Source organism: Monodelphis domestica, chromosome 3 (assembly GCF_027887165.1).
Source record: "Monodelphis domestica isolate mMonDom1 chromosome 3, mMonDom1.pri, whole genome shotgun sequence".
Taxonomy (NCBI): domain Eukaryota; kingdom Metazoa; phylum Chordata; class Mammalia; order Didelphimorphia; family Didelphidae; genus Monodelphis; species Monodelphis domestica.
This window is the reverse complement of record NC_077229.1, coordinates 482,818,746-483,057,411: the sequence shown is the minus strand read 5'-3', so window position 1 is coordinate 483,057,411 and position 238,666 is coordinate 482,818,746. Positions and strand designations below refer to the sequence as shown.

At 35.5% G+C, this 238,666-nt stretch overlaps 3 protein-coding genes, 1 long non-coding RNA gene and 1 other non-coding gene across 7 annotated transcripts; 3 read left to right on the top strand and 2 right to left on the bottom strand.

The window, feature by feature from the left end:
• Positions 1–24,251: 24,251 nt before the first annotated feature.
• On the bottom strand, positions 24,252–129,833 carry BDP1 (B double prime 1, subunit of RNA polymerase III transcription initiation factor IIIB). 2 transcript variants are annotated; one of them, XM_007486499.3, is made up of 39 exons: positions 129,591–129,833; positions 121,247–121,520; positions 114,164–114,273; positions 112,970–113,026; positions 112,360–112,491; positions 110,424–110,557; positions 98,169–98,263; positions 96,337–96,391; positions 92,970–93,113; positions 92,274–92,552; positions 90,799–90,946; positions 89,294–89,455; positions 87,261–87,426; positions 74,648–74,739; positions 69,324–69,513; positions 66,365–66,498; positions 60,843–61,053; positions 59,939–60,123; positions 54,137–55,463; positions 53,291–53,469; positions 52,092–52,296; positions 51,497–51,615; positions 51,115–51,319; positions 50,183–50,388; positions 48,801–49,188; positions 44,770–44,889; positions 43,725–43,761; positions 42,989–43,072; positions 41,434–41,653; positions 40,805–40,962; positions 38,355–38,502; positions 35,774–35,942; positions 34,322–34,388; positions 33,850–34,036; positions 32,792–32,999; positions 31,718–31,760; positions 28,627–28,891; positions 28,212–28,458; positions 24,252–27,193 (listed from the first exon to the last, which is right to left on the bottom strand). In XM_007486499.3, the coding sequence occupies exons 1-39, from the start codon at positions 129,815–129,817 to the stop codon at positions 27,062–27,064; spliced, it is 7,509 nt and encodes a 2,502-aa protein (XP_007486561.1). In that variant the 5' UTR covers positions 129,818–129,833; the 3' UTR covers positions 24,252–27,061. The 2 variants fall into 2 exon arrangements, with proteins under 2 accessions (XP_007486561.1, XP_056680708.1); XM_056824730.1 differs by having other exon boundaries at positions 38,355–38,496.
• LOC103097565 (uncharacterized) lies at positions 62,911–66,981 on the top strand. Its single transcript, XR_463854.3, has 2 exons — positions 62,911–63,071; positions 66,384–66,981. It is a non-coding gene; the product is annotated as an uncharacterized LOC103097565 (long non-coding RNA).
• A 16,235-nt stretch (positions 129,834–146,068) lies between the features above and the next one.
• LOC100011445 (uncharacterized) lies at positions 146,069–152,166 on the top strand. The gene is made up of 3 exons (XR_001628498.2): positions 146,069–146,288; positions 148,188–148,296; positions 151,319–152,166. It is a non-coding gene; the product is annotated as an uncharacterized LOC100011445 (transcript).
• A 17,084-nt stretch (positions 152,167–169,250) lies between these two features.
• Positions 169,251–201,253, top strand: SMN1 (survival of motor neuron 1, telomeric). Of its 2 annotated transcripts, none has more exons than XM_007486497.3 (9): positions 169,251–169,485; positions 175,092–175,163; positions 178,874–178,993; positions 179,717–179,914; positions 180,409–180,570; positions 183,482–183,553; positions 184,530–184,640; positions 190,658–190,708; positions 200,944–201,253. In XM_007486497.3, exons 1-8 carry the CDS (start codon positions 169,417–169,419, stop codon positions 190,703–190,705), a joined length of 852 nt encoding a protein of 283 aa, XP_007486559.1. In that variant the 5' UTR covers positions 169,251–169,416; the 3' UTR covers positions 190,706–190,708; positions 200,944–201,253. The 2 variants fall into 2 exon arrangements, with proteins under 2 accessions (XP_007486559.1, XP_001365233.1); XM_001365196.4 differs by lacking the exon at positions 200,944–201,253 and adding an exon at positions 190,826–191,028 and having other exon boundaries at positions 169,330–169,485.
• Positions 201,254–215,592: 14,339 nt separating this feature from the next.
• On the bottom strand, positions 215,593–238,277 carry GTF2H2 (general transcription factor IIH subunit 2). Its single transcript, XM_001362662.4, has 16 exons — positions 238,126–238,277; positions 235,654–235,749; positions 234,220–234,297; positions 231,928–231,964; positions 231,648–231,734; positions 229,518–229,568; positions 229,050–229,104; positions 227,952–228,057; positions 226,087–226,177; positions 225,872–225,959; positions 225,303–225,410; positions 221,934–221,997; positions 221,042–221,145; positions 219,481–219,583; positions 216,706–216,745; positions 215,593–215,911 (listed from the first exon to the last, which is right to left on the bottom strand). The coding sequence occupies exons 2-16, from the start codon at positions 235,707–235,709 to the stop codon at positions 215,792–215,794; spliced, it is 1,188 nt and encodes a 395-aa protein (XP_001362699.1). The 5' UTR covers positions 235,710–235,749; positions 238,126–238,277; the 3' UTR covers positions 215,593–215,791.
• Between the last annotated feature and the right edge of the window lie 389 nt (positions 238,278–238,666).

Sequence of the window (238,666 nt, the reverse complement as noted above, 5' to 3'; positions counted from 1 at the left end):
CTAAAATAACTATACCATTTTTGGAAGAGATGATTATCGCCATAAACATGAGGCAGACAGGCCTTATTGGCCAGAAGATATGGCCTGTTGCTGTTCAGGTACTACTTATCTGAGGTGAATATGTATTGATCTGATCAATATCCCCTCAAGTTTCCTGGGAGTCTATTTTTTGTGTGTGTGTTAGGTAGAAGATATCTGACATTTACAGTTTTATAGAATAAGTCACTTTTCTAAAAGAAACCTGTTGATTTCCTTCAGGGATACTCTAAACATGAGACAAAACTAAACTTTATTTAAGAGATTTTATCTCAGGATAGAGACATAACAAGCTATGGAGTTTGAGAAAAACTTGATCCCCTCTCTGACATCAAGATGCCCAAGGACTGAACCTGGTCTATGTGAGTCCTGAAAAAGGCCTCTTTATGGAAAGATTGAGAAACAATTAAAAAAAAAAGGAAGAATGAGGCAACTTCATGGAAAGAGAGATTTGTAGGGAAGAAAAGAAAGAAGTAGGAGATGAGACAGGAAATGGAGAAGCAATTGCTTTCAATGTCCTGAGGTGTCATGAGATGATGAGATGGAAAAACAAGCTGTAGATGGCAGTCAAAACAAAAAGGTAGAAGTAAGGTAAGTAGGAATGATGGTATTAATGTAGCAGTCCCAAACCCAGGAATATTTGGAAGAATCCTGATGACTGAAGAGCCAAGCTGAGAGAAGGCAACAGACTCTAGTCTCTCCCTCTAAGTTAATATACCTTCATGCTAGCTGATGAAAGGACTCAAAGTAACTAATTGATTGGATCCTGTCTCCCTTTAAGTTTCTTCTTGTAAGATTTCTAACATATTCCCCATCTGGGAGTATTTGGAAGTTGTCACCCATTTGTATATAAGGACAGAGAATAACTTTATATTTAAGTTCTTTCACTGCTCAGATAAATTAATTAAGTTCTTTTTGCTATCAAATTGTTGTCTTGAGTGTTGTACCAAATGGATTGTGTAATACACAAGATATGGTAATATAACTTTATTAAATTAGAATAAGTAATTAATCAGAACATCCCACTTCCCCAACATCCTGATTGAACAGAAGATGCTTTAATCATTAAATTGAGCATTGGGAGGACAAGCAGAATGCCTGAGTAGAAAAGACATTAGACTATATGTCAGAAGATCTGAGTTCTACTCTTAGTTATGCTACCAGTTTATTAGATATTTTACTTTGGGAAGTCAGTTCCCTTCTGGAACCTAATAGAATCAAGATTCAAAAAGTGTCAACAGATTGAAATAGTGGACTAAGAAAATGAAGTTTAATAGGGGTTGATAGAAAGTCTGGTGCAGTTAGGTGGTACAGTGGATAGAGCACCAGACAGAGTAAGGAATATCTGAATTTAAATCTGTCCTCAACCACTCTGATGGCTACATGACCCTGGACAAGTCACTTAACCCCTATTTGTCTCAGTTCCTCATCTATAAAACAGGGACACAATGGAGAAGGAAATATAAGTAAACCACAGTGGGCCTACAGTAGCTAGTATACTATGCCACTCCTTCCTTTACCCAAGGTTCCCTCTTCTCTGGACTCAGACATCCAGTGCTGTGGTGGGTGAAAGATGAAATGATAGAGGAAAAAAAGATTCCAGCTTCCAAGCATATCAATTTATTAAGCAATGCATGTCAATTGCATGAAAAATCAGAACCAATCACCTTCCTCATCTCTGACTTTGGACCCTGAATACAAGTGGAAACAGATTTTTATGCTTTAAAAACAATCAAATAAGACCAATTAATGAAAAGAAAACTGTCAACTAAGATACAAAATTAGGTAATATGATTTCTAACCAGAGAAAATATTGGGGATTTTTCAAGTTGGGAGGGGGAGAATGAACAAGTTCAGTTTAGAAAAGGAAGTATCCCACTCTGTCCCAAATATCTGTAAACAAACAAACATACATGGAAACAATAACTTATTGATCAATAAGGGGCCAGTTTTCAGCTAAGACATATAGGTTTTTTGAGATATACAATTGTGAGAAAACTCCTTGCATTAATCTTCAGATCAGTTTCTGGTCAGGATAATTTAGGTACTTAGTTAAAGGTTTCTAAGCATCTGATAGAGGTGGTCCAGCTTCTCAGTCATGACAGGTACAAATAATGCAACAAAGTCCTTCCACAGTTTGGAGTGGATTCAGTAGTATGGGAGCCTAACCCCTAATGAGAAGGATTCAGGTTTCCTTTTACCATACTCTTTAGCTCATGAAACACCCCAGCCACACACTTAGGAACAAATTTATTTATAGCAAAGATTACTAGAGTTTCCCCCAAAGTGGGAAGGGTTAAAAAAAAAAAAAGAGCTACTCAATGTACATTATTAGGTATGGGACAGCAATGTATTCCATCACACAAAAGAAACACTCCATATGAAACTCATAGTAGATGTTGTGTGGGATAAGATAACAAAGATAACAAGCATGAATGCCCCACTAATGAAAAACTAGATTCAGAGAGTCAGAATAAAACGAGACAGCAGTTTTTCTCTTTCATGAAAGGGAGAATATGTACTACTGGAAAATGCCAAAAAAAAAAAAAATTAAGCAAAGACCTCCCTTTCCTGTCACAGCTCAAATTGGGGGAGCTGTGAAATACAGTCTTGAACATAGAGGTTTCTAACTCAGAACAGCAAAGTACAAAGAAAAAGTTACATTCCACATTCCTTTAAGAGATAAAGGAGTAACTGAATTGCCAACCTTGAATTGGAGCCCTTTGTTCCTTGTTATCAATCACTCTTCCTAGGCCTGTCTCTGGGACTTTAGATAAAGCAGTCACCAAAAGCAACAAACTAACCTCCAGATCCCCTTCCCTAGACAGGATAAAAACTGGGAGTTAAACTGTGCTTTTGCCTTAAAGAAATGGAGGGCAAGCCAAATACTCATTCTGAGAATAATACACTTAATTCTCTCTCACTCAGTGTTAACAGAGCAATTTAAGACAGCATTTAGTAAATTAACTTAAAACTACTATTACAATGAGCCAGGAGGTTCAGATTTAAACCTCCTCAGAACATAAACAGTTTTCAGGACTGCTAATTAAACATTCTTATTTCACCCTGGCTCTGAACTGTTCAAATAACTCCTGTTGATAAAGTGATAAAGTGGCCAGGTCTGGGTCATTCCTCTTATGGTTGACCATCCTCTCTAAGAACATTAGAATCTCCACTGATATCCTGATGTCATTCACCTCCAGCTGGATGGTACTCCACTTCCAAACCTCCTGAATTTACAAGGTTGTCTTCAGTCTTAGACATATTCATCTCAGAATAATACTTGCTCATTCACCTAAGAGCAATCAGAAAAGAGTACAAAAGCAGAAAAGACAGATGAGGGTCTAGATGGAAATTCATCTAATTGAGTCCCACCCCCCATGCTAGCTGCCATATGGGTGATTTTGCTATGGTGTTGGGTTAGAAAGGACCATTCTTTCTCCACATTTTACTGGAAATCTTAAAAATACATAATGCCACCTGGAATACTGAATGAAGCAAGAAAGCACTGGCTAAGAACTGTCTCTTTTAATTGACCACCTTAACCCTACCCCACATCTGTCAAAGGCAGGGAAGGACTAAGGGACAACAAAGGATTTGTTGAATCATACTGAAATACTAAGTGCTTTCAGACCTGGGTCATTACATGACCAAAAGCAGACTCTAAAGCTCCCATGTAGCCAGAGTCAGGAAGTTTCTCTGGGAATACTCTATGAAAAGCCATATTTAGAATAAGGAAGAACTTTAACAAATAAACCACAAAATTCAACTGGAGCTGACACTAAATGTAACACACTATTTTGTAAATGTGTGGGTTTTCTATAACTGGAATTGTTCAAGCAAAATGCTAAGATGAGATTCCAAATGGTGTTAGGTTTTGTGAAAGAGAATTTAAACTCCTTTTGTTTTTGTTAATCAATCAAGAACCTAGAGTCCTCCACCTTTCACATTTAGTCATTAACACTTAGCTAATAAGAACCTTTTACTAGAAAAGGAAGTTCATATCCTAAAAGACCACAAGCACTGCCCCCCTTCCCTTCCCACCCAATCCCCACAGTGCTAGGCAAACTGGGAGACTGTGATTGATTCCTGAGATATTACAGAAAAGCTGATGGGTGGAGAAACCACGGTCTTTGGTTTGAAATGCCTGGCTGGAGACACTCTCATGGGCTGGTGAGATTTGCATTCCTGGTCTGGAGGCACTCAGACCTGGACTTAGGGTATTTTTAGCTAGGCAGTATTTTCTACCTCCTTCCTACTTTTCCCTCTCTCACTATCACTATTTTGCTTTAATAAAGCTACTAAAGCTACTAACAGTTGCATGACTTAATATTTAATTATTATAAATGGTAACCACAATTTAAAAAATTCTTATATTTGTCAAACCCATTTTAATTATTACAGTTATACTAGACATTGAGTTTTCATCTAACTAGAAAGTTTTATGAAACTATAACTCTAAATGGTCTATATTTTATGTTTTCTTCTAATTCATTAATTTTTTGGGTTTGCTTTATTAATTCTTGCTGTTTTATGATCTCACTTTCTTCGAGTTGCTTAATTCTGGTCATTAGGGACTGGTTTTGCTTTTCAGCTTTGTCTGCCCTTCTATTGGATGCTTCAAGTTCTTTTTCCAATTGAGCAGTCTTATCTGTCAGACTGCTGATCTCTTTCTCCCATTTTTCTTTCCAGGTTTCCATCTTTTGGATAAGTTCCAGTTTGAGATCTTCCAGAGCTTGTTGATAGTTTCCATTTTGGGAGGCATGTTCTGATTTTTTTTGGATTTCATCCCCATTCTCCTCTTTTCCTTGGGTACTTCCACCATAAAAGTTTTCAATAGTCACCTTTTTCCCTTTCTTCCTGGAGGCTTGATTTTGGGCCATGTGAGCCATCCCTTTGGTGGTTTTACTCCCCTTTCCTTTTTGGTCTGGGGTCTGGATGATATGGGCGGGTTTTCTGTGAATTTAGGTTGCCTCAGACTAGCTCTTCCCAGCCTCCGAGGTTTTTTAGATCACGGCCAAACTGCCCTGGTGTTTAGTTCCGCCCAGACGCTCAGCTCAAAGCTCCCTGGGCCCCCTGTGCTCAGCGCAGGATTCTCCCGTGAAACCACCCTGAGATGTTTTTTCCTGGCAGTCCCCAGATCCCAAGGACCCTGGAGTGCCCCCCCCAGACAGAGATGTTCCCCACTCACTCACTGTCCCAGTGAGCGCTCTGGTAGCTCACTCTGGTTTGGCAGGGGAGGGGGGGGAAGGGCGGCTCAGTTCACGTTTTTGTGCAAGCTTTTCCTCCTTCTTATTATATTGTGGAAATGTTCAAACTCCACGTACCTTCGCCTCTGTGGTGTACTGGGGAGTACTAGGGAGTCCTTCTGTTCCTCCAAAGGTGATTTTTATGCTCCTTTGATTTAGTCTATTTCGTTCGGTGCCGGGGAGAGGAAGCGTGTGGCGTCTAGATTGCAGCCATGATTACCCGGAAGTCCAATGGTCTATATTTTAAAGACTATTTTATAAGAGCTTGTGAAGAGTAAGTGCTCAATAAATGTTAATTGATGAAAATTAAATATAAATTCAAATATGCCGTCCCAAGAATGCCCAAGAAATAAGTTCCTAAATATTTCAAAATATAAAAACATCACTCTTTGTATTAGCAAAAAAGAACAAAAATGGGGAGATGAGCAAAATACTCATCAATTAGAGAACGGCTGAACAAACTGTCATAGATGAAAGGAATGGAATGTTATTATGCCTTAAGGAATATAAGCAATTCAGAGAAATATGGGAAGATTGGTATGATTTGATAAGGACTGAACAAAGCAAAACCAAGAGAATCATATGCATGATAACTACAATAAAGTAAACTAAGAATCCTAAAAAATAGTTGAATCACTATGAAATGCAATTAACAATCTGGAGAATATATAGGAAAATATACCTCCCTCTTCTTAGTAAAGATTAGAGGGATTATGGATATCATGTGTAGTGTAAATTGTCAAATGTGGTTCTTGTCTGTAGTTATTTTGGATGGTACAAAAATTTTATTTAAACTTTTTTAAGTACAGATACTTAAAATCTTTTTCATCTTTGTTTTATTTCAAAGAATGTTTCAGTTAGAGTTAAGGATTATTTTGAGGGGAAATGAGTATGATGAAAAAAAAAGGAGGGACAACAATAAAACTTTTTTTTTTAACAAAGGAAAGATTGTTTTAGAAAATCAAATAGAATACAGGACTTCCAAGGTAAACATGGTGGCAGTGTAGACCTAGGACTCTTCCTCTCCTCACCAACTACTGATATAGACTACCTCAAAAGGCCAAAAAACCCAAATTCATATGAATGAAGGGACTCTACATTAGGGCATATCATTAAAGGTATGTGGGATTTGCTCATTTCCACACCATAAGGGGGTGAGATAGCTTCCACCAAAACATGAGTTAATCAACCCTCCCCCACCCCACCTATGGGCCAGAGTCAGAGCCAGTGCGTGAAACTCAGTGAGAAAGTGAGGGGCACCTCTAGAGCAAGCAAGGGGGCACCTCTAGGTCCTTAGCAGCTGACTAAGACCACCAAAGACCTACCCCTGAGAGCAGGTAGACCTGAGACCCCAGCAAGCTGAAGAGTACAGACCTTGGGCACAGAGGACAGCAAACAGTAGAAGCTGCAGAGACTTGAGAGGTGACCTCAGGCAAAAACCTCACTCCTTAGCTCCATACACAGAGAACCTGCCCTCCTCACTCAGACTTCTGACTGGTAAGGGAAGAAAAAACCACCATAGTGATGGTAAACAACTTCCCAACACCAAGAAGAGCAAGAAGAAGACATTGACCCTGGATAATTTTTATGTAGGAAAAATGCAGACTATAGAGGAAATAGCAAAAGAGAACTTACAAATAAATGTATCCAAACCTTCCCCAAAAAATGGAAATTGGCCACAAGCTCTTGAAGAATTTAAATCAGCGCTTATCAAAAAGATGGAAGAATTTTGGCAAGAAAAGTGGGAAACAGTTCAAAAAGAAAATAACAGTTTAAAGGACAGGAACTCCCAATTGGAGAAACAGCTGGAAACCACAAAAAGCAGGATAGACCAAATAAAAAAAAATCAATAGATTATAGTGGAAAACCTGCCTTAAAGACCAGAATTAGGCAATTGGAAGCCAATGATCTTACAAAACACCAAGAATGAATTAAGCAAAGCCAAAAGACTGACAAAACAGAAGAAAACATAAAATATCTCATTGACAAGATTATAGACCATGAAAACTGATCTCGAAGAGACAATTTGAGAATCATTGGTCTACCTGAAAACCCAGAAATAAAAAGAAATCTTGACATTAGACCACAAGAAATTATACAAGAAAACTGCCCTGATATTCTTAAACAAGGGGGTTGGGGGGGAATAGACATTAAAAAAGATCATAGAACACCCTCTATACTAAATCCTCAAAAGACAACTCCCAGGAATGTAATTGCCAAATTCAAGGGCTACCAAGCTAAGGAGGAAATTTTACAAGAAGTCAAAAAGAGACAATTTAGATATTAAGGAACACCAAATAGGATTTCACAAGATCTAGCAGCTTCCACACTAAAGGATCCAAGGGTTGGAATATGATATTCAGAAAGGTAAGAGAATTGGGTCTTCAACCAAGAATCACCTACCCATCAAAACTGACTATAAACTTCCAGGAGTAAGTAAGGGCATTCAACAAAATAGAAGATTTCCAAGTATTTGTAAAGAAAAGACCAGAACTAAGTATAAAATTTGATATCCAAACACAAAGAGCAAGAGAAATATGAAAAGGTAAAGAGAGGGAAAAGGGGAAAATTTTTTTAATTCAAACTTTCTTCTTTAAGAGCTTCAAAGAGATCAAATTATTTATGTTAATATATGGGTAAAATGTTATTTGTAACTCTCAAAATTATATTCACTATTATAGTAATTAGAAGAATCATTCACAGGAAGAGATTGGTGTAATAAGTGGTATCAGATGATTTGCAAAAAAAAGAAAAAGGGAAAGGGGCATCAAAGATGGCACCAAGAGATACTTGAAGAAATAAGATAATTTGCTGCTGATAATCTTTATCACACAAAGATACACATTGGAAGGGGAGGGGAAGAACACTCTTATAAGAAGGAGAGGAAGAGAGCGCTAATAGGTAATACTTAAACCTTACTCTCAGTGAAATCAATAGTGAGAGGGAAGAACATCTAGATCCACTGAGGTATTGAATTCGACTTTACCATACATTTAAAGTGAGAAGGGAAAACCAAGGGGAGTGGGGGTATAGGGGGAAGGGTATACAAAAAGAGAGGGAAATGGGGGGGAGGGAACTTAACAGACCCTAAAAAATAGGAAGGGAACAAAAAGGGAGGGGGCAGAAAGAGGAGCATATAAAGGGTTGGGATTAGGGGGACTGATTAAAAGCAAACTAATGGTTAAAAAGGATATAGAAAAAGAAGAAAGGACAGAACAAGGAGAGGATATCAAAATGTTGAGGAATACACAAGTGGCAATCATAACTTTGAACATGAATGGGATGAACTCACCCATAAAACAAAAGCAAATACCAGAGTGGATTAGAAACCAAAATCCTACCATATGTTGTCTACAAGAAACACACATGAGGTGAGTAGACATTCCCAGGGTAAGGATTAAAGGTTGAAGCAAAATCTATTGGGCCCCAACTGAGAAAAAGAAGGCAAGTGTTGTAATCATGATATCTGATAAGTCAAAATAAAAATAGTTCTGATTAAGAGACAGGGGAGGTAATTATATCCTGATAAAAGGCAGTATAGACAATGAGCAAATATCAGTACTCAATATGTATGCACCAAATGGTATAGCATCCAAACTTCTAAAGGAGAAACTAGTGAAGTTAAAGGAGGAAATGGATAGTAAAACTATACTAGTAGGAGACCTGAACTTTTCTCTATCAAATCTAGATAAATCAAACCAAAAAATAAATAAGAAAGAGGTGAGAGAAGCAAATGAAGTCTTGGAAAAATTAGTTAGTAGACATATGGAGAAAAATAAATAGGGACAAAAAGGAATACACCTTCTTTTCAGTAGCACATGGTACATTCATAAAGATTGACCATGTAATAGGGCATAAAAATATGGCAAACAAGTGCAAAAAAGCAAAAATAATAAATGCAACCTTTTCAGTTCATAATGCAATAAAAATAATAACTAGTAAGGATACATGGAGAGCCAAATCAAAAATTAATTGGAAATTAAATAATATGATTCTCCAAAATTAAAGAACAAACCATAGAAACAATTAATAATTTCATTGAAGAAAATGACAATGATGAGACATCTTTTCAGAATCTATGGGATGCAGCCAAAGCAGTACTCAGGGGGAAATTTATATCCTTGATATAATATATAATATATAATATAATATATGAATATATGAATATTAACAAATTAAGGAGGGCAGAAGTCACCAAATTGGACATGCAAATCAAAAAACTTGAAAGTGAACAAATTAAAAATCCCCAGGTGAAAACTAAATTAGAGATCCTAAAAATTACAGGAGAAATTAATAAAATTGAAAGTGAAAGAAATATTGATGTAATAAGACTAGAAGCTGATATTTTGAAAAACAAATGAAATAGACAATCCAATAAAAAAGGAAAGAAGAAAACCAAATTAATAGTATCAAAGATGAAAAGGGAAACCTCACCTCTAATGAAGAGGAAATTAAGGCAACCATTAAAAACTATTTTGCCCAATTATATGGCAACAAATATGGCAATCTAGGTGATATGGATGAATATTTACAAAAATATAAATTGCCTAGATTAACAGAAGAAGAATAGAATACGTAAATAATCCTGTATAAGAAAAAGAAATTAAACAAGTCATCAAAGAACTCTCTAAGAAAAAATCCCCAGGGCCTGATGGATTTATAAATGAATTCTATAAAACATTCAAAGAACAACTAATCCCAATACTATACAAACTATTTGATACAATAAGCAAAGAAGGAGTTCTACCAAATTCCTTTTATGACACAAATATGGTACTGATTCCAAAACAAGGCAGGTCAAAAACAGAGAAAGAAAACTACCGACCAGTCTCCTTAATGAACATAGATAAAAAATCTTGAATACTAGCAGCAAATGATCACAAGGGTTATTCATTATGATCAGGTGGGATTTATACCAGGAATGCAAGGATGGTTCAATATTGGGAAAACCATTCACATAATTGACCATATCAACAAGAAAACCAACAAAAATCACATGATTATCTCAGATATAGAAAAAGCCTTTGGCAAAATACAACACTCATTTCTATTGAAAACACTAGAAAGTATAGGAATAGAAGGGCTTTTCATAAAAACAATAAAGAGTATATATCTAAAACCATCAGCAAACATCATTTGCAATGGGGATAAACTAGAAGCATTCCCAATAAGATCAGGAGTGAAACAAGGATGCCCATTATCACCTCTATTATTTAACATTGTACTAGAAACACTAGCAGTAGCAATTAAGAGAAGAAAAAGAAATTGAAGGTATCAAATAGGCAAGAGGAGACAAAGCTATTGCTCTTTGCAAATGATATGATGGTCTACTTAAAGAATCCTAGAGAATCAACTAAAAAGCTAGTCGAAATAATCAACAACTTTAGCAAAGTTGCAGGATACAAAATTAACCCACATAAGTCATCAGCATTTCTATATATTCCTAACACATCTCAGCAGCAAGAATTAGAAAGAGGAGTTCCATTTAAAATCACACAAGACAATATAAAATACTTAGGAATCTATCTGCCAAGACAAACACAGGAACTATATGAACACAACTACAAAACATTTTCCACACAATTAAAACTAGGTCTAAATAAATGAAAAAATATCAATTGCTCATGGGTAGGATGAGCTAACATAAAAAAATTATCATCCTACCCAAACTAATTTACTTATTTAGTGCCATACCCACTGAACTACCAAAAACATTTTACTGAATTAGAAAAAAAACATAACAAAGTTCATTTGGAAGAACAAAACATCAAGGATATCCAGGGAAATCATGAAAAAAATGCAAAGGATTGCAGTCCCAGATCTCAAACTATCCTATAAAGCAGTGGTTATCAAAACAATTTGGTACTGGCTAAGAAACAGAAAAGAGGATCAGTGGAATACACTTGAGGTAAATGACCTCAGCAAGATTATTTTAGTCTATGATAAATCCAAAGATCCCAGTTTTGGGGACCAAGACCCACTTTTTGAGAAAAACTGCTGGGAAAATTGGAAGACAGTATGGAAGAGATTAGGTTGGATCAACATCTCACACCCTATACCAAGATAAATTCAGAATGGGTGAATGGCTTGAATATAAAGAAGAGAACTATAAGTAAATTAGGTGAACACAGAATAGTATACTTGTCAGATCTTTGGGAAAGTAAAGATTTTAAGACTAAGCAAGAGTTAGAAAAAATTACAAAATGCAAAGTAAATAATTTTTATTGCATTAAATTAAAAAGGTTTTGTACTAACAAAACCAATGCAACCAAAATAAGGGAAGCAACAAAATTCTGTGACAAAGGTCATTATTCAAATTTATAAAGAGCTAAATGAATTGAACAAAAAAATCAAGCCATTCCCCAATTCATAAATGGGCAAGGGACATGAATTGGCAATTTTCAGATAAGGAAATCTAAACTATTAATAAGAACGTGAAAAAGTGTTCTAAATCTTTTATAATCCAAGAAATGCAAATCAAAACAACTCTGAGATACCACCTCACACTGAACAGATTGGCTAACATGACAGCAAAGTAATGAATGTTGGAGGGGATGTGGCAAAAATGGAATATTTTCCAATTGGAGCATTGCTGGTAGAGTTGTGAATTATTGATCCAAACTTTCTGGAGGGCAATTTGGAACTATGCCCAAAGGGCTTTAAAAGACTGCCTGCCCTTTGATCCAGTCATACCACTGCTGGGTTTATACCCGAAAGAGATAAGGAAAAAGACTTGTACAAGAATATTCATAGCTTCATTCTTTGTGATAGCAAAAAATTGGAAAATGAGGGGAAATGGGGGATGGCTGAACAAATTGTGGTATATGTTGGTGATGGAATACTATTGTGCCCAAAGGAATAATGAACTGGAGAAATTCCATGTGAACTAGAATGACCTCCAGGAATTGATGCAGAGTGAAAGGAGCAGAACCAGGAGAACATTGTATACAGAGACTGATACACTGTGATACAATGAAATGTAATGGACTTTTCTAGTAGTAGCAATGCAATGATCCAGAACAATTTGGAGGGATTAATGAAGAAGAACACTATCCACATCCAGAGGAAGAACTGTGGGAGCAGAAACACAGAAGAAAAACAACTGCTTGATCACATGGGTTGATGATCACCCTAGTGCAAATATCAACAATATGGAAATAGGTTTTGACCAAGGATACATGTAAAATCCAGTGGATGTTACAAGGGAATCACTTTAAAAGACTGATATATATTAATTTAAGGTCGCCAAGGAATCAGCTATGTAATTCCTAAATGAAAAACTCAAGTCAGCCGTCAGCCTTTTTTGGAGTTTAATTACAATAGGAGCAAGAAAGGAACTAGAGATATATATAGAGAGAGAAAGGGGAGAGAAGGGAATAGGGCTTAAATACCCCTTCTGTTTAGGCTGGGCCAAAAGGCCCAAGCCCTTAGATAGCTGGGGCAAAGAAAAGAGATCAGTCCCTATTACTCACGTGTCCAAAATGAAATATCCCAATGGTGAAATTTTCAACAATTATAAGTCTAAGGAAATTTGAGGTTTACAATCCCCCCTGATGATCATTGGGAGACTAGTCTCCCCATTGATCATTTAACATAATCATTTTGTAGTTCTAAATTCACTTCTAACTAAAGATATACACAATATTCAATTTTCAAAGAGAAATTAGAATAGAAACAGTCTCAGAGGCCCCCACCTTCAGCTTCCTTCAGAGCAAGCCTCCTCAGAGCCCAGGAACCACCGACCCAAAACTCCAACCTCCACCTCGAGTCTCCAGACCCTCCTATCTTTAAGGAAACCATCCAAGTTGCCTCCCCTCAGTCCTCACATCTACCAATCACTCTTCATCAATTTGCCTGTCAATGGAGGCTCTCGCTTAACCCAGGACCGCCCAGAGGTTTCTGGCTTTTTGCACATGTCTGTTGAAGGTCATATTTTCAAATGATTAAATCTATACTCCTTTGTTACAGCCCTTTCTAAATCCTGTTAACTTGAGTATGGTAGAGATTGGAATAATTAAATTTTGATCTAGGCTGCAGCCCTTACTCAATCCTATTAGGACTGAATAGGGTGGAGTATCTCCATTGTATCAATTCTAAAATCAATCAAGACTCAAAGAAATTCCTGTTCTATGCTTAAGCATAGGTCAAAGTCCTTTCCATTGTTCAGCAAAGGGTTTCTGTCCTAAAGTAATCTTAAGAAGGGAAGAGAAGGAACCTCCCATGCCAATGGAGTTCCCATTCCAATAGACTATCAGTAAGAAATTTTCCAAGTATGAAATATCCCAATGGTGAAATTTTCAACAATTATAAGTCTAAGGAAATTTGAGGTTTACAATCCCCCCTGATGATCATTGGGAGACTAGTCTCCCCATTGATCATTTAACATAATCATTTTGTAGTTCTAAATTCACTTCTAACTAAAGATATACACAATATTCAATTTTCAAAGAGAAATTAGAATAGTGAGAGAGGAAATAGAAAAGAAAAGAAAGCAAAACCAATGTTTGCTAGGCGCTTTGACAGAAAGCCAAATTAGGGGCAGTCCCTTTTGGCATAAATGTTACAATAAATGTTCAATCAAAAGTTCAGTCCAATCAATCACATCCAAAATTCATTCTTGATCTTCTTGATGAAGTGTAGGTTTTTGGCATCTTTCTGCAACAGTTCATTCTCTGGATATAAAAGTTTCAAGCTTCTTTCTTGAAGATCTTTTCTCGAACAAAATCAAAATCTTTGAAAATTTTTTATAACAGTAAAATCTTAAACAAAAGTCTTGGATTTTTATAAAAATAAAATCTCAAACAAAAAAATTCAAAAATTCTTAGATTTTAAATTAAAATACAATCCCCCCTGAAGTAAGTATTTTAAAAAAAAATATATCAAGTTTAGCTCAGAATGCAATGTTCAGTTATGGGGGTGTATGTGTCAATTATCAAAAGAATAGAAAAATAATCAAAAACATAAGAAAATTTCAAAATAGACCTTGTATAGGTCCAGTTTAAAGTAATTTCTATCCCACAAGTATGTAGGACAGAATGCAGTAATATTTCACTTAGCCATTTGTAGCCAAGACTACAGGAAGTTGCCATAATATAAGAAGAAAAGAATTAGAATTCTATTTTGATGGGGAAATGTCATTCCCTTGTCTGATTTTTCCTCAGGGATATAGGGAGCCAGCATGATAGTCAAGCTTTGTACTTGTTTGAGTACTTCGAAAGGAGTGTAGATACAAGGAAGTCCTACGACTTAAACATAAGTTAAGCGTCGCAACCTTGAGTCTCACTTTAATATTTCATGTGTGCTCTATTGGCACTATTCAGGTTTAGTCTGTGCTCCTTGTTTTTATCCCTTTTCCTGGAATCAGACACAAACATTAATCACAGTCCTATAATATTTTATCAATAAATGGCAGGTTCCCATAGTTTAAAGCTTTTAGGCATATATTGATATTATAGCAAGAGTATATATATTAACTTGTATTACTGCAGGGAAAAATAATATTAGTATTAATTATGTGTACCTTCAGTACAAAAAATGAGAAAAAAATCAAATATTCTGATAAAAAAATAAAAGAAAAGAAATAAGAAAAAATAAGGAAAAAAAATCAGTAATTCAATATATTCTTGAAAAAAAAACATCCATTTGTCTATGGATTATTATCTCCAATTCATATGATAAGATAGAGTCACAATTTATATGATAGGATAGAGTCAATCAGTCTCAGCAGAAGATGCTTTCTTCACATGTGAGCAGTGAATCCAAGAGTCTCTTTCTCCAATCTTTATAGATGTTGGAGTAGTTAATAATATTTGGAATGGTCCTTCCCAGGAAGGTTCAGTTGCTCCAGTTCGCTTGAAATTCTTGATATAAACTTTATCTCCTGGGTTCAGGTCATGCAGAGAAAAGTCTAATGGTCCAGCTTGTACTGCAGCTCCGGATTCATGAAGTTCACGTAGTTTGTGCTGTAACTCCTGTATATAGGAAGCAATAGTAATATCTCCCCCTAATAGCAATGTATAAGCCGGGGAGAAAGGCTTAGCCTGTATAGGCGGATGTCCAAAAAGCATCTCAAACGGTGAAATATGTAAGTCTCCTCTAGGCCTGCTTCTAAGATAAAATAGGGCCAGAGGGAGAATTTCAGGCCATTTTAAATGGGTCTCAGTGCATAATTTGCCAATCATAGTCTTAAGTTCTTTATTCATCTTTCCTACTATTTGGAGAGGAGAAAAAAAACTGAAAAAGGTTAATTAATATCAACAAAATCAATACAATCTAAGAATCATCTTTATTATACTGGGAAGTTCCCTGGGCACCCTCCTGAAGGGCACCTCTCTGAGGATCATTAGCACCTCGAGTAATTTTTGGACGAGCGCCATTTCTCATATATTGTTGAGTATTATCATTAAAATTTTCTTCAATTTGAGCATTGTCATTAAATTCCCAATTCCTATTTCTATAATTCTGGTTTCTAAAGCTCTTATTTCTATATTCATTATAGTTATTTCCATAGTCATTATTATAATTTCTAGAATTCTGGTTTCTATAACCATTATCATAATTTCTATAGTTATTATTTCTAAAACTATTATTAAACTGTGTATTCCTTCCAAACATCTTAAGAAAGGTTCTACATTCCATCATTTTGTGGCCCTTCTTCTCACAGAAGTGGCAAGTAATGGATTGATAATTGGATTTCTGGAGAGGGGCAATTGTCGTTGGTTCATTATCATGCCCACTTTCTAATTTAGTTATCCTATCTATTACACATCTCATTTTTTTCTTCATTTCCTCCATGTCATCATTATTCTCTTTCTCCTTTTCTTCGTTTCCCTTAAAAACATATATAGCTGTTTTTCGCAATTCTTCAAGGTCCATATCTGACCATCTTGGGCATTGTGTTTTAAAATAATTTTTAATTACTTTGCAAGAATTATTTACAAAGATTCTTCTAACTTGTCTTAAACTATTCTCTTTATTTAAGTCCCAATCTAAGTATCTGTCCCCAAACTCGATAATTCTGTCCATAAATCTGGAGGGTGTTTCGTTTTCCTTTTGCTTAATTTTTTCCAGTTCCATCCACTTATCTGTACTGTCCGCACATTCCTTCATGGCCGTGAGGATGGCCTCTCTACAACGGTATAGTTGTAGATAGTCCTCAGGATTATTATAGTCCCATTCGGGATCCTGAGATGGCCAATGTGCTGCATTACGCCCCCGGGTTTTGTTGACATGAGCAATTATTTTATTTTTTTCACGTTCACTTAAAAAAGCCTGTAGTAAGCTCTCAACGTCCTTGTAAGATGGATTATATTGAAAAAATATGTCTCCCATCTTTTTTGTTACTAGAAAAGGATCTTGTTCATATGTGGGGATATTTCGTGTAAATTCATTTATTTCTTGGGGAGTAAATGGTATCCTATGTCTTAAAGTCACCACATCCCCATTTCGTCCTATTTCAGGTACTTCTCTTAGAGGAAACAGGCCTCTAGTTGAATTTTGCACCTGTGGGTCAGTTTGACAAGGACAGGTTTCTCTAGGAGGACAAGATCTCCCTTGCATTGGAATTTGGTTTTCTGTAGGAGAAGGAACATGAGAAGCTGGGATTGCAGGGGAAGGGTTTTGGGGATTAAATTCAGACAAGATTTGCACTGCACGAGAGAAGCAGTCTGTTAACTGGGCTATAGGGAAGGTGTTTTCCATCTCTATTTCAGGGAAGGAAATTTCCTCATTCAAAGGTTCAGAAACAGGTCTGTTTCTGGTAGAGTGGGTGTTTGCCCATTGATCCTGTAAGAAACATTTTAGATCTTCTAATTGGGCTTGCATTTTTTCCTCAATTTTTCCTATTTTATCTTCCATATCTCCCATTTTATCCTCAATATTTCCTATTTTATTCTCAATATTTCCTATTTTATCCTCAAGTTTTTCTATTTTATTCTCAATATTTCCTATTTTATCCTCAATTTTTTCTATTGTATCCTCAATTTTTTCTATTGTATCCTCAATTTTTTCTATTTTATCCTCAATATTTTCTATTTTATCCTCAATATTTTCTATTTTATCCTCATTTTTTTCTATTTTATCCTCAACATTTTCTATTTTATCCTCAATATTTTCTATTTTATCCTCATTTTGTTTTATTTTATCCTCATTTTGTTTTATTTTATCCTCATTTTGTTTTATTTTATCCTCATTTTGTTTTATTTTATCCTCAATATTTTTTATTTTTTCATCTCTAAATATAGTATTGAGGAGTACAAAAATGACAGTACCTATTAATATAAAAATTTGGAGGTATCCTTCATTCCTCAATGCCCCTACTTCTTCAGCTGCCATATAATTGTCAAAGAATGTAGTACTCATTTTTATATGTATATTTTGTAATTTCACAAAACACGTGGGGAGCAGGGCAAAGCAACAAACTTTCCACAGGGTTTTTTTTTTTTTTTAATCCAGGAAGTTGTTCCTTAAGGGAAAGGATATTTAGAAACAGTTCTTCCAGCCAGGACTTTAGAGTCCTGTTGCTGAGATTTAAAAACAGCTGTTTTCTGTCTATCAGAGTCACACAGCTGGGAAGTATCTGAGGTCCGATTTGAACCCAGGACCTTCTGCCTCTAGGGCTGGCTCTCAATCCACTGAGCTACCCAGCTGTCCCTTAAGATTAAAGGGAAGAAAAAGAAAAAACTGCTGATTCCAATTTAACTTAAGGAGAAAAGAGAAAAAGTTTTTTATACTCACGTGTTCTAGCAGCTGTGTCTTTAAGCCAAGTTTTTTGTTAAAAAAAAAGGACTAAGTGGTGAAACAGTATAGTAAAAAGGCAAGGAAAAAGTTTTATTGAGAGGATTCTTTAGACTCCCGTGTGGTCAGCCACAATGTTACAAGGGAATCACTTTAAAAGACTGATATATATTAATTTAAGGTCGCCAAGGAATCAGCTATGTAATTCCTAAATGAAAAACTCAAGTCAGCCGTCAGCCTTTTTTGGAGTTTAATTACAATAGGAGCAAGAAAGGAACTAGAGATATATATAGAGAGAGAAAGGGGAGAGAAGGGAATAGGGCTTAAATACCCCTTCTGTTTAGGCTGGGCCAAAAGGCCCAAGCCCTTAGATAGCTGGGGCAAAGAAAAGAGATCAGTCCCTATTACTCACGTGTCCAAAATGGAGAAACAGTCTCAGAGGCCCCCACCTTCAGCTTCCTTCAGAGCAAGCCTCCTCAGAGCCCAGGAACCACCGACCCAAAACTCCAACCTCCACCTCGAGTCTCCAGACCCTCCTATCTTTAAGGAAACCATCCAAGTTGCCTCCCCTCAGTCCTCACATCTACCAATCACTCTTCATCAATTTGCCTGTCAATGGAGGCTCTCGCTTAACCCAGGACCGCCCAGAGGTTTCTGGCTTTTTGCACATGTCTGTTGAAGGTCATATTTTCAAATGATTAAATCTATACTCCTTTGTTACAGCCCTTTCTAAATCCTGTTAACTTGAGTATGGTAGAGATTGGAATAATTAAATTTTGATCTAGGCTGCAGCCCTTACTCAATCCTATTAGGACTGAATAGGGTGGAGTATCTCCATTGTATCAATTCTAAAATCAATCAAGACTCAAAGAAATTCCTGTTCTATGCTTAAGCATAGGTCAAAGTCCTTTCCATTGTTCAGCAAAGGGTTTCTGTCCTAAAGTAATCTTAAGAAGGGAAGAGAAGGAACCTCCCATGCCAATGGAGTTCCCATTCCAATAGACTATCAGTAAGAAATTTTCCAAGTATGAAATATCCCAATGGTGAAATTTTCAACAATTATAAGTCTAAGGAAATTTGAGGTTTACAGTGGAATTGCATGTCAGCTACGGGGAGGTAGGGGTGGGAGCATGACAAGAGTATGACTCTTATAACCAAGGAAAAATATTCTAAATTTTTAGACTAAATAAAATTTTCAAAAGAATGAAAAGAAAAAAAACTAGTTAGTATCATCATCTATAAAAATAATAAAAATTGTGACAGATCCTAAAAAAAAAAAGAAGTAACAGTATGTTCTTTAGGAATCAGTACAATGATAATGAGTTATGCAACAAATTAAAGTTAAGCCTAAAGTCTGGAAAGCAGTGTGAAGTGGGCGCAAAATAGGGGTACCATCTCTGAGTGTTTGAACTTTTTCATCAGTGTCTTTTACAGAATGTGACTTAAAACTTAATGCCAAGGGAGTGTCGCAGAATCTTGGATTTAGTGCTAGAAAGGAACTTAGAGGCTATTTAGTCCAATCCTTTAATTTTAGAAATAAAGAAATCTCTCTCCATCCCTTCCTTTTCCTTTCCTCTCTCCTTCTACTCTTTATCTCTTTCCTCTCTCCCCCCTTCTTTCTTCCTTCTCTTTTCTTCTATCTTCCTCTTTCTTTTCCCTCTCTCCTCCTTCCTTCTCTTCCTCCCCGTCTCTTCCCTGTCCCCTCTTTTCTTTCCCTCTTTTTTCTCTCTTCCCCTGTCTCTCTATATGTCTCCCTGTCTTTCTCTCCCTGTCTCTCTTTCCCTCTGTCCTCCACCCACACCCAGACCATGGAATATAATCACTACTGTCATGTTCATGCATTCACTCAAATAGTTATCAAGTAGTGGATTGATGTTTTTTGTGTGCTCCAGCATTGTTGGAGGGCAAGAATCAAGGCTAAAAAGCAAACTTCATCTACATGAGACACCATAAGCTTATAGCTGTTGTAACTGTTAACTGATTTTCATGTCCCTCTAAGGAAGTCTAAAAGGATTGCATGTTCCTGTATGCTGGGAGCAAGTGGAATCCCTTTCAGCATACAGGTCTAACAAGGTGGTCAGCAGCAATGCCTTCAAACTTGGCAAAAGCAAAAAAACAAAAACAAAAACAAAAACAACTTGATTGATAAAGAACCCCCATATTGGATTTATTCCCAGGAAATGAACAAGGAATATGGGTGGCCAGAAGCTAGCTTCCTGAGATTTCTGAGCCCTTTGTACCTGGATGTCATGCTGACATCTCACTAAAGGTATGGAAATAAATGCAGCTGGGTTTCTTTTTTTATTTTTTAGATTTTACAAATTATGTTTAATAACAAATTGCCACTCAAGTTTTCCTACGTTATATGATTGAACTTCTCTCTCTCCCTCCCATCCCTTCACCCTTCTGGGACTGGCAGGCAATTCCATCTGGGTTATACATGCATTATAATACAAAATATATTTGTATATTGTTCATTTTTGTGAGTAATCATACAAAACCAAAATCCCAAAATATAAACCCAAATAAACAATTGAAAAAGCATATGCTTTCATCTGTATTCTGACTCCAACAGTTCTTTCTTTGGAGGTAGATCATATTCTTTGTCATAAGTGCCTCAAAATTGTTCTGGATCGTTGTATTGCCAATTATAGCTAAGTCTTTCACAGATATCATTCCAAGATATTGCTGTTACTCTACATGATGTTCTCCAAGCTCTATTTATTTCACCCTGAATCAGTTCGTGTAAAACTTTGCAGCTCTTTCTCAAATCCTGTTCATCATTCCTTACAGCACAATATTATTCCGTCACCATCATGTACCACAATTTGTCCCAAATGGGTTTATTTCAAGAATGCTTTCCTTTCTCCTTTCTTCCCTCCTTTGCCTTCCTTCCTACCTCCCTTCCCTTCCCTCTCTTCTTCCCCTCCTTTCTTTCCCTTCTCCCTCTTCTTTCCTCTTTTCCTTCCCTACCTTCCCTCTCTTCTTCCTTCTCTCTTCCCCCTTTCTCTTTCAGTCCCCTTTCCCTCTTCTTCCCTACAAAAAAAAAAGAAATGTTTCTAAAGGTACTTTCAAATCAGTCTATAAAAAAGCACATGGTGCTAAAAGAATGGTGAGGGGAGAGAACCAAGATGGCAGCTTAGTAGCAGCAAAAGCATTAACTGCTCTGAGAATCCTCTCAAACCAACCTTAAAATAGCACCTCAACATGACTCAAGTCATAGAACCAAAAAGGAAATGGAGTGAGGGGATCTCCTGTGTAAAACAACTTGAAAGGCTGACAGAGAGTCGATTTTCATGGGAGAAGAGGGAACCAGAAATAAAACTGCACACAGCGGAGTACTGGCCAACCAACCCCACCCCAACCTACTATGCCAGGTTCTGAGCCTAGGCATAGAACAATTTTAGGATCCTGGGATCCCAGCTAAGCCAAAAGCAGAACACCCCTCACTCAAACCTTGAAGTCCCATGTGCTGACACCAACTCACAGTAAGGCCCCAAAATCTGTAGGGCTTCGCCCTTTCAAGCCTGTGTCCCCAGCCCCAAGACAAAAATAGCTCATAGTGCTCTCAGTCCTGCAAGCCATCAGCAGAGGAGACTGAATTAGCAGTTTTCAGATCTCCTGGCCCATAGGCAAAAAAAAAAAAGGCTGGGGGAAAAAAAGCAAATTGAAAAAGAAACACCAAACAACTGAAACGTTTTACAGAAACAAAGAGCAAGGCACTGGTTCCGTAGGGAACAATGAGAGCAAAGCAACCACATGCAAAACTTCAAAAGAAAAATGGGAATCGGTCTCCTGTACTGGAAGAGTTCAAAAAGGAATTCAAAAATCAAATGAGAGGTGGAAGAAAAATGGGGAAAAGAAATGAAAGTAATGCAAAAAGAAAATAATAGAGCAAAATTAAGTGGAAAAAAGTTAGTCAATGTAATGGCAAAATCCTCATTCTGTGACCTTTTGCTCTCATTCACCACTTGATGACATTAACTAGCAATTAAATTCACTGTTTAATGGCCAATTAAAAAACCGGTACACATATGCTCTGTGAACCAGCCTAATCTTAAACATGTAGCTTTTTGCTCAATTTCAGTCAAAACCAAAGACATAAAATATTTACTGAGAACCTGGTGCCAATCACTATTTGGGGGGAGAAGTGTGCAGAAGGGAAAGCAAGAGTTTGGAAAAAATAAGAAGATGCCATAATTCCTACTCTCAAAATGCAAAGTCTTTGGGCAGAAGTGGTGAGAGGAGACAGACTTATAGAAAGCAATTAAAATATTATTTTTTTTAGTAAGAAAGAGAAATAAGTGCTTTATTCTGAGGTATAGACATGAGGACAATAGGATTGGGTTGGACCTTACAGGTTGGATAGGAATTACATTAGGAAAGAAGACTAAAAAGAGGAAGAATAGAAGGAAAGGCATGGGAATAAGAATGAGTAAAACTAGAATGGTGGTAATGAATTATTCCACAACTGTGATAGATCAGAGAAATTTCTAGTATGGAAACTCATTCCATTGATGCAAATCATCAACTCTTCTGAAACTTACAGTGTAAGAGGTATGTTTGTTGCCCATAATGGTTATATATATATGAGTTCTCAAAATAAGGTTTATAGGGAGATGTGAATTAATATCTTTGAAATCTTGCCTACCCCTTTTCAAGGGAGACTTTAATTCTTCTATTAAAGGAATCTCTTTAGAAAGGAGCCAAAGAAAGGATCAAAAGGCCGACCTCTGCTTTTTGTCAAAAAAAAAAAAAGGGGGGGGGGGTACCAGGCTTGAATTATATCTTATGCTCCCCAAATGTTACTAATCTAGGGGATTAATTTTGTTTTTAGGATTATAATGTATTTCCTGGTCATTTTCCCTTAAAGAAGAAAATAGTGAAGCTTATATCAAAAGGCTTGGTTCCTTCCCATCAAACACTAGTTTATCTAAATACTGAATAGTGGATACACTCATTTATCCAAGCAGAGAACAAATAGAAATTGGGACATTATATGGATTAAAATATTCCAGATAAATCAAAGAGTGAATGACCTCTTCTAATAGGAATAAGATAGCTCAGTTATATCAAGTCTCCTATTTCATTTTCGGGTCGTCGTGGACCCCTGGTGAACTAGGGCTTTGCTCACCCAGCATGTGAAGGTTCAACGGCTGATATGGCGACGCAGCAAGGCACTGTGGAGTGCTTAGAGCATGTTGGAGCACAAAAGACAACACAGCGATCCAATGCAGCTGAGGAAGTCTCCAGATGTAACGACTTTTCGTGCCACTGGACCCAGGCTTCCAACGCCGAGAGAGTGGGACTGTCTCTGTGCATCAACTTTTCCACTTAAATCTTCATGCACAAGTGTCTTTGTGCACAAAAACGCACAAAGACAATAGTCATCCTCGGTTACCGAGAGACTACTACTACTATTTCATTTAAAGAGAAATTCATTAAGTTCCTAGGAAGGCAATCTAGAAGTCAGAAGTGGGTTAGGGAGATACTTTTCCTCTACATGTCTATCTCCTTAAAATCCATTTTCTTTCTCTCTGGATTTCTCTTCAAAGAGGGCTTAGAGCATTCCCTAAGCTCTCATGTCAACTCTACCTTTTATTCAAACACCCTGAATTGAGTCCTCATCAATGAGGAGAATCTTATGCAAATGAGCCGTTTGAACACAAGCTGCAAAAATATGAGATTTGCCTGGCTACTTTAAAGTTGTGATTTACAATTCCTATGAAACCTCTTGACATTACCACATGACTGTGAAAGAGAATTTAAAATTATTTATTTAAGTTAACCAATCAAGAATTTGGAATTTTTATTTAATTAATTTAGAATATTTTTCCATGGTTCCATGATTCATGTTTGTTCCCTCCCCTCCCCCAAACCCCTCCCATAGCCGATGGACAATTCCACTGGGTAGTCAATCAAGAATTTGAAGTACCCCCTCCTTTCACACTTAGTAAATACCTTTTACTAGAAAAAGTTCACACCCCCAAAGACCACAAGCACTGTCCCATGGGCAGTGCCAAGCAAATTGGGAGGCTGTGATTGGTTCCTATGAAGTGGTAGCTTTAAATGCTCCATATCAAGTTGTGATTCTCTATAAATATAAAATTACTTCCTGTTTAACTTTTCTCCTGGTGGAAGGAAAATGACCATGCTGTGTTTCATTTGTGGTTTACTGCAGATAAACAAATCTGTTTAGTCTTTTTAAAAATAAGACTGAAAGGATAAGAATGAGTGGTATAAAATTGCTTTATTATTCACATAATTTACATATATGAAAGATCATCACTTTCTTTGAAACAAGAAAGTTTACAAATGACCATTTCCCCCCATTTTTATCAATAAACTGTTAGGCAACATAGTATAGATGATCTCTTCTATCTCAAATCACAAGTATGCAACTAGTAGGTGTGTAACTAGTAGGTGTGAACAGAAAAAAATCTGTTTTTGCATTGATCATTTCTGAATTTTTTTCCTTTAGAATAATAACTTCCTATTTTCAGAAATGCATTTTGAGATAGGACATATAGTTTGACCTATGTGGCAATTAGAAAAAAAATCTTTATACTCCACAGGGAAAGATAAAGATACAATCATATTTCCTATAATTAATATTTTAAAAATACAAAAGTGAAACCTTTTGAATCTGGCTGAGACCTAAAATATTTGTGAATAAATCTTTTCATTTTCATAGTAGTACTATATTTGCTTTATTTTCTTTTTTCTGAGATCGGTTTTTCTATAAGGATCCTTTAAATGACTTGATTCTTTAAAACAATCAGATCAACCCACTGTACACGCAATAAAACATAACATTTCTCCAAAGTTGCTGTTTACAAATGAAATCTGCAAGAGACAAAAGTTTAATTAGCACTATTCATATAAATTAGTTCACAAGGGGTAATCTGAACTATTGTTCCATCATACAATATAATTCTGAATACAAATTCAGAGAGAAATAAATTTAGCTTAAAACTTAAAAAACAGCACAGTGAAAAAGCAATTTCATAATTCATGATTTTTCTGTATCTGGTGTTTAAATGAATGAAAAACATATGCATGCCTGAGGGGAAGGAATCTTCACTCTGACTTGCAGGTATCCCTTCTACTGTAATTCTATCTCATTCTTCCTCAATGGACTTTAGACTTAACTGCCCCCCTTTTTTTATGGGCAGTAGTCATGACTTAAGAAAAAATTTCTTGGGAAAGAGATTTGAATCAAAATAATTTCTGTATTGATCTAATCATCTTTTCCCAAAATCTGGCTTATACAAAACCTAAATGAAGTATAGGATGATTAGTTTTTACTGGCTTTTGTTACTTGCCTTTAGCCTGAGAGAATAATAAAGAAGAAATCAAGTTGGGAATCTTGTAATTAGTTCCCACTCACCCTCCCCCCTCCCCTCTCCCAGCCTGAACTCAAAACTATATATTTCCTAATGGTGTCTGAATGTCTCTTCCATGGTCTAAGGCTACTTCTCCAGACTGGAGTTGTTCCAGATTCTACCTTCTGATCCCCCTTCTCAATTACACAATTTTTAAAGTATATATAGATCACATTCAGGAACTTTATATAACTATTTGTCTAAGTACAGCTTTTTTCTCTTCTAATTTGGTAACATGTTTCATTATTAATTGTTACCCAGCCTTAAAGAGTAAGAAAAATTTTATAGGTGGTGGCAGATTTGGAAATTGTTTTTTTTCTATGTAAAATTTAGAATTCAATATACATTCTGAAGAGTTCTACTTTCAGGAAAAGATTCATGACATCAAACACGAAATAATTAATGGAAGACTAAAAAACAAGCTACTCATGGAAAACCCTAAGTATTCTTTGGGAGGTTTTATCAGAACTGCTAGGGTAGAGGAGGTGCAGAGAAGAGATTGTGGTGGTAACTAGATTATACAGATGAATCACTGCACCTTGAAATTACGACTCTTAAATGGAATAATTAGCCAAGAGTTTACATTGAAAACAGAATGTATGAATTCAATTGTCTAATTGATAATCTATTGGAATTTTTTTTAACCACAACTCAAACTGCTTATTTGAGGTCTTGCCTGACCAACTCATATAGAATTTAGGAAAGGAAGAAAGAAGCAGCAAAAGACTTAGCAATTTACAATCATTAACTTATAGAAATAAAAAGCAAGAGTTTTTCTTTTTGCAAAGCATGTGATTATCTTGAATTAAAAAAAACAAAAGCCCACTTAAAATACCACTGAGAGCCAAGTTAGTCAACTAAGATCTGAGGAAAATCTCTCTGCTTCACAACTCCCAAGAATCCAAATATATTAGATTATAATAAACATGGTTAATGGCTTCAAAATGGAGGAATATTCCTAATTGAATACTGACGATCATTTCTACCTAACCCACAAGCCTGTCAGGTGAAAAGACTACAACAGAACAGCATTCTTATAAATAAATAAAAAATAAATAAATAAGCTCTTTGATGTTTCACCTCTATACAAATATGGAAGTTAAATATTTACTTTTCAATTTAAACCATCAATTTTACACCAATATGGATTCTTTTATTACAAAAATACATATTTATAGTCAGAGAAATAGCTGATAACAGAAAATGGTTGTTTCTTTGCCATTCTCTAAAGTTTCACAATCTGCTTCCATCTACTTATTACAAAGGCAATTTAAAAGGCCCCTACCAAGAAATTACTTCACAAAAAGAAGTGTTCACTAAATGTTATATACAACCAACCTCCGAAGACCTCAGGCCTACGATTGAAAAGGCATTTATCTGTGACACCAGAAAGTGTCCACATGTGTCCAGCACAAGAGGTGGGTCAAAATGTAAACAAGAGTCATTATTTATTTGATAAACCAGTCCTAACTGCTTGACTCAACTAATTTGAAGGAAATATTCATAATGTACTCCAGTGATTTTAAAAGCTTCAAGGCAAAGTTCATTAAATACAAAATAACCCCAAGAAAAATCAACAGTGATCCTCTAGCTAAATACTGCTTTGTTGTTGCAATTCAGAATTAAAATCCCAAGCTGCATAAAAAAGCTTCAGGTTTACTGTGTTTCATCCACTTCCATAAAAATATCACTAAAAAAATATTCAGCAACTTTGGTTGGTTCCTCTTCAGTTTCCATCTTTTGGTCACTTTTACAACTTTCTTCCTCAACTGACTGATCACAGGAAACCTAATAATATGAGAAAAAAAGTATTAAAAAGTACTACATTGTAGAACACTGTCAGTTCATATGCTAGCAAATTTTGCCAAACGACTTTTATTTTCTTTCTTTTAAAATCTTTCTAATAAAGGAAAGTTAACTGGAGGCACCAAGAATTTATTTAGAAATGGAGGCATTGTAGAAAATATAGCAATAAAAATATTTTTAAAAGAATATCATAAAACACTAATGCACAAAGTTACTATTTCCTTGGTCTAATTCTTTACACATAATTTGGGTTTTGTCATAACTTTCTCTTGTGGGCTTAGGCAAACTATTTCAACTCTACATTTTTGAGATTTATTTTCTTTAAAATAGAGCTCATAATTTCTCTTGGCAATGTAGGTAAAAATTATACAATTGATGGTTAAACATGAGTAGGTTCTGAGCATTACACATAAGAAAATCAAACAAAGCAGATTATAATCTGAAAAGGCAATCAATGAAGGGGCACACAATACTACATTTCACAGCAGTTCCTAATGAAATAATTCTATTATCGCCCCCCAAAGAAATCAAGAATGCCAGCTACTGGCATTTAAGGCAGCAAGGGCATTTTTAGCCTCAGAGAGAATGTCTCTAAAAAATGGATAATGCCATTGCATCATAAAAACATTTCAATAATAGAAACTGGGTAAACAATTTAGTTGTAAGGCAAATGAACATTTTAAAACATATAAGCTGATGAAGCCACAACTAACTACCCTTTGCTCTTCTGCTCCCTCAGATAAAGTCAGACACTGCTATCTTCTTTTGCTGCTTTTGTTATTAAAGAAATAATAATAAAGTTTCTAACTTTGATTAGATCAGTGGCTTTGATCCAGAAATTTCTAATATTAACTCCCTAATTAAAGAACTTTTCCTCTCCTTTTCCTATGTGTTGATTTTGTAACCTATCACTATTTATCATTATGTTCCTTCTTAATTGAGTACCACATTTACTCCATTTCACACAGAAGCAATAAAATATAGAAGTAACCATCTATACCTGAGGTGTTGAGCTGCTAACAGTACCAGCTTCAGAATGAGTTTCAGCACTTGCAGGTGGAAGGGGACAAGAATCTTGCTTTTTTCTCTTGCCTTCATTTAGGAGCACTGGTCTTTTAATATTACGTCTTGATATAGGTATTAAAGGTTTCAAACGTTTTTGATTATTCATTGGTGTGGCTTCTTCAGATTCTAAATTATTCTTTGAACATATCAAAGACAAAAATCCCAGGGGTCTTCGGCCAGGTCTAGAAACAGAGATAAAAGGACAATCTTTTTTATGTGCCTAGAATTTCAGGTCAAGAAGAGAGTTGCAAATTGTCAACTATCATCCATGGCAACATTTAATGTTTGAAGGATACATTTATTTGATAAATTAAAAGAAAAGGAAACAGTTATAGATTTCTTCACAATACCTGGATAACAAAGAGGATGGCTTGCTACTCTGTTCTAATTGATAAGTAGCCCCAGTTCTTTCATGCTTGTCAGAGATTACAACTTCATCCTGAGGTAAATGAGGAGCATCCTCTTCTTTCTCAGTACATGTCACCTCAACGCAAGACACAGTTCCTGAACCCTGAACACTGGTTTCTGACGGCTCTTTCTGTGTCTCTTGAGGCTCTGCAATTGTACATGTGCTTCCCAAGATAGGCACAACTGTCTGCTTTTCATAAGGCTCTCCTTCAGAAGACATAAAAAATAGTGAGTACAAGCAAAAAAAAAAACAATTCCGGAAATGTATGTATTCAAATGATCTGAAATTATTTTAAAATATCAGTAATTTGTTTATAAGAATCCTTATATCTCTTGTTAACTATAAGCTATTTTAATGACTCATTTGGGAATATTTATTTTAAAAGTTCCATTTGGAATATGCTGAAATGGTTTAAATGGAAGATGGATAAAATTTGTGCCAAAAAAAATTGAAATAAAGCAATGGAAGTAAATGGTGTACCTACACTCTGACTCAGATCCAAGACAGAGGGAAAGATGTCATGTATACAAAAACTTTATAGTAGTACTTTTTTAAATAGGAAAAAGGTATTTTTAAACAGGTGAGTCAAATGGGTAATTACTGAATTATGGTACATATGATAGAGCATTATTACTTGCTAAATAATAACGAATATGAAGAATTTAGGAAAACTTGAAAAAGTTTGTATAAATGACTTATGAATAAATAAAGCCAAACCAAGAAAAACAATTTTCATGATGACCTACAACAAAGAAAAAAATAATACTAACTGACTCAAGAATTTTGATTGATGTAGGAAATAACTAGAACTTCAAAGGCCTTGATTTTGAAGCAAACTTTCAGCCTACTCAAAAACAAGGTGACAAGACTATGAGAGACACATTTTCAGAGGTGGGTCATTATGTTGATTTGTTTTGCTTGACTACACTATTTGTTATAAGGGAGGTTTCTACTGTGAGGTTTGTGGAATTGTTGGGAAGTAACAAAGATGTTAAATAAAAGTATCAATAAAATAATTTATAAAGCTAATGATAACAATGTCTGAAAAAACTGTGAGAAATTAATGAATGGAATATTATTACACAGTACTAAATCACAAATGAGAAACTAGAGCAATATGAAAAGATGTATATGAACTGACACAGAGGACTGTGAAAAGGCAGGCTCATTCACAAGTGTATTACTGTAGATCTGTCAATTATTACAGTCATTCCGGAAAGCATTCTAGTGTGAGCTTTTCTGTCTTGACCTGTATGGATGATATAAACCTAAGAGTGGGATCTGGGTCAAAGGATACAGTCATATTTTCATGACTTTATTTGCACAATTCCAAATTGTTCCCAGAATGATTAAAACAATTTACAGATTTACAATACACTTTGGAATAAGCCTGCCTTTCCACAGCCCTTCTAATAATCGCCATTCCCAAATTTTGTCTTTTTTTAACAATTTACTGGATTTGATAGTCTTTTAACAGTAGAGAGATTAAAGATGACTAAAATCCTCAGAGTATCAAAGGCTCTGTTCAGCCAAGAATTCTAATATCCTTCTTAACCAAATTAGTCAAAATATATACAAAGTTGGTGCTGATTCACTCTTTTGTGAAATAACAATATAATTTTTTAAAGTTCTTTTCCTTCCCATGATAGTTTCAGATATCTATGTACCATGAATCAGTAACATAATGAAAATTTTATGAGCTAGAAATACTAAAGTCCTACAAAAATGGGGGCAAAGGTTATTGAGAATGTTACAAATAGTCTGGTTATAAAGTGGTAACTGATACTATGTAATATTTTTACTTATGTAAAGAATGAGTTTGGTTTGTTTTTTTAGGGCAAGCAAAAAAGTCTCATCATTTGCATAATACTAGGACTTTCTAATCACTGATTAGTCATTCTAACTTTGGGATTTGAATATAAATTTTAAAATGAAGGTCAAGTCAAAATGGTTATACAAATACAAATATATACACACATGGAATATATGTGTATATTTATACACATACAAATATGTTTAATATAATATATGTAATAATCAGGTCCTGCAAATTCAGAATGTCATTGGCTATCCAAGTCTTCACATCACTTTCTCCACATAAAAAAATGCAACTTCCCTGCTTCTAAATCTCAAGCAGTATTAAGCAATTACTTTAAATACATTGACAGCCTAAAGTCAAGACAGAGAAAGAACAGAGGTGGAGGGAGATTAGAAAAAGAAAGAAGGGAAAAGAGGGGGAAAAAAGAAAGAAGTTTGAAAAGACAATAGGGAAATACAGAGGGAAATGGGAGAGGGACATCAAATGCCAATTTGGTATGAATTTCCCAAAGAATTGTTGTAAAGATATTGGAAGCCCAAATTTTAAGACCTTTAGGAGAAAGTGAGGCCCCAAAGCTTTTTACTAATATAAATCTTCAGGGCCAATTCCAGGGAATAGAGAGATATCTTTAAAATTGAGAATATAGACTAGGGCCATTCAGCATAAATTTGGCTTCTGGGCTAAAAAAAAAAAGCACGATAAATATCTGGTTTCAGCTACACAAGATACTAATAATACTAGTAAATTGTTTTGTGGAAAGCACCAGAAACTCATATTTCCAACATAAAAGAAAAAAAAACAGAAAACTGTTAAGATCCAAAATTGGAATGTCTTCAGATACTAAAAATAGTGATGATAGCTCACATTTATATAATACATTATAAATGTAAAACTACATAATTTGATCCTCATTACCAGCCAGAAAGGCAGCATGATTATATCTATTTTACAGATGAGAGTAACTGAGGTTTGAAAGGTTAAGTTACTTGCCCAAGGTCCCACATCCATTAAGTACAAAAGCCAGAAGCTGACAAGTCTTGGTGCTCCTGATATCAACAGGCAGAAGTCTCATTTACACTACAATGCCTGAGACTGGCTAATTAGTAGATCATCATGACTTCTTTCAAGTGACTAACTCAAGTCTGTGAAATATCCAGTTGGGATCAAGGCCATTCATGAGGATGAGCAATATATTAAACATCAAATCCCTTACCTGCAGCATTCTTGTGCATACTTATTAATTCATCTGAACACACCTGTTTTAAATAAATGTTTAAAGTTAGAAATGTTTTACTCTCTTCTCTGTTCAGCAATTTTAATGAGATGACATAATCTTTTTTAAAAGTATAGTTCAGATGGTTAGAGTATAATGCTGACATAGGATCAATTCCAAATTGGAATTGTGTTCCATAAATTCAAAGAATCTACTCTCATTTAAGCTAGTCATCTAAAAATTGGCTAATATTACTGTTTATATGACAATACATATATTGCTACTAAAAAATCATATCCCTTGGCTTAAAGTGATGGCACAATGGTGCAATTTCACATGCAAAGAGTATATTTTATAAATCATAAAGAAGACTTATTTTTCTTATTGATAAAATACAAGCTTAGGAACTTTTATGACATTACAGTTATTCTTAAGAATAAATTATAGTAATTCATTATCCTCTGGACTTGAGAGCACTTCCCCCCTTGCTTTTCCCCTTTTCCATGTTGCCTCTCTATCAGTTACATTTTGGAGATCTCAAGAACATAAAACTTTGGTTTGGGTATTTGGCAAACAAAGGATGCATCCCAACTGAACTACTACAGAAAGTTCAGTTCTATTATTTCCCTTAGTATATTCTGAGAAGGAATACACGACAAAAAGAGATTGGTATAGAAATCTGAGCACTAGGAGGGTATATCTCAAGGTTTATCTCACTGTATATAATTCTGAAATTTATCAAAGTATTTAATAACTTCATATTTCCTCATCAAATTATTCCTTCCCACTTTTTTTACGGTTATGCTGAATGCTCAGGTTGTTCTGATCACTAGTTCAGAAAATATCAGGTAATAATACTCAGACACTCAACTGGATTTGTGATTTCAATGAAAAGGGATTATGCACAGTGCAACCCACTTATGCCTACCCATCCTAGGGGATTCTTGTCTATATTTTCTGTAAGTTTACCTAATAATCCACAATCCTTCCCTTGGGTTAACTACCTGGCCAAACTATTTTCTCTTTCTTTCATATATTTGCTTGATTGTTTCAGGTCCGCAATAGTTCTCTTACCTCAGAGATGATTGTCTGACAATCTTCTCCCGAAGTAGAAACACTAGGTTCTGTAGGAGCAATAAGGCTATTGCTTTTTTCAAGGCTACAACCAAGTGTCTTACTCAATGTCAGATCCATATCAGTTGGAGACTTTTCAGGAGATGGCTGGACACTAATACCATAATTAGATAATTGTGTGACATCTTCACCAAATGGGAAATTCAAGCTGCAGTTAAAATAAATTGAATTTTATAAGTTTATAAGTTATTGTCATTCCAATGAAAAAACATGACAAATTATTCACTGACTCCTTATTAATTATATTCATACTTACGGTGTGATCTCAATTTGAATTCTTATGCATGGGGTTTCAATCTGAAATATTTAATAACTAACTGCATCTCCAAATTGAAAGGATTTGACTTAAATAAGTTCCCTTTTGTCTCTGACATTTTGATTTCTCTTATTTGCTATAGAGTCCCCAGAAATCTTAGTGTTGTTTTAAGCTTTAGTAGCTTAAAATAGCTTTAAGTTTAAAACTGCACTAAAGTTTAAAACTACAGCTAAGTGGATCAGTGGATTGAGTGCCAGATCTAGAAAAGGGAGGTCCTGGGTTCAAATCTAGCCTCAGACACTTCCTTGGCTGTGTGACTCTGGACAGGTCAGTTCATTGTCACTGCCTAGCCCTTAACCAATCTTCTTCCTTGGAATAAATACATAGTACTGAGTCTAAGATAGAAAGTAAGGGTTTAAAAAAAAAAAGCATCACTAAGACTTTTGGGACATCCTATACATTAAGAAACTGAACTCATAAATAACTAGGCTAGAGGAAAATCTAACACTTTTCATGAGAAATTAGAATAAGGCTCTATAGAAAACATCAACATCCAAATGGCTAGGTTTTTTTTAAACCAAATATGAGGATGATCATAATACGTTTTTTCTTTAGCTATCCAGAAACTAAAGGAAAATATTTGCAAGAATTACAAATAAAATTACAACTAAGCTTATTTCATTTAAAAAATAAATTTATTCATTTCTTTTCCCAAAATTCAGCAAAAAGAATCACAATTTACCTCAGGTCTCCCCTTTCTTCTTTATTTGTTGATTTGACCAATATGGGTGCTGGCAGTAGAGGGCCAATTAATAATAAATCAGATGTACCAGCAAATTGTTCTTCTGAGTCTGTTGGAATTTCTACCAGAGTCAAAATGACTGTCTGCTCCTCCTCTTCGCCTCGATGTTCACTATCAACCTGATTCACTATCAAAGTTTAAGAGTCAATAATGAAAATCTGAACTAGGATATATTAGCAATTTTCCTATAATTCTAAAAAGGTAGTGACAAAGACTCACATAAAGTATAAATAACAGTATTTCAAAAAGAATGATCCAGTATGAGAGCAATTTAAAAGACTCTTGATTTAAAGCTCACTTTAGCATTTATAAAAAATAGGCTTAATGAATGAAAAAAATGTTTGTGTTTAATACATAAATAAAGAGTAAAGTATCAGACTAAAAATCACTCTATAGAAGTAGAATGTCATACCTGTTGGGTCATCTGGGCTGATTACATTCTGCTGCTCAACTTCTGTAGCAGTATTCAATCTGCACTCCTATGGAAATTCAAAATGAAAGATACTTTAGGACAATTTGACACAATGAACATCAACTAGATAAGTATTCATGGGAGTTATTTTAACTCAAAATACTTTTAAAAATCTTTTTTAAAAACTTTCTGTGCTGGTAATATTTTTCATTTGTTTAATTGTAGGTGCGTACATACATATGAAGAGATGTAGGAGTGAAAAATTGAAGCGTTTTTACTCTAAGCATGCTAATCACATTATCTATATAATTTCTATCCAATGAAATAATTTAGATAATGGTCCTAGACCTTCTCCCCTCTATAGAACAAGTACCAACTTGATAGAGAAAAAAGTTACATGGAAAAAGAAACTTACCTCTCAGCCAGCTTCTGGCATATGGCCTTTAGCCTTTGACAATAATCACACTTAAATTAAATTGACACATACAAAACTCTGGGTACAATAGAGGATAAGGAAAGTTACAGATCAATGTGCCACAAAGGTGTCTGTCAATCTGTAACTGCTAGGAGATGTGTTATGATAAAAGAGAAAAGATATGAGAGAAATGAGGTTTGGGTTCTCCCAAAACATAGAGTTAGAAAAAAATATATCAACCCAAGTACAAAGACAAAGCCAAGAATTGTGTGTGTGTGTGTGTGTGTGTATGTGTGTGTGAGAGAGAGAGAGGGAGGGAGAGAGAGAGAGAGAGAGAGAACGAGAACATGTATATAAGAGAGACAGAGAGAATGTGCTATCAGCTGGCACATTATAATCTAAACATTTTCAAAGATTGATAGATTGCCAAATAAATTACCCAAATGAATAGAATCATATTATATTGAATATCACTACAAAGGCGTACTTATATTTGTAAAGGCAGTTCCATGCTTTGATGGATGGACCCATAAATACAAATGTTTATAGGTTTGGTTTTTTTTTTCAAGCAGAAAACAAATAATACTGGGTAACAAATTGGTATATGACCTTTGGGAAATCCCTACACATTTAATAATAATCAATTTTACAGGAACTAATTATATGAAGTTCAGAATGAAGGTGGGGGAAAAGCCAGTTAACACTTTATTTATCCATTTTAGGAATTACCCTTCCACTCCTCATCCATATATACCCTTAAACATTCCAGCTATAAAGTCTTTCAAACAATCTATTAAATTCAAAAGTTAACTAGAAATGTAGACATTTAATGGAATGGCATGGTGCTTCCATTCTGCTGTTAACAGATTCAAAGTACTTCAACATAAAACAAATTACTAGAATTTACTAAATAGTGGCTTTTTCATTTCTAAAACTAAGACAGGATATATTCTTATTTCAATAAAATTCTATCACTGTAAGATAATCTGGAGTTTTAAAGGAGTTAAGGATAAGAGAAAAGTCTAGATTTTCTTTACCTGTGCAAAATGAGTCATTAATAAGTTGTGCTTATCATTACCACTGCTCAGAAATTCTCCTATAGGCATCTCAGCGAGATTATAGTTGCTATCATGGGAACTGGTAGTGGCTAATGGAGAAGCAGATACCATTTGAGACTCTTGAGATTCTTTGTCCTGGTTTTCTTCACTAAAAGGAAAAAATATATGAAAAAAATGGGCATAAAATCACAGAATTTTATTGCTAGAAAGGTCTTGAGTAATCCAATTTAATTCCCACATTTTAAACTAATGAGAAAAATGAGGCTCAGAGAATTGATTTTTCCAAGGTCACAACTACAAATCAAGTCCCTTTACTCACTGCTCAATGTCATTTCTACTATGCAATGGATAAGCAGCTTTTTATACATTGATTTTTTATACAACATCTAATTATTTATCTTTGACCACAAAAACATAGTTTTCAACAATGTTGCACCTTAGAAAACATGCCATTTTATACATATAGTAATTAATAGCTAGCTAGCATTTATCTAACAGTTTAAAGTTTGCAAAGGATTCTATTATTCCATTTGATCCTCAAAATAACTCTGGGAGATAAGTGGTTATTATAAACCCAATTTTACAGTTGAGGAAACTGAGGCAGACTGAGGCTTGCCCAGAATCACAGAATAAAAGTATCTGAGTCTTGTTTTGAATTCCAGTTTTCCTGATGAGGTCCAGTGCTCTATCTATCTATTCTAAGATAGAAATCAGCAAGGGCTAGGCAACTGGAGTTAAATGATATGCCTAGAGTCACACAGTTAGGAAGTGTCCAAGGCAATATCTGAATCCAGGTCCCCCCAACTGCAGGCCTGGCGCTCTATCTACTGTGCCACCTAGCTGCCTCCAATATTATAATTATTCACAAAGCTGACTAAATGTGCCAACTCCATATACTTCAGAGAAGCAAGAATAAAATAACTCCAAGAAAAATATTTTATTAAGTGCTTGCTTTGTGCTGGAAACTATATTATGTTTACTTCACATTGAGCAAAATAGCAAAGATGTGTATAAATGGAGATTATAGGGAATTCTGGGAAATACCAAGGACTTCTGGAGAATGAAGTCTAAGGTTCAAAATAATGTATGAATGGACATTTTGAATCCTAGACTTCATTCCCCAGAAGTCCTTGGTATTTCCCAGCATTCCCTAAAATCTCTCCTGTGCCTCCACATTGGCGAGATCATGTTATTGGTGCTGGCAGTAAAGCCTCCTATGTTGCTCTTGCAATGATGCAGCAATTATGGTGGTAAGGTGGGGATGAATGGCTAACCAGCCATGGGCACATGGTTTTTATTTTGTATCCTCTTTATTCCTTGATTTCTAATGATCCTTAATAAACCTCATAAAATATAATATTTTTATTATTAAATATATAAATTTAATTTTTACAGATGACAAAGACTATTGGAAGCACTGGGAGAAGACAAACGCCCTAATATGTCACTGGTAGAACTGTGAACCGGGTCAATGGTTTGGAAAGCAATTTGGAATAACCAAAAAAAGAAATAGAATAAAAGGACCCGATCTTTTGATGCAGGAATCCTATTGTTAAGCATTTGCTCTCATGAAGGTCAAAGAAAGAAAGACTCCCTATATAGCAGATATTCATATTAGCACTTATAGCTAGCAAAGAACTGGAAACAAAATTGGTGCTTATCAGTTGGGGATTAGCTAAACAAATTGTGGTACACAATTGTAATGAGCACTTTAAGAAACATCAATTATCAAGAATTCAGAGAAAGATAGGAAGACTTATATGAACTGGTAGACAAAACCAGGGGAAAAAATATACAATGCATTCAGAAATATAAAAGAGTGGAGTGGGGAGGGAGAAACCCTAAAAGATATTTCATTAACCAAGGTTGGCTCTAGATAAGAGTTGATAAAATGCACATCCCACTCCTCTTTTAAGAGGTAAGAGACCATGAGTTTAGAATATAGCATCTACTGTCAGACAGAATTGATGTGATTGATGACTGGTTTGGCTAAACTGATTTTTTTTCTTTCTTTTATAACTTTTTTAATATGGGTGACTCAGTGATTTGAGAGCCAGGTCTAGATAGGAGGTCCTGGTTTCAAATCTGACCTCAGATACTTCCCAGCTGTGTGACCCTGGGCAAGTCACTTAACCCCCATTGCCTAACTCTTACCATTCTTTTGCCTTGGAACCAATACATAGTAGTATTGATTCAAAGATGGAAAGTAAGGGTTTATAAAAAAACAATAATTTTAAAAATAATTTTAAAAAATTAATATCAGTAAAAATAAGTTTAAAAATCTTTTTTAAAGGATTGTAGTAATCTCTGAAGGAAGTAGAATTTAGATAAGACATAGCTTTTACCATCATGGAACTTATAACTTAGTAAGACAAAAACAGAAAAGTGTGTATCTTAGAGAGTTACTTAAAAAAGTATTATATTAAATCTAAGAAGGGAAAGTCAGTACTACTGAAGCAGCCTTCCTCGAAGTTGCATAAACTGGAGGAAGCTGAGAAAGTCACATGGGACATCTAAGCAGTCTATAAGCATGTAAATGGAATTTCCTCCTTTTGTTTACCTTTGAAATTCGTTCACTTCTTTGCCATCATTAGTGCATTCAATGCTGCATAGATCTGTCAACTTGCCAGTCTGTATGTCAGTCTTAATCTTTGATTCTAGGTTTATATCTTCCAACTCTGCTCCTTTGGAAGCACTGCATTCTGTTTCTTTTAGAAAACAGAACAAATCATTCAATATAGTTTGCAAGATAACATGGCTTTTACTAAAAATACATTCTTGATTAAATTCCTACCAACATAATTTACTTAATCAGTAGTTCTTCTAAATACCTAAATAAGAAAAACTGATGTAGAACTTGCAAAGGGGAAAAACAATGACAATAGTCAGCTGTATTTGTGAATTCTAAATGTGACTGATATACAATAAAGCATATTTTTGCTAAGCCATTTCTCCCTGGCAACCTCAACCCAGTCTAAACTATTTCATTTTAAAAGATACATAAAAAGCCTATCCTGCAAAAAGCAATACTGAAAATCATATTGAAAAATCAAGTTTTACACATCTATATCACTTGTAATGAATTTATAAGTCACTTAATTTATTTTATTCATATGATCATTATAATAACTCTATTAAATATTATTATCCCCTATTTACAGGTTAATAAACTGAGACTCAGCGAGGTCTTCCTAATCCAACTCCAGAGCTCTTTTGACCACATTACCCTCTTAAAAGATAAAATTACCCCAGCAAGATCTCCATTACTTGACACATAAAAAAAAATCTAGATCTTTTTATTTACAATCTTAAAACTATAATTATATGATTCTCTCACAAATTATCTTTGCCTTGCTGAAAATTCTATCCTTTAAAAGGGAAACATTAATGAAAGTAGAATTGCTATTTTGGATATAACACTGAACAATAAGAAAATAACTGGAAAAGTAGAAATTAACCATAACCTCAGGAGGAAGTGACCAAGACATCTTAAAGATGAAGAGGGGCAGCTGGTTGATTTAGTGGGTAGAAAGCCAGGCCTAGGGATAGGAGGTCCTAGGTTCAAATCAGGCCCCAAACACTTTGTAACAACTCCACTTGCCTACTCCTTTTTTCTCTTCTGTCTTAGAATTGATACTAAGACAGAAGGTAAGGGTTTAAAGGAAAAAGTAAGGAGAGACTTATGGTAGGGAGATTATTGCAACAGTTGAGATGAGAAAGGATGAAATAAAAAATTGGACTCAAAGAGTAGTGATTAGTGGATAAATGTCAATTAATAAAGAGGTCACTCTTGTAGCAGCACAGAATCATTCTACAGTCATATTCTGCTCAATATTTTTGTTGATGACTTGAATGAAGACAGAGGCCCTCCTTATCTAACTAGAAGATGACAGGAATTCATGAAAGATCATTAATGCACTAGATGACAAACTTGTTATCCATAAAATTTGGACCAGCTAGAACCAAAGGCTGAAGAATTTTCATGTTCACACAAAAAGGATCTGTGATTTTCCTTCCATTGCAAAATATACCTGCTCCCAGGACCTCCAATTTAATCTAACTTACTAGGCAAGTTCTAAGGAGTTGCCCAAGTCCTGAGTTTAAAAAGCTTTCAGCATCAGACACCTAAAAAGTGCCATGGGAATGATTTGAGACCAGTTCTTTCAGATTTCAAACTCTAGAGCCATGAAGGACAAGTTAAGACTAAAAGGAATACTATATGATCTTTCTTTCATATGACAGTTATTCTTGATATATTTGAAGCATCAATACTGCTACCAAGTTCCCCCTAAAGTTTTCTTTTTCTAAGGTAAATGTCCCAAATTCATTCAGCTAATCCCCACACCTCACACATGGCATGTTCTCCAGTCTTCTCACCATCCTGGTTGGTCTCTTCTTCTCTAACCTGTTTATGCCCTGTCTCAAAAGTGGTACCCGAAATTAAACAAAGTGTTCTCAATGTCAGCAGATAACTATTATCACTCATTCTGGACACCAACTATGCTTTTCTTATGCTATCCACATCTAGAGAAAGAACTGTGGGAGGAGTAGAAAGGCAGAAGAAAAACTTGTATATACGGGCATATGATTTGAGGTTTTGGTTTTAAAAGATTATTACAAAAATTAATAATATGGAAATATGTTTTCAGTAATTATACATGTATAATTCAGTGGAATTGGTTGTCAGATCCGGGAGGGGGGAAGGAAGAGGGAAGGGAGACAACAGGAATCATATAACTGTGGAAAAATATTTTTTAAAATTAAAATTATATTAAAAAAGTAAAATAAAATAATCCCAAAATAAGAATCAGGTAAAAGATCATTTTGTACTAAGAATATCCAAATAATTATTATAAGTTAATTTGTTCATCACTATATATAATTTTATAAGAGTTTAAACTCCAGATAAAAGTCTTATTGACTAATTCCATTTCAAATGCTGACATGCTATAAACTTAAATGTGGGGTCAAAAACAGCTCCATTTCTGAAAAAAGAACCACAACACTCACCACACTGGATGTCAACCTGTTGATCCACAGTTGTAGGAAAACTAGTAAGTTTCTGACGAACATGTCTATCTTTTCCAAGGATTTTACTAAGGTTTGGCTTAGGCTTAGGAAATCTGCTTCTTGTTCTCAATGAACTTGTCTTTTTAGAAGACTGGTCACTATAGAAAAGAAAAAGAAAAATGCAAATCAACCATAGATCTTTCAAAAAAGAGCTCCTTTATCTGCTGAACTATAAGCACATTAATTTTTTTTCCCTAAAAGCGTTAATCAGTCTCCAAACGTTAAACTTACTAGCAAGTAGAAAGTTTGGGTCAATTTTCATAAAATACTCTAATTACTTTAGATAAGTTTAAATAAAATTCAGCAAAGATTCAAATATACCATGATGTAACTTCAATGTGAAATGTTATAAGCAAAAAACCAACTGCTCTTTTAAAATTAAGAAACTAGTGCCATCAATTTTCATTCTGATTTATATTTTATGATTAACTAACTATGCTTCAACATAATCTGGTATATTATAACAGTTAATTTAAAATTGGGTTGTTAAATGACATTTTAACTTACATTTATTTTATACTATTAGTCAAAAGAAACTAGACCTATGAAGAAAAATCCATAAAATTAACCTGGAAGGTATAGAATTTTCCTTTATTTGCCCAGGTATATTCACTTCTTTTCCAGTATTTTGCTCTTCTAATGTAATCTTATTTTCATCCAGTGATGTAAGCAATGTACTAGGGCCTGGTGAAGAAATTACTTGTTGTTCAAGAACTACTCTGTGGTCAAAGGTCTCTGGGTTAGAAGTATTGCTCCTTAAGTCATCTTCAGGAAGCACACACACTATTCCTATTTGTATAAAAATAGAAGAGGAAATAAGAGTGACAAAATTTTCAAGTGAATTAACTTATTCAATAAAGCATTAATTTCATATGATTTGTTAGTCCTCTATGATGGAAGAATTAATTACATTTAAAGATATAATCTGAAAAATTTTTATATAATGAAGATTTACTCTATTATGGCCTGGGTATTAGAACAAATATAGACTTAGGTGAGATTGGTCTCTAAGGAATACTTCATGCTTTCCAGAACAAAAGTCCTATTTTGAATGTTTTCAAATTGGACTTTTATTTCTAAAACAAACTCCATAGCTAGGAGGAACAGTGGATAGTGCAGCAGTCCTGGAGTCAGGGGGCCAATGGTTTAAATCTGCCTTGATATACTTTCTAGTTATATGACCCTGGGGGCAAATCATTTAACCCATTTGCCTGTCCTTGCCCTTCTGTCTTAAGAGTTGTTAGGATAGAAGGCAAAAAAACAAAACAAAACAAAAAACTTCATGCTATATAGTAGGTTGTAATAGCATTGGATTAACCTAATGCTATGATAATTTAATGAATATGACAAATTCACTCTTCATATGCTCTTTTAATGAACTTAAGAAGTTTTACAATAATTTGGGGTAAAATGCCTTAGTTTGGTTTGGTTTTTTTTTTTTTTAATGAAGAAAAATCCTGAAAGTTTACAATGAAAACACACTGTCCAGGAGTCAAGAGATTTAGGTTCTAGTCTCAGTTCTAATACTGGCTGTAGGACCTTCTGCAAGTCCTTTTACCTCTTTGGGCTTCAGAATCCATATCTATAATATCAGGTTAGACTAGATGGTACTTGTGGTACTTTCCAGCTCTAGAATTCTCTACAGTGCATCTGATCGTATAGGTACATTTTAGCTATATGCATCTTGTGGGTAGTTAATTTTAAAGAATGAACAGAAGAACGGTATGGAACTGGACTATGATGATTATGATCACAGATTTATTTCTGTGACAGACAATGAATAGTTGCTACAGTTTAAAAGATTTGAGCAAAGATGTGTCATGTGTAGAGAGGCAACCTCTTATTATTCTGGTATGGGCAGATGACAAATTCAAAGGAAATCCTATTATTACATGGTTGATGGTCAATACTTCTGGCTAGGGACTCTACAGGAGATACCAACTACTGAAAAACACTATAAATTACCACTACTAGAAAAACAACTCAAAATGCATGCTATTGACAATGTTGTAATAAAAATAATTTTAATAAGTGAAAGACTACACTTTCATTGTCCATTAAAATGGTGGCATTTTTTTAAAGCTCTTTTTTTTTTACCCCTCCAAAAATATATCTTGCTCTTACCTGCAGTATCCATTTCTGACTGCAACATTTGACCTCCCATTGTAAGTAAAGCTATGGCAGCTTCTGTGCTTCCATCACTGTTACCTATAAACCAATTCACCCAAATTTGAATAATGGAATCACTGTCAAAACCAAAGTTTAATTTAAATTTGCTTTTTAAAGAATCTACTTGAAGATATTCTCCCTCTTTTATTATACTATTATCAGTATCTTACAAAGAATTATCAAATATAGAAATATCAAAATGAGACAATAAATTAATCAGTTTAGTTTCTCACTGAAAAAGTCATTATATGCCAATTGAAACTTCTTGATAATGTCAAATTAATATCTGCCATGACATATCTTTTCATTTCTGCCCAAAACATTCTGGGTTCTTAGTATGTTTGGTTATTCCTTCACTCAAATACACAATTCTTCTAAAAAAAAGAACTTGCTCCTGAGTAAATTGAACCTTTTAGTTTAGTACTCTAGAGAATCTTTTGCCAACTACCACCACTTAATCACCTCCCTGTTAAAAGTTACCTTTTGGGGCAGTTGGGTAGCTCAGTGGATTGAGAGCCAGGCCTAGAGATGGAAGGTCCTGGGTTTAAATCTGGCCTCAGATAGTTCCCAGCTATGTGACCCTGGGCAAGTCACTTAACCCCCATTGCCTAGCCCTTACCACTCTTCTGCCTTGGAACCAATTCTAGTATTGATTCTAAGACAGAAGGTAAGGGTTTTAAAAAAAAGTTACCTGTTTTTTCTTCAGAATATTCAATTGTAGCAAGTTCCTTTAAAAAAAAAGAGGAAAAAAATGAACTAAATTATTTTCCTAAGCATTAGTGCAATACCTTATCAATGGTACAATGTGCCATCAGACATTTAGTTGCCTTTTAGTGACTTTACAAAGCTTGATTTTTCTTTTTTTGTTTATCATTATTCATGAAATTTCAAGCAGAAAAAACTATTCGCTATTTTCTTCTTTCTTTAAATCTTTGTCCTGGATATAGCCACAAATGAAATTCTTTATATCTTTATTATTTTTGCCTTTCCTTCTTCATCATCATCATCATCATAATCCTCTCAAAACATCTCTCCTATTAGCTACCAACTAAAAAAAAAAAACCAAGTCTGAAAATGTCATTTTTGAAAGGACAGGACTGACTGACAATATACTAATATAAAATCAATGTTACAAAGACTAGAAATAAAAATTAAAATCAATAACTCTGAGACTAATAAACAAGGTTAATGTAAAAGATAATGACTTCCAAATGGCATAAAAATAAATATATTCTAAATAATTTTGACTTATTTTTGATTCAAAGACATTTTATTTTCCCAACTGTGTATAACAATCTTCAAAATGCCTTCCGAAATTATAAAATGTTCTTCCTCCCTTCCCTCCCCCATCTCAGGGATTATGTAAACAATTTGCTCTGGATTATACATGTATTATCTGAATAATTTTAAAATGGTATTAATTCAATACAAAGAATTAAGGGATTATTGAAATAATGAGGAAAGGAAGAATAATTTCACTTAAAACAGATCAGTGATAAATACAAGTGATACAACTTGTACTGGCACTGACAGAAGAGTACCATAATAGAGTCACAAAGAAACCTGTATGCAGTACCTATTCAAAACATACCCAATAATGGCTGGTATCTATATTAGTCTCAAATTAGATGTCATTAACTATTATTTGTGTGTGGTTTCTCCATAACAATATTGCTCCGGTTATTTCTGAAAAACTACAAATTAATTAAAGGTAACATATTCAAGAGTACACTTACAACTGAGGCATTCAGATTTTCTTTCTGATTCACTTCTTCATTTGACATATTTACATTAGGAAGAAGGTGGTCAGCAATGGTAATACATGGTACATCTGGGACATTCACAGAGATTTCAAGCTGTAAAAATGAAAACATTTTGTTATTTAATTTGGAAGTCTACAAAAATTTAATACCACAATTGAAAAACTTCATGTTCTACTTAGAATTTAATTTAACTTCTTTTCAAGGACTTGTTTTTCAAGTAGTTACTAAGTTGCTGAGAATAACAGAAAGGATCTAAGGATGTAAAAGAGCTTATGGCGCAATAATCTAAGAATGGGTAAGTGATATTACTATAAAGAGGTCATATTACAAAAAATTAAAAGAGAAAAGAAAAAGAAACCTTTCAGAATTACAGCTGAGAGAAAAATCTTAATCAAATGAGAAATAGAATGTAAAAGACAAAATAGGTAATTTTCACTAAATAAAGTTTAAAAGGTTTGCACTAACAAAATCAAGAAACTAAAGTAGGAAAAAGAAACCTTTCATCAACTATCTCTGATTAAAGTCTTATATACAACATATATAGGGAATTGATAAATATAACACTAAAAGCAACTGCCTAACAGTTAATAGGATCTAAACTGTTCTCAAAAGAAAAAATGTAAACTACTAACAACCATATTTAAAAAGTCTTATGATCCCCAATAATAAGAGAAATGCAAGTTAAAAAACTCTAACACAATACATTATCAACCATCAAATTAGTCAAAACAATAAATGTCAGAAATGGAAGCTTTTAGGAAAGGGTTTGAAGGGACCGTGGGAAAGAAAGTATTAATACACTGATGATGAAGTTGTTTAATATTCTAACAATTCTGGAAAAAAACTTGAAATTGTGCAAGAAAAGTCATTAACCTTTTCAAAAGCTTTTGATGCTACTACTGGACATTCCTACTGAGTCAGCATCTACTGAATACATTGTGGAATATGAATATAATGGAATAATACTGTCCTCTAAGAAATAATGTCTTGAATCAGAAAATATGGACTCTCAGATACAGAATGGAGAAAGCAGAACTGTGAGAATATTATAGAAAATAACTTTATATAAATAAAAATAACACCAAATGGAGCTAAATGGAATGATTCATCTTAGTCACTGAAGTCAGATGACAAATACACTTTTCTTCTCTGGTTAAGAGATCAGGATGATTATGGGTGCATTATGTTTCACATAATGTTAGATGTAGTTCCTAAGTAGGTCTATTAGTTACAAGCAAAGGATGCAAAGTTGGGAATTATTTTGGGAAAATGACTGTGGCATAAGAACAAAACTCAAACAACAAGATGTCAATAAAACATTTTAGAGTTCATATTTGGTAGGGAGATGCAACACATACAAGAAAATACTTGCCAACTAATGAGTCAAATTCATAGCTAAGAAATTGAAAGATAATAACCTTTAGTTTTAGTGATAGTGTACTGGCCAACAAGACAATTTCCTTAAGGTTACCAATAATATGGCCTAAACTTAAGTACCTAACACCTTATTCTCTTTTTTTCCCTCTCCATAAAGATATTTATTGCTGTCTTACTTTAATATTCAAAGAAAAGCTGGTAGCTAGCTGGGAAATGGCTGAAAAACTACAGATTATCAATGAATGGTGTTACATCACCATAAAGAATTTAAAATCCAAGGAATATAAAGAAAAAAATGCTAATAACTCATGAAATAATTCAAGGTTTTTTACAAGCAAAACTAGAGGTGCTTTTTTACATATTGACTACTACATCTTATTCTTTTGTCATTATTTTCTAGCCCAACTCTCTTTTTTAAAATAGTATTTTATTTTACCCTAATCACATATATAAACAATTAACTTTTTTTTTAATTTTGTGTTCCAAACTCTCTCCCTCCTTCCCATTTTCCCTCCCAAGACACAGTAAGCAATCTGATATAAATTTTATATGTGCAATCACATAAAATGTTTTTCTACATTAGTCATTTTCTGGAAGAGATCTCAAATTTTTAAAAAAAGGGAAAAAAAAGGAAAGTGAAATATAATATGTTTTGGCATGCATTCAGATTCCATCAGTTCTTTCTCTAAAGGCATATGGCATTTTCAGGGATTGTCTTGGATCACTATATTGTTAAGAATAACTAGGTCATTTACAGTTGATCATCATACAATATTGCTGTTACTGTGTACAATATTCTTCTGGTTCTACTCACTTCACTTTGCATCAGTTCATGTAAGTCTTTCCAGGTTTTTTCCAAAATCATCCTGCTCATCATTTCTTATAGCGCAATGGTATTCCATTACAATCATATACCACAACTTGTTCAGCCATTCTTCAATTGATGGACATGGCCCTACTCTCTAACCATTTTTTCTCCTCAATTTCTCTATAAACTGTGAGGCTTTCTGGATGGTAGCTATATTGGGAACACGGAACAGAACATGATTCCCTCAAAGTTCTACCTTATATGCTTGAATTCCATTAACCTGGTATCTCTACAAACTATGTAATAAAAATATAAATATCAGTATAATGAATTAAGTGCTAGATCTAAACAAGTCATAGAAATTTTTTGTGCCTCAAATTTTCTTTACCAAGAAAATGAGGATAAATCCTTTGCTATTTCCTTAATCAGGCTATTTTGAAGCTAAAATGAAATTAAAAGTGAAGGCACTTTTAAAAAATTAAACATTTTATAAAACATAAAACATAGTAAAATCAGTTACTTATGATGTTTGGAAAATAGATTCTTCAGAATAACTTAAGGCTAATTTCTTATCTGTTTCAACCAAAATTATCTAAAATGTTATACATTTTTTGTCCTAGCAAATAGAACAGAAATGAAACCTCTCTCAAATGACAATCACTCTGACAACTGCTCTTCACATCCTAGGACATTGGAATAATTTGTCTTCCTATTATCAGAGAATTTATTTTTATTTACTATTCTTCTCTAGAAAATAAGGGCAAAGTTAATTATTAAATAAAAGACCAAATTAACCTATTCCTTAGTATAAATCTTTTTCACCATCTTTATTGGTGACCTCTGAATTTATGGCAGCACTCAAAAAGATTCTTTTATTTTAGCATCAGTATCCACTTTAATCTCCTTCCTAATTAGCTTCCAGTCATTTTCAAACATGAGTATTAACTTCCTGGGGAACCTTTGCAACTAATCATTCCTGTCAATGACCACTGAAGTCATGCTAGACTGTTACTCTACAGACATAAGTGGAACTTTCTCTCTTGAGCTATTCCTTCATTTCTGGTGAGACCCTGGGACCAAATGATCTCAGTTTATTATACACTCACTGCTTCCATCAAAACCTGGCCATGTTTCTTAGGCTTCTGGAGTTCAAATATCCATTAAAGAGGCTTGGGACAGCTTGGTGGCTCAGTGGACAGAGTACCAGGCCTGGAGATGGGAGGCCCTGGGTTCAAATCTGACCTTAGATATTTTTCTAATTGTGTGGCCCTAGTCAAATCATTTAACCCCAATGCCTAGCTTTTACCACTCTTCTGCTTTGGAACCAATACTTAGTATTGATTCTAAGTCACAAGGTAAGGGTTTTGAAAAAAAATCAGTGGCTTGGAGATTATTCACTCCAGTCCTGGGATTTCTATGGCTAACTCAAGAAGAAAAAGTGTCAAGGCCCATATTTACTGAAGGAACTAGAAAAATATGTTCAAACTGGGCCCAATTCTGCCCCAGCCCAATGGCCTCCAAAAAATAATGAAAACCACCTACATCAGTATTTTATACAACATAGCTATATGCTAGAAAGCTTTGATGTATAAATAGCTGTTCCTTGTCTCCACCCTTCTCACAGTCTATTCTTGTTATTAACCTTGGTCTAAGAGCTGTGTAGTACATGGGAGTACATACTTCTTATTTTTATGGACTGAATTAGCCTGAATCAAGTTTTTAAAATCCAGTGACCAAAAGAAGAAAATGTCGTGGAGTGTGGAGGGGAGGGACACGCTAAGTAATTCCACAATGTCAGCCAAACAAAAATGTTGCATACCTCTTCCATAGTTTCCTCAATTTGGGCAGAAACAGGTTCTGGTGAGCGGAGTCCAATTGGTACAAACACTGGTGCTTTGTTGACTTCTTCTGGTGCAAGGTGGTAGTTTTCTTCCTCATATTCGGACTCAAGGTCTTCTAGATCCTCTTCATCCTCTTCCTGAGATGCTCGTAGTGTTACTAATACTGCCTTTGAGGTCCGAGGTTCCTTCCTGGAAATCCTGGCACGGACACGTTTGGACCCACGTCCTTTACTGAAATTTTGCTTAGACTTCCGATGGATTCTCCTATCACTATTATCCATCTCACATTCAGAGATTGAGGAAGTAACTATCCTTCGACCCAGAGTATTTTTTAGACAACTTGGTTCTTTTGATTGTTGTGTATGCCTAAATGATCATTAAAAAAAAAATAGTGTGGTCAATAGACCAAATAATTTTATAGGGAAGTTTTATTAACAATAAAGGACATTAAGATGAAGTATAAGTTTAAGATATTACAACAAAAATCATAACCACCTATCTTAATGGGTTAATTCCTTGAAGAATTATAATTCACTTGCCTGTATTTAGCAGTACAATCAATTTTTGACCAGCCACATGTCAACCCATTGCAAACTTTCACCCTGGGCTACTTTCTCCTTTCCATCCAAATGGAAAATGGAAAAGGGAATTATAGAAGAAGAAATAAAAGTAAAGAACTTTGAGGAACTTGAGAAAGTTCCTCAAAGTCATACTTTTTTTTTTTTAATTGAGGGGGCTATTCCAATCTAGTCTCTGAAATATATGAGGGTAAAAGAAGTTAAAACATTACCAAAGGCATATTCTCTGAATGAATTGCTTCTAGCTCCATTCATTAGAATGTGGGCAGGAGGATGTAGCTTCTCTCTAGCTTCATCACATTTCCTGCCCTGCTAGGTTTCATCAACATGTGAGATACACCATATACTCATCAACTGATATAAGAGAAAACCTTTCTTGGAAAAGAGCATAATGTTAAAGTGCAAAATTAGTCAAAAATTAAAAGAAACTCACTTAACATGAATAAATAAGAAACTCTTTTCTTCTATGAATGGAATAAATAAAAGGCACTCTTTCATAATAGACAGGAGGTATCTTTAATTTCCTAATCAGAGAAATTATATTACATGAAACTAGAAGCAACTAGGTAGGTATACTGGATATACCAGTATACTAGAGCTTTGGATCTCTAGTGGAGAATGCTCCTGTTCCCTCATCTCTAAAACTGGAATAATAAATAATAGCATCCTAACTCTGACAGTTGTTATGAAGCTCAAATGAGCTGATAATTATAAAATTCTTTATAAACATTAAAACACTATATAAATGCTATTATTCTTGTTATTCTGTTATGAAATAGTACCTTGTTGATTTATTTGGAAATTGCTCTTCAACACCTACAGATGAGAGAGTAGCTCCTGGACCACTGTCACAAGAACATTCCAGCTGCCTGTCAAAGGAATCCAATTTTTCTGATTGACTATATTCTTTGGGCAAGGCAAAGTCTCTAGAATCCCCATGTTCTTTTCTTTGTGCGATCCCCAGGGATGACAGTAGCTCTGTTTTATCCTTAAATATGAATCAAACAAACAAACAAAAAAAGTACCAAAATGTGGTTTATTTCAATTTAGTATGATGTTCTTATCTAAACCTGATCAAAAACATACATAATAGGGGCAGCTGGGTAGTTCAGTGGATTGAGAGCCAGGCCTAGAGATGGGAGGTTCTAGGTTCAAATCTGGCCTCAAACACCTCCTAGCTGTATAACCCCGGGCAAGTCATTTGACCCCCATTGCCTAGCCCTTACTGCTCTTCGCCTTAGAACCAACAGTATTGATTCCAAGACTGCTCCAAGGTAAATGGTTTAAAAACAAACAAACAAACAAAAAAAACATACATAATAAATTCATGAAACTTATTAACACTCAAAGTTTCCCTAAATTCCCAGGAAGAAAAGCAGAAGACTCCCAAAAGTATGCTCTTCTTCATAATTATGTTAAAACAAAACACACTAAAGCTAGAAAGCTCTAAAAAGCTTGGATTTTCCTAAATGGTCTAGTTATAAAGAGAAAATGCTAAAATAAAAACAAAAATATTTAAGATGACTGTTATGAACAAAAGTAAATTAAATCTGAGATCTTTCTCAATATATAACTTGACAAGGAACTTTTGATTTAAAAACTATTAAAACAAAAGAATTTTCAACATCTATTGAAATATTATTGTATATTTTTTCTTGGATTGTTTTTTTTTTAAATATGAAATCTATCTCTAGAGGCAGGAAAAAAATCTCACTTTTAGAGACTGGTGAGTATCAGAGTCTTCTTGCTGCAACAACTTATCTTCTGCTCTTCTTGTATCATTTTTATTTGGCACAATCTTTTCAGTATCAGGTTCTTCTTTCTTTCTGCATGCCCTCTCCAAATTTGGCTTAACTGTTTGGAATCGGCACCTCCTAAACTGTGCTGGGCTGACAGTATGAAGTTTATATTTTTCTTTGCTTTAAATTAAAAACAAAAAAGTAGAAGAACAAAATATTCAATGATAATAAGTATGGGAATAAAATAACTATATATAAAGACAGGTATATGAAACATATCCTATATATGCTAAAAATTACAAAAAATAGTCACTCATATTTTTAAACTTTCTTTGATGTTATCAAGGGTAAACTTACCTTATCTGTTCTTTTAAAACTTCAGTTCTGCTAACTTGCAGATTTTCTTCTGAAACTCCTTGATTCTTACTTTCACACACTTCAAAAGGTACAACTTCACTTTCAATTTTAGAACTTGGCTGAAAACCAAAGTTAGGCTATGTTAATATAAGAAAAATAAACATGTAGGATTTACTTTTTTCAAAAAGCAGAAAATACCTAGGAATTATTTGACTCATAATAATAGTAAGGATTAAGAAAACTATGATGCCTTTGTGTATTATATATTAACTGCTGGTTTAAATTTCTGGAAAAGATTATAAAAACAATCAATTGGCAAACATTTGTCAAATAACTATTTACAATCAAATAATAGGACAGAACAGAAAATAAAATGATTCATTCATATATATATATATGTTTATAATCCTTAAAGTCATACAGCTAAGTACAAGGAATACAGGAGTTGCAAAGAGTCTTGGAGAGGCTTACTATACATGTGGTAGGTGCTGGTTCTATAATTGCCTGATTTGTCTGTGGGACTGCTTCTGAGTTTTCACCTCATACCATTAACATTCTTGATATAATTCAATAAAACTGCAGAACATTAACTTACAAGGGTGAAGGATTCACTTTCAGATTCATTCTTATGCAATATTATTCCTTCTTCCTTAGCCCTTTCTTCAACAACACATTTTCCTGCTAACCTAGATCCTCTCCGTTCCACTTTGCTTATGTTTGGCCTAGGTCTCTTCAATCGGCCCCTCATTCGCAGTGGCTGAATATCATTTTTCTTAATTTCTTGTTGGGAATTCTGGATGCTAAGAATCCAAAGGAAAGGAGAAGAGAAAACAAAGTTATCATAACTTGAAGCTTTAAAGCATCCTAATGATCTAAAACTTGAGTCTCTGAATTCTATTAAATTACAGAAACTTAAGCAAATTACTTCCTCATATGTTAATATTTTCAAAGGCCTGTTAGATTTAAATTAATGTACTTATTATAAATAAATTACTAGTGAACATAAAATTTAAAAACATGGGTCTCCCCCTCACAGAACATTAGTTCATTGGAAGCAGGTACTATCATGCTTTCCTATTTATAACCCCAGAATTTAGCCAATGCTTAGTACATAATAAGCACTTAAAAAACTATTCATTTTTTCCCTTTTTTTCTTTAAAACCCTTGCCTTCTGCCTTAGAATTAATAATGTGTATTGTTTCCAAGAGTGGTACAGTCTAGGCAATGGGGATTAAGTGACTTGTCCAGGGTCACATAGCTACAAGATGTCTGAGGTCAGATTTGAACCTAGGACCTCCTGTCTGTAGGTCTGGCTCTCAATCCACTGAGCCACCCCACTGCCCCTTCATTCATTTTTTAAATAAAAAAAAAAAACAAGGTTAAAAATCTTCTATTCATTAACTTTATCATAGTGTAAAATATCAGAAAATTATGTAATCTTAAGAGCTGGAAATCACTTCCGAAGTTATCTAATTCAATTTTTAACTATGAATCCTTTCTGCAATATAACTAACGAAGGGGGAACCCATCACCACTCAGCTTTAATTAAAATGCATATAAAATTTTCTCAATTCATAAAATGAATTAAAAAATTCATTTTATGTCATTAAAAAATGCTGAAGTATACATGTTTATCTTGGTATTTTTGGTAGTTACTATGCCAAAATATAAACCAAAACACTTTTCAAAAATGCTGTACACTGCTAAGAAAAATGAATGGAATTTTTTAAAAGTCTCTCCTACTTTTCCTTTTCCCCATCCTACTAAACAATAATAAAAAGTAAAACTATTCACCCTGTAGAAACAGCAAAATCATTTTCTTGTGCTCCTATAAAGGGTTCTTCGAGTTCACAGTTCAATGAATCTAAAAGCTTCTTTGGAGTCTGTTCTTTTAAAAGCAGGTCTTCTACCCCCTTCTCTGGACCTGGATCTTCATGATTAATTGCAGACTTTTGAGAACTTTCAGTTGTATCCTAAAAGGCATGTTGCACAAATGAATTAATTATTTTTTAAAAGGCAAATATAAATACTACTAACAAAAAAAGCATTGGGACACGTTAAAACAAGCTGTCAAATTATTTTTAGCTCAAAAAAGTTTTTATTTGTATAAAAAATTCAAATATTCATTAGTGTAAATAATGAATTTTTCCTTACATCAAGCACATGTCCTTATGTCACAAGAAATAATGTTGTTCTGGACTAACTCATGAAAGATAAGGTAAATATTTAAAATAAACAAATACATAACTTTTCAATGAATTTTCACTTTCACTATTTAATATCATTATCTAGCAACCCAGTGGAGATCAATCAAAATACTATTACCATTGAGATAAAGAAATTGAGTTAGAGGGATGATAAATGCCAAATCAATTTAGTGTTAGTGACAGAGGCTGGTCAAGAACTCAGACTAGCTGACTTCAAGGCAGGTTCTTTTCACATTCTTGTCTCTGATTATTTATATGATTAGAACTACTAAATGTTTGCACCTTTAGCTATGTAGTATTACTGAAAGAAAGGAATGGGAGAGTAGAAATCATGTACAAAAAATCTTTAGACAACTAAATCCCAAGATAATAACTAGCCATAAGTATGAGTAAATGCTCCCAAAAGTATTTAATATTACAAAGCATCACTTACATTCTGACACAGATGGTTGACATCTGCAATGGGGAAGGCATCAGCTTGAGATTGGCAGGTAGCAACCTGAACAGGGGACTCATCATCTTCTGCAGGGGAGGTAATGACTTGAGTGGGAGAAGCATCAACTTGAGTAGTAGGGACACTGTCTTGAAGGGGTGAGACAACAACTTGAAGGAGAGAGGCATCATTTTGAAGGGAAGAAGCATCATCTTGGGCAGGGGAAGCAGTCATTTGAGGGGGAAAAGCATTATCTTGAGGTGTAGAGACATCATCTTGATAGGAGGAGGTAATAACCTGAAGGGGGGAGGCAGCCAGTTGAACAGTGGAAGCATAGACTTGAGCAGGAAAAACACTAACTTGAGGGGGTGAGGCATTGTCTTGAGAGGCAGGCACATCAACTTGAAGGGGAGAAGCAATGACTTGAAGGGGGGAGGCAGCCAATTGGGGGGAAGCACAGATTTGAGTAGGAAAAACACTGACTCGAGGGGGTGAGGCATTATCTTGAAAGGAGGCTTCAACTTGGAATGGGGAAACAGCCAATCGATGGGGGGAAGTACAGACTTGAGCAGGAAAAATATTGACTTGCAGGGGTGAGGCATTGTCTTGAGAAGAAGAAGCATCAACTTGAAGGGAAGAGGCAATGACTTGAAGGGGGTAGGCATCTTCTTGAAGGGAAGAAGTATCATCTTGAAGAGAAGAAACTTCATCTTGAAGAGGAAAGGCATTGACTTGAGGGGGAGAAGCACTGTCTTGAGGGGGTGAGGTATCCAGGTGAGGGGGTGAGGCAGGATCTTGAGGGGAGGAGTCAGCAACTTGAGCAAGGGTATAATTATCTTTAGGAAAAGAAGCATCAACTTGGGGGCAGGAGGCAGTGACTTGAGGTGGGAAGGAATCATCTTGAAGAGGAATGGAATCATCTTTAGGGAAGGAGGCATCAACTTGGGGAAATGAGGCAGTGACTTGAGGTGAGGAGCAATCATCTTGAAGGGGAACAGAATCATCTTTAGGGGAAGAAGCATCAACTTGGGAGAAACTAGTGACTTGAGGTGGGAAAGAATCATCTTGACAGAAGGGAGAGACTTTGTCTTGAAGGGAAGAGGCATGATCTTGAGGGGAGGAGATGGCGTCCTGGTTACGATCATCATGTTGTATCATAATCTCCAATTTTTCTGTTTCCAATTTCTTCAACAACTCACATTTTTCTGCTCCTGGAGCTCCACCTTTTTCAATTGCTCTTCTTAAGTTTGGTCTTGGTCTCTTGAATCGACTTCTCACAAAAGGAGGTTTTTTAGCTACAGAAAGCTTTTCATCTTGAGGACATTTGCTTTTGAGAAAGAAAATATTAGACATTTGAAAAGTAGTTAATGCTACAAAAGAAACTTAAATCTTTTTCTACCTTTAGCTAGAAAGGGGTTCTGGTTTAAAAAAAGCAGTCATTTAAGCATCAATCGGAAATTATTAATACTTGTGAAGAAAAGTGGGAGTATGGAGAGGGCACTTAAAGATAACAAATGGTACTATTACTTCAAGAAGTTGGGGGTTTTTTAGGTAGGAATTATTCAACTATGTGCCATGAGAATCTCCTCATCGATAATCTAAAATTTGCATTACTTGATGAAGTACTTACAGTGTTTTTCATACCTACCAATGAACTTTGCCTTGCCCTCTAGTTCCCTCTTCTCCTAGAACTAACCAATTCTATAGTACTATTCTTGTGCCTAAGGAAGTTCCTCAGCTCTACTTCTTTGCTTCCTTTTTTATTTCACTATTATGTTTCTATAATCCTTGTACTTAAAAGATCACTCTATTAAATTTCCTCAAACTATACAAATCAGTAGACTGAAAAAGAATCACCAGATTTGGCAATTTGAAATAGTTTCATGAGTGATGAAGTCAGAAGACAGACTTCAACAAAGACTTGAATGGAAGTAGAAGGAAGGAAGTGGACATAACGAATATGGACAGGAGTGTGTCTGAGAAAGAGAGAAGACGATAGCTTGAAAGGACAAGAGGATTTAGTGAAGGTTTTTAAAAGATAAGAGTACTGGAACAACTAGGTGACTCAATGGATGGAGAGCCAGATATGGAGACAAGAGATACTAAATTTATATCTGGTCTCATATATTAGCTAGTTGTATAACCTGGGCAAGTCACTTAACTTCAACTGCCTAGCCCTTACCATTCTTCTGCTTTGGAACCAATACTTAGTATTGATTATAAGACAGAAGGAAGGCTTTTTTAAAAAAGGGAGATAAAAGATCCTTAGCTATAACTATGGAAAGTTTTGAAGAGAGAAAAGAAGGTTTGCAATAATTTCTGTGGGAAATAATATGGGGACTCAAGGGAAAATAAAAGGTTTGCCTTGCTTTCATGAGCATCTAATAGTGGTTAGAGAACATAAATTTCTAATGGATCAAACTGGGTTATATGAGTAAGAAAGGAGAAGGAAAGTGGTGGGAATAATTCATGGCTAGAATTTTAAAAGAGATGAGTGGATAGGATTAAGAATAAAGGGTTTCTGTGTGTCAGGATAAAAAAAAAAGACTACAATATGGAGTGGAATAGGGCTAAGATTGGAAAAGGAAAGTAGTTAGAGCAGAGATTTTCTCCACATCCTAGAGAAAATATTGATGGGTGAAAAGATCTGAAGTCACAAGAAAGCAAAGATGGGTACGGTATAGGAAGAGGATTAATGATAAGGAAAGCTGGTATGATAAAGGAATTTTAGAATTTTTTTATCAAAGAAACTTATGGGTAATGCTGAGATCCATGGTGTAAATATCTGTATGTATGGCTGGAGTGGAGAAAGTGATGGGACTTGAAATGACTGAGGAATTGGGAGGTCATGTGTATTTTAAAACTAATTACTCAGAAAGTTCTAGAATAAGTGCAGGAGTTGGAGAAGTGCTGAACTTCTTAAGGAGAGAAAGCACCTTGGGGGATATCAGATAACAACCAATATTACTGTTTCTACCATCACAATCTTTTTCACAATCCAATCATTTTTGACTACTCACACAGTTACCACCTCATCACCTCATTTAGCTGGACTATTAAAAATTCCTCTTAATTAGTATCCCTGTCTCATTTATTCTCACTCCAATCTATCCTCCATGATGCAGCCAAACTTATTTGGCTACTTAGATCTGACCATTGCATTCCTTTATTCAATAAACTCCCTTTTGCCTATACAATAAAATATAGTTAAGCTTAAAATTAAACTAAGACTTCTGGAACATCTTTTATAAACTTCTTTTGCTTTTAAAGTTCTTTGCAGTCAGACTACAACCTCTATTCCCATCCCTATTATACATTATTTCCCTTCTTGAACTCAGATAGCCTAGCCAAAATGATATTTTCTCCTTTGCTCCCACAAAGCACTACATCTCTTGTCTCTGTGGCTTTTGACTGACTCCTGTTTATAGAATACATTCCCTCCTGACCCCTACCAATCCCTTTTTGGGTTCAGTGTTCAGCTCAAGCCCCATATTAAAGTATTTCCTTATCCTCCCAACTGCTAATATCTTCCAATTCTAACTACTTTGCATTTATTGTGTATTGATTCTCTATGTACTTATATATATATTTGTTACCCATGGCAGAATGTAATATTTCCTTTTTTGTAGCCTAGTAGGGTGTCTGCTATATAGGAACTTAACAGAGATTCTTGTTAACTGGTTAAGTGGCTCTGTGCAAATATTACAGATATACTCTTAGTTATCTCTAATTTCATTCCCCACAGTGACAGTATCAAACCTTTCTCTCTTCAAGACCCTAACACTCTCAGTCTGCAAACTTAAAGCAAATGATTTAAGTTCCCTATTTCACTGCACAAACTAAGGTTTTCTGATGGTGACCCCATCAACCCCTTTTCTAAAAATTTTTCAGTATTATTACTCTTTTCTCATAAATTCCTGCATCAAAATAACTAGTATTTTTTCTCTTCCCAAGTTGATCTCATTTTTTCAAACTTCCTCTAAAAGAAAACTTTCTTATTCTAGGAAGGTTTCATTTCTCCCTCTCCATTGACTCCTTATGTGTTCACCAACATATTTTAATCTTCTCAATGCTATTAAAAAAAGTGTCTTCCTTTAATCCTTATTCCCTTGGCTGGCTATTATTTCTTCATTCTCTTCCCTTTTCTTGCAAAATTTCTTGAAAAAGTTGTTAATATTCAGACTCTCCCTTCACTCCACCTTAAACTATAAAAAGACAACATCCTACATAACTCTACTGGTGCTGACTCTACCAAGGAGTCATCTTATCCAACCAGCCTCTTTCAATCCTCATCCGGTCTTTGTCAACCATCATCAGATTTTGGCAACATGTGACATTTGACATTGTCTCCTTCTGGATACCACTGGTTTTACTGGCTTCTATGAAACCTCTCTACTGGTCCTCTTCCAACTTTATAACTATTTCTTCTCTGGCTTGTCATCCTTTATCCATCATGTTAAAATGGGTGCATGCCAAAGTTCTATTCTTAGTCCTTTTCTCCATCCTTGTAAATTGCATTTACATTTATAATATCCAAACTATCACCTTCATGGAGACAGCTTCCAAATGTAAGCTATCTAGTCCTAACTGTTCTTTTGCATTTCCTATCTACAACGGCTTACAAGTTACTTAAACCTGTGTGTCTCAATAACATCTCAAAATTTAACATGTCTAAAACTGAGCTTATATTTCCTCTAAACTTTCTTGGTGGTACCAGCATTTACCCAGTTTCTTGTCCAAAACTCTAAGGTTATCTTTGATTCTTTCCTGTCTGTCACGTCTCACCTCTAATTACCTCTAATCAATTACCAAATCCTTTTGCTATTATCTCAATGATACCTTTCATGAACCCCTCCTCTTTTACCCCACTGTAGCCAAACTAGTCCAAATCCTCATCACCAAATGGACTATATAACTACTTCCTACCTGGTCTTCCCATCTCCATTGGTTGCCTATTCCAGTCTAATCTTCATACAGTTCCCTTATCTGGTCATGTTATTCTGCTTTAATCTCTTCAGTGGCTTCCTCTGACTGACATGCAAGACAGTGTACAATATGGCATCACTGAACTTTCTGGACTTGAATTATTCCTCCACCCACACATGTCATGTTCCTGCTAACCCAGATAACTTACTATCCCCTCAAAACATGCTTTTCCCATCACCATACTCATTTTTAATTCAATAGTTGGAATGTACTTCTCAGACTTCCATTGTTGAATTTCTACCTATCTTTTAAAATTAAAATTGTCCCTTCCTTCAGGAAGATCTTCACTGATTCCCCCTAAGTCAGTTGTGAATTTTCTCATCTCAGATCTCAGCACTTCTTTTGTACCTCTCTAATGCATTTCTCATATAATTCTTTGTATTAGTGTTATCAGTATGTATGCCACACACACTACTAGACTGCAAGCTCTTCTATAAGGAAATGTCTAACTTATTCAAACTCTGTATCTCCTACAGTGCTTAGCACTTTGTATCTCCTACAGTGCTTAGCTCAGTGCTCTAAACACAGTAGGTACTTTTTATACTGAACATAGTAGGTACTTGTTAAATGGTTTTTATTACTCCCTCTTTTTATTCTTGCACTCCTAACTCATAAAATTACTATCTGTACTACTAACTCATTTGATCCCCAAATCACCATCTAAGAATTTTAGCATACTTTCGTGGCTTCCCTTTTGTTAAGGTAGTCTTAAATTTTATTTTTGTCTTCCAGAGTATCAGAAATCCTACCTAATTATGTCAACTATAAATTTAAATTGTATTTTCTCTTACAAATAAATACATTCAATTCAAATACCTTTTGCTAACATCTGGAACTTGCTCCAGATCAGCTGTGGGTTGTATTTCCTTATCTTTTTCACATTCTTCTGAAGGAGAAATGCAAGAAGGCTTCAGAGGAATTACTGGACTTGAGATTCCCTTTTGAGAAGATGCTTCTTTTTCAAATTCTTCAACAAGGGATGGCAAGCCACAGTTTATGTTCTAGAAATGACATTCACAATAATTAACTAATGCATAAGCATGATCTGAAGTGTCTAATACTCTTCTAAAGGCACACTATAACCAATACTTTATTTGGAGGGGAGTCACAACAAATCTTTGTCCTAGATAAAAAAATAATTCTGAAATTATACATTTTTCTTAGCTACTTTTATGGAAACTTGACTTAATATATTCCTCAAATAATGACTTTTTAAAAAACATCAAACAATAAGTTAGTGTCAGTTTAAAAAATAAATCTTCAGGAATATCTTATAATCAGTACAGATTCATCCTAAATTTCCTATACCTCATATCACAATACTATAGAAAGATAATTGACAGAATAAGAACCTTGAGGCAATATAAAATCCTGAAATACAGAATGTTTAGAGGCTTTCAGATATTGTCTTAAACCAACTCTCTCAGTTTTACAGATGATAAAACTGAGATTCAGAAAGAAATCAACTTCTCCAAAGTAATTTTTAACATTATTTCAGCTACAGCATATTCCCTAATGACTATACTGTATGCAAATTCACATTGAATTTAGTACCTAACAAATAATTTTCCACCTTCTAGAATCTGCATATCATTATCCTACTTTCAAAGTTTTAAATTTCATTGCGAGTAAGCTAATGTCCATAATGGAAATCTGATATGACTTTCTTTGAAAAAATAACTAAGTACATTTTTAATAAAGAAAAATGCACAAAACTTACATTGGGGAGAGGAAGAGAATTGAATTCACCATCAGTTTGAAGCAAACCTGCCTCTACTTTTCCAGTGACACTTATTTCCTTGGATGCCTTTTCCCGTGGGCTAATTTCACTTCTTCCAGTTGCTCTTCCTACATTGGGTCTTGGCTTCTGAAATCGTGCTCTCCTTACAGGCCCTTCTTTGAATGTACTTAATTTATTGCCATCTTGAAGACTGTCAAAAACATTGCAAAATGGTGTTTTAGTGGAAGCTAAAGTTAAAGATTTCTGCTAGAATATTTAGAAACCCCAGAAAGGGAATTTGAAAAGAAAAGAAATATTTCATCTTATGAGAAAACAGTAAATACCCACAACATTAAATACTTAAAGCTTATCTATGAAAATCAAAGGAGAAGCAACAAGATGGGATTAAGCTGTCGTTCTTTCAATAAATATTGCAAAAGCCAACGAGAAAAATGAAAACTAGTTTCAGCAAACGGGAATGGTCCAGTGATGTGCAGAAATTATGCAGTTTCTATTTCTCTGGTGCCAAGGAAATAAATACATGTGCCCATATGCAGGTTGGCCTCTAGGTTGGGAAGATAGGTGAAAGGGAAAGAGCAACACTTTTCCATTCTCTTGTTAATGTGCTTTGATGGAATGATATTAAAAATTTAAAGGAGAAAAACAAAGAAAGAATTGACAAAATGACATTAGTATTTAAAAGAGAAAAAGCAAAGAGAAAAAAAAATTTGAAGAGGTACAGGGTAATCCAAACTTGTGACAAGAGGATGGGTGGTGAAAAACTGACCCAGAAAAAAAAAGCAAAGGACTACCATTAGCACTATCTGGAGGTTTAAAGGTCTTTTGGTGGACCACATAGCTAGTCCTTTGATCAGTCTTGTAGCATGGGATTTGGATCAATTTTAACCAGTCTGGTTTTAAGAAGATTGTAAATTGATAAAATTGCAAATCCAAAGCACTGAAGGAGAAAACTAGGTAGAATATGACACACCCTCTCCAAATTTTGGAAGAAGAAATACTCAGAGTAAATAAAATACTGTATCCTATAATTCCATGGAAGTAGTTAGTTGTTAAAAGAATATGCAACAATAGGAAACAAAATTCTGTAACACAAGTGATTACAATGATGAATGCCAGGGGAAGTTATCCAAAGATATCACAAAGATTTAGTCACCTATTTCAGTGACTAAATTTGATTTTTTAAAATATACCTACTTTGCAACACTTTTTATAGTAGCAAAAAACTGGAAATGAAATAGGCAGATTGAGGAATGGTACTACAGAAAAGGCAAAAATAATTCTGAGAAGAATGATGAGATTTATAAGCTCTGATGCAAAAAAAATTAAGCAATACCAGAAAAGCAATATACATAATTATTACATCAATGTAAACAGAAAGAACAAAAACACCAACCGAATTACAAGACAAAGCTATGTCCTTGCAGTTAAGAAAATCTGCCACCAACCCAAAATTGCAGAAATGGAAGCCAAAAGAAAAGCAGAAAAGCAGGACAGCTTTGAAACTTACATGTTAAATTATATAACTAAAATGAAAAGGGATATATAATGTAGATTCTAAGTTTCATGTACAATTCTCTTTTTTTATTCTACTACATATAGACATGCTTAATTTTACTTGTTAAATTTAAAAAAATTTTAAATCAATAAAAAATGAATATGGGTATTAATTTTTACAAATACTTCAGATATGACTAATGCATTTAGATTCATTGAACTGTTTTCTTATTCTTTTTATAATTGCTAAGGATAAAAAAAGGAATACATTTGGAAAATAAATGTGATAGAAAATAATAAATTATTTAATTAAATTATGGTTATATGTTCTTAATATAATTAAATACTTATTGAAGTCTCCTTTTAAGAAAGTTATAACCCTCCCCCCATGGTAGGTAAAAAACCTCTATAAGGTGGATATAAAACCTCTATGAATTAAGTTATCTTTTTACACTGTTATGCATTAATAAGCATTATATGTAATAACTATTTAGAACTTTGTAACATTCCTATTCATGATGAGTTATTTGTTAATTAGCCTACTAAGAAAAGATTGTAGCTAGATATAGAGTTTATGAAGTAATATGACATTTCTAAGGGTTACTTTAAGATTGTCATGGAACTCTGAGTAGGTCAGAGGAAGAGAATTTTCCAGAATGCCTTAGGAAAGGCAGTTGGAAATAATGATGCCTCTTCTGGGACAGAGATTCAGAGGTTGGTTGTTTTGTCTTTTCCTTGGATCATCCTTGAGGAATTTGGTGGAGATTTATTTGGGAAAAAGCTGTGATAGTGGGAGATTTGGTGAAGAAACCATCGGTTGGAGAAAGTCTTAGTTGTTTTCCTGTGACATTTGCAGGAATGCAGTAGGGTCAATAGGTAACAGAAAAGAGAAACATCTTTGAACCTACTCATAGTAAATTTTCTGTTGCTGGAGAATTTGAAGGAGTTACAACAATTCTTTGAATAAATAAATAACAAAGAAATTACTTATAAATTAGATTCATTTTGTAAGATAGAATTAGAGGTATATAGACAGCTATAGGAAGTTAAGTCAGCCTTGACTTTGGTCAAGGAAGAAGAAAATTCTCCTGCGAGACAGATTTAGGATTGGGTTTATAGATAGAGAGATTTTAGATTAGGGTACATATATCAATAAGCAATATTATTCCTACCTGTTGACTTCTTTTCCTTTCCCTTAATCACTATAGTTAAAATAAAGAGGTTTTTTTGGTAAATTTAGTCTTCAGCAGATTTCCTTCAACTGCTAGATCAGCCATTTTCCCTCCAACTGACAATAACTGAATTCCCTTAACCTAATAGTCTACCAATATCTACCAATCTCTATAACCACTATTGATACCAACACAGATCAATAAGAGTTTATTTTCCCATAACAGTTGGTTGTTCAGATTCGTTGAACTGTTTTCTTACTCTTTTTAAAATTGCTAAGGATAAGAAGGAATACATTTGGAAAATAAATGTGATATAAAACAAAAAGAATTAATTAGAAGTCAACAGGGCTAAGGATAACAAAAAGATCTTTTTTGCTATGCTGGGGATAGAAAACCAAATAGAAAGTCCAAAAAAAAATGATACAGCCACTTTTTGGAGCAATATGGATGATAATGAGAATTAGAAATAATTTTTTTCTGGATTTTTTTTTCCCAATAAAACTGACCTTGATACAACAAAGTAGCAGAAATGGTTGCAAGGGACTTGAAACCCAAAATATGGGAGGAAGAATAAAAGAACACCTAACTATCTTCAATAAATTCAAATCATCAGACTCAGAAAGACTGTATTCATAACTCAAGGTCCTAAAAGGACCTGCAGAACTAATATCTATAAACTGTGAAGAACTATAAAGAACATGAGAACTTCTACAGGACTAAAGAAAAGCAAATGTTTTGTTATCAAAAAAGAACAAGAATGATAAAAGCTTTAAAATATGAACTGGTGAGCCTAACTCCAACTGCTAGCAAAATTTTTGAATTTTTGAACCTTAGCTTGGTGGCTCTTGAATTTAGCTATTTCATTCCTGGAAGTTATCATTTGAGGATTTCTTTCTGGAGGTGATCTATGAATTCTTTCCATTTCCATTTTATTTTCTTGTTTGAGGATCACTGGGCAGGTCTTTTTTTTTTAATAATTTCTTGTAATATGATGTCCAAGGTTTTTTCTTCATCATGGCTTTCAGGTAGTCCAATAATTCTCAAATTGTCTCTCCTAGATCTAATTTCTAGGTCAGTAGTTTTTTCTTTTTTTCCCTTTTCTTTTAAAACCTTGTCTTCCACCTAAGAATCAATATCATGCATTGGCTTCAAAGCAGAAGAACAATAAGGGCTAGGCAATGGAGGTTAAGCAACTTGCCCAGGGTCACACAGCTGGGAAGTGTTTGAGGCCAGATTTGAACCTAGGACCTCCCATTTCTAGGCCTGACTCTCAATCCACTGAGAAACCAGCTGTCTCGCAATGGTTTTTTCAATAAGATATTTCATGTTTTCCCCTGTTTTTTTTTATTCCTTTGATTCTATTTTATTGTTTCTTGGTTTCTCATGAAATCATTAGTTTCTAGATGGTCAATTCTCATTTTTAAGACCTGATTTTTCTCTGTCAGTTTTTGGTTCTCCTTTTTCAATTGACCCATTTCTTCCTGCATCACTTTCATTTCTCCTTGCATCACTCATTTCTCTTTCCCACTTTTCCTTTACCTCTCCTAATTAGTTTTTGAAGTCTTTTTTTTTTTTGAGCTCTACCAGAATCTGTGTCCAATCCATATTTTTTCTTTTGGACTTTTGTGTGTTTGCTTTGCTTTATTGTCCCCTTCTGTGTCTGTACCTTGCTCTTTGTCTCCATAAAAATTCTTTAGATTTAGGTGCTTTTTTTTGTTGGTTGCTCATTTTTCCTATCTAATTAGAGGTAGACTGTTTTCTGGGGAGTTGGGGTACTCTCTTAAACCTCAGTCCTTCCTTGATGCAATTCCAGCTTATTTTCTGGGTTTTTACCAGTTTCAGATCTAGGAGGATGATGTGTGCTACCAAAATTCTAAATAATATACAAGTAACTAGAAAGAGAATAGAACATTCCAGAGATGTTATGAATGCATCAAAAACAAATTATGCTAGACTAGCATCACCTTTTTAAAAAATGAGGATACTAGACCATTCAGATCATGGAAATGCAAAATATATAACACATCTATGATTTCAACATTGATAAAATATCCCTGAGGAAGAGATGTTAAAATATATAAAGGAGGAATTACTATTTAAGAAGTTTGAGAACTAGTTATACAACCAAGTTGAATAATTAATAACTGAAGGATGTAAAATAGGAAATAAATCATTAATGTCATGCCACAAGGCTTTTGTCTTTAGCCTTCTTCAACTGAATGATTTTATCACATAGGAAAGCATATGGATAACAAGATAATCAAATCTCTAGGTGACAGGAAATACAAATACAAAGAGAAGAATAGATATATCTTCTTTGCAGAGAGGCAGGGGACAATTGGTATATAACATTGTATAGTTTATTAGCACTGTATAGCCATTGTATAATATAGCATTGTATAGTTTTGTCAGGTAGGTTAATGTATTGGTTGGCCTAGCCAAACTGCTTTTTTTTCCTCTATTAAAATTCATTTTTTCAAGGAATATATCCCTGAATAAGTGAAGGGAATATACTTGAAAATGAAGACAATTTAGCATTTCTTTACTGGCTATCAAAACCCTTCCAAAAGTTGAATAATCTTCCCTCTTTGAATCCAAACAAAAATTCTGGTTCCTCTCTATAAATTGCTTTTGGGAAATGCTAAAACAGAATTTTCAACACTGTTCTATACCTTATACTCAACAAGGCATAATACTATACTGATAACATTAAAATCTAATCCTCACATAAGGGAATTTTTCACTCATACCACAAGCGCTTATTAAGCACACACTGCTTGCTAGATCCTGGAAATACAAAGACAAAAATGAATAAGTTCCTGTTGATGTACTTACCTCTGATTTTCCATAACAGCTTCTGGTTCATCTGTCTTGGATAACTGAGAAACTACATCCTCTTTTTCATGCTGTGGTCTACTGTTCCCAACATCAAGCTTGTTGAATGACTGATCTTCTGTTTGTATTTGGGTCTTAATAATAAAAAATAGCAAACATATGCTTCATGATAAATGTTACTCTAAGAAATACACTTGTTACTTGGATAATTCAAAAGTTTTTATCAGTTAGCTTAATTCCTCTATTGAAGTAATGCTCCCTCCACACAACAGTTTCTGTGACCAAAAACTCCACTGCCTGAAGGTGAACTTTCTTATGATGAGCCTTGCTAATTTAACTAAGCTGATGCCCATATTCCAAGTCAAGCATGTCACCAGACTTGTGACAGAAGCTTTTCCATTTTAAAAGAACCTGCTAGTATTTGTAATCTACTAAGAAAGCCTTTGAGAATAAATCAACTCTATATCTCAAAAAGGTGTCAAGAGTAGGACTTCAGTGGAGAAGGAAATATACTCTGGGGAAAAGGACTTCATTTGAAAATCCAGGCTATTGTACTTCTAGGGAAAGAAAGGAAAGGTATCCAATTTATAAATAAAATTCCAACATGATTCATTAAATTCTGTCCTTTCAATGTTTCTCTTAAACAACTGATAACATTTTATATTCCTGCATTTCCTTTTTCCTATTATTCTCACATCTCTAAGGACCCACTCTTTCTACCTTTTTGTTCATGCACAAAAAGCTACCAGCATGTTATCCTTCTATATCATCCCAGGGAGTGGAGTCAAGAGGGCAGCTTAGGAGCACCTAAAACCCAATCCTCTCCAACTATCCTTCCAAACCACTACTTATATCATGCTTCAATGAAAAAGAAATCAAAACCCAACAAGAAGTCACAAGAGTCTACTACTGAAAACAACTTCTGTATCATCCTCCTCAAAACTATCTTTCCAAAGCATTTGCTTTATCACATGTTTCGATGGGGACACAATTGGGGATGGAGACTCTAAATGATCACTCTAGTGCAAACATTAATAATCTAGAAATAGGACTTGATCAATGATACATGCAAAACCCAGTGGAATCACTCGTTCGCTTCAGGAGGGGGGATGGAGGAGGAGGGAAAGAACATGAATCATGTAACCATAGGAAAATATTCTAATAAAAATAAATAAATACATTTTTAATAAAAATAATCGCATCTTCAGAGAAAAAAAAATCTTTCCAAATACTTCTCCTTTCAGTATATTAATCAAAGTGATTAAATGTTATTATGCATATACTTAGCTGTTGCTATTATATTATTGAGGATCACATGATGAACCACAAGGAATTATTACAACATTCCAAATGGTAGCCTGAAAACCAAATATTTAATTCTGCTTATAAGGAAGTTATATTGATCCCTTTCATTTATTATTTCAAATATGCTAACATAAATGGTTTTGATGTGGTTTAAGAGGCTTAATACAAGCAATATTCCCTAAAATACAATTACAAAATATATTATCCAAAAAAACACAATTATTTTTTACTTGTTAAAAAATGGAAGATATGTCCCCTTCATTTTTATAATATTGTACTAACAATGATTACTGTATTTAGTCAGTTTTGTTCAATGATTACCATAATGACATCAACAGAAATGCAAATATAACATCCTTACATACGTTTCAGAGTTATTTCAAAGTTTGATGTCAATGACATGTATTAAATGCTACTATATATTAAAGAGAATAATAATCAAATTCATACCTATAAGATTGGTCAATATGACAATAAAGTGATAAATGTTAGAGAGGATGTGGCAAAATTGGGACATTGATGCACTGCTAGTGGAGTTGTGAAATGATCCAACCATTCTGGAGGGCAATTTGGAACTATGCCCAAAGAGCTATAAAACTATACCTACCCTTTGATCTAGTAATACCACTACTAGATCTGTATCCCAAAGAGATTTTAAAACGATGGAAAGGACCTACTTATACAAAAGTATTTAAAGCAGCTCTTTTTGTGCTTGCAAAGAATTGGAAATTATGGGGATGTCCATCAACTGGGGAATAGCTGAAGAAATTGTGGTAGATGATGGTGATGGAATACTATTGTGCTGTAAGGAATAATGAACAGGATGATTTCAGAAAGAGTTGGGAAGACCTACATAAACTGATACAGAGTGAAATAAGCAGAACAAGGAGTATATAATACACAGTAACAACAATATTTTGGAATGAACACCTGTGATGGACTAAGCTATTAACAGCAATATAATGATCCAGGACAGTTCTGGAGGAACTTGTAACAAAGAATAATATCCACCTCCAGAAAAAAGAACTGTTGGAGTCAGAATACAGATCAAAGCATGAATTTTTTTTATTTTTGGGGTTTTGGTTTTAAATGATTATTCTCTTACAAAAATGAAAAATATAGATATGTTTTATATGATACATATGTAACCCAGATCAAACTGCTCACCATATTTGCTACTGAGTACAAAAAAATATCAACTATAACAAAGAGCCACAATTTGTAATGTATTCCAAAAGGGAAAAAGAAAAAAAATTTAAACTGTTTTACCTTTTTAAATAATAATTTACTTATGTCAATATTAAAAATTTGTTTGCATTTCCTAAGTAAATACTGTTGAGGCAGGAGTAGACAGAAGGGAGCAACTGCAAAGCAAGAATTATTTAAATGAGCTGTAAAGAACATCCTGTAAAGGAATTAAAGATTGGCAACTACTATAAAGCAGTTTTCTTCAATATCTAGGTAAATTATTATAGTAAGTTAACCATCAGACCTATCCACTGAAATCTGTTACTTATTTACACTTGGGAAATCTGTTCTGTTACTTATAAGATTTTGCCTTGTTTGTAGCATGAGATTAACAAACTGTTAGATTTTATTTCGGATCCAAGACTTTTAAAAAATAATTAAAAAAAAAAAAGAAGATAATACTTACACCTTGGGGGACACTGGATTCCCTTTCATACTTCTCTCCTTTAGTTCCATTCTTGATTTCTGCTGCTACTACTTCCTTCTGGTCATTTGGTTTCCCTATATGTGGCTTTGGTTTCTGCATCTGACCCCTCATTAACCTTGGTGGCCTGAAAGTACTCGCCTTTTCAGTTTCTTGTAAACCATGTTTTTCACTGGGGGGGAAAAAGAGAATGATAAATTAAGGGATATCTTCTTCTTAAAACATAATCAGTTGTTTAGTGCATTTTACCATACTATCATACTACCATACTTACCATACTACCATTACATAACTAAAACTACTTAGAATTAAGTCACTTTGTGAAATATTTCCTTCAAAATTCTCTATAAATTTATTGAATTTTTCATTACTAGAAAATTTAAAGTTAGAAACATATATGCAACCTGATCCTTCTCATATTTTGGGGAATTTCACTCCTTTCAACTTTTGTTTTTTAAAAAATGGAGGGAAAAGAGAGAAAAGGAGAAAAAGACAGAGAAGAGAAGAGGACTAGGGCAAGGAATATATTTGTGGGTGGAAGTGCCCTGCTTGCCCAGAATATATCATGGATTAAATAGTACCAAAACACAAACACAACTGATGGTTTGTTTACAAAGTTTTTTATATCTCCCTGGATCCAATAAGCACACATAAATATGTCATTACTTCCTAGTTCCTGATCATCTGATACTCAAACTATAGAGTTAAATAGTTGAGAGGCAGCTAGTGGTACAGTAGATAAAGTGCTCAGTTTAGAGTCAGAAAGACCCAAATTCCAATCATTCTTCACTCACTACTTCACTTAGTTTTCACAACTGTTAAAAGAAGGATAATAAAATCTACCTCACAAAGTCATTGTGAGGATCAAATGAGAATATGTAAAGTACTTAGCACAGTATCTGACAAATAGTACAGGTATGACAAATGTTTATTCCCTATTCCACTGCACATCTACTGTTGGCTCCCCTTTGAAGCATGTGACACCATTTTTTTCTCATGTCAGGGATAACCTAATTTAGAGCTAGATAGATCATGCAAGTCATCTAGTCCAACTGTTCATTTTACAGATGAGGGGGCCCAGAAAAGTAACATGTGTTATAAGTAACAAATCCAAGGTTGGGAAATAATACATTCTACTGGCAATCACTGCCAAGAATGATATGAGAAAGATTTTATTTTTTTGGTCTCTTTTTTAAAGTAAAAATTCCTTTCTAAAATTCCCATGCTGATCCCAGGTTTTGGGACAAAAATCCACTACTTGACAAAAACTGCTGGGAAAATTGGAAGACAGTATAGGAAAGATTAGTCTTGGATGAACACCTCACACCCTACACCAAGAAAAACTCAGAATGGGTGAATGACCTGAACATAAAGAAGGAAACTATAAGTAAATTATGTGAACACAGAATAGTATACATGTCAGACCTTTGGGAAGGGAAAGGTTTTAAAACCAAACAAGACTTAGAAAGAGTCACAAATTGTAAAATAAATAATTTTGACTACATCAAATTAAAAAATTTTTGTACATGCAAAACCAATGTAACCAAAATCAGAAGGGAAATAACAAACTGAGAAACAATCTTCATAACAAAAACCTCTGACAAAGATCTAATTACTCAAATTTACAAAGATCTAAATCAAATGAAAAAAAAAATCAAGCCATTCTCCAATTGATAAATGGGCAAGGGACATGAACAGGCAGTTTTCAGCCAAAGAAATCAAAACTATTAATAAGCACATGAAGAAGTGTTCTAAATCTCTTATAATCAGAGAGATGCAAATCAAAACAACTCTGAGGTATCACCTCATACCTAGCAGATTGGCTAACATGACAGCAAAGGAAAGTAATGAATGTTGGAGGGGATGTGGCAAAGTTGGGACTTAAATTCATTGCTGGTGGAGTTGTGAATTGATCCAACCATTCTGGAGAGCAATTTGGAACTATACCCAAAGGGCGCTTTTTGACAAACCCAACACTGCTGGGTTTGTACCACAAAGAGATAATAAGGAAAAATATATGTACAAGAATATTCACAGCTGCGCTCTTTGTGGTGGCAAAAATTTGGAAAATGAGGGGATGCCCTTCAATTGGGAATGGCTGAACAAATTGTGGTATATGTTGGTGATGGAATACTATTGTGCTCAAAGGAATAATAAAGTGGAGGAATTCCATGAAAACTGGAACAACCTCCAGGAAGTGATACAGAGTGAAAGGAGCAGAACCAGGAGAATAATGTACACAGAGATTGATACACTGTGGTACAATCGAATGTAATGGACTCCTCCATTAGTGGTAATGTGTTGATCCTGAACAATCTGGAGGGATATAGAAGAAAAAACACTATCCACATTCAGAGGAAAAACTGTGGGAGTAAGAAAAACAACTGCTTAATGACATGGGTTGAAAGGGCTATGATTGGGGATGTAGACTCTAAATGAACATCCTAGTGCAAATACCAACAACATAGAAATGGGTTCTGATCAAGGACACATGCAATACCCAGTGGAATTGCACATCGGCTATGGGAGGAGTGGGGGTAGGGGAGGAGGAATAGAAAATGATTTATGTAACCAAGAAATAATGTTTGAAATTGACCAAATAAAAAAATAATGCCAATTAAATAAATAAAATTCTCATGCTGCTATTCTGGAACTGTAAACTGGTTTCATCATTCTAAAGAACAACTTGGAACTATGCTCAAAGGGCTAAAATAAATCCTCTGATCCTGTTATATGACTACTAGGTCTGTATCTCAAAGAGATTATAAATAAAGATCTATATGTTCAAAAATATTTCTAGCAGCTCTTTGTGTGACAAATAAGAATTGGAAATTGAAGGGATGGCCACCCTTAGAGATTTCTTGAGGAAGCTATGGAATATGATTGGGATGTGTGAATTTTAGATTTACTCCACCCTGCTTAGTCTTTAGAATTCTAGCAACCAGGAATGTATATACCCCCACTTAAGGATTAACTGTGAGGAGGATGGCCTATGCCTGGCATGTGCTAGCGAGTGAGAAATCAGAAACAACTGACAGACCCCCTGGGCTGTCCTAAGTCAAGCTTAAGCTACCATTGGTACATGTGAGATGCAGGAAGTGATGTAAAGAACTGCCTATATATTGTAACAAGGGAATCACTTTAAAAGACTGATATATATTAATTTAAGGTCGCCAAGGAATCAGCTATGTAATTCCTAAATGAAAAACTCAAGTCAGCCGTCAGCCTTTTTTGGAGTTTAATTACAATAGGAGTAAGAAAGGAATTAGAGATAGGAGAGAGAGAGAAAGGGGAGAGAAGGGAATAGGGCTTAAATACCCCTTCTGTTTAGGCTGGGCCAAAAGGCCCAAGCCCTTAGATAGCTGGAGCAAAGAAAAAAGACCAGTCCCTATTACTCACGTGTCCAAAATGGAGAAACAGTCTCAGGGGCCCCCACCTTCAGCTTCCTTCAGAGCAAGCCTTTTCAGAGCCCAGGAACCACACCGACCAAAACCTCAACCACCTCCAGTCTCCAGACCCTCCTATCTTTAAGGACACCATCCAAGTTGCCTCCCCTCAGTCCTCACATCTACCAATCACTCTTCATCAATTTCCCTCTGCCAATGGAGGCTCTAGCTTAACCCAGGAACGTCCAGAGGTTTCTGGCCTTTGCACATGTCTGTTGAAGGTCATATTTTCAAATGATTAAATCTTTACTCCTTTGCTACAGCCCTTTCTAAATCCTGTTAACTTGAGTATGGTAGAGATTGGAATAATTAAATTTTGATCTAGGCTGCAGCCCTTACTCAATCCTATTAGGATTGAATAGGGTGGAGATTTATTCCAAGTATCTCCATTGTATCAATTCTAAAATCAATCAAGACTCAAAGAAATTCCTGTTCTATGCTTAAGCATAGGTCAAAGTCCTTTCCATTGTTCAGCAAAGGGTTTCTGTCCTAAAGTAATCTTAAGAAGGGAAGAGAAGGAACCTCCCATGCCAATGGGATTCCCATTCCAATAGACTATCAGTAAGAAATTTTCCAAGTATGAAATATCCCAATGGTGAAATTTCCAACATTTATAAGTCTAAGGAATTTTGAGGTTTACAATATTTCGCATCACTTCCTCTCTTGGTGACACTGGGCTCTCGCGGCAGCGTTGGGAGCTTGCTTGGGGACATTGGGCACTCTGAGCAGCATTTTGGCATGCTTGCGGGTTTGGGTTCTGTAGCGTGGTTTAGGTGAGGTGAATTCCCTAAGCGACCTTGGTGAGTAGTTGGCCTGCTGATTCCTCCTTTCCTTGACCTCCTGAAAAGGCAGTATCCTCCAAGAAAGCCCCTCAAATTGGAGGAGACATGGCTGGAAGCCGAGCTATAGATTTAATCTTCTGAGAAGGCCCCTTGACTGAGGCCTCTGAACTTCCCTTTGCTTAGGCTAGACTGGAGAAACCTTATACCCTTTCCTCTCTTTCTTCTTTTTAATTTCTTCCTTCTATTGTAATTAAACCACCATAAAAATCCCAAACTGACTTGAGTATTTTATTGGGATTGAATTTAAAAATCCCTGGTGACCACTAAAATAATATATTCAGTCAACAACCCTAATTTTACACTTATAGTCAGAATACTACTGTACTATAGAAATGATGAGCAGGATGGTTTCAGAACAACCTGGGAAGACTTTTATGGTCTGATACAAAGTAAAGTGAGCAGAAACAGAAGAACACTGTACATGGTAACAGCAATACTATAAAGATGATCAACTGTGAAAGACTTAACTACTCTGATGAATACAATGATCCAAGACAATTCAGGACTCATGATGAAAAATATTCCCCTCCAGAGAGATATCTGATAAACTCTGAATATAGACTAGAATATTTATTTACAGCAAAATGGTTAATGTTGAAATAATGCATGCATGATATCCTATAGATATTTAGTATTGTATTTCTTATCTTCTCAAGTGAGAGAGGGGTAGAGGAAGAGAAAATTTTTAAAGTAAATTTAAAAAAATTAAAAATCAACATGTCAATAAAATTCCCAGGCTGTTATCCTTTTCATTTGCTAAACATATATTTGTTCAGTGCTGTTTGACAATGATAATAAGAAAAGAACTTCCTAACAACTTATAGGAATAACTGTCAGAAACTACCATTTTTATACTTATAAGCATATCAATGATCAATTAAGTTAGATATATTTACACCTTAAAAAAGGTCTTCAATACAACCAGTAAAAATTAAAAATCAAAAATTAGAAAGACATGCATTTCTGGACAAGACAATGAGAAAATTTGTTTTTAAAAATTATTTGTCCTAATACTTACTGAAATTCATCTTCAGGTTCTTGATTCTCTGTCTCTTTGACTTCCTTTCCAGTACTAACAGGAGGGTAACATTCATCTTTTTCCATGAGATTCTGGAAAATTGTAAAATGTGAGGCTACTTATAAATGATAAGTTTTTAAAAGTTAAATTTAGTGGCTGAATGGAAGAAATGGAAGAAAGTACAATTAGTCCCAATGTAATGTATCTAAAAATATGATTATTATAATATAGGATAGCAACTACTTTAAACAAATACACCAGAACTTATTAATCCAAATGGAACTGTCCTTCAAAAGTGTCACAAAGGGTCTGTTCAATCAACAATTATTGAACACCTAACATATGTTCAGGCAATTTATGAAACACTAAGGATACAAATTCAAAAATAGAATGATCTCTAATCTCAAAGAGCTTACACTCTAAGAAGGAAGATATAAGTACATCTATAAGCATATCCAACAGAATAAATACAAGATAATTAAATACAAAATAGTTTCAAATAGAAGGTGCTGTTTTGAGCTGAGTTCCAAAGTTAAGGGACTATGAGGTAAAGGTGAAAAGGAAGTGCATTCCAGGCACAGGGGAAAACCATTCCAGAAGCACTGAGACAGGAGATCTTATGCCCTGACTGAGGAAAAAAGAGAATCTGGCTAGCCTGCAGAATGAAAGGAAGAAGTTAGAATCAGGATGGCAAGACAAATTGGAAGAAAATTGTAAAAGGCTTTAAAGACCAAAATGAAGAGTTTTATTTGTTCAAGAGTTAATAAGGAACAATTAATTTTAGTGAGTTAAGTGAACACAGTTAGATACATAACTAAGAAAATCACTTTGGAAGCTATGTAGGGAATAAATTGAAGTACAGTTGAACTTGAGAGGATCAATTATTGAGAGTTGTGTGAGTTGAGAAAATGGATTGGATGTTGTAGCAAGGGAATTTAACACAAGATATCCTGAAAAGAGTCTATGAGAATCTAGGAATAACACCTAAATATCATGTTCCTTATCACCCACAAGTGGAACATGTGAATAGGGAATTCAAGACTATGGTGGGGAAAATTTGTGCTGAAACTCATCTAAAATGGCTAGATATTCTTCCCATAGCTTTGTTTTACCTACGTACAAGACCAAGAGCAGATTTACATATATCATCTTATGAAATGCTCTTTGGCCATGCGCCATTGCAGACAAAAACTTGTAAGACAGTGTATTCATCTCTCCTAGCAGGAGATTGTCAACTTGCTTCATATTTAAGTGAATTACAACAATGGCTTACAGAACTGCATGATATGGGAGTATTGATCCAATCTAGTCCATTGAATTATTCTCTTCATAATTTTCAACCAGATGATATGGTATATGTGAAAAATTTTGCAAAAACATCAGCAACTCAAGAGAGTTGGGTAGATCCTTATACAATTGTGTTAGTTTCAACATCTTCAGTGAAAGTATTAGGTAGAGATGCTTGATATTATTGTTCATATATTAAATTAGCTCATGGAATTAATAATAATGAAAATGTACAAATTACTGAAGAAGAAGAGATCATGAAAAGATGATATTCAGCAGTCAAATAGAGTCTGCAGTCAAAAAGATCAGTTAGGAGAGGACCATTTCAGTGGAAGAGGACACCTGGATGTTAGAGGAAATTACAGATGTAGAGGAGGATTCAGAAAATTGATGGACATTGTAAAAGACTAAAAGACTTATAAATATTAAGCAGATAAAGACTTTGAAGGGAATTTTCAATGAAGAGAATCAAGTGATTAATGTACTAATGGATTTAAGAACTTTGGGTAACATAATATGAAATAACATAATATATATTCACAAATACATTTTACTACCATGGATTCAGGAGAGGAAGAATTCTTCAAACAAGTGAGAAGAGAAAGAATAATCTGAAGTTTTGGTAAGTATATTGCACACAACAATAACACAACAGTAACACTAATAAAACAACATAAAGCATGAATAACAAAATAACAAAAACACATATACATAAAAACATAAACATGGTTAGGATACATTAATTTACTAGTTGAATGAGTGAAACAATATGTAGCTAGATAGTAACAATGTTATAATTATTATGAAGTAGTTAATCAATAACAAAAATTAATTAGCTACTTAGTTTCATATAGGAATATAGGTAGACAGAAGATTTTATCAAAATAGGGCTTTAGTTAAGATTAGAATTTAAGATTGATAAGTAAGGTAAGACACTGAACTACACTACAAAATACATTGCAACATACATAACAACATACATTACATAGCACATATGACATAATATCACATATCACAAAATTGTAAATACATATGTAAAAATATGTAAATAGCATGTATAATAGGACTTCAAAATTAATTGTATTCGTGTATGTGTATGTATATATGTAGTGTGTAAATATTAAGTATGTGTATGTATAGCATGCATGTCTATATATACTGTATGTGTGTATGTGTATATATGTAAATTTTATGTAAATATATGACTTACATTTAATTTTATCTATTGTTAAATGTATTTTGCATAAGTGAGTTTGATGGTTTGGTTTAATTTTTGTATAACTCATGCAATGTTGTGTTCATTATATTTTTCAAAAAATTTTCTCTAAGTTTGATGTTTATGCATTGCAATAGTAGTAGTAGTAATAATAGAATTCTCTGTTGAGAGAATTGGTAAGAATAGTATTTTGTGATTTTAATGTTTTGCATTAAAGTTGTATTTATCTTTTGATTTTTGTTATTTGCTTGTTTTGATTTTGCATGTTTGATCTGAATTTTGAACCTTTATAATTATTCATTGTATATTTTTCCCTTTTTTCTTTTCCTTGATTAAATCCCTAGAATAGGATAGTACTAGATAAGATAGGTGAGTGTAGGTTGTTTATTATTTTGGGTAGATATTTTAGTTTAAGGAATATGTAAGTTAGTGCGCAAATGCCAACATGTTTTCACCACAATTTCGGCTTTGTGCAAAGGGAGGACTGTAGCAAGGGAATTTGCAAAGCTGACTGACAACCTTCAAATTAAGATTCTACAGAGATGGCTCAGTCAGCATTCTAAGACAGTTGGGCAACTGGCAACTGTCTCTCTCAAGCTAGATGGCAGACAGAGAGGCTGTGTGTCAAAGTATCTCCCTAAAGAAACCAACTGTGGACCTGCCAAGGACTTGGATTATCTTCTCAAAGGTTAAATGAGTGTTCCCCTACAGGCTGGTGGACCATGTGAATGGGTATGAACCTCCTCCCTTCCCGGACTTTATGAAGACTCTATATCTCGATTCTGCAGTTTGACCCAACCAAAGCCTCTGGAGTTGTAAGAATCTGGCCCTATAGACATTACTAACTCCTTGTATCTTTTATTAGTTTATTTAGTTAGGTTAAGGTTTATTTGGAAAGTCTAAGAATTAATATCTGGGCTAATCTGTTCCCCTTTCATTCCCTTATCCCTTTAGATAATAAACCTTTTTTAATAATAATTGGTTAGTATGATTCCATCTGTTAACCTTCCTTTCTCTAAACCTCCCTATTACAGTATGCAAGAAGGGAGAAGTAGTAAGATTTGACAAATTGTTAGATAATTTAGGGGAGGGGAAATGAGTAGTTAAAGATAAGATTAAAGATTATAAAGCTAGGCAATGAGAAGAATAGTACTTCCTAAAAAGGGAAATCTGGAAGAGGGGAAAATTTAGGAAAGAAATCACAAATTTTGCTTTGGATATTCCTCTAGGACAATGATTGCAAACCTTTTGGACACAGAGTGCTGGGCCCTGCCTGCACTGAACACCCACACACGCCGAATGCCATGCCCCTCCCAACCAACACCATATGCTGGGTATATCCCACCCCCTCTACCCCCACAGAGGGGAGAGAGAACACACACCTTGGCTACTGGGCAGAGGGGCAGGTGAAGTGAGGAATGTCCTCAGTGAGTGTACAGAGGGGGAAGGGAGTGACCAGAGAACTCTGTTCCCCTCCACCTCTGCCACCTGTGAGCTGCCCACCTTACCCCTTATAGATTCCCATTGGCTGCTGGGCACAGAAGCAGGGGGATGGGAAAAAATGTCATCAAGCCCCCTTGGAGAGGGGGAGGGGTAGCAGCTCTGCCTGAGTCCCTCTGCCTTTCTATTAATTCTGGGGGTAGGGGATGGAGAGGGAGGGTAGCCAAGTACCCACAGAGAGCACTCTGCATGCCATCTTTGGCACTCATGCCATAAGTTCATCATCACTGCTCTAGGACATCAAGTTTAAAATGTTAAACAGATGTGGGGGCAGCTGGGTGGCTCAGTAGCTTGAAAGCCAGGCCCAGATACCAGAGGTCCTAGATTCAAATCTGGCCTCAGTCACTTCCCAGCTGTGTGACCTTGGGCAAGTCACTTAACCCCCATTGCCTAGCCCTTACCACTCTTCTGCCTTGGAGCCAATACAGAGTATTGATTCTAAGACAGAAGGTATGGGTTTAAAAAAAATGTTAAAGGGGTGAAAGCCTGAGTTTCAGGGCGTTAAACAAAGGCTGGATATATAGATTTAGAAGTCAAATTTATGGATATGATTAAATCTAGGGGAGGAATAAGCTCACCAAAAGGAGGTAGAAGGAAAATAGGTACAGGAAAGGTTTTGGGAGAAATACCTACATTTTAGGGAATGTGATATAAGCAAAAAGAGAGGAGACTACAGTTTCACAAAAATCAAGAGAGGAAAAATATTTCCAGGACAGGGGTGGTCAACAGATTCAAATATATTAGAGGTTATGAAAGAGAAAGACTGTGAAAAGACAGAATGGGCAACAAACAGATTATTAATAACAATGAAGAGAGCAATTTCAATAGAGTGATAAAATCAGAAGATTTCAAAAAAAGTTGAGGAGGGAAGAATGAGTAAAAGGATATAAACAAGCAACTTTGTTTCCAGAGGAAGAAATCCAAGCTTTCTACAACTATATGAAAAAATGCCCCAAATCATTCATAATTAGATAAATGCAAATAAAAGTAAAAGATCCTCATAAATTGGGTTTTGTTTATCCTTTTTTTTTCCAATGGGAAAGGAGGGGAGTGGTAAAAAGAACATGAATTCTGGTCAATTTTTTAAAAAGGAATGGAGAAAAGAAAAGGAAATAATGAGGTTTCTTAAAAGGTTACAAGAGAACTGGATGTAGTTAAAAACTACAGGAAAGAACCAATGGGAGGACAGGTGAGGATGATGGTGAAGATAAAGAGAAAATTAGAGTGGTAGCAATTTGCTAGAAAATATGGAAAGGGAGCTAATGGGTGTATTTTTTAACATTTATAACTCGCCTGCTTTAGGCACTCAAATTTATACCAGGTTTCTGGGTGTCTGGAATTTTGCTTCATAGTTTCAATTATTGCCTACCTGGCTGTAGTTAAGTCTCTATATCCTGCAAAAGAATTATATTCCCAAACAGGATCCTAAGTTAGCCAATCAGCAATTAGGGGATTATTATTAGTGTCCTGTATACTCTGATGTTTCTCCCTTTTCATTAATAATTCATCCATAAGAATGTCCAAGTCCACATAGGAAGGATTGTAAAGCTTAACTAAATGCTTGAACTACTTTACAACACCCATGGGTTGTTCTTCATATGATGGAGTATTTTTCTTAAAACTGTCTATATCAGCCTGTGTAAAGTGACACATGAGATTCACTATACTACCCTCTGGGGACACTATGGGTACCTCTCTTAAGAGGACACATATGAGTTGGTTTGTTTTCTAATGCTCCGGTTTCCATTTCCAATTTAGTTGGTTTATCTAATTTACTTGCACCCTCTAATTTAGTTGCGTCACATTCTTTAGTTTCTGCCATTGAACCTTTAGCCTTGAGTAATTCGTCATATTGAGTTTGCATTCTATCTAGTTTAGTCTCTAGATAGTTCACTTTTAACATTGTATCACTCTTGGCAACAGCGTGCTTGATGCTTGCTTTTAAATGTTTAAACACAACTGCCAAAGATTTGAACATCAGGTAAAAGCACATGACAAACAATAGTAGCACAGGGATATAAGAGATTAGTTGTAGGACTGTCAGTGACAGTACTGGCATTAGAAAGTCACAGGCAATTACATTTTGTAGAAATTCTGGTACAATAATGAAAATGAGAGAAGTCATATCAAATAGAGAAAATCCTATGGTGATTTTATGTAGCTATTCATCAGGTTTTCTGAGAGTAGAGTCTTTGTATCAAGTTGACTGTAGTCAACTAAAGTTCAGCTCAGTGTTACCACAGCTCACCCCTAGTTGCTTCCCCATGACCCCTGCTGAGATAACGTTTCCAACTACCTAAATTGACAATTGAACCCTTAAAATCAGACAGTTAGGTTCTTTGCCCTATTTAGCTTGCATAACTGTAACAAGAAAATTTGGAGAGTTATAAAATAAAATATTTAGAGGGAAAACCTTTTCAAAACTGTTTTAACTCACCAATCAGGTTCAAACTGTTCAGATACCTTTGATAGAGTTAATTAAAAGTATCCTCAGTGACAAAGTGAAGCTCAAATGTGAACTTCCCTACAGGGCCAGGCACAAGGATGTTAAATAGACTCATTATAAAATAAAGTATTTCTTGAAATATATAAGGATAAATAAAGGATTTCTATAAATAACAAATAATAATATAAATAATAAATAAAGGATTTGTATTTCTAAGGGATTCTGAATCCAACCAAATAAAAGTCCCAGGTTCCGCAAGGAACCGCTTCTCCTGTGTTTCACAGGCTACACTAATCCTCCCTGATCTAACTAACCCAAATTTATACTATATAAATAAAAACTACCACTATTAACCTTATAAATCTTAACTTTGCCTTCAAATTATAAAATAGAAAAGGCTAGCTGGTTGAGTCTCAACAAGAATCCAGTTATGACTCTGAGTCTGTAAAGACTCAGAGTCCAAATCAAAGACCAGGTTTTTCTTTGTTCTTCTCAGATATAAACCAATCTATAAAACCTCAATATAGTCAGTAGTGTTTCCCAAGTTGGGAAAGGAAAACACTGAGCTCCTTCAGGTCTTCCTCTCAGACAGAGAGAAAGGGGCAAAGATGTTACCTCCTCCAGCCCTGAGAGAAGAGTCTCAGAGTGTCTCTCTGCCAACTGCCAGAGAGCAACTCCCAGACTTTCTAATTGACATAAAAAAACAGTTATAACTGTCAGCAGTTGAAATTAACATGCTCTTTCAGCTCTGCTTCAAACTCCAGTCTTTTCTCAAGCAGCCACTTTACTTCTAAACCCTAAACTAATAAAAGAACACTTATTTTCTAATATCATCCTTGCAATCTATAATGAAACCAGTCAAAACAGTTATATGACTTCCTACACCTCTGTTCATCAAGTGAAGCAAGAAGGAAAAAAGTGGGAATAATTTATGGCTAGGAAAGAGATGAAAAATGGCAGGACAAAAACTAAAAGGTCACTCTGGATCAGAACAGAGAGCACCGTGCAGCTGACATTTTTAACTTCAGAGCTAAAGTTAGAAAGGGAAGAAAGAAAGTCAGAAAAGGCAAAATAGACTGAGAAAGTACCACAAGCTGGAGGAATTACAGTTTCCAATGAAGTGAAACACGTCTAGGAGGAGTGAAGGATAGAAAGAGATGGAATGATGAGAGGTTAAGGTGAGAAAGTGGAATATTAGAGTTGTAACCAAAGATGACATCCAAAGTGTGACCATCTCTCTTCATGACAGAGGTGATAATAATAAGGGCAGAAAGTAGAGAGCAGAAAAAGAAAGCTGAGGAGGAGAGGAAGACAGTTATCCAAATGCTGAACACTTTGAGGATGTAAGAAGAACGTCCTGATGGATAGTACAGAATAGCCACCATGATTCTACAGGGCAAAAATGTCCATTTCAAAGTCGCTGAGTGACAGTGAAAAAGATAAAAGCATGAAAGTTATTTATATTGTCTAGGGTGATTTTAAATGGAATTTCTCTTTCTAATTCTTGCTGCTGAGATGTGTTAGAAACATATAGAAAGGCAGATGACTTATGTGGGGTTATTTTGTATCCTGCAACTTTGCTAAAGTTGTTGATTATTTCGACTAGCTTTTTGGTTGAATCTCTAGGATTCTTTAAGTAGACCATCATATCATCCGCAAAGAGTGATAGCTTGGTCTCCTCATTGCCTATTTTAATACCTTCAATTTCTTTTTCTTCTCTAATCGCTACAGCTACTGTTTCTAGTACAATGTTAAATAAAAGAGGTGATAATGGGCATCCTTGTTTCACTCCTGATCTTATCGGGATGGCTTCTAGTCTATCCCCATTGCAGATGATGTTTGCTGATGGTTTTAGATATACACAGTTTATTGTTTTTATGAAAGGCCCTTCTATTCCTATGCTTTCTAGTGTTTTCTTTTCTTTTTTTTTTTAACCCTTACCTTCCTTCTTGGAGTCAATACTGTGTATTGGCTCCAAGGCAGAAGAATGGTAAGGGCTAGGCAATGGGGGTCAAGTGACTTGCCCAGGGTCACACAGCTGGGAACTGTCTGAGGTCAGATTTGAGCCTAGGATGCCCCGTCTCTAGGCCTAGCTCTCAATCCAATGAGCTACCCAGCTGCCCCCTTTGTAGTTTTCAATAGGAATGGGTGTTGTATATTGCCAAAAGCTTTTTCTGCATCTATTGAGATAATCATGTGATTTTTGTCAGTTTGTTTGTTGATATGGTCAATTATGTGGATGGTTTTCCTAATATTGAACCATTCTTGCATTTCTGGTATGAATCCTACCTGGTCATAGTGAATAACCCTTGTGATGACTTGCTGGAGTCTTTTTGCTAAGTATCCTATTTAAGATTTTTGCATCTATATTCATTGAGGAGATTGGTCTATAGTTTCCTTTGTCCATTTTCAACCTGCCTAGCTTTGGAATCAGAACCATATTTGTTTCGTAAAAGGAATTTGAGAATTCCCTCTTTACTTATTCTGTCAAATAGTTTGTATAATATTGGGATTATACAAAGTTGTTCTTTGAAAGTTTGATAGAATTCATTTGTGAATCCATCAAGCCCTGGGGATTTCTTCTTAGGGAGTTCTTTGATGGCTTGTTCAATTTCTTTTTCTGATATGGGGTTGTTTAGATAATCTATTTCTTCCTCTGTTAGTGTAGGCAATTTATATTTTTATAAATATTCATCCATATCACCAAGATCGCCATATTTGTTGTCATATAATTGGGCATGATAGTTTTTAATGATTGCCTTAATTGACTCTTCATTAGAGGTGAGGTCTCCCTTTTCATCTTGGATACTGTCAATTTGGCTTTCTTCTTTCCTTTTTTTAATTAGACTGACCAGTAATTTGTCTATTTTACTTGTTTTTTTCAAAGTACCAGCTTCTAGTTTTATTTATTAAATCAATAGTTTTGACTTTCAATTTTATTAATTTCTCCTTTGATTTTTAGGATCTCTAATTTAGTCTTCATCTGAGGATTTTTAATTTGTTCACTTTCTAGTTTTTTAATTTGAATGCCCAATTCATTGACCTCTGCCCTCTCTAGTTTGTTAATATATGAACTTAAGGATATGAATTTCCCCCTGAGTACTGCTTTGGCTGTATCCCATAGGTTTTGAAAGGATGTCTTATCACTGTCATTGTTTTCTTCAATGGAATTATTATTTCTATGATTTGTTCTTTAATCGATTTTCAGGAATCATATAGTTTAATTTCCAATTAATTTTTTATTTGCCTCTCCATGTATTAGAAAGAGAAATTCCATTTAACACCACCCTAGACAATATAAAATACTTGGGAATCTATCTGCCAAGATAAACACAGGAACTATACAAACACAACTACAAAACACTCTCCACACAATTAAAACTAGATCTAAACAATTGGGAAAACATTGATTGCTCATGGGTGGGATGAGCTAACATAATAAAAATGACAATCCTACCTAAATTAATCTACTTATTTAGTGCCATACCCATTGGACTACCAAAAAACTTGTTTACGGAATTAGAAAAAAACATAACAAAGTTCATTTGGAAGAACAGAAGATCAAGGATATCCAGGGAAATCATGAAAAAAAATTCAAAGGAAGGAGGACTTGCAGTCCCAGATCTCAAACTATCCTATAAAGCAGTGGTTATCAAAACAATTTGGTACTGGCTAAGAGACAGAAAGGAGGATCAGTGGAATACACTTGGGGTAAATGACTTCAGCAGGACAGTCTATGATAAACCCAAAGATCTCAGTTTTGGGGACCAAAACCACTTTTTGATAAAAAAAAAAAAACTTCTGGGATAATTGGAAGACAGTAAGGAAGAGATTAGGTTTGGATCAACATCTCACACTCTACACCAAGATAAATTCAGAATGGGTGAATGACATGAATAAAAAGAAGGAAACTATAAGCAAATTAGGCGAACACAGAATAGGATACTTGTCAGATCTTTGGGAAAAGAAAGACTTTAAAACCAAGCAAGAGCTAGAAAAGAATCACAAAAAGTAAAATCAATAATTTTGATTACAAAACAAAATGAATGCATCCAAAATTAGAAGGGAAGCAACAAATTGGGAAAAAATCATTACAAAAACCTGACAAAGGTCTAATTACTCAAATTTATAAAGAGCTAAAGCAATTTTACAAAAAATCAAGCCATTCTCCAATTGATAAATGGGCAAGGGATATGAATAGGCAGTTTTCAGCCAAAGAAATCAAAACCATTAATAAGCACATGAAAAAGTGTTCTAAATCTCTTATAATCAGAGAAATGCAAATCCAAACAACTCTGAGGTATCACCCCACACCTAGCAGATTGGCTAACATGACAGCAAAGGAAAGTAATGAATGCTGGAGGGGATGTGGCAAAGTTGGGACATAAATTCATCGCTGGTGGAGTTGTGAATTGATCCAAACCATTCTGGAGGGCAATTTGGAACTATGCCCAAAGGGCGATAAAAGACTGCCTGCCCTTTGATCCAACCATAACACTGCTGGGTTTTTACCCCCAAAGAGATAATAAGGAAAAAGACCTGTACAAGAATATTCATAACTGCGCTCTTTGTGGTGGCAAAAAAATGGAAAACAAGGGGATGTCCTTCAACTGGGGAATGGCTGAACAAATTGTGGTATATGTTGGTGAAGGAATATTCTTGTGCTCAAAGGAATAATAAAGTGGAGGAATTCCATGTGAACTCAAATGACCTCCAGGAACTGATACAGAGCAAAAGGAGCAGAACTAGGGGAACATTATACATAGAGACTGACACACTGTGGTACAACTGAATGTAATGGACTTCTCCATTAGTGGCAATGCAGTGATCCTGAACAACCCAGAGGGATCTATGAGAAAGAACATTATCCACATTCAGAGGAAAAACTGTGGGAGTAGAAACACAGAAGAAAAAACAACTGCTTCAATACATGGGTCGAGGGGATATGGCTGGGGATGTAGACTCTAAATGAACATCCTAATGCAAACACCAACAACATGGAAATAGGTTCTGATCAAGGACACATGTAATACCCAATGAAATTGCGCGTCGGCTGCGGGAAAGGTGGGAAGGAGGGGAGAGAGAGAAATAACATAAATCTTGTAACCAAGGAATAATGTTCTAAATTGACTAAATAAATTAACTTAAATTTAAAAATAAATAAATATCCTTGGGGGGGGGGGGGGGTGTTGGGGGGTAAGGTATGAAAGTTTCAGTGAGAAGCAAGGAATTGTTCAAACTCCTCCCCACAAAGACACACAATGATTATACTGGAGGATGAAGTACATGAATGAAGATCTGGTCAATGCCAGAGACAAAGGCCAAGGATTTAGAGACATCTTAGAGAAGACATATTACAGTGAGAAACAAAAGACGGAAATACTAGAGAAAAAAGGCAAGTTTAATCATTACAGTCAAGGAAATGCAGAGGACACAGTAAAAGAGGTGCACAGATAGAAAAGAGTTGAGAAAGACAGGGATAAAAGAATACAAGGTAGGCATTGAGAGGTGGTTTGTTCCTAAGTAAGCAGTGATTATGTAACCCAGAGACAGAGAATTTGGCTAGCTAAATGGATAGTAGTGTGTAGAAGAAGATTATAATACTCAAAGTCTCAACAAAGGTGATATTTTCTGGAAACAACCAGGTATATCAGGTCTTAAGCATCCTGTGTGATTCTCCAGGGTAGGTTGGTCATAATTATGCCATTTCTCAAAAACGTTCTTGGAAGTGCATTTTCAAAAAATTATTTCAGGAAAAGTTCATAAGCTATCTAACAAACATATTTCCTTAAAAAGTAGCACAACTTCACTTGGGATGTCTAATCCCATCATAATTCATTTTCACAGAAAAACAGTATAATTCAAATTTATCAGACTTCAGTCAAATTTATTTTCGGTCATTTCCAAAAATCATATTTATCCTCAAAAGATAAGCATTTGCTAACATGGACACTGGAAAAGCCTTCAAAAATATCTTCAGCAATGGCAAAACCATTGGAATAAGTATAGTCATTCATTTGGAAAATATATAATTTGGATGTATAAGTTCTATAATAGTTTTAAAATATACAGTACTACTTTATAGTCATGCCATATATGTTTTAATCAGTCATTTGGAAAAAACTTATAATTTATTTTCAACTTAGCATTTCCATATTTCATACCTTTTTAACATTTCCTGGAAGTTCTGGAAATGAATTTTTGCTCTCTGCTTCAATTTTACTTTTGGTAGCTTCTGCTTTCTTTCCAAATGTTCTTAACAAGTTGGGTTTAGGCTTCAGAGGATGCCCCCTCACTTGGAGGTTACTGGTATCAGCTTTTTCAGCTTCCCTTAAAAAAGATCCAGGATAATGTTTAAACTATATTCAAACTATTTTGTGGTCAGAGACATTTAATTACAAAAAGAATGCTAAAAAAAAAAATCACTACTAAACAGTCTGCCAAAATATGGTTTTGTCTTAAAGAGGCAAATTATGCAATGAGTCCCAGACCTAACCCTTATTAGTTTTGTGACCCTCGTCAGAGCACTCAATATCCTAAAACCTCCATTCTCTAACTGGTATAAAATTGATAATGATACTTATACTACTTCAGTCATCATATTATTGTAAGAAAGGTGTTTTGTAGCTTTGGTAGAATTGCCAAGGAAAAAAGGGAAGAAATAAAAGGGGATGATTTCAAACACCTTAAAAAATGCCCAGAAGGGAATAAAAAGTCAGCAATAAATGCATCAAGCAAGATAGCTGTGACACTAATATGCTGAATTTATGAAATATTTTTTAAAGTGTATGTATTTGTGGTTTCACATATAATTTCTTTTTCTGTTCTATTTCTTATATGGAAATGTTCTCTTTTTTTGGTGTTCATTAAATTTAGAATAGAAAAAGGAAAATAGAGATCTAAAGGTTTTTTAAATAATTAAACTCTTGAGATTTTGTGAAAGATATTCTATGAATGATGCTTTGATCAATGATTCACAGCTTCTACTTTTTAACCAGATGAATGGATAATGAGGTAACTAGAAATTCCCATTGATATGAGGTTATCCATATTCTACTATTAAGAGATGGCATCTAAATTACATCATGTCCCAAATCCTTTGACTTAATCCTTCTAATGTAAGAGACTTATCTAAACCTCCATGTGCAAAAAGAAATGAAATAAAATAAACAGAAAATGGACAAAGAGTACATCAAATTAATACACATGCACACATACAACATCATCACAGGCACTGTTTGACCCAGGAATAGGAATTAGAAGATAAAGAACCATATTTAAGAAACAATAAAAGACTTTAATATGTCTCAAATTGTGGGTTCTCAGAAAAGTCCTGCTCTTTCCCTTTATCATTTTCTGAGTGATATTACGTAGCTATACACTACGAAACACCACAAATCTTTAAGGTGCACGATAGACACAACTAAGTTGTGCCATGTAACTAAAGATAGGACAACTTGGAAGCAAGAAATGACATAAAAATATAGTCTCATGTCAATGGAAAAGGGTGTTAATTGATCATCTAGTTAGAAAGAAGACTGAACAAATAACATAATCCAACCGGGATATTAAAAAAGAGGCAGGTCTTTAGTATGTTGGCTAAATCAACAATGTAGCACTAAATAAAGATAGAAAAAGATGACAAGAACTCAAAGGATCCTGATACACATTGAGAAAAAGAATGCCCACATGGATGATATCCTTGGTCCTACAAAATTAATGGAAAAATAAAAATGAAAGCTATAGCATTTAGGATTTAATTTCTTATAGATGCATTGTTATAGTCAGGAACTTACTAGGAATCATATAGATATTCTATAGTATTTAAAGATAATGTTGGGGGCAGCTGGGTAGCTCAGTGAATCAAGAGCCAGGCCTAGAGACGGGAGGTACTAGGTTCAAATCTGGCCTCAGACACTTCCCAGCTGTGTGACCCTGGGCAAGTCACTTGACCCCCATTGCCCAGCCCTTACCACTCTTCTGCCTTGGAGCCAATACACTGTATTGACTCCAAGCTGGAAGGTAAGGGCTTAAAAAAAATAAATACATAAAGATAATAGTTGGTGGCAGAATGCCATATGCCATTAACATATTCACTTAATGGCAAAAGAAAAGTGTGCTGAACCTAGCCCTGAAAGTTTCATGTACATTCAACACTTCTCTTCTTCCTACAACTTCAACTATTAAAAATACTTACAGAAGTTTAACATTAGTATCACTCATTTTTCCTTCTATGTTGCTGTCAATTTGAATGATCTGTGTCAGTTCTTTACTTTTGGCTTTTGAAGAAGACAAATCTGAAGCTTCTGGTCCTGAGGATTCACCTGCAGCTATTGCTGCAGCATTATCATTTTGATTTCTGAAGAAGAAAAGCATAGAAAAGAAATTTGATTATAAATTTTACATAAAATTTATAAAGAAATTATACTTTCACATGTATAAACAATCAGAGATCTTCACAGGAAGAAAATTCTAAGAAGTCTGCAGTCCACACTTTAAAGATGATCTCATACATTACACAAGGAATTCAATCTGACCCTGCATTGCTCCTATGGCTTCTTTGTACAGCATTTTCAATAAATAACATTCAAAGTTGTTTCTAATTCATTCAATTTGTTATAATATACTTAATGGTAATTTAAACAATGTTAACATCCTTTCAAAAATATAAAGATAATAATGTGCACTGCCATAAAAAATTTACATAGATTTTACAAACAATTACAAGCAATCGCTAAAGAAGAAACTTAATTATATTATCCATTAAAGACTAGTCAAACTGAGGTTATTAAAAGTAACCTATATTATTCTCTTAAATGGAAAGTGTACCTAATAGGGGCAGCTAGGTGGTTCAATGGATTGAGTCAAGCCTAGAGACAGGAGGTACTGGGTTAAAATCTGGCCTCAGACCCTCTCTAGCTGTGTAACCCTGGGCAAGTCACTTAACACCCATTGCCTAGCCCTTGCTGCTTTTCTGCCTTGGAACCAGTATTGGTTACTATTTGTATTACTTATTTGTGGTTGATAGTATAAATTTGCATACACAAAGTATTTAAATTCTTTCAAAGTTAAGTTGTTAGTATACACATACACACACACACACACACATATGTATATATGTTGGGTCACATAAAATAATGTGGTTTTTTTCCACAAACCCTCCTCTCCCAAATTAGCATGTAGCTAATTTTTATTGTAAAAGGCCCTAAAATAGATCCAGCCCTTAAGTATACTACACAAACGAAAAGGCTAAAATGGCCACTGGTGGGAATTAGTTTTTTAAACCCTTACCTTTTCTCTTAAAATCAATACTGTGTATCAGTTCTAAGATAGAAGAGCAAAAAGGTTTAGGCAAAGAGGATTAAGTGACTTGCCCAGGGTCACACAGCTAAGAAATGTTTGAAATCACATTTGATCCCAGGATTTCTCATCTCTAGGGCTGGCTCCCAATCCACTGAGCTACTTTGCTGCCCCCAAGCACATTTCTAAACTTCCATTCCAAGCTCTAACTTCCCCATCTATTGAAAACAAAATATAAACCAAGCTCCCACTTTTCAAATAAGGCAACTGTGTACCAATGTAATCAGGTTATATTTTCCTATATAAATGACTTAAATTAAAAACTATGTCAATATGACTGACATAATCAATCCAAGAGAACTAGTAAGACATAATGAACTTGATGAAAAACATTAAAATCACCTCGCTGAAGAGATGTGTTCGGTGTCATTCTCACTGTTTTCACTCAATGATATGCAAGGAATCTCGCCTACATTTTCAAAATTGGAAACTTCCAAGTCTTTATTGCATTCATCTTTATTTATTACAGCTACCAAAAGCTGACATTTCTCTATTAACAAACAAGGATACAAAATACTCAAGTTATTTTCAAAATACATGAAGAGTACTTTTTCCCCCAATAAATTTTTAACACAAGAAGCACCTTCTGGTAGTGTCATCAAGAGAATGAAAATATTTCTAAGCCTATAATCTGGAAAATACTGAATATTCAATGGCTAATTCAATCAAAAAAAAATTTATTATCACTTGATTATATGTAAACAACCATACTAAGATTCACTTGAAATCTGACAACAGATATTACAGCGTAGTGGAAAGAGTATTATTTGTCACTGTCATAAAACACAACTCAGAGTTACAGCTCTGTTATTTACTGGGTATGACCATCAGTAAGTCACTTAACACTGTACTCTAAGTTTCCTTAAGTGCAAAATAGGAATATTTGGCTCCCTACTTTGAAAGACTATCAGAAGGCAATGTCTATAAATAGTGCATGTAAAAACCACGTTGTAAGCCAAATAAGAACAAATTCTATAATAAAATTGCAAGATATTAGTATTATTTTACCTGGCAGCACCCATTTACTGTGTCTTGATGGACCAACTATAGCACAATTAGTAACCAAATACTTGTGGGTTCTTCTGATCTATTATTCTTTCTCCTACCTTTAACTCAGCTGTCTTCTTAAGCAATCTAAATTTTTAATTGATGAGGACAGAAACAATGTCTGGTCTATAACTAGGACTTTCACCTTCCCACCTCGACTTCATAGCAATCAATGGTCAAAAACATATGAGTTCTAATAAGTGATTCCAATGAAATGATTCCAATGAAAACTATTTCCTGATGCCAATCTACCTCTGTGAAAATAATAAAATCAGTACAAACGTTTTTAAAAACCTTGTTTTCATATCCTTTGCACTGGGAAAAAAACATCTCTTTACATGGGCACTCAAATGTTCTAGGAAAGTAAGTACAGAACCTTGTGTCTATCTTTTGGTATGAACATGATGAAAACACCTTCTTTCAATAACAGTAGTATTAAAAGGACTTGTAAGACATAATACCTGATTTAAACTTGGAGTAAATATTTTTCATTTTTCTTATGTGTACCAATAAAATGCTTTTCTACATACTTATATGTGTAAATGTTGTTTTCCTTTAAAAAATAAGAAAAGCTTATAATATATATGGACCATATCTCTTTCTCCATTCCCCAAGAACTCTGACACCATGAATATAAATCAACACTTAACAGGTATTATTTGACAGTGATTATTCAAAAGCAAAATATAACCAAAAAGTTTACAGTTGCATAATAAGTATGGCTTAATCTTTAACTTTGCTATAGATTTCTTCTAAAAAATATCACTTACTCTTATTTGGCTTTTCTCCTTTAGAAGTTTCTGAAAGGTCAGCAGAACCTTTTGAAAGATTTTCTGCTTCCTGCTCATCAGTGTCATCCTTTTTCTTCCTTTTCCGTTTCTTTCTATTTACAACAGACTCTAATACAGTCTGTCCTGCTACATTCAAAGATTGGTCATTTTCTTTCTCAACAATCTCGGCATCTATTTCAGTTCCTTCTGTGTCTGAAGTTCTAGTATTCAGAGTATCATCTGGCTGATCATTCACTTCACCACTGGCAACTCTATTTACTAAAATCAGAAATATTTGTAAATTATCTATTTTCACTTTCAAACCGTGATATATTTTTTAAGGTAGGCTAACAACCAACTTTAAAAGAGACATAAAGGCAAAGCAATGAAATAAAAATAAAAATTAAGTAAGGAGAACAAAAAACACAGAAAGGGGAAAGAGAGCTAACTGAGAAGTAAACCAGATATTATCTACATCAGAATAGTGACAACTATTTAAACATTCTGGAAACCTGTTCCTATTCTTAAGACAGTCTTTACATAAAACAAGTGAAACTGAGATTTCTTTCAGCTCTTTATGACCCTGTGAACTAAGAATGCTCTAAAAGAAACTTAGTAAATCATAATTAATGAATTTTTTTAGAATTTATTATTGCAGAATTGATATTACTTCATATTCTCATTTACAATAAATACCATTTTGTTTTTTCCGAGATCTAGAAGACTTCTTCTCTTTTGCATTTTGATTTTTAACAGTTTTCTGTTTTCTTTTTTCCTCTTCTGCAAGGACCTTCTCAAGCAAACGAGCAAAGAAATTGAAGTCAAAGGGGCGCTTCTCTTCTGTCCAAAATAAAATGTAGAAAACAATGTTTCATCTTATGATGTTAAAATTAACCTAAAAGTTAAAATAAATGTTGTATTTCTAAAAAGCCTATTTAAAATCCTACCCAACCCTCCTGCTTCTAATCACCTTCTATACATAGGAAATGGAATCTATATGACAAGGACAAAAATCAAAGTCCTAGAAGTCAGGTAGATTGAGTTCAAATCCATCCACTTTAACTTGTGACCCTGAGCAAGTCATTTAACCTGTTTGTTTCAAGTCCCTCATCTCTAAAATGGGAATAACTGTAGTTTCTACTTCCCAGTGTTATTGTGAAGATCAAATGAGATAATATCTGTAAAGCACAGTGCTGGCACATAGAAGGTACTATATAAATTCTAGTTATTACTGTTTATTATTACTACTATAACTACTACTAGCTTTGTTGTTGTTGTTGTTGTTATATCCCCTTCAGCAGCAATGGGAACAGTAGACAAACAAATGGAATGGCAAACCATAAAGGAATGCATACAAAGCAGTGGCATTTAAAAATCATAGGCAAGATCCAAGAATAATTTAGAAGGAGATCTGGAAAGAACAACAATATATCTTGATCCAAATTATATATATCAGTTTTGAAACTTTTTAAATACTTAATTGCCAAGAGTAGGTGGATTAGAAGCTAGTCTTAGAAAAGTAAATGTGGCCTTAAAAAAAAAAACTGTCCTTTAAAGAAGGCAACCATCATCCTACAGCTTTATCAATTCTTAAAGATTGGACACCCTAGGTCAGTCTTGGGACTTATTCTAGAATATCCCAAAAATCTATAATCATATGATTCTGTCTCAAAAGTTTCTGACATGACCTGTGGCAAACTAGATTTAGTCAGAGGATTTGAATCTGAATCCCAACTTTGCTGTTTATATTTACTCTCCTTATGACAACCTTTTGGCTTCAGTTTCTCATCTGTAAAATAAGAAAATTGAACTAGATTCTAATTAAGTCATTAAAAAAATGTGCAGGTTTAAAAATATTGGTTTTCTATTACAGTTTTTATTCTATAGGAAAAAAATTAACCTAAAATAAAAATAAAATTTTATTGACGGCTTTTCTCTTAACATTACAACCATCTCAACACTCTCCAGAATGAACCCTGTCTTACAATAAAGACAAGCAAAAATAGCAGATAAGGAAACTTGGTCTAACAATATATAACTAATAGCATGTATTCTGTTATGTTTGTCTTCCACCTCTCTGCCATAAAGGCTAAGGTATGTTTATTATCTATGCTACTGCTCACTGGTTGACTTTCTCACCAATTTTTTCCCTTATATTGTTGTAATGATTACACGTATATCATTCTCTTATTTCTGCATCAGTTCATACCAATCTCTATATATGTTCTTACAAATTCATCATTTATATTCATAATTTCCCACTGTATCAAATTAACAGTTTTCATCTGTTGCAAACTTCACAAAACCTCAAAAACTTAACAATTTGACACAGACCTCAGAGAACATCTAGCCCAACCTAGACAGAAATCTATTAGATTCCCGACAGAGTTTTTTGGGGGTAAGAGGGGGAAGTATCCCATTCATCTGTTTCAATGAACATTAATTTTTTTTAACTAACCATACATTCAAAACACCTTAAGATTTTTCTTTGCAAAGATCTTTTTTCCCCTAATATCATTACTGATCATTTCTGATAGTACAAAAGGCTTCTCAGGTCACTCTTCATTTTTTAAATCCTTACCTTCTGCTTAGAATCAATACTGTGTATTGGTTCCAGGGCAGAAGAATGGTTAAGGGCTAGGCAATGAGGGTTAAGTGACTTGCCCACGGGTCACACAGCATGAACATGCCTGAGGTCAAATTTTAACCCAGGACCTCCCACCTCTAAGCCTGGTTCTCAATCCACTGAGTCATGTAGCTACCTCTTTAAGTCTTTTTGAGACACCTAAGTTTGCCTCTGTCCTTCTTCATTTCACCTGCCTGATTAATACCCCCATATCCTGAACTTTTCTGAAAATTTCTACTTTCTTCTGGAAACATTCATGCCTCACACTTACACATGCTTATCAGCCAAGCCCGGGTATTTCCTTACATTCTACAAGAGATGGGAAACCAATCAAATATGCCTCAGTCAAAAATCTGCTCCCTCCCTCTAAAAGGCATATTTGCCTCCATACAGGGCTGCCCTAATATGGAAGAATAGGGTCACAGCAATCCTACTAGAATGAGTAATGATGAATAGCTAATGAACCCATAGTTCCAAGTCCAAGGACAAACTCTTTTTTTGATTTGCCCACATCTTCCTCCAGCTCTGGCATGAAAATCATCAGGCACTAGTTTCAGATCTCCTCTAGTTCCAACTTTCCTTGTATGTGGCAATTACCATATACTCAAATTTAATGAACTTGTACACCAATATTTTAATAATCATTTAACACTGATATGATGTATTCCTGATAAGAGTTATTTGCTTTGATATTAGGTAGATAATAAAACTTTAAAGAAATGTTAAGGCAAAATTTAAAATACTTTAAATATTTATCATCTTTGTACTTTCCTGGGTAGGACAGTTTGAAAGAGGGAAAAAAAATTCAATTGATGCCAACAAAACCTCAACTTAGACATGAACCTTAAATATATCAAACAGTATTTTTTTAAAAAGTAAACATTTTAAAATATGAGGAAAAAAACTCTGATATCAAGACTTAGTAATGTTACTCCCAACATTCTCTCCTCAATCAAAGGGAAGATAACATCTAATGCAATGACCTCTTTTGCCAATAATTATACTTGAATGCTCAGACATTTATACATAACAGGCAGAGAAGAAATCAAATAGCCTAGGTATGCCCTACAATTAGAATTCAATCCTTATTGACTCTACTCCTTAACTTTGGATTCAGCATCATCCTACACATGGTACATGAGTTCTCCACCATACTTTCATACATCCCCTATAGAATCATTTGTCCACTCCAACCAGCCTTAATTTGAAATGATTTGTTTTCTGCACAAGCCTGTTAGGTGTGCCAGATACTATTTTATTTACCATGGGTTCTGGCCTTGGACTCTCCTAGAAAGGCATATTCAACTAATACCCACACCTCCCCATCTGGACAATAACAAAAAAGTCTACTTTGATATAAAGTCAATAAAAGCATAAGGCTTATTATTAGCAGGATCTCCAAATAACATTACTTTTTTTAAAAGTTAGAATACTTACGAAATGCCTTGTCAATTCTCCACCCATTTGCTTTTTCCTCACGTTTAAATTTATTCTGTAAAAATAAAATAAAATTTAATCTGTAATTTTCCTCCACTATAAAGAATGATAACATGGGGTGGAGATGGGATTAGGGATGGGAATTTAAACTTGATGGCCTGCAAGGTCCTTTAAGGCTCTAGATCTAAGAGACCAGAGGTACAAAATGCTATGGAGGTTCAAAGAAAAGAAAGATCATATTTAAAGGAAGAGAAGAAGATTGAGGAGAAGGAAGCCTTAACAGAAAAGTAACAATTAAGATGGACTTTAAAAAATGTGTAAGATTATGATGGGTGGAGATAGAGGAAAAGGGAAACCTACATTCCAGGTAAAAACATGAAAAGATGGGGAAATGTAGGGAATGCTTAAGAAATAACAAGTGGTCCTGTTTATTAGAAGCATTGGAGAATAAAAGAAAAAATACTAGAAATATAAGTAGGGGACAAACTACAGAGGGCCTTGAACACAAAACTAAAGAGCTTAGACCTTATTTGAGAGGCAACAAACACTTAAGATTTTCAGTCAGAAAACAGTATGTTCAAAGATGTTATTGAGAAAACTAAAAGATGAAACTGAAGGGTTGAGATAAAGGCAGCAATATCAGGCACTACTGGCCACATCTCAACAATAAGGGCCAGAACCAGGATGGTGACAATGGGAAGAGAAAGGAAGCAATGGATTAGTTACTGTGGCCACACATTTAACAGGACTTGCAAGTGGCAGAATGAAGAGAAAAAGAAAGGAAGGAATCAATGAAGACTAGTAAGTTAGATAAATGAGCAGATAATTGTGTTATTAACAAAAATAAGGGAAAAATAGGAAAATCGGAAATAGTTGCTAAGTGAATTAATTAATGAAGTCTTAAATGCATTGCTCGTGCTACAGTAGGGCTTCTGAGATACATATTAATGTAATATCAATCATTCCCAAGTTACTGTAAATGCAAGCATACCACAAACAAGTGACCTCAAAGCCCTTTCCTCTTATGCAGGTGTATCCAAACAGTGAATGTAAAAGGCTAAAAAAAAATGTTTTAATTACTCCAAATATCATGTCAATGCCATCCTACCCTGACTTTACAGGAATTGCATGTGATAGCAGATACGAGAGCACTAGCTCTATTCTCCAAAATTGGAAGTAATGTCATGGATGGCCTCAATGATTTTGGGTGAAAGAAAACAGTAGAAGTGGCCAGAACAGCAGCCAGGCCACAAAATTTTGATGGAAAAGGTCTATGTAGACTCGAAACTGTGCACTTCTACTGCAAAACATAAACATAAAATTTATGTTGAACAAGAGTGTAGAATAATGAAAACAGTAGGAGACAAGGAATGAGGAAACTTGGCTTCCCATACTACCTGTCACTTGTTTGCTGTGCTACCACAGGCAAGTCATTTAGCCTCTCTAAGTTCTAATTGTCTTAAATGTATAAAAGAAGAAATAGTAACTGCAGTGCCATCTTACAAGTCACTTAACCCCCATTGCCTAGCCCTTACAACTCTTCTGCCTTGGAGCCAATACACAGTATTGACTCTGAGACGGAAGGTAAGGGTTTAAAAAAAAAATAAAAGTGCCATCTTAATTCCAGATACTATATTATTATTTAATAATGCTATATAAATGTTATAATATCTATTTTAAAGGTTGAGAAACATTTTTTTATGTAACAAGGAGCAAATATAAAAGAGAGAAATGAAACAAAAGGACAAAAACAGAAAAAAAGGTTAAAAGGAAGACATGCTAAGTACTTCCTGGCCCCTTTCCTGATATCCCACAGCTTACATTTGTTTTACCTTAATTTCTATTCTTGCTCTGTGAGGAAAGAGTTGGCCAATCATGGAAAAGTCAGTTCCTACCATGCTGATGGCTAAAAAGAACATGTCTGTTTCTGTTAAAACAAAGTTTCAGAAAAAAATTACAAATTAACTTCATTTTTGAAAGTAGAAAAATTGTAGATAATAACTATGTATACAATATTAGCATATTTATAAATTTAGATGTTTTGTTGGATGCTATCTGTTTCAAATCTGTAATATTATTTATCATAGAGAGTAGCTGATATAAAATAAAAAATCTTATGCAGGCATACATAATTTTCATAGAAAATTCCAATTACAGAGAAATGTATAAGATTCCCAACATGTCACTACCCTGGAATTAGTTTAAATACACCTTAAGACAATAACCTACCAAGAAATATGCAAGACTTAATAAAAAGTCAACTACAAGATAATTTTTATAGAAATAAAGGAAGAACTAAACAATTCATTAGTTAAGCAAAGTCAATATGATAAAAATTAAAGATAATAAAGTCAAAGAAGCACTTAGTAAATGCAAGGCATTGCACTATGTGTCAATATATACAGATTTAAAACAAAAAAAATTTCTGCCTTAAAGAAAGATTCCTGTAGGTCACAGATACTAGGACGAAAATCTTAAGACAGAGATTCTAAAAGGTAAGAAGAGAGAGCATTCCAGGCAATGGCTTTAGTCTATGTAAAGCAAAAGATTAGGGTTGGAATGTTTTATGAAAGAAAAAAAAATAGGCCAAAATAGCCAGTACACAGAGGACATAAAAGGGAGTAATGAGAAGTCAGTCACGAAACACTAGTTAGAATCAGGTTATAAAGGACTTTATATGACAATATTTGTCTCTAACTCTAGAGGAAATTAATTGGGAGCCACTGAAGCTTCCTAAGCAAAGCAGTGATATGGTCATACTTCTACTTTAGAAATACTTGAGCAGCAATGTGGAAGAGACAGAAAACAACAAGACTAAGCAGGAGTAGGTGCAAGTGGAAAGTGAGATCTACAGTAGTAGAGACAAAAACGAGATCTGGGTATCCTGCAATCCTTCTCAAATTCCAAATTATATCATAAGGAAGTAAATCCTGCAATCATTCTCAAATTCCAAATTATATCATAAGGAAGTAATCCTCAAAACTAGCTTGTATTAGATTTTTAAAGAGATCAGTAAGAGGCAGTTAGGTGGCTCATTGGATAGAGAGATGGGAAGCCTGAAGATGGGAAGACCTGATTTCAACTATAACCACAGATTCTTCCTAGCTTTGTGACAAGTCACTTAACCCCAATTGCCTAGCCCTTACCATTCTTCTGCCTTGGAACTGATGCTTAGTATTGATTCTAAGACAGACAGTAAGGGTTTAAAAAGAGATATTAGTAAAACATTGAAAATAATAAGAGGGAGTGGGGGGCAGAACCAAGATGGCAGAGAACATATACAGACCCATCTGATCTCTACCAAAATTACCCTCCAGAAAGCTGTAATGCCTCTGAATGATTTCTTGAGCAGAAAAGCCCATAAAAATACAGGGAGAAGTAATTTTTCAGCCCAAAACAACTCAGAAGGCCAGCATGAGGGATCTAGTGTACTAGGGTGGAGGTGGAGTCCAAAGTAGTGCCAAAGCAGGTCCTATGGTGGCAATGAGCCCTGAGCACAATTGAAATAGCAGTAAAGGCTTGCAGAGCTCCCAGCCAGATGGTTAAGACGGTAAAACAAGTGCTGAAAAGAAGATTGCAGGAGTCCCTTTCATGGCAGTGGGTCCAAGACTCTTGTCACATTTCCCATACATAGAGAACCAGGTATCAATGGGGTGAAGTTTAAAGGTGAAGAGGAGCACCAGCACACACCAGCATTTGTGGCCAGAGGGGAGCAAATGACCTTTGTCTAGTTCCTATGAGTAAAAGAGTGCTTGTGATTACTCACAGACCAGAGCACAGTCCAGCAGAGTGTTAAACACACTTCTCTTACATCATACCACCCTGGAAGAACTGAAAACAGATAGATTCCTAGAGCCAGCTCTGAAGGCAGCTTCACAAAGAACCTGAAGCTTGGGAAAATGTTCTCATCACCACAGTTTACAGAGCCCAACTTTTAACAGTTTTTTAAATTTAAAAAAAAGAAAAAGAAAGGGGGGGCAGATGGGTAGCTCGGTGGACTGAGAGCCAGGCCTAGAGATGGGAGGTCCTAGGTTCAAATCTGGCATCAGACACTTCCCAGCTGTGTGACCCTGGGCAAGTCACTTGACCCCCATTGCCTAGCCCATACCACTCTTCTGTCTTGGAGCCAATACACAGTATTGACTCCAAGACGGAAGGGGGAGGGAGGGAGGGAGGGAGGGAGGGAGGGAGGGAGGGAGGAAGGGAGGGAGGAAGGGAGGAAGGGAGGAAGGGAGGAAGGGAGGAAGGAAGGAAGGAAGGAAGGAAGGAAGGAAGGAAGGAAGGAAGGAAGGAAGGAAGGAAGGAAGGAAGGAAGGAAGGAAGGAAGGAAGGAAGGAAGGAAGGAAGGAAGGAAGGAAGGAAGGAAGGAAGGAAGGAAGGAAAGAAAAAGGCTGGAAAATGAGCAAACAACAGGAAAAAAGCTTGACAAAGAAAATTTTTTTGGTGATAAGGAAGACCAAAACAAACTCAGAAGACAAAAAAATTCAATATTGCTATATCAAAACCTTGAAGAAAAATATAATTTGCTCTAAAGCCCAAAAAGAATCAATGGAGGAGCTAAAAAAAGATTTTAAAAAATCAAATGATTAAAACAAGTTGAGAAAGGAAATGAGAGTGATATAAGAGTGATATAGGAAAGTCAACAGCTTGGTAAAGAAGACATGAAAAAAAATACCTAAAAAAACAAAATGGGCCAATTGGTAAAAGAGACACAAAAATTCAACAAAGAGAAGAAAAATCAGAATTGCCAAATGCAAAAAGATATACAAAAATGCAGTGACTTCTTAAAAGACAGAAGAGGTCATGTAGAAAAGAGACATAAATTCACTGAGGAAAAGATCTCTTTTACAAAGAATTGGCCAAAGAGAAAAGGAGGAACAAAAGCTCGCTCATGAGAATCATGTCTTAAACATTAGAAATGAGCAAATGGAAGCTAATGATTCCATAAGACATTAAGAAACAATCAAAATTAAAAAAATAAAAAAATAGAAGAAAATATGAAGTATCTCAACAACTGATCTGGAAAATAAATCCAAGAGAGATAATGTAAAAATAACTGGACTACCTGAAAGCCATGATATGAGAGAGAGAGAGAGAGAGAGAGAGAGAGAGAGAGAGCGAGCGAGCGAGCGCTTGGCCATTATCTTTCAATAAATTATTAAGGAAAACTGCCCTAATATTCTAGAACCAGAGAGCAAAATAAGAAATTGAACAAATTCACCAATTATTTCCTAAAAGAAATTCCAATAACTCTTAGGAGTTAACTCAAGAGAAAATATTGCAAGCTAGCAAAAAAAAAAAATTCAAATATCATGGAGCTACAGTCAATGTAACACAAGATTTAGCAACTTCTACATTACTTCTACATTAAAGGATCAGAGGGCTATATCAGAGGATATGACATATTATCAAATATTCCTGATGAAAAACCAGAGCTGAATGGAAAATATGATTCTCAACTACAAGACTAAAGAAAATTATAAAAAAGTAAACAGGAAAGAGAAATCAAAAGGCATTCAATAAGGTTAAACTGTGTACACTGCTACGTGGGGAGGTAATTCTTGAAACACCAAAGAACTCTGTCATTATTAGAGCAGTGAGAGAAGGATTATATATGGAGGGCAAGGGTGTGAGTTGAACATGGTGGGGTGATATGGGAAAAAAATAATATGAAGGCATCAGAAAGAAGAATGTATTGGGAGGAGGGGGAATGGAAAAATAAAATAGGATAAATTTTCAAATAAAAGAGCAATGAAAAAGTTTTAACAATGGAGGGGAAGATGCAAAAGGGAACATAAGGAACTTTAATTCTCAATGAGAAAAGAATATATACAATCAATAGAATATAGAAATCTATCTTATTCTATAAGAAAGGAGGGGAAGGGCTTGATAAGAGAAGGGGGTAAGGCTGATAAAAAAAAAGAGGACAAATTGGAGGATGTGATGGTTAGAAACTAAATAGAGGCAAATAAGATGGAGAGTGGCAATCATAATGATACAAAACAAATTTTTAAATCTCTCTAATAAAAGCCTCATTTTTCAAATACACAGAGAAATGAGTTGAATATATAATAATACAAATAATTCCCCAATTGACAAATAGTCAAATGAGATAAATGGGCAGTTCTTAGGCAAATTAACTGCAGTTCTCAAAAGGCATGCAAAAAAAGCACTATAAATCACTGTTAATTAGAGAAATGCAAATTAAAACACCTCTGAGGTGCCACCCTGCACCTATCAGATTGGCTATTATGACAAAAAAGAAAATGACAAAACTTGTAGAGGATATGGGAAAATTAAGACACTAATGCACTTTTGGGGGAATTGTGAATTTATTCAATCATTTTAGAAATTATTAGGACTTAGGTCAAAAGGGCTATAAAACAGTACAAGTCCTTTCCCCAGAAATACTATTATCAGTTTGTAACCCAGATAAATTAAAAAAAAAGGGGGGGGGGACACTGATATGTACAAAAATATTTAAAGCAGCTCTTTTTATGGGGACAAAGAATTAGATAGTAAGGGGATACCCATCAATTGGGGAATGGCTGAGTAAGTTATAGAATATGATTATAATAGAATCCTATTGTGCTCTAAAAAATGACGAACAGGAGGAACTCAGAAAAACCATTAAAGACTTACAGGAACTGAAGCAGAGTGAAATAAGCAGAATCAGGAGAACATTCTACCCAGTGACAAGAATACTGTACAATAAACAACTGTGGATAACTTTGCTATTCTTAGCAATACAATGTTCCAAAATGATCCCAATGGACTCAGAATAAAAAATGGCATTGCTTCCAGAGAAAAAGAACTGACCCAGTCTTAATCCAGACCAAAGCAAACTTTTTTCATTTTCTTCCTATTTTTTGAGTTTCTTTCCACAAAAGGATTAATATGGAAAAATGTTCGACATGATGGCACATGTAAAATCTGTAAAAGACCGCCTACTTTCTCAAGAGGGTACTAAATGGGTAGGGAGGAAGCAAAAAATCAAAACTCAATATTCTTTGAAAAATGTTGTAAATTGTTTATGTTTACATTTAATTGGGGGAAATTTAATTTAATTTTTAAAAGAAAAGAAAAAGAAAATAAGACTATAATTTCCCCAAGTAAGCTATAACCAGAGACTGTCTTCTGCTTTCTTTTGGTATCCATAAAAGTCTAATATTTGTCATCCTAAATTTGGTTAAATAATAATCTACCCAGTGTTTTGTGACCTAGACATAGCATAATTTTCACAACAATTACAGACAAGTGATAGAAATATTTTCTTTAAATTGAAAGACAATAGATATTCACATGTTTTATAAGAAGAAGGGATATATTCTTAATAAGATGTGGCTTGAAAAAATTATAGGAGATACATTTGATGAATGACTAACACACAGAAATAAAAAGCTTTTTGTACGAAAAGAAATTTCTCAAAAATTTTCCCAAAAACAAAATGGGGAAGGGAGAAAACCTCAGCATAAGTATGATAGTTATCTAACATACAAAATTTATAAAGTATTGACACACATTTATCAGAGTAAAAGTCACTTTTCCAACTGATATGTAGCCAAATGTTATTTAGAGCCAATTATTATTACTATTTTTTAAAATAAATTCTTACTTTCTGCCTTATTAACAACTCTAAGCCAGAAGGGAAAGGGTTAGGCAATGAAGTTAAGTGATTTTACACAGGAAAGTGTCTGAGGTCACATCTGAACCCAGTTCTTCCTGACTCCAAGCCTGGCATTCTGTCCACTAAGCCACCTAGTTGCCCCAAAGAGCCAATAATTGGGGGGGAAAAAAAGTTTCAACCATCACAAAAGAAATTTCCAAATCCTGTTAAGTGGGTCAATAATTCTGGGTAGCAATTTGGAAATATAGTATGAAATACGACATTTATCCAAAAATCTAATAATGAGTATATTACCCAAAGGGGTGAAAAATCTCATCTTCATCAAAATATTTATACCAGTACTTTTTGTCACAAAAAAGAACTGGAAATGAAGCAAATACCTATCATGGGGAAGGGGAAAAATGACTATCAAACTGTGGTTGTAGTTAGTCCTTTGTTTTGAAGATAACTAATATCACAGAATAATATTTTGATTTGATAATGAATTGGATTTAAGTGAGTCAAGAGTTGCAACAAGTCCTCAGTCTCTCTCTCTCTTCCAAAGACATCCAAGTTCAGTAGCAAGACAAAATTCAGGACAACTGGTTAAGGACTCAGGATACAGTGGCATACTTCCTTGTCTGACCAAGCTCTCAGCACTCCAGAGCACCTGCTTCAGTTGCCCTCATTGCCATTGGAATAAACTGTTCTCATCCACCCATTCCCCAATTGACAAATGGTCAAATGAGATAAATGGGCAGTTCTTGGGCAAAGTAACTGCAGTTCTCAAAAGGCATGCAAAAAAGTGCTATAAATCACTATTAATTAGAGAAATGCAAATTAAAACAACTCTGAGGTGCCACCCTGCACCTATCAGATTGGCTATTATGACAAAAAAGAAAATGACAAAACTTAGAGAGGATATTAATAGGTTTGGAGTCTGTTGGTTACCCTTAACCTGGTTTAGCTCATCTGTCAAGATGGTTTTCCTGGGGTTTAGCCACTTAGCATTATAGTACTTCTTGGAACCATAGGCCAAAATCAGGTGAAAGGTAGACACCAAAAGTAGATGAGCAGCCCTGAAAAGGGCTTGACAAGTCCTCAAATGAAAAGTGCTGTTCCTCTCTGGAGTCAACCCATATATCCCATACACAAATAATGGTAAATAAAAGTAATTTAGTATTGTAAAAAATAATGTCTATTGTGAATTTTAGATTTTCTCCATCCTGATTAAATCTTTAATAAAAATCCTAACAAAACAGGAATGTCTACACCGCTACTTAAGGATTAAGTGTTGAGAAAGATGGTCTATGACCAACATGTGCTATCAAGTGACAAATCAGAAACAACTGATAGACCCCCTGGGCTGTCCTAAATCAAGCTTAAGCTACCATTGGTACATGTGAGATGCAGGAAGTGATATAAAAAAAACAGTCTATCTATTCACGGCACTTCCTCTTGCCAGGTCTCTTTTGGCAGAGAGGTGGCTGGTGGCAGCATGCTGGGCGTCTTGGCATCTTGGAATGGCTGCAGCTATTGTCTGGGTTTGGCGGTGAGTGTCCTTGATGCAGTAACTGGGAGAAGCTTAATATCGTGGGTCAGGTGAGGCGTCTTCCTTGAGCTCTCTCGGAGTTTAGACTGATTCCTTTTATTTCCTTTACCTTTCCTAAAAACACCATCCTTCTAGGAGGTCCCTCATCTCAGAGGAATCTTCATGGCTGGAAGGTCTCTGAACTCCCCTTGGCTCAGGCTAGGCCAGAGAAATCTTATACCCTTTTCCCTCTCTCTTCTTCTTAATTCCTTCCCTCTATATTAATTAAACCACCATAAAAATCCCAAACTGACTTGAGTATGGGATTTGGGATTTGAATTAACCCCTGGCGACCATAATGATAATATAGTAGTCAAAACCCCTAAACTTACCCCTTACACTATTGGGAGCAGCTAGGTAGCACAGTGGATTGAGAGTTAGGCGTAGAGATGATGGGAGGTCTTGGGTTCAAATTTGACCTCAGACATTTTTTAGCTGTGTGCCCCTGGGCAAGGCACTTACCCTCACTTGCTTAACCTTTACCACTAACAAATATTTAGTGTCAATTCTAAGAAAGAAAGTAAGGGTTTTGTTAAAAGTCTCAAACCAAAAATAATCATAGCATGGGGACAGATTAGAACCATTCTCAAAAAATACAGAAGTGAAGCAAGAATGTACACTCTACTCCTTGTATTTTAATAAAAATCTTAGATTTTTATTAAAATACAATATATTATTTTAAATAGCTCTGGAAATCCTAACAAGGGCAATAAGAGAAGAGAAAGAAATTAAAGGAGTTAAGGATAGGCAAAGGGGAAGTAAAACTATTTGCTAATGATATGATGGTTTACTTAGAAAATCTTAGGGAATGAGACAATGAATAAGTTAGCAAAGTTGCAGGCTCCATGATAAATAGCATTTCTATATAATGATAAAAAAAAATTCCAATTGGCAATAACAGTAAATTCCATTCCAAGAAACTATTAAATGCATGAAATATCTAGGGATCAACTTATCAAAACAAATAAAAGATTCAATAGACTAGGGAAAGGAGAACCAGAAATAAAAGCACTTAGTAAATGAGTGTTATATAAACTGAAAAAACAATAATTTAGAGAAAAACTTTATGTGATAAAAATTGCTAAAAAACAAAAAACAGAAAGCAAGCAGAAACAGGTCTTGAATCAATACCTTACATGATATTCCACAATACATTCTAAATGGATATACAACCTTATGGTAAAAATCATACTATGAGAAAAAGTAGTAGAAAAGTAGATCATATTATTCTCACAGGACATATATTCTTAACCAAGTAAGGGATAGAGGAAATTACAAAAAAGAAAAAAGTTTGATAAAAGAAACAAAAGCTTCTGCACAAATAAAACAAACATATCTATATAAGAAAAGGGGAAAAACTTTGTACACAATTTTTCTGATAAGGATTTGGTATACAAGATATATAAACAATTAATTGGTATCTATAAGTCCAAAAGCAATTCCTAATAGATAAGTGCTCAAGGAATATAAACAAATTTTTTAAAGAATTGTAAACTATTAACAACCATGTAAAATCACTAAGAGAAATGCAAACCAAAAACCTTGAGATTTCATCTCACATACTGCAACTTGGCAAAGATGGGAAATGGCCAATGTTGGAGAGGGCTATATAGGAAGATTTGAGAGACAATTTGGAATTTTATGATATAATGGAATATTACTGTGCTACAATAAATGACAAATGTGATGAAGAAAAAACATGGAAAGATCTATTTTAACTGATGTAAAGTGAAGTAAGCTGAGAAGAGATAATAATAAAGATTATAACAATGTAAATGTTAAGAATCCCACCCCAATGAAAGCTACAAAATTACCAACAAAACTGGTTTGAAAGAAGAGAGATATGCAAAGACATCTCCATTCCATCTCTACGTAGAGGTGGGAAGACTACAAATGTGATACATTGCACATATTTTCTTACTTTTGATGTACTGATCAATTATGCTGACTTCTGTTCTCTTATTTTTAAACATATTTGTTATGTGCGATGACTTTCAGGAGATGGAAGAGAAACTAGGGGAAATTTTGGATATGTAAAAAAAAAATCAATAAAAGCTTGTGTTGAAAATTATCAAATATACACATGATTAGAAAAGCAAAAGGTTTTAGGATTCTGTACCATTATTCTCTTCCAGTTCAGTCTGACCTGACTTAATCACTCCTTTTTTTATCTCCTTGGATGGATAATCACTGATTTCCCACCCTATGTGTGGTTATAAATCTAGATTCTAATCAGGTACATTTTCTTCAACAACACAAGGGCCTTTTGTCCTTAAAACTTCTACAGTTAAACTGAAAAACCTCTTGTCTTCTCTTTTTAAATCCTGTGCCTTGGTAATATATATAATCACCTCCCATGGTAAATTTTTATCTTTATGAAGATAACACTCACTATCTATATTATCCTACCCTTGTTCTCCCTCCTGAATTCTAGTCCTAAAACACCAAATGCTTCCTTGACATCATCACATAAGGGATCCATATGCATCTCCAATTCAATATATCCAAAATGGAACTCATTTTCCTATTCTTCCAGTTATCCAAGTTCTCAATTTCAGAATCCTTAACTCTTTATTCTGCCCCCGCCCCTTACTTCACACAGCCAATTTGCCAATTTTCTCAATTTTTCTTCCACAACATTTCTATTCCTGACTAAAAATCAGGCCTCCAACATTTCTACCCTTATCCACCTGCAATCACTCCTAATTGGTCCCCCTGCCTCCAGTCTCACACCTTTCCAAACTAATTTCCATAGAAGATGTCAAAATGATACTTCCAATGCATTGGTCTATGTCATTCCCACTCACACTATGCTCTAGTCAGAATATCCTAATGATGTTCTCCATACACAACACTCTGTCTCTTGTCTTAAGATCTTTGCCCAAGTGGATATTATGCCTGGAATGCTCTTCTTCCTTAACTCTCTCTAAGATTTCTTTCAAGGGTCAGTTTAAATGGTTTCTCTTATACAAGACTTTCTCAGATTACTCCATTTGGTTTTAAGTCTTCTCCCTTCCAAATATTTTTTTTTACTTTGAATATATTTTGCATTATATTTTAATCTACTCATTTGTGCTTGCCGTAGTGGAAATAGCATTGGATTTGAAGTCAGGAAGATTTGGGTTCAAATTCTATCTCAGACACTTAATAGCTGTATAATCCTATGTAAGTCACTTAACTGTTGGTTTTAGTTTTCTCACCTGTAAAGTGCTGAACTCAATGCCTGTTAGGTCTCTTCCATCCCAAAATCTATAATACTATTACCTAACTAGAAAATACTAGTAAAAAGTAATTAGCACAATGCCCGGCACACATATAAACATAGATATATGTTTATCCACCTCTATGTACCATGTGAATAGTTTTCTTTTTACCTTTGTCCTCCTAGCACCTAACCATGTCTGGTACACAATAAGCACACCGGTACACAGTATTTGCGGAATTGAGTGGAGAAAATTTAACACGGTCATACCACATGCTATACTAACAACCACAAAATGCATTTTATAAAAAGCATGGAGGAGGTGTAGCTAGGTAGCTGAATGTATTGAGAACCAGGCCTAAAGATGGGAGGTCCTGGGCTCAAATCCTTCCTCAGACACTTTCTAGCTGTGGGACTCTGGGCAAGTGATTTAACCCCAATTGCTTAGCTCTTACTGTTCTTCTGCCATGGAACTGATACTTAGTATCAATTCTAAGAGAAGATGAAGAGTTGGGTTTTTTTAAAGTAACAAAATAAGGAGTACACTTTTCCTTGCTTTCTAAATGGGAATCAAGGAAGGGGAAGAAAGAGGAAAAGAATACTGGCCTGAAAATAAAGTTGAACTTAAATAAAGGAATAAGAATGAGCAAGAGGGGAAAAAAAGAATTAAGTAGTTAATAGTAAGTAAAGAATTAGGGGGCACCTGGGTGGCTCAGTAGACTGAGAGAGCCAGGCCCTAAAGGCATGGAGGTTCTAGGTTCAAATTTGGCCTCAGATACTTCTTAGTTGTGTGACCCTGGGCAAATCACTTAACCCCCACTGCCTAGCCCTTACCACTCTTCTGCCTTGAAACCAATATAAAGCATTGATTCTAAGATGGAAAGTAAGGATTTAAAATTTTTTAAAAATTTTTAAAGAATCAACTAAATTATATTTTGTTAGTTTAAACTGTTTAATTTTGAAAAGTCTAGAAAAACACCTCCAAAAGTATAAGAATTATATTTTGTTTTAAAAAGAATATTTTGTTTCTAACTTACAAAGAATACTATCCACTTCCAGAGAAAAAACTGGTGCAGTAGAAATACAGATAAAATATATGATTTATCACTTGTTTATTTGGTATATATTTTGGATTTGGGTTTTATAGGTTATTCACTTATAAAAATGAATAATATTGAAATATGTTTTGCATTATAATACATGTATAATTCAGAAAAAAATACTCTAGTTTTATATCTACATTGAAATTACTTACTTCTAAGTAACATTGCTCCAACATAACTATTTTCCTTTTAAAATGTTATTGATTTATTAGTCAGAGATCCATACATGTAACTTTCTAGAACTCAATGAAAAATTAATAAAGTAGTGCCTGAAACATATTAGCTTATTTTAAGCTATTCTATTCTATAATAATAAACAGGAGCAAAATGGAAAATGGGGTATTTCTAACCTAAAATTTAAATTAGGAAGTTGAATTCATGTGAAGAAATTAAACAAGTCATCATAAATAAAACAAGTCAAAAACAACAGTAATTTTACCAAATTGATTATCAAAAAATTCCATGATTTAGCAGTCCTATCCTTACCCTATTAATTACTCTCATAATCATAGCTTATATGGTTAAATACCACATTGGAAATGTTTTCAAATAAACATTCATCAACTGAAACTGAACAATGATTACCTTTATTAGACCATGGTTTAGAGTAATAATTTTTCCTAAAGCTGGAATATGTAGTTGTAGAACCTCTTTCAAAAATGGGATCATTTTCTTCAACAACACAAGGGCCTTTTGTCCTTAAAACTTCTACAGTTAAACTGAAAGAAACAAGCATTTTGAAAGTTGTGAATAAGTAATAATACTTGAAAATGATGAGGTTATATTTTATAAATTACTATGACAGATTCATGCATGAAACTATAATATACATAGTATTTGTTTCTTTAAATTTAAGTGCAATTTTTCTTTATTCTCATACTTATGTGAAATCTAACACATGACCAAGCTATCTCCCCTATTAGTAGTATGTAAAAGTAGAAATTGTTTCATACCTTGTATTTTAATATCTTGGGCCTATCTACTGGAACATAGGAGGCACTTACTACTTGGTGATTATATTTAAATAGTTAAAAGAGATACATTAGTTCATATTATTAACTATAGGAATAATCTGCAAAATACTTCAGGATTCAGTCAAAAAGAATCCATCACCACTTAACATATCATTCGATATATATTTATTACTATTCTACAATGCAAGAAACACCATCCAGATAAGAATGAAAGATAACAAGACCTTTGTGGTCAATTTATTTGTATGTTCAATTATATTTTTAAAATTTATTAACATCCATTTAATTACTAATTCTTAGAAAGCAATATCAAATATCTATCACTATGAATAATTATGAAAGAATTAATATCTTGCATTGCTTTTTTTCATTTAGTATTTTTCTTCTTTTTTACTACAGCAAGGCAAAGTATCAAGATAACCAAAAAAAAGGATGAATTTCAAAGTGCCAAAATTATAAGTTATTGTTAAGCTTACAACAAAAAATATAAGGTAGTTGAATAAAATTCTCTACAAAATCATAAAAAGTGTACACTCATTCAATTGTAATGAATGTCTTGAAATCTCAATCATCTCATCTGGCTGGATAATGAGCAATGAGGTCAAGTATATGAATTCGGCTTCCCTAAAGGCCAGTAAAAATTGAAATATGCTGTCCCACAGCCACAAACCACACCCCGACACTGCAATAACCAATCATGCAAATCTGTCTGCCTACTGACAAGACCAAACAATGTGCATAAATCTAGCGCCACAGAACTAAAGGGAAAAAAATGATCAATTACTCATGTCATCTTCATATATTAAAAAGTATAGTTAAAACTTTCAAAACGATACATGTAGCATACTTGGTATATTAGCATCTTGAAAGTATGATTGGTGTATTGATATTGTATCTTATGTGTTCATATACCAGGCTCATGGTCATGTTGCTTATTGATTATTGTATTTCCAAATCTTTAATCCAAAGGACAGAAGAATTCCTGGGCAGGACAATATTTGCCAGAGGGTCCTAGCTCACACCTTGTTGGACCACATTCCTTGCCAAGTCACATGTTTGTTTAACCTCCTCCTTTTTGATTACGTGATTGTCAATTGAGCCAGTATTAAAGCCTATGCCATGTCACATGTTCATTGGCTACCTCCCATTCCACATTCCTAAACTCTTCAATAAAAGTTTGAAGGCACATGTAGTGCCCTCTCCCAATACCATCATGGGGGCATGGAAAGATGTAACCCATATTTTTTAACTCTTTGTCACTGAGTCTTTATTCCTTTGTCTCTCTCTTTCTCTTCTCTATCCATTTTCCCTCAAGTTTCCAATCTCCTTCTCAGGTGTCCACTCAAGAGAATTTTAATATGTAACTACAGGAGGTTACAATACATAAGTGTATCTCAGTTGAGATTAATAACATTTATACAAACTACACAGTATACAGATAAAAAAGCTAGAACACAATAAGATTAATTGACAGTGGTCCATAATGATTTGACTAACAGAGTTTAATTTCTTCTATTCCAAGAATACCAGTTTTTCTTTTTCTTTACCTTTCTTCATCCAGAATAATAGAGCCATCCTCTGCCACTTTCACACGAGGAACAAGTAAAGGGCCGTCATTGTTCTCTTCTTCCATTTCTTCATCATCGCCTTCAGCATCAGGAATATTTTTTTCTTCCTGTCTAAAATGCCCACAAAGTAAAAATAATTTAACTCGATTAGAGAAATATTTTCTGAGTAGTATGAACTTATAAAAATTTTTATGACTAAGGTCATCTTTTACTAGAAAGGTTAAATGTGTAACATATTTCTAAAAAATGTGGTTTATAAAATATTCTCATGTTTTACCACATGAAGGTACATCAATAGATGATAATGCAGAAAGGCAATTGTCATTCTCGGTCACAGAGAGACTACTACTAACTAACTAACAAACACGTTTTACTAAGGTTAAACTTAGCCTTGTTTGAGTATCAGCAAATTATAAATGGAAAAACATACAAATACTATTCCCATATGAACTTAGGTGAATTATTACAATGGTTAATGATTCTTTTAAACAGAATCCAATCAGCTATACTTGATTTTAATGGTACTAAAGTAATTCTTTTTAAAAGTATGCATAACAGAAGTTTTGACAATTAAGAAATAGAAGCTTACTCTTTAGTTTGCACTGGCGTAGATTTTTCAGTTTTTGCTTCCTGTTCCAAAGAAGATCTATTAAACAATAACACAATGCAAATTTGAATAAACAAATATTACTTCTAATTGCTTCTTTAAAAACCAGGTGTTTAGTAGAGCAACTTTTAAGTTAGTTGTCAAATCTATCAGTCAATGAAAAAGATACAGTAATACTTTTGTCAATAAAGAGAATGAGTCCCAATGACATACTTCTTCACTTTGTAATTAGATAGAAAAACTGTAGAAAGCAAAGAAGTGTGACCCAGGAAGCCCAAAGTGATTTACCATCCTGGTAGTTCTTTCCCTGATTACAAAACAGGCTGTAATTCTCTGACCTCCTCAGTAAGTACTCCTAATTCTATCAATGCAGTGCCAGCCAGTCATGTGCTACCTATATATGTCCTTGTCCTAGAGTGCTCTTCCTGACCACCAAAGACCTAGTTAAACTCTCTGATGCCCCAAAATATGGTTTCCCTTTCCACTACACCCTCATCCCATCTCAGTAGCAAGAAGTTTTAAATTGTGATTATATAATACAGGCCAATTTTGTTCAAAAGAGCTTTGTTCCTAGAGGATTTGTTCTTTGAAGCATCGTTGCATTTAATTATTCCAGGGCCAGTTTTAGTGATGTGTCCATTATTTCAGATTCAAACTTTAAAATAAAGTAATAGCACACATTTATATGCCTGTTTATGATTTATGAATTGCTTTCCTCACAATAATTATATGAAACACGGTCCATGTATTAATAACAATTTTATAGATAAGAAAAGATCTGCAATAGTTAAGAGGTTTACCCATAACCCCTTTCTTTAAATAAGAAGAAGCAGGTCTTTGGTTACACAAGAATTTTTTCAAATTTGGTTTTATAGAGTACACCATGGTAGTTAATATTCTCAGGCAAACATTTTTAATCTCAAAGAGAAAAATATTTGCCATAACTCTGCTTCTCTAATAACTAGACACTACCAGCTAGCCTCCCCAAAAGTTAATTACCAAAAGTTTTTTCCTTTATAACTTTCTATGTGAAAGTACTTAAATATACTATAAAGACATATCAATTGTATAGGAATTTGAGTCCTTAAGTTGGAGAAACCTTAAACAAATTTCTAGAGATAATTACTTAAGACTACTAAACCAAATTAACAAGAACATAAAAAGAGGCAGACTCACTTCATAGGATTGCTGTCCGGCAGGTAATATATCAAGTCTCTCATAGTCATTTTAGAACGATCTGGTGGCATTTGGTTTTCATTTCCAGCATATTTGTTTTTCCATTGCTTCTATACATACACACAATTATTTAATATTATTTTATATATACAAATCTAAAGCATGCTAATATAAGGAATGCAACTCACTATCATCATCTACTGCTTTCTCAAATGAAATTACCTCATTAATATTCCCACCTCTGGTTTTAAGGAAAATATTTTTAATACCGAATATAAAAAGATGAAATCTCCTAAAAAGTTATAGGTTACTTAAGATGGGCTAAGAGCAGCTCATTTTATATAGCACTGAGCAGCTAGGTGGTAAAGTGGATGGAGTGGCAGATCTGGAGTCAGGAAGACCTCATCTTCCCAAGTTCAAATCTGTCTTCAGACACTTAATAGGTACATGACCTTGAGCAAGTCACTTAACTCTGTTTTCCTAATCTGTCAAATGAGCTGGAGGAAGCAATGGCAAGCCATAGCAGTATCTTTGCCAAGAAAATCTCAAGTAGGGTCACAAAGAGTAAGATCCAACTGAAAAACAAAACTGCAATTTAAAAAGTACTTCCTTCATGATAGCCTTATGAGGTAAGCTATACAAGTATTAATGTCCCCATTTTACAGAAAAGAAACTGAATTAAAAAAAGATGAAATGGGAATAAGAGTCACAATTCATTACATATATGAATTAATAATCTAAATATTAAAACTATTAAAAATTTAGATAGTAGGATGTTATATGTAATTTCGTAACTATAAAGCAAATTCTTAAAACATCAAAATATCAAGAATTAAAGGCAACAAAACAGATTGATTCAATTAAATAAAAATGAAAAATTTTTGCATAACAAAGCAATGCTCCCAAAATAAAAAACTAAAAAAAAATTTACCCTATACAGTACTCTAACTGTAAAACTGTTCAAACTCTAAAGTAATCAGAGAAATTCATAGCTCATAAACTGAAAGTTTAAAGTGATCTTAGAGTTTATCTAATTCAACCCTCCCATTTTCCAGATGAAAGTCAGAGGGAGAAGTGAATTACCAAAGGTCATCCAGGTAGGAAGTAGGAGAGCTAAGGTTTGAAACCAAGTCTTAGATAACTTAAATGTGAATGTTCTTTTTAATATGCCATGCTTCCTCACAAGTTAAAATTAAATATGGAAATGCAACACAGCCTTTAAATTGACAAAGATCATTTAAAATAATAAATTTCACTATCAGGGATATGTAGAAAAAGGCCCACTACTAAAAAGCTGGTGAGGCTATGGTAGCTGAGATCTTTACTGAAAACAAGATGGCAATGTAAAGTAAGAAACAGCCATTGTGCAGTGAATAGAAAACTGGTCTCAAAATCAAGAAGTCTGCCCTTGACACCTGCTGGCTGTGTGATCCTGAATAAGTGAGTTAAATTTTCAGTGCTCTAAACAAAGTCCCAAGTCTGTCATCTGCAAATAAGGTGCCAACCTACACTAGCAGAAGGGTTCCTCATTCAGAAGTTCCCTATATCAACGAAATGACAGGTCTGTTATCCATCTCCACCCCTATAGTAAGAGTAATAGATTTGTTCATATCCCTGGGCATGGTAAATATCACTTCTCAACTCTATATTGATGAGGATATTATTAAGAGGAAAACAAAACCTCTTTATAAAAATATTCCTAAAAGTACATCTGCATGGTTTCAAGGTTAAATATTCCATTTAAATTTGAACTTGGTCTATTTAAATTAGTTTCTATTTAGTACCTATATGCTTTAAAGCATAGCAAAATCGATTATAATTTTAGCACTATCTGTTCAAATATGTCCTACTCCCAAGATTTTAATGTTATTTTAACTTGGGTGATGAAGTAAATGATTTGTCATTTGATTCCAATATGGAATTTTTCAAATATTGGGCACTTGCCAGCTCAGTAAAGTCTCAGTAAAATCAAAATTCATAAATGGACATCCAGGTTGCTTTTTCAGCTGTATGGCATAGGGAAAGGGGGAGGGGAAGAAATGTCCAAAACTCCTCCCTCAAAGGGCCTAGCCTGAACAAATGGTCTCAAAATAAAAACCTATAATGAGGTCTCCTTTGATTCAGAAATGAATTGCTCTTTGGAAAAAAAGGCAGTCTCTGGGGGGCAGCTGGGTGGCTCAGTGGATTGAGAGCCAGGCCTAGAGGTAGGAGGTCCTAGGTTCAAATCTGACCTCAGATACTTCCCAGCTGTGTGACCCTGGGGGGGGGGGGGGAGGGAGGGGGGGGGAGGGAGGGGGGGAGGGAGGGAGGGAGGGAGGGAGGGAGGGAGGAAGGGAGGAAGGGAGGAAGGGAGGAAGGGAGGAAGGGAGGAAGGGAGGAAGGAAGGAAGGAAGGAAGGAAGGAAGGAAGGAAGGAAGGAAGGAAGGAAGGAAGGAAGGAAGGAAGGAAGGAAGGAAGGAAGGAAGGAAGGAAGGAAGGAAGGAAGGAAGGAAGGAAGGAAGGAAGGAAGGAAGGAAGGAAGGAAGGAAGGAAGGAGGTACTGAGCACTGAGGACCTATAGTAGGCAGAACTTTAAGATCCAGGTTTTTTGAAGTCCTTTTCTCTGGATTCTTTTTCTCTCCCTGTTTAACTGAGGAGCCACAATCTGAGCTCTGCAGTTCCTTTTCTCTACCTAGCTCACAGAATAGTAGAAGCAACTTCATTCTGCTTTTCCTTTTCACTCTCGTTCTAGTGGTTATGGGGGGGGCGGGGGGGGGGGGAGGTCTTGGCTTTTTCAGTCCCTTTTGCTCCACTGGGCAAATTGGGACTTCTTCCTTTCTTATTTCCTATATTTTCCACTATCTTACCCACCCACCCACACAGTTCCTCCTAGTCATCCTTAAAAGAACAAGAGGAAGAAAAACAACTTTCACAAAACTAACCAATATATCAAAAAAAGTCTGATATGCAGTGCTCCACGAACATAGGTCCCCCTACTCCATGGAAAGATGCAGGGGGATTGAGGAGCATCTTCTTTTATCTCTTTTTTGAGATCAAGCTTGTTCATTATAATTTCACAGTATTGATTATTTTGTTGTTCTTTCCATTTATATTGATGTAGCCATTGTAGGTCTAGTTTTCCTGCTTCTGCTTGCTTGATTTTGCATCAGTTCTTATTAGTCTTTCCATGCTCCTCTGAATTCACCATGGTCATCATTTCTTATAGCACAGTAATATTCCATTACATTCATGTACCATAATGTATTTAGCTATTCCCTAGTCCTTTGCTATGACAAATATAGCATATATGGGGACTTTCCTTTTGTTACTAACCACCTTTAAATATATATATATGCCTTAGGAAAAAATCTCTGGATTAAAAAGGAAATGAACATTTTAATCACTTTATTTGCATATTTCCAAACTGCTTTCCAGAATGACTGGATCAATTTACAGCTCTACCACTTCATGTGCATGGTTTTTAGTGTACTTGTCTTTCTACAAGTCCTCCAACATTAACTGTGCCCATCTTTTCACATCTTGGCCAATTTACAAGTGTGAACTGAAATATCAGTGTAGTTTTGAATTGTATTTCTCATTATTAGTTATTTGGAGCATTCTTTCATATGGTTTCCTATTACTAGATCATAATTCTTTTGAGAGCTATTTGCTCAAACTATCAAACAAAAGACCAAAAGTCACTTCTCAGTATATAAGTAGTCAAAAGATTTTAAATATATATGCACATATGTAAATCTGTTTACATATAATCTTGGATATTAGAACCTTACCAAAGATATTTTATAAATTTTCCCAAGACAACCACTTCTCTTCCTATTCTAGTTGTATTAATTTTGTTCCGGCAAAAGCTGAATTCATGTAATCAAAATGACCTATGTTATCTTTAGTAATTGCTTCTGTTCCTGGTTTGAAAAATAAATTCAGCTCTTACCAGTAGCTGTGGAAGGTTTATGACAATCATCTTCTCTTCTAAATTTTTATGACATAACCTTTAATATTCAGGTTTTGTATATATTTTTAATTTATCGTGGAATACAGTATAAGATGACTTAATTTCTGACAGACTGCTTTCCCATTTTTCTAGCAGTTCTTCTCAACTGTGTTTCTTTCCTTTAGTCAACTTATGTTTTTAAGTTTATCAAACATTGGTTTTCTGAGTTCAAGTATTTCTGGCTTCTTCTTGTCAATTCAATTCCATTGGTCTACTTTTTCATTTTTTTAAACAATACTAAATCATTTTGATGATTTTTGCTTTTTTTAATCTGAGGTATGGAAGTGCTTTTCCTGTTCATTTCTATCTCTTTTCATTATTTCTGTGACTATATCTTTTGTTACTACAAATTCTACTTCTATACAATGTCCTTTTAGGAGTCTGAATGGTAGAGCACTTTATTAAAATTAATTGTAAATTAACTTTGGTAGCATTGTCATCTTTATTATGTTATCATGGCCCGGTCATGAACAGAGATTTTCTTTAATTATTTAAATTGTTCTTTATTTCTCTAAGTTATATTTTACAATTACATCTATGCCATGTGCTAAATGTACTTTAGTAGATTTATTAACTTGTATGTTATGCATTTTGCATGTATTTTAAATGGAATATTCCTTTTTATATTGCCGCCTAGATTTTATATTAGTGCATAAAAATGCTGCCAGTTGATGTGGGTTAATTTTGTTGTCTACAATTTCAATGAAGTATTAATTTTCCCAACTGATTTCTTTGCTGATTCACTAGGATTTTCTTAGTGAACCATTATGATATCAGCAGCTGTTTTGTCTCCTCTTTATCTTTAAGCCTTTTTTTCTCTAATCTTATTGCTATTGCTAGTATTGTTTAGGATCATGTCAAATAATAGTGAGGAAAAGAAATATCTTTATATCTATCTTTATTGTGAAAGCATCTAGCATTTGCCCTTGCATATGCTAATTTTATTTTTAGACAGACAATTTTCCAAATATTAAAAAGAGGTCACTCTGTGCATACACTTTCCAGTTTTTTTTTAACATGAATGAATGTTAGACTTTGTTCAAAAGTTTTTGTTTTTTTCCAGGAGAGGTCTCGAGTCCATTCTCTTGCTTTTTTTTTTCTGATACACAAAAGAAAATTTACTCTAGATCTCTGTTCCTGGTAAACAGGATAAGTACTCTCAAATTTCATCTTGGTGGCCAACAGAGGAGAAAGGTCTTCCCTCTCCTTCCTAAGGGTAAAGTAGCAACCAACAGTCTTTTCCCCACCTTTATCTGTCTTCTCTCTCTCCACTAACAGTTGTAAAGAATGAGTAGGTCTAACTGTACTTGGGAGAAGTAATCTACTTACTCCATCTTTTGCTAGGAAATAAAGTATATAACTTCCAAAGATTTTGTTGTCAACATAGGAGTTATTTTTGACAAACATCTATAAAGAGAGTTAAGCATAACCTTTATAATCCATAAACTTAAAAGTTCCCATTAAGTCTCTCTTAAACAAAACCAAATGTTTTATTTAAGTCAGCCTCCTGGGTGTTATAGTGACCATCAGTTAAAGTTTTAAGAATAATGGTCTTCTTCTAAGAGTCTGGGGTATTATAATCTCATTAATAAGCCACACAAACTAACCTCCAAGTGAAATGTAGGTAAATTCTCACTATAACTACATAAAACATTAAGAATTTCTATCAAAAAGGGTATGTAGGTAGCACAATGGAGAGAGCAACAGACCTGGAGTTGGAAGGACCTGGAGTCAAATCTGACCTTAGATATGCCCTAGTTGTGTGACACTGGACAAATCACTTAACCCTAACTGCCGAGCCCTAACTGTCTCACTCTTTTGTCTTGGAATTTATTTAAGACAAAAGGTAAGGGTTTAAAAATATTTTTTTTCTATTAAAAGTGTAAATGCAACTACTTTTAAAATTAGACTATCCTTCTATATATTCACATCTTAAACCTCTAAAAAACTACACCAGACATTCCCATAATTTTATCAATTTTACCCCCTCACCAAAAACTGGAAGCTTTATCATCTTTTATTCTCTCAATAGTATAGTTTCTCATACACAACCCTACATATATACCTTGAGTTTAATAAATCCTCAAGCCACCTGAAAATCTTCATTCAAAAATTATTGGTTTGGCCTACTATTTGTATTCTAAAATACTTTTGGTTATTTAAATATAAATTTCAAAAATTATTTTTTTCCAAAAATAAAGCATTACATATGGGAGCATACAAAAATATTTAAAATTAAGCTTAATAAAAATTCTAAGTTGTTCCAATAATTATGGAAAACAATTTGGAACTATGACAGAAAAGTGTCTAAGTAGTTCATACCCTCTGATGCAGCAATAAGTTTCCGGCATATATCCCCAAACAACAAAGACAGATGGAAAGAGCCATATATACCAAATATGCATAGCCATACTTTTTATAGTAGCAAAAAATAAATAAAACCTAGAAACAAAGTGGGTTTGTATTGATTAGAAAGTGATTGAATTGCACAATACAAATTTAATGAAATATTATTTTTGCCATAAGAAATGATGAAAATGAAGGCTCCTAAGAAACTTGGAAAGAGTTGTTTGAAATGATACATAACAAAGCGAGCAGAAACAAAAGAACAATATATAAAACAATAATAATAATATTATGGAAAGCATCACTAAGAAGTCATAATAATTCAAATCAGTGCAATAAATCCTCTCCAAGAAGGGGTGGTATATTATCAAGTGAGGAATACTCAGTCAGAAATTATCAATGAGTGAGTTTGTTTTGTTTAGTAGTATTACTCTGTTGCAAAGAAAGGTTCTACATGTATGGTGAAGTGGCAGTTAAGTTTCACAAAAAAAAAAGGATAAATATTTTTAAAAGAAAAAAAGCCTTTTACAAATAGAAACAGAATTCATATAACCCATGTTGTCTTTCATTACAGTCTCTGCCAAAAGAATAAAAAGAGATATTTCAGCACATAGTCAAAACCCCATGGACTTTCTTCCAAGTAACAATTCCCAGGATAGTTTACTGATACTTAAACAGAATTCCAGTAGAATTCTAGAATTAAAACTCTACTTTCTCCCTATCTCATTCTTAATTCAGGTCCTTACCCTTCTTTTTGTCATTTCCTCTCTTAGCATTTCTCTTAGCTTTTGAGCTTTAAGCATCCTATAACGGTCTGAACACTGTTGTTTTTCTTTTCCTGGAAGAGGACTTGGTTGCAGTGCTTCCTGTTGAACAGTGCACGAAGACTGGGGAGTTGACTGAACAGGGTCACTAGATTTAGTGAGACTCGATGCAGTGGATATTTGCTTTCTTCTTTGTAAAGAAGTTGGTGAAGATTTACTGGACTCTCCAACATCATCCTCAGCAGGCTTTTCATCACTGTTGAAAAATCAAAAACTGTCATGGATAATCTTAAAATATTTACCATAGACATTTATTTTCTACATTTAAAACTTATTTCAGCTAAAACCACAAACAAGATTTGGAACTGGCTAAGAGACATAAAGGAGGATCAGTGGAATAGACTTGGGGTAAATGACTTCAGCAGGACAGTCTATGATAAACCCAAAGATCCCAGTTTTGGGGACCAAAACCACTTTTTGATAAAAACTGCTGGGAAAATTGGAAGACAGTATAGGAGAGATTAGGTTTGGATCAACATCTCACACTATTCACCAAGATAAACTCAGAATGGGTGAATGACCTGAATATAAAGAAGGAAACTATAAGCAAATTAGGCAAACAGAGAATAGTATACTTGTCAGATCTTTGGGAAAGGAAAGACTTTAAAACCAAGCAAGAGCTAGAAAAAAAATCACAAAATGTAAAATCAATAATTTTGATTACAGCGAATTAAAAAGTTTTCGTACAAACAAAATGAATGCATCCAAAATTAGAAGGGAAGCAACAAATTGGGAAACAATCTTCATTACAAAAACATCTGACAAAGGTCTAGTTACTCAAATTTATAAAGAGCTAAACCAGTTGTATAAAATAATCAAGCCATTCTCCAATTGAATATTGGGCAAGGGACATGAATAGGCAATTTTCTGTTAAAGAAATCAAAACTATTAATAAGCACATGAAAAAGTGTTCTAAATCTCTTATAATCAGAGAAATGCAAATCAAAACAACTCTGAGGTATCACCTCACACCTAGCAGATTGACTAACATGACAGCAAAGGGAAGTAATGAATGCTGGAGGGGGTGTGGCAAAGTAGGGACACTAATTCATTGCTGGTGGAGTTGTGAATTGATCCAACCATTCTGGAGGGCATAGGGCAATACAAGACCGTCTGCCCTTTGATCCAGCCATAGCACTGCTGGGTTTGTATCCCAAAGAGATAATAAGGAAAAAGACTTGTACAAAAATATTCATAGCTGCGCTCTTTGTGGTGGCAAAAAATTGGAAAATGAGGGGATGCCCTTCAATTGGGGAATGGCTGATCAAGTTGTGGTATCTGTTGGTGATGGAATACTATTGTGCTCAAAGGAATAATAAACTGGAAGAATTCTATGGAAACTGGAACAACCTCCAAGAATTGATGCAGAGTGAGAGGAGCAGAACCAGGAGAACATTGTACACAGAGACTGATACACTGTGGTACAATCAAACATAATGGACATTAGAGGCAATGCAATAACCCTGAACAACTCAGAGGAACCTACGAGACAAACCAATACCCACATCCAGAGGAAACTCTGTGGGAGTAAAAACACCAAAGAAAAACAACTGCTTGAATACATGGGTTGAAGGTATATTGTTGGGGACGTAGACTCTAAATGAACATCCTAGTGTAAACAACAACATGGAAATGGGTTCTGATCAAGGACACATGTAATACCCAATAAAATTGTGTGTTGGCTGTGGGAAGAGTGGGTGGAAGGGAAGGAGGGAAATAATGTGATTATTGTAACCAAGGAATAATGTTCTAAATTGACTAAATAAACTTATTCAAATGGGGAAAAAAATAAAACCACAAACAAGTTCTAAGAAAAATAGGATAAAATCTTATTCATGAAGGTGTCATTAGTTCAGAAGAGAGACATGGGCTGGAAATAGAGACCTGTAAAGAAATCAAAATGGAGCTGATGAGAAATTATGAAATTACCATTCCAAATAGTACAGAATAAAAAGAGAAAAAGACCAAGGACAGAGTCATGAGAGAAGCCCACAGTTAAAACTTGTGACATGGATGAAGAACCAGCAAAGGAGACTGATCAAAGCAACTGGAGAAGAAGAAATCAAGAGAGGTGTCTTAAAAACCTAAAGATAACAGAATATCCTAAAGGAGGTAATCAACAATGTCCAAATGCAGCAGAAATCAAGTCCATAAGCATTCATTAAGCTCTTATTACATACCAGGCACTTTGGCTAAGTGGTAGGTTTACAAAGAAAGGCAAAAAACAGTTCCTACTGTCAAGGAGCTCACAGACTAAAGAGGGGACACAACATGCAAACAATTATATACAAACAAGATATATACAACAGAAAAGGAAGATTACCTCAGAGGTAAGGCACTAGCATTAAAGGGAACCAGCAAAGGTTTTGTACAGAAGGCAGGACTTTTGCTGAAGCAAGGGGAAGCCAGGGAATCCAGTGACAAAGGGGATCAGAGGGCACAGTCAGCTGTATAAGACAGGATGGAATGGGATCACTACACAGCACATAAAGGAGCTGTCTGCCTCGGCAAAGAGAAGTTGCCAATTTTCATGTGAGATAGGAATGAAAGAATAAGAAGTAGCTGAAGAGTAAATCTCTTAATCTCAACCCTCCTTTGTTTTCCCACCTGTAAAATATTACTTCATAGGGGAATTATAAAGCTCAGAAGAGATTACATATGTAAAGCATATATGATGGGGATATGATTGGGGATGTAGACTTTAAATGATCACTCTAGTGCAAATATTAATAATATGGAAATAAGTCTGGATCAATGACACATGTAAAACCCAGAGGAACTGCAGTCGGCTACAGAAGGGGGGTGGGAAAGAACATGAATCATGTAACCATGGGAAAATATTCTAAATTAATTAATTAAATGAAAAAACTTCAAATTAAAAAAAAGGCACTATATAAATACTAGCTATTATTACTGTTAGCCCCACAAGATCCCGCCCCTATTCCACTAGACCCTTCCATTATATACTCCAGAACAGAGATGTCAAACTGGCCTCTACAAGGGGCCAAACCAGATTATTACCTACCTCTACTTTAAGACCTTAAACCTTGTTCTTAGATGTCAACATGGACCTCAGTTCCTTCTACCTTTAAGTTGTTTCAGGTCATCATTCCAACAAGCTACACTTTCCTCATTTCTGGATCTCAAATCCTAGGTGAGTCAGTTCAGATTTACATGATCTTCTACATTCAAGTTCCTTGTCCTTTTTCCTATTCCCATTACACCTTGCCAAGTCCTAACCCTGGACTACTCCCACGGCCTCTTTTGTTCTTACAGTGATACTGATAGGAACATGGAGGAAATTATGAAAAAGTCATATTAATTTGTGGCTGCTGGCAGCCAAGTTATGACTTCTAGTCCCTTTAGCCCTCAGTTCTTTCTCAGGTTATTACTTCTGGCCTGGCACATTTTTTTTCCTTCTCCATCTTGACACTAATACCAAATGAGCTAATAATTGTAAAGTGCTTACAATAGGTGTTTTAATAAACCAATTCCCTTCTCTTCCCATCCCTGGTGAACTAATTCTTGCCCTCCAAACTTCGACCTATTATTACTCTACGAACCACTGCATTCATTGGTAACTCCTATGCTGCTAAGAAAAAGCATGTGCTGCCCAAAGAGCTTTAAAAGACTGTCTGCCCTTTGATCCAGCCATACCACTGCAAGGTTTGTACCCAAAAAAGATAAAGGGAAAAAGACCTGTACAAAAATATTTATAGCCATGTTTTTTGTGGTGACAAACAATTGGAAAATGAGGGATGCCCTTCGATTGGGGAATGGCTGAACAAATTGTGGTATATGTTGGTGATGGAATACTATTGTGCTTGAAGGAATAATAAAGTGGAAGAATTCCATGGGAACTGGAACGACCTCCAGGAATTGATGCAGAGCGAAAGAAGCAGAACCAGAAGAACAACGTACACAGAGACTGATATACTATGGCACAATTGAATGTAATGGACTTCTCTACTAGCAGCAATGCAATGATCCAGGACAATTCTGAGAGACTTATGAGAAAGAATACTATCCACATTCAGAGAAAGAACTGTGGGAGTAGAAACACAGAAGAAAAACATTTGCTTGATCACATGGTTCACGACTGGGGATGTAGACTCTAAACGAATACTCTATTGCAAACATTAATAATATGGAAATAGGTCTTTATCAATGATGCATATAAAACCCAGTGGAATTTCTTGTTGGCTATGGGAGGGGGGAGGGAGGAGAGGAAGGAAAGAGCATGAATCATGTAACCATGGAAAAATATTCTAAATTAATTATGTATATTAAAAAAAATGACTGCCTGCTCTTTGACCCAGCCATACCACTGCAAGGTTTGTACCCCAAAGAGATAATAGGGGAAAATACTTGCATAAAAATATTCATAGCCAAGCTCTTTGTGGTAGCAAAAAATTGGAAAATGAGGGGGTCTCCATCAATTGGGGAATGGCTGAACAAATTGTGGTATCTGATGATGATGGAATACTATTGGACTAAATGGAATAATGAACAGGAGGAATTCCATGTGAACTGGAAAGACCTCCAGGAATTGATGCAGAATGAAAAGAACAGAACCAGAAGAACACTGTACACAGAGACTGATACACTGTGGCACAATCGAACATAATGGACTTCTCTACTAGCAGCAATGAATGACCCAGGACACTTCTGAGGGACTTATGAGAAAGAACGCTATACACATCCAGAGAAAGAGCTGTGGGAGCAGAAACACAGAAGAAAAACATTTGCTTGATCACATAATTTGGTAGAGATATGATTGGGAATATAGACTCTAAATGATCACCCTAGTGCAAATATTTATAATATGGAAATAGGTCTTGATCAGTGATACATGTAAAACCCAGTATAATTGCTTGTTGGCTATGGGAGGGGAGAGGGAAGAAGGGAAGAAAAGAGCATGAATCATATAACTGTGGGAAAATATTCTAAATTAATTAATTAAATAAATTAAATTCAAAAAGAAAAAAGACAAAGCATGTGTTGACTGGGTTCACTTCAAATTTATGTTAACATAGTGTCACAACTAGGCCGCAAAACCAGTAATGTAATCCTTTTATACCTCCTTAATTCATTAAACTACTCAGGGTGACATCAGATGTACCAAATTTTTTCATTTGGTACCTCCTAAAAAAACTCCTCCCCCTAAGCTGATAACTTTGCCTTATATTTTACTAACAAAAGTGAGGCCACTCTCTTAGAATTCCCTCATCTTACATTACTAAGATGCTTTCTGTCATTATATCATCCTTCACCACTTTTTCACAGAGAGAAGTGGCCTTTCTAGTTAGCAAAGCAAACTCCTCTAAATGTACAAGTATTCCCATGCCCTATCTTCTCTGGCTCCTCTATCAGCCAGAATTCTCTTTAATCATCAATTGTTCCTCTCCAAGGACTGCTTATCTACTACCAATCAAGATGTCCATATCTCCTCCATCCTCAAAAAACCTTCATTTGATCTATTCATCCTTGCTAGCTATCGTCCTTTTATTTCTCCTCCCTTTTGTGGCTAAACCCAAGAGTAGACTAACCAGGAGAGGGGCCTCCATTTTCCTTTCTCCTCAGTCTCTTCTTTAACTCTTTGTAGTCTGGCTTCCAACCTTATCATTCAAATGAAACTGCTCTGTCACAAATTATTAATGCTCTTGTCAATTCTAATAGCCGTTTCTCAATTCTTATCCTTTTGCAGCCTCTGACACTGTTAATCATATACTCTTTTCCTTGATACTCTTTTCTCTATAGGTTTTCATGACACTACTCTAACCTGATTTTCTTCATACTATCTGACCACTACTTCTCAGTCTCCTTGGTTAGATCTTTATCCATATCACATCTGATAAAAGTGGGAAAGTTACCTAAGGCTTTGTCCTGGGCCTTAGTCTCCATCTATACTATTTCTTCTTTTACCCTGTACACTATTTCATTTAGTTACAATTATCACCTCTCTGCAAGTGACTTTTAGAGTATATGTCTAGTCTCAACTTCTCACTGGTGCCCCAATCTTGCATATCCAACTGCCTAATGAACATTCGGAAATAGATATCCCAAGGGCATCTTAAACTCAATATGTCCAAAATTAAACCCTACCTTTCCCCCCAAATATTCCCCTCTTTCTAACTTCATTATTATTAAGGATACCACTGTCCTCCCAATCAAGCAGGTTTATGATCTAGGTGTCAATCATGACACCTCACTCTCCCACCTCTCAATATCCATTCGTAGGTCACGTCCTGTTATTTTCATTTTTGTAATACATATTGGATATAGTCCTCCCCACATGCCATCAACAACAACACAACCTTGTGCAGGGTCTTTTCATGTCACACTTATGACTACTACAATAGTCTGCTAGCTGGTCTTCCTGAGGCTCAAATCTCTCCTCACTCCCATATATTCTCCACTCAACTATTAAACTGCTTTTCTTAAGCTAAAAGTCAAGAAATTCCAGTAGCTCCCTATTAAGATATCATTAAAAATTTTCTCAAAAGCTAATCCTTACCTTTCCAGGCCCCAGACACCCTACTCTCACTCTTCTGATACTGGCCTACTTGTTGTTCCCCAAGTCAACAAGTATTTCTTATGTGCTAGCCATAAGTGCTGGGAATGCAAAAGCAAAAAAAAAAATCCTTACTCTTAAAGAGCTCATAGCTTAATGGGTGAGGCAACTTGAAAACAACCATGTACAAATAAGTTATAAATTTAATAAACTGGAGATAAACAACATAGGAAAAGTACTAGCATTAGACATAGGTGAGTTTTTAGTTAGGATGTGAAGGAAACCAGGAGATGAAAATGAAGAGAGAGATCATTCCTGGCATGGAGTTGGAGTGCCTTATGCTATGAATAACAAGGAAGTCAACGTCAATGGATTGGAGAGTACATGGTGGGGTGTAAGGAGTCAGAATAGTGCCTCACGAAGCCAATCAGAGGATTTTATATTAGATTCTGGAGGCACTGGCCTTTACTGAATCAGAGGAAGGGAGAGGTAACATGGTCAGATTCCTTCTTTAAGAACATTAATTTGACAGCTAAGTGTAGGATTGACTGGAGTGGGGAAAGACTAAGGCAGGAAGACTAACCATGAGACTACTCTAGTCCAGGCTGTGGCAACTGACCAGATGTGAGACAATGAAGCCCCACATCTCTGATGACAAACCTATGGCATGTGTGACAGAAAGGGCACAGAGAACCCACTCTGGCCAGTTCATTACTAGAAAGGCAGAGGGACTCAACCAAGCTGCTCCCTTCCCACTAAGGTCCTTTTTTCACTTGATCTAGCCCTCTGCCCAGCATTCCAATAGGAAGGCTTTCTCCCTCCACTGTCTGGGATAAGGGGTGGGAGCCAGGGTCACAGCAGGAGGTCTCTAGGTGGGGAGGCAGCAGGGCAGCTGGTCTCTAAAAGGTTCACCATCACTGCCCTACACCAAGGTAGAGCAGTGGCAGAGACGCAAGTATAATAGGTTATAAAGGTAAAATCCATAGGATATAGCAGCAGATTAGAGGAAGGGAGGAAGAAGAGTAAGTCAATGGTAAAGGTTGACACAGGTTTTCAGTCTAGCTGTCTGTAACACAGTTAAGGTGGTAATCTCAACAATATAACAGGTAAGTTAGGAAGAGTTCAGTTGAAGACATGCTGAGTTTCTAAGGGACATCCACTGGAAATGTCAGATTTAAGGCATGTCTGGAGTTGAAGAGAGAGCTTAGGGCTGGATAAGCAGATGGTTAATCACCACATGCTTGAATTGATGTTCTTCCCACAAGATACTACACATTCCGCCTCCTGGCCTGGAATTCCCTCCTTCCTCATCACTTCGTCCTGCCTCCCTTCAAGTTCCAAAAAAAAAATCCCACGTTCCACAAGAAGTCTTTGGAAATCCTTCTTTAACTCTCGTACCTTCCCTCTGATGATTATCACCAGTTTATCCTGGAATGTGTACCAAAAATCTTATTAAATTTTAATAGCTTAAAACTGCTGAGACTTTTGTATCTTGTGTGAACGGACTCTGTTTCTGTCTCCCTCTCTCTCCCATTAGACTGGGAGCTTCTCCAAGGGCAGACTCATGGTGGTTTCTCCGGGCGGTGTAAAGCCTCCCCTTACCTCCTCCTCCCCCGCCCCCCAGCAGTGGTCGCTCAACAACTGCTCTCGGACTTGGCATGGCCGCCTCCCCCGACCCGTGTCTGGGAGCAAAGGTGGGAGGGGAGTCGGAGGTTAGAAAGAAATCAGAGAAGTGGCTCCATCGGCTCTTACCCACACTCGACCACCTCATCCTCCAGGGGCTCGGCTAACCCAGGATCCGGCGGGGGACCCGGCAGGATCGCAGCAGCTTCGGGCGCCGGCACCGGAGGCAACGGGGCGGCCGGCTCAGGCTCTCGGGGAACCTGCTGGCCTCGCGGCGGCTCGGGAGCGGCCGGACCCCTGCCGCCAGCCCCGGGTCTCACGTTGGGCTTCACGCTCAGTCGCGCCCTCCGGAACATGGTGGCGGGCTAAGGGAGGCGCCGCCGCCGCCGCCAGCCCCGAACGCGGCCCGGGCCACTGACTACGACGTGACGCCCCTGCCCCGGAGCTACACCTGCCACCCCCAGGGGCGCTGCTATCGCCGCTGGGTGGCCCCCCCTCCGTCTGCCTCCCGCCGCCGCCTCTTCCTCATGTCCCCGCTCCGGGCCGCGGCAGGCGGGCAGGCGGGTTACCGTCGTCCCTCCAGCTCGGGAGCCCGCAGGCGGACAGCCCGGGCCGGCGCTTGGCGTCATCGCGGCGCGCGGAGACGCAGGCGCGATGACGTCAGCCGCACAGCTCCCGTAGTTGTGGTCACCCCCGGGTCTCTGTGCTCGTGCTTCAGTGGCTGCAGCTGCTTTTCGGTTGCTTAGGGACCGGGAAGCTCGGTGGCCGGGCGCCTGAGCCTGGACTCCCAGCGGCTGACTGACCCTGAGGGAAAGAAGAAAAATTTTAAAAAAATATACGCCCGTTTTCCCAAGACCGTGAATGAACTAAGCCGGCGACCGACCTACGGAAACTAGAGGAAGAAAGGTGGGCGGGGCCTGGGCCACCTAACAAGGGCTTGGCTGGGTTTCAGTGCCATTTCGCTTTTCTCTCCTCGCCCCTTCACTGTTCCCGGAACGGCAGCCTGCCGACTGACTGGGGTCAGGACCAAGTCCGGCAGGATGAACCCCCCGGGTTAATGGGTGTAGCCTAGGATCTCTGTAGGTATGAGGGATGGGGAAGGGAGAACAAAAATGTACGCTAATCAGTTCTTGTGAATTCCCTGATTTCGCCGATTTGGGCAGCCTCTTTGCTAATCAACAGCCCCTTCTTTTCTCTTTGAAAATTGTCTTCAGGAGTTCCTGAGGCCCAAAGAAATTATCTTATAGTTAGAGGAGCCTCTCCAAACTAAGTTGTATTCCACAGAAAAGACGTATACTGGAAGCAATTGTAGATGTCAAATTTGAAAGTTTATATTTGTCTAAAATAATTTTGGAAAATTCGAAGATAACTTCCATTCCTTTTTAATTTTATTTTTTTAAATTTTATTTAATTAGATGATTTAGAATAATTTTCCATGGTTACAAAACTCATGTTCCTTCCCTTCCCAGTTCCTCCCGTATCTGACGCTGAATTCCACTGGGTTTAACATGTCATTGATCAAGACCCATTATTAATATTTGCACTAGGGTGATCTTTTAGAGTCTTTCCCAGTCATAGCCCCACCGACCCATGTGATCAAGCAGAACAACTTTCATTCCTTGATGAAGTGTCAGAATAGTTACAGTGGAGCAAATGAATCATAGTTGAGGTTTGTATGGTACTTTGCCGTTTACAAAGTACATTTCTCATACCAACTCTGTAAAGTAGGTAATGCTAATTCTGTAGAAAGAACTTACCCATCTATTACCTCTTTTGATTATTTTCAAATCTTTTGACCATTGATTGATATGTTGGAGAATAACTCTTAGTATTAGCTGTTAAATGATCATTGCACTCCTGTTCCCCAATGCATAAGAAAATGTTTGCTTTATTTGATAAGTTTAGAATTCTTAAAAATGAATTTTTTTAAAAAGAAAGAACTTGAACCAATTATTCATTTTTTGGTGTTTTTTCTTTTTTAATTTTAAAGACTCCTACTCTGGGTATACAAAGATAATATCATCATTCATTTCAACTCAGCAGGTGTTATTAATGGCCTACTGTAAACCAGGTACTGTGCTAGGCACTGGAAATTTAGAGGCAAAAAAGAAGCAGCTTCAGCCTTCAAGGAGCTGGCATTCCATTTGAAAAAAAGTAACAGTAAATGAAAAGTTAAATGCAAAAAACAGTCATTTCCAGTAGGAGAACACAAGTCTAATTTGAAGGACTAATGATTGAATGGCCATTCCAGAGGTATTGTAGGATAGGATCCGGATATGGAAAGGCTAAGATGACATGCCTAACTAAATATGAGGGAATGTTTGATAATCAAGGAAAGGACCTTTGGCCCAAGCAACCTATGACTAATCATCAGTAGTTGAATAGTTGTTTTAAGTTCTTTCTAGAGAAACATTACTTCACAGAGTTGGTATGAGAAATATATTTTGTAAACCAGAAAGCATTACATAAAAGTGAGCTATTATTATATATTCTTTACTTCATCTTGCTTTACTTTCCTCTGCCTTTTGATTTTTACTAATAGGGATATAGACAAAAAGGCACTGGACTAGTAGTATTCAGGAAAGCTAAATTCTAGTCATGAGTTCTGATAATAATTTGCTCAATGATCTTTGGCATGTTATTTAAGTTTCTTAAAGGTCCAGGCTGAAAATGAAATTTTTATTCAGGTAACTGAATAGGTGCAGGTAGGGAATTTAGAGTATGCATAATGAGGGAGGCTGGAAAATGGCCAAACTTGAGAAAACAGGAAGGCCTAACAAGCTGACCTATCAGAACTGTAAATATGCCAAATCCTAGCAGGAAGGCCTAATGAGCTGGTCAGCCTTGAGAAACTTGTCAGAACCATAAATATGCCAAACCGCCAGCTGCAGTAGGTACCAGATAAAGGCCAGGAGGACCCCAATAAATATGTCAAACAACAGGCCAGGAAGACCCCAACAATATAGAATTGTCAACGTTACAAGAATAGTAGGAAGCTGATAAGAGCCATACATGCAGGCAAAATTCCAAGGATGGTGTATAGTAGATAAGGTGTCTACAGAAAAGTATAAAAAGCCCAGCCTGTCAGAAGCAACTCGGAACTCTGATGATAGAGGTTCCCACTGATGCACATATCAGTTCAATAAATGGCCTTTCTCTGCCTGTTTGCATTGTTCGTGAACTTCCATGGTGGTGGGTGAAATCCTGGACCTTAACAATATAAGTAAATAAATGGGAGGTGAGATTTAGAGGTAGTGTAACCCTATTAAAAGCACCATTTGATTACAGCCTAGGTGCTAAAGTCATGGACTTTTTAGAGCTGTAAAGATCCATATGTTTATATCTTCATTGAATCCAAATTTCCTTAGCACTATCAAACCATCAAAGAATAATGAGGGGGAAATATTCTCATTCAAATTAATACATTATGTACCTATTGCCTATATGAGCCCAGATTTATCATGTCACTGTTACTCCAAACTAAAAACACTTTCCTTTTCTAAAAAATAAGGGTCTTGAACTAGATCATCTCCAAGAACCCTCTCTAGCCCTGACATTCTGTTAACCACATAACACTGTTGTGTACGTGTTCTAAGAGATACAAAAGAAATAAATGACAAAGTACATGTCCATTGATTGTAATGGTTAAATTGTGGTACATGAATGTAATGGAATATTATTGTGAAACAAAAAATGATCAATATGATAAATACAGATAAACATGGCATTACACAATCTGATGTAAGGGAAGCAGAGCCAAGAAAACAATCCATACTATGACTACAATAGTGTAAAACAATCAAAAATTAATTTTTTTAGATTCAAAGAATATTAGAAGACACTCACACCCCACTCCTTTCTAAAGGTGGAAAGTCCATAGTAGTACATTGCATATATTTTCAGACTTTTTTTTTCATTTTTGATTTTGCTGGGGTTTTTCCTTTTTTTTGTTTGAAAAAATATTCTTCATTATATTTGATGGCTCCCTTTGAGGAAAAAAGAGAGGGATAATAAAAGAAATTTTATAATAAAAATATCAAAATTTATAAAACAGTTTCAAAAAAAAGAAATATATAGTATTGTAGAAAGAAAGGTAGGAGAATAAACATTTATATAGCATCTACTAGGTACTAAGCTCTGTATTAAGTGCTTTTTGCAAAAAATCACATTTGATCTTAACAACCCTAGAATATAAGTGCCATCATTAGCCCCATTTTACAATTGAGGCAAAGGTTAAATGACTTTTTAAGTGACTTTTTCAGGGTCATTCAGCTTACAAATAAATATCTAAAGCTGAATTTGAACTCAGGATTTCCTAACTTTAGGCACAGTGTTCTATCTACCATGCTACCCAGTGCCTCTGAACTTACTATTTAATAGGGGAGTCAAGACTTGTATTCAAAAAGGCTGGAACTTAAAAACAGGTTGTGTTCTAAATGTTCATCTCTAAATTGGTTGGTTAGACGCTGTATTTAATTTTCCTATAAAACAATACAGTGGTCATGTTTCCTGGCCAGCCTTTAAACCCATTTAGCTCAAGAATACTACAATATTAATAAGAGAATTGGGCATTAGTGAACAGTGTGGTGCCTAAAGTCAAGAAGACTCATCTTTCTGAGTGCAAATACAGTCTTAGTACTTATGAGCTATGCAGCCCTGGGCGAGCTATGCTGCCCTGGGTGAATCATGTAGGTTTGCCTCAGTTCCTCATCTGTAAAAAATGAGCTAAAGAAGGAAGTGGCAAACCACTTTTAATACCTTTGTCAAGAAAACCCAAAGTGGGGTCATGAAGAGCCAGACGGAAAGGACTGAACAATAACAATATAAAAGTAGAACCCTCTCCCCCCAAAAAAGTTCCTTATACATATTTTACATATCTCATATCTAATTTTATAAATACCTATTGTTTCTCCATGTAAAATTTAAGCTTCTTGATGACAGAAACTATTTTCCTCTTTTGTTCCCAGAATCTGACACAGTCTTGACCACATATAGGTATCAGCAAATGATTGTATATTGATAACAGCCATGAATAACAACATTAATACATTTTAAGAAGTGTCAATTGAGGAAGACCAGAAAACTACTTTGCCCTTCTTCCCCATCTCAACAACCATGGCCATAGGAACAAGGACTCTTCCTTCCCAACTGTTCCTTTTCTGCCAAGAAATAGAAAAAGGTATTTTCTCAGCTATAGTTGTTTGAAATGATCCCTCTGGACAAGGACAAGGGATCCAACAGATCAGAAAACCTACAGAATATCAAAACAGTATTTTTAAAAAAATAATATTTCTATTTCCTCAAAGGTAAAGCCAGAAAGAACAACTAGATCAGATCAAGTACATATGGGAAACTGTGCCAAAGAACTTTTAAATTTAAAAGAACCAGAGATTAATTTTAAAGATTTCTCAAAGAGAAGAATTATTTTTAAATAAAAACAAATATTTTATACCACCAAAAAAAATAGCAGATATTGAAAATTAACAGCCTACAGACTTTATTTAAATTTCAAGGGCATTTTCAACAAAACTATTCATAGATTAAAAGACAGCATCCATAGATTATTTTCTATAGCAGATCACTAATGTCATATGGTTGATTGGAAAGTACAAACTCCCTCCATTTGTTTATTTTAAGGATGCAATTAACTTGGAAAATTGAAATACAGCCTTGAAAATTATCCTCAAGGTATGCCACATATGACTTAGAATTATAGAGGATTCCATAGTAGATGTGACAGAAGAGATATATTTATATAAAATGAACAGTGGCATCAGGTGAAATGCTAAAGAAAAAGACAGATCCGGATACTAAAGATATTTCCCAGCATCATATAAGTTATGTAATGACTACTGATTAGTTCCCTAAACATTCCTATTTGCCAATAAAATTGTATGCATTGAATCAAGCCTCCAGAACACACAACAGAACTTCTTTAGTAAATTAAAATCCACAGTAATGCAATGGAAAATGATCCAACCACCTTCCATCCACACTTGGAAAATGTAAGTGGACAAAAAGGCTCAGATTATAGAATGGAAAGAACAGCAAACTCACTGAATGAAGTCAGTCAGCTGTATCTTTGACAAGTTGCAGATGGAAAATTAACCGGAAAAGATTTAAATAGAAGGGGAAAATAGGACTCATTTTTCTTTGGGAAATTTTCCAGTGAATTCACTGTCTCACTGCTGCCATTTGTAAAAGTCCATCTCTTTAATATCTGTATTTAGTTATAATATATAGTTCTGATTCACAGAATATCAATCTTGGAAAAATTTAAAACTTTAAGCCCAAAGAACAATGGAAAGAAACATAATACGAATGGCTGGAGAATATCATCAATTATTATATGGCAAGAAAATATCTAAAAGAATATCAAGAATATATATGAGGGGGGGGCAGCTGGGTAGCTCAGTGGATTGAGAGCCAGGCCTAGAGACGGGAGGTCCTAGGTTCAAATCCGGCCTCAGCCACTTCCTAGCTGTGTGACCCTGGGCAAGTCACTTGACCCCCATTGCCTAGCCCTTACCACTCTTCTGCCTTGGAGCCAATACACAATATTGACTCCAAGACGGAAGGTAAGGGTTTATTTAAAAAAAAAAAGAATATATATGAGGGATTGAGAACCAGGCCTAGAGATGGGAGGTCCTAGGTTCAAATCTGGCTCAGACACTTCCCAGCTGTGTGTGACCCTGGGCAAGTCACTTAACCCCCATTGCCTAGTCCTTATTACTCTTTTGCCTTGAAACCAATATGTAGTATTGATTCTAAGGTGGAAGGTAAGGGTTTAAAATATATGTATATTAATGACACAATACTAAAGAACCACAGGGAAGTTTCTTTTATATTGGGCCGCTGTATTTATGGTAAAGCATGAGCAATAATTACAAATGATGAGAAACTATGGAAGGGTAGAGAGAGCCCCCTCACAAGCAAACGTACAGATCCTGAGGATTTCTTGTACCATTCCTATTCTCTCCATTTCCATCATCAAATCCTTTCCATAGTCCTCTAAATTTTTTTGGTTCTCCTGTCAAAACATTTGTCACTTTACACATAGGCCATTGATTTCCTAACTAAAGTCTTAATAGTGCTTTTCAAATAGTTCTCTTAATAACAATTTTTTAATTATGTTGAATTTTCACCAGTTTACTAAAATATGTCTGTGATCTCATCAGTGCCAGTATTCTTTCCAACAATACAGATCACAACCTATCCAACCCTATCCATTTTGTGCCAGGCTTCTTCATGTCCTCCTACAAGTTTAACTTAGGGGTTACTCAAACATGCTAGAGTCTTCTGATATTGTGAGGATACCTTTGCAGCACACAGGTTATTCCTCCCACTTTTGATGAGACCATCCCATCTTTCTCACTCATACCATATACCTTTCCATTGCCTTCTGGGTGGTAATCATTTTTAATTATTTGGAGACTAGTTTTCCAAGTTTCACAGCCATGTAATATTGGCATGAAGAAGATGAGATTCTGTTTCTAGAAGTTTGTAATCAAGAAATGAACTATGCAACTTCCTAAGATGATGTAATCTATTCTTCTGTTTATTCCAGGTCCAACATGTCATCCATTTGCAGTATCTTTTCAGAATACATATGATTGGTAAACTCCATAATTGTCCATTCAATGACATATATTTCAAACAATAGATGTTTTGTCATGCACATGTTTTTTTTCTGCTTAGATAATTAGATTTTCCTCTCTGAAGTTATTATATATCTTCCTCTGTAGTGTTCCAGGCAATGTCATCTAAAACCAGTAGCACCTGGAGGACTTCACTCCAAAGAATCCCTCCTTAACTCAAACCCTGGCAGTGGTAAAAACTTATGACCAGTGACATTTTCCTATTCTATGCTTTATCTGATATAAATGATTAAAGACTCATTGAACATGATTATTTCTGTTGTATTTTTCAGAAATCTTGTATAAACAAGCGTGCATGGGAAGCCACTTCTTGGAGGAAATTAGGCACAGCATTGGAGTACACTTTTTGGAGGCAGTGTTTAGCTCTAACATATCAAATGCTTTTTTATAGTCCACAAACAGTAAGTACAGTAGGGAGTTATATTCTCTACATCTTTCAGTTAATTGTAGGATGTTAAAGATGTGGTCTGCAGTGGGAGACCAGAAGTAAAAGCCACCTTTCCTTTCTGAAAGCCTTATCAAGGATTCCTATGACTGATTTGGAAAAATACTCATGAGAATTTTATATAGAAAGGAAAGAAACACAGAACTAAAATGATACCCAGACAGATCCTAAAAAGCTAGTTATGCCCTTCACTTCCTACAATGAGAAAATAGGCCCAAAGAAGTTAAGTCACTTGCCCAAGATCACACAGATAGTAATAAAGAGAATAAGTATACATATAGCACCTACTGTGTACCAAACACAGTGCTTAGTGCTTTACAGATAGCCTCTCCTTTGATATTTATGACAACCTTAGAAAGTGAGTGCTATTATCGCTATTTTACAGTTGAGAAAACTAAGGCAGACAGCAATTAAGTGATTCCTGTAAGTTCACATAGTGTCTGAGGCTGGATTTATGCTCAAGTCTTCCAAACTTTGGACCCAGTACTCTTATCTACTGTATCACCAACTGCCTCTAGTAGCAGTAGATGCAGTAACAACTATAATGGTAATAATAGTTTACAAATATTTTATCTATACAGTAATCTTCAGAGATACTTTTGTCCATTCATATCCAATTCCCTAGTTATCAGAGTTGTCGTCGTTTAATTTCATGCCATATTTTTATTCTTTCTTCTAGCATTGTATTGTACTCCCCTCTAACAACTCTGTAATCTAATGATTCCTATATATGTAATAATGTTTCTTGACTATTAAAATATATAATATATAAATTTCTTGAGTATAAAAAAATAAAACAGGTTACTTCATGTTTACTTTGACCATCTTTCCATGTGTTTTTAAGTACATGATATAGAGAATAAAGCATTTGTAATCCATAAACTACCAGACTAATTTTAATTTAAAAAATTATAATGTGGTTCCCCACTGTCCATAATAGTATTGAATATTTAATAATAGCAATTTATATGATACTTTAAGTTTACGGAGCATGTTATATAATTATTTCATTTGAGCTTGCAGTAGAAAAGTAAAATTCTTTTTTTGTTGTCATTCAGTCATTTTTCAGGCATGTTCAATTCTTCACAACCCCTTTTTTGTGTTTTTCTTGCAAAATTAAAGAAGCGATTTGTTCTTTTACAGATGAGGAAACTGAGATAAAACAAAAGTAAGTGACTTGCCCAGGATCATACATCTGTTTAATTTCTGAGGCCAGATTTGAACCCTGGTCTTCCTGACTCTAGGCCTGGCACTCCATCCACAGTGCCGTGTAGCTGCCTAAAAATACAATATGACATGGATAATGTAAATTTGTGGTTTTCTAAGTCAACATGTACCTTGAAGAGATCATCTTCTATTTAAGCTCCACCCCACTGATCTAAAGCAAGATAAGAGTATCACACAAGGCTCTGATCTTGGTCCTGTTCTGTACACCATTTTTATCAATGACTTGAAGAAAACATAGATGGAATGCTTATGGTCAAAATGTTAATTAGATAACAAAATTAGTATTTTATAACATTTCACCAGACTGGAATAGAGAAATTTAATAGGGATTGATTTCTTCATTTAATTTTTCTTAATTGTCCAATATGATATTCTTTTCTCATTCCTTAGCCTTCTGAACCTATCTACTGCTTTTGATATAACTGACCAACTTCTCCTCCTGGATGCTTTTTTTTTCTGAGTTTTGGAGACATGGGAAATGTTATATTATAAACAGAACTGTACCTTGATCCTTCTGGTCTATATTGGTTAGATTTCTTACCTTTCCCCATTTTCCAACCCCAACATCTGTTTAATACCAAATACATAATCTGTTTAAGTCATTATGATATTCCTCAAAAGTTTCTGACAACTGAAGAGTTAAAAACTGAAGTATTATTATACTTTATAACATTAAACTAAAACCATGATTCATTGCACAGCTAGAAAAATTGTTTGTCCTCATTCCCAACTTTTGGAGCCTAATGAATGCCAAATGTTTTCTCCCAACAGATAGTCTTTATCTACTAAATAAAATGAAACAAAAAAAAATTAGATTTGTATATCCAAATAGTAATATATGCTGATTAGTTTTGAGACTAAAAACTTCATCTTTGTGCCCTAGCTCTGCTTTTCTACTATGCCTGTGACCTTGAACAAGTATTTTGGGTGACTCTGACCCCAGTTTTCCTCATCTTTAAAACCTACTCCACAAATATTTGTGAAAAAAATGAATAACATTAAGTTAATTGCCTTACTGCTACTCATATCAACTCTGCATTTCCCATCTCTATGCTTTTCTACTAGGTATTCCCCCTTAAAGGCAGCTGGGGTGGCACAGTGGATGCACCCAGCCTAGAGTCAGGAAGACGAGTTTAAATCTTGTTTCAGACACTTGTGTAACCCTGGGCAAATCACTTAACTTTTGTCTGCCTCAGTTTCCTCATCTGTAAAATGAACTAGAGAAGGAAATGGTAAACCACTATCTTTGCCAAGATATTTGCCAAGATGCCAAATGGGGTCATGCAGAATCAGACAGGACTGAAATGACTCAACAGCAGCATATATATATATACACATACACACACACACATAATGTCTCTCTCAATAAAATGTAAGTAACTTGAGGGCAAAGACTGTTTCATTTTTGTCTTTGTATCTGCACTTAACATAGTACCAGGCACATAGTAAGTATTTAGTAAATATTTGTTGACTAATTGATTACTGCTTTTGTAAAGGCAAGCCTTTTCAGCTGTAGGACTAGCATGTAGCAAGTTTTTAATAAATTTTTTAAAAATCATAGCCCCAAAATGGAAATATGAGAAGATACCCCAACTCCACTCCTTTGCACAAGTAGAAGTTTCATGGATTTTCAGATTTTTTTTAATGTACTGAAAAGTTTTGCTGATTATTTTTTCCCTCTTTTTCTTTAAAAAAAATTGTTCTATAGAATGGCTCCCAAGGAAGGGGAAAAGGAAATGGTACTGAGAAATTTTAGGTAATATAAAGAAAAATGATCAATAAAAATCAGTTTTTTTAAAAATGTTGAATTGCTCAAGAAATATTTCTGGTTTGACTTATTATGTACAGTATGTATTCCTTCCAGTACAAGTGCTAGGAGACCCTTCTCAGCAAAGATCAGCTTTATTGTGACAGAGAAACCACAGGGCCAGAGATCTACACATTCCCCAGTTGAATCTAAGACCCTGATCATTGACATTCATAGGTTTTTAAAAGCAAAAAGAGGAACTTACAGAGTGGGGATGAAGACTTACAGGGGTCACTCTTGACGTGAGTAATAGTGACTTGTAGATCATAGACAAGTCAAAACACTTTTAACCTGAACTTCCTTGCAGGACATTCTTCACATAGTACATCCCAACCACCCTGAGCCCTCTGAGGGTCCCTGGCCTGTAAGGCTTCAGTTCTCCAAGACCTTTGGGTGACCTGGTCCCTGTAGCCTCTTACATGAATTAGTTTGATGTAAAGTACATTATAAAAATAGATTCAAACACCTAGGATTAACAGCGTAATTCACCTATGATTAAAATGGCAACATACACTTAAAGTAACTATAACAATACACACGCTTGAAATTGTAATTCAAGTATTATCCTGGGACTATATTCTTAACCTGGTTACTCTTGTCTGAGACTATTCTTTTTTTTTTTTTTAAAAACCCTTGCCTTCCGTCTTGGAGTCAATACTGTGTATTGGCTCCAAGGCAGAAGAGTGGTAAGGGCTAGGCAATGGGGGTCAAGTGACTTGCCCAGGGTTACACAGCTGGGTCTGAGACTATTCTTACCACAAATCATACAGCTACAAGATTCTTAAGCTAATACAAATGAGAGGTTACTTATCTAAATTTCTTTCTTATATCCTCTTCCCCCCCTCTCCCTGCCCCACCGCCATTTACAAAGCTTTTTGAGGGTATGGAGTGAATAAATGAATGAAATGTCTTTATTAAGCACTAAATGCCAAGAATTGTGCTAAGTGCTGTGGCTACAAATAGAATAATTAGAGCCAGCTGTCCTCAAAAAGATTATGTTCTAATGAGAAGAGAATACATATAGGGAAGTAGTGGTAAGGAAAGGATGTATTTCTCTGGGAAACCACTGGCATGGGAAATAAATCTATGGCAATTATGATATTGATTTGAATTCAGTTCTCTTGCAGGAGAGGGTTGCTTTGGGGTAAGCATGCTATGTAAAATAGGGGGCAAGATGTTCTGGGTGTACATCTAGAGACATAGTTTTTGCCTTCTCTAAATTATGTGTGTTTTGCACAAGACAAACACTATTAAGTATTCATAGGTCTCACATATGAATATCCTGCCAATGGATCTGACAGATTTTCAGTCTTTGCTCAGAGTTTGTGAATATTTTGGGGAGAACTCTCCCCAGGTGTTTGGTTCTCTCTGGGTAATCTCTGGTGGAACCCCTATAGGATTAAAAGGTTGGGTTGCTGCAGAATTTGTTACCTAAAAGGGTTCCCTATAATCCTAGATGTGGGTTCTTGGATAGTACTGGGTACCTTGACATTGGAAGACCTTAAAATTTTCATAGAATCCTCCATTTGGCAGAGCTTGAAGCAGATGTGGGAAAATCCCAAAGAAGATTTCTTTACACAGAAATTTCTCTCATCCTATGTTGGTAAGGATGAGGCATGCATGCTGTTTGCCCTCTCCACCATGCTTGAGGACATATGTTGCATGCCCCACCCCTCAGTTTGAGCACTTCTTCCCTCCCTCTGCTCTCTGGGGTAATGGGGGGGGGGGCACCCACCTGTGGCTTGAAGGTGTAGTTTGGGCATGCGATCTCTAAAAGGTTCACCAAAACTGCTCTAATCTGTCTACTTTTTCTCAGAGGATAATCAGGAGCCATAAATATCTCCAACAAATGTATACTTAAATAACTTTTTTTTAATCTCTCCAAGATATTGATTTAGTAGATACTGATTCAATCACAAATTCTCTGAGGTTATTGCTTAAAATGATCACAAATTTTGTCAGCTAGATACAACAAACCTGTCATCATGAGAAGTTATTCTTGATCTAAAGTGCTGCTCATTGACTTTAGAATCATGCCTAATTCTCCCCAAAGGCTGAATGTTTCTGTTGCCAAATTTGCAAAAAGTATTCAGTGGCTATTTCAATTCCTCAACAGGAAAAGAACTTCTTTAGAAAGTGAGCAATATTGTTAATAAGTAACTCATCTTAAATCTGATCAACTTAGTTCATTAAAAAAAACCCAGCATGTATGGTATTTTTAGAATACCCTAGTCCAGTGATGGTGAACCTTTTAGAGATGAAGTGCTGTGCCTCCCCCCCAAACAGCCTGCTGTGCCTCTCCCCACCACCACATGCTGGGTATGCCCTGCCCCCTCTGCCACATACAGAGGAAGTAGGAAGTGCTCCCATTGCACTGCTGGGCGAAGGAACAGGTAAAGTGAAGAATGTCCTCAGTGAGTATAGAGAGGAAGGGGAGTGGCCCAAGTGTTCTGCCACTTATGAGCCACCCACCTTACTCTCTGTGTGCTCCTATTAGGCTGCTGGACAGAGGGGCAGGGGAGGGGATGGGGAAATGTCAAGGAAGGGAGGGGGGTAGGGGAGGGGAGCAGCTGGTTCTGAGTTCCTCTGCCTTTCTAATAACAAATTCTGGTGGTGGGGATTGTGGAGGGAGGGTGCCCATTTAGAGCATTATGCATGCCATCTGTGACACCTATGCCATAGGTTCCCCCTCACTGCCCTAATGTATTTTGAATAAAATCATGAAATATCAAGTCCATGTTGCAACAAAGGTTACTTTTGCCAAGATTCTTGGCTCCCTGAATGAAACTCTATTAAGATAACTATTTCTAAACTAAACAAGGAAAATTGATGTCAGGTTTGATAATGGCTTATATGCTAATCCTAACTCCTTGTTTGTTTTGGATAAGTTTTTCAAGTGCTTTTCTGAAGGAGGAAGACTTCCTAATTCCATCATTCTTTTGGGGTAGAGCTTAGAAGAAATCATTACAGGATTTGATCATTCCAGTGACCAATCCTGACTTCAGCTCATTGGTGGTAAAACATTCTTTCTGTCTCTTGACAGAAGTAATGAATTCATAACATCCTTTCATAGTAATAATAAACTTATCTTAAACCCTTGGGGTACAATATGATATCCCATTAAGATCCTCTTGGTTCTATCATTTTTGGCATTTGGTATGGTTGTGGGGGAGGGGAGTTGATGAAAAGTCTTGACTTCAGACACAATTGCCAAGTCCTCATTTGGGCAAATTCCTAACATCTAGGAAGAGATTGGGCTCTCTGCCTTAATCTGAATCTATTTCTAGATAATCCCCCCCATTCTTTGTGGTTGAGGCAAAATTCATTTTTCTGGAAACAACTGGGTAATTAAGCAACAGATATTATAGTGTTTGTGGAAAAAATAGAATTTCCTGTAGATGCTATCTTTGCCAAGGAAAGTTTGTGTGTCTTGGAATATATACAAAAGTTTCTGAGGCTATCTCATTTGTCTCTGAAACTATGGGATGACTTTAGTGATCCCTATTATTACTGTATATAGAATGGAGGGAGACAAGATATGACCATTTTGCCAAGAAAAATCTCAGACCTTCTTGTCTTGGCAAGGAAGATTTTACATTCTTTTTTTTTTAACATTGTTTTATTTGGTCATTTCCAAACATTATTCATTGGAAACAAAGATCATTTTCTTTTCTTCCCTCCCCCCCACCTCTCCCATAGCCAATGTGCGATTCCACTGAGTATCACATGTGTTCTTGATTCGAACCCATTTCCATGTTGTTGGTATCTGCATTAAAGTGTTCATTTAGAGTCTCTCCTCAGTCATATCCCCTCCACCCCTGCAGTCAAGCAGTTGCTTTTCATCGGTGTTTTTACAAGATTTTACATTCTTGCTAAAGTAAAACCTTCTGGTCAAGAGGGTGCCAAGTCTTCAAAGGGAAAAAACTTTTTTCCCAAAGAAAGATCTCACTTGGAAAACTAACTCTAAACTGAATTTGGGCAATCATATATGTATGTATGTATGTATGTATGTATTGTTATTTATAAATTTATCACCAGCTCAAAACCCACACAGAGCCCAAAGCTCTGGCTACTCTGGCTATGATCCCCAAGAGTGCCACTGCCCCACTAGATGACAGCTCTAAGGAACCATGAAAATTGGGGAATTTATATAACTCTTAGTTGATTGGCTTTTCAATGGCTACAAAGAAATGAGGAGTTCTAGACAGGATTATCTGAGAGAAGTTGATGCCTTACAGTGGACACAAAAGGGAAAGATCCAGCAAGGGCTGGTGAGAAAACTTTGATACAATAGGAAAACCTACTAGGCCAAAAAGGGTATTTAACATCTGATTGAGTCCACTAGCTCCATCTAAACTACTTTAAGGTCTATTGTTAGTCTGCACCTGAGTCTGGGATTTCCCTCCTGGATAAATTTTCCTGTAAGGAGATCAAACTTGAGGTCTTCAGACCTCACACTGCTACAGACTTGGGGTTCTCAAGATCTCAAGATTGAGGTTTCTAGATTCCAAGTTGATAGTATGTATGTGCGTTTACATACATATATATGTATGTAAACATATACATATATACATATATATTCCTCTTATTTCAAAGCTCAGTTCTCAGACTATGCTGGGGATGCCTATAAAATAAAGGGTTTAGGGTTTATATGGAGTTCAAATTTGCAAGATATTCTGTTGGCTCAGAAGGTTGTTCCCACTATTTTTCTTTTATAAGTATTTTATGGGTATCAAGAAAGGAAGTTCAGGAAAGAGCTAGAGGACTAGCTATGGGCCTCTGAGACACCTGTAGAAACAGGTATCTACTGGGTCACAACTTGATACTCCCTTTTAAAGCCTCTCCATTCCAGAAGCTCTCGATTTCCTTTTTTCCTAATTATTTTCAGTGACATTTCTCCTTCAGGCACACAATAATTTTAATTCAGAGTTATAGGGGGACAGTTCACACTTAGTTCTTATGATTTGGTTCTCTCAAAAAGTGTTGACCTAATCAAAGCACCAGAACCAAATGGTTTAATTTCAACCCACCCTTACAAACTAAAAGTGAAGAATGCCGCATTTTTAAACTCAGTCACATCATTGATTTGTTTCTTACAGGAGCCAAGGGAAGGTTTTCTACTGTGTTAGAATTGAGATGGAAGATACTAAAACAGATTTTTTAAAAAGCATTAACATTAAAATAATGGATTACTATTTATAATGAAAAAGAAAGTTTAAATAAAAACATAAAAGGAAAAAGTTCACAAGAAGCCACAAACAAGGCAATTTTGATAGGTTAAATTTAATATTTTTTTAAGTAAATTGAAGTAACAACTTTAGAAGTCATATACTTTGTTTTCTATGTGTATTGATAAATTATACGATCATAATAAAGAAAATTCAAATGAACAACGCACATCTTTCAGAACAAAATAAAACTTAAAAGATGAACACACTGGCTAGAGACAAATTCATCTTTGACGCATGCGCTGTAGGAACCCCTGCTTCTGTCGAACACCGGCGAATGTTTTTCTCGTTGCCGTGGGTGGAGTCTGGTGACGGCACAGGCACCTGAGCCTATTTAAGGCTGGGTGCCGTGGTGGCGGCTGTCCAGATCGGTCCTGTGGCAGTGGCGGTGGGACGTTTGCGTGAACGGTTGATTTTCAGAGTTGTTGGTTCCCTTGGAGACTCCTACGGTCGCGATGGCCCGTAAGTGTTGGCGGAAAGGCTGCGGGAGCCCTGAGTACAACGTGCAGAGGTCCCCTTCCCAAGGGTACCGCCCCAGATGATCAGGCTCCCAAGAGGCTGCCCTCTGGAGCCTTGCAGAGGAGCGGGGTGGGGTAGGGAGGGTTGTCTTGCTTTCGGTGACCGCGAGCTAGTCTGTGTTACACCCCCCAGCCCCAGCCCTAGGGATCCGCCGGGCTTCCGGGCAAGGTGGGCTACAGGACTCTGCCTTCCTGCGCACCCAGGGAAGGAAAGTAACTAGCTGGAAGGGAAAGCTGGACTGGCCACAGGCACCCCCAGCCCCCAGAACGCAAGACCTGAAAGCGGCAATTCCACAAAGTCTACCTCTCACTGATTCTCCTGGTCCTCATCTCATTTGCTGACCTCAGTGGGCCAGTCTGTCAGTTTCAGCTTCAGCACTTTGAAATACTCCCCAGTGCATCAGCCCTTTCCCCATGTTCCCATCCATTTTAGATGGAAACGTTTGATAATCCTCTCCCTCAGAAGGAGGTATTATTACTGTCTGAGCCTATCTAGACAAGGCATTGGAACGGGTTGGGGGGGGGGGGGGGGAGGATGGAGTGGAAGAGGAAAGAGAAATATGGCCCTATTATATATTATGGTCTGTTTGTGGATGATGTCTAAAGCCATGATGTAACCAGTAGTAAGGATAAAGAGCCAAGATTGTTTCTCTCCCACAATCTTTTTCTTTCCTTTGAGAAGGAGGACTTTCTGCAAACCTAAATCTAACAAAACTTAACAAACATGTTAAAAATTACAACCATTTTCGTGGGAGCATTGACCTCTTATTAGCACAATTAGTAATTCATTACATCTGTAAAAGTATACCTTGATTCCTGCCTACTGCAATCAAGCTGCATACAGAGTGCTGGGTTTGGTCACAGAGGACCTGAATGAATCTTGTCTCTGCCATTTATTATTGTGTAATAATTAACAAGTCACCTAATTTCTCTGGGCTTTAGGGAGGAGGGAAAGAAGCATTTATTAAATACCTGCTATGTGCCAAGCACTGGTATTCTCTCATTTGATCCTCAAAAAGGTAGGTGCTGCTATTACCCTCATTTTACAATTGAGGAAACTGAGTCAGATGCAAATTAAGTGAGTTGCCAGGGTACATGGTCAGTAAGTGTCTGAGACAGGATTAGAAGTCTGGGCTTCCTGATTCCAAGTACAATATTCACTTCACCTACCTTTAGTGAAATGATGATATTGAAATATATCACTTAAAAAAAAAACCTTAATTTCTGTATTAGTATCAAGTGTCAAGGGCTAGGCAAATGGGGTTAATCTACATGTCCAGGTTCCACAGCTAGGAAGTGTCAATTTAGATTTGAACCCAGGTTCTCCTGACTACAGGCCTAATACTCTATCCATTGTGCCACCTAGCTGCCCTAACTAGATCACTTCCTTAAAACAAAAAACAAAAAAAAACCTTTCCTTCTTTCTTGGTTCCAAAGCAGAAGAGTAGTAAAGGCTAGCCAATCAAGGTTAAGTACCTTCCCAGGATCACACAGCTTGCCTGTGGCCAAATTTGAACCCAGGACCCTCTCAATCCACTGAGTCACCCAGTTGCTCTGTAGATCACTTCTAAGTCCTCTTCCAACCCTAGATCAGTGGTTTTATGAACGTTAAATGACTTTTTAAGAAAGGAATGGTGTGGTAGGTAGCAGGCAATGTTAACATTGTCTAGGGTACCAGTACTCTATGTACTGATATGTTTTCATGCAAATCTCTTAATCCTGTCATATACTCATAAGACCTACTGCCATTTCAAGACTTCAAATTCAGATATAGGTCCTTTTCATGGACCTAACTTAGAGAGAGTATGAATGGGGATATAAGTGAGTGCTATTTATCTTGTAGGTGGAAACCAAAGGGAACTTGCCCGTCAGAAAAATATGAAGAAAACACAGGAGATTAGCAAGGGAAAAAGAAAAGAAGATAGCTTGTCTGCCTCTCAGAGAAAGCAGAGGTAAGTTTTTAATGCCAGTTACATATTCAAAAACTTCCTTTTCATTTGACCTCTTCCCTAGAAGCAGAAAATATTTCCTGAAAGTGCTTAGAAGAAAATGACAAACTTGTCAAATCCCTTCATTTGAAAGCTTGTAGGGCTATAATATAGAAAAGCCCAGGCCAAGTCCTTTTTCTTCAGAGATTAAAACTATATAGGGTCAAATTGGGAACCCATGGCACATGTGCCAGAGGGAGGCTTCTCTCTTGCCCCTCTCCACACACACCTGAATTCACTTCCCACATCACCAAACCCTCTGCTCAGCAGCCTAATGGGAGCACTCGCTCCCCTATCTGGTGTAAGGCAGGGGCTCACATGCAATGTGAGGGTTGCAGTTTGGGCACTCTGTAAAAAGTTTGCCTGCCTTGAAGCCCTCTTGAAATATAGAAAGAGAGAACCACAGATATGGCACTATTTTGTAATCACCTACATTTTTCTCTTACAAACCATACCTTATTACCAAAAAGAAATAAAATTTTAAAAAAAAGAGGAAAAAACCCCAGCAAAACTAATCAACACATCAAAATAAATGATAATATAGGTAATGCTCCACAACTGAGTAACTGCAAGGGAATGGGGCTGATGTGTTCTCATGTCCTCTTTGGAGTGAAGCTTATTCTTTGTAATTTTGCAACATTTCATTTTAGATTGTTTTGTAGTGGTTGTTTATATTTTGTAGTTACTATGCTTATTGTTTTATTGGTTCTGTTTACTTTGTATCACCCATTCATATGTCTTTCCATGTTTGTTCTCTGCATTTATCATATTTACTCTTGTAATTTGTTTAGGAATTCTTCAGTAAATAAATACATACTTTGTTTCCAGTTCTTTCCTACCACAAGGATTCTTTTAAATAAAATTAGCAAAAATTAGTTTCCATTTACTAGACAAATATTTTACTAAGTAGCTCACAATTCTTCTCTAGGAATGGCACTGCACTGTACTTTTCTGCAGAATACTTTGTATCTCATGTGAGTACAAGGAAATTTAAGATGTCTGCCCTCTTAAGAACTAACAATCTTTTGTACATAGATTATCTCTAATGTAAGGGCAATATATGGTAAGAACCCTGAGTGTTGAAAGATTAATTACAATGTAATGTCTCTCTCTCAGGATAGCATGGAAACTATACTCAAATTCAGATGACCTGGACATTTTAAATGTCTTTAAACTTCTATGAGTATGGATAATGGGGAAAGAGGAGTGTTCAGAATTAGGGTTGGGGGAAAATATATAATTTTTAATTTTAATTAAAATAAATTTTTAAATTTTAAAAAGAATTAGGGTTAGGGTGGTCAGGAAAAATGTTATTTCTACTCTTTGGAGATCTTTAGGCAGAGGCAAGATGGACCACTTTGTCAGGAATATAATTCTTTTTTGGATATGGGTTGAACTTAATGATCACATCCTTCCAGTGACTATATAATGTTGACAACTTGTAGCACAGAGCCATTGGTTTAGACAGTAAACTTTAACATATGAAACATTTCATTTGTATGACATTTCTATTAAAACGATTGACATTGAGTTTCCTTATTAGAGCAGGATCTATAAAAATAAACACAAGTAAGCACTTACATAAAATCAATTAATCAACAAATCAATTAACATTTGTGCTAGGTGTATTGGGAATACAAAGTGAGGCAGTCCTTGCCTACAGGAAGCTTATAGATTGCTAAAAGGTTCAACTATAAATTAAAATAAAGATTATGCTGGAAACTGCCATTTATAACTGATTAGAAACTCTAATGAGTGAAAATTACAATGATGACTTGGTTTCATCACTCCCTTCTCAACCCTCATTTTTGTATGTTCTGGACTTTGTTGCTACTATGAGTGCTAGCAATATTCTATTCCGATTAAATTTCTTCACTCAGCTTTATCTTTATGTCTTATGCATACTATTTGCTCAGCAGTCTCCTAGTTGGAAGGGAAGTCTTCCCTTCCTAATTTTCCTGTATGGACTGTGAACCCTGGTATGAGTAAGAGCAAGTAAGAATATTAACCTCAGGTTAGTCTTGTTCTTAATGACTCCTAATAGCCACTTACTTAAGGTTGGTAATAATTTATGCAATTCCAGCCACAAAAATAAAGACCTTGTCATACACAGTAAAGCCTGCTAATTCTGAGACTAAACATACTGTATTTACTTAAATATTGATGACCATGTAAGAATTAAATGCCTAAATATTCTGGTACATTTTTATATACCTATGTATAATTAGGATTTGATCCCCAGAACTCTCTTTCCCAACTTCCCATGTTCCTTCTCACATTATGTGCTAAGGTAGGGAGGATATAAATTTTGTGTAGCCTCTGCCCTCTCACACTCTTCTACTGGAAACTGTGGAGGGCGGAATAAGTCGAGAAGCAGGAGAATTTTACTGAGGTGTTTGTTACTCATGTTTTTACTTTTGTTCTTTTTATTTTCTTCTACTTCAAGTGATTATTAATAAACCTTATAATATTTAGAGTTATTAGGTATTAATTTTAATTTTATACCTAGTATAGCCTTGCATTTTTTATCATGGCATTGAGTTATGGTGTGGCATACCTCAAAAAATAAAGGATATATTTCTTAAAAACCATTCTAATTTCTTTTAATAATTCATTTTGGATTAACATTTAATTAAGAACCTAGGCTTTGGTCCTGGCCTTGTCTGTTGTTCATGAATGATGAAATTCAGCTTCTAAGACTGAAATCTAGCAAGAAGATAACTTTCTCATATGTCTTAGCACAACAAAATCCAATATGAATTATGACTGCATTAGAAGAGCAGCATGTTTCCAGTTGCCTTCCTCCTGACCTAGTCTTTCTAAGGAAGAACAGAGGAGAAAATGGAGAAATGTAACTGTTGTTAGTACTTCTTTTTAGATGCCTCAGATGATATTTTTATGCATAAGAGAACCAAGGTATATGTAAAAAATAATAGCTAAAAATAAGTTTACTTTTTTATAGCATCTCATGTTTTTGTTTTTGTAGGGATTCTGAAATCATGCAACAAAAGCAGAAGGCTGCTAATGAGAAGAAATCTCTGCAGACAGGTGAAAAATGATCCAACAGTAATTTGAAGAACCAGGTGGATCACAAGATCTGAAATCAAGAATTTGTAGAATGACCAGCCATTAAAAATTAACAATTTATCATATCCTTAGACTTGTTTACTTCCTACTTACATTTCTTTTTAATTCCATGATATAAGCTGCATGTATAGAATAGTTCTTCTAAGAAAAGGAATTTTAGTGCTTCATGCTTATAAAAGTAATGGAAATTAATGACTGACTTAATATATTTAATATCTAAAATTGTATAAATAAGTCATTTGATACCAGAATTTAAGTTTCAAATCTTCAGCCTTTCTGTACTATACTCATTAACTTTATTTAAAGTAAACATTAAGATCCATTAGAACTTTTTACATTTGGATTTATAAAAGCTAAGTTTCCATGTAATTTTTAGAGCATGTTTTGCATTAAGTATTATCTAAATATAACACTTCTCAGATTAGGAAACAAATGTTTTAACAACAGCAATCTAAACTAGCAATTTTATATTTCCTTGTAACTTGAAAAAATTGAGATTATACTGAATACCCTCTTTTAATTCAGGATTGATGTTGCTTATAAAAATGTTCTTTTCTGAAAGCAGTAGATCCCCAAAAGATAGTATCTATCAATTTACAGTGTAAATATACTAGAGGAAGAGAGAAATGTCATTTAGTGACATTTTTGTTCAACTAGACATGCTCTTCCTTCTCAATTCCAATAGAGGAAAATGAGGTCCAAGATGCAAGGTTTTTACAACTAATAAATAATTACAATCTGACTCAATGATGAAAAGATAAATGCTTTTTTTTTTTAAACTGGACTTGTGCTAGGGAAATCTCTTCACCAAAGTAAATCAGTACCTACTTTGCAATTTCTAGTCTCAGAGTTCCCTGAGGTACTGTGAGCTTGTGAGCTGCCCCAAACTCACAAAACCAGTATGTATAAGAGGTAGCACATGAATCCAAGCCATCCTGACTTTTTTTTTTAAAAACCTTACCTTCTGTGTTAGAATTGATAGGAAGTATCCACTCTTAAGACAGATCAGTAAAGATTAGTGAGTTGGGGTTAAGTGATTTCCCCAGGGTCACATGGCTATCAAGTGTCTGAGGTCAGGTCCTGGAGCTCTATCTGCTGTGCTACTTAGCTGCCACTTAAGGCCAGTTTAATATCTACTTTGTCATACTGCCTCTCAGATTTAGAAAAAAAAAATAAACTGTAATACAACTATTTGTATACATTTATGTTGGCCTCATTTTAAGGGAAGGAAACAGCTCATTCTAATTTGTCCAAAACTATACTGTTGAGCCTTAGAAGGACTTATTCAGGTCTTCTGGCTTTCGTATTAACTGCCAGTTGTAATAAACTGTCCCCTTTGTTAATAAAAATTCTTTAAAAATTGTAGCATCCCCTCTGCTTCTGATCACAGTAAAGGAAAACATTTGTGGAAATTGAATAATGTTTTCTTATTGGAATATGTGTCTATGAATTATGGAATGATAGCTAACACTTATATGGTTTACAAACATTTTACCTTCTTTGATCCTCAAAACTCTATTAGACAACAAGTATTATACTATTTCTACAGTTGTGGAAACTGAGGCTAAGAGATTAAGTCACATGTGTAGTAACAACTAACAAAGGTCAGACATAGGATTCAAACCCAGGTCTCCTCAGTCCTAAGCTCAGCTTTCTATCTGTTATATAACACGCTGCTCCCCAAAGTTTCAAATTACCCAAAGTCCAAAGAAAGTTACATTCAGCCTCAGTAAGACTGACATTTATCAAAGTTAATAACATATGATAGAAAAAAGGAGATGAACTGGTATATCATGAATGGGAGACAACAGAAATACATGAATATTAAACATCTGAAGATACATTTAAGAGAACACCTCTATAAAAGACCTGAAAAGATATAAGTACCAGAAAATTGGTGAAGAAAAAAGCTATAACAATAGTCAATGAAACAACAATAGAAATTGATCAAAATCAGCATTTCTCTAAAGTACTAACAAAACCCAAAAAGAAACAAATTTTCCTTTAAAATAAAAAGTGCTGGGGCACCTGGGTGGCTCAGTGGATTGAAAGCCAGGCCTAGACTCCAAAGGCCATAGGTTCAAATCTGACCTCAGACACTTCCTAGCTGTGTTACCCTGGGCAAGTCACTTAACCCCCATTGTTGCTCTTCTGCCTTGGAACCAATTGGTTCCAAGACAGAAGGTAAGAGGTTTTTTTAAAAATAAAATAAAAATGCAAAAAACCTTTGAACCTAAGACATTCCAGAAACACACTCTAGAAAAGAAAATAAAGGAAAATGATTAGAGGGCTCTACCAGTATAATAAAATGTTAAATATTTATACTTATAATAAATAAGGAAAGGTTCTTTACAATGGAAAAAACTCTTAAGGGAGCCAACTTGGTAATGGTATAGAGCAATAGACCTGAATTCAAGCCTCCTGACACTATCTTGGTGACTTTAGGCAAAGTATTCCTTTGGCTTTAGTTTCCTCATCTATAAAATAATGGGGATGGCCTCTAAGTTCCTTTCTAGCTCTAGATCTATGACCTATGACTGTGAAGATGACATGCACCTTTTCCTCAGTGTGTGACAAAACAATATAAATATTAGATGTAAAAATGATAATATTTGGAGGGAGGAAAGGTCTAGAATATAAAAAGGAAATAAGTCCAAATGAAAATATTTCCAGACCTCTTTATTATAAAGCAGCTGTTACCAAAAACTATTTGGGCACAAATAGAAAAATAGATTGTTGGAACAATTAACATGAGAACTCAAAATTAGAAGGGCTCCCATTTTGATAAGAGTACTAGGAAAACCTGAAAAGCTTAGAATAAGATTCAAACAAACATACTATTTAATAGTAAGCTGAAAATAGATATCTGAACTAGAATACAAGAGCTCAAACTATTTAAAAATTAGTAAGAGGAGTTATGGTTAGTTCTGCTTCCAGCAGTCAAGATGGCAGAGTAAGATATAATCTGAGCTCATCAAAACCCACCTCCAAACAACCATTAAAAAACAAACAAACCTCAAAACAAATTTTGGTGGGTCAGAAATAAGAAAAGACTAGAGTGAATAAAATGTAGAGAGACAGCAGGAAGGAACCATCTCACTGAAGATAAGAGGGAAGAGAAGTGGAATCAGTAGCTTAAGGAGTAGTCCAAAACATACAGAGAAGAAACCCAGCACAAGCTAAAGAACATGAAGAGTTGCCCTGTACCCAGGGGAGCCCTTAGCAGAGACACAACCTGGCTGGCATTCATGACACCTGGGGAAGCTGGAAGCTGAAGAGCAGAATCCAATTAAATCCAATGTATGTGGCACTCAAAAGAACCCAGGGATACCACTCCCTCCACCCCAGGAGTGGATCTGAGCTTAAATATATAGGCAAGAACATGAAAAAAGCTCCTCAAAGTGAGCAAAAGACAAAATACCCTGAAAAACTATTTCAGCAACAAGGAAGCTCAAAAGAGGGCAGCAATGCCAAAACAGAAATGTGCAAAGCCTCAAAGGAAATGTAAAAGGATGTTGGGCCAAAAAATAGACTCCTGAAAGAGCTCAAAAAGAGGATTACAAAACAAATAAGAGAGGTAGAAGGAAAATTGTGAGAGGAAATAAGTCTAAAAAAAAGTACAAAATCTCAATAAGAAAATAGCTTCCTAAAAGTATAAAACTTGAAGCAAAGAAAATGGCTCCCTAAAAATTAGAAGTTGACAAAAAGAAGCTAATGACCTACAATATAGAAAGCAACAATAAAACAAATTCACAAGAATTAAAAAATACAAAATATCTCACTGGAAAAGCAACTGAACTTGGAAAATAGATCCAGGAGAGATAACTGAAGAATCATTGGAATAACTGAAAACCATGATCAAAAAAAGAATCTGGATACCATATTGCAAGAAATTATGGGGGATAACTGCCCTATTCTTGACCAAGAGGAGAAAATAGAAATTGAAAAAATCCATTGATCACCTCCTAAAAAATATCCCACATTTTAAAATGCAAGGATTAAGATAGTCTTGATTCCAGAACTCCCAGTCCAAGGAGAAAATACTGTAAGGAGACAGGGGAGGAAAAAAAATTCATATATGGTAGGGCCATGGTTAGGATTTTCAGCAATTTTTACATTAAAGGCCTAGAAATTGTTGTACAGGATATTCCACAAGGATTTAGGACTACAACCAAGAATCACCTATCCAGCAAAACCAAGCATAATACTTCAAGGGAAGAAATTAACATTTAATGAAATAGAGGACTTCTAGGTAATTCCTGATTTAAAAAAAAAGCCAGAGCTGAAAATAAAATTTAATGATCAAACTCAACAATAAAGAGACACTTGTTAATGGAAACAATAGAGTTAAACTGATTTATATAAGAAAGTGATAATTAAAATACTTAAAATACATATACTTCAAGTACCTAAAGTACCTAAACTCCTAGGATTTTAAGATAAATTTAAGAATTTTATCATTATTAAGACAGTAGGAACAGGAGCTTACATAGAAAACAATAAGTTGAGTATGATGGGATGATATAAAAAGATCAAAGGATAAGAAAAAGGAATACATTGGGAAAAGAGAAAAAGAAAGAAATGTGAGGGTAAATTATCTCCCATGATTTTGGTGCATAAGAATCAATAAAGGGGATAAACCTTATTTTCATTGTAGTTGGTACAAAGAGGGGGGGGGGAGTGGGGGACATCCACACTCAGTTAAGTTACACAAATCTTACCTTATAGAGAATTAAGAAGAGGAGGAGGAACAAAAAATGAGAAGGGCAGACAAAAGGAAGGGTGAATTCAGGGATGTGGTAATCAGAAGTAAAAACATTTCTGAATAGGGAAATTCTGAAAGAGAAGGAAGAAAAGGATAATGGGGGGGTGGATAAGATAGAGGGAGACACAATAATCATAACTATGAATGTGAATGGGATTAACTTACCCATAAATGAGGATAGCAGAGTAGACTAAGCCAGAATCTTATGAATATTCTGTCTACAAGAAAAATATTTAAAACAAGGACACACTGAGTAATGGTAAAGAGGTGAGACAGACTCTATCATGCTTCAGCTGAAGTTACAAAAGGCAGGAGTAGCAAATATGATCTTACACAAAACACAAGTGAAAATTGATCTAATTAAAAGAGGTAAGGAAGGAAATCACATCTTGATAAAATACCATAGACAATGAAGTAATATTAATGTTAAGCATATATATGCATGGCACAGAATCCAAATTCCTAAAGGAAAAATTACATGTTACAAGAGGAAACAATACTATATTAATAGGGGATAGTAACCTTTGTAAGGATAATTTAGGGTCGTGACCAAATCTAATCTAACCTAAAGTACCTAAACTCCTAGGAGGGATATCCCAAATAAAAATACCCAAGTCAATTTGTAAATATATGGTGGTTTAATCAATATATAAGGAATAAATCAAGGGGAAGAGAGAGGGAGAGGATATAAGATTTCTCCCGCCTGGCCTGTGCTAGGGGGAGTTCAAAATCCGCCACCACAAGGTTTCTGAAGAAGATTAGAGGCTTCTCAGTGGATAGTGTTTGGAAAGTAAAAAGAGAATCAGCCTAAAACTCTAAGAGATCTCAGAGAAGACGCTTCACCAAACTAAGTTACTAGGCTTCCTCCAGTATGGTATCAAGGAAAACTCACCACTAAAAACTGGGCAATAGCAGCTATCACGCCAAGATGCCAACACACTCAGCCAGCTACCGCCAACCACCTCTCTGCTGTCCAAGAGACCCAAGAGAGGATGTGACACCAAATATATAGATGGTTTTACATCACTTTCCTGTGACTCACATGTACCAATGATATCTTAGGCTTGACTTAGGACAGCCCAGGGGTCTGTCACTTGTTTCTGATTTGTCATTTGCTAGCACATGTCTGTCATAGGCCATCCTCCTAAATACTTAATCCTTAAGAATGGGTATAGACATTCCTGATGTTGTTAGACTAAGTAGGGTGGAGTAATCTAAAGTTCACAATTTCCTAATTTTTGTTAGACTAAGTAGGGTGGAGTAATCTAAAGTTCACACCTTCCCCTCACAAAATGAGATAAATTAAACTAAGAAATAAGAAAGTAATTAAGTAAGTGAATATAATTTTTGAAAAAGTTAGAATTGATAGATTTCTGGAGAAAACAATAGAATAGAAAGGGATATACCTTTTTTCTCAGTAGTACATGGCACCTTCACAAAAATGGATCATATAATAATATATAAATGCATCACAACCAAATGCAGAAAAGCAGAATTCTTAAATGTATCCTTTTTAAACCATAATGTCATAAAAATTAAACTCAACAAGGCTTCAGAAAAAAACTAAAAATTAATTGGAAACTAAATAACATCATAAAGAATAAATCATAGAAACAATCAATTTCATTAAAGGGAATGACAACATATCAAAATTCGGGGGAATGCAGCCAAAGCTGTACTTAGGGGAAATTTTATATCTCTAAATGCTTACATCAATAAAGAATAGATCAATCAGTTGGGCATGCCACTAAAAAAAAAAACTAGAAAAAGAATAAATTTTAAATTCCTAATTGAACACCAAATTATAAATACTGAAAATCAAAGGAAAGATTTGTAAAATTGAAAGGAAGAATACCATTAAGCTAACAAGACAAGGAGCTGGTTTTATGAAACAAAAAAACAACAAAATAGGTAAAGCACTGGTTAATTTGATTTAAAAAAAAGAAGAAAACCAAATTATCAGTATCAAAAATAGACAAGGCAAACTCACAACCAATGAAGAACACATTTAAGTAATTATTAGGAGTTATTTTGCCCAATTATATGACAACCAATCTGACAACATAAGCTGAATAAAATGAATATTTTTAAAAACTATAAATTGCCCAGAGGAAATAAAATACTTAAACCCCACCTCAGAAAAAGAAAATGAACAAGCTATCAACAAAATCCTTAAGAAAAAAGGCCCAGGTCCAGATGGATTCACAAGTGAATTCCACCAAACATTTAACTACCAAACATTTAAAGAAAAATTAATTCCAATACTACACAAACTATTTGGGAAAATAGCTAGGGAAAGCACTCTACCAAATTACTTTAATGACACTAATAAGATGTTGATACCTAAAGCAGGAAGAAAAAAACAAGAGAAAGAAAACTATAGACCAATCTCCTTTAATGAATATGCAAATTTTTAAAATAAAAATTAGAAATTACAGCAATATATCAAAGGGATCATGAACTATGACTATATGGATTTTTTTTACCAGGGATACAGAGATGGGTCAACATTAGGAAAACTAGCAGCATACCTGACCATACTAATAACAAAATAAACAGTAACCATATGATTATCTCAATAGATGCAGAAAAAGCTTTTGACAAATTATAATACTCATTCCTATTAAAAAAATACACTTGAGAATATTGGAATAAATGGAATATATTCCTCAAAATGATAAATAGACACTCTCTAAAACAATCAGCAAGAATTACCTGTTATGGGGATAATCTAGAAGCCATCCCAATAAGATCAGGAGTGAAGCAAAGATGTTCATTATCACCACCACTACTCAATATATTATAGAAATGCTATCACAATAAGAGGAGAAGAAATTGAGGAGATTAGAATTGGCAGTGAAGATATAAAGCTATCACTCTTTGCAAATGACATGATGGTATACTCACAGAATCAACCAATCTCATTAAAAACAATGAACAACTTTAGTAAAGTTGCAGGATAAAAATAAATCCACATAAAACAGCATTTCTCTATTCTACCAATAATATCCAATAGCAAGAGAAAGATAAATCCCATTTAATATAACTGTAGACAATATAAAATCCCAGGACAAACCCAGGAACCATATGATCACAACTACAAAACACTTTTCATACAAAATCAGATCTAAACAAATGGAAAAACATGAAAAACTTGTGGGTAAGCCAAGCCAATGTAATCAAAATGACAATGCTACCTAAATTAATTTTCCTATTCAGTGCCATACTGACCAAACTCCCCAGTAACTTATTTCACAGAGCTAGAATAAAATAAAATATATCTGGAAGAACAATAGACCAATAATATCAAGGGAATTAATGAGAAAATATTGTGAAGGAAGGCCTTGCCTTACCAGATCTCAAACTGTATTATGAAGTAGCAACCATCAAAACAATCTGGTCCTGGCCAAGAAACAGAATAGCAGATCAATTGAACCGATTGGGCACTCAACAGGCAGTAGTGAATGATCGTAGTAACCTAACGTTTGACAAATCCATGCTTTTACAAGAACTCACCATTCAAGAAAAATTACTGGGGAAACTCGAAAACAGAATGGCAGAAACTAAGCACATATCAACATCTCATATCAAATACCAAGGTAAAGTCAAAATGAGTACATTATTTAGAAATAAAGTATGATACCATAAACAAATTAGGAGAACACAAAATAGTTTCCCCATTAGAAATATGGATAAAGGAAGAATTTATGGCTAAACATGAGAGAGAACATTAAGAGATGTAAAATTGATAACTCTCACTATATTAAAGCGTTTTTGCACAAACAAAACCAATACAACCAAGATGAGAAGAGGAAAGTGTCTCTAACAAAGGCCTAATTTCTCAAATGTATAGAAAAGAGTCAACTTTATAAGAATACAAAGCATTCCCTAATTGGCAAATGGTCGAAGGCCATGAATAGGTAAATCTCAGAGGAAGAAATTAAAACTGTTTTAGTCCTAGGTAAAAATGTTCCAAATCACTCTTAATAAGAGAAATGCAAATTAACACAACTCTGAAGTACCACATCATACCTATCAGACTAGCTAATATGACAAAAAAAAAGGAAAATTACAAATATGAAGGTCAGATGGAAAAATTGGGACACTGATACACTGGTGAAGATGTGCAGTTATCCTACCATTGTACAGAGCAATTTGGAATCATTCTAAAAGGTCCATAAAATTATGCATACTCTTTGACTCATCAATACCACCTCTAGGTCTGTATCCCAAAGAGATCAAACATGGGGGAAAGGACTTATTCGTTCAACAATTTTTATAGCAGTTCTTTTTGTATTGCAAAGAAGTAGAAACTGAAGGGATGTCCATCAATTGTGTAATAGTTAAAGAATTCACATATGATTGTAATGGAACACTTTTTTTTTGACATAAGAAATGATAAACAAGGAGCAGCTAGATAGTTCAGTGGATAGAAAGACCGGACTGAAGATTGGAAGGTCCTATATTCAAATCTGGCCTCAGACATTTCCTAGCTGTGTGTTCCTAGCTTAACCCCAATTGCCTAGCCCTTACCACTCTTCTGCCTTAAAGCCAATTTCCAATATCCATTCCAAGATTGTAAGAAAGAGAAAGAGAGAGAGAGAGAGAGAGAGAGAGAGAGAGAGAGAGAGAGAGAGAGAGAGAGAGAGAGAAAGGAAGGGAGGAAGGAAGGAAGGAAGGAAGGAAGGAAGGAAGGAAGGAAGGAAGGAAGGAAGGAAGGAAGGAAGGAAGGAAGGAAGGAAGGAAGGAATGATGAACAAGATAATCACACAAAAACCTAGAAAGATTTCTATGAAATGATGCAAAATGAAGTGAGCAAAAACAAGAGAATATTATATACAGAAACAGCAATAATGTATGATGATCAACTTTGAATAATGACTATTATCAGCAATGCAAGGCTCCATGCCAAACCCAAGGGACTTAGGAGGAAAAAGGCTCTTCACTTATATGAAAGGAAATATAAAAGGAAATAACAAAGTCTGAATACAGATTGAAGCATAGTTCATTTCATTTCTTCATTTCTTCTTTCACATGATGAACATGGAAATATGTCCTATATTATAATACATGTACAGCCAAATTATGTTACCTGCCTCCTTGGGGAGGGGGGGAGAAGTAGGAGGGAGGGATAGAAGGAGAAGAGAATACAGATAGCAAAATGTCAGAAAATGGTCATTAAAAATTGAATCTATTTATAATCTGGAAAAAATAAATAAAAAGAGAAAAGTGAAAAAAAGGCAATATAGTTAAGGAAATGATTTTTTAAATTTTCTCCATGATTACATGATTCATGTTTTCTTCCTTTCCTTTGTCTTTCCCCCTCTGTATAATTAAAAATCTGTTACCCTAAAAAAAAGCAACTATATTTCTTGGGAGCCCACTGACTTCCTGTCTTTATGTACTTCCTATAGACAGGGGATATTAGGGAAGGATGTAGAGGGTCCCGTCCTCCTTTTGGCTTGCAGCAAGCTTGGTGGCAGTAAGGCGGGCAATTAGCCATGGGCACATGGTCTTTATTTTGTATCCCTTATATTCCTTTATTTCTAATGATCATTAATAAATCCCTTAAAATATAATCTTTTTATTATTGAGATTTAATTTTAAGTTTTACACCTCTCAGAGTTGACAAGCTTGACAAGCAATTCCACTGGGATATATATATATATATATATATATATATATATATATATATATATATATATATATATATATAAATTAATCAAACCCAATTCCATACTATTCATTTTTGTAAAAGAGTAATCCTTTAAAACCAAAATCCCAAACGACATAGCCACATACACAAGTGATAAATCATATGTTTTCTTCTGAATTTCTACTCCCACAGTTCTTTCTCTATATTTGTATGGCATTTTTCCTAATAAGTTTCACAGAATTGTCCTGGATCATTGCATTGCTATTAGCATCAAAGTCAATCACCTTTTATTGTCCCACAATGTTACAGTTTCTGTGTATAATGTTCTCCAAGTTCTGCTTATTTCACTGCGCATCAGTTCATTTAGGTTTTAGGGAAATAATTTATAACTAAATAGGAAACAAGTCATAAAGGTAAGATGTTCTACATTGGCTAGGTAAAATTTGAAAGTATGTACAAATCAACAAAGACAAAACAACTATAGAGAGAAAGATATTTGTTTCAAATAATAGTCAAAATCTGATAAGGAAGATGTATAGGAAATGTATATAAATAGTACCATACCCCCCAAAGTGGTAAAAATATATGAATCTTTCTCTTAAAAAAAAAAAAACCAAAAACCCTTTACTTTCCATCCTAGTAACATCTCTAAGACAGAAGGGCAAGGGCAGGGACACCTGGTTAGGTGACTTACTCACAGTGTCTGAGGGTAGATTTGAATAATTTTCTAAAGAACTGCAACCTATAAATGATTTGAAAAAATTCATGTCACTAATAGATGTAAATTGAAACAACTCAGATGATTTTGTACTCTGAAGAATTGCAGAGATAACAAAAATAAGGGCTTCAGGAATATGGACTCACCAATATACTTTTAAAAATACATTTCCTTGACATTTTGTTTTTATGATGACCCACATTTCATACTATATCCCTTTTTACCCTTTAGATAACCAATCCCTCATATTGATTAAGCAACATATCAACAAAGCTTGATATTATATGCTGTCTTCCACACCCAGAGACCAGAAAGGTACCTTATTATATACCTTCAAGTTTGGTCATTATAATTTTGTAGCATTCAGTCTTGTTTTATTGTTGTCCTTTCTATTTACATAATGGTAGTCATCATGAATACTATTTTCCTTGGTCACTTTACTTTGTATTCATTCATATGTCTTCCTAGGCTTCTTTGTATTCATCTTACTTATAGCACAGTGAATACTCTATCATATTCATGTACCAGAATTTGTTTATCAATACCTCAATCAATAGATATTTATTTTATTATATATATTATATTTTATTATATATTTATTACATATATAAATATATATATATTTATTATATATATATTATAATTCTTTGCTACTACAAAAACAGGATACCAATATACTATTTGTGAAACTCAGAACTGATTCAAATATTCTGGAAAACAATTAGAAGGGATGAAAGACAAATAACTAAACTGTCCAAATCTTTTTGCTAGCATTTCCACTACTAAATATAAATCCAAGATGATCCAACATGGAAACAGAGATCCGTTATATTCCAACAAAGTCATAGTAGCACTCTGGTATCAAAGAAATGGAAACAGAGTAGATAGTCATTGATTAGGAAATGTTGGGGAAAATTTTTGGTATATGATGGTAAAAGGAATATTACTATATTGTAAGAAATGACACAAGAAGATTTGTATGAACTAAAACATGAAATTAGCAGAACTAAAAATAATTTTCACAATGACTACCACAATGCAAATGAAAAGATGACTGGAAGAAGTCAAACTAATTTTTTAGTGATGGTCTTGGAGAACAGATGAAACATATACTTCCTTCCTGGTGTAAGGAATTAGCAAATTCCTGACCAGAATATTTAATGTATGGTTAGATGCAGTCATTATGGTATTGGGTATTTTTGCTTGTTTTTCTTTTTTAAAACTTAAAAGTTTGGTCTATGGAAGCCAGGAGTTGGGAAAAGGATTTTTTCTTTTTAATATTTTAAAATAATATTTCCCCCCCAATTTTTAACATTGTTTTTAAAAAACATTTAGATTCCAAATTCTCTCTTCTACCTTCCCAGCTCTACCCTTTCCCTAATATGGCAATCTAATATGGATTTTACATGTTTTACATGTAAAACATTTCTATGTATTAATCATTTTGTGGAAGAGATCAGGAACAAAGAAAAAGAAAAGAAAAGAAGTTTTGGTCTGAATTCAGACTGTATAATTTCTTTCTCTGGAAGCAGATGGTATTTTCTATCATGAGTCTTTGGGATTGCCTTGAATAACTATTGTTGAGAATAGCTGGGTCATTTTCAGTTATTCATCCTACAATATTTCTATTACTGTGTAAAATGTTCTACTTTTGACTACTTCACTTTGCATCAGTTTATTTAAGTCTTTCCAGGTTTTTAAAAAAACATCCTGCTTGAAGTTTTTTTTCCTAGAAATTACTGACTGTGACGTGAAGACAAAGCAGTCAATAAAATGTATTTTATTTTTTAAACATGAGTAGAAATAATAAATGTATCCATTTCAGATCATAATGTAATGAAAATTATAATCAAAGCTCCATGGAAAGACAAATAAAAATTAATTGGAAATGAAATAATCTAATGTTTTTTTTAAAAAGGTGGGTCCTGCTGGGTTTGTACCCTAAAGAGATAATAGAGGAAAATATGCATAAAAAATATTTATAGCTGCACTCTTTGTGGTGGCAAAAAAACTGGAAAATGAGGACATGTCCATCAATTGGGGAATGGCTAAACAAATTGTGGTATCTGTTGGTGATGGAATACTATTGTGCTAAAAAGAATAATGAACTGGAAGAATTCCATGTGAACTGGAAGACCTCTAGGAATTGATGCAGAGTGAAAGGTGCAGAACCAGGAGAACATTGTACACAGAGACTGATACACTGTGGCACAATTGAACATAATGAACTTCTCTACTAGCAGCAATGCAATGATCTAGGACAATTCTGAGGGACTTATGAGAAAGAACACTATCCATATCCAGAGGAAGAACTGTGGGAGTAGGAACACAGAAGAAAAACATTTGCTTGATCACATAGTTCCATGGGGATATGATTGGGGATGTAGACTCTAAACGATCCCCTAGTACAAATATTTATAATATGGAAATAGGTCTTGATCAATGATACATGTAAAACACAGTGGAATTGTTCATTGGCTACAGGAGGGGGGAGGGAGGAGAGGAAGGAAAGAGCATGAATCATGTAAACATGGAAAAATATTCTAAATTAATTAAATGAATTTTAAAAGGGTGAATCAAGGAACACATTATAGAAACAATCGATAATTTTTATTAATGAGAATGACAATGAGGAGACAACATGTTAAAATTTATGAGATACATAAACAGTACTTAGGGGAAAATTTATATCGCTGAACACATCAATAAAACAGAGAAAATGCAGATCAATGAATTGGGCATGCAACTAAATAACTAGAAAAAGAAAAATTAAAAATCCCCAGTTAAATTAGAAATCCTAAAAATTAAAGGAGAAATTAATAAAACTGAAAATGCAAGAACCATTAAACTAACAAATAAGAGTAGGAGTTGGTTTTATGAAAGAACAAATAAAGTAGACAAGAGCACTGGTTAATTTCATTTTAAAAAAGAAAAAAGAAAATCAAATAATTGGCATAAAAAATGAAAAGGGTGAACTCACCACCATGGAAGAGGAAATTAAAGCAATCATTAGAAACTAGTTTGCCCAATTATATGCCAATAAATCTGACAATCTAAGTGAAATGTATGAATATTTACAAAAAGACAAATTGCCCATATTAACAAACAAATAGAATCCTTTAACATTCCCATATCAGAAAAAGAGATTGAACAAGCAATCAATGCACTCCCTAAGAAAAAATTTCTAGGGCCAGATGTATTCACAAGGGAATTCTATCAAACATTTAAAGAACAATTAATCCCAATAGTACATAAACTATTTTTAAAATATGGCTAATAGGATAAGAAGGAAAACATTTAGCTAGAAAAAATCAATCTGAAATTATTCAAAGAAAGTGACTAAAAATGTCTATATCTTTAACTCATATATTCTTCTAACAAGCATATACTCCAAGGGGATCAGTGATAAAAAGGCTTCATGTACATGAAAACATTTATTATATCACCTTTTTTGGTACAAAACCCAGAAATAAAATAGATGGCATCAGTTGTAAAATAGTTATATAAGTTGTGGTATATGAGTGTAATAGAATATTTATTAACTATGTTGTGAGAAACGAACAAGATGAATACAGAAGTACATAGGAATATTTTTACAAACTGATGAAAAGTGAAGAACCAGGAAAACAATTTGCACATCAGCAATTTAAATGAAAAGAGCAACAAAACAATTAAGATTAAACACTGTACAATTATAATGGTCAAGGTTGGTTCCAAAAAGAGATATAAAAACGTACCTCCCTCAATGTCTTTGCAGACATGAGGGATGGACTATTATTATGCAACATTGCATGTAATAGTCTTTTTCAATTTGTTGGTTAGGTTTGCTGAACTATTTTTTTCCTCTTTGTTATGACATGTTTTCTGAAGGGACAAGGAGGGTAAGGAATAAATTGGAAAACAAATTTAAGTTTATATTAAGAGATGTGATTTAATATTTTCAAAAAAACATGATCTTATTAAAAAATCATGAACTTTGATTGCAATGACCAGTCTTGGTCCCAAGGTTATAGTTGTCACTAACTGTGTGACATTGGGCAAATGATAACTTCCTCAGATCTCAAGTTTACTCCTTTAAAAATGAGGTTGATCTGGTTGGTCTCTAGGGTCCTTAAATAAACAGTCCTAGATCTATGATACACTTCTTAACTAAGCTTTGCTTAGACATGCAATATTGTTCCAACAAGAAAAATTAGATAAGTTAATAGTATACCTAAGCTAAGTTCCTATGAAGCCCAAAAGAATTTATTTGGAATAATTCTGTATGGAGGATAAAACTCTGCTGATTATCTATTTAGAGATTAAGATGCTACATTGAAACTCAAATAAAAGAGAAATCTTAATAGCAACTGCCTCAAACAGTACAAAAAAAAGCAACTGTAACTGCCCAAGATTATAAAAGATTATTTGTTACCAGGAAAGTTCCACACATTTCCCATAAAGGATCCCAGATAGAACAATGATTTATAAATCATAGAAACAGAATCTCCTCCCTCCTCCAGTCCAGAACTATACATAGACAGCCTGATAAATGAACTAGAAGCTAGCTTGAGGTTTGATAAACACACCTGAAGCTAGCCAGCACTCTACAAAATCCCATTTGGCATTTAAAACCATTAAGAAAAACATTCCCCAAACCCCTTTCCAGTTCTCCTTATTGCCTATCATGTGCTCTTTGATACTGTGACATTGGTCATTTGGACAAAGAACAAGACACCCCATCTTTTAGCTCTGGGCATTTTCTTTGGCTGTCTCCCATGCCTGGTATTTCTCCCTCCTCATCTCCGTCTTCTGGCTTCCCTGGCTTTCCAAGTCTCGACTAAAATCTCAGAAAGTTTTTCCCAACCCTCTTTAATTCTAGTGTCTTCCTCTTTTATTTCCAATTTCCCACATTCTGTATATAAGTTAATGCACGTATATATTTGTTTGCTTGTTGTCTCCATTAGATTTTGAGTTCCTTGAGGGCAGGGACTATCTTTTGCCTCTCTTTATATCCCGAGAACCTAGCACAGTTGCTGGCTCATAATAGGTCCTTAATCGATAAGAAGTATTGGCAAGAGGGCAGCTAAGGGACTCAACTGATAGAGAGCTAGGCCTGGAGATAGGAGGTCCTGGGTTCAAATTTGATCTCACACAAGTCCTAACTGTGTGACCCTGGGCAAGCCATTTAACCATTACCTAGCCCTTACCTTTCTTCTGCTTTAAAACCAGTACATAGTATTTATTCTAAGATGGAAATTCAGGGTTAAAAAAAAGTATTGGTATGAGGAGGGGAAAAGCAGGACTAAGGATTCTTAGAAATGTAGTTGAGAGGAGTATATTGCAAGAATGGAGGAAGGATGTAATATTTTGTGGGATGGAAAACAAAGTGGAGAAATAACTCATACCAAACCTGGAAAGATAGGTTGGAACCCAATTGTGCAGAGATTTAAATGTCAAAGAGTGGTGTTTATATTTCATCCTAGATATTATGAAGCACTGCAAAAGTTTATTTAGATGGTCAAACATACTTTGGGAGTATTAATCTGTCAATTATTTGGAGGATGGATTGGAGAGGGGAATCAAGGTGGTAAGTAGTCACTGAGGCTACAGTCAAGTGGTGATGAATGCCTGAATGCTTAAGGTAATAAGAGGTAAAATTAGCAAGACTCTTCAGGTATTTGACTATGGGGACAGTGGTGAGAGAAGTTGAAGAATGAAAAAAGAATCAAGGTGACTCAAAATGGGATGACTGGTGTTTTCAGTTAGGAAATCTGGAAGTTGAGTAGGTTAAGCAGAAAAAGAATGAGTTATTTTGGTCAAGTTGAACATGAGTCACTGACAAGACTTACTAATAAAGATGACCAAATGGCTGGTGTTGTGTGTGGGTTTGCAGATCAAGAGAGTCCTTGGACATCGATCTTACAACCACAACTGCACTTATTTGCATATAAGTGATAACTGATGCCATAGCACTGAATAAGATCACCAGAAAATATGGTATAGAAGGAGGAAGGGAATAGGGCCCAGGAAAGAGCCCTGATATATACCTATTGTGAGAGGATAGATGAATAATCCAGCAAAGAGAGGAAAGAAGCAACAGATAGGCAAGTAGGATAACTAGGAGGGAAGAGTGTAAAAAAACTAAGGGAAGAAAAATTATTCTAGAGAAGGATCAAATGTTGAAAGGATAATGACTAGGAAAAAGCCTTTCGATTTAATAGTTGAGACATTGGTACCTGAAAGAGGGCAGTTTTAATTGTCCTGGAAGCCAAGTTGCAAGGGGCTGAGAAATATGTGGAAAGTGAAGATAATCAGCGTTCGCTCCCTGTATTGGTAGCAGTTTGACTGAAAAAGACATTGGCTTTAGGGGTGGGAACTAGTGAACATTTTTAAAGATAGGGTCAAGACGAGGGACTGAAGAGAGAGGAAATGAATTCTTGACAAGGTGAAAAGGGAATGGAATTGATGATAGCCAAGAAAGGGTCAAGTCTAAGAAGAGAAGATTAAAAAACTAATTAGAGAACCTGGACGATTAACATTAGGGCAGCACGGGGATGGGGATGGGGATGGGGATGGGGATGGGGATGGGGGTGGGGATGGGGGTGGGGGTGGTGTCTCACTCTTCCTTTACCCCTCCCCCTTTCTAACCGTCCTCCCCTTTCTCTCGCCCTCCTTTCCTCTCCTTTCCGTCATACTCGCGAGAAGCTACTTCCGCTTCCTCAGTGGCCGGAAGTCGCGTGTCGGCCCGTATCCAGTCCGCGTTCCCCATCCTCTCCCAACAGCCTTAGGGGCAAGAGGAAACTGTCATAACCGGAAGTCTTTCGGGGGCGGGGCGGAACCGCGAAGCCTGAGCCTTAGGTCGCTAGTTGTTTCGCCATGGCTGCGTTAGGTGGCGGCGTTCGAGAGCACGAGGAGCCGGTATTATTCCGCAGGGGTACCGGACAGGTAAGGGAGTCCCGGGGAGCCTTGGCGCGGTTTCAATGAGGCTGGGAGGCGGGCCTACACCCCAGGCACAAACTTTCCCCTCCGGGGGGCCGATACGCTCCATATTTTCTCATCTCGCGTCGAATCCGCGGTTTAGGGAGATGGACTAGCACTAGATCCGGCCGCCACGACTAAGCCGGGTATTCCGGCGAGTGACTGGCCACACGGAGCGTGCGCACACACGCCAAGGCGGAGAGAGGCCCGGGAGGATTGTCTCCCCCTTGCCGTGGTCAAAGTGATGTTCCCAAAGAACAGGTCTGAAGGCTTCACTACCAGGACCATCTATAACTCGCTCCCTACGTTCTTATATCCCCGATAAATGACGTTCATTGACCTCCTGCCTTTTCCTCGAACTCTTGTCCTCGAATATCCCTTCTCGGCTTTTGGTATCACTGATCTCTAATCTTCTTCACCTCAGCCTCCTCGCTTCCTTCAAGACTTAGACGAGGGGCAGCTGGGTAGCTCAGTGGATTGAAAGCCAGAGGAGGTCCTAGGTTCAAATCCGGCTTCAGCCACTTCCCAGCTGTGTGACCCTGGGCAACTCACTTAACCCCCATTGCCTAGCCCTTACCACTCTTCTGCCATGGAGCCAATACACAGTATTGACGCCAAGACGGAAGGTGAGGGTTTAAAAAAAAAAGACTTAGACGAAATCCCACTTTCTACAAGAGGCACAACAACCCCTTTTCACCTCCCAACTCCTGTGAAGTCACCCACACACACTTACCCTGTATATATCTTGTATGCACCTAGTTGTCGCTTCTGCCCTTTAGAATGTGAGCAATTTAAGAGTTGGGATCTTGTTTTTTGCCTTTCTTTGTATCCTCCAGCTCTTAACCTTACAGTATCTGGCACGTGATAGCTTAATAAATGCTTGTGGATTGCAAGGGCAGGAAAGGAGCAGCCTCAGAAATAGTTATTTGGCTCCGACTCATTGGCTCAGTCTGGCCTGTTAGCTTGGAGAAGTTCCTTAATCTCGGTCCTGATAGTTTCAAAATCTCTGTCCAGCCAGAAATCTTATGATCTTAGATACCTACTGCTTATCAATCTCTTAGAGACATTGAATTGGTCATGGTATATGATTATTTTGTGCTGGAGGCAGTTTCCCGAAAAAGTAACAGTTTTTCCTTTTTTATGGTTTAGAGCTGGAGGGAACCTTAGGCATCATCTAACATCTTCCCACTGAAACTCCCTCCCCATCCCCATTATTACTGGTGAAGAAACAGAAGTGACTTCCCCAAGGTCATACAGATGGCAAGTAGCAGATATATATATAACTCCACATCTTCCCTTGACCAGGTCCCTTTGCCCCTATTAAAACTTTATTCCATTAACTATTTCTTTTTTCATGCACATTAGCCTCTCTTCCTGCTTGTTCCCTTCCAACTACAAAAAATGTTCAGGTTTCACCTGTCTGAAAGACAAACACCCTCACTTGATCTTACTGCTTCTTTAAACTATCATCCTATTTTTATCCTAATGCTCACCCTGGAAATTCCCTCATCAGTCATTTCTTCAGTCCCTTGGATTTGAGTTTCTACTGCTACCGCTCCAAGGAAACGAATTTCTCCAGGATTCACAATTGCTTTCTTACCACTAAATGCAATGGCCTTATGACAGCTCTAAACTTTCTAAAATCTCTACACTATTCAATACTAGATCACCCTATTCTTGATTCTCTTGGCCTCTCTTGATTTTGGTAACCTTGCAGTCTTTGTTTTATTTCCCCTCCTCCCCCAAAATAAGTTTTTAAGTCTTTATAAGTATTCTTTGTTCTTTGTCTTCTTAGAAGGTTCTTTAACTTCTTTCCACTCTTTCATTTAAATTCAGCAAGCATAAAATACCTACTAGCTGCCTAGACTCCATGCTAGTCCCAGAGGGTACAAAGACAAAAATAAAATAATTCACCCTCCAATTTACATTCTTCTGAAAGGAAATAGCATGTACAAAGATAAGTAAATAAGAAATAAATATAAAGGAATTCAACTGAACTGAATACATATCTGGGATAGAGTACATCATCTTTATATACCTGGAGCTGTCCTCTCAGTGCAACCTAAGATCACATTAGCTTTTTGGCTGACAAATGTCACAATTGAAAAAAATTAAGCTTTCAAATTTTACACCAGCACCTCCATATCTTTTTCACACATACTGTTTTCTAGCCATACCTCCCTTCTTATATTTATGAAGTTTTGTTTTTATTTTTAGCTCAAATATAAGGCTTTACATTTGTCCTTATTATAATTACTCTTGATTTGGCTTTTCAGAATATTTCTCAGTTTAGATTCTGTTATATGTGAGTCTGACCTGGAGTCATTTAAAAATTATCATGTACCATCTATCCTATTCTCTAAATCATTGAAAAAATTTCAACTACAAACTCAATCACCGATCTTTGGGACACTCTTCTGGAAACCTTCCAGTTTGATATTGAACCACTTAAAACTACTCTGAGTCATTCAGCAAGTTCTGAATCTTAATTATATTAGATAAATACCTACAGTTTTAGAATGAAAGTCTTTGTAGAATGTTTTGCTTTACCTTTTGGCTTCTTTCAAGCAGCCCCAGCTTAACTCTTAGCTTTTAGAATTTCCCAAACTCTTAATTCTAAGTATCTTCCCTTCTGTTGCTTATTTCTTCTTTATCATATTTAGCTTTATTATAGTTATTTGTCTTCCCCATTCAACTATGTGCTTCTCAAGGGCAGAAGCTGTCTTTTGTTCTCATTTGTTTCCTCCAAACTGTGCCTAGCACATAGTAGGCACTTATTATTTATTGACTAACTTTACTAAAAATCAGAATTTCTTCACATGACCATTGTACAACTAGGTGTCTCAGTAGTAAAGACATTGGACTTGGAGACAGAAAGACCAACTTCAAATTCTTCCTGATTCAGAAACTTACCAGCAATGTTACCTTGTGCAAAATCACTTAACCTCTCAGCCTCGATCTCTTCCTCTGTAAAATGGAACTAATTATAATAGCACCAGAGTCCTTGTGAGGATCAAATGAGATAATATAATGGAAATTTTTTAGCAAACTTTGAAGCATCATATAAATGGGAGCTTCAGCTCCCATTTTAATATGCATTGTTTACTTTTCCCCTATTTCTATTTAATTAGATACACCCTGTTAGAATCATAATTCAGGCATGGGTCTCATTTCTGTTGCTTTACTAAACACATTCTTTTACCTAGGAAACCAGGCTCAAATATTGGGATCCTTTACCTCAGTATCAAATACTTATTAATAAGCAAGACATGGGCCAAATACTGTTTTAGTTCCTAGGGAAATGGAGAGGAATACAAGACTTAGGTCAGGTATGGTCTCTGCCTTCATGGAGTTATGTGTGTATTCTCTTGCTGGCACTCTCATCCAGTCCTATTTAATTCTTATCTTGATCTCTCAAAACTTTTCTTCCCTTTTCCACTTTCACTATAACTACTCTGGTTCAAGTCATCATCCTTTAGCTGATCTTTCTAAATCCAGTATTATCTCCTGTGCTTTGGCAGTAAATGTGTGTTTAAAAGTTTGACAAGGAAAGGAATACAGGAAAACATGAAATAGCTTGATCATTGGAGTTTTTAAGGATGGGGAGAGCCGACTATGTACGTAGCAATAAATCAAAAATTTTTTAACCTATATCTTCTGTCTTAGAATTGATACTAAATATCAGTTTCAAGGCTGAAGATCAGTAAGGGGCTAGGTAATTGCAGTTAAATGACTTGCCCACAGTCACACAGCTAGGAAGTATCTGAGGTCATATTTTGAACCCAAGACCCACCTGGCTATTTGTGTCCACTAGGCTACCTAGCTGCCCTAGCAAACATTTATTAAGGGTGCCATGGAATTACCCCCCCCCCCCCAAAAAAAAAAAAAAACTTCTTTAAGAAGTTTACAGAAAGAAAGAAATCAGTAGATTGTGAGAGATTAAAGATGAGAAATGGGAAATGATTGCTAGGACCATTTAAGATCATTAGTAGAGGGATTATTAACAAGAAGGACTACCTCATCTTTTAGACAAGAGCCCGATAGAAAAAAGAGGAAATGATGTAAAGAGACTTGAGAATATGGAGGACTAACAATAAAACTGAAAGCCCTAGCTTATTTTGTGAAGATGTTCAAAAAAGCTCACCTCCACCTAAGTAAAAGACTGGTTCATTTGCTTGGAAAACAGGGGTGTAGAATTAAGGTGAAAGTTTGAGACTGACTAGCCCCTGTTCAGAGTATGATAAGACAAAAGGATGAATTAGTGAAGGCCCATGAAAAAGTTTATTATTCTTTGTTTTTATATCTTCTACATTTCCTACTATATTCCTTTCTCTTCCCTTTAAGAGAAGAAAAAACAAGGTTCAGCAAAACCAACATATCGGAAGAAGGTGAAAAAAGTTACATGTACTTTTCCACCCTTGAAAGTACTCACCTCTAAAAGAAGTGAGGAGAGTTGGTATCCAATCACATCTCTTCTTTGGGGCCCTTGATTTTTTTAGTGCACTTTAATATAATTAGTTTTTCTGGTGGGTTTTTTTTTTTAACTTTCTCTAATAACTTGGAAGAAGAACTGGAGAAAATGGTTATTGGGGTAGCTTAAGATTAAGGATGAACATGTTAAGACCAGCAGGAGAGCTAAAATGGATTCAAAGTTGGATGATGCTTTTCTTATTGAACTGATTAACTATGGGGTTAAGACTAAAGAACAAAGGGGAGATCAGAATGGGACTGAGTGGACTGAGAGAATTAGGGAAGGATAAAGGAACCAAATATTTTGGTGGAGACAAATAAGTTTAGGAAGTGGGAAAGGTGGAAGATGAGACAGCTAAATGGCTCAGTGGATAGAGAGCCAGGCCTAGATTCTGGTCCTAGATTCACATGTGGCTATAGATACTTCCTACTTGTGTGACTCTGCGCAAGTCACTTAATCTCCATTGCCTAGCCCTTAATGCTCTTCTGCCTTGGAACTGATACTGGTATCCATTCTAAGACAGAAAGTTTGGATTTTTTTTTTTTAAAGAGGGATGGAAGGACAGGAATATGTAATGGCTCAAAACTAAGTCATTTCCAAAACCATTCCACTATGTTCATACACTGCCTTACTTATATACAGCTTCTCCCTTTCCAACTAGCTTCCTTTTATATGTGTCTTTCTATATTGTATTAGTATGTAATTTCCTTTAGGGTAGGAACTGTGTTTCTTCCTTGGATTTATATCCCCAGCACTCAGCTCCATGACTGGCATATAATAAACAACAAATGCTTTTTCCTTCACTCTTTGAGAGCCTGTTAACTGGAGGGAAACTATAATTAGAACCTACAACTATAAGCTCCCATGAAAAGAGGAAAACCTGAAGATACTGGTTATAGGGATATACCTTGGAAAATCGCCTCTGTATGATGGGACATCAATTACTTAGTTTTAAACCAGTTTTAAATCAAATTTCAATTTCATTCAACAATTTCTGGATTATGTTGGCTTTTGGTATTCCTTATTTATTTCATTTGTGATTTTGAAGGTAATGTTATAATTCATGTTTCAGTAATTTTTACTTTCTTTCCCTCCCTCCCAGAGTGATGATTCTGACATATGGGATGATACAGCATTGATAAAAGCATATGACAAAGCTGTGGCATCATTTAAGGTATTAATACTTTTATTTTCTTATTCACCATTGAATGTGTGTTTATGCATTTAAGTGAAAATCTAAAGTTGGTATTTGTGCCACCCCTACCCTAATCCTTCCTTATAATAAGGGGGGGGGGGGGTATGTGCAAGATTAAGCATCTTTATTCATCTATATCTCTATCAAGAAATGAGTTTCATCATCTCTTCTCATGATTCTAGGCCTGACACTCTGCTCATCATACCACTTGGCTGCCTCCTACTCAGCTTCTGTTTAAGATTCATTGTTGTTCTTTTCCCCTTTGTAAGCAGAAAAGTTATTGTAGCTCCTAAACTTTGGGGGCTCAATTCAAAGTACATTTGTTGAGCCCTATATTAATCTATCAGTAAAAGATAATTAAATGAAATCAGGTACTTAAACCTATAATTCTTATGTAAATGCATTTCCTCCTTAGAGCCTTTTATTTGGCTCAAATTTTAGCTCAGCATCTACATCCTTGAAGCCTTTCCAGGCCCCCCTCCCCCCCTTATTTTTAGTGTGTATGTGCTCACTTGCACTCTTGTGTCTCATCCCCACCCCTTTATGTCTGGTGCGCGTGCGCGCGCACACACACACACACACACACACACACACACACACATCCCTCCCTCTCTCTCTCTCTCTCTCTCTCTCCCTCTCCCTCCCTCCCTCCCATTCTCTGTTATCTGTTCTATAACCCAGTCCAGACTGACCGGAAAACAAATTGTGCCCAGCATACTTCTTGTATACTTCAGTAGAAAATTAGCTTCCTAAGAGTAAGAATTTTTTTTACTTTTGTATGCCCAGCTCCAAGTCCGTTGCTTTGCACATAATATAGGCCCTTTATTCATGTTTGTTAGGTGGAATTTTAGACTATAATTAGTCTATAATTATAGACTAAAATTAGTCTATAATTATTGTTTGTTCTGTTATGCCACATTGTGGTATAAGACTTATAACTTGGGTTAGCAAAAAGGGGGGTCCAGTTTGAATTAATAAAATTTAAAATAATAAATATTTGAAAGGAAATATTCTTTCAAGTACAGACAAGTACAAGACTTACACTAGCAAAAATGTTAATTAAAGAGCTTTCAAGAATATCTTTTGGCTTGGGGGCTGATTTTTTTTATTGATATGTAGCTGGAAATTAGGAGAAATTTTGTGTTAAAAACTAATATATTTTCTGATACTATTACAATTCTTTGCAACCACAAAAAGCAATACCCTGTTTTATTTTTCAAATGGAGCCTGTGTTCACATTTTGAATATTAACAGTTTTTAGATAGTTTAAAAATATTAAAATATTTGTAAATGTTCTCCCAAAGGAGAGGGGAGAGTCTATATTGTCACTGGTTACCCCAACAAAAGAATTCATGAACTGCTAATCATTCTGGTAATTAGCTGCTTTTTACTTAGTTAAGTGTGAATCTTAAAAATTCTCAGACCCTACTTCAGAACACTTGGTTAAGACCATTCCCCATTTTAAACAATGAAGGGACTTAGATCAGGAATGTGAGACCTCTACTCCACCCCTACTTAAGCATACTTTAGGGGAAGATAAAATTGTAAACTTCTTGCTGAACAATGAAAAATACTCAACCCATACTTATAGTAAGGCAAAAGTTCTTAAGCTGTGCCTATTTTTAGATCTAATACAAAAGGGTGCTAAGTACCTATAAAGGTCAGGCAACTTGTAAACTTACAAGTGGAAAAGAGGTGAGAACTTACTCAGAGGTTTTTTCAGGTGTGAACTTAATCAAAAGTTTATTCTACTCAGGTTTGAATTAAGAATGGTCAGTCCTTTGGAAAACGTCTACTGTGATTGATAGATGTGAAAACTTAGGGGAGGTGACATAGGAGAAAATTCCCTTTAAAAGGAGGTCAAAAAGAGGTCTCTGGAGATTCAGCTGGAAAAAGCTGAACTGGAGGAGGCAGCTGGCCAAAGCTGCCTTGAAGGGCTTGATGGCTGAACTTGATTGAGCTAGCTGAAGCTGAACTGGTGTCTCTCTGAAAGCAAAAGCAGATTGTTACCCAGAAAGGACTTGAAGTCATAATATTTTAGTTGAGTTTGTACTCTGTTATCCTAACCTATGGAGGCACAGTCATCCTCAGACGATTATGAGGCATCAGAGTGGGACTTGAGTGAAGAATTAGTGCCATTCCCACCACTCATTATATGGGGAGAGTTAGTACCAGTATAAATATAAGGAGCTAAAGAGAAAGGAAAGAAAGTTTTAATAGAAAAGGTGTCCTTAGAGGTGAGACTCAAATAAAGAAAGAATTTCAGCAGGCAGAGGTCAGATGGAGAGACAGAACAGAGTTAATGACCCGTGGAGGGAGAGAGGGTTCATTTTGTCTGGATGTGTATAGATATGTGTATATACACATACATATACATATACTCATATGCACATACACATATGTAGTGGTGGGAGATAAGGCTGGAAAGATGAACTAGGTCAGTGATGGTAAACCTTTTAGAGACCAGGTACCCAAACTGCTTGTGAGCCACCATTGCACCCACCTTACCCCAGATGGGGAGGGAGAAAGCACTTCCATTGGCTGTGGGACAGAGGGGCAGGTGGTGTGATAAATGTCCTCAGGCACAGTGGTGAAGGGGAGGGGAGCAGCTCTTTCTGCCACACATGCCATAGGTTTGCCAACACAGAGCTAGGTCATAAAGAATTGGGACTTTTTTAACAGACAGTTGGAAATCATAGAAAGTTTTTCAATAAGAAACAAAGTCTAGGATAGGAGGAAAAAGAAAGGTGTCAGGAGAAATAGGATAGAATAGTGACATCATAGCCAGGGAAACGGGGTATTTAGCAATGCAAACTAGTTATAGCATTTAATTAGATCTGTAGAACAGAAGTAGATTTAAGTAAAGGCCATTAGATGTGGTAAATAGGATTATTGATTTTAAGTTGGAAAGGACCTTAATTGGTCTCTCTCTTTGGATTCTCATTTTACAACTCATTTGGGGAGGCCCAGAAAGAGCAAATAAATCCTTCCACTGTCATTCCAGTAGTGTCCTTTACACTATACCACACTGCTTGCTTTCAAAAATTAATAGTTAATTTTGTCCTTCAGTAAGAAAGGATGTGTATGAGGGTCCCCAAGAAGCTTTACCTATAAAGCTTCATAGCTTAACCCTGCACTAAGATTTATGTAACTCCCTGTATATATGTTTTTACATATCTACCTTGAACTTAATAGTTTTGGGACTTATTTTTACCCTTAAGACATTCCATAATTCCTTTTTAACCTGTTTCCTAGATTTTTTTTTTAAACCCTTACCTTCCATCTTGGAGTCAATACTGTGTATTGGCTCCAAGGCAGAAGAGTGGTAAGGGCTAGGTAATGGGGGTTAAGTGACTTGCCCAGGGTCACACTTTCCTAGATTTTTTAGAGAATTAGAGCTAGAAGACATATTACAAATCCTCTGGTCCAATTCCATTAGGCCTAGCAAATGGCCTGCTCAGGGTCACATAACTTGTTCAGTGACACAATCAGGATCTTTCAGATGTTTGAAAGAATGATTCCAGTATAATAGTAGGGAAAGAACATGATTATAGTGGGTTTATTAGTGAGTAGAATAATAAAGGCGAAACTTTCTGCTTTGGGGTGTGACTTAGTGACCCATTTGTAAGCACTAAGCACTATTGACCTATGTGTTTATGAATAAGTAGCTTCTGTGTTTATTTTGACAGAATGCTTTAAAGAATGGTGAAATTTCTGAAACTTCAGACAAACAAAAAAGTGCTGGACCAAAAAGAAAAAATATTAAGAACAGAAACAAGAAAAAACCTAATTCAACCTCACTGAAACAGGTATTTATTTTTCTTTATTTTATCCTATTCACAAATTTACACATAAGTTTTCTAAGGTTACATGATTCATGTTGTCTGTCTCCCCTCTTCCATCCTGGTGTTGACAAGCAATCCCACTGGATTATACATGTATTATCACTCAAAATCTATTTCCATATTACTCATTTTTGTAATAACCTTTAAAACCAAAACCCCAAATCATATGCCCTTATAAACAAGTGATAAATCATGGTTTTTTTTTCTTTCTGGATTTCTACTCCCTCAGTTCTTTCTCTAGATATGGATAGCATTCTTAATCATAAGTCCCTAAGAATTGTCCTGGATCATTGCATTGTGAATCACATTTGATCATCCCACAATGTTTCACTTTCTGTGTACAATGTTCTCCTGGTTCTGCTCATTTTACTGTGCCTATTCATGAAGGTCTTTCTAGTTCATATAGAAATAAAGCAGTTCATTCCTTATAGCACATAGTGTTCCATCACCATCATATAAAACAATTTATTCAGCCATTCCTCAATCGAGGGATATCCCCTTATTGTGAAATTTACTTTTTCAGGCTCAACTTTAGGAAATAAAATTTTGGATTATATTCAATACTCTTATTTAAATCTCTAAGAGACTTAGTTATTTTAATGCCTGATCACATTAGACAAATATAGGATAGATTTATATATAATATATAAACATAAAGAGTTTTAAAAGTGTGTTGGTTTGTTGCAGTGGAAAGTTGGTGATGCTTGTTGTGCAGTTTGGTCTGAAGATGGCAACCTGTATCCAGCTACTATTGCATCAACGGATCAGAAGAGAGGCACATGTGTTGTAGTTTACACTGGCTATGGAAATAAAGAAGAGCAGAATCTTTCAGATCTTCTTCTTCCAAATAGTGAAGGAGTTCATGATGAGGAAACTATTCATGAAGTAAGAACACAAATATATTTGTATTTAATTGTCTTAGAGAGGGAGTATTGAATTAAAGAATAAAACTTCTGTGTCTTTTGAAATCATCATTTGGTAAATTCTATTTGAATTGAGCTATGCAGAAAGTTTTGGGAGTAATTAGAACAATATGAATTAACATTTTTAAATGTCAAAGAGGTGGTATTTTGATGTGAATATAAACTGTATTCCTAAAATGAAATATATTTGGAAGGGCAGAAAAAAGATGAACATATATATTGAAAAAATAAAATCGGTTCTTTTCTACATTTATTGATACAAGCCATTCTGCACTTAGGTCAGTATTTAAATCTATGCTGCGTTTTTTAAAGCTACAATTATCTTAAAATATGCTAGAGGTACTATTGATTAAGTTGCCTGCTTGACACAAAATGGTATTAACATCTTATGACCTTTACATGTACCTGGGAGTTTATCTATATAATCTTATATAAAATTCTTTTTTTTTTCTCCAGAATGAAAATGAAAGTCAAAGTCAGTATTCAACAGATGAAAGTGAAAAATCCTCCAGATCGCCTGGAAACAAACAGAATCGTATCAAGTCCAAAGCTGGTCATTGGAACTCTTATTTCCCTCCTCCACCACCACTTCCCCTTCCAGTACCAGGGTTGGGCAAGGTAAACACTAGTGACTGGAAGGGACAAGTCTGTATATGAGGCAACAAAACATTTGATTTATTTCTGTCTAGAATTTTCCTTTGAAATTCAATCATATGTTATTTGAATATCAGTTCGTCTTCTTATGTCTGCTGAGTGGCCCAGGTGTGAAATTATTGTGCTTAGAGAATAAAAAAGAAGATTGAACAATATTATATCCAAGGAGAACTCAGAAAGATGTGTTAAAGAAGAAGTAACCATTTAAGAATTATCTAGGCTGGGGGCAGCTGGGTAGCTCAGTGGATTGAGAGCTAGCCCTAGAGACAGGAGGTCCTAGGTTCAAATCTGGCATCAGACACTCCCCAGCTGTGTGACCCTGGGCAAGTCACTTGACCCCCATTGCCTAGCCCTTACCACTCTTCTGCCTTGGAGCCAATACACAGTAATGACTCCAAGATGGGAGGTAAGGGTTTAAAAAAGAGAGAATTATCTAGGCTAACTTTTGTTTATTCTTCCCTGAAGGCTGTAGACAAATAGCACCCCTTTCCCATCCTGAAGGGTTGTTGTGAAGATCAAATAAGCTGTTTAAAGTGTTTTGTAAACTAACAAGCTATATAAAAGGGAGCTGCTATTATTTTAAAGTAACAGATCCACTCAAGTAGTTAAGAAATGTACATTAATATTAGTCATTTTGGCAGAGGTCAACATGATCAAGTGAATATAATAATAAGAATCAGAAACTTAATATTTATCATTTTAGCTAAAACTATGTGGCAAAGGCTTTTATGAATGAAAAATGATTTTATAATTTCTCAAGGACTCAGTCTGAGAAATTTAGAGGAAAGAAAATAAACTATTATTGATTATTTTTATTATTAGATCACTATAAAGTTTTTGTTTTGCCTGTTACCAATCTAGCCACTATTGCTTTAGGAGGCAGCTGGGTAGCTCAGTAGATTGAGAGCCAGGTCTAGAGATGGGAGGTCCTATGTTCAAATCTGGCCTCACACCCTGGGCAAGTCACTTAACCCCCATTGCCTAGTGTAAAGATTAAAATTTAGGAATATGGGGAGACTGAGGCAGGTAGAAATTAGTTTCTCTCTGCAAGGAGTATTATATTTTTTAGAGGTTTATTAGAAATTAAGAATTAAAGAAAATACAGGATAAGGAAAATGTGCCTAGGCCAGAGGCCTAGACAAGACCTCACCTACATTATGGAAAGAGCCACGTCTGCTCCAAACGGAAGTCCAAAAAAAGAGAGGAAAAGCCTTTGCCATCAGCTTAAATCCTTCCTTGATCTCGGCCCACCTCAGAATTGCGTGAGATTACAAAGCATTCTGGGGAAGTGGAGCAAGGAGTTGTGGGGATTGTAGTCCTGTATTCGAGTCTATTTTTTACATTCCCCCGTTTCATCTTCTGGGAAGAAGTCCTTCCCCAAAGGATCATAAAAACATAATTAGTTTAAAGATTACAATAATTTGAGGATAAGAGAAAAAAAAGAACAAAACCAATAATTGCTGGATGCATTGACAAAAAGCCAGTTAGGGGGCAGTCCTCTTTGGCATGAAAGTATACATACAAATAAATGTTCAATCAACTACACCCAAAGTTAATTTTTGTGCAGCTTGTGGTCTGGAGGCTTCGAGGCAGCATCTTCTTTACCTAAAATTCTTCTCAAAAGGAATGGCTTTTAATATTGACTGCCTAATAAATGTTTGTTGATAGATTTGACAGATTCCTTACTGGGAGTTCCTTATATCAGTGAAATCATAAGATCATTTAAAAAAAAAACCCAAAATCAAGCTTTGTATAATTTCTTAGGAAATTTGCTCATAAAAAAACCAATAACATTGGTCAGCCTTCGTTGGCTTGGAACTATTTTTTTTATTAGACAAATCAAGGGTTAAAATTACTCATCTTGGGGTTCATTTGAAATTCATCCTGTGTTTTAGAGATATACAGTCATTTCTTTTGGATGACAATTTGACTATTAAAACTTTCAGTGAAGACATTACTATTAGGCACACATTGAGTCTATAATTATCAAAAAATTCAGAAAGTAATCTTGGAAGAAAAATCAAGATTGATCAACTTTTTTTGAAAATTTAAATATAAAGAAAGCCTTACTTTTTATTGTTGTAATAACTCGAGGGTGGAAGGGCAGGAACTAGGCCAAATAGAGTTAAGTGACTTGCTCAGAGTCACATTGCTAGAAAGTGTACAAGAACAGATTTGAACCCAGGTTTTCCAGTCTCCTGGGTTGGTGCTTTTTCCATTGACCCATTGATCAACTGATCATTTCAGTTCAATAATTATGCCTAATTGGTGAGGTGAGATTATATGAAAATTATAATCCTGTAGTTAAGCAAAAGGTTAGAGCATTTATGTTTGGTAGATATGAGAAAACAAAATGACTCCCAACTGCCCTTTTTTCAACCTTTTAATTTGTTTTATTTTTGAATGAAAAAATATTTTAAAAATTAAAGCAGTAAAAAATTTACCTGCCCCTTCTGAAGGATTTGCATGAACAGGAAGCTGGGTAAATGACTGGCTTTGAGCCTAGGTTACTGATGTCCAGGAATAAATGTAATTTTATAATTAGGTCAATATATGGCACTGGGCCTGGAGTTAGTATGACCTGAATTTGTACACAGCCTTATTAACTGTGTGTCCTTGGGCACAAATCATGCTGGCTTGATTTCCTCATCTGAAAAATGGGGATAATTATAGAATCTGCCATCCAAAGTTATGGTGAAGATAACATGAGATAATGTTTGTGAAGTGCTCTGCAAACATCAAATAACTAAATTCAAGTTATTGTTGTTTTAAGTATAAATTATAGGCAATATTTCATATTATTTTCAACCCTTTTTATTTTAGGACCATTAGGCCTTTGTTGATCACTTTTCTTTTTGAAATACTTTTATTACAGCCTGGACTGAAATTCAGTGGCCCACCACCCTTCCTCACAGGTTGGCCCCCTCCATTTCCTTCAGGACCACCAGTAAGTACTGATTTCACATTAATCTGAGCTCTATTTAAGAATCTTTTCCTGAAAATTTAGGGTTTCCTGGATTATGTTAATTCATTAAGGTTAGTTAAAATTGCTATTTGAATTAACTGTTCTGGGGCCAGCTTCAGCTTGGAACCATGTCCTTGCTTTGCATACCTACCTTAGATCCTTCATGCTGCCCCAAGATCTCAAATGGATCTGCATTTTAATGTCTATGAACCATAAAGGAATTAATTTCTAAATGGTGAAGTATCAGAGACAGACCAATAGAAATTCTCTAAGAAAGACATTATTTCTCATGTTATGATGTGCATGTATAACCCTCTGTTCACAAGGCCCTGTGATATATCTGTGCTTGGAAGGGAATTTATTTTTACTAAGGAAAAATATTCAAGATTCTGTCTTGAATGATTCATCCATATTCATTCATCCTAAGATCATTTGTAGTAAGTAGTTCATCAGCAAAATGCTGGTGGCTTTAAAAGCATAATGTTTAAGAAAACATTCTATTGGGGATAGCTGGGTGGCTCAGTGGATTGAAAGCCAGCCCTAGAGATGGGAGGTCCTGGGTTCAAATTTGATCTCAGACACTTACTAGCTTTGTGACCCTGGACAAATCACTTAACCCCCACTGCCTAGCTCTTACCACTCTTCTGCCTTAGAACCAATACATAGTATTAATTTTAAGACCGAAGGTAAGGGTTTTTAAAAACAGAAAGAACAAAGAAAAGAAGTTATTTTATATAACTTTTGTTCTTTCATTACTGAGAAATAACATTGTTCATTTTAAACTATTTTGTTGACTTCACAGCTGGCTTCTTTCCTAAATACTATGAGTTGTTCTTTATTTTGTATAAAAGATTATATGCAGCAGTAGAGGTGGGGTGTCATGTTTTTTTTTTTAAATAGACTGCCATCTGTCTTTTTTGTTTGTTGTCTCTAATAGTAACTATTTTGCCATTTGCAGTTGATTCCTCCACCACCTCCCATGTCTCCTGATTCTCCTGAAGATGCTGATGCTTTGGGGAGTATGTTAATAGCCTGGTACATGAGTGGCTATCATACTGGTTATTATCTGGTAGGTGTTAAATCTGTTCCTTTCCTTGAATATTTTTTCTGTGGGCATATGCCTTCTTTTATATAGCTGCAAAGAAATTTGAGTTATTCCGTGTTATGGTATCCTTTTATTTATTTATTATTTATATGTTTATTTTAAAGCCCTTACCTTCTTTCTTAGAATCATTACTGTGTGTTAGTTCCAAGGCAGAAGAGCAGTAAAGGCTAGGCATTATAGGTTAAGCGACTTGCCCAGGGTAACACAGCTAGGAAGTGGCTGAGGCCACATTTAAATTCCCCTTTTCTTTTCCAGAATTCCTCTTAGATTTTATGTAGCAGCCTATGTGTATCAGTCTTTTAACTTGCCCTTACCCTTTGAAGAACCATATTTCACTCTTTGTGAATTCATATGTTCTTTCCTTTGTTGCTATATAGCAAAGGGATTGGCAAACTGAATGTGACCTGAGGGCCAGGACTGGCCTGACACCTGTTTTGGTGTGGCCCACAAGCTAAAACTGAATTTTAATTTCATTTTTTATTTCTAGGGCTGCACAAAAACGAGTTTTAATTTTTTAAAGATTTTTACCTTATAAACTATAGAAAAACAGGTGGTCAGCTTAATTTGGAGCTCAGGCTATATGTGGTGTTCCCTAATACAGCATATACTTCTCTATATATTGTCTCAGACACCCATGGAACAAAAAAATTAAAATAGCTATCAGTCTTTTCCAGCCTCCTTGTGCTTCTTCAGGGACCAATGAGACAGTAGCAAGGAAATGGGCAGAGGGCACCAAGAATCATGCAGTTTTTTTGGTTATAAATAAAATTTTATTTGACTTTTGGTACTCTTATCAGATTTTTGCAGGGATCAATGAATGGACTTGAGGAACTGAATCACATTAATCTTCCAGTTCTATCTACATTCGTCTATATCAGTGATGGCAAACCTTTTAAAAACTGAGTGCCTAGCCCTGCCCTCATCCCACCCAGACTTGAGTGCTGTGCCCACCCCCAGATCATGTGTTAGACCCCTCCCCCACACCGACGTCAGGGGGTGCTAGGCCCTCCCCCCCCCCTTATTGCACACTGGAAGGAGAAAGTGCTCCCATTGGGCTGCTGGGCAGAGGGGCAGGGGAATGTGAAAAGTCATCAGGCACAATAGGGGACAGGGGTAGCTCCATCTTTGCCTTTCTGGTAAAGAACGGGGGTGACAGGATGTGCCCACAGAGTGCTTTGCATGCCATCTTTGGCATCTGTGCCATAGGTTCTCCATTATTGGTCTATATCATTTTATCCATCTTTCCAGGAGGGTATTAGAATCTGTAACCCTAAAAACTATGATCCCCAGCAAAACTACAATTCTCCAGGCCTAGAGATAGGTTCAAATCTGGCCTTAAACACTTCCCAGCTGTGTGACCCTGGGCAAGTCACTTGACCCCCATTGCCTAGCCCTTACCACTCCTCTGCCTTGGAGCCAATACACAGTATTGACTCCAAGACGGAAGGTAAGGGTTTTAAAAAATAAAAAAATAAATTTAAATAAATTTAAAAAAAAACTACAATTCCCAGCACCCCACTCACTTCCTGTTGTTAGGTACTGACATAGACAGGATATAAATTGGGTGGGGCCTCACCTCTTGGTCTCTTATCTTCCTGTTGCAACTTTGGTGGAGTGGAGATTTTGAGCAGGTAGAAAAACTTAGTCACATGGTTTTATTTTGTCAGATAATAAACTTTATAAAAATAATATTAATTTGTCTTACACAAGTTTCTCTGAATTCCCCATTCATTAATCTGCTATTTAACAATTATGTATTTGTTTAGATGTTTCCCAATTAATGTATACCAACTTTTATTTCCTTTTCTTTTTTTACTACCACAAAAGGTACTACTATGAATATTTTGGTATATGTGGTACCATTCTTTCAGTCTAACTTCCTTGGGATTTATTTAGCAGTGGGATCATTGGATCAAAGGATATTGATATTTTAATCTTTTGCTGGTATACTTCAAAATGAAAATACAGAATCTTTAGACCAGTTCACTAAGTCTAAGTCTACCAACAGTCTATTAGTAGTTCCTGACTTCCTGTAGCCCCTTCAGCAGTTCCTTTATCTTCCAATTTGCTGGATAATAGTATTTTTATAAAATATAAATATTTTATATATATTATATGTAATATATTACATATAATATATATAAAATAAAAAAATAAATAAAAATAATAGTATTTTTAAAAGCAAAATTGGGATTATGGCTTATGAAAGTTAAAAGGTATGAAATTTCTTTTGGGAATTGGGATGGGCATGCAACAATCCTACAACTTACAGTATTATAAGAGTTGCCTGGAACAGAGAAGTTTGTGACTTTTCCAGGATCAAACCATAAAGAGTTGTTGGGTTCAGCTTGTAACCAAACCTCCCCACCGTCACCTGTTCTATAATTTCTTATTACAGAATGTCTGGTTTAGGGGTCAGGTCAAATATGTTTGCTGACTTTATTCATAGCGGGTTATTTTGGTTTACATCAAGGCACTTGATTTTGTTTCATAATTAAAAAAGTCAAAACCCATCAGTTTTTTATCTGTTTCTGTTTTTATTCTTAGCTGTTACACAACTAAATCAGGATACAGCAGAATTTCTGCTTTGCTGCTTGTCCTTATCAGTAGGGTTATCAAATACATTGGATAATATATCCAATACAATATCCAAATCCATTAGCCACATATTTTTAACCCTTGGGTACATGAATGGCTCCAGAGAAACCAAAATGCAGATTGGTGTGGGGTGTACATTAGCATTTCTGATGCTGAATTTCCAGGAAAAAATGGACTTTCCTGCACTCCTTTCTTCATACCCCTTTCCCCATTTATTGGAACTAGGATGAATTAATTTACTTGTCCTTTAATAAGAGCTTCCTTTTTTTAGGTCATTTAGGCATAAGGCTCTCACCAAGAAAGAATATGATTCAGATCTACCATTTTTTTAAAATTTTAAAAACAATTTTATTTAGTCAATTTAGAGCATTATTCCTTGGTTACAAGAATCATTTTTTCCCTTTCCTCCCCTCTCCTCACCCTTTCCGTAGTTGATGTGCAATTTCACTGGGTATTACTTGTGTCCTTGATCAGAACCTATTTTCATGCTGTTGATGTTTGCACTAGGATGTTCCTTTAGTGTCTATATCCCCAATCACATCCCCTTGACCCATGTAATTAAGCAGTTGCTTTTCTTTGGTGTTTCTATTCCCATAGTTTTTCCTCTGGATGTGGATAGTGTTTTTTTCTCATTTGGTACATACATGCTGATTACTGATATTTCCTCATTGTCTATATTGCCTTTTATCAGGATGTAGTTTCCTTTCCTATCCCTTTTAATCAGATCTATTTTTACTTTGGCTTTGTCAGATATCATCTACCTATCCAATCGATTTGGCTCCATCCTCTTACTTTTACCCTATGCGTGTCTACCTTCCTCATGTGTGTTTTTGGTAGGATTACCCTACATGGAATGGTAGGATTTTGGTTTCTAATCCACTCTCCTATTTCTTTTCGTTTTATGTGTGAGTTCATCCCATTTACATTCAAAGTTATGATGGCCACTTGTGTATTCCCCAACATTTTGATATTCTCTCCTAGTTCTGTCCTTTCTTCTTTTGCTATATCCTTTTAAACCAATGGTTTGGTTTTAATCAGTCCCCCTAATCCCAACCCTTAATATGCTTCTCTTTCTGCCCCCTCCCTTTTTATTCCCTTCTTATTTTTGGGGGGGGTCTGTTAAGTTCTCTTCCCACATCTCTTTCCCTCCCTTTTTGTATTCCTCACCCCCACTACCCCTCCTTGGTTTTCCCTTCTCACTTTCCCTTTAGGGTAAGATAGAATTCAATACCCTAATGGATCTAGATGCTTTTCCCTCTCACTGAAAGTAAGGTTTAAGTATTACTTATTAGCATTCTCTTCCTCTTATTTTAAGTGTATTCTTCCCCTCCCCTTCCCATGTGTATCTTTGTGTGATAAAGATTATCCTATTTATCTTATTTCTTCAAGTATCTCTTGATGCCATCTTCAATGCCCCCCTCACTTTGTCTCTTTTTTTTTTGTGTATCATCTTATACCAATTATTACCCCAATCTCTTCCTGTGAATGATTCTTCTAATTACTGTAATAGTGAATACAATTTTTGAGAGGTACAAATAACATTTTCCTCATATATTAATATAAATAATTTGATCTTTTTGAAGCCCTTAAAGAAGAAAGTTTGAATAAAAAACCATTTTTCCCCTTTTCCCTTTTTCTTATTTACCTTTTCTTGTTTCTCTTGATATTTGTGTTTGGATATCAAACTTCTCCACTTAGTTTTGGTCTTTTCTTTACAAACACTTGGAAATCTTCTATTTTGTTGAATACCCATATGTTTCCCTGGAAGTATATAGTCAGTTTTGGTGGGTAGGTCATCCTTGGTTTAAGACCTAATTCTCATGCCTTTCTGAATATCATATTCTAAGCCTTGCAGTCCTTTAGTGTGGAAGCTACCAGATTTTGTGTAATCCTGATTGGTGCTCCTTGATATCTGAATTGTCTTTTTTTGGCTTCTTATGAAATTTTCTCCTTAGATGGAAGCTCTTGAATTTGGTAATTACATTCCTGGGAGTTGTCATTTGAGGATTTAGTGTAGAGGGTGTTCTATGAACTCTTTCAATGTCTATTTTGCCCCCTTGTTCAAGAACATCAGGGCAGTTTTCGATGTCAAGATTTCTGCTTATTTCTGGGTTTTCAGGTAGACCAATGATTCTCAAATTGTCTCTTCGTGATTGGTTTTCCTGATCTGTCATCTTGTCAGTGTGATATTTTATGTTTTCTTTTATTTTGTTAGTCTTTTGACTTTGCTTTATTAATTCTTGCTGTTTTGCAAATCATTAGCTTCCAATTGCCCAATTCTGGTCTTTAAGGCCTGGTTTTCTGCTATAATCTTGATTTTCCTTTTCAGTTTGGTCTATCCTGCTTTCTGTGGCTTCCAGCTGTTTCTCCAGTTGGGAGTTTTTGTCCTTTAAACTGTTATTTTCTATTTGAACTGTTTCCTACTTTTCTTGCCAGAAGCCTTCCATCTTTTTGATAAGCTCTAATTTAAATTCTTCAAGAGGTTGTGGACAATTTACTTTTTTTTTAGAAGGTTTTGGTGCATTTATTTGTATTTCCTCTTCTATTTCCTCTGTAGCCTGGGTTTTTCCTCTGTAAAAATTATCCAGGGTCAACCCCTTCTTCTTGTTTTTCTTGGTGTTAGGAAGTTGTTGTTCTTGGGCACTTTTTGCCATTACTATGGTGGTTTTTCCTTCCCTTGATAGTCAGACATCTGAGTGAGGAAGGCAGGCTCTGTGTATGGAGCCATGGAGCAAGGCTTTTTGCCTGAGGCCAGCTCTCCAGTCTCTGTTGCTTCTACTGTTTCTTGCCCTTCTCTGTGCTCTCTCCCCATGAGCGCCCACTGTCTGCATTCTTCAGCCTGCTGGGGTTTCAGGTCTAGCTAATTTCAGGGGTAGGTCTTTGGTGGTCTTAGTCAGCTGCCTAGGACCTAGAGGTGCCCCTCGCTCACTCACTGATTCTAGCGTGTGCTAACTCTGACTCTGGCTCCATAGGTAGGTTGAGGGATCATAGATCAGCTTGGCTTTTGGTGGAAGCTTTTTCACCCCCTTATAGTGTGGAAATGCCCAAATCCCACATACCTTCAATGCGCCCTACTGTAGATTACCTTTGTTCATATGAATTTGGCTGTTTTGGTCTTTTGAGGTAGTCTGTATCAATAGGTGCTGAAGAGAGGAAGAGTCCTGAGTCTAGACTGCCGCCCTGTTCACCTGGAAGTCCTACTTGGATCCAGATCTGTCTAAACAGCTGACAGCTGATAGTTAAATTGGGAAATGACTAGAAAACAAATTAGTATCCATATATTAGTATAGGTAAAGATAAATATTTTTAATTGATCACAGATTTAACAATTATATGAAGTGAATATATATTCCCTTTTTAATATTTTTGTCTCATTTATGCAGGGCTTAAAACAACATCAAAAAGAAGGAAGGCATCAGCACTTCAATTGAGGAGTAAGTTTGGCACTGCTGCACTAACTGTCATTCTCACTTTTCTTAAATATACCTATTTTTGTTAAGTTCTACTGAAATAAATTTTGAAAAATCAGATATTTTCCTATGCCTTTTCAGAATGGGAGATGCATCTTGGGGAAAAAGGTGCGAACCTAGCACAAGGTGACAAAGACAATCATTAAGAATGTCAGAAGCCTGACTTGATCCCTTGTTTATTTGGCATGTATTCATTTGGGTGTATATCCAAGTAAAGAGGAAAAAAAACAAAATAAATAAAATATATTTTTAAAATGACAAATCATAATAGAAAAAAAAGGAAATGTATGTAGTAGATTGTGTGGTCCTTTAAATACTAGTGATTTTCATACATAGAGTCATGGTGATCAATTTTATTCATCAAGGCAGAGGAGCAGAGAATAGAGTGGGATTATCAGTTTTTTTTCTTCCTCCACATACTGTTTCTGAGAAAAAAATTCAATTAAATAAACTTGATGGTCGATATTAGTGTTTACACCCCTTCAGACCTTGTTTCATATTCAGATTCATTACAGAAAGGCTTAGGAATCAGCTTTGGTTTTGTTTATAGAGACTAGGAATGAGATTTCTAATGATGTTTTCTTTAAGATACTATCCACACAAAATATGTTTCATGGAGTTCATTATAGTGGAATTTCATTTCTAATTAATGTGGTTAGAGCATGGTTAGTTGCTTTCTCCCATCAAATTTCTTGTCTTCTCAAAAAGGGAGTGGTGGAGGAAGGAAGAGAATTTGGTATTCAAATTTTTAAGAAAACAAATGTTGATGGCTATTTTTATATGTAATTTGAAAGAAAAATTTTTTTAAATCAGAGAGTTGCTATAAGCAATGTGGTATATATTTTGTAACGAGGAAAGGAATGAAATGATTTACAAACCACAGCAGAGAGGAAAGTTTGCAAAGAGGTACCGTGCCACATGCCATGGAACGATATAGGCTCAATTCTGGAATCTGGGGACTTTATAAAAAGTGGACATAGAGAGAACTCTGGGCTTTGGTTTCCTGTCTCTGGGAGAGCTTGAAGTGGACAATTTCCTATTTCTTGTATCTTTGTGAGCTGAGTGGGGGTTTGGTTTCCTTTTCCCCGTAGAGCCAAAGCTACCTATCCCTGGTGTCCTAGTGGAGAAATCCTTTCTACATTGTCATCTACTTTATCATATATTCATGTTCTGGTGTCTTGAGAGAACATTCCCAACTGCTGTAAAGAGTTCTGCCAGCACGTTAGTAAACTGACTGTGGGAAAAGGCCTGAAGCCATCTCGGGCCCAAACTGATGAGGATTTGAACCCTCTCATAAAGGGTTCAACTTAATTACTCTGACAAACTATAAATATCTAAGCAAATGTCTTCTGGGAGGATTAGCAGGGAATTTCCAGACAGTGTAGTAATCTAAGTAGCCAGAAGAAATGAAGACACCCATTTTCAGGGATCTTAGAAAGGGGGGAGGTTTACTTAGAATTTCTTATATTAGGGATTCCTATTTCCTAATCTATCCTGCTACTGTTAATAACAAACCCTGTCTTTGGTTTTTTAAAACCTGATTTGAGGGTCAGATAAGCATTCTGGGCCTGTGAGAGGCCTGAAGGGCCTATCCTCACTGTGGGGTGTCAAGTAATCAACAACATTTGATATCTCACTTCTACAAAGCTACCATCTAGATTCCGATATTTCAATTGGCAGAGCCAGAAAAAAGGAAAGAACCAAAGAGATCTGGAACTTTTCTGTGCTAAAAAAACTTGGGCCTGCTTATATTTTGAGGCCTGCAGGCAGAGAAAAAGCCTGTGTAAGTGATCTCTGAGAAGGCAGTTGGGCAGCCTTTTTTTTTTTAGAACTCTCAGTGGAGAATAATAGAAAGTTCAGGAACTGATACTTGCATGTTTCTATAAACTGAAAACAAAACATAGCTGAGCCTGACTCATAGCGAATTACAACAACTGGTCCTTTCAATGAAAGTAACACCAGATCAAATGGAGCATTATTGTAAATAAGCAAGAAAGGGAACTGAGTTAGGGCAAGGGGAACTAACCAGGCAGGGAGACAACACATCCCAAACACAGACAAAGCTTGAGGTAGAGTACAAATTTTTGATAATGCTATGGCAACATTGTTTCCTCTGAGGGATGTCGCATACGTACAACCAGATGTTGGGATTGTACATGTAAGGGTCCATAAACAATTTACATCTGGAGATCTTGACTCCATAAGAAGATGCACTCCTAAGTTTTATGATGATCCTCACAAGACAATAAGGGAGTTCAAAAGAGCAGTGAAACTTTTTGATACTGATTTTGTGAAATTTTGTTACAGGAACTGTTCACAAAATGAGAACAACAGTTCATAGATGGAACTGTCGGGAACCCAGATTTAACATCATGGCCAATACAAGCTGGGGTTTTGAATTGAATTCCGTGGACAATTATAGATTCTTTAACCAGGCTAGGGAATCTTTAATTGAAGCCATGAAGGCCAATTCAAAAAGGCCTAAAGCCTGGTCAGAATTTGATACTGCTGGGCGAGTTTTTGTAATACGGTCATTTACAACCCTTAAATCTTGAATGAATCAATGGACTGGTCTGCCATTTTCATCCAATTTTGGCTTTTTTTATTGGAAGGATTGATGTATTATACTCTGAGTAGCATGATATTATTCCTTGTTGTATTAGGGATTTGATAAATGATCTTATTCCATCCACAGCCTCTTTGCTTAGGTTGTATTGTGGTATGCATGGAGGAGGTCCACCTTTGGTCCTCACCCTGACTGGTGTTGCTGATTTTAATAAGCCCATATCTATAGAAGACATAGGCCAAAGACCTTCAAGGATGTCATCAGGTATTGGATAGACTGACCCTGTGCCCCCCTCTGCCTCTACTGAATCTACTGGAAGATCAAGTGATATATCTCCAGAAGGTGTGCACTGGATTGTTGCCCTCAGTTTGCACAAGTCTCTACCCATTAAATTCATTGGGCAAGAATGCATGAGAAGAAACACATGGTCTACAGACAGGGGACCCAAAGAAACCATTTTAGGCTGTAATTTTGATACTCTCTGTGGTCTTCCTGTAGCTCCAACCACTTCTATTAACCCTATCACCCTACAGTCATCAGGAGGTGTTTGTAACACTGACTTACTAGCCCCCATGTCAACAAGAAGATCATAAATTTGCTCCCCCACTTTTAGTGATATGTGTAGCTCTGTGCTATTTGGAGGTGAAAATGTTTCTATCAGTGAGACCAACATGATTGGATCTGGGAACTCTTATCTCTAACCCCCAGTCATCCAAGCCTATCTCCTCATTTGCTTTCACCTCCTTACACTGCCAGGATTTTCTTTTGTTTTTGCTTTCCCGGGACTTAGTAGCTTTCCCACAGTTTCCTTCAGCTTTTTTTAGTTCATTGTTCACACTTGCTATCATTGCTTTAGATTCATTGCTTTCTTGCTCATTGGTTACTATTTGTTCTTTGCTGTTGTTACTTTTGTCACTATTGGTGTTGCTATTTGTTCTTCTTTTGCACATTCAATACTAATTTCAATGTTGTTATTTTGCATCTCATGGGTCCTATCATTTTCCCCATTTACCAAGTCCTTTTGCCATATTATTTCATTATCTTTGCATTTCTTTGCATAAAGCAGTTACACTTTTCTGTTGTTCAGGTTTCTGGCAACCTGCCCCTGCCACCTGAGAAAATTTTGGCCCAGCACCATTCTGGATAAACTCTTGCATGCTATAGAGGTCTGGGGCTTGCTTGATCCTTTGCAATTGTGAGAGCAGCAGTTTGACTGTTCCAACCTTTGGTATTGTGGATATCTGTATCCATATGCATTCTGCCTCCACCAATTACCATTAGAGAATCTATTGCCCCTGTTTTCCTGGTTAAAGAATTGTCCCCCTGAATTTGCAGTCACACAAAAAAGTGCCCTGGCCTATTGCACAGGAAACAATGGAGTGATTTGGACCTTTGCTCCCTGGGTGTATACTCATTTCTGAGTTTATAAGATCTGAGTGCTGCCACAGCCTTCACTTCCTTTATCTCAGTTTCCTTTAATTTTTTATTTGCTTCCTGTAATTGTTTTCTTGGGTCCTCAACTAGGTCATGCCTCTCTTCCGGACTGTTTTTCCTTATTTGTATGAAAGATAGAGCATGCATTCCTTTTCAGTTCTTCCAAACTCATGCTCTCCCATGTAGGGCAATTGGTACTAAAGTAGTTCTTTACAGCACTACAACTATAGGGTGAGGTAACTAAGGAATTCACCCTCTTGGGGCCTGCAACAAAATGACTGCAGTCTCACTCTCACAGACAGGTCTCTGGGCTCTGGTAGGGTTCTTCTTAGTTGGTACAAATCCCTTGGGGTGTGGGGGTGGGGCAGCTGAGTGGCTCAGTGGATTGAGAGCCAGGCCTAGAGATGGGAGGTCCTAGGTTCAAATCTGCCCTCAGACGCTTCCTAGCTGTGTGACCCTGGGCAAGTCATTTAACCCCCATTGCCTACCCCTTACCACTCTTCTGCCTTGGAACCAATACACAATATTAATTCCAAGATGGAAGGTAAGGGTTAAAAAAAAATCCCTGGATTCAGGAACTCAGTTGTTGACTACAGTGAATGCAAGATGGACAGGATATCTCACTCAATGACTGGATGGCTGTGTGGCAGAATCACAGAAATCAGGAATCAATGTCTTCCAAAGAAAGTCAAGTAACCTCGGTCAGATCAACAACAGGAAGTGATCTCTTCAAGACCCTTGAAAAGACAGGAACACTCCCCTCACTCTGGAATCTCTCTTAGTTCCATGCATGCGCCAGCCCTCTTCTGAAAAGTCCTACTCCAACGTTTTGCAAAAGCTACTACCTGTCTTTTCTCCCTATTACAATAGATAGCTTCGGCTTCACAGGGTAAAGGAAACTAAACCCCCAGTCGACTCACACAGATGCAAGAAGTAGGAAGTTGTCCACTTCAAGCTCTCCCAGAGATAGGAAACCAAAGCCCAGAGTTCTCTCTTTGTCCACTTTTTATAAGGTCCCCAAATTCCAGAATTGAGCCTATATCACTCCATGACATGCGGCAAGGTCCCTCTTTGCAAACTTTCCTCTCTGCTGTCTGTTTGCAAACCACTTCATTCCTTTCCTCATTACAATACAAAGTGTAAGAGCAATAACTTGGTAGTACTGGTCCAGGCTCTGCTACTTAATGTGGATGGAATTTTTACCAAATTACTTCATTTCCCTACCTTTTATTGTCCTTTGAAAAATGAAAGAGTTAGCTAAATGATTGACTGATAATGATAATAATTTGAATCTGTTTTTTAAGAAGCTCCATCTCATTTGACTGGATGAATGGAATATAATTTTTTATTATCTTTTACAATTTATTGTTGTTATTGTATAAATTGTTCTATTGGTTCTACTCACTTAAACCTTTTCCTCAGTTTGTACAAATGAATCCCTCACATCATTTCTGTTTTTTATTATTTCTTTTTAAATTTTTTTATTAAATTTTTTCCATTTTTTATTGTCATGCAAAACACACTTCCAATAGTGGTCATTGTTATAAGAGCAAAGTGAGACATAATCAAAACCCCAAAATAAAACCAAAGGTACTGATGTGGAAGATGACTCCCAACAGTTCTTTCTCCAGAGGTGGATAATATTCCCCATCATAAGTCCTTTAGGATTGTCCCAGATCATTGCATTGCTGAGAGCAGCCAAGTTTTCACAGATAATCATCATCTAATATTGCTGTTATTGTGTACAATGTTCTCCTGGTTCTGCTTATTTTGTTCTGCATCAGTTCGGCAGATCTTTCCAACTTATCATTCCTTACAGCAATTTTATTCCATCACCAACATGTATCACAATTTATTCAGCCATTCCTCAATTGATAGATAACTCCATAATTTCCAATTCCTTGCCGCCGCCACAAAGAGAGCAACTGTACATTATTAATTAATTTTTAAAGTTACATAGAAACAAATTTTAACGATTGTTTTCTCACATTTTTGTATTCAGGTTTTTCTCCCTACCTCCCTTTCCCCACCTTGCTCCCCAGGTGGTAAATAGTCTAATATAGGTGATAACAATGCTTTCATCCGATACATATTTCCATATTGTGCATGCCGTGACAAAAGACACATCACAGATACAATAACAAACTCATAAAGGAAATAAAGTAGAAAATTGTATGCTATGAGATGAAATTGAACTTGAATAGATTATCTTAGTGTATGACAAAGATTGAAATAAAAGTGTTTAGGCTCTTTCTGGAGTTTACGATGAATCAATAGATTATGGGTAATACCTACAGATAGTTTCCTCCAGGCAAGACACATCGAACACAAATATATTAAGAAAACTGTTGCTGTATTTGTTGAGCACTACTTACACCCTGAAATCAAAGCTAAATGGGAAGAACCTATTGAAACTGTAGCACCCAGTGTTCCAAAACAAATATGCCTAACAAAAACATTCACAATAGAGCTGCCATCACAAAGCAACTATAGAAAGATTAATAATCCAATGTCAAAAACCTATCAAGCTTCATTTTTGGAATAGATTACTTTACCAAGCAATAGAAGAACCTGATAACAGGTAGAGGTCATTGGAGTTGTTAGATATAATTGAAAGTGGCTTATTTCTGAATGGAACCCTTGAAACACCTTATCAATCAGGGGAATCAAAAAGTCCATCCTCTTTATGAACTCTGCCAAAATTTGTGTCAGCAGAAAATCCTCAAATACTTTTTGATGCATATGGATCTCTTTGTGATGACCAGAAACTACAAAAGGATTATTGGGGTTTTCCTTAAAACTTGTAGACTTGGTATGTTAGGACATATACCCAAATAAAGAAGTGATAATTTCTCTGCATTCCTACTCCACCAGTTCTTTCTCTGGAGACAGATCACATTCTTTTTCACAACCCTTCAGTATTGTCCTGGATCATTGTATTGCTGACTGGCCAAGTCTCACATTTGATTGTTCCACAATATTGCAGTTACTGTGTAGAATGACTTCCTGGTTCTGCTTATTTCACTCTGCATCAGTTCATGGAGGTCTTTTTCTGAAATCATTCTTTTCATCATTCCTTATAGCACAATAGTATTCCATCACCAACATATATACCACAATCTGAAGAGTAATGCTTTTGATAGGTGTCACTATACCAGATAGCCATATTCCAAACATGGAATCTACATGGAACAGAAAATTTGTAAAGTACAGCAATATGGCCAGAGTACTATTGCCCTTGTATGGTACTAAAGTTATAACAAAGATACTTTGAGTGAATCTCCAGGTGCTTTTTTTACATCCTGGTGCTTTTTTCTTTTTTTTAATTAGGGTATGAACTTATTAGAAAGCCAAGAAAACTGGAAAGCGGTTGGTCAGAAATTAAACTTAGACGAACTCCCTATATATACATCACATATGTATCTGAATAATTGCAATAGGGAGAATTGTTTTTTTAAAGATAAAATAGACAGTTTTGATTATATGAAATTTTGAGTTTTATCAGGGAGCAACTAGGTGTATTTGTGTGTGTTTAGACAGACAGATAGATTTTTTTGATAAAGTCATTTTAATGGAAAATGTAAAACCCCTTTCAACTTCAATGTACAAAGCCACGTGTAACGCTTGCACTTTTTTAATAAATAAAACAAGCCAATGTTTTTTTAAAAATACATCATTGAATGTATATATGTATATATTTACATAGCATATTAAGTTTAATATTAAGCTTTAAAAGTTCCACATAAATTTTACCAAAATGAGACAATTTTAAATAAATTACACCTTTTGAAAATGTTTAATTGTACACTGAATAGCTTCAATAAAGTATTGAAGTGTCTGTCTTTAGTATCTACTTTATATACTTTGTATTTTACAACTTTACATTTATGTGGCAGTAAATTTCAGATTATGACACGACGACTGCTGTGCAATTCAGCAATTTCCCAAAATGCAGGCAATAGCTGGTGTTTGTATACTACTCTTATATTAACTGTCACAATGTAGTGAAAAATATCAGTTATTTTAGCAAACTGTACAAGATCACATTTATATCTGATCAAAATATAGCATAGAATTTGGGTTTTTTCCTAAAAAATAAATATATCATTTTAAATCTGACATTTTCACAAAACTCCATGTACACTATAATACAGAGATGGCAGCAGAGAGCTGCCTTTGTCTTTATAACTAACATTAAATCACAGTAGCTGTGATTCAGGGACCTGTACAGCTGTGGTGCCAGTGACCAGCAAACATTCCAAATGCCTTTTCTGCTGGTCATTGTGCAGATGGATCTTCACATGGGGCTGAGGAGCCCCAGTCCAATCAAAGGACACTCAGTTCTCTGGATCCTCCATTTCATCTTCATGGATCTTCAAAGCTCTCACCATTTCTCTAACTACATGATACAAGATATTTTTGACCTGCAGTTTATCATCATAGTTGATTTCTTCCTTCAGCAGCCTCAGTTCCTGGGTTAAGTGAAATGATTGTACAAATGATTGTATCGGATGGATGGATGGATGGATTGGATGGATTGGATGGATGGATGGATGGCCGGCCAAATACTTGGCCCTTGCTGCCCTTCTCTTCGAATTGATTACTATGAAGATAAAGGTTATTTAAAAAAAAATACTATACCTAAGATTAAAAGGAAAACAGTTTGAGGGAAGGTAGGTATTCATAGCTAGTTTACCTGTTAAGATTTCATTTCCAAGATAAATAAGGAACTGATCAAATTTGTTAGGTTAATAGTAATTGTCCAAATGATAAATGGACAAAAGATAATGAACAGGTAATTCTCAAGGCAAGAAATCCAAGCTCTCTATAGTATCTGCAAAAAAACTTACCTAAATCATCAAAAATTAGAAGAAGAAAAAAACTCAACTCCAACATTCCATCTCAAAACCATCAGATTGGCAAAACTGACATGGAAATAAAAGAGGCTGTAAAAAATGGGCACATTGAGGCACAGTTGGTGGATCTGTGAATCATTCCAGCCTTATAATTTGTTACTGTCCCCAAAACTATATGTAGGTATTTTTACCCAGAGATCCCATTACTAGGCCTATACCCCAAGGTGATCAAAGAAATGACCCCTGTACAAAAATGTTTATAGCAGTTCCTAGTGGCAAAGAACTGGAGAGCAAGGGGGTGGGTGCATATCAACTGAGGAATGGCTTAATAATACAAATGTGCTATAATGAAAAAGGTAGTTTCAAAATAAGCAGAGGATAGTGCAGACTGATGGGAACCAAGAGAACAATTTGTGCAATTAGCAACAACACTAAAGAAAAAACAGCTGAAACATGACAATCATGAGAAGATAGATGATGTACAAATGAATCCACCTCGTGAATGAGAAGACATGGACTGAAGGCTTAGAATTAGACATATTTTTGGACACAGTTCAGCATAAGAATTGATTTTGCTTGATTAAGCAAATTTTTTACAAGTATCTTCTCCTAGGAACAGGAGGGTGGGGGAGAGGGAAGAAATAAATATTAATTTAGAGATATAACATTTAATACTTAAAAATAACTCAGATACTCAGGACTTCTTTTATCTGCCTGTATGTTATTTATTAAACATTAAATATAAATAAGAGCAAGGAACAGGAGGGTGGGGGAGAGGGAAGAAATAAATATTAATTGAGAGATATAACATTTAATACTTAAAAATAACTCAGATACTCAGGACTTCTTTTATCTGCCTGTACGTTATTTATTAAACATTAAATATAAATAAGAGCAAGTTAAGAACTTGCCCCAGGACTCTGTATTTGAACCCCATTTAGAAAGATGAAGAAACAAGTTGACAGAAATGAAAACTGATATTTTTTCCTTCTGGAGTTTCTTCTTACTCCATTGAACAGTCTTCCTCTTTAATATCAGATGATTTTGATAGTTGTATCATAAGTTATTAATCTAGTAGGATGATTCTACTTCTATCTTTATCTTTTAAAAAATATCCTTTGATAGTCTTGTTTCTTTGAGGTGTATTAATTTCACTGTCCATATACAAAGTAAAATAATAGATTTAAATTGTCATGTTAATATAAAGAGCATTATGAGCTTTCTATTTATATCTGTCTTTATTCATGACTTTTATTTGTTCCACTAAAGTCATATTAAGAAAATGAGTTTTTATTTTTAAAAAAGTTTGATTGCATGTTGTCTTTTCTTTCTATTAAATTCAGGTCCAGATCTCTCCTAAGGAGAGTGGCATTTTATCCTGTCCTGGTTTCGAAGAACAAAGTTGAATTTTCCCCCCCAACCCCCCACCCCCTTCAAGAAGACTTGACTGGAGAGTGCAGTCCATTGTATAACTGTTGAATATGTTCTGATGTACACAGGTTTTTAATTAATCAGCAAAATATATTTAGAAAAAAGGATGTTTGCATAGTTGAATAAAACTGGGGATGTGAGTCACGAATGTTGAAAACTTGGTCAGTTTTAGTATTGATGTCAATAAAATTTTACTTTTAAAATTTTTAATTTTTTTAAAAATAGTACCATATTTGCTTCAATTTCTTTTACACCCTTACCTTTTGTTATGGAATTAATCATGAGTATTGGTTCTAAGGCAGAAGAGTAAATGTGCTGTTCCTCTCTGGTCAACCCATATATCTCATACACAAATAATGGTACAGAAAAGCAATTTAGTATTGTAAAAAATAATGTCTATTGTGAATTTTAGATTTTCTCCACCCTGATTAAATCTTTAAAAATCCTAACAAAACAGGAATGTCTACAGCATTACTTAAGGATTAAGTGTTGAGGAGGATGGCCTATGACAGACATGTGCTAGCAAGTGACAAATAAGAAACAACTGACAGACCCCTTGGGCTATCCTATGTCAAGCTTAAGCTACCATTGGTACATGCAGGAAGTGATATAAAAAAGTATATATTTACGTCACTTTCTCTTGCTGCTCTCTTTGGCGGCAGAGGCATTGAGCTAGGGGTCTTTCTCTCAGAGACGGGTTCAACTAATGGTGTGGCTCGTGGCAGCGTTTTGGCGTCTTGGCATGGGTCAGGTGAGGCGTCTTCCCTGATTCCTTTTTTTTCCTTTACCTTTCCTAAAATGCTATCCTCCTAGGAGGTCCCTCATCTCAGAGGAGGCCTCGTGGCTGGAAGGTTTCTGAACTCCCCTTGACTCAGACTAGGCCAGAGAAATCTTATACTCTTTCCCTCTCTCTTAATTCCTTCCCTCTATACTAATTAAACCACCATACAATTTCCAATATGACTTGATTGTTTTTATTGGGATTTTGATTAATCCCTGGCAACCCTAAGTATAATATATTAGTAAAAACAAACAAACCTAAATTTACCCTTAACACCACACATCATGCAACACAGGCACTCAAAGAAGAGTGAGGAAGGACCAAGCTGGGTTGGACACTCAGATAAGCTGGAAGTCCAAGATTCTGGTTGGGGTGGGGGTTCTACTTACACAATCCCCTGTGATTCTAATGGGAGAGGAGCATGTTGAAATCTCCCAGTAAATTTTACATGCCTAGTCTCCCCAATGAATCATTTCACATATCAAGCTTATACCTCTAAAGATTCTTCTAACTAGAGGCTCATAACATTGCACCTAACAAAGGGGAAATTACAAAAATTTAGGTGTAAGAGGTAAAGAAAAGAGAAAGAATGCAGCAAAATGATAGATGGTTTTTTTAGACACATTAATGAAAAGCCAATTATGAGGCATTTCCCTTTGGCATAACAGTTTACATTCAGAATAAGTAAGTTCAACCTTCTTCAGTTCAGTTCCTTATATCCCAAAGTTCATTCTGGATCTTTTCAATTCAGTGCCTGGTTTCTACAGGCATCCTTATGGCACCTTCTCCAAAGATCCTCTTTCTTGATTCGGAGTATTGACAAGTTGCTTTTCCTGAAATTTCTACAAAAGATTTCAAACCTTGAATTTTAGGATAATTATACAATTTCCCCTGAGGAGGGTGTTGACCAAAACCAGAATCACCAGAAAAACCAGGATACGTGGTTGAATTATGAGGTATATGAATCAATTGTCAAAAGAAAAACCTAATTTACCACCCCCCAAAAAAGAAAAAAAATAAATTCTGAATAAAAAATAAAATATTAAAATCTTATGAGTATAAAACTTTGAGTAAAAAGGAATAAACCTGTAACAGATCCTTGAATTACCAGCAAGGCCCCATTAAAGTGATTCATGTCCCACAAGCCAATTGCAGTAATATAGCACTTTACCCATCTATAGCCAGGATTACAGAAAACTGCCAAACTATAAAAGAGTAGAGACTAGATTCTGAGGTAAAAGGGAAATATGATTCTTTGGTATGATTTTACCTTCACTTTTGGATAGGTGAGCCAAAATGAAAGCCAAACTAAAGTACTTGTTGGAAATCTGGCAAGAGGAAGCCCCACATCTAAAATTGTCAAACAGCTGTTTCCTAAAACCTCAAAACAAGTCCTCTGTCTTGACATAGATCCTCATCAATCCCACTGGGATGGTTGGTCTCTTTGACCTTGTACTTCTTGACACTGTGTAGTGGCTCTTTTCTGATCCCTTATTCTCAAATCAGACACAATTTATTAGTAAAAGTACCATAATATTTAACAATCAATGGCAGGTTTCTATTTTTCTAAAGCTTTTGGGGTAACCATTGATATTATAAAGTTAACCTTTAAGATAAAAAATCAGTATTACTTAGTAATTCCATGTACTTAAAGTACAAAAAGAAAAATAAGAAAGGAAAAAAAAAATAAAAAATCCTATTGCAAACATAAAATATATTAAAATAATGATTTTTAAAATCATAAATTCATAGTTCATATTTCATGTGACAATGTGTTAGCCAAGCAGAAGCACAACACAAAGGTTTCTCACTCAAAAATGTGATCTTTTTTTCCCTTTTAACTTGGCCATGATCCACAGAGTGAGTGTACAAGATTTTTTCACCAGATAACAGCTTTTTAAAAACAGTAGTACAGCAACTAATGCAGATTCTAAGAAATAACAAAATCTCCAGTCTTAAGAGCCTATATGATGACAACTGCATACAACAAGCTATCATTAGAATTCACATGAGTCTCTATAGCCACTTGCTGTGTGTCATTTAAAAACATTTGAAGGGGACAGCTGAGTGGCTCAGTCAATTGAGAGCCAGGTCGAGTGACAGAAGGTCTTGGGTTCAAATGTGGCCTCAAACCCTTCCTAGCTATGTGACCCTGGGCAAGTCACTTAACCCTCATTGCCTAGCCCTTACTACTCTTCTGTTTTGCAACCAGTACACAGTATCCACTCCAAGATGGAACATAAGGGTTTAAAAACAACAAACATTTGAAGCTCATGGATATTTGTGACAAGTTCTCCAGATCTAGCCAACCTTTCAAACTCAGCTGAGATATTTATAAGAGTATATTTACTGCCATCATTCCAAAATTTGTTAGGAGAGTCCAGAAAAACCTCTATACTGCTGATGAAGACCTTTTGGGTCTAAAATGCCACAATCCTGGTGGAAGGGTGGAGTAAGCTGAAAAGTTATGAATATAGAATTGTTCAGGGGACACCAAGCTGCATGGGAAATCCTCCTTCCTCCAGGATGAGACTGTAACAGCTGTAAAAGGCACGTATTTATGTCCCATCCTTAGTAATGTGGAAGTGAGGAATACAATAGAGAAAATCACTTAAAATTTTTTTTTAAATTAATGTATTTAGTCAATTTAGAACATTATTTCTTGGTTACAAGAATCATATTATTTCCCTCCCTCCCCACCCTTCCCATAGTTGACACGCAATTTCACTGGGTATTACATGTGTCCTTGATCAAAACCTATTTCCATGTTATTGGTGTTTGCATTGGGATATTCATCCCCAACCATATCCCCTAGACCCATTTATTCAAGCAGTTGTTTTTCTTTGGTGTTTCTACTCCCACAGTTTTTCCTCTGGATGTTGATAGTGTTCTTTCTCATAGATCCCTCCAAGCAGGATCACTGCATTGCCACTAATGGAGAAGTCCATTACTTTCAATTGTACCACAGTGTTTCAGTCTCTGTGTACAATGTTTTCCTGGTTCTGCTCCTCTCACTCTGCATCAATTCCTGGAGGTCATTCTAGTTCCCATGGAATTCCTCCAGTTTATTATTCCTTTGAGCACAATAGTATTCCATAACCAACATATACCACAATTTGTTCAGCCATTCCCCAATTGAAGGACATCCCCTTGTCTTCCATTTTTTTGCCACCACAAAGAGCGCAGTTATGAATATTCTTGTACAGGTCTTTTCCCTTATTTTTTCTTTGGGGTACAAACCCAGCAGTGCTATGGCTGGATCAAAGGGCAGGTAGTCTTTTATCGCCCTTTGTGCATAGTTCCAAATTTCCCTCTAGAATGGTTAGATCAATTCACAACTCCATCAGCAATGAATTAATGTCCCGACTTTGCCACATCCCCTCTAGCATTCATTACTTTCCTTTGCTGTCATGTTAGCCAATCTGCTAGGTGTGAGGTGATACCTCAGAGTTGTTTTTATTTGCATCTCTCTAAATATAAGAGATTTAGAACACTTTTTCATGGGCTTATTAATATTTTTTATTTCTTTAACTGAAAATTCATGACCCTTGCCCATTTGTCTTTTGGAGAATGGCTTGATTTTTTTTGTATAATTGATTTAGCGCCTTATAAATTTGACTAATTAGACCTTTGTCAGAGGTTTTTGTTATGAAGATTGTTTCTCAATTTGTTGCTTTCCTTCTAATTTTGGTTGCATTGGTTTTCTTTGTACAAAACCTTTTTAATTTGATGTAATCAAAATTATTGATTTTACATTTTGTGACTCTTTCTAAGTCTTGCTTGGTTTTAAAATCTTTCCTTTCTCAAAGGTGTGACATGTATACTATTCTGTGTTCACAAAATTTGCTTATAATTTCCTTCTTTATGTTTAAGTAATTCACCCATTCTGATTTCATCTTGGTGTAGGATGTTGATCCAAACCTAATCTCTCCCACACTGTCTTCCAATTTTCCCATAGTTTTTATCAAAGAGTGGATTTTTGTCCCCAAAGCTGAGATCTTTGGGCTTTTCATAGACTGTCTTGCTGAGGTCCCTTATCCCAACTCTATTCTACTGGTCCTCCTTTCTGTCTCTTAGTCAGTACCATATTGTTTTGATGACCACTGCTTTATAGTACAGTTTGAGATCTGGCACTGCAAGGTCACCTTCCTTCACATTTTTTTTTCATGATTTCCCTGGATATCCTTGATCTTTGGTTCTTCCAAATGAACTTAGTTATGGTTTTTCCTAATTTAGTAAAAAAAAATTTGGTAGTTCACTGGGTACGGTGCACTAAATAAGTAAATAAGTTTGGGTAGGCTTGTCATTTTTATTGCTCGTCCTATCCATGAGAAGTTGATGTTTTTCCAATTGTTTAGATCTAGTTTTAATTGTGAGGAAAGTGTTTTGTAGTTGTGTTCATATAGTTCCTGTGTTTGTCTCAGCAGATAGATTCCCAAGTATTTTATATTGTCTAGGGTGATTATAAATGGAATTTCTCTTTCTAATTCTTGCTGCTGAGATGTATTGGAAATATATAGAAATGCTGATGACTTATGTGGGCTTATTTTGTATCTTGCAACTTTGCTAAAGTTGTTGATTATTTCCACTAGCTTTTTAGTTGATTCTCTAGGATTCTTTAAGTAGACCATCATATTGGCTGTAGAGGTATATAAATTTGGATTTACTTTTTTTCTTTTCTCCCTCTCTCCTTAAATTAGATAGAACACAGCTGTTTTAAATCTTAGCAACAGGGCCCTAAGGTCCTGGCTGGGAGAGCTGTTTCTAAATCTCTTTTCCCTTAGGGAACAACTGCCTAAATTAGGAGTGAGGGAAACCTGTAGAAAGTTTTGGCTTTGTCCTGCTCCTCATGTGTTTTGTGAAGCCCGCTAGAAAAATATTTACAAAACATATCTATATCTATATCTATATATATACACACATATATATGGATACTACATTCTTCGACATTTATATGGTGGTTGAAGAATTAGGAACATTGAAGAATACACCAAAACTCCAATTTTTTATATTATTAGGTAATGTCATTTTTGTACTCCTCAGTACTGTATTAAGAGATGCTAAAATATAAAATATTATGCAAAAAGCAGACAAAACACAGGAAAACATAGAAAAAATTGAGGTTAAAATACAGGAGAATGTATAAGCCCAATTGGAGAATTTAAAATGTTTCTTACAGGATCAATTGGCAAACATCCACCCCACCAGAAACAGACCTACTTCTGTACCTTTGAATGAGGAAATTTCCTTCCCCAAAATAGAGATGAAAAATGCCTTCCCTATAGCTCAGCTAACAGACTGGCTCTCTCAATGTCTGCAAATCTTGGCTGAATTTAATCCCCAAAACCCTTCCCCTGCAATCCCAGTTTCTCATGTTCCTTCTCCTACACAAAACCAAATTCCAGCCCAAAGGAGATCCTGTCCTCCTAGAGAAACTCGTCCTAGTCAAACTGACCCACAGGTACAAAATTCAACTAGTGGCATGTTTCCTCTAAGAGAAGTACCTGAAATAGGACAGAATGGGGATGTGGTGACTTTAAGACACAAGATACCATTTACTCCCCAAGAAATAAATGAATTTACAGGAAATATCCACACATATGAACAAGATCCCTTTCTAGTAACAAAAAAGATGACAGACATATTTTTTCAATATAATCCATCTTATAAGGATGTTGAAAACTTGCTATGGGCTTTTTTAACTGAATGTGAGAAAAATAAAATAATTGCTCATGTCAACAAAACCCGGGGGGGGGGGGGGAGAGGGCATAATGCAGCACATTGGTCATCTCAGGATCCCAAATGGGACTATAACAACCCTGAGGATTTTCTACAACTATACCGTTGTAGAGAGGCCATCCTTACAGCAATGAGGGAATGTGCAGATAGTACAGATAAGTGGATGGAACTTGAAAAAATTAAGCAAAATGAGGAAGAAACACCCTCCAGATTTATGGATAGAATAATTGAGTTTGGGGGTAGATACCTGGATTTTGACCTATCTAAAGAAAATAGCTTAAGACAAGTTAAAAGGATCTTTGTCAATAACTCTTGCAAAGCGATTTTAGAACACATTGTCCAAGATGGCAGAGATGGACCTTGAAGAATTGCGGAAAACAGCTCTATATGTTTCAAAGGGAAACAAAGAAAAGGAGGAAGAAAACAATGATGTCATAGAGGAAATAAAAAAAGAATTGAGATGTTTAAAAGATAAGATGGCTAAAACGGAAAGTGGACATGATAATCAACCAATGACACTTGCCCCTCTCCAGGTATCTAATTATCGATCCATTACCTGTCAGTTCTGTGAGAAGAAGGCCACAAAATGATGGAGTGTACAACTTTACTCAAGATTATCAGAAGGAATATGCAGTTTAATGACAACTACAGAAGTGATAATTATAGAAATAACTATAATAATGATAATGGAAACCACAAATTTAGGAATGATAACTATAGGAATAGATATTGGGGAAATGATAGCTCAAACCAAATGACTCCCCAACAATATAACTTAAGTGGTGCTCATCCAAAAAATACTTGAGGTGCTAATGCCCCTCAGGGGGGTGCCCTTCAGGGGGGTTCCCAAGGAACTTCCCCAATACAATGAAGGTGTCCAGGGTGGGTGGTGTGGACACAGGAATCAGAGGATACAACCTTTGATTTTCTGGACCCTGATGTCCTACTACCTGTTGTCCTTATCTACTGCCCTCCCTATGCTAATTAACCCCATGTTACCTTAAAGGTGGGTAACACCTATTATGATTATCTTCTAGATACGGGAGCTTCCCCATCTGTATTAAAGAGTACACCGGATTAACATTGCTGTTCTGTTGGCTCAGAGAATGTAATGGGAGTGTCATGAATACCCCAAAGGATTAATCCCCCCCCCTATTTTACTTCCCTTTCTACCACCCCTTCTTATTCTCTTATTTTCTTTACAGTCTTTTTATACTACCCCACCCTCTCCCTACCTTATATTGCTTCCCTCCCCACCAGTCCATTTGTTACCCTTCTACTTTCCTATAGGGTGCAAATCAATTCTCTGCCCCAATGGATTGGATTGTTCTTCCCTCTTTGAGTCAATTACAATGCACTTGAGTTGAGTATTTCCTATCTCCAACCTCTTTACCCTTCCAGTGTATTGATATTCTCCCTCTTCCACCATGAGCTTCTTTGTGACAGATAAATTTACCCCCTTTTGTTTCTTTTCCCATTTTTTTAGTATTAACCTCTTTTTTTAGCTCTAGTTGTACATATATATATATATATATATGTATATGTAATTATGCATACATATATCTATATGCATATTTATGTCTTGGCATTTCATCCTATACAGTTTGTCACTGTTCCCTCTAAGTGTAATTTTTCTAGCTGCCGAGATGATAACAACAATTTTTAAAAGTTACCAATGACCTCTTATTATAGGGATATATATTTTAACTTACTGTGTCTCTTTAAAAAAGTGTTTTTTGTTTTTCTTTTTTCCCTCTTTTTTTAATAAACTTTTGATGATTCTCTTGAGTTCTGTGCCCGGGCATCAAATTTTCTGTTCAGGTCTTGTCTTCTATTATGTTAAAAGACCATACTTTCCCCTCTAAGAATATAGTCAGTTTTGCTGGGTAGTTGATTCTTGGTTGTAGAACTAGTTCCCTTGCTTTCTGGAATATCATATTCTATGCCTTTTGGTCCTTCAGTGTAGATGCTGCCAGATTCTGTGTTACCCTCACTGTGGTTCCATGGTATCTGATTGATTTCTTCTTTACAACTTGTAATATTTTTTTCTTGGTCTGATAGTCCTTAAATTTCACTATAACATTCCTGGGTGTTGTCAGTTGGGGATTAATTACAGGAGGTGATCTGTGGATTCTTTCAATCTCCACTTTTCCCTCTTGTTCTAGAATATCGGGGCAGATTTCTTGGATACTTTCCTGTAGGATGTTGTCCAGGCTTTTTCTTTAGTCATGGTCTTCTGGTAGACTAATGATTCGTAAGTTGTCTCACCTAGAACAATTTTCTAAATCTTCTGTTTTGTGAATGAGATGTTTCATATTTTCCTCAATTTTTTTCATTCTTTCGATTTTGTTTTATAGTGTTCTGCTGCCTTGTGAAGTTGCTTGTTTTTAGTTGTTGTATTCTGAATTATAAGGACTGGATTTCCTCCCTGGCTTTTTGGTCATCCTTCTCTTTCTGGTTTGATTTTCTTTGGTCTTTCATCTTCTTTGCCTCATTTTCAAGCTGGTTAATTTTGGCTTTCAAGACACTATTTTCTTGTTTTAGTTCAAGAGCCTCTGATTCCAGATGACTTATCTTATTTTTAAAGTTCTTTTCCCAGTTGTCTTCAGCCTCTCTTAATTGTGTTTTGAATTGTATTTTGAGTTTTTCCAGAGCCTGTATCCAATTTGCTGGGATTTCCGTTTTTTTGCTTGTAGTTCCCTCATCCTTCTCTGTTCTGTTTGCTCTTCATTCATTTCTTGTTGATTGTAATTTATTTTTTCTTTTTCTGTTGTTTGCTCATATTTACCCCTTCTTCACTACCTGCAGTTGCCTGTGCTTTTGCTCCTCTCTCTCTTTTTTGTGGTTTTGAGCTTTTCTGTCAGCCTTCACCCTTGGAGCTTATTTAGCAAATCTCTCAGTGCAGTCTGTGGGGGAGGGATGTTGGAACTTGAGCTTCCCTGCCCTCTGAAGGCTTTGATGGGATTAAGTCCAGCTGGGTTGAGCTGGATTGCCTGGATGCCAAAACCTTGGGAAGGGGTGTGTGTAATATGGAGTGTCTCCGCTGCTGCAACTGGGTTGCCTGCTCTGTGTTTCTTCTCTAACTGCTTCTCCACCGCCTGTGTTCGACGCTCTGAATCTGGCACAGCTTTGCCCGCAAGGTACTCTCTCCAGCCCAGCACTTTTGCCCACCTAGAGGTTCCAGCTGCCTCTGGAGGCTTACTGCTCTAGGTGGGGGAGGGGTCCCAAGACCTTCCTTCTTCCTTCCCCTTAAACCCAAGTGTTCTTGAATTCTGGCTTTTGGGGGCATACCTTTTAAGTTGAGTCCAGCAGGAGGGTTCCTTGGCTCTGTCTTGTTGTTAGGTTTGATTTTCAGTCCTCTAGGAGCATTTAGTTTGTAATCAGTAAGGAAGGGTTTTCAGAGGTCTGAACTTTTGCTGACTCTATACCGCCATCTTGACCAGTGAAAATCACTTCTGATGTCTCATCCATTATATTTTTATAAATGTGGAGGTGGGGAATGCAATAGTGCTATTGCATTTCACTTTGTCAAAGGTAGGCAAATGATCAGAGATAGTGGTGGTCCTAGGTGTCAAAAATCACTTCTGACTTCCCGTTAAAATCAATTGAGATTTTTTTTAGCACATTAAATTCTCCAGAGGTTACTGATATAAATTATAACCATTTTGATGGAGTCCATCCATCACCATCTATGTGACAATTCACAAAGGGAAAAGTAGCAAAAGGCTGTTTAGGCAACATTGTGTTGCAAGTTGTGGTAACATCTCATTACTGTGGACTGGAATTGTTGCCCATGACAAGTCAGCTTGTTCAACTTGGCTATGGACTTTTATAATGGTATTATCTCCAGTCTAGTAATAAGAGGGGTGTACAAATAATGGCAATGTAACAGAACATATAGCTAATAGCCAAAACACAGTGATTGAAAATTATATAGGGTCATGGAATGTTATAGATTAATTAATATATAAACTTAAAAACAAAATAAAATCTTAAACAATCAGCAAATACAATATATGTGAGAGGATACAGTCACTCAGTGTCAATAGAAGGTTTTACATGTCAGCAATGAATCCAAGAGTCCTTTTCTTAAATTTTGATAGCTGTTGGAATGGGTAAAAGGACTGAAAATGGACTTTCCCAGGCAGGCTGAGTTTCTCCAGATTTGTTTAGAAGATAGTACAAAGTTAAGGGGAGAACCTCAGGCCATTTCAAGTGAGTCTCAATGTACAATTTTCCAATCACATTTTTAAGATCTCTATTTATTTTCTCTCCATAGCCTGAGCTCTGGGGTTGATAGGATGCATGGACTTGGGGAATGATCTCCAAACAAGAACAAATCCTAGACAAAACAGAATCAGTAAAATGAGTTCCCCTGCCTGAATCAATTTGTGCTGGCAGGCTAAAGCAAGGGACAATCTCCTTTAAGAGCACCTTAGCAACAAAAGTTGCTGTGGCCAGACAAACTTTATAATGTTGAGCCTTAGGTATGGTAATAAAGACAATTGGTAAATGCTCAAAAGGTGTGTAAACCAGAGGACACCCACCAAAGGCTTTGTCACAAAAAGCATGTTGTGTGGGACAGGCTGTACACACATTTTAGAGGCTATGGCAGTTATACCAGGGACTATCCATACCTTTTTCACAGAGTCTTCAATACTCTGTGTGTCAAAGTGACTGTTCCTGTGAACAGAGAAGCATATTTGGTGATAAAAACTAGGCAATAGGGCTTTTCCTTCAGATGACACCCATACTCCATTGATCTGTTTTGCTTTAATCTTTTGTTTCCATTTTCCCACTTCCTATTCATTATGAGAGATAAATTTGAGTCATTACTAGGTGTCAAAGTTAAAATTAATTCAGTTCCTTCTAAGCCAAGCTTTGTTGCATTATCTGCCTGGTGGTTCCCTCAATGAACTAGGGCTAGGGTTTCAGGTAGCTGAAAAGCAGAAAGCACTTCATTAATTATCACTGTCTTATCACTGCAGTTTGGCTTGTTGTTTGGCTTGTAGTCAAGTGGGTGGTGGAGGGGGAGGAATGGGTGAGCTGGGATGGGGGGGGTTGGAGGTGGGAAGGCAGGGTGAAAGGAAGGGGGAGTGGGGCTAGGGAAGGAGCTGGGACAGGGAGTAGAGGAGGAGACATGGTAGGATGGATGGGGAGGTCAGGGAAAGGAGAATAAGGAAAGGAATAGCAGAGGAGGATGGTTGGGAGATGGAAGGGCATAGGGGCAGGGAAAGTGGGCAGGGGCTGGATAAGAGTACTGGGGCTTTATAGGGGGAGGGGGAGAAGGGGTCAAGTCCTGGTTTGGGTCCTCCCAGTCCAGGTGGTAGTATGATAGGATGTTTTTCTTGCTAGACTGAATCAAGGGTTTAGGACTGTGATGGCAAACCCATGACACACGTCTCAGCACTGACATGCATAGCCATATTCGATGACGTGGGGCCGCATGTGGGCTCAGTACACCTCAGGCCAGGGAGCTGCTAGGGGAGCCCTGTGACTGTAGCTGTGGCTGTGCCCATGCCCCAGACAAGGGGGAAGGGCGGGGGGTGGGGTGGGGGGGAGGCTGTTCCACACACTGGCCTTGGGAAGGGGGAGGGGGGGGCCAGGCCAGTGAACGACTGAGTGAGGCTCTGGCCCACATGCAATAGGGTGCCTGGAACCCATTACCAGACACTTTTAGAGCCATAGCAATGGCTTTACTCACAATTTTTCCCTCTATGTACTTTTGTGAGACCTTATTCTCAGCATTAAATAATATCAAAACCAACAAAAGAAACAGATTGACAGATGAAGTTAGTAGAGCTTGCTTGGGCTTGAAGTGTACAAAATACCAACCTTCAATTAAAGATTTAGCCAGTAAAATTCAGCAATAAAAATGTCACTAATAGGCAGTTTAGTTAAAGAATTCGCCTTCCCCCTCACTTATCTTAGTTCAGGGCATCCCACATAAGTTAAATAATATCAAAACCAACAAAAGAAACTGACTGACAGATGAACAAATAAGTCACTAAGTGGGTAAGTTAAATTAGTTTTCAGTTTATTAAATAGTTATATATTACAATTATACATTTTTAAATTTAAACTAAATATTGCAAAATTATGTTTTGTTTTGTTTTTTTCTCAAAGTCACACACCACCAGAATTATGCTCGGGTTTTTGGAGAATTTTGACATTCCAAGCTCAAAAGATTGCCCATCACTGGTTTAGGAGGAGGTAATGTAGGAAGTAAGCCAGAATGCTCTGGATCCAAAAAAAGAATGGTCTCCCTGGAGGGCAATGAGGGACTGGGCTTGGCTGATTTATATGCCCACAGAAGCTAGTATTTATATTCTTTGGGATCTTTGTCATTAATGGCTAGTTTCAAATCTTTCAAAACCTTGAATTCAAAGGAACTTATCTGTTCAGGCTTTGCAAAATTTTTTCATTTCTTTTTTTTTTGTCATCTAGTTCTCCTTAGGAAATCCTTGTTTGTTCCAACTACATAGTATCTCATGTAATGGAGAACCTTAGGGCACTTTACTGGTTTTATTTCCCATAATGGCTGGTCTTTAGGCTCATTTGAATGGAGGGCTTTAAGTCTTTAAGGTTTGGGAAAACAAACAAACAAACTTGTAAGAGGTTGGGAAGAATTCTATCCCTTCCACTCCCCAAGGAATAAAAAGCCAAGTGGGTCTACTGGGTTGAACCCTGCAGTGATGTAAATTGATACTGTATTGATTGGGCCAGTTATTACTGATCTTAAGTAGGCAGTTGCCTATCAGCTGGTATTGGTTGAGATTCCATTACAGCAGTTTGGGCCTAGTTGAAGGTTTGGTAGATGAAAACTAGCTGGAGACAGCTTATAACAAAAACCTATTGCATATATTATTGAAAGGAGCAGGGAAAGGAAGGAAAGGGTAACTATGGGATTGAGATAAATTCCCTAATCCAAGAATACTAAACTATATCCCAGTACCCAAATCTGTCTTGTGAGAGATTTCTTTGTGCTTGAATTCTCAAGCCTGACTTAAACTCCTTTACTGTCTAAATATTTAATATCTAATCTTACTATTCTTATTATCCTCTTAAAAATATTAAAAACACACTGTCTCCTTTTTCTCTCTCCAACTAGAGATCAATCCAGTCACTGTCACCTGACATTTCTCAGCAACTAGTTCTCTCCAGGCCCTGCTGTGGGCCTACTTCCCTCTGTAGTGACAGAGAAAACTCAGCCAGTCAGTCCTCACTAATGATCTCCTCCACAAACTTTTCCCAAATATCCAAGTGTCTTCCAAAACCAACTGTCACCAACTCTTCCAGGGTTTTCCAGAGGAAAGATCCAGATATCCACCCTTTTAAGTATCAGATCTCAAAGAGTGTCTGTTACTTCCAACAGACCCCCGCCAGGGCTCCTGGGAATTCTTTTAAGGAACCACCATGAAGATTCCACTTGGCTTCTTAAGGTAACCCTTCAATCCTCTTTCTTGAGCCAACCAACCTATTCCTACTTACCAAGAATCTCTAATTAGTCCAAATAATTAGCTAACTCTTAATTAACTATAATAACCCTAAGCACAGTTCTTTAAGTGAGCTCAACATGTCTGGTTGCTCAGGGTACCCTTAATCAGGGTTCACCAGGTCTGCTCAGCCCTGCCCTTGATCCTTCTATCCTTAACAAAGACAAGATTCCAACCCATTTTCATAGCCCTGGGGGAGAAACTAGGTTAGAATCAGCTTAGAATCAGATTGGAGAGAGGCTAAAGGAAAATTATTTCACAAAAATATCCACTATTCAATATTAGTCTTCCAAATGGCAGAAATGTCCATTAATTTTGTTGAACTATATTCCTTTGTTTCACTGAGAAACAACAAAGGACAAAATTGCAGATACTGCAGAACAAATATCAATCACAACTAGAAATCATAAATGAGATTTAAAGGTTCTAAAAAACAAGTTACAGACCTGAAGGATAGTGTTGAAAAAAATAAGCTGAGATTAAATGTTCTTCTAGGTAACTGGAAAGAATTAGAATGCCATATTTCAGCAATACAGAGATAGAAATTATATAACAAGGAAAATTTTATTAAGAAAAATATTAAAATATCTGCACACAAAACATTTCCTCCAAACCAACCAACCAACCATTATTTTCAAATTCTTCTTTATGCTTTACAACAATCCATCTCAGGATTACTTCTCAAGTCACTCTTATCATAGGTTGTATTTTTCTTTTTTATGTAGAAATATAGAAAAGATATAGTCAAACACCAGTAGGAGCTGGATTCTTATGAATACAACCAGGGCAGCAATGCAGAGATTCATGAATAAACAAGTCACAGTCCACACAAAATACATTTTGGCACACAGTACAAATATAAACCTGTAATAAAGTGTAGAAGGAGGGGCAGGGAGAGAAGAAAGTTAAGATTAATTGGCAAATGTCAAGTCTAATACAGTAATTTTAAAAGATATACTATGCCCACCTAGCTAGGAGTCCCTCTCTTTAGAAGGGGATTAGTTATTCCACTCTTTTATTTCTTTATTAATTCTCCCCCTACTTTAATCTATTCATTTTTTAACAGTGGTTGTTAAATATTTTGTAGTAATAAAATTGAAAGCAAAATTTCAACAGGACTCTTACAATAAAATATTTTTAAATGATATTTTTAAAAATTACTTAATATAATTAGAAAATATTTTGGCAATGTAAATTCTAAATAATTTAACATTTATGAAGCAAATTGTAAAATTTTAGTCCCACCTTAAAACAGTAACTAAAGCATTCTACCAAGAGTAAGCAGCCAAATGCGATTAAAGTACAGCTCTTTAAACTTTTCAAAGTAACAAACTTTTTATTTTCTTCATTCTCTTCCTATTGTTATTTCAAAGTGACCTACAAAACTGAAACCTCAGATATGAACTTTCTCTTATAACAATTATTATGCATCACTTCAGAAGAAATAGCTAGAGAGCCTTCAGTGAGTGTTTAACCTCTGAACTCTCCATCTCCTAACTATGACACCAGTGTGCTGAGGAAAGAGTCATTTACTCTGGGAATTAACTTAATCACAGTCTGGCCCTTATGTACTTCTCAGTCCTTCAGAAGTTCTCATAACACTCTTCCTAAGAGAGGAATTAAAGACTTCCTGGTAATTAGAAACCAAATTAACTTACGTGTTGATCTTTTAATTCTCCTAGGCATCCCTGACAAAATCTGGAAAAAAAAATTTTGTTATTTAAAAAAAATCACCTCTAAAAAGATATTTTATCATCAGTATATGAAGTACTAAAATTATTATGCTCCTAAATATTAAACTATTATTTACTAAATCCTAACATTTTAACCACTGGAAATAGTACCAGAAAAATACATTAAACTATAATCAACTGAGATCCTTGATTAGCAAGATTTTGTCGCACTTAGCTTTTAGAATAAAAACAAATATAACATCATTAGTATCAGTCAAGAAATAAAAATGAAGGCATTTCTATTGTGGTTTAAGGTATGCAAAATGCTTCACAGATCTGTCATTTTGCCCTCACAACAACCCTGCAAGTTGAGTGCTATTATTATCCTCATTTTCCAGAAGATGAAACTGAAGCAGAGGTTAAGTGATATGCACAGGGTCATCCAGCTATTAAATATCTGAGGTGAGAATTGATCCCTACTCTTTGACTTAAGGTCCAACATTATTCACGGCACCACCTGGTGTTTTCTAATCAATTCATCCAAGCAATCAAGCCATAAGCACTATTTAGTATCTATCAGTTCCTAGGAATACAAGGATACAAGAAAACTATTTTCTGTCCTAAAGAAGCTCACATTCAAACAGGGGAATGAATATGAACATATATACACAAAATACACACAAAAGAGTTACAGGAAGTACTATCAGATCGGGGAGGCATGGACACCTATTCAGGACGAAGAAACCGGAGGTAAGCCTTGAAGTTAACCAGAGATTCTAAAAGATGAGGTGAGGGAGGAGTATGGTCCAGGCAGGTAAGTAAGTACAAAGTTACAGAAAAGAGAGTTGGAGCAGAAGTGGTAAGGAATACAGAGTAGACTATTTTGGCTAGACTGTCACTCATATAATTAAGGCTAGAAAGGTAAGCTGTGGCCAAGTTGGTCTTAAATGCCAAGCAGAAGGGCTTATTCTAAAGGTAAGAGGACATGATTGGAATTTATTGATTCATTCTGTCAAAAAACAAATTCCAAGGGGCAGCTGGGTAGCTCAGTGGATTGAGAGCCAGGCCCAGAGATGGGAAGTCTTGGGTTCAAATTTGACCTCAAACACCTCTTAGCTATGTGACCCTGAGCAAGTCACTTAACTCCCATTGCCTAACCCTTACCACTCTTCTGCCTCAGAAACAATACATAGTATTGATTTCAAGATGGAAGGTAAGGGTTAAAAAAAAAATTCCAGGAATTTTTGCCAGTGTAAGAGAAGCAGAGCAGTAGCTGTATGGGGGAAAGAAAGGAAGGAAGAAAGAGGGAAGGAAGGAGGGGGGTAGTTAAGGGGGAGGGAGGGAGGGAGGAAGGAAGGAAGGAAGGAAGGAGAGGTCATCTTTGGCACATGTGCCATAGGTTTGCCATCACAGGACTAGACCAACTCGACTCAATTATTTGGCCAAGTATCAGTTTCAACTTCAAGTATCAGTTACAAATCACTCTTATCTAAACTGAATTTTCTCAGAACCTGTTTTGAACACAGTAAGTGCTTAACAATTATACATTTGTTGAATTAGATTCTAACCTTTAAAGCAAAACCTCTAACAAAGACTTGGGTACTTCATAATGAAAATAAAGCCATTTCTGAAAATAATAAAAGTTTCTTTTAAAATATACTCTAATTCAATTGTGGGAGTAGAAACACAGAAGAAAAACAACTGCTTGATCACATGGGTTGATGGAGATATGATTGGGGATGTAGGCGCTAAATGATCACCCCAATGCAAACATCAACAATGTGGAAATAGGTTTTGATCAAGGACACATGTAAAACCCAGTAGAATTGCGTGTTGGCTATGGGAGGGGAGGGAAGGAACATGATTCTTATAGTCAGGGGAAAATGTTCTAAATTGACTAGTCAAATAAAATTTAAAAAATTTTAAAATAAAATAAAATACTCTCTAATTCAGTTCAACATTCCCCATAACTACTGAGTTTTAAATCACAAAAGTCATAAAATGCGGTATAGATGTGGACAGTCATACAGTCATGACTGTATATATTCTAGAAGAACAGATTTGGCAATGGATATATTTTGAGTTTTCAAGCCTCTTGTTATATTGTAAAAGTATTCTAACAAAAAAGGATGACATACTTGGATCTGGCATTTTACAGCACTACAGAACCCTGCCTCTTGCAACATGGTTAGATAATTAGTGCAACTATTAACAGAGGAAAGTGTGGAAGCTTGAAGAGGGGAGTGACTTGCCCCAGATTGGTCTTTCTGTCTCTCAAATGCACACATGCATGCACACACACATGCACATACACACACATGCCCACACAAACACACACATAGCAAAGGTTTCATTACTCCAACATAGTCCTTTTGCCACACTATAGGCTCACGAGATCAGAACTGAGATGTAAAAAAGGTCCCCTTAGAACATCTGGTCCAATTCCCTCTTTTTAGAGATGAGGAAAGTGAGGCCCAAAAGGTTAAATAATATGCCCAATATTACCCAGGACTTGAATTCACATCCCTTTGATCTAAATCCAGGATTCTTTCCATTGGACTACACTGCACTCTCTCTCCCCATGAGGTATCTTATTTCCTTTCATGAGAATTTTGACAACATTCATCTTCAGCTGACTAAAATAAGGGATCTTTCCAAGGTTAACCTTGTTACCTAGTTAAATTTAGAGATTAACAATCTATTCAAATGTTTCCATAGGATTTAAACTTGTAATATATTATAGTGACAAATCAACTTTACCTCTCCCCATTATATTCTTCCAAGGAAACTTCTTGAAAAGCATCCAAAGGAAAGAGATGATGATAAGACCGTGCCAAATGGGGAGCAGATACCAATGTTAAACCTAACATTCAAAACAAATAAGTTTAGTCACTGAAAATAAAAGACAATGCTTTCACAACAAGACAAAAATGGAAATATCCCACATATTCTATGATAGCGCATGTATAACCTAGATCATACTTCTTGCTGCCTTGGGAAGTGGGGAGAGAGATGGAAGAAGAGAATATTGATCAAAAAAATGTCACAAAATGATTATTAAAAATTGTATCTACATGTTAAAAAATAAACATTTTAAAAAAGGCAATGACAGAAACCTAATTTGATAAACCTCAACTAAGACATGTCCTATCAGTTCTTGGGAACATCAAATTCATGCATCATTTTTTTAAGTTTACCTTTGTTGTTCACTCATTTCAATTGTGTCCAATTCTTTGTGACCCCATTTGAGGTTTTCTTGGCAAAAATACAAAATTGGTTTGCCATTTCTTTTTCCAGGTCATTTTATAGATGAAGAAATGAGGCAAATAGGATTAAAGGACCTGCCCAGGTTCACATAGCTAGTGTCTGAGACCACATATGAACTTAGGAAGATGAGTCTTCCTTACTCTAGGCCTGGCATTCTATCCACCATGCCACCTACCTGTGTCTAATAATATAGCTTCCACGAAAGTATTCAACTGTACACAATAAATTCGCAAAGGCCCCAAACTCACCATTCCTATTCTTTATAATAACTTTACTTTTGTGACTGCAAAAATTGAAGTTTTTTTTTTTTTTAAATTAAGGATCCTATTTGATCATCTTACAAGGGCTGTCAATTTCTTAGGTAGAGAGGAAGGGAACTTTCATTTCAAAACCTAGTTTACACTTATGCACCATGGGAGTTATCTTTTGTGTCTAGTAGCCTTAATTTAGCATATTTTTCTTTTTTTTCTTAAGGTTTATTATGTGCCTTTTTTTAGATCCTTTATTTTCCCAATTATATATAACAACAATTTTCAACATATATTTTCCAAAATTATAAGATCCAAATTGTCTCACTTCCCTTTCCCCTCTAAAGAGATAGTAAGCAATCTGATTTGGATAATACATGTATTATCATTTACATATTTTTCTAAACAATGCATAAAAACATCATCAGAGCAAATCTGTAGGCAACTGTGATTCTTCCCTAAAATAATTGGAAGGGAAATGCTTGGCTTCATGTATAAAAGCAGACATTATGAACTAAGCAAGTTATACAGGCAGGGTAGAGAAGAATCCTTTCTACTTAAGGTCAGAAAAAAAATCTAAAGATACAGGAAGAATGAAACTTTTACATTTACTTAAATCAATTTCACCTGGAAGCCTCAGAGCATTTCTGGACCAATTGCTTCATTTTATAAATGAGAAAACCAATGCCCACAAAGTTTATTTTGCTTATCAAAGGTCATCTAAATAGATAGCAGATCCATGACTAGAAACAACCATTTAGATCACTTAGTTAAATAAAAAGAATTTATGAGTAATGGTGACTTACCACAGATTTTGCATTCAACTGGAAGTTCAGAATACTTTGCCCGACACTGTGGACAGAAGTACCCTCCTAATGTAAGGCCTGGCTCAGTACTGCTATCCAAATGCCTTTAGAAAAAAAGTTTGAAAAAAAAAAGAAAAAAGTTTGAATTACCACTTTTTTAAGTATAACAAAGAATTTTTCTAATAATTACTACTAACTAAATGGATATAACCAAGATATCAAATGTTTAAACCTTGTACCTAAAATGATATGCTCTTTTTTCTTAAAAGAGGGGGAAAAGATCAGTCAAACTAACCAACATAACAAAAACTGGCATTATATGCACTATTCCACACCCAGAGTCTCTTAACTCCTGTAAAGATGTGGTATGACATGACTTCTCAGAGTTCTTGGGTTCAAACTTGGACATTATAATTTCACCGAATTCAGTTTTGTTTGTTTGTTTGTTGATACTACTGTTCTTTCCAATTACACTGTTCTAGTCATCATGTAAATATAGTTTTTCCTGGCACTATAGCATTTGCTTGACTTTGCATTAGTTCCTCTATCTTCCCATACTCCTCTGTAGTCATCATAATAATCATATCTTATAATGCAACATGTCCCTTTACAATGATATATCAATCATAACTTTTTTGGCCATTGCCCAATTGAAGACACCATTTATTTTGAGATGCTAAGACATTAAATATTGACCCCCTTAATGTTCAAATACTCTGGGATTTATTAATATCAATCAAATATTTAATATGAAAATTAACAGTTGGGACAAGAAATTATTTTAAATAAACAATTTCATTAAAATTTCATTATCTATTTTGTTCATAATGCAGGACAAAATATTGGATAATGTACATTTCTGTCAATGACAAAATGAAAAATCTTTACTTACGCCATGCTGAAAGAAGGTTTAGCATCCTGATCAGATAGAGAGGCAATGGTGTGCTGAGGAAAACCTTCAAAAAAGAAAATGCATTAATTTCCATCTCTGAATCAAATGGCAATTCTATGATTTGGCTCCTGGATTTTTTTTTCATATACCAGTACAAAGACAGTTTTTGCAAATTTCTTTTCTGACAAAGGAAGTGGGTAAATTAGCCACCCAATGACGAAAATGAATAGAATAGAATAGGAGGAAAAGTTTATGTGCCAAGTGCTGAGAATACAAATAGAGAGAGACAAAGTGAGACAGTCCCTGCTCTCAAGGAGTTTATACTCTAAATGAAAGAGCCAAGACCTAAAGGGGGGTTTCATTTCAGGCAGATAAAAAAGCCAAGGGAAACTTGGGTAATGACAGAGAAAAGAGGAGGTAAAGTGGCAAGGCTATAACGATCTTAAGGAGCAAAGGTCCAGCAGGTAGTCTTCTGAGAGGACAGTAGGTCCAAGGGTCAAAATGGAGTTCAGCTCTGGGATACCTTTAGCAGGTATGGAGATGGAAGGGGGTGCTATGTGTGTCAGTAACCAGCTGGGAGAAGACAACAAGTGCCTAGTAGTAATGATAATATGAAATATCTGTGTTATGAATTCTCTAAGGATATAGGACTTAATCCACATGTTCAAAGACAATCAGTGAACCATACAATTATTAGATGACTTTGCTGAGGACCCAAAAATTAAGGCAAAAAAAGTTTACCTTTGAGTTATCTAGTTAGCCTAATAATACAACCAGGAATTCACAGAATAAATGTACAACTTTACTTCACTTTAGCTGAGTGGATATAAGTGGTGATGAATCAAAAGTTATTATTTAAAAGTTAAATTCTCAAAAATAAAAATATTGTCACAATTCTCTTTCTGTATGTACTTCACTACCTTCAATATGAAGGCCTACTTCATTTACAAAAAATTATTTTTTCCAGTTACAAGTAAAAACAATTTTTAACTTTTGTTTTTTTTTTTAATTCTGAGTCTCAAATTCTATTCTTCGCTTTGAATATAAAGACTTCCAGAAATTCTATGAAGAACAAATTTAGACCCTGCAAATTACATAAATATATACTGTATTGCCTATTTATCTTGAATGCAAAGCTGAGCACAGGTGAAGACAGTAAAAAATGAATTATTTCCACATTAATCATGTTGTTATAAAAAAACTCAGACTGACCCCTTTAAAAAAAAAGAAAAAGAAAGTAATTTATACTTAAAAATAGATATGCTATTTTCACTTAACATTTTTTAAATAAGGGAAACCAATAACCCCTAAAGCTCTAAATAAAACATTAACAAATAAGAGAGAAAACCAGTAAATATACACTTAAGAATTAATTATGTGAGAAATATAGCATCACTTTGTACAAGCAAAGAATTAAATGGCTAATATATCAAGAAATACACAAGGACATACATGGCAAAAATGAACAGTCATTTCATGAATGTGTTCTATTTCCATTATGAATCCATTCCATCAGTGTAACAGAATATTACTGTGCTGTCAGAAATAATATTCTAAGACTTATAATAAAACAAAGTGAAATAATCAAAACCAAGAAAATATACAAAACTACTACAATGTAAATGGAAAAAATACATAAAACTGAATATTGCATTTATAATGACCAAACTTGGTCCAGGAAGAGCTGAGAAAATGTACTAGCTTTTTTATGCTGCAAATAATGTCAGATTTAGCTGATTTTTTTTCCTTAGTTTTGCTGAACTACTTTTTTTTAATCATTCTTTTTTAAGTCTGTTACAGAGATGGCTTGCTGGGTAGGGGAGAAGGGAAGAACAAATATGGAGGTGATATAAAATACATCAATAAAAAGAAAAGGATTTTTTCCTTTAAAAACTGTAGGCTATACCATTTGATGCATATATGTTAAGTGCTTATATTACTTCACTATCTATACTGCTTTTTATAAAGAAGTAATTACCTTCCTTATCTCTTTTAATCTGATCCATTTTTGCTTTTAGCTTTGTCTGAGATGATGGCTACTTCTGCTTTTTTTTTTTTTAATCTCAGTTGAAGCCCAATAGATTCTGCTCCATCCTCTCTTCACTCCTCAAATGTGTTTCTTGAAAACAACATATCAGAGAGGTCTTGTTTTTAATCCACTCTACTATCTGCTTCCATTTTATGGGTGAGTTCATCCCATTTAGATTCACAGCTATGATTACCTTCTGTGTGTTCCCCTCCATCTTGTTTTCCTCTTTTAATTCTGCCCTTTCTCTTCACTCTGACCTTCCACACCAGTATTTTGCTTTTAATCACTCTCCCCATTCCTCCTCCCTTATATTACTCTCCTTCCCACCATCCCTTTTCTTATTCCCCTTCTACTCCTCTATAGGGTAAGATAAGATTCTATATGCCAGTGAGTCTGGCTTGTTATTTTGAGTCAATTCCCATGAGAATAAGGGTTAAGTTTTGCCCATCACCACCCTCATCCTCTCTCCTCTATTGTAATAGTTTTCTCCCCAACCCCCACCAAGGTCTCTTTCTGATATAATTTATCTCTTCCCATATCTCTCAGTGTAATCCAAAAGGATTTTTAAAAATTAAAAATGGCATTTAAAACAAAAACTAATATCTTAAAATTACCCATTTTGAATTAATTAGTATTAAAGAGGCTGTGCAAAGGTAGGCACACTAATACATTGTTAGTAGAGGATGGAATCAATATTAACATTTTGGAAAGCAATTTGAAATTATGCAAATAAAGTGAATAAAATGTCATTACTATTTGATCTAGAGATTCATGACTAGAGATTGAAAATTCCACTAATACAGATACATCCCAAAAAAGTGCAAAGTCCTCACAGACATCAAAATCTTCATAGCAGCCCTTTCTATAGTAGCAAAGAACTGGAAACAAAGTAAGCATTCATTGACTAAGGAATGGCTAAACAAACTGAAGTAAATTAACATAATGAAATATTATTGAAGTAAATTAACATAAATCTGAGAATAAAGTAAGCAGAATCAAGAAAATATGTACTATAATTACAACAAAAAGCAACCACTATAAAACAATCTAAAATTAATGTTAAAAAAATTACAAAGAAAAAGCATGTCCTTAAAGAAGAGATATGAGAAGACACAACTCTACTCCTTTATAGAAGTGGGATTTCTACAGTCTGAAAACACAATTATATTTTAATATATTTTCAGAATGTTCTGATGTATTTTTTCATTAAAAAATAAATTTTATATGGGATAGTTCTATTGGAAAGTGGAGGGATACTAAGAAATTCTGGCAATGTAAAAACAAAATAAATAAATCAAAATGTTTTTTAAAAATAAAAATAATTTAAAATGAAAACTTACCCATACGAATAAGAGAGCATTCAGAACTTGAACTGGCAGGTGGAGGACTAACATGATGTGTTAGGAGTTCTTTATAATGACTTTCATCTAAAATAACATGGTATACTCCTGAAATTGAGAAGTAATATAAAAAATTCAGCTTTTAACCAGATCAAATTATTTTTTATAAAATTTCATTAATTTAGTAATAACAATATAAAATTCCAAATTAAAAAGCTTTAAGGTAAATTATCATTAAAAAGGCTTTATTTTCCTAGGTAGACATTTATAACTATGATTAAAATTCAGTAAGTCCAAAGTTATAAAGAAACTTTTTCAAGAATTAAACATTAAAATTTTTCCTTTTACATATGTATTTGTCTCTGAAAAATGCTAATCATCAAAGTTCTTTAGTTTTGGAAATGAATGATATCTTCTATAAGCAACTGTAATAAAAATAAGATGGCTGCCAATATTTTGGGCTGTAAGATACAATATTAGATTAATTTGAATAGTCAGAAAGTATGAATGACAAATGTTATACTTCCTAAAATGGGAAGAAATATTGAATATTCTATATATGTACATACCACCAGTTTCACGGGCAAGTACAGTGCAAACTCGAACTTCTGCAGATAAGCCAATAACGGACACCCTAATTTTAGCTGCCTTTAAACTCTTCATAAGAAACAAGAAAGACATTCAAGAATCACTTAACAATTATGTTAAATAAACAGAGCACATAAAAACATTATTGTTATCAAGGTTGTAATTCTATTCTACTTTTAAAGTAAATGAGTATCACCTTGATTAGATCATAGATATTAGACGGATCACACGTGGTGAGACTGCTAAAGATGATTAGGACTTCTCTACTTGTGTGCCCTGGCATGTGTCTAAAGACAAAATAAAATACACCATGATTAGGAATAGGAAATTATTTTTACATAATACATATCCAGCTAAAGCAGTACATAGTTTAAAATTACAGTAACATTAAGGAATAAGGCATTCATCACACAAAGATGACTTGGGGGAGTTTGATGTGGTTTCAATTGTTTTAAAAGTCAACACCAAATGGTTCCAAATTAATCTTTGTTTCCTATAGGTTTTCCTTCTAATACTTTAGGTAATCATTTTATATCATCAGTGGAAACTATTAGATCATTTGAATGTACCATTTGTAATTGTATACTGAGAAACAGCCACACTTTTAGAAATATTTATAAAATGGTAAGACTGTTCCAAATAATATCATATTTATAAGGAATTTTGTTTACAAAGCAATTTCCTCAAAACAACTCAATGAAGTACCATGACGTTATTATATTATAGATGAGAAAATAAAAGCTCTGAGTGGCCTCATGGTGAGTACATTAGGTGCTAGAAGGATTCGAATCCAGATCTTTCTATCTAACTCAATCCAATGTGATGGTTGTATAGTAAGGTCAGATGACTTGCATGAGTAATTCAATTCACTTCAGAGTAACCAACAATGATAATTCTGATATTTCTGGAGCATTCTAAGATTTAGAATTAGTAATTTGCAGAAATTATTTGAGTTACAACAACCTAGCATAGTATGTATTTTTTTTTAAACCCTTACCTTCCAGCTTGGAATCAATACTGTGTATTGGCTCCAAGGCAGAAGAGTGGTAAGGGCTAGGCAATGGGGGTTAAGTGACTTGCCCAGGGTCATACAGCTGGGAAGTGTCTGAGGCCAAATTTGAACCCAGGACCTCCCATCTCTAGGCCTGGCTCTCAATCCACTGAACCACCCAGCTGCCTCCTCATAGTATGTATTCTAAGTATTATCCTTCCCAACTTATGAATGACAAAAGTCATCCTCAGAGAATCTGAGTGAGCTGATGACAGCCAAACAGCTGGGAGTGATGACTGGATCCTGAATTCAGGTTCTGTTCTTTCTGCTATCATCAAAGTCTTAACAAACCCTTTCCAGTTGCCTGCTATCTACAGGGCACAAAGCTGGGCGCTGGATAAAGGAGATGAGCTTTAGGAGATGGGTTTAGTGATTTCTATTTTGTCCATCCAGGGTTATTCCTTACTTCTAGATAAACTGGAAGACTGGACTGTTATTAACAGATGAGAGTGAGATAAGCCAGGTATATATGAATTTCTGGCAAGGACACTAAAGGGAAACATTCCTGTTCTATCATCAATGAAACTAAAACCAAATTATGAAGTCTTTTCTTTTTAATCCTAGTATCAACTCTGAGACAGAAGAGTGGCAAGGGTTAGGAAATTGGGGTTAAGTGACTTCCGCAAGGTCACACAGACAAGAAGCTTCTGAGGACAATTTGAGAAATCACCAATTCGTACAGTGAATTTTTAAATTACCAATAAATTGTTTTTAAATATTCATTACACGAAACACATTTATTTTGAAATAGTTAAAATGGTTAATACTTGTCCGTATGTCCTTAAAGCTTTGTAGCTAACAGTACTTGCCTTCTGAAACCTGAGGGAAAAATTAATATTTTTTAACATCACCTCCAAATAGTACTATACAACATAAATGCCCTGGTGGTTTCACTAATAATGAACAATTTTGTTACAACTATGATTTTGGTGACCCAGACTAGCACTTTAATCCCTTTAATAATTTGCTTAAAAATTTAAATTAAGCAATAAAACACGTAAAATACTGACTTTAGAGTCTGCATAGCCAGGCTTAAGGAATTATAGAGAGATGGCTCTCCATGGCAGGTCATATCTACTGCTTTCTTGAGAGAAGCTACATGCTTCTTTGGATTTCCTAAAATGTAAATAAAATAACATGTATTCATCAGTTACAAAATGAAATTGTAATAAGATTTCCCCCTAAAATACCTTTATTTTACATATGTTGCCAACATGATGTATTCTTACAATTAACACTCTTCTCAAAAATAATAAAACAAAATCCCATTTTCTTTTACTCTGAAACCAGCTCAGGACAAAAATTCTATTTCAATAGGTAAGTGCTTTGCATACCTATGCAAGGTGCTAACAAATGTTTAATACTGATGCTGTTGGACTGAAGTTTACATTGGAGCTGAGGAGATTTAATGAGTGGTTCCTTGAGAAGATGCTAAGAATGTTTAGGATGAAGGTTTCATTTGGCTAGTTTAATTCAGTGTGTGGCATGGTCCCTTAGTCTTCAAATATTAAAAAAAAAACAATGTAGCTAACTCATTAATTTATGATTTATTTTTCTATCTCCTAATGGTACCTAGAATAGCACTTTATATTAAGTCATCCAATAAGTAATTTTATATAAATTAATTCCTCTCTCTCTTTATCACTCTTCAGAAAAACATAAATGAAAGATATTAACATAACAGAGTTCCTGAAATCAGGCCACAAGAAAATTTAGAAATCTTCTAGACGAAGAAGTCTTTTTGTGTCATGGTCCTTTATGGTAATCTGGTGAAGCCTCTGGATATCTCAAAATTATGTCTTTAAATACATAAAACAAAATATATAGAATTACAAATGCAATAAATTATACTGAAATATAATTATGAAAATATTTTTTAAAAAATTAACAGAAGCCAGATTAAGAATCCATGATTCTAGTCCTATGCATTCATTTTACAGATTAAGAAATGACAAGAAGAGTTAAGTGAAATGCCTCTTAGACTAATGCTCTTTCTACAGTATCATGCAAGAAAATTATGTTTTATAGGTATGGCTCCCAGTGTTTCAAAGCCCATAACCTAACCTAAACAGCAATGATGAACACAAATGATAACAAGTGGGACATACCTGACAGTTCTGTCAGTTTTTCAGCTCTCTTACTCTTAGTTACGATTATCCCAATCTCAAAAATAAATCAAAACCTTCTATTAATCTTACATATTAAAAACTTTTATTTTCAGAAGAATCTGAATAAAACAACAAATTAATTACCAAGTGATCACAATTCATGGTGGGCATTTCTTTATAATACTTTTTGTAAAATAATTTTTGTCAAATTAATTCAATTTTGAGGTTCCACTCTACCCTGATTAATTCCTAAGATTCATTTTTCCTCTTGATTGTTTAGTCTAGACCAAACACTTAAAGATACTGACTGATCCAGGAAAATATGACAATTCGTTACTGATTTTTTAAACTCCTACATATTCTTTTAAAAAAAGAACATTAAAGGCAACTGGTGAATATAGAATTGATTTCATTTTGTCAATAATATAACAGCAATTTAGTTTTACTTTCCATCACAAAGGTACATACCTGACTAATAGGATTCTGATCAAAATATTCCTCTACAAAATATTCTAATAACTGTAAAAACAAAAAGGGAAAATTTACATATTAAATAAATAATATTACAAAACTTGATACTTATACAGGTATCTCTTCCACATTGTGGGATTAGGGGAACAGCACCCCTACAATTTGGAAAATCCACATATAACTTTTTGGCCCTCCTTCCATACCATAGAAGTCTGAATTCTTTCTTTTTCTTTGAGGGGGTATTTACAGTACATTATATTCATTTCTGAGTTGCTAGTTTTCACATGTCATCTATGACTTTTGCAAAATTCCCTGAAAAACTCCCATTTAACTTCTTATGTCGAACTGCAATATATGGAAACCACAACTGGAAAAATCATCACATGGAAGGAATATCTGTACTTTCTCTTCTAGTATTCTGAATTATATACTACATGTTCTTCAGACTTTTCCAATTCTTTATTTCATTTACAACATAATCACACACTCTAATACGATTGCTAAGATTTTTAGTACTGCAGATGTTTTGAAAAATTCATAATTAAAAGCAAAAAAAATCATAACTACTAACTACACTTTAAACTTTATTTTGGCTCTTTTTAAAAAAAGTTTACTTATTTAATTTTAAATGTTTTCCTATATTTACATGAATCATGTTCTTTCCCTCCCTTCCTCCTACTCCCCTCCTGTAGATTTTGGATCTTTTTAAAAAAAATCAAAACTGAATGCTGCAAAAGTATTATTAGGAAGTCTAGCCCAAAGAGACATGGTAAAAAACACCTCCCAATTTCTCTGAAGAGATGAGAGATCAAGGATATGGAAAACTGCATAACATGTAAGACTTGCTTGAAAATTCAATTAGTTTTATAAAATTTTCCCCTTCTTTATCCTTCTTCTAAAATTCCTTTTTTATAGGGGATGGCTCTCTAGAGGCAGTGAAAGGAGCAATATAGTAGGAAATGTAAGTGATACAAAAGCAAAAAGTTTCAATAAAACTTTATTAATGCCTCTCCTCATAGAGCTGCCCTCTGAAACAAAGAAAAGAGGAAAAGAACAGAAAACTTATTAACATATGTAGCCTTTCACACCCAGAGTTCCTCACCTCTGTACTCTGCATAATTAAACTGTGTGATCTATTGATAACTGCTAAAAATTAAATTATGTGGATTCTACTGATTTCCAAGAAAATTCGATTATGTATTTAATGGCAAAGTCTGACCCGAGATATGTTTCTTTGATTATTTATTTTTAGTAGAATATAATATATTTTACTCATGGAGCTTTTTTAATGAAATCATTTTAGAGAGAGTGTGGAAATGAAAAGAACACTACACATACTTTTTATGTATGTGACCATAAGCAAGTTACCTAACCTCTTTAGGCCTTGGTTTCCTCATCTGTAAAATGGTGGTAATGATTCTCTCACTCCTAGATTATTTTGAGGAAAGCATTTTGCAAACCCCATAAAGCACTACATATGTGTTATCATTTGTAGAACCTGTGAAAGAACTTACATTTTTCATTGTTTTGTATTGTCAAGCTAACATACTAAGATATTCAATAAAATTCTTCACTTTTCAGTAGTAACTTTTCTCAGGTTATAATTATGATTCTAAATCAAAGCTATGAATTCAAAAGTAGATTTCTCTCTCAGCACACAATACAGTCCACCCTCCAGTGTCTGACTTTCTTCAAAGGTTATTTCCTCAGATGAATAAAATCAATAAAATAAAACTTTACTGAGACCACACTAATTTGGAATTCTCCATAAATCCCATAAGGGGTTTAGTTAACTTTATCTTTGAACTACCAAATGTTTACTATTACATTACAATATTTACTGACTAACAATTAAAAAGGAATACAGGGCAAATGCTTAGCCTATTCCAGATAATAATCTACTTTCAATTAGGTTAAAACCACACATTTCTATACCATAAATGAATGTCCTAATTAAAAGTAATTCTATTTTTTTATTAAAAGGATTAGGTTGGCCTTTACTTAGCAATACTGCTAACCATAATTCAGTTATAATGTATACATAAAAACAATAAATAAAATTACATTCATTAAAAAATAGTACATAATGAAAAGTCTGTCCTTCCTCAAATTAATTTAGAAATTGACCTTTAGAGTACATGTCAGTCTGTTAGGCTTTAAGTCTTGGTCTTCCATTGTTCTTGATGCATCCACTACCACATAAAGGTGTCTCATCTGCAAAATTAAATAAGAGACAAATTTTAAGGATAAATTCTTAGCTTCAAAAAAAATGTGAAATTTGATACATAAATCCTACATAGTTACTCAAAAAAACCTTTAAAAGTTTAAGGCTGTATTATTAATTCAACAGGACCATCTATATAATTTAGTCCAAATACTTGTAACAGTGGAAAAGACAAAAACATACCATTCCAAGTCGAACTTGTCCATGGTGCTCAAATACTCTGTAAAAATAGGTAAACATTTCAGTAGAATATAATGTATTATCATAATATGAATACTCTAATCCTGTGGAATCATAAGAAAGATGCCACATTTTAAATGAAATAATGCATAGTTAACAGTTTTATGACTTCTCATGCAATTGGAAGACAGCATATGATAGCAGAAAGAAACACTAATTTTTGTCAGAAGAAAACTTATGTAGGCAAATCAGCAAGGCACAGACTTTTTAGCCTCCGATCACTTATTTGTAAAAGAGGGATAATATTATACAACCAACCTACCTACCTATATACTACTGTACTATGTAAAGTTCTTATGAGGATGAAAAGAAATAATGTATATTGTTAATTTATGACCAAAAGAACTATTTCAATGTGAGCTATTATTCATATTACATCCATATCACTTTAGGACCTCATCCTCACCTTAGCCTTAAAAAGTTCCCTAGGTCTTCTCCTTTACTCAATAGTGTGAAATTTAGATTACTCCACCCAACTTAGATCTTACTTTATGGAGAAGATGAAATTGTAAGCTCCTGATTGAACAATCAAGGTACTTAGTTCTTACTTTATAGTGAAGCTAGAACTTTAAGCTAAGTCTATTTTAAGACCTTAATACAAAGAGGTATTAAGTAACTATAAAGGGTAAATTAATCATAAAAAGGTTAAGTAACTAACAAAAGGTGAACTTAACAAAGAAATGTTAAGTAACTTAAAAGGTATAATCTAATCAAAGAAGATAAGAACTAAAGAATGGGCAGTCCTGGACTAAAGCCTCTGATGTGATTGGTAGACGTGAAAATTTAGAGGAGGGGACACAAGAGTAAAAGGTCTATATATTTAGCATCATTTCCTCTCTCCGTACCTTTGGCGGCAGAGAGGTGGCTGGTGGCAGCCTTTTGGCATCTTGGCATGGCTATAGCTATTATTCGGTTCGGTGGTGAGTTTCTGGCTGAGTTTTTCCTCCTTTACTTTCCAAACTTTATCCTCTTGGAAGCCTCTAATCTCTTTCAGAGACCTAGTGGCAGAGATCTTTAACTCCCCCTGGCATAGGCCAGGTGGGAGAAATCCTATACCCTCTTCCCTTTTTCTCCTTAAAATCCTTCCCTCTATATTAATTAAAATTACCATAAATTTCCAGACTGACTTGGGTATTTTATTTGGGATTTTCCCCTGGCAACGGATTAATTTAGATTTTAAGTCACAAACCTAAAATTATCTCTACAATAGGCCCTGGGAGTGTTCCTTTTAAATATAGTAGAGGTAAAAGAAATGAAGAAAAAAGGAGGAACTTAATTAGCACATTATTTTCAACTCAAAAGAAGAGAAAGTGGATCTGAGTTAAATTAATTTTATTCTCTAGATAGCCTAGTTTCTATACTTTTAAGTCAATAAACCAGGGTAGTTCAGTTAGTTTTGAAAGAATTAATAATAAAAGAAAACATCAGAAACAATTTTTTAATATACTCTGAAAAAAATTTTCTATACAGAATATAACCCAAAGGTAAATACACTTTTTGTACCCTTATATTTATTTTGGCACTATACTACAGTTAAAAGCTAATAAATCCTGAAGGGTCAACTTCAATAAAACAAAAGAACAAACTAGGCCATAGTAATAAGCTCATTCAGGGAACTCCTTGTATTACAATTTCTCTAGATTCTAGGGGCTTTAGCAAAAGCCTGAAAATAATAGAAAAGAATTCTTGGAAGAAAGGGGAGGGAAGCACAAACATTGCAACAAAGGTTTTATGAGGAAAATCTTAAGAGGTTAGAGAAAAGCCTTCACTTAGTGCTAAACATTTCTTTACCTCCCCAGAGAAAGGAACTTCATTCATGCTCTGTGTCCAAAAATAAATCCAAGCCAGTGGTAAACTTCACTACAAATATGTCATAGGGGGAAACTAGATGACTCAGTGGATTGAGAACCAGACCTAGAGGTCTTTAGTTCAAATCTGGCCTCAGGCACTTCCTAGCTCTGTGACCTGAGCAAGTTGCTTAAATCTCACTGCTTAGCCTTTACTCCTCTTTTGCCTTAGAACCAATACATAGTTTTGATTCTAAGAGGGAAGGTAAAAGTTAAAAAAAAAAAAGTCATGAAATTCTATATTATGCCAGGCCACTTTTAAGAGGAAAAATACAGACTCCAAAGTCTTATAAGGGACAATAAGACTCCTGCTTTCTTAGCTATTATTAAAAAGTTGATCTAGTAACTAAATTTTAGTTGAAATCTTTTAAGCCAACACTTGGCTTACCTTTTTCTCTTAGCCTTAAAGAGAATGTCTTCTATGGTAGCTTTAAGTGATCCAGACTCATCTTCTTTAAGAATTTCCCTATAAAGTAGGAACACAGAATAGTTTATCAGTCAAATCTATGGAAAAGGGAAGAATTTATGATTAAACAAGAGAGAGGACATTACAAGATATAAAATGTTTAATTTTGATTATATTAAATTTAAAAGGTTTTGTACAAACAAAACAAGTGCAACCAAGATTAGAAGGGTAGCAACAAACTGGTAAATTTTTTTTATAACAAATATTTCTAGTAAAGGTCTCATTTCTCAAATATATAAAGAAGTCAGATTTATATGAATCCAAGTCATTCCCCAATTGATAAATGAATAGGCAGTGTTCAGATGACAAAATCAAAGCTATCAATAATCACATGAAAAAATGTTCTAAATCACTCTTGATTCGAAAAATGCAAATTAAAACAACTCTGATGTACCACCTCACACCTATCAGATTGGCCAATATAACAGTAAAGGAAAATGATAAATATTGGAGGGAATGTGGCAAAATTGGGACACTATGCATTGCTGGTGGGATTGTGAACTGATCCAACCATTCTGGAAGGCAATTTAAAATTATGCCCAAAGGGCTAAAAAGAATGTGTACCCTTTGATCCAGTAATACCACTACTAGGGTTTGTATCCCAAAGAGATAAAAAAATGGGAAAGGACCTATTTGTACAGAAAGATTTATAGGTGCTCTCTTTGTGGTGGCAAAAAAATTGGAAACTAAAGGAGATATCCCTCAATTGGGAAATGGCTGAACAAATTGTCATATATTATCATGATGGAATACTATTGCGCTATAAGGAATAATGATCAGGATAATTTCAGAAAGAGCTGGAAAGATCAACATGAATTGAATGCAAAGTGAAATAAGAAGAACCACAAAAACATTGTATATAGTAACAGCAATACTGTGGAAAGATCAAATGTAATAGACTTTTGCTACTAACACAGCAATACAATGATCCAGAACAATTCTGAGGGACTTAGGAAAAAAGAATGCTATTTACCTCCAGAGAAAGAACTATTGGAGTAAGAATGCAGATGGAAGCATATGATTTGCTACTTGTATATTTGGGGTTTTGTTTTTATAAAATTATTCACTTACAAAAATGAATAATATGGAAACATGTTTTGCCCTGATAATGCATGTATAACACAGATTAAATTCCTTGCAAGTTTGTAGGGTGGGGTGGAGAGCAAAAGAGACAATTTGGATTATAAAAGTTTGGAAAACTCATGTGGAAATTTATTAAAATAAAAAATTAAAAACATTAAATGGAACAAAATAAGAATTCCCCTAAAGGCAATGATTATGGGGGGGAGGGGAGGATGTTGAAAGGAACAATGATGCTTTAAAAAACTAAACTCAACTAAATGATCCTATATTTACCATGTTCTTTCATAGCCCCCTTCCCAACGTTTCGTTTTTTCAGGTTCTTCATCCATTTTAGCTTTGGTGAAGTCCAATTATTAAAAAGTAAATACCCTAGAAGATAAAAAAGCATTCAATTTTTATTAGTAGATTTTGGATGTTTCAACACTATTTACCTTCAAGTACATCTAAATGAAAAAAAGATATTAACAGGGAGAAAAACTCACTAAGTCATATTAAATCTAGAAGACTGAAGCCAGTTGACATACAGTCAGCTCTCTTCAACTCAAAAGTTGAAGCTCTTCTATTTTTTCTTTCTCTCTGGTTTCAGAGGGAGCCCTTCTGTGTACTTGACACTATTAGGACTTACACGAAACCTACTTATAAACCAAAAACAGTGCAGAGCGAAACTAGACAATGTTTTTTCTGCCATAAGAAAGGACACCTGAGTAAGGACTGTTTTCTGAAAAAGAAATATAAACAACAAAACCACACAAGCTAGATACAGAAAGCACCCCTAAAAGACTGAACTTACAATCCCTAAGAAACAGCAAAAATGTTTAAGCAAGTACTCTGTGGAGCTGTTGTACTTGCAGCCAATACTGGATTAGGTCTATAACATCCTCTATAGCAAAATGACTAACATGATTTTTGATTCTCTGGATTATCTGGGCAACACCACCATGTTCATACTCCAGTTGCCATTTCAAACTGACACTATACTCTGGCAGATTTTTGACTCAAGTTCACATCATTTCTATGGCAGTTTTACAGACTCTGACCTATTTGAAGAATATCTATAGATTTGTAATCCCCAAAAAGGCAGCATAGATAACGGTGGTGGATACTAACTTGGAAAATGTTATTAAGAACTTATTTGAGGAATTTATGAAGGCAAAAGGGTTAGATCAGATTAAGGACAAGAACAATGACCAGGCAGATAGTGCACCCAAAGAAAAAGAAAGAAAGGCAAAGAAATCAAAGGTTAATGAAAAGGGAAATGACAGTGACAAGGACACTAAGTCTGATGGTAAACCTGAAAAAAATTTTCAGTTAAAGGAGGTCACTAAATTATCAAGTACTGCTGGTGTGTTACAATCAAAAGTGCATAGACAGCTTACAACGCAGGAACTTGATTCACTGAAGAAACAGCCTCCAAAATTTATTGATCAACCCTTTAAGATGCAGAAAGAATTCAAATGTGCTTTCAGGATCTTTGACCCTGATTTCCAAGATGTAGAATTTCTCTTGTCTGAACTATTTAGCCCCCATGAGCATCTCCAATTCATTGAGAAGACCAAGTCAGAAAACTACCTGACTACTTGGCCCACAGAGGAGCAAAGGGAAGACCTTGATTTTGCAAATCCCACAAGCATGACCTACTTGAGAAAATGTAGGGAAGATTTGCATCAAACTATAAAGTTCTGTTGCTTGAAGCCTAATGCATGGGCAAGATTTGATAAACTCATGCAAAATAAAGGGGAACATCCAGCCACATTTATAGATCATCTCTCTGAAATGGCTGAATCAATTATGGGTTTAGAGGCAAAAAAAAAAAGTGAGGAATCTACTAGTCATGTGAGAAGACAGTTTTTGAAGGGATGTACACCTCACTTAAACAATTTTTTAAAACATTAATTCACAAAATACGATACTGATCGAATTACGTGAAACCTCAAGTTACCTCCATGAAAATCATTCAGAACATGCAAGATTTAAAAGAAAAATTAGAGGTAACAGAGAACAATTTGTGAGACAAGGAGATTGAGGAAATCAAGAAGCTAAACACTGTTAGGACTTACACTTACAAACCAAAAACAGTACAGAGAGAAACTAGACAATACGTTTTCTGTCATAAGAAAAGACACCTGATTAAAGACTGTTTTCTGAAAAAGAAATATGAAGTAAACAACAAAACCACACAAGCTAGATACAGAAAGCAAAATTCCACTTGCTATTCTCATTGTAAGGTAAAATCCACACAACAGGCAACTGATTTACAGGAGATGTAACAGGCTATTAAATCAGGAGCCAAACCAAAATATTCTGACATGGTTAGGAGAGAATTATGAAGCCAGGGCTATCATGTATGTAGTTTGGTATATGGAGATAGAAGAAATGGTGAAAAAGAGGCTGCTGTTAAAATTAGGAGAAAAAAGATGAGAAACAATGAAAAATTTGTGTAAGACAGTGAATCAATCTGAGAGTGATAAAAAATTCAGTAAATCAAGAGACAGGCAGAGACAAGTAGAACTGCTAGATGCAGAAATTAAAGACATAATATATCAAATAGCAACAGAGATAAGAGAAAGGCTGTATATAGTAACCACACAGGAAAAAAATACAAATCAAGAAAAAAACATTCTTGGAGAATTTTTTTCAATGTAGAATTGAAATTGGGAAATTGGGAAATGAAAATGGGATTGAATTGTGCAAAAGAAAAAGTCAGACAAAGTCACAAAAACTCAAGCAGGAGTTAGTGAGAGATACCTCTCTTCTTCCTCCTCCACCGAGCTCCCAACACCGGGCCAGAATATTCACCGAAATCCCCAAGAAGGCCAGAAGAGACGGCCACCGCCAGCCAGGTGACTCGAAGCGCGCCAAGTGCGCATGGCACTACGGTCCTCAGCCCTAATCTCTCCCCAGCACACTAAAGGCGCTGTGGTGGCGAAGAAACGTTCCGGCAGCGGCAGCGCAGAGAGGTCCCGAAACGCGAAGCGTTTATGGTCCGCCAGATGGCGCTGGATGCAGAGCACCGCTGGGCACGTGGAGCAGCTGCAAGCTAGAAAGAATGGGTCTGGGCGCCCAGAGGAGTCGCGATTCCCCGAAAAAGCACTGGACTGCCCCGGGGTTTGCTTGCGAATGCTAGTCTATAAACAGTAATAGTGGCTAGCATTTAAAGAGCGCGCTAAGGTTTGCAAGAGCTTTACAGCGATCTTTTCATATTTCACCCTATTCTATAGTACATTTTGCATTGCGAACCCCATTTTACAGATAAGGAAACTGAGATAACTGGTAAGTGTCCGAGGCT

Coding starts and splice junctions, on each gene's coding strand:
- BDP1 (XM_007486499.3), bottom strand. CDS start 129,817: ATGTTCCGGAGGGCGCGACTGAGCGTGAAGCCCAACGTGAGACCCGGG. Junction 52,297..53,290: donor GATTTTGCTGTTTCTACAGG/GTGAATAGTTTT, acceptor TTGGATTCTTAG/CATCCAGAATTCCCAACAAG. Junction 49,189..50,182: donor TTTCCAAATAAATCAACAAG/GTACTATTTCAT, acceptor ATGATCATTTAG/GCATACACAACAATCAAAAG.
- SMN1 (XM_007486497.3), top strand. CDS start 169,417: ATGGCTGCGTTAGGTGGCGGCGTTCGAGAGCACGAGGAGCCGGTATTA. Junction 169,486..175,091: donor TCCGCAGGGGTACCGGACAG/GTAAGGGAGTCC, acceptor CCTCCCTCCCAG/AGTGATGATTCTGACATATG. Junction 183,554..184,529: donor CATTTCCTTCAGGACCACCA/GTAAGTACTGAT, acceptor TGCCATTTGCAG/TTGATTCCTCCACCACCTCC.
- GTF2H2 (XM_001362662.4), bottom strand. CDS start 235,709: ATGGATGAAGAACCTGAAAAAACGAAACGTTGGGAAGGGGGCTATGAA. Junction 229,569..231,647: donor GACTGACATGTACTCTAAAG/GTCAATTTCTAA, acceptor TTGTTTTTACAG/TTATTAGAATATTTTGTAGA. Junction 216,746..219,480: donor GAAGAATATAATGGGGAGAG/GTAAAGTTGATT, acceptor TTTTTTTTCCAG/ATTTTGTCAGGGATGCCTAG.